General features: G+C 39.5%; 6 protein-coding genes across 24 annotated transcripts; 3 read left to right on the top strand and 3 right to left on the bottom strand.

The window, feature by feature from the left end:
• Nucleotides 1–55,864: 55,864 nt before the first annotated feature.
• Nucleotides 55,865–59,241, bottom strand: NANP (N-acetylneuraminic acid phosphatase). The gene is made up of 2 exons (XM_061991159.1): nucleotides 59,066–59,241; nucleotides 55,865–58,854 (listed from the first exon to the last, which is right to left on the bottom strand). The coding sequence occupies exons 1-2, from the start codon at nucleotides 59,153–59,155 to the stop codon at nucleotides 58,159–58,161; spliced, it is 786 nt and encodes a 261-aa protein (XP_061847143.1). The 5' UTR covers nucleotides 59,156–59,241; the 3' UTR covers nucleotides 55,865–58,158.
• A 3,473-nt stretch (nucleotides 59,242–62,714) lies between these two features.
• EIF2AK2 (eukaryotic translation initiation factor 2 alpha kinase 2) lies at nucleotides 62,715–86,280 on the top strand. Of its 3 annotated transcripts, none has more exons than XM_061991147.1 (16): nucleotides 62,715–62,797; nucleotides 64,746–64,871; nucleotides 67,599–67,713; nucleotides 68,863–69,032; nucleotides 70,282–70,432; nucleotides 72,023–72,105; nucleotides 72,759–72,849; nucleotides 74,577–74,611; nucleotides 74,774–74,905; nucleotides 75,341–75,460; nucleotides 77,491–77,598; nucleotides 79,102–79,294; nucleotides 81,266–81,391; nucleotides 81,848–81,943; nucleotides 83,810–83,872; nucleotides 83,959–86,280. In XM_061991147.1, exons 2-16 carry the CDS (start codon nucleotides 64,768–64,770, stop codon nucleotides 84,076–84,078), a joined length of 1,707 nt encoding a protein of 568 aa, XP_061847131.1. In that variant the 5' UTR covers nucleotides 62,715–62,797; nucleotides 64,746–64,767; the 3' UTR covers nucleotides 84,079–86,280. The 3 variants fall into 3 exon arrangements, with proteins under 3 accessions (XP_061847131.1, XP_010205989.1, XP_061847132.1); XM_010207687.2 differs by lacking the exon at nucleotides 62,715–62,797 and adding an exon at nucleotides 64,244–64,383; XM_061991148.1 differs by lacking the exons at nucleotides 62,715–62,797; nucleotides 64,746–64,871 and adding an exon at nucleotides 67,010–67,120.
• GPATCH11 (G-patch domain containing 11) lies at nucleotides 79,205–94,203 on the bottom strand. Of its 9 annotated transcripts, none has more exons than XM_061991151.1 (10): nucleotides 94,046–94,137; nucleotides 93,713–93,832; nucleotides 93,384–93,610; nucleotides 92,488–92,529; nucleotides 92,287–92,407; nucleotides 91,524–91,614; nucleotides 90,326–90,418; nucleotides 89,490–89,571; nucleotides 82,038–82,107; nucleotides 79,205–79,427 (listed from the first exon to the last, which is right to left on the bottom strand). In XM_061991151.1, the coding sequence occupies exons 1-10, from the start codon at nucleotides 94,105–94,107 to the stop codon at nucleotides 79,385–79,387; spliced, it is 951 nt and encodes a 316-aa protein (XP_061847135.1). In that variant the 5' UTR covers nucleotides 94,108–94,137; the 3' UTR covers nucleotides 79,205–79,384. The 9 variants fall into 9 exon arrangements, with proteins under 9 accessions (XP_061847135.1, XP_061847139.1, XP_061847137.1 ...); XM_061991155.1 differs by lacking the exon at nucleotides 82,038–82,107 and adding an exon at nucleotides 88,901–88,986 and having other exon boundaries at nucleotides 94,046–94,136; XM_061991153.1 differs by lacking the exon at nucleotides 82,038–82,107 and adding an exon at nucleotides 88,905–88,986 and having other exon boundaries at nucleotides 79,205–79,430; nucleotides 94,046–94,136.
• Nucleotides 94,204–94,220: 17 nt separating this feature from the next.
• On the top strand, nucleotides 94,221–152,366 carry HEATR5B (HEAT repeat containing 5B). Of its 5 annotated transcripts, XM_061991142.1 has the most exons (37): nucleotides 94,243–94,307; nucleotides 94,527–94,692; nucleotides 97,030–97,198; nucleotides 97,764–97,975; nucleotides 99,728–99,836; nucleotides 100,799–100,948; nucleotides 101,392–101,563; nucleotides 101,929–102,086; nucleotides 103,111–103,360; nucleotides 104,810–104,965; nucleotides 106,356–106,606; nucleotides 107,007–107,118; nucleotides 108,305–108,457; nucleotides 108,743–108,842; nucleotides 109,498–109,607; nucleotides 110,743–110,906; nucleotides 112,920–113,095; nucleotides 114,332–114,437; nucleotides 116,203–116,393; nucleotides 117,806–117,965; nucleotides 120,497–120,686; nucleotides 122,017–122,186; nucleotides 124,539–124,683; nucleotides 125,523–125,762; nucleotides 127,527–127,778; nucleotides 129,744–129,925; nucleotides 130,685–130,753; nucleotides 132,902–133,081; nucleotides 134,311–134,548; nucleotides 136,258–136,518; nucleotides 137,433–137,560; nucleotides 137,747–137,891; nucleotides 142,145–142,414; nucleotides 144,132–144,356; nucleotides 146,788–146,939; nucleotides 149,788–150,001; nucleotides 151,414–152,366. In XM_061991142.1, exons 3-37 carry the CDS (start codon nucleotides 97,073–97,075, stop codon nucleotides 151,716–151,718), a joined length of 6,222 nt encoding a protein of 2,073 aa, XP_061847126.1. In that variant the 5' UTR covers nucleotides 94,243–94,307; nucleotides 94,527–94,692; nucleotides 97,030–97,072; the 3' UTR covers nucleotides 151,719–152,366. The 5 variants fall into 5 exon arrangements, with proteins under 5 accessions (XP_061847127.1, XP_061847129.1, XP_061847130.1 ...); XM_061991143.1 differs by lacking the exon at nucleotides 94,527–94,692 and having other exon boundaries at nucleotides 94,221–94,307; XM_061991144.1 differs by lacking the exons at nucleotides 146,788–146,939; nucleotides 149,788–150,001; nucleotides 151,414–152,366 and adding an exon at nucleotides 146,075–146,596 and having other exon boundaries at nucleotides 94,240–94,307.
• Nucleotides 152,367–155,175: 2,809 nt separating this feature from the next.
• On the top strand, nucleotides 155,176–228,980 carry STRN (striatin). Of its 4 annotated transcripts, none has more exons than XM_061991138.1 (19): nucleotides 155,176–155,588; nucleotides 169,289–169,392; nucleotides 177,780–177,853; nucleotides 180,945–181,023; nucleotides 182,967–183,131; nucleotides 193,784–193,919; nucleotides 195,661–195,796; nucleotides 199,468–199,578; nucleotides 201,860–201,946; nucleotides 202,498–202,641; nucleotides 206,621–206,757; nucleotides 210,533–210,708; nucleotides 211,655–211,702; nucleotides 212,343–212,464; nucleotides 213,257–213,424; nucleotides 215,197–215,337; nucleotides 217,604–217,708; nucleotides 218,986–219,072; nucleotides 219,159–228,980. In XM_061991138.1, the coding sequence occupies exons 1-19, from the start codon at nucleotides 155,280–155,282 to the stop codon at nucleotides 219,326–219,328; spliced, it is 2,499 nt and encodes an 832-aa protein (XP_061847122.1). In that variant the 5' UTR covers nucleotides 155,176–155,279; the 3' UTR covers nucleotides 219,329–228,980. The 4 variants fall into 4 exon arrangements, with proteins under 4 accessions (XP_061847122.1, XP_061847121.1, XP_061847123.1 ...); XM_061991137.1 differs by having other exon boundaries at nucleotides 155,178–155,588; nucleotides 217,601–217,708; XM_061991141.1 differs by lacking the exon at nucleotides 155,176–155,588 and adding an exon at nucleotides 163,614–163,682 and having other exon boundaries at nucleotides 217,601–217,708.
• A 5,782-nt stretch (nucleotides 228,981–234,762) lies between these two features.
• On the bottom strand, nucleotides 234,763–269,427 carry VIT (vitrin). Of its 2 annotated transcripts, XM_010203035.2 has the most exons (18): nucleotides 269,382–269,427; nucleotides 267,367–267,432; nucleotides 266,219–266,375; nucleotides 265,015–265,148; nucleotides 260,026–260,103; nucleotides 257,075–257,155; nucleotides 255,079–255,285; nucleotides 254,398–254,448; nucleotides 249,916–249,954; nucleotides 249,758–249,814; nucleotides 249,087–249,149; nucleotides 245,109–245,156; nucleotides 241,845–241,907; nucleotides 239,009–239,156; nucleotides 238,719–238,822; nucleotides 237,996–238,222; nucleotides 235,572–236,085; nucleotides 234,763–234,941 (listed from the first exon to the last, which is right to left on the bottom strand). In XM_010203035.2, the coding sequence occupies exons 1-18, from the start codon at nucleotides 269,410–269,412 to the stop codon at nucleotides 234,763–234,765; spliced, it is 2,247 nt and encodes a 748-aa protein (XP_010201337.2). In that variant the 5' UTR covers nucleotides 269,413–269,427. The 2 variants fall into 2 exon arrangements, with proteins under 2 accessions (XP_010201337.2, XP_061846086.1); XM_061990102.1 differs by lacking the exon at nucleotides 249,758–249,814 and having other exon boundaries at nucleotides 269,382–269,412.
• Nucleotides 269,428–288,358: the final 18,931 nt, after the last annotated feature.

Genomic DNA, 288,358 nt, shown 5'->3' with positions numbered 1-288,358 from the left:
TTAAGCACTGTATTCAAGAAATGCACATACAGACTGGAGGAAGATAAGAGTAGAGCAGCTAGAACTGTAGCAGGGTTCAAGGGATAGAAACTCTTTGGCTTGTTTAGGCTGGTAAGGGCTTCAGTATTTAGGGGGATGTCTTAATGAGGATTGAGGCTTTTTTTTCTATCTGGTTTTACCATGTTTTGATGGGAGTGAATGAGTTTGACTGGGGCCCATTTCAGGATTGTTGTGACACAAGACAGCTGTGTGGAGCAGGGATGGTGGTGGCCCTGGTGCATTTTACTGCACTTTTACCAAGCCCTGCAGGTGGAAGGCAGCCAGGGAGCTGCCTGCTCTCTGCTGGTATGGGTCTTCTCTTGCATGGGTCCAAAGCTGGTTCTTCTTAGTCCTGGTAATATCATTCATACCTGAGTGCTTTTTCAATTCTGTTAGCTGAGAGTCTTGTTAGATGATTTTACTGTGATTTTTAATCTTCACATTGAAGAGTATTCCTCCTTTCTAGTAAAAATGCCAACTACAACACCTTCATTTAACCCTCCTTTAAGCTCTTATTTCCTGGAAGCCAAAGGAGTAGGGCAGCATACAGCCACCGCTCTGTACAGTTGTCTCCCAGCACACTGAGCTGTAGAATCTGTGGGTACATGCTATTGTTACCTCAGTGTTCTACCAGTTCATCTGGCAGGACAAATTTGTTCTGACAATTTTTACAGTTAATGTCAGATGTGTTTGGAGATATGATACCAGTAAGACCAGTATAAAAAATATCCTATCTAGCCTGGCATAAACTCTGAATAGGTGACTGTATCTCTTTAGGGTATTCTGGCCTCGTCTGAACTGACAGAGTGAGCCTGTAACAGTTTTACATAGCATGTATAATTTAGATCTATAATCCAGATATATTTACCTTGTGGAGCTGTATTAATCAATTTGTAGCCTGACTTGTTCTGTATGGTGTGTAATTCTCACTCTTCTGTCAAGGTGTCAGTTGAAATTATTATTTCAGCAGGCAAAAACGTGGATTTTTTTTTACTAAAGCTGCATCAGGCATTTTAAAACGAGTTGTTTACTGTGATTTTAATTTACCCCTCCTTGACATGTTTTGCTCTACAGCATCCTTGTTACATATTACAGGATTAATTTTCTATGGGCTCTTCATTGTTTGCTCTTGATTTAAGATGGAGGCAACTGTCCAGATTATGCAGCAAAACAGTTTGTAATCTAGAATAAGTATCCCTGTCAATCAATTGTACTAAGCTATGGATGAATAATCTTAAGTATAAGTAGTTACTTACCTCAAAACTCCAGCCAGCATCTGAAATAGATCACCTGGGGACACAGATGTATTTGCATAAATATACACAGATCATAGTGATAATATTGTGAGTAACATTTTTTGGTGAAGTAATTGCAGACCCTTTTGCAATCATTCCTAAGCATAGCAGTACAGCACACTTGTGAGGTGGGTAATTATTAAAATTCCATTTTAGAGAGAAAAAAACTGAAATAACATGATTAGGGACTTTCCAAAGACCATACTCGACATTTTTTACTTGCTTGGCAGTAAAATAAAATTTAATTACTTCTGTTCTTGTACTTTATCTACAGACTAATTTTCCTTTTTCTCATTTTTGCCTGGCATTATCTGTTATACCTAATACATTTTTACATTTTTACATTCAAGCAGACACTTGCTAAGTGTTCTCACTGACAGATAACTTTTGACAGAAGTTTTCTATCTTACTAAAATGTGAAAAAAACCCAAGCATCTCCTATACCAGGATAAATCAATATATGTGCCTACTTCTGCTGTTTCCCCAAATTTGTTTTGACAAGCCAGACCTGTATTAAAGTCAGCTGGGCAGCATGCTCACGTCCGTCTTAATGTCAAGTAATAAAGCTGACTGATGGCACTGGCTCACCCTACTTGAAACATTTTCCTGGCACCTCATATACTCTTTTGGGAAATCCATCAAGGTTTAAAACACCAAACATCATAGGAAAACACTTGTAGCAAAAAAAAAAAAAAACCAATCAACTCCACATGTGATCAGGGAGTAAATATTTTATTACATCTGTTATGGATCACCTGAGACAAACAACTTCAACTCCACTGTGGATGTGGTCATGCCCTTACTCATGAAAGAACAAATACACACAGAGCTCACATGCAGACACCTGGAGCCACAGCCTTGTCTGTAGATGCAGCTACTCACAGTAAGAGAAACCCATGTCTGAGCACCCAGAAGATCCAGAGCCTGCCACTGCGACCCCTTGTTCCTTGCCTCTATGTACCCATGTGTCATGGTTTGACATGACAGCCTTTTCTGTTAAGGGGGAAGGGGTTGTAAAGATGGCTCCTGTAAGAAGCAGCCCAAAACTCTCCCCAGCTCTGAGCCAGACCCACTTCTGGGGCTGAGCCACTGACCACATCCCCCATTCCCTGCCCTCTAGAGCCATTTAGGGGGAAGTAGGTGGAGATATCAGGAGCAGTGAGATAGGCCCTGGAAGAAAGGAGGGATGGGGGAGGGAGATCTTAAAGTGCTGGTTGTAATTTTCTCATCACTGTACTCTCTTTTTGCTTTTATTCCGTTCTGTTTCTTGTAGGTAATAGAATAAACTTTCCTACTTTCCTCTCTAAGTCGAGTACTGGAGTCTGTTTTGCCCAGAACCATAGTTGGCAGTGAGCACTCTCTGCCCTTATCTTAATCCACAATGGCCTTACAGGATTTTATTCCCATTTCAGTGGGGCCTCTGCCATCCTAACGAGGGTGAGGGTGAATGGGGGCACCGAGTGAGAGACTGTCGTGGTGCTTTGTGCTAGCTGGGCCAAACAACACCACCATGGGCAAGGTGGAGCAGCCTAGGAGGTCAAGTGACTGCAAACTACAGCTGGAAATTGCAGAGGAAGTGTACAGAGTTGAAGTCATGAAGGACTGAAGAGGATCTCCAGGGATAACACAGCCTATGCTGCTGCTGCCAAGCCTGAAACAAATATGCCTGTAACACTTCCAACAGATGTAAGTCTGAGGTCTCCTGAAAACCCTTCCTAATGAAGATCCCACTTTGTACTTTGACAGTATGTCTCAGGCTTTGTTATCCTTTCCCAGATGTCACACTTCAGGTTTGCTTCTTGAAGTTCAGACACATTACTTTATATCCGTCAGGGATCTGGAGAATAGGTTCTTCTGTCTGCAGCCTTTTATATATTTGAAGTCTGATGTGATGTCTCCTCTCAGTCTTCTCTAGATGGAGCCCCCCAGTCTCCTTGGAGATTATAGCTCCTAGATGTATTGTAATTCTTAATAACATTTTTTTCCAGATACCTTGCTATTGCTCAGTATTTTTCTCAAAGTTGGAGCCTGAAAGTGAACAGAGTATCCAAAAGAGCACAAATGAGTAGAATAAGAAGACTTTTTTTTTTTAAAACAATAAATCTTGTGGGATACAACGTCAGGATTGCTGCTTGTATTATTTTGTGGCTCTCTTTTCAGAGCATGAAACAATTTCTTTTCAATATTATATATCCTGCAGCAAGAGCTTATGAGATAATGAAAAAGGTTGAACGAATGCAGTATGAAGAAGTTATAATAGTTAAATATGTGGATGTGTGGTAACCTTTGAATTTCATTCCTTTTATTAGTTTATTATCGTAACAGTGTTGTGATAATTAAGAGCATTTCGTGTTCCCATGGGAATGACATGGGGTTTTATATGTCCCCAGGAGCAGATATTTTTACTTTAGTGGAAGCTAATTTTATGATCTGCTTGGAAAACACTTACTTTATTATTTACTTTTTCTCCTCATCTCCCAGCTAGTCTGTATTGATGCTCAAAAAAATACAGCAGTCTGTGAATATTTGGGTAAAGCCCACAGGTATGATCATCTTCTTTCTTCTTTTATTTCTTTCCTTCAGTGACTGTCCATGTCATCTCTTCAGAAACTGTATCTAGTGACTGTGGAGCTAAGTAATTTCAGTGACATCCCTTTTGTCATTTACAATATCTGTTTTGTTTTGTACAGAAAATATAAGGAGGGCAATTATGAAAACTGGGCAGATATGCAAACGCTAATGCACAGATCATTTCCTACTAGGATAAATTTCCTTTCTGCAGTTGCCAGAATTGCAGTTGCTCTGTGACCGTGGTACATTTCTCTGCTCCTAGCTGAGGTAGAAGACTCATTTAATTATTGTACCCAATTATCAGTCAGTTTCCCTATTAGGCAAGTGAAATGTGGGATTGATTTGGGATTTGGTAGAAGTTACAAGGCCTTTCTGTATCTCAGTAAGGTCCTTCCTGTGTGTCTCCACAAGTTTTCTCTGGCTTATCAAATGCAGTGTCATTTATTTTTATTTGGACCGCCTTCAGGGAAGATGGAAGGATTCAAGCTAAACCAATGCATTGACAGTAGACCAGTTTTTCCATGGTATATATGGTCAATTCCTTTATTTTCACAAAAATTTTCTTACATGACAAAGCCGATGTCTTCTAGCATGAGGGGCATATACTATGATGACAGCACAAGCTTGAAAAGATCACTAGTGATAATGAAGACAAGAATCATTGGTAAAGAGATCATTACACTAAAAAAAACCCACACAAAAAAGAAAGTTGGCTACACCATGGAAAATTGAAATGATTAAAAAGTGAGATGTGTCATTTTTTATTTCCATCTACATGGAGCATGTGTTTTCCATGTCTCGTATTACAAGCAAACGTGAACTGAGGGTTTATGGCAATACCACCAAGGAAGTATGATATCATCTCTCCCACAGGTGGTAAGTCAGTTTTCCAAGGGGTGTTTACACGGAGCGTTTCAGAACACTAACATACACGCGAGATACTTAAGCAATATCTGTAATTACGGAAGAGTTTGAGGAATAAGCGCTGTCTAGCCAGGTATGAGTTGTGGAACAGCTCATGGCAAAATGCGTAATGTCATTCATATTATCTTGAAAAATACTTGTTAGGGCATGAATGTGATTGAAGTTAAATGAAGCTGATAATGTGGTTTATAAGTGCATGGCACGTAGATCTTATGTAATAAGACTAGTTCTTAATAAGATAAATAGTCTGATAGTGCATAAGCAAATTTGCTTATATTTTGACATTTGTAAGCCCGTGTTTTAGGATGCTGATCTGCTTTTATCTAAGTTGTAAACAACAAACATAATAAATTGTACAAGATTACTAGACGAAAAGTCGCAAAAATGAACGTCAGTCACACACTCAGCTTAATATATTTACTTGCCTTTTGGATCATCAGAGGACTGAATAGCCAAAGATTTTTAATATTATTGAAATATTAGCTTCTGATTCTTTTCATGTTTATCAAAGCAATTTATGTAGTTAAACAGGCTGGAAATGGCTCTTGCTGGCTAAATCCATTTGCTATTTGTTATCTTTTACATTGGAAGCACAAATATAAAATGTGTGCTTTAGAAGGGCTGAAATGGAGTAAAACTGGGTCTCTGTATATCACTTCAGTTACAGTATCTGGCTTCAGGACAGATTCACAACTATTTCTGGGATCTGAGATATTTTGGTCAGATAATGGTACAGATAGGAAAGGCTCTGTCCTATTGCCATTGAGGGTCTGGTCTCTCATTTTGATTTTCCTTGTTGTTTTTTCACAGTCTGATCCTGTTCAAGTGTCTTAGCAGATGTGCTTGACAACCTATAGCCTTTTTGGACTGTTTTCCTCCCTGGCTTTTCAAGCTCAGCTATTCATGAAATCTCAACTATGTGTTGATCTCTGAGGCTATTCCAACTTCCTTTAATGCAGTAATTATTTAAAAGAAGTAGGCAGCAGTTCTGCAAAATATTTGCCCACATTTCTCTTGGATGCTTTCCTGTAATAAGCAGATGAGGCGAGCGTCTAGTTTTAGCTAGTTTCCGAGGGAGGCAAGTACAGTATTTGCTGACTGCACATATATGTGTGTCTCAATGCCCCTAAGATATTTTTTTAACCCACTAGCCACCCTGAACTAGAGGGTCAGAGACCCCTGGGGTCCTGGACATTCCTGTAAACTTCAGCAAACTGGACAGAAGAGAGATATATCACCAGGGGTTTGCAGAATCATAGAATGGTAGGGTTGGAAGGGACCTTTAGGGTCATTTAGTACAACCCCCCTGCAAATGCAGGTCAACCTAGGTAAGATCACATAGGAACATGTCCAGGCAGGTCTTGAAGACCTCCAGGGAAGGAGAATCTACAACCCCTGTGGGCAGCCTGTTCCACTGCTCCATCACCCTCACAGTAAAATAGTTTTTTCTTATACTTAAGTGGAACTTTTTGTGTTCCAGCTTCACCCCATTACCCCTTGTCCTCTTGCTAGATACCATAGAAAAAAGAGATGCCCCAATCTCCTGACACCCACCATTTATGTATTTGTAAATATTAATAAGATCCCCCCTCAGTCTTCTCTTTTCTAGACTAAACAGCCCCAGTTCCCACAACCTTCCTGGTATGAAAGATGTTCCAGTCCCCTGATCATCTTGGTGGCCCTGCACTGGACTCTCTCCAGAAGTTTCCTGTCCCTCTTGAGCTGAGGAGCCCAGAACTGGACACAGGACTCCAGATGAGACCTCAGCAGGGCAGAGTAGAGGGGGAGAAGAACCTCCCTTGACCTTCTGGCCACACTCTTCTTGATGCATCCCAGGATGCCATTGGCCTTCTTGGCCACGAGGGCACATTGCTGGCTCATGTTCAGCTTATTATCAATCAGGACTCCCAGGTCTCTCTCTGCAGAGCTGCTCTTCAGCAGTTCGACCCCCAGCCTGTACTGGTGCATGGAGTTGTTCCTTCCCAGATGCAGGACTCTGCACTTGTCCTTGTTGAACCTCATGAAGTTCCTCTCTGCACAACTCTCAAGCCAGTCAAGATCCCGCTGAATGGTAGCACAGCCTTCTGGTGAAAAAGAAAGGCAAGCTTTGTCACAAGCTCATCCTTTAATAGACGACTCAACCAGAGAACATAAATCCACAGGGACAGGCAGGTTCATTAGTGTCATTCCTCACACTACTCCTTGTAGGGCTAATTAAAGTGTGCTTAGTGAGTAGCTTGTGTCTCTTGACCAGGAGTAAGGCATTGTGTCTTTGGATGCTGAAGTCTTGAAAGACCTTATCAGAGCGTATTTCTCCTGTCTTCCATCCCAATCACTTGATAAATTTGTTTTCGGTTTAGTTTATGCATTAAGGAGCACCACAGGGCTTAATACTGCACCTACTTTATATATATGTATGATTCCAGCTTTCCACTGAAGACCTATGAGGCATTGCTTCAGCAGTCCTTCTTTCCTGATATGTCATGTTTTTCTCTTTCATGATGTGCTGGAGAGAGACCATTAATAGCATACAAGTTTTTGATCAAAAAACAGCACTGAGCAAAACGGAAGTTATATTTTTGCTAATTCTATTGCTCACATAACAACATTTTAATCTTCTATTTATAATCCCTTTTTAATTTATAGAACTGTAACATTACTGGTATTTCTTTTCCTTCTTCTAACCTCTAAGGAGAAACCTCTGACTTGTTCAGTCAGCCTTTAGGCATGGAGTTGACCAGTGGCAGCATCAGGCCCAATTGGATCACCACAGGGCTGAGGATAGCAGGTTTCCTGGTGTAGCATGAGACCTTGGGCAGTGAGTGCTCTCAGAGCAGTGCAGGTGTAGTCTGCTTTCTAGGATCATATGAGCCTTTTATAAGCTGTTCAGACTACATATTTTGTATACTGTGAAAATGCACACTCAGGACTTGGACTATTGTCTTGGATTTCCAAAGCAGGTGGTTTATCCAAAGCCTATTGCAGTCAGCTCTGTCTCTTTTTCTTCATAGCCTCAGACTAGTCAATCCCAACTCATATTTTTTACAGTTGATACAACTTACTTCCTGGAGCAGCAACAAACTCGTCTACAGCTACTAGCGAGAGATTTGCTGCTAGAACTCCTCCTCCCTGTCTTTTTGACCACTAACTGTGGTAAAGTCAGTAGGGATCCAGATTTAGAGGCATGCAACTCTTCTGCACTTCTTTATGAGAAAACTATTTCTGCCCACATTCCCTTATTTCAACTACAGAAGTAGCTGAATAGTTTCTAGTTTCAGAGGAAGCTTTTGCGTTTGAGTTATAAAACAATATGTGAGACCTCCCCAAGTTACTGATGTTGCTCAAAGAGTTGAAGTTAAAAAAGCCTGAGTTGTGGAGAATCCAAAGATTTAAGTTTTGGTAATTTGTGTGCCTAAAAAATTTAGGTCCTCTCTTCTGATAAGATTTTTAAGATGAGGACTCTCACTTGCACACAGTAAGTTTCATGCCATGTAGCACAACCCATTTGTGTTAGTTTTTGGCTCTGCAATAGTTTTATGTCTGCAATATGGAAGATTAAATTTTCCTGTGAAAAGTATTAAGCAAACTATGACCTTTGAAATCTGAGTCTCTGCTTTCACTAGAACAAAGCTTGTATTCTCCTTAGCCCAGCATCATAGAGTAATCACTATTCCTTTTAGGATACACGTTTCTTAGATGGATTTGGAATGGTAATGTTGAAACTTAACAATAACTAAATAACTAAAGAAATGTGTTTGAAAGATAATGGTTTGCACAAATCTGTAATGATTGTCATCAGCAATGCTTTAGAAGAGGAGTGAAGTTTCTAACTCGAAAGGAAAGAAGGCAGTGTTGGATTTAGAAGCATCTTAAGGTTACTAAATGAGTTACTCATGTTTCATCCACTGACTTCTGAGGTAGGAGCTGCCTTTATTAGTGACTGACAGTACAGAGCTAGAGTCACCCAGGAAAGCACCTGATAGTCCGACTTACTCATTGCCTTCACTTCTGTAGGGAATGAAAAGACTGGAACTTTTTGGTTTGGGAGAGCATAAGTAAAAGGGAATATGTAAAATAAGACAATATAGTAAAGCATTTAAAGCAAATAGGTTTGTTGCTTTGATTACTTTTCTCATAACACAAGAGCAATGGGATAGTGAGAAATTAAATATGAGCAAATTCTAAATAGATTGAATGAAATAGATCTGATGTAATTTACCGTGGGAGCTTGAAATTCATTACCAAAAAATACAACTAGGCTCGGGAATCGGGAAGACTGGGAAAAGGATTGGATATTTCTGTATCAGGAACATTTAGAGGTACTTTGAAAAGGCTCAAAAACATGTTTAGAAGGGATGCAAAACCTGAGATAGTTGTGAAATTTGCACAAATCAACCCTCACAGCATTAAACTTACAACTTTAATCCTCGTCATTGTTTGATCTTTTGAGCCTGTAGGTAAACATACCTGTCAAACCTCATTGGTGTTAAGCAACATATTAATTTGCCCATGTATCAGGAGTGTGCCTAGCTGCTGTGAGGTGCTGCAGTTTCATAGACAACACTGCCAGTGTCTAGTTTGGGGTTTTTCTAGTGCTTGGGAGAAGAATTCTGCCTCTCATTTTTCTCCAAGATTTTAGACAGCTGGAAGAGCCGCCTTCTCTCTTGGAAATGTTTTTTAAAGTATTTATTTGAACAAGACCTGAATACTTGTAACATCAAATAAGTTTTTAAATGAGTGGGATTTTTGCGAGTGGTCATTACTGGTATGTATGCTAGTTAGCAGTCTCCAAATCTAAGTGCTCCTACTCTGAAAAGGAGGATTTTGGTACTCGCTAGATCACTGCAGAAGATGAGATTTATTGATATGTTATTTCGTTCCTGTAAAGATGTCAGCCTGTGAGATTCTCCTTCCCTAATTTTCTCCCTCTGGGTAATTGCTGGTCACTGCTTGCTCCTTTCCTCCAATTTTTATCTGCTCAAGGCATGCCTCTTTTGAACACAGGGATTGTATCAAGAGCTTAAGAAGGAATCTACAGGTAAGAAAAAGTGAAGTTCTGTTTGTAGGAGAGGAATGACCTGACTGTTGTCCCCATGCACCTCTGGTGAGACCAGAGAGAAGAGGGAAGAGGCAAAAGATGTAGATTCACAGTTGTGTCATCTGTGTCACCTACATTGTAAAATCTAGACACACAAGCCAGAAAATAAGATGAGAGCTTGCTTTGTTGTGTGGGAAAAAATACTTAGCAAACTACAGTGAGGCATTTCAGACTATCTTCGTATTCATTCTCAAAACCATTTTACTTCCTTCTGACATTAGCCATAAAACAAAATATTTGAAGTTTTTAAGCAGCACAGTTACTTTTTGCTTTGTAAATAAGAGGCTAACTTACTTAACTGTAGCTGTCTTTGAGATCTGTTTTTTGATTCAATGGAAAAGTGATGACAGGTGTTGTCATGCAGAAATTAATTCTTTCAACATAACTGTCCAGGCTCTTGAATGATTTATTCCATGTAAAGTATTTGGAAAAAATGAAATCTACTTAACCTGTTTAAACAACAAGAGAAAATTATTAAACTAAACTTTGCATGCCGCCTGCCTGGGTGAGTGGTGCAGAGGCTATTAAACTGATGCTGGACAAGATCTCATGATGGGGTGGTTTCTCAGTGAGGAAAATGCCAGTGCTTGTTTTAGGCCAGCACCAAAATCATAGAATCATAGACTTGTTTAGGTTGCAAAAGACCTTTAAAAACATTGACTCCAACCATTAACCCAGCACTGCCAACCCCACCACTAAACCCTGTCCCAAAGTGACACATTTACATGTCTTTTAAACACCTCCAGGGATGGTGACCGACCCATTTCCCTGCGCAATGCTTGGCAAAGTTTTTGATGAAGGAATATTTCCTAGTACCCAATCTCAACTTCCCCTTGCACAACTTGAGGCCATTTCCTCTTGACCTATCACTCATTACTTGGGAGAAGTGACTGACCACCACCTCACTACAACCTCCTTTCAGATAGTTGTAGAGAATGATCATGTCTCCTCTCAGCCTCCTTTTCTCCAGGCTAAACATCCCCAGTTCCCTCAGCTGCTCCTCATCAGACTTGTGCTCCAGACCCTTCACCAGCTTTGTTGCCCATATCTGGACAAGCTCCAGCACCTCAATGTCCTTCTTTTCATGAGGGGCCCAGAACTGAACACAGCACTTGAGGCGTGGCCTCACCAGTGCTGAGTACAAGGGGACAATCACTTCCTTGGCCCTGCTGGTCACACTATTTCTGATACAGGTCAGGTTCCATTGGCCTTCTTGGCCACCTGGGCACACTGCTGGCTCATGTTCAGCCAGATGCCAATTAATATCCCTAGGTCCTTTCTTTCAGGGTAGCTTTCCAGCCACTCCTCCCCAAGCCTGTAGTGCTGCTGGGGGTCGTTGTGGCCCAAGTACAGGACCTGGCACTTGACCTTGTTGAACCTCATACATTGATCCAGCCTGTCCAGATCCCTCTGAAGAGCCTTCCTGTCCTCAACACTCCCCCAGCTTGTGTTGTCTGCAAACTTAATGAGGGTACACTCAATCCCCTCGTGCAGATCATAAATAAAGAGGTTAAATTCTTTGATCTCAGCCATCTAGCAAGTTCTTTACCACGTAAAGAATACACTTGACTAAGCCATGAGCAGCCAGTTTCTCCATCAGAATGCCACGAGGAATGGTGTCAAAGGCTTTACTAAAGTCTGGATAGGCAACATGCACCGCATTTGTGAATCCATCATGGTTTGTATTCTTGTTGTCATATTTTGCTACCCTAGAACAGATTATAAAGATCTTAATTTCCCCTATCCATTGCTTTGGTCTCATGAGAAGAAGCCAATATCTGTGTGTTATAATAAACTGATGTACCAGGTTACTGTTAAGTTAATCTGAACTGACAGTATAATAGGAGCGATTGCAGCTTAAATTGCAATAAATTTGCTTGTAGATGGAATTTTGCAATAAAGAAAGTATTTTATAGATTAAAGAGATGTCTCATTAAACTTTTACCTTACTGAGGAGTAAACCAACATCTAATAACTAGAAAATAGAACTATCCTAAGAAACCCATTTGTTTTAATCTCTTTTGAAGCTGTTGGCATGTGAGCATTTTGTTTATTTCAGCCAGTATAGCATTGCCATTGTTTAATTAAGTCTCACAGTCCTGTAATATTTATCCTACATCCTGATGACATGTGAATGCCAGTTTCTTCTCTTCTCTTCTCTTCTCTTCTCTTCTCTTCTCTTCTCTTCTCTTCTCTTCTCTTCTCTTCTCTTCTCTTCTCTTCTCTTTTGTTTTAGAAAGTTTCTTTTTTCCTGGTTTCAGGAGAAATTTGAGCTGTCAAAGTTGCATTTTCTAAGTTTTATTATATATATAAAAATATCATAAAACTCAAATAATTGTTGATACTCTGGTCCAACTCACGTTTTTTTCACTCTTGCATTAGCATTTTTTTATTATTTCATAGAATCATGGAATGGTAGGGGTTGGAAGGGACCTTTAGAGATCATCTAGTCCAAACCCCCTGCAGAAGCAGGTTCATCTAGATCAGGTCACATAGGAACATGTCCAGGCGGGTCTCGAAGACCTCCAAGGAAGGAGACTCCACAACTCCTCTGGGCAGCCTGTGCCACTGCTCCGTCACCCTCACAGTGACCTCACAGACCTACTCTTCAGCAGTTCGACCCCCAGTCTTGCCAAGGTAGCTGTCCTCTCTCCATATGTCCCAGTTTTCATCTCTAATTTGCAACTTGATCATAGGAATGACACAGTAGTTATCAGCTCTTGGTCATCCTTACTGTGCTGACCACCTTTGCACTCTTCCCAGACAGACATTCGGGACATGAGCAGATTTGGAGATTTATTTAGAAAGCACTATCAAGAATTTTCACATCTGTTTATTTGCTTCTTCCAGGAAATTAATATTTTGCTTTTTGATGGATGAACTGTGACAATGGTCTTCCCACATAATTGCATTTTGCCCTTCTCTAAATCTACTGATATTGAGTGATGAATTTTTAAAGTTATTTTAATGACTAAAAATCTTGCAATGTGTGCAGCAGAAAGCAGTGCTTTGCTCTCTGATAGACTGAGAAATAGGGAGCTGTATTAATACAACATACTACAGCATTCTTCCAGTGTAATAGATTATAGGTCAGTAATTTAATACTTGACTACAGGAAAGTTATCACCTCTCAGCTGCTGATACTGCCTCAATCACCTTGGCTAACTGCATAACAAGAAGTCAGAGTTTTTGCCTCGTGATATTTTGCAATACACAGAAGGCAGCGTGGCAGAGCTGAGAAACACTGCTGACGTAGTGCCACAGTGCAGCAGTTTGTAAAATGTGAGTGCTGAGAAAGGGAAGGACCTTTTTGATCTTTGTACACCAAAACCCCCCAAAACATTCCATTAAAGGCTTTTTAGGTTGTTTGCCTTCACTGCTCCTATGGACAGGCTGGAGTGCTTTCCTTCTGATAGTCAGCTTGGCTGGATATTCTCCTACCACAGTGCTTATCCCCAGGAAGCAATATCATATTTCAGATTTTCTTTTGTCAGGATAAAATCTTTCAGTTTTTTCTTGCACCCATTCTCTTATTGTCTTGGTGGCCCTGCATGTCTCTGGTGGTATTCATCTTTCATGAACACACAGATAGCAATGACTTTATATACCATTGAAAGTTAGATTTTTACTCATCTGTGACATTAACGTTAATATTGTTGTTGCTGAAAACACCCTTATTTTTTCTCAGCAGGTAATAATGAGAAATACCTCATCACATTCACTGTAACCTAGTGTAGTTGGCACTACCCAGTGCAATGTGTGCCTATTTCACAGGGTACACTGTCATCACCTCTAACAATCACTAGTGATAACTCACCTACCCTTTTTTAATGAATTTTAATTTGATGGTTAAGATTTGTAGTTCAGGACTGTATAAGCCCTGTGCCAACAAGCTTAGTAGCTGCCAGGCCAGATAGATCAGGATAAACTGTAGGCTATGCCTCTCAGAAAATCAACAGCCAGGTTTCCTCTGGAAGCTTATTCTTAAGCTTACCCCAGGTTAGCACATTACAGTTTTATTGCTGTGATGTTTTGTGATTATTAAAAATCTCCGTTGGAGGGAGCCTGTTAAAACCTGCCAGCAGCTCCTTCCCTTTGGCAGCTTCTGAGCCTGGGGTGCTCTCGGCGTGCTGCTCTGTGACTTTGTAGTGTATGCAAGTCCTGGCTTTGATGTAACTCTGACAGAAAAGTGACACTTCCAAAAATACTTTAATTTTTAAAATTCTAAATACTTGCATGAAAAGCAAAGTTTTTGATAAAGAGCCTGCCAGCAGCAAGGTTTCAATGGTCTTCAGGAGCAAAGCTCTGTGTCATGGATTGTCCTCAGACACGTCTTGTGGGCTAGCTGCACGGTGATGGGCTGGCTGCAGCCCCCCACTTCTGGCAAAATATCCTCCCCTCCGACTCCCAGGACTCATTCAGTTGAAATTACTTGATTTTGCTGGAGGAGGACTCTCACAAGCCAGGAGGTGGCAGCTCAGACAAGGGAGGGCAGGGATGTCTTGTCCCCACACCACTGCTGCATCAGTCAGGGGTGTTTGTCTGCAGCCAAATGTTATTTCTGCATGCCAACACTGTTGGGAGTCTCCCATCCATATTCATTCAGGGCCTGCCCTCTCTTCCTGGAAACTGTGAAGTTTGAAATTAAACATCATGTTCTCTATAAATAATCCTAATTGGCACAAGCTCACTGAATGTGGTCTTTTGCATGCCAATTAAAACCTACTGTAGCAAACTTGAGATGGTCCTGAAACAGTTTCACTGTTGCAAAGGAACTTCATTTTTGTGCTACTTCACATTAACTAATTTAAAACTGCTTTAGTAGAGTGCTGCCTTTCTTCAGGGCAGACCTTTCTTGGCCTCTTTATAAGGGTAGCTGTTCCACAGCCAGCACTGAATCCATGCCCTCCATCCTAGGGGGTGTTTAGCCATAGTGTTAATAAGAATCAATTAACTGTGCTTCCAGCAAGAAACTCTGAAGAGCATGTCCTATCATTAGCTGCCTCCAGGGTCTGTCCATGTTCTTACCTCCCCAGTTATATCAAACTTATCTGTTGGCTGTGGAACATTAATTACATATCTTATCACAGGCACTTTACCTAAATCCTTTGTGTTGGTGTTTCATCCTGTTGACTTTGGTAACATTACTTTGGCACGTGCATCCATCTGTATACAGATATTTGTAGTAGAGTCTAATTCACACTTGGCCTCCTTTTTTTTTCCACCTTCCTAAAGCCAGTGTGGTCAATGCTGGAATAAAGTGGAATATACCCTGCATGGGATTGGAGAGGACTGGGGAATTGGAACCTTTGAAAAAGATAATGAGAGTGCTAGAGTTCAATTTATTTTACAAATGTTTTACTTGTTTGAACAAAACTTTAATTTTATTTAATGTAACAGAAAGATGTCAATTTATCACTTGAATCTATAGAAATGTGGGGTAGTGCTAGGAGCTGTTGGCAACCCTTGAAGTTTCTCGAAATAGGACTTTAAGTTAATGTAGAAAGAGACAATATTTATACAATAAAGTCTGTGGGTACTTTTTACGTTAGAAACTTGCACTGCTCGTCTTGGTCCAACACAAAGGCAACCTGTCTGTCGGCACTCTGTGACCATGAGTTGCACTGCATTGCCAGAGGTGTTTCATTATACCTAATTCAAAGTGCACCAAACCCAGCAGAAGTATCTCTGGCAATTTCAGTCTGATTTAAACTGCACTCTTAGAATATGGCTGCTTTCCCATGCCAGTATCTCAGCTAAAATAATCTAGATTCAAGATATATTAGCAAATCCTGTAGAGACAGATTTACAAATAGGCCTTTGGACATGGAATACTAGTGAGGTGGGCTGAGGGAAAAGCCATGGCTCACATTGGTTTTGACGACAAGCTTTCCTGACCCAGCTCTTTGAAAGTGAGCTGCAAGTGAGCCCATCCTTTGTGCAGAGTGCTGCCTGCTCCCTGCCCCACCAGTGAGCCTGCTCTCGGGCACTTACACATAGCTGCACAGGCAAATGGTTTGGCACTTTGTCTCTGGGAACTGCAGGCAGTATTTTGCTCTCAGTACCCTACATTTAGAGGAGGTTCAAGTTCCTTGTGTCCTCATCCCTCTTCTCACCTGGGTGCCAAAGTCTGTCTGCATGCAGTGGAGACTGCTTTAGCCCAGGCAGCAGAAGTGCCCTTTTGCACTTCTTGAGTCCCTTATTTTAGTTTAAGTATCTGTTCTCAGTCTACTACAGGTAAGTGGAGGATACAGTCTGAAAAAGTGAAGATTATGTGAGTACTTTTCTGCAGCCTACCTCTTTGTGGGTTTTTTCCTGCTTTATGAAGAATTTCTTCATAAATAGAGAGCAGAAAAAAAGCCATCAGCACCTACTGATTAAGCATGAAGAATCTTTCCAACTTAGAAAACATGGAGTTATTACAGTCCAAGCTTAGTGAGATATGGAGAGAAAAGTAAATATTTGGAAAAAGAGTGGATCTAATTTTTAAAACCTATCTCAGTTGATTTCCTAAACAAAACCTTCAAAAGATCCAACCAATAACAATGTGAAAGAAAGTGCAAGAAATATTATTAGTCAGATTGTATCTACTGAAATTGGCAAAATACTTACACAGGTCGCTGAAAGAAATTTGATGCTTAATTCTTTCAGACAATTTGGATGTTGCCAGAGGTGGTGTTCCACCTGCCTACAGGAAACTATCTGCAACATTACATCTTGAAAAAAGAGATTTAAAATTTATATTAATCATCTCATTTACAAGCTACTGGTACTATACATGTTGCTGCAGATTAAATGACTCATTGGCTGGGTTTCAAATAGTAGAAAACAAGGCTGTGCTCCCACATCTTCCCTTTCTGTCACACTGATTAGACTGCTATTTGCATTCTTTTCATCCCATCTGGAACCCTCGGCAGAAAAGATTGTTTAGCCCTGAAAGATTAAGACTCAAATTGGTCTGATGACAATCTGATGGAAATTGATCTTGTTTTCATGCTGGCATTTTAGCATGCACTATGTTTTCATTAGGTCTATACAGGCAAACAAGTTACTGTGGCAGTAGGTCAGCTGGCCAGAAGCGATAGGTCATGATTGCACTCTTAGCCTGTGCTGTATCACATAGGCTTCCTGGGAGGAATAAGTCCCTTGAATTTCCTAGGGGTGCCATAGGGTAAGACCATATAACTGTGGGCAGTTACTGAGGAGTAGCTGATATGCCACCGAGATGGGCCTGGCTCCAGCTCTGGTATCTCCTTCATTTGGTGATCTCCTAAGGGAGAAAAGGTGCTTCTGGAGTGAAGACACTGAAGAAATGTGTCCAGGTGTGAGTCCTGTTCTCCATCACTTTGTGCATATGTTGCAGTTCCCTGTTTGCAACAGGGATGTTCCCAGGGCAGGAGGCAGGGGATGGTGGTGCTTGGGCAGTCTCTTCTCACCCTTGTGGCAGGACTCATAGTGACCAAAATTTCTGAGCATTCTCTCTACTTTCTTTTTGCTTGTTGACAAACCTAGGCTACTGCCTACTGAAGGAGATGTTTCTTCGTGCTATGGTGACTTTCACTGTCTGGTTATGAGCCAGTGGGCTAGTGGGATATTGCTTTGCAGTCTCCTTGGCTGCTCTGGGAATTTGCTAGTCCATTCTTGAACCACTAATTTCTCAGACATATGGATATGAGACATCTGTGAAGGATTAAAAAACATGACACAGGATCCACAGGAGACAAAATGTTCTGGGTGGCATCTGAGGTCAAACAGATCCGGACATGTCAAATGCCTCCAAACATCCTTGTTTAGGCTATTGCATTTGAGATCTAGGCTATGTCTGCCCTCAAAAAAAACTACAATAGGGTAATTAATCTATGAGGGGCACAGGAGGGCTAATAATTACCCATAAATACTCCTTTTGTTTATCTTACAGAGCATAAAGTCAGGTTTCTGACAGCAATTGTTGTTCTTCCTGATAATCTTACATGCTTTACTTTTTTGTTGTTGTTTTTGCAGTTGTATCAGTCTTTATATCACTAAGCACGTATCTGCATCTTGAGGTCAATGCTCCATGGAGTTAAAACCACGCATAATTTGTGTGCCCTCACAGATGGAGATGGCTGGCAGCGTGCAAGGCTATGCCAGGCTCCTGTGAGCAAAGCTGCCTTTATTGTATCTCTGGGAGCTTCCAGGAAACAGAGATAAAGGACGTCTTACAGATTAGTTTCTTCCCAAATAATTGGGGTAGGTGGACTGATTATTGACAATCTGCCTTGAAATTGTTGATGAAAACACTAAATTGTATTGTTTAACCTGATTCTGCAGAACAGTTACAATAATGTTGTGAGTTGTCAGTCTGAGATGCATCAGATGAGTTCAAAGAAACAAATGAGATATTGCTATCATAGCTGCCTAAAACATTACCCCCTGCTTTTACTGTAAGTCCTATGAAGCCTTTTGAAAAGAGGAGACCAAGACCTGATTTATTTGCTGGTTTTCTGTACTTCTGTCAGTTCTGTCAGTTAATATTCCAAATTATTAAGTATAGGAAATATGACACCTTTGGAGGACATCCACAGCAAAAGCTTTGTATTTCACGAGCAGTTTGTGTGCAGCACTTCAGGATCATAAAACATACATAAATCTTGAGTCTCATCTGTCTTTTTTTTGGATGCAAATACTGTTTTGATATATCTTCGCGGAAATCCTTCGGAAAGCACTGGCTACTATTTGCATTTAGTTCTCATTGCCCAGGACTGGCTATTTAACCTCTCTTCCTTATCTAACTTTTTTTTTTTTTTTTTACTCCAACAGTACATTTTGTTTGTCTGTTCTGAATTGCATCAAGTTTGCATCAGGAAAACAGTGTTTAACCCACCAAAACATTTGACTCTGAGACAAGAGAGGGATTTTATTGTTGTTAAAATTCCCTTTTCAAATATATAGAACCTACTCCTAATTTATGGAATAGTGAAATGAAAACCATGCTGACTCCATCCAAGAGCACAAATAGTAAACAACAGGAAAATACTGACAAATATGAAGCATGTAATGATTGTTTTGTTTAAAGATTGTGTTTTGCAAGATTTGTAAAGAAGTACAAAAAGAGTAAAGGGAGAGACTTAGAAACCATGCTGCCTGGGCGAATGGATTATTTATGCAGTTCTAAAGAAAACTCTATGAGAAAGGGTAGTTATGGAAAGTACCAACAGAAAAGCCATTGCTACTATCTACTGTAAACCATAAATAAGCAACACAGAATAGAATTAGTATGTTAGGCAGACATCAAGAAGGTAATCAGGTAAATGGTTATCAAACCCACAGAACTAGTTACATCCAAGCTCTAGTCTCTTCCTGGTCATGTAAATACAATCTGATTGGTGCTTCCTAACAGTCTTTTTTCAGGTTTTAGTAATTCTGGTATGAATCTATTGGAAGGCAGAGAAGCCCATGCAAGCAGTGGGTAGCTGAAAGTCTGGACTGGAGAGCTTTCCTCTCCTTTCTCAGGTCATCTAAGGCCTCACAAACATTTTCTCTTTGCTTTGAAAAGACTGTTGTAGGCATCGGGTCAGCACACAGTGCTGGAACAGGAAGGTTAATAATGGAGGGAATGAAGACTATGGTTGATTTATAGAATACCAAAATGAATACAGTGAAATATAAAAAGGTAATCAGAATATAACTTTGAACCTCAAAGTGTGAAATCTATCTCTCTCATCCTACTCTGTCTTTCCTAACCTTCACCATTTCCATGCCCAGCCTTGGGCTTTTCAGGATGTGGTAGTCTTTGATGATTTACTCCCCATTTGCACTGCTCCCATCCAGGCCTTTATTTGTAATCTCTTCTCTATTTTACTGATACTTCAGTCTTGTCACTAAAGCTTTAGTCCTACTGTTGACTATTCCACTCCTGAAATACCGCAATGTCTTCTACTTAGCCTCCACTTTTCACTTTCTTCCCCAAATCATATTTGTCCTTCTGTCTTGATTCAGGCAGATACTCCTCCAACCATGTACATGCACATGCACACACAGTTTTGGTTCACTCGTGAGGCTATCTTTGTCTTTTACATCCTATTTAAAAGTTTTGAGTTTATCTTTTGAGACTCTGAAGATAAATTTTCCTTGGCATCCCTTCTTACTTCTTCACACTGCATTCACACTGCTACCAGTGTTTCATCAGTTCTTTTCCACCCATGTCCTTCATTCAAAACAGAAGACAGCAGCAGCCAAAGATCTGAATAAGGACTGTGTCTATTACCCTTTTGCATGTCAAGAAGCAGCATATTTTAAACTAACAAATTTTGAATACAGACATGGGAGTTCTTAGAAAATAAAATAGCATTACAACATCCTCTGTAAAGGGGCACTCATTAGCATCATAAAGACCTAGGATATGGGCAAGTGCTGATAAACCTTTCAAGTGCATAAAACTGCAAGAAAATGTAATAAATACCCATTTACTCATTTAGGCCTAGCAGTCTTGAAAAACAGTAGATCTCATTTCTGTACAATGTTGTGGAGAGCTTGTTTTATGTGAAACAATAGACTATGCTGTACCTTCTGTCTTAACTCAGGGTAGAAAACCAATGAGTTTATAAGGATTCCTGTGAGCCTATGGCTCCATTATCTACTATTATTTTTCAGGCATAGTGTCTGTTATGTATTCCATCATTAATATAGGAGAAAAAGCACTTATTCTTAGAAAATGCCCTTCACTGTTCCAAGTGGCTGTGATCAACAGCTTGGAGATCCTAATTGCAGCCTATTAGGAATAATGAGATTTGCATGGTAGAAGCCAGAGAACTACAGATAAAGAAGATAATTCACAACGTGAAAGGTTAATATAAACATATACTGCCCAAGAGTGCAAAGGACACATAAATTGGTGGCTCATTACTGCAGACTGACCCATGGGTAAGAATGTCACCCAGCTCAGAGGCTTTCCCAGGAAGTTTGGCTGCAAAAGTTACAAAAGATAAGGACATGCTTGTGGAAATGGCTAAACTAATGAGAGCTGAAAGTTGTTTGAAATATCCCGACGACCTCACAGATGGGATGCTTATTAAGGTATCTGCATCAGTCTCTTTTTTGTTTAACAGACTGTTGTAAAGCTTCGCCGAGGCTTAGCCAACAGTCCGTGAAGGTGTCTCCATGCTTTCTGACATACCAAGGGCATTTAATTTTTTTTTTAATGACCTCAAAATGAAAACCAACATGCATATCCAATTTTTGTTTGCGGGCATATTTGTGGAATAGCACAGGCGAGGCAGTCAACTATGATTACTTCATCAGCGCGGGGTCTGCCTGCTACCTACGTGCCTATCTGCTCGAGTGCGCTGGTCACGAGCCAACTGCAAATTTAGGTCTTGAAAGTCTGAAGAAAAGCGCTTTATGTGCAAGGGTCCCATGAAGGCTCCGTAATGCAATTAAGCCCCATTTTAACAAAAGGCTGGCCATTTTGCTGAGACATGACATGAGTAATTAAAATATAATTTTAAAAAAAGACAAATGAGTGTCCTTTACTCTCAGATATCGTTTCAGAAAGATGGAGGGACAGGATTATGATTTTTGTTTGTTCCAGGGTCCTATGAGTGGAAATCATGAGAATGCAATAAGCCCACAGCAAAACATTTCTTTCCATGCTCCTATGGGGACCTCATCACTGTAGCAGCCAATATAACTGAAAGAGTAGCAAAAGCTATTTCCCTTCCTACTGGAAAGAAACAGGTCTTCCAAGTGCTTCTCTTAGCTTGTGGTGGATAACTGTGTAAGTACAGCAATGTTTAAGGCAAAGAGGAGAAAGGAATACACAGAACTAGTGCATGTATTTTTGTTTGCAGTGAAACGATGATGGAATGACATGGGATCATGGCGGTTCAACTGAAAGACTGAGAAATAGCCGTAGGTTAAAAGAAGGCAACTGTAGTTCTAGTGATTCCTAAAGATGAGAAAATAAAGGCAAAACTGGGAAGAAAAGGATTTTGTGTGTTGAAGGAAGCAGATTTCAGTTACTTTATTTCAGGAACTCTTCTGTTGGATTACTTTTGCTAAATCACAAAGAGATTTATCTGTTGCAGTTTTTTTGGCCAGACTGTGACAAATATATCCTGTGAGACAGAGGTCTGGTAGGTACTGCATTTGGGTCATTCTCCTAGGTTGTGATGGAGTTCATGGTTGCTATGAAATCCATTGTGCTAAAAATACATGGTGATATTGCAAAGAGACGTTACCTGCAGTGGGGAATACAGTACTAGTCCAGATGCTGTCAAATCCCACTAAAATGTCTGTCAACCTTTATTTAAGGGCTTATATTCAGATTTAAGAGCCTAATTTTAGGTTCTCAGCTGCCAAAAGGGTACCCTCTTTAGTAAAATGTCTAATGGAAACAGAGTACTTCTGCATGCAGCACCAACTAGGTCTTTCCAGGGCCACAGAAGCCAATTAAACTCTCAGTACATGTCCTCTGATCATCTTGCAGTTTGCTGGAACCACCATCAGAAAGGAGTCCAGCAGCAAGCAACATTACAATTTAGCTGAATTCATTCACTGGCTGCCTTGGCCTTTTCCTTTGGGTCTGTTCCTTTGCTCAAGTCCCACAAAAATCTCAGTGTTTTCAGCTGTGGCAGGCAGGACCCCTCCCAGGAGACGTGTAGGGCACCCCTGTCCTCTCCTCACACCTTCTTCCTGCTATGGGCTCTGTTCTGAATTATAACAGCAAAGAAACCCAGGAATGGTGGTTAAAACAAAATTCAGGCAAGTTTCCATTGTGGTTCTGCTTGTTCTGAACTGTTGAGTGTGGGTGAAGGAGAGGGTGGGCATGAGATCTCCCCAGGGAGCTCCATTTCCTATAAATACACTTAGCGGTGTGAAAATCCTTACAAAGCCTTACCCTGGCTGAGGAAGTGGTTTTGAGATGGTTAGTTTGCTGGCCAGCAAAGGTGCAGAAGTTTGCAGGAGGTGCTTGACCCCACAGGTCCCCTGCAGCTCTTCCCTCCTCCCCACTCTCTCAACCAGCCTGGCAGCCATTTTGGATTCGGAGTGGTGCTTCCATCCAAATGTGATGAGCACCTTGGTTTAAACATTGATTTGCACATTCCAAGGCATTAAAATCTTTTTTTTTTTTTTTTACCTTATGTACACTGAGAAGTTATATTCATTTTGTCAATTTGTTTTATTCCTCCAAGCAAAGCTATTATTATGTGTGAAATATGGGTGTCATTGATTATTGCCTTAGGTTTGTCCTCCCACCTGTATGCCCAAGTGCAGCTGTGATACCATTACATTTCCCTTTTCCCCAATGTACTGTCATGCAATAGTGTATTGAAATGACATGAAAAATGATTTATTGCTTGGGATTGGGGTGTTTTTCTATTTTTTTTCCTTTGCAGTCCATGGATGTAAATCTAGGGCAATTTCCCATGCTCCTGGAACTAAGTTTTCCTTGAAAAAAAATCTAGAATCAACAACTGAGAAAAGCACTCCAGAGCATTAAAAAAATAAGATCATTTCTTTCTGCCTTCCTGTGTTGGTCCAACAGGGCTTTTCTGTGGTTGCTAATGACTGTGAAATATCTTAAGCATAAATTCTCTAAGCCCCTTCTCATAATTACATTTCATAATTCTGTGCAACTGAATACACAAATGATGTTAAAATAACAGTCATGTGATACCTCTGAATTCTCAATGAGAAGAGGTTGTAAGTTCAAGATAACTGGCACAAAGAGCTGTTTCACCGAATGAAAGTGGTCAAGAAGCAGGAATTCAGAAGGAATTGGTGATAAAACTCATTGTGAACATTACCCTACCAGCAGTACAACAGAAATCTGGCCGGTACAGAAGATACCCGATCACTGAAATAGACGGGCTATTCTGACATGAAATAAGGCACAGATGAAGCATGTGTTACTTAAATTATTAAATATATGGTAATTGATATTGTTCTAAGCTCATATTTTATACTAATGTTCTTGAGGGATTTGTTTCTGCCAATGTTATCCACAGACCCAAGCAAATCTTTTCCCTGCTGGGACTGTTTAATTTCATGATATGTGAGTTTCTTCGTCTCAAATAACTTTGAGTTGTTTGTCTTCTTATTTCCTCATCCCAGGACCTATGTCTCCACTGTGGCTTTCAGGAGCTTTTGCAGCACAAAACATAGTAAATAAATACTACTTGGAAGAAAAGAGGCATCAACAGCTGGATTTTCACTTTGCCTCACTCATCTAATGAGAACATAGTCCATTCTTGACAGAAAAGTTACCAAGAGGTAAATAATGAAGAGAAATTCTCCTCAGTGGAGGATCAGGAAGATGTGATCTGGGACAGATTTCATTCATGATGTTGGCAGACGCAGGGCTCCTAAAGTCAGAAAGATATCCAAAGGCTCATGTCAGTGGGAATGGTGAAAAAAATAGGTCAACTATATGGCATTTCTGGAGGGTTTTAAAGGCTTGGGAAGTCTCTTGCATCAATTCCTACCAATCCTGACCACTGACTTTTGCTTCAATATTTTTTATTTCCAGTAAAAGCAGGAAAGATGAGAAAAGCTTTCTAAAATGTTAAACCTTTTTTAGTATTGGCCAAATAAACAAATTGGAACAAATAAAGGAAAATAATTTATTCGTGACTTTTTCCAGCTAGTGTTATTTCAAGTGTCCATCTGCACCAGTCCTTGTATTCCTCCAGGGGCTGATTAGGGAGGCTGGGAAGGGGACAAAGGTGGTCTTTGCTGAAACAATTTGCTTTTTCCCACTTGTATCAAAAATGTAATTTGATAGGCGAGGAGGGATCCTGTGAGAAGGATGAGATGGCAGCAGTGGCAGTAATCAGTCTCCAGTCTGGCGGGCAGCAATGAGTTTTACATCTCAGCTTGGCATTGCACGCCTGTTTGCTGTAGCTCTGAATGATTAATTTTGAGGATAAAAACCTCCTTCATAGTGCTGCGACCTGTAGCAGCAAGGGTGATGGGCTCCCCTTCAGATTGAATCACAGCACGATGGCTGAGTTGTTTTCTTAACCCTAACGAGAGCTGTCATTGAAAGTTACTGAAGCCTGACTTTTCCTCACTCTTTGTCAGACCCCCTCGGCCCGGGCCATGGGTCCCACGTCCTTTGAAGCCAACTGAGCTCCCTTTGTTGCTTTTTGGTGCATAATGACACCAGGCAGCTCTGCATCCAAGGGTACCCAGTAAGATCAACGAACCATGGCTGATGGAAAGGCCAATACCTAAGTAAGCTAAGAAGCAATCCTCTGCACTATTTTCTGAGCTCTGCCTGTTGGGATTAAAAGCAGCTGTGAAAAAAGTGGTATTTTAGTCAGTCCTCTGCCAAGGGGAAATGACCCCCATTCTATGTTTTGTGTGAGGTGGGGTATTGGATGAAGGAAGGGTTTTAGTTCTTCATGTTTAATGTTATTCATATTATGTAACTCCATTAGTAACACAATGCTTTTGGGCTGATGAAGACAGTCTCTCCAGCTAGGACCCTCACTTCAAAATTTTGCTTCAAAATCATTAAATTATTGAAGAAATATTGCTTCAAAATCATAAAAATGATTGTAGAAAAGGCTGTCTACTGTCAGGAGCACTGCTTTCTTTGGTATTTACTTTTTCATTTTGCTACACCACAATTATAAATAATTATTTCTGTCACATGTATGAGCAAGAAGCTGACAATGGGATGAGAATACAGAGAATAACCAAAGTGCAATAAAGACAATGGAAAGACTTCCTGTAGACATTCAAATGGGCCTGTAATTGGTATTATACTTTAAATACAGCACAAATAGAATAATTTACTGGGAGCATGTAAAAAACAATAATTTAAATATTTAAATATTGGTCTGTGGGGTCATTTGGCACAGACCCTTTCCATGTGACATCCACACCCCCACTTTCTCCCTTTGCCACCCCCACGAAGAAGGCTTTGCAGCTCCACAGTTGTTTTTACCCTGGGATTGCCACTCATGGCAGTGTATTGTTACTGCTCTGTTCTCTTCTTACACAAGCAGAACTGTTGTTTGTTGAAAGGCAGAAGACAAATTAACTCTGCTAATGACTAATTCAAAGTTCATTCCTCAGAAAAGTCTTTCTACTTTGTAAAAACTGGGTACAGCAAAAAGATGGCTGCGTTGAGCATCCTCTTCCCAAAACTGGGAGCTGGGCAGCAGTTGCCTGTATCTCTAGAGCCTTTGGCAGTTTTGGCTGCTATTTGTTTCTGATGGGGAATCTTTATTTTCTGTGCTTTTAATATGCTTCCCACACTGTCCACCAGCTGCAAGAAAACAAGAATCAATGTCCTTTTTTATCCAATACACTTAGTTCCCTATGTCTTTTAATTATTTGCAGTGTGCTTTGTCATGCACATCTGCTTTTTCCTCTTCTGGACATCCCTCAAGTAAATCAAACTTTGGAAGAATGTTGACTCCAAGGTGCTCCTGCTGACATGAGTTAAATTTGTTAACACCAATAATTTACAAACAGTAAACAAACACATCTGTTTCTTAATGGATGAAACCATTAGCTGTAAGTTCCTGAGACCTTATGGTCTGTGCCCAATTAAAAGTGGTAAGTAAGATCTCACTCTTTTCACAAATTTACTGCTGTGTATGCCCATCTACAGAGTACATCTGTCTACAGTTTTATGATTCAGTAAATTTCATCTGTATGGTTCATTGGTAAGTAAAGTAATAAACACAATGGTGTTACCAGTTCACTCAATTTCAGAGACATGAGACAATCAGTCCAAAGAAGAATCCAAGGAAAACAAATACATCCACTGAGGTGCCTTCTTCTTTTCCTTTTACTCATTGCCATTTATTTGCTTATGTATTCCTACATCCATCCAAGGCCCAGATTTCATACTAACTGTATCTCTGGCATCATTCCTTGTAAAGAGTTTTTTCAGCACTGCAAAGAACAAATGCAGACACAGTGGGAGGTTGAGGGGAGTGATACTCTTGCTCCCCACATCTGATTTGCACTGTCAATAGTTAGTCCCCATGGTGATCCTCTCCTTAGTCATACAGCCCCAGCCAACAGCTTAAAGACTTGTCCCTGGAAATCAAGTTTAGAGGACAAAAATATCCATCATTAGAAGTATTTGAATACATTTGTACTCATACGACAAACTACCAGGATAAGTCCATAGTTGCAGCATCAGTCATTTTTTCTAGCTAAAAGAGAGAAGCTGAGGCTGTACATCTTGTGTACCTTACATCTTACATCTTGTGTAAGGTATTTCCAGGTTAAGAAAAGTTCCCATCATAGGATCAGAGTTGATAATCACCTGGCTGAGACATAATAAAGTAATATAATCAGGAGCCTACCACAATTAAACAAAGTAGGACTACAAACTTGCAATCACTGCAGAAATGAAATGTTTCTGCCTTTCTGCCCAGGCTACAGCCTCCTCTGTGAGTTCAGCAAAACACATCATCTACTCTGCTACAACATCCCCCTACTGTGGCAGCTTGACTGCAGTTTTGTATCCAGCTTGCACCTCTACACCAGTCCTCATTTTTCACATCTCTTCCAGTATCACATATTCCCAGATTTCTTCATTTCATGAACCACATATATGAATGGTACTGCCCCAAAAGAAAACTGACATTTTTCCCAGTCATGTCAATTAGGCCTTAATCCCACAGTGTAAATATTTCAATTTGAGTAAGAGAATAAGTCTAATGATTTACTTTTATCTCTGCTCCCATTGTACTGTTTCTCAGTTCTCAGAGATTATTAGTACAGATGTTAAATAATTTTCTAGCATCTTTCATGAAGAATATGTTTAAATAGAAGTAAGCGCATCATTGAACATTGTCCACTATGAGAAACATGATCAGATTATCCTGTGGATACATTTCTGCCATTGTTGTCTATCCAGAAAGACAAGACGCATTTCACTCCAATCATCTGATAAGATGCAAGCATCACTTTGCAATACGATTATGTGTAGAGGAGCAGAATACTCACCTTCACAGTGGTATTACCCAGAAACTGAAGAACGGACAGGTTTGTGCTTTGATTGAGGGGGACAGATATTTATAAAAAGGATTGAACAGTTTTGAGAATGAAGAGGAACAACACTGTAGATGAAGAATTAAGATGGCAAGGAAAGGTCATCTAATGATCTCTCCCAAACCTGACCATGGGAAGCGTGCCAGAAGCAGGGTTGGCTTTAGAAGGCAGTAAAAACATGTGATGACATTCATGTCCAGAAATGCTGCTCTTTGCAAGATAGGTGATTTAGGGCACCTCACAGTGCCTGTGAGGATTTACTTGGACTGCTGGAGCAGCACTGCATCCAGAGGGTGTAAGGACAGATCAAAGTGATCTCCGTTCATCTTCTCTCCTTTTTGAGTGCTTTCTCTGTGTCTGCAGGACACATTCCCACTCTCTATATTCCTTAAAATATGTTCTGTTCAGAGGCAGAATGTCCTAAAACATTACAATTATTTTAGACATTTTCAAGTGGAAAAAAATGGCACAAAACAAATCCATAAAGACACTCACCATTTTATCATAGAGTTAATTCAGGACTTGGCATGTGAAGCACATCTCTTTAGACTTTCAATGGGCAGGAGACTGTACAACTGCTGAAATGGCTAAGTAGTCTGTGTGTTCGGTGCACAATGAAACTGGAATTCAAACCTAAGTCCTCTCCTCTGGAGAGTGGCTGCACACAAGGGGGCACGAGACCATGAGGTTTTTATGAGACCACCTACCTAATCTCTTAAGCCAAAAATTGTTGAAATGCAGCAGAGCTGCTCAAAAAGTGATGGTTCATCTTTTCATGAAAACCATTTTCTGCTTGGATGGTTCCTCTAGGTTCACACCCACTAATGTTGCTTTGGTTTACATCCTGGGATTAATACAAAATCTCAAAAAGGCAAGTCTAGCCAAAATGAGACAGGAGGCTTTATGCTGAGAAAACATTGAGTTTCAGATGTGTTATGTGTTCCACAGAAACTCATAAATGTCACATCTGAACACATCTGGATGAAAACCAGCTAGATTTTCTTAGCAGTCAGATGAAAATTGCAGGGGATTCCAGCTGTCACTGTTTCCTAAAGCACATTAAATCAGACAAAGAGGTATTGGACTGTGCCTGACTGACATCATTAATACTACTCTCTGGTGACAGATTCCTGTCCTAGGACAGTCAGGCAAGAAATGAACTTACCACATATTGCTGGTATATTTATCATCATCATCATCATCATCATTGTTTCATGCCCTCCTTTTGTTTCAATATCCTCTTATTCTAGCACTCGTGTCAATTTGCGCCTGATAGATACTTTAAGCTGTTTTTGTTTAATCTTCTGAGGTTTTTCTTCTTTCCATTTCTGTATGATCCACATAAGGGCAGCACTGTATTCTCTGGATGCACCTTCTAATGTTTAGGTGCCCTGTCTGTGAATGAGCTGATGTTGCACTTGCAAGACCTAACACTGGACAAGCAGAGTCACTACAGATACTTCTTCCGTGTCTGTTCTCCAAAGCCTAGCCTGTGAAGAAAAGTATAAAGTCTGTGTTAGGTGAATAATCAATGGAAATAGCTGACAGAGAGTCTGTGCAGTAATGGTCATTAGGGTAGGTAAATATGTCATCTTAAGAATGTGGAGGTTTTTATACAGTAAGGTTATGTTTTCACTAAACAAGCATTTCACATTTATTTTGGGGAAAAAATGCTGATTTTCACAAAATATTCTATATCAATCAGTAATAAGAATGATGAAGTTTTAAAAGGAGAATGAAAATGTAAAAAACAGGTTTCTGTGAGGAAAGGGAAGGCAATATATAATGAGTGGGATTAGAATTTATCCTTTCACTTAGAAGACATCTGTTTCCTATTTGTATGCAGCATATTCTGTTCTGTTCAGGAGCCACATAGTAAATCACGAGGTTTCTTATGAGTTGTCACAAAATATTGAGCAAAACTTCACACATATGAAATAATTTTTTGTCTCCAGTGGTTGAGAAAAAAAAAAAATCTTTAAAACTTAGAGACATTTTCTTGGCAACCAGGATGTGATTTCATAGGGGTGCATGGAGCTGTAAATGTACTGAACGCCTCATAACAATGATTCACACGGGCTGTACCCATTTGGTGGATTGTCAGTTATAGCCTGTAGGCAGTATCACAGCACAGACAACAGATACTGTGGAATCATCACCTTTCATATTCGCTTCCTCATTCACTGGTGGATGGTAGAAAAAATCTTGGTAAAGCATATAAGGTCTGTATGTTATTTGGCTAAGCTGACAACAGCAAATATCATAATAGTCATACACAAATCAGTGAAGCATGCAATGTATGGACCAGATATTATTGTGTATAGAGTTGACTCAATCTCAGTGTTAAGAGAAAGAGTGAAAAAAAAATATATAATAACTTAAGAAGTAGAGATCCCCTACTTAAAAATGAAATTGCAGACTTGGAAGATTTTTTTGGAAGAGCCCTTAGAGAAGATCTATGTCAAGTCCTTTCAGTAGGAGAGAATGAACTGCATTTAGGCATTCCCTAAAAGAGTTTGTCAATTGGGTTTCTGAAAACTTCCAACATCCCTAATAAGACTTCTGTTGGTTCAGGACTCCAATTAGAAGGCTGGATTTTCCTAACATCTAAATGAAATCTTCTTTACTGCAAATTAAGATAATTTCTCCTTATTTTCTCTGACTAGCTGTGGAGATAAGTTTATCACAGTCCTCTCTCCAATAACCTTTAGAGCAATCCAGTGGAAGATTACTATCTAATCACTCTCCTCAAACCTGTCTATGTCTCTCTCTGTGTTTTCTCTCATATTCAATATCAATGTCTTGTAATCCAGATGACCTTTGTCCATTTTCTCCATGTCTTTTATAATCAAACACAATGTGGTGTTTGAGGTCTTTTCTAGCAAAGATAAGAAAGCTGTCATTATCTTCTGTGAGATATGTATGATGCTGCCATTAGTATAGTTGAGATAACAGCATTAAATATTACTTTGTATTAGAATCAGCATCAATCCCAGTCTCCCTTTCTGATTTGTTGCTTGTGCATTTGAGTTTTCGTTCTCAAATACTGCACCATACACTGTCATTGCTGTCATCCTTGTTTGAGTCAGCCTCTTTCTGATTCCTCACATTCGGTTTGAGTGCTAGTCCCGTTCTCCAAAATGCTTAAAAAAAACTCTGGCATGGTGTGACATCTTGCCATCCACTTTCCTCTGTCCTTTGAGCACTCACTGGAATATTGATTGCAAATCTGCTCAGGAAAGGCCCTTGCAGTATCACACAAAAGGGTAGGCAGCAAACTCCTGAGAAGTGCTCCTTCAAAGCAATTTTTTCAGCCAGCTGGACACATTACATTTATAGTAATGTCCATTTGTTTGCATTTGTAAATATCATTTGCTGCTACTAAAAACCATACTGAAGTCAAGAAGTACCTGTATCTAACACTCCCAACTTATCCGCCAAGTCAGAGACTCCATTCTTCAGGTACTCATGCTGACCATTTTTAGTCTTGTTGATGTCTTCTGAGTGCTTTCAAACTGATTGTATAGTCATTTATTTGACAGCTTTTGCTGCTATTGAGAGTTTACTGTTTCTCAAATCCTTGACGAAGATAAGCACAACAATTTGAACCTTCTCAGTGTCACCTCTTTTCAGAGGTGCCACTGTTTCCCTCTGAAATGTTACCAAAAAGGGAAAATATCTACAGTACTACCTTCTCAAGTTATGAACAAAAAAACGATGTGGCTGATTAATCCCAATTTTCAAGTGAGGGGAGGAAGGTTTGGGTATATTTTGGGTATGGGAGAAGAAATTGTGAGAAGTATCTTTACAACTAGCACATTATTCCCACTGTTATTCCTTAACTTTTAACAGCCTTTATCCATCTGAGAAGTCTCTCTCTGCTGCTCTAGACCAGTTTAATTACTTTTTAAGAGCCTTCTATGAATGACCTGCTTCAAACGCTTTCTATTAACCCAGTGAGATCTGGCTTATTTCCATGTTTGTTGCCATCAGATAACCCTGGTAGATCTGTGGTATGTAGCTTCACAGAAACCCTACAGCTTTTCATCAATATATTGTATTTATCTGTGTACCTACTAGCTCCACCCTGCAGACCATTTCTGCTGTTTTGCGTGGGTTAGAGATGAGACTTGCTTTTCTGATAGTTCCTTGATCTGTCGTGATTTTTATTTTCTTTTAATTTCCAGTGAAACAATCTATTTTGTCATCCACCAGTATTAACCAGCACCATTTTTTTGGCACAATACACTGTTTATGCACTGGCTTTAGCCCAAAGAGGTGAGATTCATTGTGTTATAAGAGGTCTGCAGTAGATTCTTTATATTTCCTCAGGCCTTTAAAAGCTGATTTAATGTTTTCACAGATATCGTTCTGCAGAGTAAGGCCAGATCCTGAAGTGGCACAGATTAACATAGCTCTGGTGCTTTCAGTATTGTGTTAGAATTAATAAAGCTAACACCCAAGAGGTGATTAGTTTTCATTCTGTGCAATTAACACAATTGACTTTTTAATTTAGGTATCATAGTCCTTGCATAAGAAATAATATTTGGTGACTGCCTCCTGTTTGGAAATTGACCAAACTCCTTCTAAAACCCCAATGTTTTCTCCATTTTCTCTCTTTTGCTGTCCTCCAGGCTAGTATCCTACCAGAAACCTGCTAGCCCAGTGTCTTTTCACCAAGGGTGAAGACCTCCATTAATTTGTCTTCAGGAGCCTCAGCTGAATTTGGTATCTGATGTCTCAATTTGTTGGTTAATGTTTAAAATAAGACATACAAGTTTTACGCTCACTGTACAATTATTCAGGTCTTAGAAAATAAGAGAAATGGAGTTATGGTAAGTACCAAGTATTTTTCTCCATTTAACAGCTTTCGTTCACCAGGAGTGGATTATGGGAAGGAGTATGACTTCTTAGCTCAGGGAGTTACCTTGTTTCTGAAGTAGCTTCCAAAGGCCATCAGAGCTGATGTGTTGAAGACCAAAACTCCAGAATTTCCCATTGTGTTATTGCATTATGGCAAAACCAGAGCAGCATAGCGTGACTGACTTGCTAAGCCCAAGGTGTAGCGTGCCAGGAGAGTTGCCAAGTTTTTAGACTGTGTCTTTGTTGTCTTTCAGGGTATAGACTGCCAAGATATGTGGTTTTGGCTGAGTGGAAACACTTTTTGTTTCAGTGTGTCAACATAGCAGGCTGGTAGATCAAAACATATTATTACTAAGTCCCGACATGCATGGGATGCTGGCAAAGTAAGTGGGGGTTTTTATCTCCTCAACAACCAGGCATTACAGGATGTATTCCTGTCTGTGATGTTTGCTTTTGATTCATTATAGGTTTAGAAAGACTGAAATGGTTGCAACTTTATATCTCAATTTAAGGTCATGAGCAGAGGAGAATGTTGTTCTTGTCATTGATGACTGGACTTGTGAGGCAATGAGGATACTGACTACAAGTCTTAAAGTGTGAAACTTGCAGAAAGGTGAGGCTTACATAACCAAACAATTATTCATGGTCCACTTGCTCCTAGGACTGAGACATCTGTGTGCTGCAGAGAGCTTCTGGTTTGATTACGGATTCTTGTTGCCTGCCAGTTTTGGAACTGTCACCAAATACTCTTACGTTTGCTGTGCATTCATTCTTTGTACACGGAATTCTCCATGCCTATGCTATAGGATATTTGTGTGGTTAGCCAGTCTTTAGCAGAAGCAAAAGCAGCCTTGATCACTTGACAACTCTGAAATTGCAGGATGTGATTCATGACATTCAGCTCCATCTCTCAGGGAAGCTGTATTTCACTTTCTTCACTGAACCTCAAAAATGCTTTCAGGTAGAAGTGGCTATGTGGACTAGAAAGTCAGTGCTCACCTTGGTGCTGTGAGTGAGACTGGAAGCTAACCACTTCCTTGGCACAAATCAGAACTGCAATTCTTCAGTGTTCTCCACTGAATATACAGAATAAGAAGAAGATTTAGTGGTCTTGAGTTATTTCTAGTCTGTGCCAAAAGGCAGGGTCATCTATAAACTTTCTCATAGATTACTCTTTTTCATAGTTCCGATTGGTTTTGTTCAACCAGGAGTTCTTTCCAAATTTCACAGAATGTCTGTCTACTTTTCTATTAGACTTGAGACTAGTGCCTGATCAGGAAAAAAAAATAAATTCTGTGAACTTTACTAAAGATGCAAAAGACATGGGAGTGATCATTTGAAGACTCAAGACAATTTTATAGAAAACAGATAAAAAGACTGCATGCAAAGGCCAATGTGGTTTCCTTCTAAAGCACCTGCACCTGTCTGTCCTTCCCAGTGGGGGCTGACCACCTCCAGGCCACCACAGACTTCTTTGTAGGACACACAGCAAGGACATTCACAAGGCTGGTTGACCCAAGTAGAGTGGGAACCTGCCAACCCTATGGCACTCACGTGTACGCTGTCTCCTGGTGAAGACTTTTAATTAACAACTGGATTGCAAGTTTCAGTGTCCAATTACAAGGAAAAAAAATGTTTTGGGGCAAAGGAAGTCTACTTTTAAGAATTCAGAGGTGCACTTAGGCCCTGGGGGATTGACTCTGTTCCTGTTGCAGTCAGTGCCTAAAAGACCGTAATCATCTGCTGAATTAGAACTGGCCTGAAAGGATCACAAAGTGTTAGGAGAGAATTACCAGCCCACATGGGATTTTGGTAAAATGTGTTTCAGAGGGAACAAGTCACATGAGATGGCTCATGAGATTCACCACTAATAGGGAAGAAACATGCTGTTGGTTGACTGAAGACACAATTTCCAGTGGCACAAAGATCAGAAGAATAGGAATTAATGGCTATGGAAGGTCACTGGGAGAAAAGTACATTGTGGCACCTTCTGTGGGAAAAGAAGAACCAGGTAGTGGGAAAGCCTGGACCAGGGAGTCCATATCACCTCTGTGAGTGTTCGGGAAGTTTGTACCAAAGTGTGTCCATGTCAGAGGTGCCCATGCCCACTTGTGGGGGCTACAGGGTGCTGAACACACCAGTGCCAGGAGTACAGGATGGGACAATAGGACAGAGACATGGCAGCTCCCTTGCCGTAAATATCTGTTCCTAGGCTGGGGTTGGCTGCAAATTGCTGGGGAGAGAGTAGTGTTTTAGGGAATGAGAGGCTGATGGGCACAGTTCCTTTAACTACTTGCAGAGAAAGGGAAGAGGTAATTTAATGAGAGGCTGAGTGCATACACTAGGGAATGGAAGGAAACCTGAAACTGTGGGGCGCTCTAGTCTCACAGATAAAGGCAGAACAAGATATAGTTTCGCTAAGCTCAAGTCAGCCAAATTTAGCACTGGGTGCAATTAGCTGCTGAAATGGCAGGAGGTGAGAAAGTTTCCAGCACTGTAAGTCCCTATGTCAAAGCTGGATGTTTATGCCAGGGACAAACCATTGCTCAGACACGGATGGAAACTGAAGATCTCTGCCACTGACCAAGAGTCCACAGCTCATGTTGCATCAGGAAGCCTGCTCTGTGGGAAGACTCTCTGTGGGAGTTGTGTCTGGATTTATGATAAATATTTGAAACCGGGGCAGGTCTACTGGCCAGTACTGATTGGGACACTGTTTGCAGTCACATCTGGAATTCTTACTAGAATCATCATCATGATTGTCACTGTCATTGTTATCTGTACTACTGTAGATCAGGACCACTTTGTATTGAGGGTTGTGTGGACACTCTGTGGCAACTAGAGAAACATCATTCCCTGACAAAGCACACATTTCCTTGGCAGCAAATAATAAAATGCATTAAAAAAATGTCTAGCAGTCTTCCCTCCTCTGTTCTCTTTTTTCATTATGGATCACAATAATTCACTACAAAAAAAAAAAAAAAGCCCTATGTCAGAAAAGTAACTTAATCTTTATTTCCCTTTTTTTACTGAATAGTGGGAAACTTAATCTATACTGCCCAGCTGGGTGTGTTTGGCTGTTCCTCAAACTAGAACAAGAGTCGGAAGATTAAAGTGGAGCTTGGCTCAAGATCAGGTGAATCAGCACAGTTATAATGCCACAAAATGGCCTGCAGGGTGGCCTTCTCTTCTATAATTATAGAGGATTTGAATGCAGTACAGGCAAAGGAAGTAATTTAATTTATCTGTTCTAATTAAATATGTGATAGGAGAAAACAGTGATATGTATGCTTAAAACATACTTTAAGTTCTTTTGGTGAGAAAGTGCAGTGTACTGCAGCTGCTGTGCTCTAATGTGACTGTAACTTGCCTGTTACTGCTCACACTCTTAAAAGTCATTTATGTAATGAACTCTGATAGCAGATTTGTGGTGAAACTTCATGCAAAGAACTGGACTTAGAATGCAGATATTTTCCCTCACCTTTTTACACTACATGAGTTTACTTTGCAACCTCTTGCAAGTCACTTGGAGAAAATCCTCGTATCCACAAAAATGAAATGAAATTCTGTTATCACAGAGCCAGAAGCAATGAAGATATTTGGGAAAACTAATTCCCATAGACTGCAGTGGAAGCAAGGTCTGGCCCACATATGACTGTGGTCTTATTTAGCTGTGAAACAGTAATGTTTCCTTAGAAAAAGTATTTGAAGGCTGACATTCAATATCTCTTTTCTCATCTACTGGTAAATGCCTGATCACAAGGACTCTGCCTTTGGTTTCAAAAGCCAAGCTGTTACAAGAAGGTGTTAATGGGAAGAGGGGCAGGATTGTGGATTAATGGAGAGGGACAGGATTGTGATGAGTGAAGGAATAGAATTTAGGAAGTGAAATTGTCAAATACTGATCAAACGTGGAACAATAAAATGAATCAAGTTCTTTCATTGTGCCTGACTTACCTAGAGCCAACATAAGTAGAAGAATTGTTTAAAGGCATTCATTAAAAAAGTAACATTGGCATTTTAAGACCACTAAGAACATGTCAACTTCGCACTGTGTTTTCAAGGTGCTTTCCCATACTTTTATGTGTTATCTTTAAAAAAAGACTAGAATTCTTAAAACCTGCCCCATTGGAGAAGACAACAAATGCTCTTGAGGGAAAAAAAATGGTTTTATGCTTTCGGTACTTGTTTGCCATAAGCTGGCACTGTTATTTCGTTATCTATCATTAGTTTGTAATGGCATGAGTTTTGTAGAAGGACTTGATGTTCCAGGTGTTTAAAGATGAGAAAATGTGCTATAAATTGGACTACAGCTTTTTGTTGAGGATTAGAGCTAGGCTTTGGAGGAAGAAAGAGAGCCTGTGCAAGCGTTGGTCCTGCTAACAGTGGTATCACACTCAGGGAATCATCCCCAGCTCACAGCTTTGCCTGGGAACTTAAAATGAAGATAAAAGAGAAAGGGTGTTACCTGTATCATCCAGGAAGGCTTTGGCAACATTATCCTGGAAAACTACCAAGGGAAAATTTCTGGGAGAAACCAATGGCTTACTCAACTCCTAAAGCCAGTGGTGCTAATGACTTGGGGAGAAGGGCATCTTGTTTATGTAGCCAAATGCTTTTTGCTGACTGTGAGTGATGAGGGGTGAGGTGAGTACCTTCCTCTGACTTTCAGGAAAGGGGTACGTACACAAGCTGCCAAAGTGAAGCCCCTGAGTGCCTGCTGGCTGTAGGGCAACATTGTCAGCAGGCATGGGGCAAGTTTCTTCCCTAGTGCCACCTGAGAGAAGCCCTAATTCCTCTCAGTGCCTTCATGTCCCTGTCACCCTGCAATAAAAGGAAAGGTTTGGCTGCACCCAAGTAGCTGGCACGCAATTCACGTACCACTGCCAAAAGCTGTGTAGTGCTCAAGAACTCAGCAGTGCTTCCTCCAATTCCCTGGACCGTGGGTGATGGATCTTCGAATTCAGACAACCTTTTCTACTTATTTTGAGAGACAAATACACAGCCATGGGCTGATATCAAGAACAATGCATTTTCTGCAGTGCTTGGGCTTGGGAGAAGCATGGCTGGAGGCTATGTGGGATTTCAGTGCTGTCATTTCCCCAGTGTAGCAGTCAGTGCCACCATCAGTGGGACAGCAGCAGTCGTAGGATGGCAGCACATGGCCTTCACTCCCAATATGGGCTGAGACTGGCAGCAGTACTGGGGAAAGGGTGGGAGAGGAGACAATGAAGAGAACAGGCAGTGTGAGGAAAGGGAGAGGAAAGATTTGGCCAGGCAAGAAGGTAGGTTGGTTATAAGAAAGAAGAGCAGAGATGGGATAGAAAGACAAGAGGAAAGCAGAGAAGGAGGAGAAGCTTTGAAACTACAAAGATGCTTTAAAAAGCTACAGAAACATTTTCATTATCTTCTATTGCAGTAGCAGGTTAAGTTCTAGTTGGGCTTTGGACCTTCTAATTCCCCCCCTCCACAACGTCACAACATCCTTGTATTCATCTTGAGTACCTTGCCCCTTTTTCCAAAGCTCATAAACTCTCCTGTTTTCTCCTGAGTTACAGCAAAAGATGAAGCCCTACTCAAAGTGCTGATTTGTTTTTTGTCGCAGCATCTCACTTAATCCCTCTGTCCCTCAGCTCACCACCTGAAAAACTCACTCCTTTGTGCTTCAGGCTTTACAGGAGAGGCAGTTATCTGTTCCATGCTCTCCCACAAGGGTGAGCTGATGACAGGCATCAAAAGACACAGTGTAAGGTAGGCTATCAGGATGTAAAAAGAAAGACGCTAGTTTTACATCCACTGAGAGATAATCTGTGAGGTGCTGGGGTGTGCCATGTGCTGTGAAACCCTTGCCAAAGAGCAGTGCCAGGAATTATATCGCTCCTCTGTGCCTTGAGCAAAACCTGCTAGAGGCAGAGGTTGTTCTCACTTCTCCATGCTAGTGACACAGTGGCAGAGACTCTCTCTTGCAGACAGGTTGTGGTGGTTTAGCCCAGGCTGGGTGCCAGATGCCCACCAAGTCGTAATATCTCTCCCCATTCTAAACTGGACAGGGGAGAGGAAAATAAAACGAGAAGTCTGTGAGTCAGACTTCTGACTGTCTCCCTGTCAGATAAGGACAGGGAGATTACTCAGCAATTAGCATCATGGGCAAAACAGACTCAACTTGGAGAGAAGAAGGTTTGATTTATTAATGAACCATTGGAATAAGGAGATGAGAAATAAAACTGAAGCTTAAAATACCTCCCCCCACCCCTCCCTCTTCCCAGGACTCTCCTTCCTTCCCCCATAGCGGTGCAGGGGATGGGGGTTCTGGTCAGTTCATTACAGATTGACTTTGCCACTGCTTTTTCTCAGGGAGAGGCCTCCTCACACTTCCCACTGCTACAGTGTGGGGTCCCTCCTATGGGAGACAGTCCCTCATGAACTTTTCCAGCGTGGGTCCTTCCCAGGCGCTACAGCTCCGCACAAACTGCTCCAGTATGGGGCCTCCCATGGGGCAGCTCCTCACACCCTGCCCCAATGTGGGTCATCCACTGGCAGAACAGTCCTTCAGGTATTGACTGCTCCAGCCTGAGTCCCTCACAGGATCACAAGTCCTGACAGCAAACCTGCTCTGATGTGGGCTACTCTCTCCCCACGGGCAGTGCCTGCTCCTCCTGAACACTTGCGGCTTCCTCCTCTCTCCTCCAGCCTCACTGGTTCTGTCCTGCTAGGTCTGTAAAACATCCTGCCTAAATGCCTTCAGCTAGTTTTAACCTACCTTACCGTTAATATACACAAACCAGTTCACATGTCAGCTTTCAGTAAGATTCACATGACATATCAAATAGCCTTCTGAAACACTGAGTTGTTGTGTGAAACCTTTTCTCCTCTCCCCATTCAGCTTAACCCTATTCCCCAGATTGCTGCTCCTCTGCTCACCTCTTCTAACAGCATTAGAACATACAGGATACTTTGTTAGCTTCCTTAGCTGTGTCTGCAATTTGCTACGGAGACTCATAGCATTGCTGCTAGTGCAACAGTCTCCTGCTTATAATTAGATTTCAGTAAATCCAAAATACTCTTTCCAATATTTATTTTTCTCTCTGCATATTTTTCTCTCTGACATAAGACCTTCTCATATTACCTGCAGGATGCAAGTTAACCGTACCTGTGATTTTATTTTTTTACTGCCCTTTTTTTCCTCCATTGTGTTAAGCAGAAGAGGCAAGAAATCTGATATAAGGTGAACCAGGGTTCATCATCCTTAGGAGCTTTGGTCTGTTTGGCATTGCTATGATTGAGCACTGAGCACAAAGCACAATGTTTGAGTATGGCTGGGAACAGACTGACATTCACAAACGTGGGATTTTCTTTGCTCCACGAGGCTTGTAGGGATGGGTAAAGTGAGTTCAAAATTACAGGTAACATTTTACTCCAAAATGGTTTTGAACAATGACACTCAACTGCATAACCATACTTCAATGATCATAAACCAGTGTGCCAGTAAATGATACTTCATTACTGTTCCTTTTTGTGAACTATGCAATAAGAGGCATGACGGTGTGATCCTTAGAACAGAGTTCTAGTTCTACTCATTTTTATATGCTTTATCCAGTGGCGCAAGCCCTCTGTGAGAAGCACTTCACAAATAAAAAGATCACTATGAGCACCCAGTAGCTTCACAAAGCCAAAGTATTTTAACAAAATCCATCTTTGATGTAGCCAGTTGTAAAAATAGACTATGTTTAATTATTGAATCTGTCCATATATATCTGGGGGGATGGAGTGTGTATATACATGTATATGCACATATATATATATCTCACACACATTACTGTTTCCATTTTCCTACTTAGTTCATGTTGCAGCTAATGTGCTGTTTCAGAAATCTCCCACATCCTGCTTGGCCCTCCTTCATTACATGTAATAAGCATGTGTTGGTGTCTGGTGGTATCTAGTCCAAATATCTAGCGAGTTCAAACTCAGGAGAACGTAAATAGGAGCCATAAAGCATTCTATAAAGAAGCCTACACCTTTCATGAACTGGAATGGATGTTTGTCAGTAGTGAGGCACTGCAATTACACGAAACATGCCTTGGCAATAGCTCTGCCATATCTGCCAGTATGATGCTTTCCTGGAAAATTAAATATAAAGCCTGCCCATTAGCTTGTTGTATTGTCTGCATCTGTGCAGCTGAGAAACCGCCAGCCCTGCCTCTGAAACAAAGCCCTTGTGGAGGGATGGTTTTGGGTTTCTCTGAAATTTGGGTGCCAGCTAAGAAGCAGTCACTATCCAAGTCTCTGTGACATGCCTGCCCTGGGCTGGAGACAGCTATGAGGGGCAGGGAGATGGGAAAGGAGCCTTGGCTCTTCTGCTTCGCTCACTCCCTTCCTGTGGGTTCTTTCCCCTGCAGCAAACCTAACTGTGGGTATAAGGTAAATGAAACTAAAATAATCATCACCACAGTAGTACTGCTTTAGTAGAAAGAAAAGGTCCAAACAGAGGCTGTCTGTTTCTGAGGAGATCACTCAATATAACTCTTCAAGGGGCCATGGTGAATTTTCATTATGAGCTTCACTACTATTGGCAAATTCACATGAGCCTGAAGAGAACAAGGAGCACCCTGGTGATAACAGTGGACTACGGCAAAACAGGCATTTGCAGGGGGCTCAGTGTTTCTCAAGGATTTACTTTTTATTTTTTTAATTAAAGGCCACAGCTGTCCCACACAAATGTTGTTGTAGTAGTAGTATTTTGCCAGCACACTTCTATCTAAAAGCACAATGTAGGAACCACTTTCCGTGTCCTCTTGAATCATCTGCAGTCCATAGTCTAGGAACTATTCACTTTCTTTTTGTTGCCTTAACATAGTTTTTCTTATATTAAGTGTTTACTAGATGGGAGAAGAGACACTAGAAATATGTGAATGACCAGTTTCTAAATTCTTTGGCTGGGCAGGAAAAATGAAAGTGCAATTGCCTTCACAGTGAATGAGATAGTTAGTCCAACATCTCTTACTTTTTAAACATAATTTAGTCAAATTTAGCTTCAGAGTGTTCTCCAGTAAACAAATTTTCCAAAATGTTTCCCAGATGTAACCAGCATTCTCAAATCTTCACTGTTAACCTTGAGATTGCATTTTCTTACAAACAAGAAGTTTAAAAAGTTGTTCAGGTCTAAAAATGATGCAATGATTTCTAAGACAAAGCTATTAAACCATTTTGTGTTATTAAACAGGATGGTAAGGGTGGCAACATAGTATTGTACTTCAGAGTAATTAAGTTCTTTCAGTTTTCCCATGAAACTTAGCCTCTTCAAAGTGTATTCTCAGAATACGCTACCTTCTCCAACCTAGGTAAATCATGACAGAGTGTAATAGTCTCCGCATTATCCTTACTTTCATGTAATTACACATTTCAGAGGCGCTTTTTTTCAGGACCTTTCAAAACAGAACTAGGAAAAAGTCAAGAAAGAAGACTGGGAAGAGACTTCAGTAATGAAAATCTCAATTAGAACATAAGATGAAAAAAAAAATAGTAAGGGAAATTATGAGCCTTGCATCTGAATTAAAAGAAGAGATTACAATATTACTTAGAGTTTGAAGTAGAAGTGTATGCAAGGTGATATACTACAGATAGATAGAGCCAAGTATGGTTTAGAGACCAGTTCAGTCTCTTTTCCTAGAATAATTACATGAAAGTATTTAAAAATATTAATTTGATCATTATTTTCACCTTGCATATGTCCAAGAAATACTAAAATGTATATTAGTTTCTTAAAGAACTCTAAGAATAGAATTAACAGACAGAACTAATAAAATCCAAAATCAAATCAGGTACTTACATAATAAAAGTCAGTATTACAGAGAGCTGAAGTAATCTATCTGTGTGTAAGGGGTCTGTGTCCTCCCACTTCATTGCATTCACGACTGAGTGCTCTCCAGTATGGTGGGAACTGCTGAAAGCACCTCCTATACTGTCCTTGAAAGTACTTGGTAACAACAGCTGTTGGGAAACAGGGTGGGCTGAAACTGTTTCTCTGATTTTCAGTAGTAATTCCTCCAGTACCATTGCAGAAGTCAAAAAAGACCCAAATGATCCATTGGAGAGAGGGAGAAAAGGAAAAGGAGAGAGGAAAAAAAAGGACAAAATAAGATTTCTCTCACCAGCTGAGGATACTATGAAGCTGAAGAGACATCCCTACCATGGAAGCTTAGTCAGATGCTCAGCTGAAAGAAAGCAGTAGAGCTTCCCTGCCTTCAGTGAGGCCATTCCTGCTGACACCAGTTTGAATAGCATCGGTGATACTTCCCAATGAAGTCAAAGTTTGGTACTGCAAAGAAAAAGGTAAACGTGGCTTTTGGTTACTGGGAAGGTGTTAGGAGTTCTGTAAATCTTCACCCCATATTGAGACACAGAGCTTGGGCCACCCTCCTCTTTGCATGGAGTGAGGGACATGAGAAGTAGCATGCTCTTTTCAGCTTGGTGAGAGCCAAGTCTGAAGGACTGCTACTAATTAATATAGTTAGCTAGCTAATTAATTAGGTAGCCAACTAATATGCACCATTGCTGGTATCCAGAGAAAAAACATTTGGGCTTTGTCACCAATGAAACTAATGGTTTGTCCTAATCTGAAGCCCAGCAGCAAATGAAAACATATGCAATGTGGGTAATCAAGAGACCAAAGCCCTAAAACCTAACAGATGCTTCTTCAGCTGTGACCTGGGATATAGAGGAGCAGTACTGCTAGCTTTTCTGAGTGGTGATGCATTCTCTGGACACAGTGAATTTGCTAAATGAAACTTACCTGCTGTTTATTTCTGCAGCTTCCTTCATCACAGTTATCTGCTCTTTCAATATACTGCAGTAGGATTTTTGTGCTATCTGCTGGATCCTTAACAAACAGTGTCAATAATTACAATGGGTTATTTGGAACAGTGTTCAGAGTGGCTGATAAGGGGGGAATTCCAAATACAGGCAAAACCGTTTGAGATTGCTTTGTGGTTGAACAAGCAAGGGCAAAAGTCTTCTTAATAATATCAGGTTATAATTTTCTTTAAAAACAGGTTAGGTTTTCCTGACCCACAGCATTAAAGTTCTTTTTAAATAGACATGGTTATTAAAAAGGTTTCTCTTTGCTTGTAACTCCATCTGTTTAACTGAGTTGGCTGACACATAATCAACATATTGAGAGAAAACAAACCATTTAGTTTAAGATCTCAAAGTATGAAATTTGCTTTCATCTGGATTAAAGAAGTTATTTCACTACTTTAGCAGAAGAAGATGACCATCAGAGTAAGGTATCCTGTCACCAGTAGGGCCAGTTCATCACTTCAGAGCTATTCTTTTATAAATCATTTCATTTTGCCACACGTAATTTTTTTATTTAGCACTTCTGCTCCTTTGGGTAAGGACCACATCTCCTTAGGGACAGGTATAATTGAATGTGCACATATCTTGATTTTTTATTTCTGGTGTATAAAACAGAAATGCCTCTCAGTTTTTGAAAACAATTCTCTTTACAGCTGTGTTACCATGGCACATCAGTTTCATTTAATATTTTATCCAGTCCTTTTAACATGGAATGCAATTCATATATTTGTTACTCACTGAAACATTATCCTGATTACATTAACAGCACATTAAATTCCTGTCCAGGTTTCACAGTGCAAGGAGTAGCTCTTTGTGCAAACCTGCACCACAACGATTCCCAAGTTGGTGATGTGTGTAGTTCTTTTGCTCTTTCTATGGGGATTGTGGCTGCCTAAGCCCTCTCCCAAAACTGAGGTTCCCTAGCATAGTCAACATTTATCTTCAAAATTACGCTCTATAAGTTAGATTTCTCATATAATCTGAAAACAATCTTTATTCAGTTTTAAAATTTAGATACACAAAGGGAACGAGGTCCTAAACTCAATTAACTAGGCTAATATAAACCTTATTTAAAACAAATTAATGCATTTCTGCAGCAGTTAGCATCTATTTCATTAAATGTGAATAAAATCTGTTTGAAAGTTAAATTAGTATGACTTTGAATATAAAGGCAAGGGAAGACAGAACTGGCAGCTGAGTCTGAACCAGACTGGAAAGATTGGAGTCCTTCTTTGTGTTCAGAACACCAGAGCTTTCTTTATTTTAATTAGAACTGGGATCCTGCGGAATGTAATGGATGTTTAGAAAAGCTGCCTGCTTGTTTCTGATAATTGGATTTTTCTACCCCAGATTAATATCCTATTATGCTGTTTCACTGATTACTAGAGGATTCCTCCAAATAATTAAAAAATGAAGACTGAAAGCTGTAACCAGCTCCATAATATAAACTTGCAATGACATCTTGGATTCAAATAAGGATTTCCTTATTTGAGGTCACAGTTTGTTTAGCCTGGCAGTGGCAAGGAGCTGATTTTTGTGTGTGAAAAAAAGGGTTTTAAAGCCATTAGTTCTGAATCTTTTTACCTCAAGTAATGTGAAGTTGGAATAGAAAGTTTTGACAGGAGTCTGTGGAAACTAATTTTTGGTTACAGTTACCAAAAAACAGAATATATCTGGAAAGTGTAAATATTTCCTGAGGACTTCTGGCATGTAGTGTCTCAACAAACAGATCCTGATAGACACACCTGCTGATACTTGATGCTAGAAATAATAGCTATGCTGTTCATTCATCAAAATACTATCTATTTGCGGTTTATGCTTGATATATTACTTAACAATATATCTAGTGCTGTTCGTTAAGATGAGAGATTGCTTACTATATGGTCAGCTGGTATTACAAAGACAGATCTAATTCACTAGTTTTGCTGTTTTTCACTAGTTTCTGTGGGGTTTTTTTTCAAAAGAATTGATATAGAAATCTTCTGATACAATTTAGCCCTGAGAAAAATACAACCTGGGAAACCTGGACAGCCTACCTAGGAAGAAACTGCTGGAAAAGTTCAGTGGAAAAACATCTGTAGGCACTGGAGGAGAATGGGAGGGATAGAATGGTCCATATGAATATTAAAAAAATGTGAAGATGACTAGAGCTGTATCAATGAAAAGGGTCAGAGGGTCATCTGCAGTTGAATATGCTTGTGCTTGTCATGTAGCCAAGTCACCGAGGCTCTGCTTAAACAGGGTACAAAGGTAGTAACTTAACTTTAAACATGAGAGCAAACCAACAATGCATGAACATGTAGGAACCTTTGTAGGCTGGCAGTGACTCCCTTTGTTTTGTGTGAGCTGGTTTTAGACTGGAAGCCAAATGCAAAGTCCTGCACATGGGTTGGTGCAACCCCTGGTATCAACAGAGGCTTGAAGACAAAAGAGATTGAGAGCAGTGTTGTGGAGAAGGACTTGAAAGTGTTGGTGGATGAAAAAATGGACATGAGCCAGCAATGTGTGCTTGGAATCCAGAAAGCCAATCATATCCTGGGCTGCATCAAAAGCAACATGGCCAGCAGGTGATTCTTTCAGCATCCAGCTCTGGGGCCCTCAGCACAGGAAGGACATGGACCTGTGGGAGGAAGTGAAGAAGAGGTCAAGGGGAGGGCCACAAAAATCATCAAAGAGGTGGAACATCTCTCCTGTAAGGAATGCCTAAAAGAGGAGAAGAGAAGGCTGCAAGGAAACCTTGTTGTACCCTTTCAATACTTAAAGGTGGCTTATAAGAATCATAGAATCATAGAATCATAGAATGGTAGGGGTTGGAAGGGACCTTTAGAGATCATGTAGTCCAACCCACCTGCAGAAGAAGGTTCACCTAGATCAGGTCACATAGGAACATGTCCAGGCAGGTCTTGAAGACCTCCAAGGAAGGAGACTCCACAACCCCTCTGGGCAGCCTGTGCCAGGGCTCCATGGAAAGATGGGAACAAAAATCTTAGCAGGACCTGTTGCGATAGGACAAGGGGTAGTGGTTTTAAACTGAAAGAGGATAGATTCAGATTAGGTATGAGGAAGAAAGTTTTACAATGGAGGTGGTGAAACACTTGCCCAAAGAGGTGGTAGATGCCCCAACCCTGGAAACACACTAAACATAACAAATTCCACTCAAAAGAATATAAGGAGAGTAGGGGTGGTATTTGTAGCTCACTACGTACTGGCTAAAGGATATATTCTTGCACAAAGAAGTGGAGGGATATATTTTATTCTCAGAGATGTGCATTACAGTTTTGTAGTAAAGCAGGGATGAGATGTTTCCTTCTCTCATGACATCTCAGGTATTTCCTTTGGGACATATTGTTTTACAAAATACTTAAAATAACTAATATGGAGATTTCATGTTCTTGGTGAACTAGCCAAGTCTCAAAAGCATATTCGAAAGCACTTTCCTTCAGGTATCAGTTGGAAGCTGAGAGGTAATGAAGGTGGTAGATGCCAGTGGGCACAATGATTGTACCTGAAATACCTCTCTGGTTTTCTGAGGTATTTGTTTGCAAGGCATAGGAAGCTCATATCATGATCTTTTCCCAGTGAGATGCAAGCAAATTCTATAAATTTTATCTTAATTCTGGGGATATTTTCTTGAGATTTTTATTTTTAAAAATATTATCTGAGGACACCTCTTTGAGGCCAGCTCAATGAGTCAGTCTAGTGTGCTATCTGCAGGGCTGGCATGTGGTGGATGACTGAGGGGAAGGATAGAAAGTGACACATTTTCTAGGCTGCTCCTTTCCCTGGTGAGTAGTTTTAGCTGCTGGCCATCAGTGTGACTTTCAGAGGCATAAGCTGTATTCAGACCACTCTGTTCAGCACAGTCTTTTGGTTGCATCCTCCTCAAACTCATTTAATCTTTCTGAAGCTATTTATACTTTGGCAGTCACTACATGCTGTGGGAATTAATTCTGTATTTAACATGAAGGCTGTTTCTGTTTCCTGATAGTGATGTAATTCCCACTTGCTTTGTGCTCATCTGCATTGATTCTAGGATGCCGCTACCCAGAATTTCTCCACTTTCCTCCCAGCAGTGTTCAGATTAAAGCACTCACTAGTCCACATACTATGTTCATTTTCTGCACACCAGACTGCCACATGCTGACAAATACTTGCCAGCAGCTATGGGTTTTGTCTTGGGAAATTCCAGGTAAACATGATCCTTCAGCCTCTTGCAGGTAACAGCTGCTACTTTTGCTCAAAGGGAATTCCCACTGACTTTGATCTGTAAGAGAAGACATCATCCCTGTTTTTCTTTGCTAGTGAGGTAACAAATGTCAGCTAAAATGTTTCTCAGGGACATGTGATAGCACTTACTTCACAAGCAGACCAGAGTTTTCTACCATTTACCTTAGTCATACATGCTTTGCTCTTTACAGAGCTCTTCTGTACCCACCCCAGTGAAAGCACAACTGGAATCTGAGCCAAAAAGCAACAAGTAACAGCAGGACAAATACGAGTTATTTCTCTGGTATGACCTGTGGACATCTGCAGGCATGTTGGATTTTGGTCTTTTTACCTTCTAAATTTGGTGGGTTTGATGCAAGAAAAAGCACTGAAGCTTTCAGCAGGTCTGCTTTTCATTGCACATCGAAGAAATATTATTCATTAAACCAAAACAATTGTTAGCTGTGCTTACTTTGGGCATGATGCACTGACCAACCTCCTGAGGTTACTTTATGCTTGGCACTGCAGAAACTTGTACTAAGACTGCTCACCCATAAGAGCTTAAGGAATTCATCCTGAAAAGTGGACAGAACAAGAGAGAGAAGCTGAATGGTCAGGAAAATAAAATGGAGGGTATTGAACATAGCATAAGGCACATAATTCATAGTCAGTCTTATAACACAGCCTTTTACAGCCTTGATGGTCAAAGTCACATTGACCATTTACACTAACTCTTATAGACTTTTAGCATCAGTTTTGGTACTTTATGTGGCCTGAGTAAAGCACAAAGATCTTTTCAAACTTGCATTCCCCACTGTTGGGGTGGGGTGGGGGGGTCGTGAACTACTCAGTGACTTCGGCAATGAAACATTCTGCCTTCTAAGCATCAGGCAGAGGTCTTAGGGATTGTGTAAGGGCATTTGCTCTGTGCAAACATATGATAATATTACTTACCAGGGAGAAAGACTTCCTCACTAGGTCTACTGAAGAAGCTCAAAATGCTCCAGGCACTTTCAAGAAGGCAGGCAGCTAGTGCAGAAATAGAGGGGGTTTTGTGTACCCTAAATCACAACTACTTGTCAGAAGTAGCAATACTTATTCTGCATAGCCATGCTCTCAGGTGAGAAGAGTTGCTGAGTGCAAGCAAACATTCTAAACCACGCCAGTGCTGTGCTTTTAATCTGATTATATACGGACAGACTCTGCCACCATGTTGCTGTCCTTGGCCTGGGAGAGTTTCAGAGGACAGTTTGCCTTATGTTCAATGGCCAAGGCCACTATCTAGGGCCAGATGTATCTGGCTCTAAGCCCTGTCTGTACCCTAAGTTTGCAACTATCAGCCAGTTGCTCTGGTTTCCTGAGTCTCTTTCCCTCTCTGCTAAGGTGGACACAGTGGTATTTCTGTACCTCACAGTGAGAGTACCCTTTATCTCTCTAAGCACACTCTCTTTGTCATCATCTAAATTTTGTCAGGTCAAAACCTGGGGTTTTTAACACATTTTCCTACTCTGATTGACTGGAGCAAAAGCAGCAGATGGAGCCAAGCTGCTAGTGATCTGGCAGCCCTGGAACTCTGATGGCTCACATGCCATACTCCTGATGAGTGCCGAGTGTATATGATACAACGAGCACTGGGTGAGACCTGTGCATCACGGTGCAAGTTTCTAAAATGCAGAAGCCCACTTTAGGTGATGATCAGTTTTTCTGTGCTCTTAGTCAATATTATTGAGATGCAGATGACCTTTGATGGGCTGTTGTAACCTATCGGCTGTTTCTGCTTAAAACTGATCCTCAAGTGCCGCCTGCTGATCACAAAGAAAAAGTGCAGCAGAAATTCCTGCCCGTGTTCAAGGCTTCCTCATGCTGAGACCTAAAACAATAACTAGAGTGCCAAAATTTAAGTCACTAGCCAGGGGAAGATGCTAAATGCAATGTCACTGGGTTAGTGAATGAAGATCAGCATATATCTTCAGGTGCCCAAATAGGAACGGTGGTGCTAACTGCAGAACCACGGCCTGAATTTCTAGTCTACGGATGCATCCAGGAACTCCACAGTGCAAGGAAAATGTGATGCAATAAAACGTAATAGCTTATAGTAAACATGAGGTCACAGAAAAAAAGTGCTAGTGTGTTGTCTAATTAGAGAAAAATATGCTCATCAAGAGAATTTTGAAATCATAAAGATGCCACTGCAGCATGAGCTGCAGGAAAAAGTTCCTTTTTCTGAAAAAATAACCCAGTACCCACATGATAAAAATCAAATTCAGCTCAAGCACAGTGCACTCAGAAGGTTGGGTTTTGTTTGGCACCATGATGTTCTGACAAACTTGTTGCTGATACATTCAGTCATGCTCTTGTTCAACTGATTGTTGTTTTTGCAGTTTGCAAAATACACCACAGAATCTCATAAATAAAATAAAGAGAATACTTATCCCCTAGATCCAAAACTCTTTTAACCACAGGACTATTTTGCCATGTATATTTACACTGCCTAGTACAATAGGATCTTATTATAACTCATCATGTCTGGAGGATAGCGTGAAGTACAAAAAAGACTGCTCTGACCTCATTTATACGTATCAGGTATGTTTTATTTTTAAAACAGTGATGGAGAAAAAAAATCAGGAAAATATGGAGGAAAAAAAAGCAAGCCAATAACAAAAACTGTGCTTGTATCTTTGTTTAACAAACCTCTAATGCCACCTGTGGAGGAAACACTGAGAATGAAGTTGCATTATTCTGGTTACTGATTTATTTTAAAAATTACATTATATAAAAACATAAAAAATATTTTAAGGCACATAGATAAGCAACTGTATATATAATCAGTGTTACTTTTAAATACCCAAATGACAGGAGTTTCTTTTCAGCCTTACTCCACACAGTAACTCCTTGTAGTCAAGAAATAGTCCTATTATTCAACTTTAATTTTCTTTCTTTGCTCTCAATCAAAAAAATATCCTAAAATACATTTTCATCTTTTAATGTGGAAAGGATAGCTTATTAGTGGCACTGTAACTCTTTAAGGACACCACATTAGCACAAAGCACTACAGAAAAAAAACGCTGCTTTCTTAATCATACCCCAAATATAGCACAGATTCTTCACAACAGAAAACAGAAAAAAACCAGTGAGGTCTATTTTTTAATATCCTTAAATGTTTTATGACAGCACGAATCTGCTGATACATTGTACCGTGGCACTAAAGTGGATAACCCAGGCCAATTACAGTTCTTCCTGGCAGAGTATTATAAAATTGTTATTCAGTATCCAAAAGCATCTTCTTTGCTCATCATTCACTGGTGACAGAGCTGAAGAGAAGGCTATTAAGTAAATATGAAAGCTGCCAAGCCCTGTAAAATGTTGTGAATGTAAATCCTAACACAGAGGCTATTAGAAACCACAGGGCTGCTTTTCTTTCTTTTTTTTTTTCCCTGTATTTTGCATACATCTCTTACAAGCTGCTCACCCTGCACATATGCACAAACACCACTGCTCTACAGAAAAGAGAAAAAAAAAAAGGGGGGGGAAGTAGTTTGGGTGGAAAGAACCTTGTTAAAGAGGAGGCACAGAATTCAAAATAAAGCAAAAAAAGGAGAAAAGTCATTAACTAGGTAGATTTATCTCAAAGTAAAATATCTCTAAGTTAGAGGCTTGTTTGCACTTTTAGATACAGTATATAGTGTAATGCTCTAATAACACAATATTAAGATGAACCTCCGGCTGCAGCAGTAGCACTTTTTAAAACAAACATAACATTTCACAAAGTAACTGGATAAAGATAACAAATGTATCAAAGTAGTTTAGATATCAGGTTGTTAGGTACCTTTTAAAATACTTTCAGATGAGAGGAATGGAAGCAAAAAAGTATTTTTACCCAGTTACATTTACTGAAAGAAAAGTAAACAAGCTGTTTGTGTCGTTTATGCATTTTCTTCCTGAAAGGAAAAAAAAAAGGTCTTAGAACATTCAGGACCCATCTCATTTAAATGTCTGAAACAAAACACAATGGAAGGCATCAACAGTTTGGAAAACAAAGGCTATCAGTATATCCACTGCAGACTTCCTGATAAATCCTAACCGCAGTGAGATTTAACAGGCAATATCGTTAACAGCGAAGACCACCCAACCAGTAGCAGGACTGAAAACGGTTAAACCTGGCTTTATCAAACATACAGACCTACAACATGGCAACTTTGAGGATACTTGTAGGCCTAATTCATGAAAATAATAGAAAAAAACAGATACTTAATAGTCGAGAGAACTAATAAAATATATGTGTGAATAGTTAATGTATTTTGACATATAATGATTTCATTTCCAGGTGGACCTTCCTCTTACACTGGTCATAGCCTCAGGAAAATTGTTTTCCCCCATACTGCCTGAATGCAGTACCATTGAGCAGACTCAGCAACAACAGAAGTAAATAAAAAAGTGTTCATCTGATGATACTCACCAGGCTGGATAAGTTGAAATGCTTTTCATTTCTGGGGAAAACGAGCTATAACTATTCTAAGTGACTTCCTGAGATGTATAAAAACATTTCCTAAATCCTTGTCTAAAGCATAGATATTAGGTGACCACAGTCATACGTACTCATTTTTATCTCTATACCTTATCGGCCCTGTATTTTTGCAATATCAGTGGTGTAGCAATTTTCTGGGGAACAATACAAAAAAGAACTTAACAAAAAATGTGCATTAATACATGAAATACTCTAAATTAAATGTATATTAAAATGTAGTTGAAACTACATATATAATTTCTTCCATGTTGCCTAGTAACGTTATTTCCAAAATATAAAGAAGTTGGATTTTCTCAATGTGCTAAAGTTGTCCTTGAACATATTTGACAGAAAAAATGTCAGCCAGTGCTAAATGGACTAAATAAACACTGGGAAACTGATGTAATAATGACTATCATTTTTGTTTTCCTCACAAGATTCACTTTTTAAGTTTACCGATCTGTTTTGAAATGTGGAGAAAAGTATCTCAAATTTGATATTTTAAACTTGCTTTATGAACTTTGGTATCTATAGGTGACTAACAGAGGATTTTGTTGGGAGGTGCTTTTCTTCCCCACACATTTGTTTGGGGGGGAGGGGTTGTTACATAAATTGACATATTTGCCTAGTCTGTGGGAATGGAAGTTTCTTTGGAGGAAAGGCCATTTAAAACAAACACAGGGCAAACACATGCTTGCAACATGCTGCTGCTGCAAGGAGCTGGTACTGAATGTATGTACTTAGCATCATCTTCCTCCAAAAGCTGGCTCTCTTCCATTACTTGTTATTGTGGTCCTCTGCAGATTTCACTCCATATGCCAGATACTACTGAGATTCAGAAAGATATGGCAGCCTCAACCAAGGAAACAGATGATGGAGATCAATTAGCTGAGGGAGGAGAGGTGGAAGGCACAAGTCATTTGCAGGTGATCTTACAGAAATGAATATACAAATCCAACTTAACCTTGTGAAGTTCCACTGATGTAAATGGTAACATTTTCTTGCATTAAATGAGACCCTATGCGAAGTTGTCATCTGGTCTTCAGTTAGGTGTTGACCTGAGAAACGCAGCTTACATTTACAAAGGACTGACATTTAATATACTCACATTATAATTTAATTTTGTATGTTTTTAAATGCGTCATTTCTTCTGATATTTGAGGACTGTTCTGATGAATATGCTCTCATGCAAGCATGTTTTTAGTAGGTGGAATAAAAGGTCAAAATACTCTATATGGAGCAGGCAACGTGATTCTCTGTGTCTAGGTCCCTTCCAGCATAGGCAAAAAGTTGCAGTTTTCGCTTTAGACACAGCTGACATAATCTCTACATTGTTATGTCTCTTGTATGTGCACAGTGTGATCTAGAAAGTGAGTTATAATGGAGACAATCCCACTGCAAGGCTAGTAGTAAAAGCTATGCACAAAAGAACAGTATACCACTACATACAACAGAGATACATTGTGTTTCTATTTGTTGCGCTTCTCAACATGTTCAAACGATTTTCAAATTATTAGTTTTGTTAGTATAGAATTATAGTAGGACTTAAATTTCATTTAAAGGCCTTGGGGTAACTTTGGGGTAAAAATCCCCACATTGTAGAGTTGAAGTTGAAAAAAGAACCACTGCATATGTGAACAGGAGAAATAGCTGTGATGGATCAGCCTGCTTCAATTTAGTAAAAACCTTTTTACTGGTGTGTTGTCAAGTAACAGAAGCTTCAGATAAAAATATAAACAGGACTAGTTCGGGTTAGCTAGGGCTCAGGAAGTGTCCATTGTGTAAATTTCAGGAAATATGAAACCTTTAGCTGTTAGCCATCCAAACATCTCTTTGCATTAACTTAGTATTTTAATGAAAGGTGCTGATCTCCTGCATAAAACACTCAGTTCATCATCTAAGAACTCACACTTTGTACTTAAGTTTTTCAAGCATGTAAGAAAATGTCATTTCTGAGGCTGTCACTATCCAGCTTAATGCCTAACCCATACAAAGCTTCCTCAGCAAGAGCAGAGATGCTGTGTGGGTCTGTGATCCCTCAGCTAGCTGTCACAGCCAGCTAGCTGTAAAGTGCCTGTGAGAGTGGCTAAGTCCCTCTTCACTCATTTTAATACCCTAGTCTTATCTAGAATACTTTGGAGTACCTTTCCACCTGTCTCCACCTGTCCAGAAAACAGACAATTTGTTCCATTACCCAAAGGAAAACTATCAGGGGACTGCTTGCTTTTCTGGAGCTGAGAGAGCCAAGGAGTGTGGCAATAGCTCATACATGGTTTTGTGCACTCATACCCTGCTGAAATGAGTCCCCAGGACTTGAGATTACTGTAATTATTTATCTTCTCTGCTTTGCAGTCTGTTCTTATGCTGGTGCAGTAGCCAGTGCCGTGACATCAGAACACATAGGCGTATCTAAGCTGGCACTCAGCTTGGCAAGTCAAGTTCAATTAGCAAAGAACTCCAGTTGAGAATTCAATATACAGAGTCTGACCAAGCAACTTCATAGATACATAATTATGTTCCAGCCTCTGTTTGAAACGATGGAAGCTATACCCAGTCATTACATCTGAATGTAAGGTGGCAGATTTTTATCCCTAATTCTGTGCTTCTTTAAAAACCAAACAGAACTCTTGCCCTTTGTTGTAAACATGGCTAGAAAGAGTTATCCACACTAACAGAGTGCTAACAGAAATGTTTTGTAAACAAAATACTTTTATTAGACTAGTACATGGGTTATTTTAATTTAAATATAAAATTAAAATACAGTTGCTATTAAACTACTGTTTCAGTTCATTCCACTAAAGTCAAAGCTACCGTAGATTAACCTCAGGAGGCAGTATCTTTTTATCTAAAAAAAAAGTTTTTTAAAAATAGTTTAAACTAGACAGCTTAGCTAATGGAGCATAACACTAAGCAAACCCAGAACTTAAGTGGAACTAAATATAGACTGGTTTATTATTGATCTATTCCTCCTTCTGATGTGAACATTATCCCATCACTACATTTATGTTTCCATTTTATCAATTATCTCGTTAGGTTTTCTGCAAGAGCTCCATCCGAGAAACCTCGGGTATTTAGAGATACTCCAGATATCAAATGCAGCTTATTGAGTAACTACTTCTAAGAAAAACTCTTGATAGAGAAATCCCTTTGATTGTTTCTTGTTTTACAGAAGCATCGTAACACTATTGCCCTGTCTGGACGCCAGTAGTCACACCCAGCTTGGTACAGTACTCGGCAATGATAAAAATATACTTGATGTGGCCTCTACATACCAGACAATCACCTGAGTGTTCAGTTACAGTGGTTTTTCATAGATTCATAGATTTAGGAAAATGGCTGACCATGTGCAAAACAAAAAGCAGTCTCTTCTAAAACAAGAGACCCTTTACACAGTAAACAGGCTCCACATCCCACTTTAGAATGATGCAGTAGTAAGAGAATGAGCCTCTATTTTTATTAAAAAATGGTAACCTGGTGCATATAAATCTTTCAAGCTCACATGCAGAATTATGAATCAGTAGTATTTATTTTAAATCTCAACTGAATCAAAAACCTCACTCTGACCTAACTTCTATTACTTTGTGCTGTGCAAACAATGCAGCTCCTTTGGGATACTGTTGTAAGCAAAACTCTTGCTTTTGTATTAGACAGTATGGTTAAAACTGATTATTTCAAATACCTTTTCAGGGATCCGTCTACTCTCCTGAATATACTTCTTATTTTTACACAGTATACCTCATAGGATATAGGAAACCTTCACTGTTTTTTCTCTCAGCCCTTGGTTATAGGATTGTTACTAGCAACCCTTTGCCCACCACCTAAACCAGTAACTGGTTTTATGCTTTTGCAAAATACAAACTTAACTTAGGCCTCTGAATTCAATAACAAAGGTGTGTCAGTCAACTGGCTGGTGTTATATGTGGCAACTTACTACCCCACTGTAACTGGATCATTTCTAACGTGCCCATTTCCTCTAAGGTATGGGTGGGGCCTGCCTCTGTTCTCTTCATTGATCTTAATGTCTCAAAGGTCTAGTCTAGAGAATATGAAGAACCTGGGCTCCTTTACCTTTTTTTAAGGACCAATTGAATGAAAGGAGTTCAGACATTAAGGATTTTTTTTCTTCCCTCAATGTCAGTGCAACGCATTTTGATGCAACCTAAACTCTTTGCGAAATAATTTAACACAGATCAGTAACGGTCTCCTCTAAACTAAACTGGCCATTGTATGTAAAACTTAACTACATTAACTCAAATTCATGTCCAGTTGAACAAAGAAACCTATCTTGTGTACAGAATTCCTACTGCACACCCATTTCCTGGTAAGTTTCTGTACTTTTTTCTAATCTTTTATTGCTGCCCACATGCCAGATACTCTGTGCCAGCACCTCCATATTCCTGTTCTCAAAAGATTTTTCACGGATTCAGTCTAAAACATAAAACATGACTGCTCATATAGGGTCAGATATCCAGCCCAATGAATATACAGCAAATAGGTTTTGAAAAACACAGGTTTTCCAACAAGTGTTTACATTTCCATTTAATATGTGAATACTTTCCCAGTAAGAATATTAAGTACAGAAAAGAATAAATTATTAAGATAATGATTGGTTAACAGAAATCTTAATGTTTTAGGGAGTCATCTCCTGCTGCTAGTGGAAATACAACATACATATTATAAAGTTGTACACAGTACCATAACACATAATGACACAATTTTCAAGTTTCCTGGAAGAGTCATGAAAGCCATTTATGAACAACCATCTCATATTTTTTTCCAGAATAAATCACATGAAATACATGTAGAAACTGGAGTAAGGTGGGATTGTACACCAGTGCCATTAAAAGTCAAAAAAACCCACTGATCCTGCAGTTGAATCTGAGTAGTCATGTACCTGAGCAAGTCCAAGAATGGTTTCTCCAAAAAGACTGGTGAAAATCCACTAATAAAATCAGACAGAACAATAATATTACCTTTTAAAGAGTATGACAGTACAGTAAGACCATTGACAATATCCATTTTATCACTTACATTCCAACAAAAACCATAACCTGAATTGCAATATACTCCAGATCTGCTTAAGCACCATGATAATATAAAGTAAAAACTTATCCATCAAGTCCATCTGATAAACGGTCCCCTATACAAATGCAAATTTTTAATGTACATTTAAGTACTTTTGGTAAGAGGTACAGATTCCATAAAAGAAAAGTCACTGCAAAGTCTGAAAAAAAAATCTAACACTTGAAAAAATATCAAAGATAGAGCATTTTCTAATGGTTTGATACATAATACACTCTGTCAATATAGTCTGGTTTTAGAAACAGCAAAATTCACTCCAGTTCCTGAGATAAACTGCAGAGCAATTGCAAAGATTTACCAGACTTGTGCCACACTCTCTCTCTCTCTCTTTTACACACTGCAAACAAGGTTGGAACTGAAGCTTCTGCTAAACTTACAAGTCAGCAAAGCATGTGAAATATCAAAACATTCACATTTTCTTTTCCACTATAAAACAAAGAGACTGGCAACTTAGGTCAGAGACAGGCAGAATTTAGGCATGGTCTGTCAAAATAATTTCCAGATAGAGCCAGTTGTTTTAAATTAACTGCACTTGCATATTTTATATTAATCAAATTAATTGTTTCTATCCTGTTTTCACTGACAACTGTGCTCCTACTTGCCTGTCTGCTATGTAAGAAAGCACACCATACACAAGTTCAAAATCCTAGGGTCAACCTTTTTAAAAGAGCATGCGTCACCCAACAGCTCAGCATGTCCCCGATTGTAAACCCGAACCATCATTGTGCCTCGTTACTACCAGTCATACGGTCATTTCCTAACTTAGCATTAATTTTGTGCTCCATCTTCTGTAAAACTGCTGGAAGATCCAGAACAGAAGAAATAATATAATGAGGTACAGGGGAGGTATCTACTGGGGTGGTCATTGCTTTGTTTAACCAGACAGTTGCTTTCAAGCCAGCATTCAGGCCTCCTTGAATATCTGTATCTAGAGAGTCACCAACCATAACACACTCTGCGGGCTGCACCCCTAGGAGATCGCAACAGTAATGGAAGATGGACGGCGCCGGCTTCTCTTCCTTCTGCTCTCCCCCCACAACGATGGCATCGAAGTAGGGCTGACAGGCGCACGCTTCGATCTTCTCCCTCTGCGTCTGCTTGTCGCCATTGGTGAGGAGCAGCAGGCGGACACATTTCCGCAGCTCGGTAAGCATGCCCCGCGTGTCCTCAGCCAGGGTGAGGTGCTGGAGGCGGGTCGTTTTCCACAGGAAATAGCACTCGGCGGCCAGGTTTCGGTTCGCCTCCCCCCCGATGGTCTCTTGGATCGCCTCCTCCCAGTGCGAAATCCGCAGGTCAGTGATGCACATCTTGGCGGGATCGTGGCACTCCTTCAGCAGCTTAGCCTGCACCTTATCGCAGATGACGCGGGCTTCCCCCTCGCCGTAGTGGTGCTTGGACTGCAAGGCGCTTATCACCTGGGACACACAACGGGTCCGCATCAGCGCGCCCCGCGCAGGGACCCTGCCGCCGCCCGCCGCCCCCGCCTCCCGTCCGGGAACGGGCCCCGGGGAGGGGACTCCGGCTGCGGAGAAGGGAGCGGGAGATGCGCCGCGGCCGCCGAGCCGGGAGGGCCAGTGGCCGCCGGCGCCGCGTCGGTGGGCCGCGAGGGGGCCGTGAGGGCAGTACCTCCTCGATGGCCCGCCGCCCGGCCGCCGCCGTGTCGACCAGTGTGTTGTCCAAGTCGAAGAACACCGCTTTGACGCCGTGTACCCCCATGGCGCCGCCTCTCGCCACAGCCGCCGCGCTCTGACGGCCGAGCCGCGCGGGCGGACCGCAGCGCCCCGACCGCCGCCAGAGCCGCCCGTGCCGGCGCACAGCGGGGCGGGGGAGACGGGCCCAGCTCCGCCCCTCGCCGCCGCGAGGCCGGGCCTCGCCGAGCCTCGGGGCGCTGCGTCAGGGCCGTGAGGAGGCCAGGGGGCGGGGAGGGAGAAAGTGGGGTTAGGCGCCACTGCAAGTGGCGCTCCCTAGTGCCTGCTACGGGGGTGAAATTATGCAGAGCCGTGGTGCAGACCTGTAAGGAGACCCCGCCACTCGTGCAAGGCTGAGGGGAAGGGCCCTGCGCGCCTCTTCATGGCGGAGGGGGCAAAGGAGTCAGGGGAACACCTGCCTAAGGAGGCAGCGGCATACGCGTGCCCGGGCGCGGCGGTGGGTGGGGACACTCCCTCGGTTTCTGGATTGTTTGAGGAGGTTTCTTTTTCCCTTTAATCCTTTAAGAAATGCTTTCTGGGCGAGGCATCCGAGAGCTGGCATCTGATTTGAAAATACCTGTTCAAGTGTTGCTCAGGGGACAAACTCTACCATGACATAATTTCCTCCCGCAGCGTTTCCACCCGTGAACGGTTGCGTGGCGGCCCCCACAGCTTTCCTGGCCACCCACCCCTCGGGCCCACTGCATGGCCGTGGCTGCTGTCATCGGGCAAAACCCGTTATCATCCTTATAAAACCGTACCAATAAGTTCTCTTCACACTGCGGTTGCCTGAAGCCCAAGGACGTAGCGCATCACTTGGGAGCATTGCTCAAACAGGTGTTGGTGAAAAGGGGTCTGCCCGGCAGAGAGCGAGGGAAGACACACATGCAAGGGATTTGACTCCATTTCTACTGTGGTCTTTTGGAGCTCATCCTATGGCAGAGTTACCTGCAGGGCAAGTGAGCCACAGGCTGTTCCACAGCACCAGGATGGGTTGTGATAAAGCCAAAGCTGATGACTCTGTTATAAATGCTGTCATATTTGGGGAACTGGTATGATGATAGAATATTTCAAGTTCCAAAGATTAATATCTGCTAGAGCAAATGAATCCAAATGGTGTTAGAACTAGGTTTTATGGGTGTATGTACTAACTGCTGTTTCAGAATAGGTCATTTTCCCTATGGTGAAGTTTAACAGCAGGCTTGATTGCTCAAGTAATATTCCTGTTGCTCTGATAAACACAGTATTTTTTTTAATCGTCCAGCAAGCAAATTTTTATTTGATTCCTGTAAATACCGCTGATGTTGATGATAGATTAATAATTAAATGCAACTCACAAAGCTAGACAAAACTTTATATCTTACCAGAGAAACTGGAAGTTCACTCCAGGCCACCTGCCATTCTGAAAACTGCACCTCTCCTCATGTGCTAAAAGTTGTTGGATCACACATAAGGCAAAAACATGCCAAAAAGCTTGCCATATGATAAGTAAAACTGCAGAAGGAGAGAGAGGGATTCTGAACAGAAACAGACATAAGAATCCTGTGGTTAAGGAAACAGGAGGAGTTTTAATAACATTGCTCTGGTTGACTTGTAATAAAATGTGCTGCTTTCACTTGACAAAACAGAAAAGGTGCTAGGCGTGTGGACTTCATATGCCTCTACTGAATAACTTTTTCAGAAATTACACAGAAGAGTGATTAAAAATAGCTGACTGTAGGATTCTCTAAGCTGAAGAAGACAGCATCTGTTTCAGACAGCTCTGCATTCCAGTTGGTGAGCACTGGATCCTATCACAGAATCACAGAATAGAAGGGCTTGGAAGGGACCTTTAGAGATCATCTAGTCAATACCCCCCTGCAGAAGCAGGGCCACGTATATCAGGTTGGACAGGAATGTGTCCAGGTGGGTTTAACCTCCAAGGAAGGAGACTCCACAGCCTCCCTGGGCAGCCTGTGCAAGGGCTCCATCACCCTCACAGTAAAATAGTTTTTTCTTATGTTTAAATTAAACTTTTTGTGTTCCAGCTTCTTTCCCATTACCCCTTGTCCTGTCACTGGATACAATAGAAAAAAGAGATGCCCCAACCTCCTGACATCCACCATTTAGATATTTGTAAATATTAATGTGATCCCCCTCAGTCTCCTCCAGACTAAACAGCCCCAGTTCCTGCAGCCTTTCCTCACAAGGAAGATGCCCCAGTCCCCTGATCATCTTGGTGGCCCTGTGCTGGACTCTCTCCAGAAGTTCCTTGTCCCTCTTGAGCTGTGGAGCCCAGAACTGGACAGAGAACTCCAGTCCTCAAAAATCTTTGCTAGAAGCTTTCAAATACAGAATTGAAACAGTTAATTTGTTTTGTTTTGTTTTTCTCATCAACTGTGAGCGGAAAGCTTAGGTTCACTTGGGACTAGGACTGTGTATGTGTTGTGTACTTATAAAAAACACTGCAAGGTTGTTTAACTTCTGTCAGCCCTTCACCATGCTGTGTATGAGACCCATGGTTAGCAAATAAGGCCACTCATAGCAGCTTTTTCTATAAGCATTTCAGCACTTATGATCTGTGTGCATGTCATGGTTCAGGCCCAGCTGGCAACAAAGCACCACACAGCCTCTTGCTCACTGCTGCTCCCTATTCCTCCAACTTCTGTAGGATGGCAGAGGCCCCAGGGAGATAGGAGGAGAGAAGGTAATCAAGGGCCTTGAGGATTAAGACAAGGGAAAGACTTGCTGCTAGTTACAGTTCCAGGCAAAACAGCTACTCAACCTAGTGAAGACAGGAAGGTCAGTTCAGTCCATGACCAACTGGAAACAAAAAGAAAGCAAAACCAGAGCAGAATGATGAGAAAAATACAACTAACATTTTAAGATCCCCTTCCCCCACCCTGATTGTGGTCAGTCCCTCAGATAGTCTCTGCTGTTCCTTCCTCCTCAGAGGAGGAGGACTCCTTGCATTCTTCCCCTGCTCCAAGGTGGGGTTTCTGTCATGGGATACAATCCCTAATGAACCTCTTTGAGGTGAGTCCTTCCTAAGGGCTGCAGCTCCTCACAAACTCCTCCAGTGTGGGACTTCACAGCAGCATGACTCTAGGCACCTTCTGCTGCAATGCAGAAATTCCACAAAGTTACGGCCTCCTCCAGGCACAGTCACCCCCTCTTCTGTGGGGTTCTTCATGAGCTGCCAGCAGACCTCAGCTCCACCATTACTCTCCATAGGTTGCAAGGGGACAGTTGCTATCTCACCACAGGATGTAGGGGGGGGTCTCTGCTCCAGAACACTTGCACTTCCTTCACTGACCTTGGGGTCCTCATGGTTGCTCCTCTCTCATCCAACTCCTTCTACCATTTCCCAGAAAGAGCAACAAGCCCCTTCTTCTAGCTTCTTAAAAAGTAATTGCAGAGGTACCCAAATGGGTCAGCTCCAGAGGTGGGTCCGACTTAGAGCTGGGGAATGTTTTGAGCAACTTCCTACAGGAGCCACCATTACAGCCCCTTCCCTGCTACCAGAAACAGCTCCACACAAGACAGTGCACTCATGCTTTCAGATATGTGCATTACTTTCTTATTGTTCTTTCTACAGGCTCGCTGGCAGCTAGAGAAACCTCACAGAAGCTCCGGGCCAGGAAAAGTATAGTGGTTAGAAACCTAAGAAGGAGCCAATTTGAAACATGAGGTATACTGCACATTTCAGAAGTGACCTTCTTACGGCATTTTACTACCTTTAAATGAGGTTCTTGTATAGAATTATGGACTTGCTGTAGATGGGTCTTAACAAGTAAGAATGTCATTAACATGTTCAAAGGAAACCTCTTTTGTCCATACATGAGGAAATAATTTGTGAATTATTTGACAAGATGTTTGTACTGAGAAGCTTAGCATTTTGAACTCTGATATTTTTCTCTGCATCTCCATTTATGTCTGAATGGGTTCCTTGTTGGTTGTGTCAGTGTTACAGGAGAGCAGGTTTATTTCCTGGATGCCAGCAGGTGCACAAGTCATTTCCTTATACTACGGACAAGACCTAAAGCTTCCTGCTGCTTTTCTTCTCTGCTCTACAGCTTCCTGCTTTCTACTCAGGAGAGATCTTGCAAGGAATGCCAGTGGGAATTGAAGCACAATCCAATAGGTTATGTATCTGGGATATCAAGAGTTTTTACACAGTGAAACACATCTGCTCCATATTTTAGATTTAGTCTCTAGAAACTAATCTTGGAGATTTGTTTTCTTTCCTTCTTCTCAAGAATATATTATTTATTGGGTATCTGTTTGGGGTTATTTTTATTTATCCCAGAAAGAGAATTGGTATCAAGTGCCTTAATGTTCAGTGATACCTGTTAACATTTTTAGTTTAAAGAAGGGTTAAAAAAATGAGAGACTGTTCTTGTGCTGGAGAAAGTTGTCTCAGACCCAAACAGAATTGTGAGATGTTTAAGGAGATCTGAGCAGACTGAGTGATTTGACAAACAACATTCTGTTTTGATAAATGCAGGTAATCCAGGCAGGAAGAAAAAAAGAAAATCACAATAATCCAACAACATCCAACCAGAAGGATAGCACCTGAACTGAAAATCTGAAATGGATAAAAGGAAATACCTTCTGTTAGGTGCCTAAACTATGGTTTGGAATTCATTTCTTTGGGAAGATGAGGAGGTTGAGAGCATTGCAAGTATTGCAGAGTAGTGGGATAGTGATATGAACACTGGGAGCTGTAGTGAACTCTGTCATGCTTTGTAAGGGTTATGAGCATTGACTTGCTAGTCAGAGTGGGAAAAGGGCCACTAAAAATATGTTTAGGTAAAGCTGGGTGCATCACCGCTCTCTGCTCTCCACATAGATGAGCTGTTGTATGCGGTTACTGTAGCCGCCTTCCATCATTTATAACAGAAAAGCTAAGGCTGGTCGGGGGAAAACGGGAGGGCTGAATCTGCGTGTGAAACATTATGAGGCAGCGGCGCTTTTCCCTCGCGGGCCCGCTTCCAGGCGGCGCCGAACACAGCTGGGGCGACGGACAGAACCCAGACACCCACGGCGCTCCAGGCCGCAGAGCCGGGGCTCGGCTGTGCCCGCCTCCCCGCATCCGGGCTCTGGGGCGTTGTCTCCGCTTTCGGTTTCCCTCACGGCAGGGGCGGGTGCTGCTGCTGAAACGAAACTGAGATAACTGGGATAGCTGTAGGTGCTGTCAGTGCCGCTCATCCCAGCCGCTGCTTGCCGCTGCCTGCCTCTGTCTGCACCGCGTCCGGGAGCCTTCATTCGTCTTCGGTACGTGTCACTGTGGAGAAATGTGGATTTATTTTCCTTTTTTCCCCTTTTTTTTTTTTTGTGTCTTCCCTCCTCTCAGAATTCAGTGAATGTTTCATCCTTTTCCCACCAAGAAATCTGCTAAGATATCTTCTTTTCTCTGATGCCTAAATTCTCTGCTCTGCTTTCTAAATCTGTTATTCCAAGCAATGAGCCTTCAAAAACAATTGCAGATCGTCCACTTGAATTAGAAATTAGGATTCTTTCTGTGTGGACTTTACATTGGTGCCAATTTTATATCACAGTAGTGGCCTGCCAGGATGGGGGGATGTTTCTATACTAAGCCTGGCGGCACTGACATATCTTTGAATGTTGCTTTGCAGACCTTTTTGAGACTGTGCTAAAATGGAACGTGAGTGCATGCAGAGGATCAACAGTTACTGTCAAAAGCGAAAACTTAGTCTAAATTATGTTGACGTTGGAATGACTGGCTCCTCTCATGATCCTCAGTAAGTTCACCATGCTGTCTATAAGCACCAGGACTCTTTCTGCAATGAACTAACTGAGCAAAGTCTGCAGTCATAAAGGTTAATTTGATGAAAGTGTAGATGTATCAGGAGACATGACTGAAACCATAAATTTAATGGTAGGTGAGTGGGAGGAATGTCATGTGATAGAGGTAAAAAGAAAACTTATTTTGAAGTTGATGGACATTCTTGGAAAGCAACAGCAACCTGTTGCTGGTAGCTGTATTGTAAGTATGTTATGCATCAGCTGTGAAAGATGGGGTGGGTTGCAGCAAGTATTTCAGTTTATAATCTATGCTAACAAGTACTTTGATTTTTATTTAGTTTTGCAAAGCCTGGAAATTGTGATTTATGTTATTAATTTCTAACTGTAAAGGTGACATGTATGTTAATTGATTTGGTACTACATGTTTTATGTGTAGTTCATTTTTTAACATCTGTTAGGAAAGAAGAGTCTTTTACTTAAGCTGGTTTGCTTTTAGTTTTAGAGACAGTTATAGGTGATGGAATTTTTTTGTAACACAATATGGTGGTTTGTTGTTTATTTTTCTTGCTAGATATCACAGATACTCAAGATCTATGACATTTCCTTGTGTTATTTGTTGTTTATTTTTGCTGATCTTCATGAAGACAAGCTCTATGCTAATAATTGCTCTATTTCTTTTAATGTGTTTCATGTTACCAGCCAGCAGTGTCTGTATTGACTTATTCTTAGACTTTACTCATAATAAATTTCTAAGTATTATCTGGGTCTCAAACATTAATCAATTATCTTGTATTTTTTTCCTTGCTGCTCATGTAATTTGAAAAAGTAACCACATCTGTCACCACAGAGCTACATAATCAAAGGTGGTGGCTAGGGACTAACAGAATTTAAAGACATTTCAGATTTATTTAACCCATTTGTTGCACTTTTTCATTTTTTCCTGTGAGCTCTTCTACATTTGCAAATACAATTCAACTCATTCTCTTGTGTCTGTAAGTGATGTGAGGTGTAACAGTGGTACCTAGGAAAATGCAGGATAATAAGGAGTACAATGTACAGTGTGTGGCTACAGTGGTGCGTGCTGTAACCTCCTTTGGTGCCCTTGTGGTGCTCTTTCCCAGTGCTCAACCTGCTTAACGGGATGCAATGGCCACTACTGGTCCTGAGCTGGCTTCCTAACTCTTTTGTGCTGTGCCCCATTTCCTAAGTCTGCTTGCAGTTGTTGTCTCAGGCATGATGCTGAGACTTAATGCCTCATGGTTGAGAGCGGCCAGGCAGTCTCAGTCCTGAGAAACTCTGAGCTTTCTTGATCTGGAAATACCATGTGTGGACAACCAGGACAGTCCTGCCTGAATCTGTCAAGTCTAAGCAGTGCTTGTTAACTTGAGGTCCGTTGTAGATGACTCCATTTGGGACCAACTTGTTTAACATTCATTTAGACAATCTTCAGCTCAGATAACTAACTCATGGGTTAGTCATTGAGACTTGGACTAGAGATTTCCTCAGGATGCTTAAATTGTTGAATTTTGGATGCAGGTCTTAGCTGATTGCATGTGTTATTAGGCACTTAGATGTGGGCTAGCTAACAAACCCCTTCCTAAAGAACAGTCTTTGTTTAATGATTTTGTTGTATGCTGTTTTCTACATGTAGACTATGTGACACACTGTGGTCTGCCTTATACTACTGTTTACATCCTTCAGATGTCTCATTAAGGCTTGCTTTTGCAGCCTATTTTTCAGGTACTATTCTGCATTGTTTTCCACCCAAACATTTCATGCAAGGCAAGTGGAGAATGAAGTTGGACTAATGGAGAAGTTAATTCCTCAAGTAATTCCATTATTTGAGACAAATTATCCTGCAGAGAAACTCATGCTGATATACCTAGACTATTTATTAACACTACTAACTATGAGCTTATGTATCTATATGCTGTGCTGCAATGTGAAGAACAGAAGTACCCTGAGGTTGTAATAATGGTCGCTTTAACTTGATGCAAGTTTTCTATTGCTGAGTGTGATGACAAATATCATGGAATATCTCCCTGGCTAGCTGTTATAGTTGTATCCCTTCTCAACTTCTCACACATCCCTAGCCTGCTTCTTGGGAGGCTATAGTGGGGAAAATGAAAAGGCTTTGATGCTCCAGAGACTAGTACTCATCCCAGCTAGACCCAGGACAGTCAGTCCTGAGCTGCATCAGTTCCCTGTTCTGACTCCTGGCGTTGCTCTATGGAAAACACTGCAGGTATAGTTGTGCAGTGAAGGGGGAAGAGATCAGTGATTGAGTGTCAAAGGGCAGGGCTGGGTTGGTGGTGGTTTTTTGGTTTTTTTTTTTTTTTGCAACTTCCTTAAAATTCATGTCTCGTCATATTGCAGTCAATGATTAGCTGATCTTTCCTCTCCATATAGTTTTGAAGTGCTGAGATGTGTCCTGGTGTTAAGGCTTCACAACCTTACCTGTAACAGTGCTGACCATAGGCATTCTTTTGCTTTTTAAAATTAAATAATTTTGCTTTTAAAAAGCAGTTAAACATTTAATAAACACTGTTAGAACTAAAGGACATGCATTTGTGACTGGGGAGGAAATAGAAGTATTTCTACTAAAGAATTATGATAATCAGAAGTTGACTTACGGTGCTTTTTAGATAATAGAAAGTTGAATCTGAGATTATTATATGTGACAAAACTGGAGCAATGATTTAGAAAAGTTTCCTGCCTTGCAGGTTCACAATTGTGGTTAAAATAGATGATGTAGAATATGGCAGAGGCATTGGTAAAAATAAGAAGGAAGCAAAAGCAGTAGCTGCCGAAAAAACCTGGGAAATGATTAAGGACCAGGTGAGTAAACTAGTTTATATTTTTTTTTCTAGTAAAAGTTGAAGCTGAATCTCTAAAAGTAGCCAATAAAATATTGTTTTCTTTAATTTGGTAAAGCTGCTGGCTATTTAAGTTGCCTTCATTTTGTCTTAGTTTTGTCTTAGTATCTTATTTTTTTACTTTTTACCACTAAACTCTTTTCTGTATTGTTCTACTACAGGGTGGGTATGTAATATTGAGAGTGTTTCCTCCTCTACTGTTATAGGAGGATGAGGAAACTTTTGTTAAGCTGCCTTGGTATATCCAGAGTGCACGATGTTGCATTTTCATCTTGAAAACTGTTCAGTAATTTTATGTCTTCAAAACATTTGCAGGGCCCGGTGCTCAGGTGTCTGTTGCCACTCTGCTCATAAAATTGCCTCCTTTCACTAGATCTGATTCATCTGTCTTTCCTTGACATGGTATAGCTGTTTCTACGCTCTTTATCCATCCTTGTTTTAATTTAGGTTTGAATATTGCTCTGTTTTCCGTCATGTGTTTTATGATAGCCATTCTTTATTTTTCCCTTTGACCATGAATATTTCTTCGCACCTTTTCAGTGAACTTTTTACTTGCTTTTCCATATGTTTTTATTGTGTCACCATTGTTACTTTAGCACAGTTGCTGCCTGTTTGCTAATATATTATTAATGCTGCCTAATCACGAGATGGCTGAAAATTCCTGCTTTCCTCTCTTATACATACACAGGAGCATTTTCATCCCTTGCTAATGGCAGCATCAGCACCATCCTGCTTTTTTTTTTGGCACTGGTCAGGGTGTGAGAAAACTCAGAAGGCAGCATTCTCTTCATTTTTTATGAGACATTTCACAGCTTGTTCCAATCTTTTCTTACGAGAGTTGGGAGGAGACCTGGTGTTAGTTGTTTAAGGCATTGGTGCAATACTTGGAAAACTTGATTTACATTTCTATGGAAATTCAAAGTGTAATAATTCTTCGTTGGGGTGGCTGTCCTTTTCCATCAGGGGACTCTCTTAATGCAAACTTGGGATTTCTTATAAATATTTTGATGTGCTGAGAAATCATGCAGCTATGTTAGATCTTGTGTGCTGTTTATCTAAATCTATTTGTTAAGCTTCATTTTTTAAGTTACCTATTTTGTTTATTTTATAGCCAGAGAGTCCTTCAAATATGAGAGCTGCCGAGTTAATGCCAGCTCAAGTGAACTCCTTACCTGTGCGAAATGGTGACTATGTCAGCCGACTAAATATATATTCACAAAAGACGTCGAAAATAGTTGCTTATCCTAACAAAAAACAAAGTGGAGATCCCCATGCTCCTGTGTAAGATGTACTTTGTCTTCATACTTGCTTTTAATGTTTACTATTAGTGTTTACTATTAGTGTTTACTAATACTAACATTAGTTAGTAGGGGACAGAGGGTACCCTCAGCAAGTTGGCTGATGACACCAAACTGGCAGGACTGGCTGATTCCCCAGAAGGCTGTGCTGCCATTCAGTGGGATCTTGACCGGCTTGAGAGTTAGGCAGAGAGGAACCTCATGAGGTTCAACAAGGACAGGTGCAGAGTCCTGCATCTGGGGAGGAACAACCCCATGCACCAGTACAGGCTGGGGATTGACCTGCTGGAGAGCAGCTCTGCAGAGAGAGACCTGGGAGTCCTGATTGATAATAAACTCAACATGAGCCAGTAATGTGCCCTCGTGGCCAAGAAGGCCAATGGCATTCTGGGGTGTATCAAGAAGAGTGTGGCCAGCAGGTCGAGGGAGGTTCTTCTCCCCCTCTACTCTGCCCTGGTGAGGCGTCATCTGGAGTCCTGTGTCCAGTTCTGGGCTCCCCATCTCAAGAGGGATGGAGAACTTTAGAAATACAATAAAATTTGGAGTTAGTCTGGAGAGAGTCCAGTGGAGGACCATTAAGGTGGTTAAGACGTTGGAGGATAGGGTGTAGAAGGAGAGACTAAGATGACTGAGTTTGTTTAGCTGGGAGAAGAGATGGTACGATGATAAATTGTTAGTTGGTGTTGACAAATTGTCAGTTAGCTTGGTCATAGCTCTGTCACCTTCATGGACCTCTCAGCATGTATGTTCTCCTAAGAACCAAGTGCTAAGGAGAGCCTTCTCGCGTCTCCTTCTATATGTACTACAGTCACTGAGTTGTAGAAGCACTCCAGTTATTGACAGCTGAGGAATGATAAAGAATATTTTCTTACTTTAACTCACTTGACAATATCTGCTGGAAAACACTTCCTCTCTTCCTCTGCAAAATGAGACATTTTAAAACCTAAACTGCAGATATTTTGTGATTGTGGGTGCGTATGATATGATGTTCTGAGAAGTTAAACCTTAAAGAGTGCTGAATATTGACTCTCTGAAAATTTATTATCTTGAAGGCATATCAAATTAAGTATTCACCATCATTGATTAGAGTAAATGTGTATTATAAATAGTGTCCTGAAGATGTATATTTCAGATCTCCATTCTGTTATGTCAGTTGTTTGTAGTGTTTAAAATCGTTCGATTAAGACTTGTCATATTGCATGTAAGACTTTGTTCTCTGCTGTATTTTACAGATTTTCTTGTAGCTGTACAGTTAATGGGGAACTGTATGGAACTGGCACTGGACTTAATCTAGCTGCTGCAAAACATGCTGCTGCAAAAGAAGCACTTGAAAGGCTAAATAGAGAAGCACATGAGAAGCTAAATAACAAACCCACTACAACAGTATGTGCTATATTTAGCTTTAAGATAGAGGTTAATCCTTGTATCTTTACTCTTTTGACATATTTCCTCATTGTATTTAGAAGCATATTCTGTGGATTCAACTTAAGAAGGAAACAATCCATATTTTGGTGGGTTGGTTGGGCTGCAGGATTCTGTTGGTAAAATATATGTCATGTTCCTATATTCATTTGCAAAAAAATCTCACAGCTGATAGACCTGTGTATTTCAGAATATGGGCAGATCTTTTTGTCATTCAAGGATGCACAGATATTAAAAATTCTGAATCCTGACCACATGAATATACTAGTTGTCTCTTATATGAAGTGCTGTTGAGCTGATTGGCAATAAACATTAAACCCTTACTGCCTTCTGCCTTCTTTTGATCCAAGATCAAAAATCTATTATGAAACGTGTGAAAGGCAAAAGTAGGAATGAGCATCAGCAGGACTTGCCTTCTGTAGGATTCCAAGGCAGAGTCTAGTGAAGCAATTGCTGCTCTGGATGGAAGAGCTGTTGTCTTCATGTTGGCTATTGTATCCATAAGTGCAAAAAAATTATCAGAATTTTAGTAGTCATCCAAACCCGCTTCTGAAATGCATGGAACAGTACATATGAACTAACTTAAATGCAGTGTAGTTTAAAGGGAGAGAAGGCAATATGGGGGAGGAAAGAAATATTTTTTAACTTTAAGTACTTTTTCATTATTTGCCTGTTTACTGTGAATTTTAGATTATTCTTTTATTGTTGTCCTTAAGTTAACCATGTAATTAGTGACCTATTCTAGCTGTAGGATCTTTCCTTAATATTTTCCTGTGCTGCGAGTTCATGGGTCTTTTTGTCAAAATCTGAAATTTGCTACTTCAAGCAAAAGCTCTGTAATTTGGGGTGGGTTGTTTTGGTTTGGTGCTAATAGTTATTCATTCCAAGTGATGTCTCAGTAACAAACAAAATGTTAACTAGCAAAAAGTAGTAAAGGCCTAATACTCCTGAATTTTAAAAAATAGGGTTTGTTTGTAGCCTATAATTGAAACACAAACCCTTAAGTGGTATGGTTTTGTTTTTGGTTTTTTTTTTGTCAGATTATGGTCTGAAACAACTGCAAGTGTTGCTTTTAATGTCACATTTATGCTCTTATGATATGGAGGGAAAAAAAGGAAGAACCACCACTATTTATGATTTTTTTTTTTTTTTGGTAATCCACAATTTTGTGGTTTTGCAAAGTGGTTTTACAATGAAGACATTGAATGTCTTCTTGTACAGACTCAGACTTTTACTTCTGCCGATAGCACGTGCCAAAGCCTATATATATATCTTGTTTTCCATCACAGTACAATTGTATATGCAGTAAACAAAACATTTGCTTTTAATAACTGATACCCTAATTGTGATTTGATTTTTTTTTTTTTTTTTTTAATAGATCCCAGACTCTGTTTCTTCAGAAAAAAACTGTGTCAGGGCTTTGGATGTTCAGTGCAGTTAACAGCTTCCACTGAGGGCCTTGTCTTCCCTCCCTGCTCTTTGGCATCTATTGCACTGGAGGTTTTTTAATGTGATTTTATTAATCATTCTTGGTTTTTTGGTTTTTTTCAGATGGTAAATGAAGAATCTAGTGGCAGTTCTACATTTAGCAAATACAGTAATTCCTCTCAAGTGCTAACTGAGTCTGACTCAGAGTAAGTTGGGTTCACTGTGATAATGTGATAAAAAAATGTGTTTACTAATCTTAACACTAATTTGGCTATTGTAACATTTGTGTCAACTCAGTATAATTCAATTTTGGTACTTTCCTGTGCTCTAAATTCTGCTTTCTTCTTTCTTTTTTTTTTTTTTAATTCCCTTTTTCATTCTCTGTAAATCTTCATCTTTACCAAAGGGAAAAAATCTGTTCTGTGAAAGAAAAAGAACAGGCATAAAGTTTAATTTGTGATTTGGAAACCCTAGGTCAAACCTTTTGTGCCCAGCAGTTAATTTGACTGTAGTGTCACTACCATTAATGTTCTTTGTGCCAAGCTGATACGTACAATGCTAGAGGTGGCTACACTGCCCTGAAATAAATATCTGTTTTTAAGCTTTTTAATTAAAGGTTATGATAGAATACAGATCATACAGGTAGCTAGATATCATGATATCACAGAATAGAAATAAAGGAGTATATTACAAAATAGAATGGTTTTATTAGCTCTCCAGCTAATGAAGTTTTGTAATGTAAATCTGTCATGATTCCTAATGCTTTTTCAGGTTTTGATTTTAAAGATTTTTTTTTTATGCTTCTTTTTTTCTTTATGATTGTGTTACTTTCACCTAAAACTGCTCTACTGTTTTTCAGTAACAGCAGTACTGGCTTTGAAGACTCATGTTCAGAGTTGGCAGATAAAATGAAAAACATGGCAATACGGAAAGAGCCTTCAACTTCTGAGGTATAGTATAATTGCATCTTAGACCCTGAATGGAGTGGGCTTCTTGTCTGAGTATGGCATCAGTTTCTTCCTTTATCCACGAATCACTAAAAACCACACGTGCATTATTCCTAAGAATATTCAGTACTTTTTACTGTTAGTTGTTAGTCATTTACTTCTGCACTGTGGACCAAGTTTCTGTACTGTTGCCAAATGGGCAACACTCCGAAGACATGGGACCAAATTAAGCTCATTCCTATGGGAGGAATGATGATACATGGCATATGTGAATTTTAGTATAGTTTCATCTATATTACAGTGTTTTTAAGGTATGAACACATTTCTAGACAATTCCAAGACTATCAGGCATATTTTAAAATAATTCAAGTGAAAATTAAGGATGACCTGGGAAACTACAGGCTGGTCAGCCTCACCTCCATCCCTGGAAAGGTGATAGAACCACTCATCCTGAATGTTGTCACTAAACATATGAAGATGGTTGTCAGGGGGAGTCAACATGGATTCACCAAAGGGAAATCCTGTTTGACCAACCTGATAGCCTTCTATGAGACAGTAACTGGCTGCCTAGATGAGGGGATAGCAGTGGATGTCATCTACCTGTCTCCCGTAACATCCTCATCAGAAAGCTCAGACAGTTTGGCTTGGATGAGTGGACAGTGAGGTGGATTGAGAGCTGGCTGAATGACAGAACTGAGGGAGTGGTGATCAATGACACAGAATTGAGTTGGAGGCCTGTGGCCAGTGAAGTTCCACAGGGATCAGTTCTGGGGCCAGTCTTGTTCAACGTCTTCATCAACAACGTGGATGAGGAGACAAGAGTGTACCCTCAGCAAGTTGGCTGATGACACCAAACTAGGAGGACTGGCTGATTCCCCAGAAGGCTGTGCTGCCATTCAGCGGGATCTCGACCGGCTTGAGAGTTGGGCAGAGAGGAACCTCATGAGGTTCAACAAGGACAGGTGCAGAGTCCTGCATCTGGGAAGGAACAACCCCATGCACCAGTACAGGCTGGGGATTGACCTGCTGGAGAGCAGCTCTGTAGAGAGAGACCTGGGAGTCCTGATTGATAATAAACTAAACATGAACCAGCAATGTGCCCTCATGGCCAAGAAGGCCAATGGCATCCTGGGATGCATCAAGAAGAGTGTGGCCAGAAGGTCAAGGGAGGTTTTTCTCCCTTTCTACTCTGCCCTGGTGAGACCTCATCTGGAGTCTTGTGTCCGGTTCTGGGCTCCTCAGCTCAAGAGGGACAGAGAACTTCTGGAGAGGGTCCAGCACAGGGCCACCAAGATGATCAAGGGACCAGAGCATCTTCCTTATGAGGAAAGGCTGCAGGAACTGGGGCTGTTTAGTCTGAGGAGACTGGGGGTGGATCTTATTAATATTTACAAATATCTAAATGGTGAGTGTCAGGAGATTTTTCTGTTGTATCCAGTGACAGGACAAGGGGTAATGGCATCCACCTGGAACACAAGAAGCTCCATTTAAACATAAGAAAAAACTATTTTACTGTGAGGGTGATGGAGCCCTGGCACAGGCTGCCCAGGGAGGGTGTGGAGTCTCCTTCCTTGGAGAAGATGCATTCCTGTGCGACCTGACCTAGATGGACCTGCTTTAGCAGGGGGGTTGGAGTAGATGATCTGTAAAGGTCCCTTCCAATCCCTACCATTCTATGATTCTATGAAAATATTTGGAATATCTCGTTTTTTTTTCTCTCTTTCATGTAGAGACACGCACAAAGTCCTGCCCAGAAATCCAAAAGGTATGTGTTTGTTTCTAGGTTGCTCTCTCCCATAAGCTATATTGCAAACCATTTTAGCATTTGTATATCTAGCAAAGAAATGTCACTATTGGGAAGTACATTTCTCTTGTCACATATTACAAAAATGACTGATTATAGGTTTTGCTTTTTTACTTGTTCAAGGATATTGGCACCTAATTTTTATAATGCAATTAAAAAAGAAAAGAATACCATGTCAGATTCAGATGAAAGTTTGCCAGATGTGGACAGAAACACCAGTGAGGAGAATCGAAGTCCATGCACCGTGAATCGAAGGTAAGGATGGGTTTTTAGTAAAATTTGTATGGCAACTACTGTATGTAGTGGTCTAGGTTTTTTTGTTTTGTTTTTTTTAATAATAAAATGTGGGAAAATACTGCTGTAAAAAACTTTGAAAGAAAAATGGTATTTGAGAAGTTTTTTTTCCTGGAAATTGCAAATATAGTATAGCAACTGACATGCAATGTTATTTAATACTTACAATGAAAAGTCATTTGTGTGAAGATGTGAATGTAATTACTCTACATGCTTTCCAGGGTAAGTTTCCCTTGTTTTTTTTAATCTTTTAAGACTATGATTTAGACCTGTGTAAGTGTTGACTCATCCCTGAAAAACAATATTTCAGCAGATAGATCTGTCAGGATAATTTTTATGTCTTGTAAATTTAATGTTAAGTATCTTTAAGTTACATATCTAATTTTTTTTTCTAAGATTTCTTGAGGGTTTTAAAAATATCGAGCTGATTGGTGAAGGTGGTTTTGGAAATGTTTTCAAAGCAACAGGAAGGCTTGATGAGAGAACCTATGCAATCAAACGAGTTTGTGACAAAAAGTACGTACAGTATATTTACTTCTTTCTTTTCTATTATTTTAGGACAACCTTTATCAAGATATTAGTTGTTTTGTCTCTTTAATAATCCTAGGAGCCATTTTCATGATTAAATGTCAGTTCTTTCTGGTAAACTGTGTTTAAGTGAAGCAGAAAATGGCATCGAACTTTGTTAATTTTTGCATGTACTGGAATAATTTCAGATGTAGCTGTAAAAAATAGATTAGTTAAGTTCTGCATTCCCTGAACATGCTAGTGCTCTGGATATTAGTATTGCAGAATGTGTTTGAAGAAAACTTGCTGATTAATAAAACATTGAAGCAACGTTACTTTTTGTTGCTGCTACCGGCAACATCACCAGGCTGCCCGCACAGATCACTCAGCCCACCAACCGCTGAGGGGAAAAGATCACTGCATACTCAGTATGGATGATGCTTTATTCAATCTTTATTGTCTGCACCATGCACTTTTATCTGCTAACACAAGCACCTCCTTTTACTCTGCCCCGTGCCTGCCTCTTCTGTACTCTCTGCCTCTTGCGTCACAGCCCGAGATCTTCCGGGCACCTACAACACTTTTGACAGGTTACTTGGAAAATTTTCACATCTGCATAATGACTCTAATCAGGCAAAACACAGAAAAATGGACCACATTTTGTGATGTGTAATTGAAAAATGCTTTATATGTGATCCATTGTCCTGGCTTCAGCTAGGATAATTTTCTTCCTAGTAGCTGGTTCAGGGCCGTGTTTTGGGTTTACGCTGAAAAGGATGTTGCTAACACCAGAATGTCACCGTGTCAAGGCCTTTTCTGCTCCTCACCCTGCTCTGACAGTGAGTGGGCTGAGGGGGCCACAATCTGGAAGGGAGTGTGGCCAGGGCGGCTGACCTGAACTAGCCAAAGGGCTATCCCATACCATAGGACATCATGCCTAGGATAGAAACTAGGGGAAACTGGCAGAGAGGAGCGGATTATTCTTGGGCATTGATCAGTGAATAGTGAGCAGTTGCATTCTGCATCCCTTGAGTTCGTTTTTTTTTCCCTTGGGTTTCATTTTTCTCTCATTTTTTTCTCTCGCTGTTATATTTATTTTCATTACTATTATATTCTTTTTCTTGTTATTATTTTTAGTTAGTAAACTGTTCTTATCTCAATCAATGTTACACTTGTTTTTTTTCCCAGTTCTCTTTCCCATCCCACTGGGGAGTTGGGATAGGGTGAGTGAGTGGCTGCAGAGTGCTCAGTTGATGTCTGTAGTTGAACCACAACACTCATGTAGTCATTATACACACACTGTGTTACTTGTCTTTTATAAATCTCAACAGGGAATGATGATCTTGTTTTTAAAATAATTTTCCATAACCAGTACTTAGTGGAGTATTTCATCAGCATCTCAAAAACCTCAAGTTATTTTAGGTAATCTATTGAAGAAGTTTCAAGTTGTTGGAGATACTTGTCCCTTATGTTGTGTAATTGCCCTTCAAATTCTTGTGTTCTTCACAAACATATGTTGTTTTAATTTGTATTGCAATCCTGAGGACAGTACAAAAACATTCTACCGATTCTTCAAATAAAGGCTGCTGGTCTGTGAATGGGTTTGAACATACTTCACTAGGCAGTGTTACAACAAGAAGTGCAGGCCAAATGTAGAAATAGTTCTTTGTGAGCATTTACACTGACTTCTGTAAACAAATTTCATCAAGGAGAAAAAAATCCCTTGGTGTTTGCTACATTGTGCTTGCCTATCTAGTGTAATTCCATGTTGCAACTGCTTTTCTCAGCTTTTTTGAAATGGAGCTTTCCTTTCTAATATGGTTAAAACATCTTTGCCCTTTGAATGACTGAATAGATGAAAGAAAACCCTCAGAATTTGTAACTACAATTTTAAGCTTCTATGAAGAAGGATATTATGTTCTTTTTCTAAATGAATGTTAAACTATTTATTGATATTTGATATCACGTCTTTTATTTAACTTGGCATTTCCCTATAAAAAATAAAACTTATTTGGGTTTTTTCTTTTCCTTTCAAATAGGAATGTAAAGCGTGAAGTAAAAGAACTTGCAAAACTTAATCATGAAAACATAGTGCGGTATTATGGTAGCTGGAAAGGGTATGACCATGTAACTACTCCATACTCAAGGTAATTACAAAATAGTGCTTTGCACTCACAAACTTGGTTGCCATAGTCAATGTTGTGTTATAAATCATTATACTAATATAAATGCACATACATAGTTGCAGACTGTTAGGAAAAAAGGCACAGTACTTTTCAGCTGCAGGTTGTATATAAGTAAGTATATTTGGATCTTCCTTGATGAATAAGATACATTGCATAATTTTATCTTTCTCCTCTCTTTTGGTATAAAGAACTTGCTGAATCTATTGAGGAGTGTAAGAATGCAGAACTCAAAATTTGGGGCTAGAATTAACAACAGAAACTAAACAATTGCATGTCAGGTGTTTGCGAAATTCCTGATCTGAAGTTTCCTTTTTCTAATAAGTACTTGTCAGTCAATAGTCCTGACAGATTTATTTTAACCATGATGCCTGAAACAGTTGTAGTTGTTGAGAGCAGAAATACAGAATGAAATGCTCTTTCATTTAGAGGTAACCTTTCAACACTAGGACTTCTGGGAAGACGGTGGTGAAAGTTTTACTTGTAAGTTATTAATTTTTCAAAGCTTCTTTGAGAAGCGTTTTTCACTACCTATAAAGTCATACTCTTCAGATAGGTTGCAACCAGAGTCATAAAGTAGGAGTGAGTTCAAAGTGATGGTTGACATATCTGTCCAGTTGCTCAGTAAATGAAGAATAAAATGTGGGGGAAAAAAGTCTCATGTTAAAAGATGTTGGAGTGTCAATATCACTTGTGCGTTTTATATTGAATGGTTATTGGGTAAAAGACAGAAAAAACCCCATCAAATCTGAGGTCACAGCCTGGAATTCCACTTAGTGCCCTGCCTTCAAGGCTACAGAGTCCCAAGCAACTTAATGCTAGTTCTTTCAGTATCACAAGCAGGTTTATTTCAGAGCATTCAGATGACAGTGCAAGTAGGAAAAAGTGGTGCCACCTCCTCTTCATATTGTCTTCTCACCATCTCCTTCCTCAGCCTATCCAATGGGCTGATGGGGAGGGAACTGTTCTGGAAAGTGTGAGGCAAAAGGTGTCTCTAACTTGCAGACTGATGTGAGAGATGGTCACTGCACTACTTTCTTGAAGGGGCAGTTTGAAAGGATGTGATTGTTCTGGGTAGGAGAGGAAGGCTTGGTGGACAAGATGGGAGCCAAGGACAGTGATGTTTTTCTACCAGTGTAGGACATGCCTCTGGATATGAGTGGTGCAGAATTTGGGCACTTGGAAAACTTCCAGTGTGAACAAGGAAGCAACCAAAATGCTAGGAATATTCCAGGGCTATGTAGCAACTTGGCAGGAATTCTTTGGTTTGCAGTCCTATTTATATGTAGTACAAATTGGGCTAGGATCCTTTTCAAATCAAGGGAATTGCACACTTCGTTTTGGGGAAGTCCAAAAATAATAATGAACAAAAAAGTTTTATAAAGAAGAGAAACCTGAGAATCATCGATGTCTTGGGAGGAATTGTATCTTGCCAATTTCAATATGGTATATCATTTTCTTTTGTAGAAAGAATTCAGCCGAAGAAGTTGTGTGCATTTTCATCCAAATGGAATTCTGTGAACAAGGGACGCTAGATAACTGGGTTGAAAAGAATAGACGAGACCGAAAGTATCATGAGATGGCCCAAGCCAAATTTTTACAAATACTAGAAGGAGTGAAATATATTCATTCTGAAGGGTTAATTCATCGAGACCTCAAGGTAAGCAGGGTAGTAGGATCAGAAGGTAAACTGGAGGATCTCAGAGTGCAGCAGTTCATAAAATCAGTAGTCATCCATTAATGGGCATTTTCAGATTTTCAGGATATTCTGTGTTACTGGGTCACAAGACTGCCTATTGCAAAAAGAAATACTGAATTTACTCAATAATATAATTCAAAGACAGAAAGTAAAAGGTTGAGTTGAGGAAGTTTGCTCTTGCCATACTGCAAAGGGATAGTTTGTGTCCTAATACATACTGTGTTTGATAACATACTCTACTTGCTTTTGTATCACATATTCATACAAATATTTGAATGCTACATTTTTTAACAGAATTTCAGTCTCTACAAGAGCATAAAAAAGATTTTATTTCAAAATAAAGATTATAAAAGACAAAGTTGCAAACCTTCAGAGTTTCATGTCCCAACTATAACGGTGCTTTACAGAGCTTTAAATAACTTGCTTTGAAAAGTCAGTAGTGTGGTGATGTTCCTGAATGCAGCTGTAATGGCTCACCTTAAATGTTGATCTAGGATACTGTTCTCCTCACATAGTGGCTAACTCCAAACACCTAGAGAGTATTAGAGCTGAGAAATGATATGGCAGTGATGTCCTTGATGCATATTTCCTTCCTCCCAAGACTTCCAATAATCTGAAGTTTATGGACTTCTTGAGCCAGATTGAAATCTTTTGCATATTGCACTCACAGTGTAAAATTCCAGGTGGGGTTCACTGCCCACTTGTAGGGTTTTAATTTCACTTAGAGCTTTTCTCTCAGGCTTATTGCCACAATACTGGAACAAACCACAAGTAAACATTGTATACACATTACTTTCCCTAGATGCCTGGGAAAAAGAGACCTAAAGTGCCTCACCTGTTAATTCTTAGCTCTTCATACTCTATGTGCTTTGTATTTTCTTGCTCCTTCAGTCCCAATTTAATCTCAGCTCAATCTCCTACTTTTCCCTATTACTATGAACGTGCTGCCGTAGTCCCTTATCCACAGCACCTGGCTGTAAACTGCTTCCAAATCCTATTGTTAACTTGTCTGTCTGCATTTAAATTTAGGAACTTTCTCCCCACTTTGACGTCCTGTCAACTTAGATGCTTGGCTATCTGAGACCTCCATATGCCAGAATCAAAGCTGCAGGATAGGTTCAAGCTGAGATGAATCCCATTTGTGGCTGGTACGAACAGAGTCTTGAAATAGTGTAGTCAGGTATAGGTTCTGTACTCTATGTGTGTGGACATTGTCAAACTTAAACAGAAAACCTACACTGCACAATCTTGAGACAAAGATCTCATCCTGTTAGTAAGTCTCTCTTGGCCTAACAGTCCACTGGACCTTCTTTGATTAAGACAGCATGAAGCTATTTGGTTTTATTTTAATAAGATTTAGAAATGTGGTTTATTTTCTTTGGAATTCTTCATCTAAGCACGTCCAATTCTATTTTTAGTTGCTCATGACTTTTTAAAGTTTAAAAATGATGACTTCAGTGGAAATGTAAAAGTGATACTATGAGATGCCTGTCATTAAGCCCTAACTCTGCAGTTGACTGCAATAATCCTGCTGTGCTTAAAAAGAAACTATGATTTCAGCAGAATTCTACTTGAGCTTAAATGCTTTGCCCAAGTGTAGCAAATCCCAGGGCAAGGACTGAAGACTAAAACTCACTTCTTGATATAAAATGCTATATGCACAATGTATTTGAAGGGTATTAAAGCATGACAGGGTTATGACTGAGCTAGTAGGAAAAAAAGTTGCAATCACTGTGACATGTACTATAAATTTAGCTTGTGTTGTTAAAAATTAATTGAACTCTTTTTCTCTTTCCCACCTCATCAGTTTCTTAATGCAAATTTGTGAACAATTATAAAATTTTACAGGGACCACATCTGTGGCTGATTATGCTTGATAAACCTTGGTCATATAGTGATTATTACTTTCATTTTTTTAAAATATATTTGTAGCCTCAGAATATATTCATATCACATGAAGATAAAATAAAAATAGGTGACTTCGGTCTCGTGGCTTCTGTGGAGTATGAGACACGGACTGAGGACAAAGGAACAAAATCGTATATGGCACCAGAACAGGTAATTATCCTGCTGTATTAGTGTTGCTGTAACTGGATTTGCATTATAAACTCAGCACTGAATGTTCCCAATCCTATTCTCAGTACTAAACCAAGTTGCCAAAGTTCCCTGGTGACTGTATGTGAGGATAACTGAATTCTGGAGAAAGCCATCTGCAAGTGTTGTGATTTTGTTTCACTGGGGTCCGACAGTCCATGCTGTAAGGAATGCTCTTGCAAAACCAGGCTGCCAGCCACATATTTAAATTTGAATTTAGGATCTATGCTAACTGTGGCACTTGAATCTTGTTGCATTATTTCTGAGAGATATACTGGCATGCCTTATCTGTATAGGTCTGTATCAGGGTTAATGACTAAGAAGATCAAGTGGACATTTCTACTGACTTTAAATTTGGCTTTAAGAAATGCTGTTCAGTTGGACTTGACACCTGTATTGTTCCTGTTTTAATCTTTGTAGTTCGGAGACAGATATGGAAAGGAGGTAGATATTTATGCACTGGGATTAATTTGGTTTGAAATTCTTTCAGCAGTCAGTCGTCATGAGAAGAGCAAGGTATGTAATCTTTGTATTTTAAAAGTCTCCCCGTCATCATTTTGCCTTGCTGGTGGTATTGCATGCTGATTGCAGGCCAGAGGAATCTGTATACCTAGAGTGCTGTCCCTGTTTGCTTTTTCCTCTTGGTTTATTTCTGTAAGGCCTGAGTCCACACACCTCAGCTGAAATGTAAAAACGGAAGTAAAAAAATATTACTGGCTTTAATTCACTTATGTCTTACTGATATAAACATTAAAACTTGACCATCTAGACAAAATCTAGGAAAAAAAGATTTTAAGTTTCTCATAAATCATTTTATTTGAGCGAAGGACTTGGAAGGAATACTTTTCCAATTTTAGGAAATAAAAATTCTGAATGGGAGAGTTTTGTCTCTGCCACACTTTTGTCTTCACTGCACAGTGAAGCAAGAATAAAGTTCCTATCAAGCCAAAACACTTTCTGTTTTTGAAATTGAAAACAAAAGTGATTTGGAATGTGTAGCTTTAATTGAAAAAGATGTTACTTCAAAAAGTGATACTTTTTTAAAGGTATCTTTTATGTGTCCTTTGCTTTTTCTCAACACTTTGCACATTGTTAATGTGCAAATTATTTGTAGGACAGAGATGTGGTTGTTGAGTATCTCATCTAAAGTAAGTGTAATATCTATGTACATATTTGGGCCAAGAAGCTCTTGAACACTGTTAGCCTGGTCCTTTTGCCAATACGAGAATGTCCCCTCGATTCACGTGTTCAACTTTGCTGTTTAGCTACCTAGTAGTAAAGCCAGCTTGTTCCTGTGCACAGCTGACTCCGAAAATGTGTCCAGAGTCCCATGGGGTTTAAAGTCAAAAGGGCAAGACTAATTATTTATTCTTCTTTCCTCAAAGCACAAAAATATTGTGTCTGAAAGCGGGTGGGGAAGTCATGGGGATAGGAAGTCCTAGGACAGTCTTCAACTGCTCCACCAACTTAGAAAATCACTTAATGGAGCATGGTAAGCTCTGCTGCGTGGTGCTGGCATGCCCTGCTGAAAGAGCATCATGCAAAAGTGAAGTTGATAATTAGGAACTGAGTAATGAGGTTCAGTCTAAAGCTAGTGCTGTAGTAAGGAAAAAGCCTGAAGTTCTGGGAGCTGCTATTTTGCTGGATCCTGGCTGCAAGGGCTTACTAAGCCAGGCTATAGCATCTGTAAGACTGACTAATTATTCAGTATGTATAGCTAAGAGTGTGAGAACAACAGTTACCTTCTACAGGCACTCATCCTACAGTTAATAGCAAAGTGAATGATGTGAACTTGCTCTATTTACCTAGGCAGCTATATCAAGTTGAGAAAAATAGGCATTACCCAGAAGCAGTTTCTGAAAGCATGTAATTCAAAATCCTCCACTATGTTAGTTGCTTTGAACTCCATGAAGCATTATCTGCAGTGACACAGAAGTATGTGGTACTGAATGAACACACCTGCTTGGTTTGCAAACAGCAACAGCCGAAGTAGGAAATCTAGTTGTCTTGGCTTTGTTTTTAATTTATATTTTTTTTAAATGTGGTAAGAGGACATAGAATCATATAAACACACACTTAAAATTAAGCAAGGGAGGATAATGGTTCTGAAATACGGGATTGTTGAAAAAAACACATCATTGTAGAGTGTGAAGTTCTAAAGCTTGAAAGAGGACAACAGTTGATGAAAAGACTATAAAACCCAAAACAAATACAACTCAATGGAAAACCTTCCAACTGTTTCCACTTACTTTCTTTTTGAAGCCCTATCTTTTTTGTGTTTTCCTAGTTACTACAGTATATTATATGGGTCATAATGTGAGATGTAAAATATAGTAAATATACTGAAAACATACTGAAAGTGTTGTCTTTTATGAATCTCAGGTATGGCATCATATTAGAGAAGGTCAACTTTCAGAGAGCTTCACCAATCAATTTCCAACAAAGGTATGTATGGGATTTTAAGACACTATTTCAGTTAGTTTATTTACTCATAAAAAAATAATTTATTGACATATAATTTCTTTTTGCAGGCATCCATGATCAAAAGGATGCTTTCAAAAGACCCTTCGGGAAGATACTCTGCATCTGAAATACTTGCTTTTTCAAAGTCTGATCCTAAAAACAACTCACTTAGAGCTCATACTCAGTAAATGCCCTTTTAAAAGGCTTTCAAACTGCGTTTAAATCCAGAGCTTGATGTATGTTGTAATTGATGAACTATCCATGAGTGTCAGAGCACCGGCAAGACTTGAGATATATTGTCATCTTGGTGTTTTGCCTTCCTGGCAGTGAGGAGCTCATCTGCCAAAAGCGCTACATCCCCATTCCTGCCCTTCAGCTACAAACCAGGAGAGTGTACTTCTGACAGCAGTTGCCGTTTTTACCTGGAAACACAGGTTCTGAATGAGCTTGAACTGTATTATACGATAACTACAAGGAACCTAGTCCTTGGCCTGACACCAGCTTGGTCTATGAGACAACTGTACAAATCCCTGTATACACATTCTTTACATGTGCTGCATCCATTATCAGTTGACATTAGCTACTGCTTTCTGTGGAAGAAGTGCTGTCTTGTGGTGTGTGATCTAAACCTTCCTGATTAATAGAATCACAGGCTGGTAGGGGTTTGGACCTTTAGAGATCATCTGGTCCAGCCCCCCTGCAGAAGCAGGTCAACCTAGATCAGGTCATATAGGAGAATGCTCCCATTAATACCAAGACTAATTTTCATAGAAAAGATACTAGGATTTGGTGTGGGTTACTTTTCACTGAATTCCAATTCTTTAAGGTGAACTATCTTATCTTTACATACCTGTTGAATACCTAGCACCTTCAGTACTTCGAAAGTAAAATTACATATTTTTAAAACAAGCATTCCTTGAGAATGTAAATGTTAAGCATTCAGCTTATAGGAACTCTAGTTTATATTTTTTCTAAACTTGCAGAAGCCTCCCTCAGGTTTTTAGTGTTTTTCTTGAAGGAACACTGTTCTGGTTTAGCAAGGAGCAGCTTTTGGCTTAGTAACAGGGGGAGCGGGTTGCAGTGAAGACCCGGTAAAGAGTTTGCGGACTCTCCCCCGGCTCCTGGGTTCACACCCACCTCCGGCCCGGCTGGGCCAATCTGGCGCCTCTGCCATCACTAGGGGACGGGAATTCGGAATGCGAGGCGGGAGGTGTATGAGTGATACAAGATGGAGGTGACCACGCAGACCCTTCAGCCAGAGGAGGAAGGAAGGAGAAGCAATAGACCAGAGACCCCTCTGCAAGCCGTGGCGAGAATGCAAGCTGTGCCCCTGCAACCTATGGAGGTCCATGGCAGGACCGACAGTTACCAGCAGCTCCGTATGAGTGAGCCCGGACGGGCGAGGGACTGTGTGGGGAGACGGCCATGGCCCAGGCCGTGCTGGAGAGCCTGCACGCCGCAGAGCAGCCCCACACGAGAGGCAAAGAGGAGCTGCAGCCTTTGGAATAAGTGCGCGTCGGAGCAGCCCGTGCACGGCTGCCATGCGTGTGAGTTACCCCACGGACTTGCAGGGAGGAGTGGTGTGGGGTTCACCCGTCCTGAAGAGGGACAAACGGCAGAAGCTATCAGGAGCAGACTAACTGAAACCCCCACTGCCTGCCCCCCCAAACCGTTCAGGGGGGGACAGGGTAAAAACCCCAGGATCAGGGCTCTGAGCCCGGGAAGAGGGGAGGTGTGGCAAGAAGGTGTTCTTAAAAAGGCTGGTTGGACTCTTCATTGATGTATTACTCTGTGTTGTTTCATTTTGATTATGTTTTGGTTTTTGGGGGTATGTTTTAGTTGATGTTACATTAAATTGGTTTTTTTTCTGTTTTCTTCCCCAAACCGAGTAGCCTGCTCTGTTTTGTCCTGAACCTGAAGCAATTAAGCTCTCCCTGCCCTTCAGCAATTCTCAGCCACTTCGGTACTCGAGGCTAATCTTGGTCTTTGTTCCCTGATGGGCCTAAACCACGACAAACACTTAAGGTGTTCTTAATACAGCAAAATTCTCCAGAGTTTTCTCAGTCATAACTGTTTGGAATCCTGTGCTGAGAGCATGCCTTAAAGATTCTCTCCCATACTGCTAGCTTTCCATGCCTTACTGTAATACTGAGGCATGCCTGACCCTTAACAAGTGTACTGAGGGCCAATAATGCCCTTCTTGTCAGCTCCACAAAAGGGAACAGCAGTTTCTGTTGCTCAGTTATACACCCCACAGAGTTCAGACTCACCTGGACTGGGAAAAAACCTGAATAATATAAATGAAAGCATAGTAGTTTTTATATTCTTATTGAAATGATTGTAATCTGCAGCATGTATTTGTTGTTAAATAAGAATCTTATTATACATCCCTTTGCATGGCCTGAAGTGTTTTTTTTTTTAACCTCATTTTCCTGAGTCACAATTATAGAATCACAGAATAGTTGGGGTTGGAAGGGACCTTAAGGATCATCTAGTTCCAACACCCCTGCCATGGTCAGGGACAATTTGCGTTAGACCAGGTTGCTTAAAGTCCCATCCAGTCTGGCCTGAACACTGCCAGAGAAGGGGCATCCACAGTCTCTCTGGGCAACCTGTGCCAGTGCCTCACCCCCCTCCCAGCAAAGAACGTCTTCCTAATCTTATATCTATCTTATTTCAGTTTGAAGCCATTACTTCTTGTCCTATCACTACTTGCTCTTATAAAATGTCCCTCCCCAGCTTTCTTGTAGGCCCCCTTTAGGTACTGGAAGGCTGTTTCCCTGAAACAACCCCAACTTCCTCAGCCTGTCTTCAAAGTAGAGGCGTTCCATCATTTTTGTAGCCCTCTTCTCGACCTGCTTCAGCAGGTCCATGTCCTTCCTGTACTAAGGACGCCAGAGCTGCATGCAGCACTGCAGGTGGGGGTCTCATGAGGGTGGAGTAGAGGGGCAGAATCACCTCCCTTGACCTGCTGGCCACACTGCTTTTGATGCAGCCCCAGGACAGAGTCGACTTTGAGCTGAAAGTACACATTGCTGGCTCATACTTAAGTTTTTCATTCACCAACATCCTCCTCTGTGGGGCTGCTCTCAGTCCACTCTCCACTGAGGCTGTATTTGTACTTGGTTTGTACTGTCCTGACCCATGTGCAGGACCTTGCACTTGACCTTGCTAAACCTCATGAGGTTCACATGGGCCCACCTCTTAAGCCTGTCCAGGTCCCTCCCTTCTCTCCTGCATGTCAGCTGCACCACAGAGCTCAGTATCATTGCCAGACTTGCTGAGGGAACGCTCATTCCCACTGTCCATGTTGCTGACAAAGAAGCTGGTCCCAATACTGACCTCTGAGACCACCACTCGGGGCTGGTCTCTGCTTGGACATTGAACTGTTAAACACAATCATCTGAGTGTGACAATCCAGTCAATTCCTTATCCACGTGGTCCATCCATCAAATCCATGTCTCCCCAACTTACAGACCAGGATGTTGTGCAGGACAGCATCAAAAGCTTTGCAGAAGTCCAGGTGGATGACATCAGGTTCTATTCCCTTATCCCCCAATACCAAAAACTCAGTAGTAGCAAGCCACCAAACTTGTCAGATGTGATTTGCTCTTAGTGAAGCCATTTTGGCTGCCACCAATCACTTCCTCATTTTCCATGTGTCTTAGGGCTAGCTTCCAGAACGGTGTGCTCTGTGATGTTGCTTGGCCCAGAGGTGAGACTGACTGGCCTGTAGTTCCCCTGTCTTTGTTTTTTGCTTTGTAAAACAGGGCCCGTGTTTCCTCTTTTACAGTCACTGGGACCTTCACCAGACTGCCACAACTTGTGGACCATCAGGTTCCTTAAATGGTCTGAAACACTTCTATAGTGGCAGTTCTTCGTTCTTCCAGAACCTGCCTTTTCTTTCTGCAACTTCAGCAGTGTGGCCAGAGCACTTGCCAGTGAAGACTGGAGCAAGAAAGTCACCATGTACCTCAGCCTTTTCCATATCCCAGGGTAAGCAGGTCTCTCATTTCCTTCTAGCAGGGGCCGATGCTTTCCTAGTCTTCCTTTTATCACTGGTGTAGATATGGAAGCCTCTGATGTCCCTGGACAGATTTAATTCTATCAGGGCTTTCCTTGCCTGCTCCCTGGCTGGAATACATATTATTCTGGACTAATTAGTATTTCTTTGCAGTGGTCAGGACCTCAGAGGAATGATATCCAGAACACAGATGAAATACCACCAGTTCCACTTCCCTTTCACCTATAAAACTACTCATAATAAGAAAATTTGTATGTGACCATCTTTGGCTGAATATCCTTTACAGTCCAAGAAAGATCACCCATAATACCATTACCTTCTCACTGTTAAGTAAATACTGAGCTTGTCCCTGTAGACTCTTTTGCATAGTATTTGTATACTTCAGCAGTACCTTTTTATTAGTGACTGTTTACAGTAGCAATTGCTGTTCCCTAAAAGGTCTACTAAAATGTATTTTTATATTAAAAAAAGCAACTCAACAACATGATCTGGTACTGTTTAGTTATGCAAAATACACCCCTTCACATACAACAGAACACTGGTTCAAATAATGTCACTGTAATGTTTCAGGCTTTTTTTTCCTCATCAGGTCTAAGACACTAGAGAAAAAAAAGTGAGTCTGGTATTTAGTCATCTCTAAAGATGAAAAAAAACCAACCCCATATAACACATTATACAACACAGTAACTAGCCAATATTTATTCCCTTACTAAAATCTGAATTTTATTATCAGCTGATCTTGTTCCACTGGGGCAAGGCATAACCAAAGTCCATGGAGGGTTTAACCTGCCTCGATTACGGTAGTTCAATTGTGAATGCAGAGTTTTCATTCCTATTGAATTGTACATCAAGTAGAAAGTCTGTAAGATGCTTCAGAAATGTGAGATTAACCAATCAATATAACTGTTACTCTGCATTCTTTGGTGTGAATTCTTCAGTATGGCTCAACTCTGACCTTTGTAAAAGATATTCTGAGCTATATATACTTATCTAAGATTCCTTCCTTTAGAAAGGCTTCAGTCATGATCTGCAGCACTGTCTCCAGGGCAGTTTGAAGATAAATCTTCAGAGTCTACAGGATTAGCAAAGAAAAAGTGAGCAATTCCAGCTCAGAGGAGGAGAAAAAGCAGCATTGCTAGAATTATTTGAAAACATTAGGTAAAGCAGATTAAATAGAATTGGAGTTTTGCACGTTATGAATTCCAAGCTTTGTTTGAAAATAGCATATGCCAGTTCTACCTTCATTTGATGCAGCAGTGTTCTCTTTCAGAAACCCCTGCAAGCTTTCACAGCTTTTTTTAGGTACTAATTTTAATCTCTCCATTTTGTTTCTCAAAATAAAGTTAATATGAAAACCAATTCAAATAAAATACCAGCATGGTTGGTTGGAGGTTAGTTTTCTGTGAATTGGCTTATAGTAAAAATGTACAAAACTTTGTGCCACAACCAGTAACATAAAAGGAAAATTTACTGCATAGATTTAAGGACTGCAGTAAGAGAAACGTAAAGGATATATTGTACTTTTTAAGTTTAGCTGCATAAGGTAAGTAAAACACAAGACACGTTTACTCTCACCTTCGTAGGTTGTTCCACACCAAATGCAATAGAAGTGTTGTTGTCTCAAATAGGCAGTCAGGATGTGTAGCTTCTCTGGTACCTAGAGAGATGCACAGGTATGCAATCATCTGGGGTTCGTGTGATATAAAAGGCACTAGCTTTGCTGAAATAGATTGTTTAACCTTTTGCAATGGAAAAGCTACCCAATACTATAGCTCAGTAAGGTATGAAGTTTCCCAAATTTGTAGCACTGGAATTCACGGTCTCTGGAAAAATTAATGGCTACTGTTTGCTTATCCTCCTTTCCAACTACGAAATCTGCAATGAAGAGAGAGGTAAAGCTATAACCTAGCTACCTTATTTCAAGTATGTATTTTTTGTGGAATTTTTCACACTGAATCTCTGCAAATGAAACACAGGGCTAACAGCTGTGTAACCTAGTTACCAAAAAAACCGGGAATTCCCACTGTGTCCTTCTTGAGATAACTTGTGAAGCATTTTCACAAATCACTTAGTGATTCCAATATTCAGCCCAAGACATGAGACAAGACAGCTAAAATTAAAGCTCCAAAGTGAGTAACTTTGAACAAGTCCACGATCTTGCATATCTTGGCTAAGACTGAAAACTGTTCAGAATTTAACTCTTTTTCCAAAGATCAATGTCAAAACAATGAGCAATAGAAGAGTAGTTTAATGTTTTATATTTTATCATGTGACTGCTATAAAGATCTCTGCTCTAGGTTGGACAGAGGCCACTCGCTAAACTTTGGAAAACTATGTACACATACATATATTTTTAAAGGAATATTATATTTAATTCTGAGTCAAGCCATAACTTTAGTTGCAGAGCTTACACTTAACTCTGAGCTTGTGCAATCATCTTCCTTGTCTTCCTCATCCTCTTGAGGTTCCAGCCAATACCAAGTCTCCTTGGGAACGTCAATATCCTTAAATAACAAGGGATTTCAATGAAGATTATCTGCTTTTGTAGGTTTGCTTGTAAGGTGCTGGCTAAAGCAAATTTCCTGTAGGTGAGGTGTTAGGTTTTAAAACTTTCCTATATAGTATAACTGAGAACTACTGAAGCTGTAGTGAGAAACTAACACCTTTTTACAAACAAGTACACGCTATCATTAAGTTCTACTCCATCAATATGTTCATCATGTGTAACAATCTCCCACTGAGGCTGTGAACAGATACTCTTTTTTTTATCAGTTGAAGGCATGCTGCTTCAAGTTATTTTATCAAGAGATCACCACCGCTTTCCTAATTCATCTCAGGTAAAGTTAAAGGAGGAAGAGTCCACCAAGATATCTAAGCTAATTAAGTCAACTTTGAAGCAGACTAAGGAGTATCAAACAATCTCTGCAGAACCCTTGGATTGATCTTAACCTCTAACAGGTTAACAGAGAAAAGAAAAACACTTTGAAGTCTTCAAATTGCAAAATCTTATAGTAGTTATTTGCTACCACCCATGTTACAGCCTGCAGGTGAAAGGTACTTTGTTTTGGGTTTGTTTTTTGTTTAAACACTTCTTTGGTGAATATGCTGAAGCCCTCGATGATGATCCCAATCTTTGGAGATACTCAAGTGCTGCCTGGACATGGTCCTGGACCAGCTGCTTTAGGTGACCCTGCTTCAGAAGGAGGGTTGAACAAGACCTCTAGAGTCTCTTCCAGTGTCAACCATTCTGTGATGATGTTACTCCTCTCCTGAAGCAAACAGCACCATCATTTAGGACAGCCTGACACTGGCTACTGAAAGATATGCAAACAGCTCCTAAGTAACCACAAAGATGAAGAGGCAAAAGCAGGTAAGCTCTGATGATGCAAAGTAACACAAGTCCTCACATAAGGTACCAAGAGCTTGACAGCCACCTTGAAATATCTTAATGGTGCAAACATAAAATTGAAGTGTTGCCAAACATCAAGACTTCAGGCTAGTTATGCCACAATCTTAGTGGTTCAATTCTTGGAAGTTCTCTATTTTGTTTGTAGCCTATATCTCTACCCTAGAAGCCTTCCTTCTAACACTCAAAAATATAGGTCTCACTTTTTCCATATCTAATTGCTGGCAGGCTCTCTGGCTTTTCCGGAGGTCCCCTTCCACCTTACGTTCTTCTTGTTTGTTTTTGAATCTCACCCTGTTAAGAAAAAGTAGATAGGTAAAATAAGCAGGCAGATACACAACGAGATGCATTGCAGGCAACAGTTTCTCTACAGTAGAAAAGCTAAGATTAACCCTGTTCATTCTCCTAGACCAGGACAACAAGGAACATGTCCTTCTGACGTTTCTGTGAGAGCATATGTGTATTTTTTGGGAATAATACCTTTAAGACAGTGTTTTTTTGATTACATTATACTGAACACTATTTCTTCAGCAGGTTTTCATAAGACATCTGCAACAGATACAGCTTTCCCTAGGCTTTCCTTCTTCATCTATAACAAGCAAATCAGGAGAAGAAAAAACCAGTAAAACCTAAATAAACTTACCCTGAATTTTATAATCATTTAAACAATGTTACTGAGGATTTATCTTACTGAGAGAGATTACTTTTTTATGCTTTAAAAAGCTGCAGATTACTTGAGAAAACTTAAGACTATTGTTTGCATTATTAACATGTTCAAAAATAAATGCTACAGCAACATTCTCTTACAGTGACAATGTTCATCTGCTTTTGCTTTAGAACTAAGAAGCAATTACTCTATTTCAACTCTTGTCTTTCATTCAAAACTAGTAGCACATTAACCAAACTTAAAGCGTAAAAAGAAGCGTTGTTTAGACATTGCTTGGAATATCAGCTACATCATTTTACCTGAACTGATCTGCAGCTTGTTCATTTGCTTGTTTTTTCATATGGAGTTTTTGTCTGTAGTTTTCCAGTTTTTCCTCAGCCTTTCGCTTTTTCAGCTCCTCATGACCAAGCCCACTTCTACCTATGTAAAGTTCAAAAGATTAATTTTAGCAGCTGAGAAGTTCCGACACCCAACTAAGTATGTTAGAAAGTACCACAAACCTGTTTTTATGTTCAGAGGAATAGGTTCAACAATGCCTCCTCCTGTGAGGGGGGGAAAAAAATAGGTCAATTTAAGAAACCCAGTCTCTCAAAGTGTGATTTGTGCAGGATATTCAAATAGATAAGCTGCTTCTGCCATATGATTCTATGATTAAATAGATACATTTTCTTGTGATTTTATTGCAAGTTGAAAAACACCAAGTCAATGTACATTTAGTGTGTTACCCAGCTAAACTGGAACGCTCTTTTTTGGCTTGTCTCCTAGATTCTGATATACTTTTTTTTCAGGAGAGTACTCAACTGCAATAAAATGGTGTTTACCTAACAGGTGTAACACTCCCGCGATGAAGACTGCTTTGTTATAGTCTTCTGTAGCTTTTTTCATTCTAGAATCTCACAACTTGACAAAGATGTAGAAGAAAAAGAATCTGTTTGGGCCAGTTCATTTCCCAACTGTCTGCTACAAACAAGCCAAACTGGCATGGCAATCATTTATGCTTTGGTTGTAGTGAATTTACTACATCTCCTAAGGCTTCATAAGGGTAAGATACTGCATACCATTTCTTCTTCAGAAACTATAAGTCCCAAAAGGGAATGATTTTTTTTGAGCACTACTTAGCTTTGCAAGACCATGAAAACATCCTTAATGCAATTCCTGTAGGCATGCACAAATGGAAGTGCATTTACTGAGCAGCAAGTAATGCTGCTTCCCTCGCATCTCTTGATAATCCAGACCATTTCTGCTTCAGTTTTTAGCTCTTAGCTTTTATTCTGCCACTTCACAGTTCAATAACGCTAGGACTCACAAGAGGCATTTATTGACTTTGTCTGCAAAGCTACAGTCTGTAAAATATAAAGGTACACCCGCATACAGGTATAGGCTGTGACAAGCTTACCACTTTTGCCGAGGGCCTGGCCACTCTTGTAGCCCATTTTCTGGAGTAGAGCAAAGCCTTTGTTTTCATTGCCCAATGCACTTTTCAATACCAAGTCACGTCTCTCTTTTTCTTCTTCTTTTATGCTTTTCTGTCTGTTCTTCTCATTGGCTTCTTTTTGCTTTTCCTCTTTCTGAATAGCTTCCTTCAGCCGTCTCACCATGGGCAGGCCTGGCCTTACATCTTGCCTGAGAGTTAACAATTCCACCAAATATTAGCACTTTTTATTTTTTCCGTGTTTACAACCACTGAAGGGGGAAATAAAAAAAAAAAAAAAGACATCTACTTACTTAAGAAACAAGTCAGACATGTAGTCTTCCTCTTCATCTTCCTCCATCTTCAGTACGCGTGCCCTGTCCCGGCCTTTTCCTATAACCACCAGCAACACGTTATATTTCTCTGCGAATGACCTGAAACGCAGGATCCGCTTTTAACTAGAGACATTTGCCGCTCGGTACGCGGCCGGAGCCTGAGGGGGCTGACGGACGAAAACACCGGGAAACCCGGGCCGAGCCGCCCTCTTCCCTCCCACGAGCCACCCGCGCCAGGCTTCACACCCACAGCGCGTTACCCCCGACCACCGACGGCCACGACCCCTCGCAACCCCCGAAGCCTTCACCCACCGCTGCGACGCAGCCGTTGAAGTGACTCGCGTACTGCCTCCGCCGAGCCCGGCCCGGCTCATTTACAGCGCTTGCGCACGGCCACCCCCGCCCGGCGGCGCCTGCGCGCCTCCCTCTTCCTGCTGCGCGGCCGCAGGTACCTCTGTGCTGCCGAGGTGCTTCGGGGTCAGCGGCGGGCCGGAGGTGTTCCTGGCTCCTCTGCCTTTCTCCCTTCCCGCCCCGCCAGTTTCCGCCCCGCCCTCGAGGCCAGAGCACGGTGCAGGTTGGAGCAGTCGGGGGGAGGTGATGGGCTCGCGGCGGGGGTGGCGGAGGGCGTGGGAGCTGCGCGGGAGGTGGCGCGTTTGGCGGAGCGTGCCCACACGTCTCCGTGACCGCATCCCGCCCCCGGGGGCCGCGGTGTCGCACCTCGCACAGCCCGGAGCCGGCGAGACGCGGCTGCCGCACGGTGGGAGCGTAACGCGTGTGTCATGACCCTTAACAGCAGCGGGCGGCTGTCGCCTTGGTGCGCGCCATCCACCTGCGTGTGGGGGCTGGTGTGCGTAGGGAAGGCAGCGGGCTGCTGGAGTGTTCTTCACTGTGGAAGTGGTGCGTAGCTAGCGTGGTGCGGCGGCCCCGAGGCACGGCTTCTGGAGGGAGCTTCGAACCAGGTGGGTTGCACGGGTAGAGGGGCTGCACCTTAGCAAAGTCCCCGGTACAGGTAAAAGAACCCGGTGCAAAAAGCCTTTTCACCTGATGCAATTCTTCAGGAGGGTTTCACTTCTCCTAAACTCGCCCGTTTTTCATCTCTGTCCATGCAAGCGCATGCATGATGGAGATCTAACTAGCCGGTTTAGCTACAGAAAAATAGCTGGAGCAGAAATGAGCTCTAGTACAAATGAACGTTTTATAATCTATGTATTACTTCTTCAATGTAACTTTCTGATTGCTAGTTGACTTTGCCAGGCTTTTTCTCTGCATCGTGTGGGAGAGAACGGTGTATTTAGTACTTGTAACATGCACTGTAAGACCCAGCCCTTGCCACAGTCAGCAGAACTTGGTTGGCATGTTTTACTGAATTTTGAGGCCGACACAGGTGAGCTTTGGGTTGCTTACCTGCATAGCAGTGTGCTAGACTCAAGGCTGGTTGAATATTTGTGTAACTATTCTTGTATATGATCGGCTGTGCTTCAGCAACACAGATGAATTTATGTGCAGATTTAGTTGCTTAGAGCTTGTGTTTCCTAGATTTAGATGAAGAGATAAAGGAGTGTGTGGGAAGCATGTAAGGGATTCATGGCTGTATAGACCAGGGGAAAATGAGAACTTGTATATGGGGAGGAAAAGGTGTGATGATCTGTCAGGTGCTACTCCTGTGCTGTGTGGGTGTGATGAGCACTGTAGGTCTCTGAGATTGTACCCAGAGCTGTCATTCCCTGCCTTTCACTCTGTTCTCACGTAAAGGTGTTTTTAGGCAGTGTGTCTGACCGTTATTGACAGGAAATACCTACTCAATTATTTATAATTTTAAAAAAAACAGATATCTTTGGAGACTTTGGGGCAGTACTGTATGTGCTTCCATTAGAGGCTTTTCCAGCTTTGCTGATTTGTTGCTGTAGATCTAGGTTGTGAAAACAATCGTAACACTAGGTACCGAAGAGTGGGGAACAAGCTTAGTGTTGCAGACATTGTGATGCTTTAGTTTGTCAGTGTCAAATCATCAAAGTGAATTTAGACCATAACACAGTTGTAGTATTAATGTCACACTTTACTACTGTCTATTGTGATTACTGTTTTGAAAAGATAAATTATTTGATTTAAATAACTTCATCTGACTTTATTTAGTTTATTTTTATTACTTATTTATCCATATATATATGAATAGAATTTATTATTTGTATTATTTATTTATAGTTTATTTAGTTGGGTTTGACCATGAATGAGGAAACAGCTGTGAACACTTGAGAGCACAAGTGGAATGGTGCAGCTGTTGAAAGATGATGTCTTACATAATACTATTTAGAAGTTTTGCTTTTTCTGTCTGTCCTGAGATCCTAGTTTCAGCATTGCTGCAGTCAGGTTCTGGATTTGGTTTGTTGGGTTGGTTTCATTTTTTTTCTTTTTGTATTTTGTTTTGCTGAAGGTGATTGCCTTACCTTTGTGGGGTTTACATGAGTTTTGCTTTTTTGGTGTCAGTTCTGCACTAAACAGCTACACTTTCTCTAAATGTGATTTGCTAAGGTTGTCTGCAGAGGATTTGCTTACACTGACTGATAGCATGCTTTTGGTAGGGCATTGTTGCTACCCTCCATCCACTGTTTGGATCTCCAGTGTTTCATCTGTAGTGCTTTGTCTGTTGGGGAGCCTTACAGTCATTTAGCTGCTAATGTCTAGTTGAGGCTGTGGCACTTAAAACTCTGGATCTTAGAGGTGCTTAAAGCAAGGCCAGTGGGATCTGGGAAACCTTAGGTCAGTGATGCCAAAATGCTGTCACTGTTCCTGCCTCTCTCAAATTTGTTATTGGGTGGAAATTCCTACTTGTGATAGGCTCATCTCCTTCTCACTTTATCTGTTCAAAGTGTTAAGAAGGTGGCCAGGTTCATGCCCGCACTTCAGGGCTGTTTTAAAGGGTCTTGATTAGGGACAGTTCTTATGCTGTTTTATGTAAGAGGAGACAGTGAGGCTTTTACCCCTTTTGTGTTTGGGCTGTTGTGGGGTTTTTTTTGTTTTTAAACAGGGACTTCAGTATATTTTTCTTGACTAAGAGTTAGCACCCTGGAGTTGCTTGTAGATGTTCTTTTTACAACTAAAAACTCGGTTCCCTAAAGTACTAGTGCATGTACTCAGTTGTGAATATCTGAGTAGCTTTATGTGGAACTGTTTAGCTAAGGGAAGTTTGAGTAGGCTGGAACCATGATACTGGAAACAAGACTTCATCATATTTTAATTTAATTTTTAAAGCTTTTTACTGTTATATTTTATACTAATATTTACATTTTTTATTTTAGGATTGCTACATAAGCTTAAAATAAAACCAGAATCTAACCCGTTATGGAGCTGGCTCATAGTTTGTTACTGAATGAGGAAGCATTAGCTCAAATCACAGAAGCAAAGAGACCAGTCTTTATCTTTGAGTGGTTAAGGTTTTTGGATAAAGTGCTGGTAGCTGCTAACAAGGTAATTTAATGGGGTTTTTTTTTTTGCCTCTTCTTTCTAAAACATTTGTGTTAATTTCATGCTAGAGAAAGTTGAAAGGTAATGTGCAAGAGATAATTGTATTATTTCAAATTGAGCCTGAAGAGTCCTTGTGTTAGTTTGTAGCTTTTAGGTATTTAATTGTAGGCAGTCAGTATGGCTCTCTGTGTTACATAACACATAGCTTGGTTTGTGTTCTTTGTTGTTGTAAACATTTGGAAGGCAAAAACTTCCCTCCCAGAGTAGGGATTCTTGATGGTACAGAGGATTAAAAGATATGCTAAGCAGGTATTATTGTATTTCTAATAAATACTTTTTAAAAAGAAAAAATAGAGTAACAACTAATTCAGAGCATTTAGCATCTGTCTCTGCTGTCACTGAATGTATCTCAAATCTCTATAAGACAAGCAATTTGCTTAATTATGTAGAAGTGGGAGTCGTGTAAGATTTACTTTAATCTCTTGTAAGTTTTTCTGGGTATTGGAGTCAAGACACAGGATCAAGTCATGTTGCTTTTTTTTTTTTTTAATTTTTTGTTCATTAACAGACAGATGTCAAGGAGAAACAGAAGAAACTTGTAGAACAACTAACAGGACTCATCAGCAGTTCCCCTGGGCCACCTACAAGGAAACTACTAGCAAAAAATCTTGCTGCTCTCTACAGCATTGGAGACACATTTACTGTTTTTCAGACGCTTGACAAGTGTAATGACATCATCAAGAGCAAAGATGATACTGCAGCCTACCTGCCCACAAAACTGTATGTTTAATATTATTAGGGAAATGGACATGATTTTTAAGTAAAGCAGTCCTGGAGATTAGGAAGAACATTTTACTGAGAGAGTTGTTAAACATTGGCACATGTGCATTGTGATATTTAAAAATATACCTGAAGGTATTTAAAAGATGTGTAGCTGAGGTGCTGGGGGACATGGTCTAGTGATGGGCTTGACAGTATTAGGTTAGTGGTTGGACTTTATGATCTTAAAGGTCTTTTCTAACCAAAATGTTTCTATGATTACAGATGAATCTGCATGTACACGTGCACATAATATTTGCTTATGTTTTTCATACTTATTTGGGGTTCATATACACTTGATAGAGCAGAGAAAAGAGGGGGATTGAGATCTGGAAGTGTGATGCTTTCCTCTAGGCAAGGGACTTTTTAACATTTCCTCACATACCTGTGTCATGGAGAGGGTAACAGCTGATGAAATAATGCAATGAATAAATGTCACCAGTGGGATTATTACTAATTGTGCTCAGGTAACCCATTTAAGATGGAACCTGTGGATTGTCAAAGAGCATGATCTGTGCCCAATGTTCCAAATTTCTTTTTAACCCATCAGACATTGCCTGTTTATCTTCCCCTCCTGTGACAGCACGAGTCTCTCAAACACAGTCTGTTTGCTTGGATATGTATGTATGACTCAATTCATCTTTACTTATAGGAACAGTCTTATTGGTAGGAATTTGGTTAATGCCACAAACAGCTTCCCCTGAAAGTGTGTTTAGTACTTTTCCACACGTACTACTTCAGGTGTTCACAGTGTCTCCTGACCACCAATTTGGGTTTTTGTTCAGACGTTACCATAACAATGGGTTTTAACAATAAAATCTGAAATAGTTACTTTTTGGACAGATACTGTCCTTTTGTTTTAAGCTGTTGCAGCTCTGTGAGGAACTGGTATGAGTGGAAAGGGTTTTGAGGAACATGCTCTGACACTTATGCTGCCCATTCAAGTGGTAATCCAGAGGATTTTTCACTGTATGATCTCAGAGTTCAGGTTTTGATGTTTGTGTAGAAGAGTCGCATAGGAGATGTGCCTATTAAGGGATAGACTGTAGTGAGTTTATAGCAAATAGCTTTGCTAAGAAGTCATTTATCCAAGAATTTTAGGTTTTAAAAAAGACCTTGTTCCTTTGTGATGAAAAAGTGTATGTTTTCAAGAGCTGCTCCTGTGACTGTCCTGGAGCAATTTGTGTATATAACTACAGTACTGTGTTACATAAAATATTCCTAATCTCAAATGGCAGGGCAAGGAAGACATTAATTTAACTGTTTATGTATCCAGTGATTTTTAGTGTGCCTATACATTTTCTTGTGTTATGCAATAATTAAATTTTTAGGCTTGAAAAAAACCCACTGTTCAGTGTCTACAAAAATGAGTCAGAATACATTAAAGGGTAGGGGCTATCTTGCAGGTGCTTGGAAAAGAAAAAACCCTAATAGGAGATTTTAGCATATACTTGTCTGCTCCAGAGTTTTCCACTTTCTGTGTGGATCCTGTAAGAGTTCAAGTACCTGTTCAAGTACATTTATGGTCTTAGAAACTAATAACTTTTTTTGGTAAAGCAAAAATACAGAGTGTTGGACAGTATAATTAGTGGATAATAAGTAGTTTATTTACCAGTGATGATCAAAACATACATTTCTGTTCAAGTATTTGTCTTCATTTAGATGGTATGGAAAAAGAGTACACCTATTAATTTTTTTTTTTTTTTTTCATAGGGCTGCTGTGGCATGTGTTGGAGCATTTTATGAAAAAATGGGCAGGATGCTGGGTAGTTCTTTTCCAGAAACAGTGAATAATCTTTTAAAGTCTCTGAAAAGTGCAGAGGTAAGTTTCACATTATTTTGTATACGTGGTGTGGATTTCATTTACTCTAAAATCTGCTTCCTCCAGACATGTTTGACAAAATGCCTTCTACCTAGAAAAATGCAAATCACTTGTATAGTTAGTATCATTTTAAACATGTGCGTGTATTTTTACTGCAGAGTTTAGAGTTTAGTCATGTGAATTTTAAGGTAGTTGCTTTGTAGGGGCACCTGGAATTAAAATTGCAGAATGGTTGAATGTACTATTTTTAACTACTGCTTCAGGATTTCTGCTTATGTACCCTGACTAAACATTCAGTTATTTAAAAATCAGTAATAAACACTTAAGTTCTGCAACAAAAATGTAACTCTGCATGTGAGCAGGATACATTGTGCTCTGAAGAGAGATGTGTCCTGTTATTGAGAGAATGTGTCCTGGGCTGTTAGTGACTCCGATTTGGTTTGACACAAATAGCTGTGGATCTTGTTCTGACAGTTGTTTTCTTCAGCTGTGTTGTCATACCTGTGTTTTATCATTTGATTTTTTTGTTTGTTTGGGTGTTTTTTTGTGCCCTGCAACTGTAAGTTCCTACCTGTGTACAGTTATAGTAGGAAGCTGTTGACCACTTGGGCTTCCTCTTCTGTCGTATCAACTGCTTTTTCTTTTTCCCTGAGGCTGTAGCAGGTAAACAGTGGGGCAGGACAGAAACGTCTTGTCTGTGGGCCAGTTTGTTGGATTGCCTGTGCACATCTTGATTTATGTGACAACTGAGGCAGTTTTAGTCAAGCTATGTATAGTGTTTAGTGCTACCTAAAACCAACCAGGTATCAGTTGTGTATGACTTCAGTGAGCTATGTTATCAATGTTTCAAAAAATATTCCCATACAGAAGTAGGAACATGCAGAATTATGCACCTGGTTCTTGATATAAGCACTGTGTCGTTATTTTTGCATAAATGTTATTTTGTGTGTGTGTTTGTGCAGTCACAGGGCCGCAGTGAGATTCTGATGAGTTTACAGAAAATTCTAAATGGACTTGGAGGAGCTGCAGCTTCTTGTCATCGAGATATTTATAAGAATGCCCGATCTCTATTGACAGACAGATCTATGGCTGTACGATGTGCAGTGGCAAAGGTGGGTGTATTTCTCACCAGCCTTTGAAATTCTTGGGCTGTGATTGTGAAATATCGGCAGCTAAAGTGTGACTTGTAGCTTATCATAGGAAATTTGTTAATTACTTAAGCAAAGTAAGTCTTTGTTATTTTACACTATAATACCGTCTGACTTTGTCAACAAATTAGCCGTGAGCATCAATGGGAGAAGTTTTTGGTAGCATGGTTCTTTTGTTGTGCTTTCTTCTTTCAGTTTTTATTTATATATTAACCTATTCCATGGCTCTTCTGATGGTTTACTCAGTTAAGTTACTGGGTAAATGGGAGAATGTGTGTGTATGGCAATTGACTTTTTAAATATTTGTATTAAAATATTTACTGAATAAACTGGACAATTACACTGATACATAGATAAAAGGTAAGAATGGTCTCCACTGGTGCTCAGCAAGGTTTTTTTTCCTACAGTGTCTACTGGAATTACAGAATGAAGCAGTGTTTATGTGGACAGCTGAGCTAGAGAATGTTGCAACGCTGTGCTTTAAAGCTCTGGAAAGCTCAAACTATGGTGTGCGAGTTGCAGTGTCAAAGCTTTTGGGAACGGTCATGGCTACAGCACTGATACCAAAACAAGCAACAGGTATGAGTCCTTCTAGATTCTGTTTCCAAGTGGATAAACTGCACCTTCAAAACCACGTTACATGACAGTGTTGCACAATACATTGTTGTTCTGGTAGAGGAAGCTTGTAGGTGGATTGTTTGGTTTTATATTCTGTCAGGTAAAAAGAATAAAGAATGCAGAATCCCTGTTGTAGTCATACAGAGAGAAAACTATTATCTGGGAAAGGTAGATTATTTTTTAAGTGTGAAATCAAGCTGTTACCTGAAATGTTGGATAGTTTTATGTTTGCAAGGCAGTTTAGAACTGGTAGGTCTGATTTCAAGATCATTGCATGTATTGGTTTGAACTCTGGGATTAAATGAGCACTTTTCTTTTTGCAAAAGTAATGCGACAGAATGTGAAGAGAGCCACACTTGAGGAGGTCTTGGAGCTCATGGCCACAGGATTTCTACGAGGAGGATCTGGTTTCCTAAAGAGTGGTGGAGAGATGTTAAAAGTAGGAGGGTCTGTCAACAGAGAAGTGCGAGTTGGTGTTACCCAGGTTTGTCATAAGCTACTGTACACTTTATTCGTTTTTAAATAAAGTAACATGTATACATCACTGTAACCCTTTAATAGGAAAAAAGACACACTTCTGTTCTTCATCTGTTTATAAGTTAACTTACAAGTTAGTTTGACTCACCTGCTTTGTGAGAGGTACATGCAGTGTCATTCTCCTAGGCTACTTTCTTTTATTACTGGTGTGCAGTAACAATAGATTAAAATACGTGCTTAGAAATACTTACTTGATCGGTGTTATTAAGGTGGAATTAGCTTGTGCAAATATTTGATAACTTAGTATGCTGCAGACTTCGGCTGCATGTTTAAATTTTACTTGTTTTTAGAGAGGACACATTGTTTTCCGTTTGTGTGTGCTCTCTCTCCTTTCAGCTGATAGGTGAAATTTGCAGCCTTGATTTGTTAAATTATGTTTTTCCTCGTCATAAATCTGCCCTGAGTATGTGGAATCTGCTGAATGCGGAAGCTCCGCTTGTCTGATAAAGGCGGCAGCAGCATCTCTTCAAATTCAGGCATTCTCACTCTGACATGTATTTCAATATGCTCCAGTAGCTTACCTGAATCCAGGTTTTTTTGATTGTAGGATGTTTTGTGACACCATTTTATTTTTCTTAGCCTTTTTCAGGTGAGCTTGGCAAAAATGCCTGTTATTCATTGTGAATTAGAACACATTTGTGTGGCTGTTCTTAACATTTTTAAAGAGACACACATTTAGAGCAACGGACTGGGCTTTGTTGCTGTCATCCAAGGTGTATTTTGCGCTTCACAGTATATGTAGCAGTCTAGCAGCTACTCTTGTCACTGGAAACAGTGTAGCTTCAGTGACAAAGACCTGGCTAATGGATTGGTTCACCCTGCTTAGCCTCATTAGGCTTGCATATTACTAACTGGTATTGCTACTGTACTGCATTATGCATGAGTATAACTGAAGTCATTAGTCTTTGGTGACTGACTATAGTCTTTTGACTCTGTTTTAATTGGACCTGTATGTAACTTCTGAATTACAGGCCTACGTTGTCTTCGTTACAACATTAGGAGGTCAATGGTTGGAGCGCAACTTTGCCACGTTTTTGTCGCATGTGCTTGACCTGGTTTCCCATCCTCGTGCAACTCAGACCCACGTGGAGGCAGTTTACTCTCGAAGATGCGTGTCCTTTATCCTGAGAGCAACTGTGGGCAGCTTGCTCGGGGAGAAAGCACAGATTGCAGCTGCCAAAGATATATGTCAAGCCATCAGTAAACAAATGAAGGCAGTGGGTGAGAACTGTTTTTTCTTTATTTGACACCAGTTGAAAGTTATTGTCATTATTCCGAGTCAGCAATTTTTCAGCTTTCTTCTACTGTGAGGAGTAATTTTGTTGTTACGGTAAAGGATTATTCAGTTGCTTTCTGTTTTGAAATATGATGTCACAAGTGTAAGGTCAACTTCAAAAGTGATTGTTTAAAACTGGCTTGTTATCCTGTAATGATTTTTGATGTTGCGTTAGCTTAGAATGAAAGTGGGGAAAACAGTGTGCATTTGCAATCTGTCTTAGGATAGGTTGCATTGAAAGTCACACAAAGTTTTTACTATCAGTGTTGAACATCCTGTAGATCAGGATCTTGTAGGTCCTTCTATGTGCCCCACTAATTTTCAAACTGATATGCAATCGGAGTTTACAAAGGGATATTTTACAATTACTTCTAAAATATTTGTATGAAAATATTTGCTGAATAAACGTGACAATTACACTGAAGACTGAATTAAAAGACTGGAATTAGACATAGCCCCTTTACAGGATATTGCAGAATATGTAATTGTTAAGGACTGGCAAAATTGTGTTGGTGTTTGTTTCTTATGAAAGGAGTTTAATTCAAAATGGAGATTGTGCAATCCCAGTTTACTTTCTCAACAATGCATTTACCAAACATCTGTTTCAGGTTCTTTTCTGCTGCTATCTAATTTGAGTTTAAAGTAATGTTTAACATAAAGAAGTGGGATTAGTTTTGAAACTTTTGCAGGTTCTTTTCATAACTGTTTTTTGGTAGGGTAGATATGGAACCTTAAAAGAGTTCCAATAAATATGGCTTCCAGGAAAATATTTCTATTGGAAATGCTACTTTGACATGAAACAATTGCAAAAATTCTTCCTCCCACCACCTTGTCAAAGTTGCCCTGAAGTCTCTTTTCTTTGAAGTGACAGTTGCTGCTTCTGGGATATTGTGTAGGAGAAAGAACCTACAGTGAGATGTGGGAACTTAATTGCATAACTTTAAGATGACTAGAGGTTGTGATTAATTGTTGACTAAAGGTCTAGTGTTTTAGTTTTATTTTGCATTGTATGCATGCAAATTTGTATGCAGAACGCAGATATGTCAAAGTTGTATTTTCACTTACAGTATGTAGATACAATACACACTTTACATGTATACTTGTTTTGCTGTGTTACACTGTTAATCCTACCTCTTAGTGCACTACCATCCATAGTAGCTGCTGGACATCTGCTTTTCATAGTCTTTGTGTGATTCTGTTTGGCTGATAGCTGTAAAACTATTTCTCATTGGAATGTGTTTGCTTTGTGAGTTTACACTATGACCAAAATTGTGGGTTTTTTTTTTTTAATACAGGCTTGATGTCAAAACTGGACTGTCCCTTTCTATCCTGTGTATGTGCAGATGTGATTCAAATGGTAGCTAAGCAAACTACCTTGGTTTTTTTTTCTGCAGAAGCAGTAGTGAATGATACAAACAGTGAAAATAAATCAGGAGCTGCTGATGTAGCTGCAAGCCAACATGTAATGGTGTGTGCCCTACAGGAACTGGGTAGTCTGGTTCAAAGTCTGAATGCCACTGCATCTCCTCTTATTCAGGAACCCTCTATTGGTATGTAAATAAGTATAATTACATTAACTTGAACAATTTAATATGTTTAAATGAACAATTAATATGAAATATCATTAAATCTAGTGAAATAATAAATTAATTTGTAGGATATAAGTGGATGAAACTGGCACTCCCTATAGTACTCCAGGTAGCTCTGTATGTCAAGGTCTTTGTGTTTAGTACCCCAACTTCTGACAAAGTATTAAACAACTTTTTTGATAGAAGTCCTCCTGAAGCCCTTTTTTTTAGTAAAGTTGTGGTTTTTATCACTGATTGATTTCTGATAATGGTTTTCTAGGAAATTCATTGTTTTTCTGTATAAGATCTGACATATTTGCTCCAGGAAAGCTGTATTACCTTCAGATGCCAGATTTCTGTGAGGTGGTTAAGAGTGTTTTGCCAGGATGAAGCCGTGAATAGCCCCATTTTTAAAAACTAGTTATTTGACTTAAGTTGACTAGGTCTACTGTGGCATTTCTTGTTCGCCTTAACATCTGAATCCACATTTACCCTGTAAGCTTTTCAGTTTGTGGATGGCTATGTGTTTTCCAATGGAAATACAACCTCTTTTAGACATTTCATTATCTAAATTGTTGTCTTGATGCATATGACATTCTTCTGAAGCTGATTTTGCTCCAACTGTGGGATGGGGAAGACTGTGCTCGTATTTATTCCTTCTGGGTGCAGTGCCCCATAAGAAGAAAGGGGACTGTGTCTCGTTATTTCTGCAAGCTGCTATGGAGTAAACAGGTTAAAAATTGTTCACTAGCTCCAGAGAAAGCAAGAAATAAGGCAGCATTGGGGTCTTTGAAGTAGGAGTTTGCAAAGTTAGAGATCTGGACTAAAGGTTTGGATACAGATTGGACTAGAGAGCTCACAGAAAGCAGGATTAGCCAGGTGTTGTGGAGATTTGAAAAGTGCAAAAGGCTGGTAATATGGTGCAGGGGCAACAGCACTGTGTCAGAAGCAGAGTACAGCAGTCAGTGACATCTATAACATGTACTTGTCTACAATGTGAGACAAACCCAAAGACTAGTTTTACTGTTGCTCTATTATTGGTAATCTTTATAAAAAATAGGCAGACTGTAGGAATCATCTCACCCAGTGCATGCTCCCTGTTACAGCCTCTTTTCAGTTGTTCAAGTAATAGGAATCAGTGCTATGACTTTGGCAGCTCAAATTTTGCTGCTGAAACCTGATGTGGAGCAGCATAATGCTCACAACACCTCTGTCTTTCCTGAAAGAAAAAGGCAAAGTGATAAAACTCAAATATTTTAATTCGGGATTTCTTAGCTTTCATGTTGCCTGACTAGTATTGATTCAATTTACTTGTCTACATATGTTAAAAAGCACCTCATAACTCTAAGACTGTAAACTCTCTTTTCTGTAGGTCTGTTGGAGACAGTAACGTCGGTTCTTCTTCATCCCACCATGGCTGCTCGACTTGCTGCTGCATGGTGCTTGCGGTGTGTAGCTGTGGCGTTGCCCTTTCAGTTGACTCCATTTTTAGATAGATGTGCAGAAAGACTCAACAATCTGAAGACCTCCCCTGAAGCTGTTAGTGGCTACAGTTTTGCCATGGCTGCTTTGTTAGGTGGTGTGCATCAGTGTCCGTTAGGTATTCCTCACGCCAAAGGAAAGGTGAGAGAATCAGCATTTAATCTGTGACAATGAAGTAATAGCTTTGCAAAACGTGTGGCATGGTAATGAGTTAAAGCGTTATTCAAATTGAACTTGTACCTAACAAGAGAGCAATGGCCAGAGAATGTATTTGTATTTAATTTGCAATGTTTACCAGCTTTTTTCTCTCCTCTTTATAAAATTTGCATTCTTGTTTGGCATATGGATGAATACTCGCTGAAGAGAATATTACTGTCTGTGTTGTCATATGCAAAACACTGCTCATCTGCATGAAATTAATTTCCATTCATTCTTTAGAGGAGACAGTTTTAAAATGATATGAGAGCATATCCAGTTACAGTCTGTAAGGGTAGAAGCGTAGCAGTGGCTTAATTTGTGTTTTTCAAATCCATTGGTGCAGATGGTGGTCAGTATCGCTGAGGATCTGTTACGAACTGCTGCACAAAACAGCAGACTCTCCTTGCAGCGTACTCAAGCTGGATGGCTTTTACTTGGAGCACTTATGACTCTAGGTTTGTAAAAACAGTTGGATGTGTTTTATTTTAATGATTGTCCAGTATTTCTGATTATCCACTATGGCAAATGGTCTCTATGTATCTAGCACAAGAGTATTTATACCAAGGGTAACAGAGTATTGATGTCTTTATTTCAGCAATGTTTACGTTGGGGAGAAGTGGAATATTAGGTTTTGTGTAAGCTGAAGGGTAGCAAAAGGTGTTGTACCTAAAAAAATTCTGCTCTGTTTCTAGAAACTCAGGCTTTAGTCATTTTGTGAAAAGGATAAAATTGCCTGTAGTCTTCATTCCTTAATACTATCATGCTGAAGAATTGGACTGTAAATAAAATGTAATGAGCATACCAACAAATTGCATGTGTGCCTCTGGATAGGCAACAGTACTGTTACCAGTTTAAAGCCATTCAGTTGTCTTTTAGAAAAGCCAGCCTCACATTCTTATCTGCCATCACAGAAACAGCAGAACTTGTATTGTGAGAAGTTGTAAGTGTACTCTTGAATTTTGCAGCAATAGTAGTTGTGTTGGGGATTTTTTTGGGGGGATTGGTTTTGGTTTTGTTTTGTTCAGTTTTGTTTTTTTTTTACTGGAAAATATGATGCATTCTTCAATATTTTGATTTCTCCGTAAACACCATTTTGTGTTTCATCTTGCTTCTCTTAAATTGTCTCTTTTCCACCTTGTCATGTTTTGATTGTCCTCCAAGATGTTTTTAATGCAGTTGCACCAGATTTTCTGGAGCTTTTTCATAAGATTTCATTAATCTTGACCATTAAACTAGTTACATAATCAGGAAATGACAATTATTTTTCTATTCATTTTATGAACAAGTTGGGATAGGCTAAAGAACTTGCCTTCAAAATAGTAATATAAACAGTTAGAAGTCAGAATTAAATGTTAGTAAAAAGACCGTTAGCAGTGGTTACATATTACATAGTGATGTATAGAATTGCCTATTTCCTATTTTTAGTACTGATATCAACAGTTGCCTATACTATTTATTTGCTATGCTTTCAACATAGAAACAAGAAAACATTTTCTTTTTTTTTTTTGTTGTTCAATTAGAGAGTAAAGGGAGAGAGGTGAAATAAGAGAAAAATCTGCCATGACAGATTTTTTTCACACTTAGTTAAAAACACATTTTTGTTACACTGCCACTTTCTTTTTTTTTTTTTTTTTTACATAGGCCCTTCTGTTGTTCGCTATCATCTGCCTAAGATGTTGCTGCTGTGGCGAAACGTGTTTCCTCGCTCTCTGAAGGAGCTGGAAGCAGAGAAAGCAAGAGGAGATTCTTTTACCTGGCAAGTGACGCTGGAAGGCCGTGCTGGAGCTCTGTGTGGTAAGAGTTTTGAACTTAAAGATTTCAAGTGTGGAGTGAACCAAAACATGATCTAAAGCATTGCAGAGATAACTCTCATAACTTCCCTGCTTTCTCTGAAAATGAGTAAGATGTGTCAGATTTTCCTCGATGTGACCTGGTTTTGGCATAGAGTTTCACAAACATATATCATGGTCTTTGAGTAAGCACTTTTTAATTGCTACTTTTTTGGTATTCTGTCGGGACCTGTATCTTGTTCATAATTTATTTTGAGTAAAATTCCAATTTGAACTATTTTGTTATTAGCTATGAGAAGTTTTGTCGCTCACTGTCCTGAGCTCCTTACTGAGGATGTGATCAGGAAACTGATGACACCCATAGAATGTGCCATGACAATGATGTCACAGTAAGTACACAGTTTGTGCTCTTTTCCCAGACCTCAAATGCTAGAACTAAATTGCTTTGATTACTATTCTGACCCAGTACTGCACTGTTGTTCCATGTCTGTGTTGAAAAAACTTTTATGAGCAGTGGATTTAATGTTTGTTCTCTTTGTAAGAGTATATTAGAATCATAGAATCTAATATATGTTACATATATAATTGCATAGCCCACACTGAAGGGAACACCTTGTTAACTGTTTCGGATTCCTAGTTCAGTGTGCCTTTTGAATTCATGATTTTCTTAGCCTGGAGATGTTAGTCAATAAAATTTCCTCTCACGATATGTACAAATGAAAGAACTTTAAACATTCTACAAAATAGAAGAACAAAACATTGCTTTGGGTTGGGTGTTGTGGTTTGATATTGTGTTTCCCCTCGTCCCTTTTCTTTTCAGGACTTTTGTGTCTCTGATTTACAACAGTGTGTACTTTAAAAAAACAGAAGTCTGCTCTGTACAATTACCTCTGAAAATGCAGTGATAATAATGTTGCTCAGACTAGTTCTCTGAACACTGTTTTCTTGTCTTGGCTAGAGACATATCTTGCAAAAAGAAATCTGAAAATACTATTTTCAGTAGCAGCAATACTTCTGGTTGTCTCTTCTCTTTTGATTCTACAGCATTCCATCAGTAATTAAAGCCCATGGAGCTCATCTGAAAGCTAGTGCAGCCATGGTCCGTTTAAGACTTTATGATATATTGGCTTTATTACCTCCAAAGACATACGAAGGTACATACATTTTTAACAATTTCTATTAAAGTAAAAATGCCGCTAACCTCTTTTGATGTATTTTTGGTGCTTGCTTTTGAAGCAGATATGAAAGTCAAAATAGGGTAGGAGTCTAAGAATCTTGTACTAGATTCCTTTTTTGTACGTCATCTTGACAGTATGAATACAGAGTGTAAATATTGCAAAATATGAAAGTAACACTTAAACAGGACTGTAACTCATACAATTTTATGCTCATAGAATCATAGAATGGTAGGGGTTGGAAGGGACCTTTAGAGATCATCTAGTCCAACCCCCCTGCAGAAGCAGGTTCACCTAGATCAAGTTGCATAGGAACATGTCCAGGTGGGTCTTGAAGACCTTCCAGAGAAGGAGACTCCTCACCCTCCCTGGGCAGCCTGTGCCAGGGCTTCGTCACCTAAACAATGAAATAGTTTTCCTTATGTTTAAATGGAACTTTTTATGTTCTAGCTTCTTTCCGATACCCATTGTCCTGTCCCTAGATACAACACAAAAGGGATGTCCCAAATCTCCTGACATCCACCATTTAGATATTTGTAAATATTAATGAGACCCCCACCTCTGCAGTCTCCTCTTATCCAGACTAAACAGCCCCAGGATTGGGTTTGAAAGTTATGGAGATGGTGTTCTGAAATCCAATTTTGATGTTTTATGTCATTGTTACTTAAGAGACAGAGAACATTAGCGTGCTCAAAGGGCATGAAAGAAATGAAGATTTAGTTTTGATTTCTGCTATTTTATGTTCTGTTTTGCTTCAAAAAAAAACTCTATTAGATTTATGCTAGATTGCTAGGCATTGCCACATGATTTAGGTTTTAGATTTTATTTTTGTTAATTTATTAAATTTACATGATCACATGACTAAGCAGAGTTTTGCGAAATCTGAGTTGTCATCCTCATGTGTTGTTTAGAACATTGATTTGGAAATTGGGAGGCCAGGGTTCTGTTTGAAGCCCTGCTTTCAACTCTAGTTTTGTCAAGTTGACTTCTCTGTCTAATTGCTACCTGTAAAACTGAGGTAATGGTCCATGCTTTGATTCGTAACTTGCAATCACTACCTGAAATGTTTTGGATAAGAAGCAGGAATGATTCTTTTTAATGTTTATCCTTTTAGGATCATTTAATGCACTTCTTCGAGAGTTGGTAGCAGAATTTACTTTGACAGATAATTCTGCTAATACAACCACATCGCTCCTAAGGTCTCTTTGTCATTATGATGATAGTGTTCTTCTTGGCTCTTGGCTGCAGGAAACGGATCATAAGTCAATTGAGGACCAGGTAATAAAAAACTGGAAGAAGTGCAGATTATGAATTATATCTGTCTGTGTGATGTGTGTACGTGGGAAGCCTTCTAAAAATGAAGCTTCATGCCTTGTTTTTAGTCTTATTTCAGAGGTTTGTTAGGTGTAAGTCATTTGATCTGCTGTGTACTATTTTGATAAAAAAATACCAACAGCTGAGATATAAATTGCATAATACTGCTTATCCAGCTGTCGTTACTGAACTAACCTAATTACTTTAAAACAAAACAGTGCTTCTTCCCCCACCCCCCTCCCTGATCTAGTCAAGTAGTTGTTCTCTTAGGTAATTTTTTTGAACCGGGAGAAATGTAAGTTCTACTTGATATGTTTTATAATGAAAGTGCTGTCAAAATATCAGTATGGCAAATGGTGTTATAACAAAGCAAGATTTAACTGGTTTTATAGGTGTAGTATGAAACCCTGCATTTAATTTGGAAGTGTTGACACAGTTTTGTTGTCAATACAAGGAATTTGCTGCACGTTTAAAAAAGTGAGTCTTTGAAGCAAAGGAATGAATGATGTAAAAAAAGGAAGCAAGTGTTACTCTAGGGGTCTCTCTTAATAAAATTTTTCAGATCAGTGGTCACATGGCCCTTGGAGAAGGAATGTAGCATACGGAATGATTTGTTAATGTTTAGGAAGTTTAGTTTAGGAAGCTCTCTGTTCATGACCTCTCTGCTTTTCTAATTTGTGATGACTAGAAAGGGTCCGGCTACCCCCTTTTAAGCCTTTTACTGTCATGTATTTGAGGATTTAATATCATGGAGAAAAAATTTCTGTCCATCTGGGTATACATGCCAAGCTATCTCTGTCTTCGTAATTCTGTACTGATTTTTGATTTCTCAGTGGATGGTATTCCCTAGACAACTAACTCTCCTGAGTATTTGCTGAGCTGTGCCATCACAAACTTTGCAACTCAGCTTCTCAGAATTTCTTTTGTTTAAGAATGGTGGAGCTGAAGACACCTCTTCTGCCACTGCCTATCTAATAATGACAACGATTCTTAGAAGGCACGTTTTGATTGAGCAGATCCAAAAGCCAAGACTGATACCAGATTAAAGACACTGAAACGAAACTGCTTCTGAGAAAAGATCAACATGTCAAAGAGAAAAAAAGAGTTTGTAAACTTCCTTTTTTTGTTGTGGTAGTTCTTGTAGTACACCTCCACTGCAGTCTTCAATCAATAGAGTTTTCTGTGACATTCCTGTCTGCCCCCTGCATTATGGGATTTTTTTCCTGTTTTGTGGGTTTGGTTTACTTTTGTTATGAGGGTTTTGGTTTTTACCTCTAACCTGTAAACCAGTGTCACTGTTGATAACTGAAGCCCAGTAGGGCATCACAGGATTCTCCTGTGCTTGGTCACATTTTAATTTTTTTAGTTATATGGAGGTCTTAACAAATGTTTGCTCTGTTTTCTGACCTTTTAAGAAGAATACATTATTAAATGATTAACAAGTTATAAAAAGTATTTTTCCTCCAGAGAAAATAGAAGATTATGTTTCCTGAAATAAAAATGGTTAGGAAGTATTTTCATTATGATAGCAATGTTAATAATTTTGGTATTGTTTCTAAATCTTTCTGTATAGAGAGTCAGGGAATCATTACAGCCAAAACTAATAATTTAATATACTGTGTTTGAACTCAATACTCAGAGAGTGAATTAAACCCTTTTTTCTGAAATGTCTCTTTGTAGTCATTGATTCAGGAGCTACTGTTAGTACCAGAGTTAATTAGCTTTTCTCTAATTTCCATCTCTTACTACCAGGAGTGATAGTTTGTGCATTTGTCTGACTGTTAAGTGCCTTGACCCCTGGGATTTACATGTCCCTATAAATGCTAGTGTGCACGTGCATGGGGATAGTGCAGTTGCTTGTGGGTGCTCATAGTCTATTTTGTTGTTGGAAGCTACTGTATATGTGTTATCTTTAGTTCCAGATTTCCTTTGTGAAGGTGTGTTCAGAGGTATTCATGTTAATGTTGTGTTTTGCAGCTTCAGCCAAACAGCGCATCTGGAAGTGGTGCTTTGGAACATGATCCATCTTCAATTTATTTGCGTATCCCTGCTGGTGAAGCTGTACCTGGCCCCCTTCCTTTAGGAGTATCTGTCATTGATGCATCTGTGGCTCTCTTTGGTGTGGTTTTTCCTCATGTCTCTTACAAACATAGGTCAGTTTACATCAGTGTTCAATTTCAGAACCTAATGCCTTGTTTTCTGGATAATATTATCTTTTGAAGTTTGTGGGGATTTTGTGTTTTTTTTTTTTTTTTGTTAAAATCTACTTTTGATATCAACTGTCTTTAAATTGAGAGTTCAGTATTTGGTATTCATTGTGTCTGAGGATTCCAGAACATGTCAAATCAGTTTAGAAATAAGGTTTAATCAGTTTTGAAGATGAGAGTTCAGAGGTGGTAGTAGATTCTTCTCTCTTCTTACTACATTTAAAAGTAGTAATATCTCTAAAACTGTAATTTCCTGCAAAAGTAGCTGTTGCAACTTACTTCAGGTCAGCCTTGAAAACATTTCAGTAGTACCCACTGAATTTCATTTGGCCTCCATGAGTAAGACTGTTTAACTTAGCGGATGATTTTATGAGTCGTGAAAAAGAGGGAATGGAATTCATCTTATTTTCCTTTCTGTTCCACATTGCCTTTGCAGAGTTATGAGTTGTCAGGACAACTTTCATAATTCAGTTTAGCTAATTCATCAGTGCATACAGAGTGAAAGCAGCTTAAAGATACAGTTCAAAGTAAAATTATCTTCCAGTGCCATCCTGATGGGACTATTTTTTCCCTAGCAGTCAGCTGCATTTTGCAATAAGTGCAGGACAGACTTGAGGCCAGCTTGCAGTAATTCAGTGTAGTCTATATATTTTGTTAGCCATGGAAAGATTTAGCTGGGGACTTGCCAAGTAGTTAAGAATGTAGATTATTCATTATACTCCTGTTCTGCCTGTCTTCTAGGGAGTACTCCTCCTCCCAGTAACACTTTCTGGCATGGTTAAATGGGGGTAACAATAGGAATAATAACAGGAATATGCAGGATAACACTGTTTTGAACAGTATTGGAGAGGTGGTATTTTTTCACTTTTGTACGCATAGATTTGCAGTTACACAGACAAATATATCTGAAGACTCACTTCCTCTTGGTGTTTTCTTCAAAAGGAGTGGTAAACATTTCTGGATGAGCCAAAATAATCAGCAAAGGGACATGGAGAATAACTCTACTATTTCTGCCTAAAGTGAATACCTTCTGCAGCCCCTGAAGCAGAACTTAAAGAAGTTCTTTGAAGACTGAACTTAAAAGGCCCTTTTTGTTGTGTGCATTTGGTTTTCTTACCATCTTTGTTTTAGTTTGTATTTTTAAAAGATATAACATAAATTATGCTTTTTCCTTTGTTTTAGATTACAGATGTTGGATCACTTTGCTGAATGTGTCAAGCAGGCTAAAGGTGTTCGCCAGCAAGCTGTGCAGCTTAATATCTTTACTGCTGTTCTTAGTGCCTTGAAGGTAAAACTTGTAAACTTTTAATGGATGACAAAGATCAGTGGATTGATTCATCAATTTGTATTTAGTACAAAAGGCTGTTTGAAGAATGCTACTGAAGTTACCACTTAAACATTCAAAAATGTCAAAATACCAAAACTGACTGTTTTTCAGGTATTAGTGTGAGCACTTGCCTGCATATATCAGTACAGAGAACAGATGAGGCTCACATGCAGACTGTCATTTTTTCGCTTTCTCAATCCTATAGTTTTATTTGGATGATAAACTTGGATTTAAGTACTTTGTCATATATACTCAAAACTCGCCTCATGTTACAGAGTATTGTACAGATGAGGCTCATGGGAATAAAACCAAAAATAGATTTGACATTTCATTTTGGATGTCTTAATTTTTTTCCTCTTAAGACCCGCTAATATTGCATAGAATTCTAGATGATTATGTCCAGTCCCACTGACTTCAATTACATCTCTGTGTTCTCTGTCTACACTTGCCAATCAAACTACCAAGTCAGGAAGCTAGACAGGAAGTCACAAATAATAGTCTTGAGAAATATTTGATTTCAATGACTTACATTGAGTCAAGGCTTTGTGGAACAATGTCCAGAGTGCAGGATTTTCTTTCTGCTAGTCAAATTTCATAAGACGTTTCTGGTCTGTTTGTTTTGTTTTGTTTTTTTCTCCTGATGCTCTTTTATATAGTTTCCAATTCATAAATCTATCTAACAATGTCTATTATTATCATCCATGCTCATCTTCAGAAAAGCTAGATGTGGTGCACTGGGGAAGCTGCCCTCATAGAAGTGCTGGTCTGTAATTAAAGATTGGATGAGTTTCTTCCTGTCTGACCTCTGCCATACAAAAAATTACTCTAATTTACAGCAGTTCTTATCAGGGCTCCATGCCATTGGTTCATGGGCAAAAGACACTGGCAAAACAACATCTCTCTTTCTTGCTTGCTTCTTACAAATGTGAACTATGTTGCTACAAGTTGAAAAGTAATTGAGACAAATGCCTGGGGGATTTTCTGTGCCATGCAAAATGGCCAAAGAATTGTCAAAACAGAGCTGAAAAAGGATTTTTGAACAGCAGAGCCATCAACTTCTGCTTTTATAATACATGCAGTATTCTTATTCACATGTATTTTATTGTTTTTCTCAAAGTAAAAGACTTCTTGAAAGTCATAATACAAGGTGATGTACTGTTAAGGAATTATGGGAACCAAAGAAGCTGCAGAAGCAATATTTAGTGTTATGATTCTATAGAATGTTCATATAACAGGCTGTATACATGTTTGCAAAGATGATCATCAAGATGATTGAGAAAAAAACATTTTCATGTGACTAAAAGATCTTCAATTTGGCTGGTTCTTGCAGAAACATAGCTACTCTGTGGTTTTCCTGTCAGTCAGATGTTGCAGTTAGATTTTAAAGCCTCTCTTTTTTTCTGGAGTGTCCTGACTTAGTGGCACTAGGGTACATGTGGCACTAATGCATTTTATACAAAAGACTCATGCAACAGGTCTTCCTCTGTGTGAAACAGTTAAGTGTTGGCAAATATATGAGTATGTCCTTGATATTGAATTTGAAATATTTTCAGTCAGTATATTTTATGATAAATGACCATGAATTCAAACAAAAGGGAAAGTGCACATTTTTTTAATAGCTCAAAAATAGTAAAATTGCTCTTATGTTTTCCTTTTCTGCCCTGCTTTAGACTGGGGTTTTTTCCCTCTTTTTTTTTTTTTTTTTTTTTTTCTTTCTTTCATGTAGGGTTTAGCTGAGAATAAAAGCACGTTAGGACCAGAAGAAGTCCGCAAGTCTGCTCTGACACTGGTAATGGGTGCCCTTGATAATCCTAACCCTATTTTGAGATGTGCAGCAGGTGAAGCTCTTGGTAGAATGGCTCAAGTGGTTGGAGAAGCCTCTTTCATTGCTAGAATGGCTCAATACAGTTTTGATAAGTAAGTTGGTTTTGATTCAGGAATGCAAATAAAAGTATAGTTTAATGTAGTTTGGAAGATTCCTCTATTAAATACCATATTGATTCTCCTCTTCATGCTTGATTGCTATGATGATGTAGATCTAACAAACCTTCAAACATTCTTCTTCTTGTATTTCATGTGATGCTTCCATGAATAAGACCTGACTTGTTAAACTATTTGGGATGTGTAATGAAACCAATGAATGGTTTTTGATGAGTTATTTGAAGATGACTAAACTGCTTCAGATAGTGCAGCTTATGCTATGTCTGTAGTATGAATTGTGTGATAGTGGTTCTGTTTACTCAAAACATCCTCTTTACATGTTACTTTAACATACCTTGTGGTACATGTTTTTTTTTTCCATATTCTGTTGTTAGTCTCATATCTTTAGAAGTATGTCTGGTAGATGTAACAAGACAACTTTTTTACAAAATTTTGGCTTAAATTTAAGACACCAGGCTAAATCAGAATCAGAATGCACTTGCCTCAAGGTTGCAGCTGATGTTTTTGGCTGGTCAGGCTGCATCCACATCAACATGCTGGACTTGGTCCAGCTATCCTGCCTCTAGGTAGTTCAGTTTTTCCCATCATTTCATCTTGTAGTAAAATACATAATTGTATTGTCTTTCCTTGAATTTCTATTACCAAAACTGTTTCCTTGGTTTCTTATTTAGATTTCAAGTTGTTAATGGTTGCCAGTCCATTGACACTGTCAAGTAATTATTTTGTATTTCAGATTTCTATTTACTTGTTATTCACTCATGGATAAGAACATGCTTACCTCTCATGTACAGGCAACCATGAAAAAAAAGAGAATCTTCTGATTAAGATACTTAACTTTAAAACCTTATTGAGGGATAGGGAAGGGACAGAAAAGTAAGGTAAATGATGTGCATTCAGAAGCAGAACTGTTGTGGAGAGTACTGAACAAGTCACTTGCTTCATACAACTAGGTCATTCAGAAAGCTATTAGTTTTGGTTTAGTTTCTAAAACACTAATTAAAAAAAAGTTGGAAAAGTCATACAGTGCAGTTGTAGAAGAAGACAACTGTATTAAAAAGTTGTTCAATTGGCTGCAGTAGAAGATGTAGCTGTATATTTGTCGTTTCTCAGTATATTGTACCCTTCATCATCTAAAATGTCAAGTTCTGACCAGGAAGAAAGAAAATAACTGTTAAACCATTGTCTTTTTTTTTAAATTTACTTCATATATGTAGTCTGGTTTACTAGCAATATAGATTAAGTACCTTGTTTTTGCTTCTGTTGTTAAGGCTTCTCAAGGTCTTGTAAGGTGGTGGGCAAAATTCCTTTAGCCATTTGCACTGTTGTGATACTTGACGGTTTCTTCGTAGGAAACAGTGAATTACGTGGTTTCTTTTTATTTAAAATAGGTTAAAATCTGCTCGAGATGTTGTATCACGAACAGGCCATTCTTTGGCTCTGGGCTGTCTCCATCGGTATGTTGGTGGAATAGGTTCTGGACAGCATCTGAAAACTAGTGTCAGTATTCTCTTGGCTTTGGCACAAGATGGAACCTCTCCTGAAGTCCAGGTAAAAAAAACCAGTCACTGTAAAACTATTTTTAAATGTTCAAGATTAATAATTAAGTTGTCTGGTCAGACGTTTTTCAATGGACGTTGTCATATATAAGGCAACTTATGTGAATGTATCATGTGCCAGGGAGCATGAAGAAAGTAGGAAGTTCCTTATGAACTCTTACAGCACAGCATCCCAAATATGTACTGCAATGAAAATGTAGCCTGTCTGTTTGTTAGGGAGGTAGTTGCAAGTGTTCACATTAATTCAGACTGACAAGGGTTTGCTTGTCAGCTGAGCCAGAGTAATTCACTGTGGGTGTATTCCTGACTGTACTTCTAAAGCAAAGTGTTCCTTAGCTGCTTAAACTAAAGTTTTTAATAACTGGCTAAAGGTTAACATGTGATCAGTTACTGGAGTCTCAGATGATGAGCAGCAATATTCTTTGCCAAGTAATTTCACTGCATGTGATACTGAGAACACAGTTTGGTAGTAGGTCATCTTTGGAGAGTTATATTGTGACAGTGAAAAATCTGTTGCAAGCTAAACTCTGCTTAAGGGACAGAAGGGGAACTAGTAAGATCCAAGTCCAAGACAAGGTAAAGGCAGGGTGGGGTTTCTGTCCAATATGGACTGTAGACATCTGAAATCTCACAAGAAGACAACTTGACTGCGAAAAGTTACTGGCAGAGTAAAAAGGGGGCTAAATATGCCGTCGAAAGAGCAATGCCTTTATAGTTGCAGAACATGTATAAAAACTGTAGTTATGAAAGTTTTCTAAGTTGAAAATACTTGAAAACTGGAGAATATGCCGTCCCAGGAGAAATTTGAGGGATCAGTGACTTTGTCTATCTTTATTCTCCGTTAAGCCTCTGTCTGTGGCTGCTGGTGTAAAAAGAAGAGAGTGCTAGATGGACCAATACATTTGTCTTTACAGTAAGAAATTGAATATTAGAGGGAAAAGTGCTGACTTTTTTGTCTACAGCAGTCAAATCTATCAAAGCACTAGAATAAAATAAATAATTTAGAAGGATTTTAAAAAAAGAGAAAAAGAGTAAAAGCAACTATCTTGTCTGTAATTATTGTTGTTCTAAGATTATAGTCAAATTACTTGATAAAACAGGGGTTTTTTTTGGTTTTTTTTTCACAAGTTATAGTAACTGATAAGAAAAAACTATTTTCCTGTGAATATGAGGGAGCCCTGGCACAGGCTGCCCAGGGAGGGTGTGGAGTCTCCTTCTCTGGAGGTCTTCAAAACCCACCTGGGCGTGTTCCTGTGCGACCTGATCTGGGTGGATCTGCTTTAGCAGGAGGGTTGGTCTCTTCCAACCCCTACCATACTATAATTCTATGACTATAATGCTTTAGCAGCAGCACTTTTTGTGCAGCCCCTTAATAGGGGCACATTATACTAACAGATAGAAAAACTGAAGCCCTCAGTAACTATACAGAATTGTACTTCCATCTTGGTTTAAATTGTTAACTTGATAGAACTTGTGCTAGAGAACCTTCTTATTTCTTTTCTTCATGGCAATAAAAAAGATAACAAAAATAGTTAAGGTTATCACTTGGGAAAACAAACCTAGTATTGTTTGGAGATCATGTTTAAAAAATAATAATCTATAAATACAATTAAAAATGTCTTTTAAAAATCTCTTTTATTTAAGGTAAAACAAAGTTCAGTTTGCATATGTTACTTCACGTATGAATAAGTAATTTTGAGGCATATAATTGTGTACCATTCATTTAAAGAACAAAATGGAAAGGATTACTGCTTTATGAAAAAAAAGTGAAGTATAAAGGGCAAGCCCAGGGGGAACTCGCATACCTGCCTTATTTTCTGTTGAGTGTGACACCAGTCCACTGTGAAAAGATTTTTAAACCTTGCCCCTCTCTTGCCACCATTTTGCTTTGACAATTAGAATTTGCTTTTTCAATATTTATGTATTTTGCAACTGAAATAGGTTCATCTTTCACCATTTTTTTTTCCTCATCCTGTAGTACACTGACTATGAACAGTGCTGCCTTCTTCTCTTTCACTCTGTAATAAAATTAGTTAGAAAATGCATGTGAACCTTTCACTTTTTCATGAAAATGAGTTTTTAGTCGAATGTTGAATGCACTCCCCACTAAGGACTTTGTCAACTGCCCATTTCTGACTCTTCATTTGGTTTTAAAGTGGAATGATTCTTTCATTCTCCCATTTTAAGTATCGCTCTTCTTTTTTCCTTGATATTTTTAAAGTGGATTTATGATTTGTATTTTTCCCTCTCAGAGTGATTAACCATTATTTGACATTCTTTGTCATCTTTATCATGCCCAAAGCTGCTGATGGCCAAAATGTATGCTAGAAATATGTAAACTGCTTTGTGATTGATTGAGATTTTGAGAACTTTGAAACACTTCTGGAGTCAGTAGCTTAACTGGACATGTTTAAACAAGGACGTACAGAGCTAGACTTGCTCTGCAAACAAAGTTGTTTAGATTTCCTGAATATGTCACTGAAAAATATTATTTTGGATTTGGGTTTTGTTTTTCTTTTATAGACCTGGTCTCTTCATTCACTTGCCTTGATAGTAGATTCTAGTGGACCAATGTACCGTGGATACGTTGAGCCAACACTTTCTCTAGTTCTTACTCTGCTCTTAACTGTTCCACCGTCACATACAGAAGTACATCAATGCTTGGGCCGTTGTCTTGGAGCTATAATAACTACTGTTGGGCCTGAGCTGCAAGGTTAGTGGGAATTTGAAGTGAAAACAAAAATTCTAACTTGTATTAAGAGAACATATTACAATCTTAAATGGAAGAAAATAATATTTTGTGTCATTTGCTGGGGAAAGAGACATTGACAAATTCATTTACAGTCCTGAAAACAGCCTCACTTCTGATCCTACTTACGACTGCTTGGGGCTTTTTTGACTGAAATTTGGGGTTTGTATGACGAAGGTGCAGTGATGTGTGGTGTTCTGCATTTTCTTGCATGGTGGGTAAAAGATGAAAAATATCCTTGCTGCGTATTTTGCTGCACATATTTTTGTGTATATGTGGGACGAGAAGCAAGATTTTTCCTCCCCATTTTTGTCACTTTTTTTAAACTGATGGCAAGAACTTAGATTTGACTTAAATGGTAGTATTGTAAACTATAACTCAATTATATTAATTCTTGTTACTCTTAGATCACTGTACTTGACTGTAGAAAAGAAAAAAATATTGTAATTCCAAACACTGTATCTGAAATTCTGTGTCTTAAACTGTGACTTGTAACTTCGTCTAACTGGATTTTTTAGGAATATTTATAGGATAATCTCTAATGCAGTGCCAGAGAGTCAGCCACTAGTGAATTTTAAATAACTGAACTGAAATATCAAGTTCCAAAAAAACTTCTGGAAGGTTTAAATGAAGTTGAGTCTGTGTACTGTGTGTTAACCTTTTGATCTGGAATGTCATTACTTTTAAAATAAGATAAACAACTTATGTAGAATGTCTTCTGCAAGTTACATTTGTCTATAATTCAAGATTTTTTAAATAAACCTGAGAGAGGTTGATTCTTAAAATACAGAATGTGATTTTTTTTCCAAATTCACAGTGATTCTCTTGAATGCTTATACTATTAGAGCAGTGCAGCTCATCTAATAGAGCTAACTAAAACCACTTGCATATGTGTATGCTACCTTAATTTGTATATTTTAGGAAATGGTTTATTGAATGAAATGTTGGCCATATGTATAGAGTGAAAGACTTTCAAAATTTAAGATCAAATAACTTGCTGATTTCATGTCCTGGGAAGATATTCTCAAAATCTTTCTGACTGAAGAGCATTAACCCAAAATTTCACTTGCATGGAACATTATTTGACTGAGCTAAAAAAAGAGGTATTGGTCTGTAGTGTTTTGGGGTTTTTTTTTATAAGTTGTGTAGATAGTAATTTGTGTTTGGCCTTCAGAAAAGTTCCATGTTATCTGTGAACTTTGAAGTTTTCAAAATTCTTACTTCTCAAAGGTTTTTAGCCTACAGTTCTATAGTAAAATGTTGCTATGTTACGGATATCCCATTGCATCATTAGGTAACGGAGCTACGATTTCAACAATCCGTTCTTCCTGTTTGGTGGGATGTGCAATCACACAAGACCATTCAGACTCACTTGTTCAGGCAGCTGCCATATCCTGCCTTCAGCAACTTCATATGTTTGCACCAAGGCATGTCAACCTATCCAGCCTGGTTCCCAGTCTTTGTGTGAGTAAAAAATGCATCCGTTTTCTTCTTTAAAGTTTTGTGTATGTGCTTGGCAGAGGATAGGAGATGTACTTAACAAGATGTCAAGGATACCTTTATCTAATAAGCAAGTCACATTTGCAAAAACATTGGAATGCAATAAAACAATGTCTACCGTTTTAGATCTTTTCAGAATGCTGCCCAAATTGAAGCTATAGGGTCTGATTGTCTTTCACCCTAGATATCAGAAGATAGAAAGCTTTTGTATGTAGTAAGACTGAGTAAAAAGATGCTGGAATGCTCTATTTCCTCCTACTGATTGCATCCACAGAGGGGAATGATTGAGAGAGGGAAAAGTGGGAGATGTTGGATTTATTTTACCACTGTCAGCATAGTCAATGCTGACATTCAAATTCTTGCGCTGCTGTTGTTAGCACTGCTTTTTCCCCTTGTTGATGTTCTGTCAGCAAGTCCTGGCTTAAGCTTGGAAGTGAGGCAAGAGTCTGGAACTCAAAACATATCATATATAACTGTTCAAGGAAAGTGATCAAGTGTGAGTGTGCATTTTGGTGCAGGCTTTTAAAATTATGATTACTACTATTTTTAATATTAGTTTTTAGAAGGTTCAGCAGTCCAATACTGAGAAGTTTTAAAAGCTTCTCCTCAATGTTAGATGGATATTTTGCAAAGTTCTCTGTGTCATTCTTTGTGGAACCTGTGATTCTGTGGTATCTGAAGGAGTACAGTCTTACTTGTCTCAACATTGGATCTTTTCCTAGTCTAACATCCAGACTTTCCCCAGGGCATTCCCGCAGTTTTAGATGCATCCCCTCTAAGACACTGTCGTTTGCTTCTGCCCCGCTCCCAGGCAGAGCACTCCTAGGAGTGCAGTGTCTTCCCAGAATTGTCACTTTCACAAAATTTTACATTAAAGGGGTGCAGCATACCCAAAAGTAGGTAGGCCATTCTGTATGAATGCTATTTACAAAATGGCAAACAATCCCTGTAGCCATTTACATGGCAGGGATTGATATTACAGACAATGAAGTTCATACAGGAATGGCTAGTGCTGTTCTGAAAACTTTTCCTGGGGTTTTCTACTGTTTCTTTAAATTTCTTTTATGGTCCTCTGCTAAACAAGAGCCATTTTCCTTCTCTTTTCTCATATACCTTACTTCCAAGTCATACTTGGTTTGGTAAGTTTTCATATCAATTGTCTTGTGCATTTCTTTATACTGCAAATACATAGATGTGTATGCAAGGCCTGCCTTACCTGACCTATTAGCAAACTTGTCATTGCTTTCTAACTCACTTTTGAATGGAATTAATGCCAGGTATCAAAATGAAACCACGCATTTCTACAGTCTAGCTTACTTTCTTCATCCAGTGTTGGCTTCATAACCACTAGTTGCTGTTTTGTAACTTAAATTGGAGAATACTCTTCCCATTAATTAAATCCCCCCCAATGTTCTAGGGTTTAGTTCCATTAAAATAACCTCAGTGTGATATTTAGATGTTCTTTAAAGTCTACTACTTTTTTTTTGCAGGACTAAAATCTTGATATTCATAAGTGGAATAAAGATGTGCTGTTAAAATGCTTTGTAAACTATACGGCCCTTTCATTTAGGAAAGCAACTTCCATCCACATAGTAACTTAATATTGAGAAAGCAAATATTTGGTTTATTAAAAACAAGTTCCGCTGAGTAAGTAAAGAATCAAACTTTCTTGAAGAGCACTGTTTTTCCATTCTGGAAAAACCCATGGATTTCCATTTTCCATTCTGGAAAAACAGACAATTCTCTGTGCAGTTACTTCCTCTCAGGAAAATAGGGACCATGAACAATTCTTCTGTAAGACGAATATTTGCTGCTTCTCAAGATGATTCAAAAGGAATTAGAATCTGATGTTGATCAGCAAAGAAATCTGAAGCTGTCTTATTTAGAGACACTTATAAAAACTTATACTATGAATTCTATTACAAGTTTGACATAAAAGTTTTCATGATAGCTGTCATGTGGTGCACCTGATGATGGCTTTTTGTTTAAAAGAATGTGATTTACAGCTACAGGTTGAGTAGGACTGAAGAGTGTAACAGATTGGAAAGTATAATTAGTCTAAATCACACTGGAGCTCTTATCTCTTTAAACAGATAACAGCTGACAGCTCTGTATATGTCAGTTTTATTTTTCATATTTGTACATACTAAAAAGTGCTTATTTCTGAGCTGTCAAGATCTTGGAAAGAACTTGGTACCCAGCAGCTCACACATGGGCATGTAATTGAAAAGTAGAATGCTACTAGTCCTTAGCAGCACAGATTTATTGGTACAGGGGTTTGTCAGTTCACTTATCTCTAATGGTTCTGATTTTTAGGTTCATTTGTGCAGCTCCCATTTGCTGCTTCGCCGGGCTGCAGTTGCATGTTTACGACAGCTAGCTCAGAGGGAAGCAGCAGAAGTATGTGAATATGCCATGAGCTTAGCCAAAAATGCTGGAGACAAAGAAAATAGTGTCATCAGTAAGTATTTCTTTGATATGGCCTTTTTGTAATGGTTGAGTGCATATATGTGTGGTTTGCCTTCAGAGAGGGGAAAAAGGCCCCAGCAATCTCCCACAACAGAAAAAAACCTCTTAAACTATCCCTTTCGGCTCCAGTAACTTCTGTCAACACCCCTGCTTACCTCTTGAATTTCACTTGTAATTTAACGTTTTGTAAAGTTCAGTCTTAATTTTCCCTGCACTGTTAAGACTGGCAATCAAATAGGCACACAGTGTATATACAGTAAAAACGTTTTCCTTTTTTCTGGTATTTAGGTCTTGCTCTTTTGAAAAGTGACCTAATTGTACCCTGTTTGATTTAGGTCTCCAGTTGTTTTGCATTCTGTTAGCACTTCTGCAAAGCCTGTGGACTTTGTTGATTGGTTCAGTTCTTACATATATCATTTTATTCTGAAAACTGGAGGCACAACAGTGTTGATCAGCACAGTCTTCATGCTGACATAGAACCATGAGCATACTTGTATTAAATCACATCAGTTAAGTCTGTCTCTGGGAAGATTCTTTAGCATCTTTTTTACAAATCCATGGGGTATATCCCTTGGAGAAAGTGGTTTGTTTGTTTCCCCCCCCCCCCCCCTTTCCAGGAAATACTGGGAGATGTTATTTGCCTTGCAAAAAAAGAATTAAATGAATTGCTGTATTAAAATATTTCTAGTGTTAATTCCCAAGAAATTCATTAACATCTTGGTGCATCATTGGTGGAACTATACAAACACAGTGATCAATTCTAGTCTGTTATTCCAAATTTTAAAACTGATTTACTGATTTCAGGAAAGGTTTCTTACTATCATTTTGCAGATATTAATCCTTTTGCACCAGGAGTTGGTTCTCGGCGAGATGCTCATTCCCGGCATCAGGGGGTTAATATAACAGAGACGGGCCTCGAAGGTGTCCTTTTTGGGATGTTGGATCGGGAGACTGATCGGAAGTTGTGCTCAGATATCCATGATACTCTGGGACATATGCTTTCATCACTGGCAGTAGAAAACCTTTCTCACTGGCTCGTACTTTGTAAAGATGTCCTTGCAGCTTCCAGCGGTAAGTGTTCTGTAGCATTTATGTCAATAACAGGATGTTTTTAGTGTTGATGTCTTCTGGCAGAGCTTGTTTGGAGCTTGTCTTTTATCCTTGTTAAAACATAGTATATATCCTATGTAGAACTTAAATTATAGTGCATCAAAACTTCCTTGTAAAGAAGATATCATCTATGCTATGTTAAGTTTTAGAATATTACTTTTAAGGTTAAAAAGTTAGCTGCCTTAAAGTAGGTTTTGCAGTGGAGAAGCAGTGTGATTGTTATTCTGAAGTTTCAGTATCTTAATGAAAGTAGACATGCTGTTTTTAGCCTTTATACATGAGGATGATACAGAGAGTACTGTACACAGTCTGAGCTTTCTTTTATGAGGTTTTGTGATTTAGTGAGGTGATGATGGGTTACCATGGTGATGAGACTTCTGCTTTTTGTTCAGCATTTCAGTCTTATTTGCACTGATCTTGTCCTCTGAGACCTTATTCCTGTTTTTCAGCTTGTAGGATGATTGTGACGCAGGTTCTGCTCATTTGCCTTGCATTTATACTTTATGGGCATACTGTGACTTCATGCTGAAGTTCTTTCTAAATGTTGCCAGCTTTATGTTTACTGATGAGTAATGCTACCAATGATTTCTTTAGGCAATGTAGTTAGCCCAGTGAGAATGACCTCATTTCCCAAGTTGGAAGTTGGCATATCCTTTTCTTATTTCAGTGTGGGATGGGCTTTAAAGTTTTTATCGTGGTTGCCCAATCTCTTATTTATTTATTAGTAGGTGGAATAATCTCTGAGAGAGCCATGTTTAAATGTATTTCTCTTGACTGTCCTTTAAGCCGACAACTTCATTTTGAACTTCTTTGATTCACCTAACGGTTATACAAACAAAATCTCGTTTGCTTTTTAAGCAGAGATTTACAAATCATCCATGTTAAGGTCCTGGATGCCTTCTCAAAATCCTCTTTTTGTGAATTGTTGCCATCCATGTGTGATTTCACATAGCCACTTTTTATTGAAGTCTTGGCTCTTCATCTGCATAAATTTAGACTTTCTATGAAGCATGCATTAGTTGGGGTAGGTTACCCATACAATAATTTCTTCTCGAATTATTGCTAGAGTAATTTTTGTCAGTATCTTGGCATTTTGCTAATTTAGACCTTGTCATTGAGATTCTATGTTCTCGTTTGTGAATAGTAGAAGTGTATATGCGTGTTTGAGTTGTTTTTTTGGTCCCTGTTCTAGTTTGGGGTTTTTTAATGTCATCCCTGAAGTAATTGTATTTTTTCAAATGAACTCTTGCAGCCACACTTAAGAGAAAATACTTTTTTGAATGTGTGCGTGCCATAAACTGCCTACTTGTCTATATATCTGTCCCGTGGCATGGAACTTTGTAGTTTTGATGCGCTGTAGCTTTTGCTTGAAACAGGAGCTGAACAGTTCAAACTCTGAGCCTGGTAACCTCCTTCCCTTGTTTATTGATAATTGAATAGATTAATTTTCCAAACTGAGAAGTTCAGATATGGGATTCAGCTATAGTTGGCACCTGTGGAGAACTAAGGTTACAGGAATTTATCTTGTAACATTTAAGGCATATAAAGAGTAATAGAGCCCATGTTAGAGGTGAATAACATTTCTTTTACTGTTATTTCTGTGCCTTTTGACATATTTCAAATGATGTTGTTTCAACAGAAGTCCCTTTTGAATCTAAGGAAAGCTTGTATATGTTATTAGCTGTCTTCCTGCAGATTGTAACAGTGTTTTGTTCTCTGTGGTAGACATGAGCACCACTGCTCCCTTGGGAGGAGGGAAAGATGAGGAATCTGAGAAGAAGGATGAGATGGATGATGATACAATGTTTACCACTTTGGGTGAAGAGGATAAATCCAAGCCTTCTGTAGCTCCTCGTTGGGCCACACGTGTGTTTGCAGCAGACTGTCTGTGCCGAGTTATTATGCTGTGTGAGAATGCGAACAAGGCGCACTTCGATCTGGCACTGGCTCGATCAGCCAGGCTTAAAAACTCAAAAAGTAATTACGGAATGTGCATGTTTGGGTTTTGGTTTATTTTCATTTTTTTTGACACCTCTTAATAGCTTAATATTGGACAACCAAGAAAAAAATGTAAGCAGTGATCCTTTCATTCAAATGGTTAAGACCAAAGGAAATGGCAAAAAAAGTCAATAAAACTGTAGTTGTATAATTTGTGGAGCTACTGTACCATGAGCACAAAGAATGAGATTTGCTGGAGAATATAAATTCTGACAGACAGACCTGCCTGGAAGAAAAGCCATAGATTTGCAAAGCCGTAGATTTTCTCAGTCTGAAATAGAAGCAGCAAACTTCTATCTGAGGGTGAGCTGAGTTTAATGTAAGGACAACAATGAATTAGGTTTTGGAGAAGATTTTAGTATCTCCAGACTGAAGGGATCCTAGAAAATAAAAAAAGAGATAAGGCCAAGTAATTATTGCTATAACATCACTTGTGGAGAGAGGGATGTGAGGGAGTTACAAGACATGGATCCAGCTGATTTATATAAGTTCCTTCTTTTGGTATCCATGAGAATGATCGATATTAGTTTTAAAGCTCATGTTATGAAGATACTTTTATGAATTAGAGAATCAAAATGGGGAGGTCAGAGATGATATAGTTGTTTTGGGAAGAAACATTTTTCTAACAGAAAATAGGGGGTTTCTGTCCTTGAGTTCTCTATATGTATTGGTTCTGATACATAGTGATTGTTTGCTTTCATCCATATATCACTCATGAGGACTTTGTTTATGTAGGATGAATATATTGAGCATCCTACAATGCATGGATAGGATTTTAGTTCCATGTTGTTTAAGGGTATCTGTTATGATATGGAGATTTATCGACTCTTTGCTTGTGTTGCTCTGATGCACTCTGGTTCCAGCATTGTGCATTGGTTTAGTGAGAATCTTGTTTCTGACGTGGTTTGAGGCTGAGATAATAAGAGGGAAGAGATTTGGGAGAGTTTTTTTTGCGATGCTGTTGCAGTGTAGAGAAAATCAGAAAGTAACTTCTGCTTATAGGATCCTGCAGAGGATAGCATATAATAATCCTGTGAATGTATGCAACTGAATTTATTTAAACTGAAGTTTTTGTATTTGGCATCATTGTACAAAGGAAAACTTAGCAAACCTCTACCTCTCATCTTCAACTCCAAAATATTTAAATTCTGCTAACATCTGATAGTCTGAAATAGTAAGTACAGACTTTACCACTTTGTAGTTTTTAAGTGAGTTCCAGTCTGTCTTTACTGACGTACTTCTGGAAAATTTCAGCTATAAAATTAACTTTTTTTACCTGAGACATGAAAATATATTAGTCACATCTGGGAATTTAAAATTGACAGTAAGGAAAGAAAGAAGATTAATAAACAGCAAAGAAAAATCCTTTCAGAAATGTTACTGAGTTACATATTGTTATTTTCTACATGTTGCCTGTTGCTCACTTGTGGCCTTGTGGTTGGATTTTGTGAGCGGAGCTAGAGGTTTACTCAGATACTAGGTGTTCAAACTTGACGAGATTTTCCTTTATCAGCAGGGGTCACTATAAGCATAGGACTCGAACAGGAATTGCGTTGATTTTTGTTTAGGATTGAGGAGGATCACTAACATTAGCTTTACTAAATTTTCTAGTATCTTTGAAGCTACTCAGCAAGATTCACATGTTTTATTCAATGCAATTTCTGTATGTGTCAATGCAATTTCTGTATATTTAATTTTGTTTCTAGTTTGTGCTTAGTTTTTAAGGTTGTCTTAGAAATCAAAGCTTTTGTGTCACTTTAAGGGGCAAAGAGGGGGGAAAGAAACATCATTTATGTCCTTTCCTGCGTTCTACCATACCCTAAATGTGGACCTTTGAAAAAGAGTAGGTAAAATCTATACATATCAGTGAAGAAAATATTAGAGATATCTGTCATGTTAGTGATGTTTTGTGTTACTAAATAGTTCTTTCTGGTTTGTTCTAAGATGACTTCTTAGTACTCCATCTCTCCGATCTTATTCGAATGGCATTCATGGCTGCGACTGATCACAGCAACCAGTTACGAATGGCGGGTCTTCAAGCTCTTGAAGACATTATCAAGAAATTTGCATCGGTTCCTGAGCCAGAGTTTCCAGGCCATGTGATACTGGAGCAGTATCAGGCTAATGTGAGAACTCCTTTATAAGTTCAGGAAATTGTGTATTTATGCCAAGATGCCAGCATTAGATTTGAGAACATTTTGTAACTTCAAAAGACTTGTGAAGAGATTTTTTAGTGTGTGAAAATGTACTGAAGAAGTGCTTTCATTTACTTCAATATTGATCTCTTCCTGTTGATTGTAATTAAGAGTTCGGTAGCAATTGATTCCTGAAATTATTAATAATTGAAATTACATTTAATTTTTTAGCAAAAGTGACATTTTGTTAGTAAAATTAGGAATTTGAAAGTAATGCTGATTCAATTCCAAGTTGAATCTAATAAATCTGGTTACTTGGGAATTAATGAATATACTTCCATTTGAATGAAAAATATAAAAGTATAGGAAGGGAGGGTGAGCATTTAAAGATTTACTTTGTGGTATTGCTGTTTTATTTTGTTGTGTAATTTAACTTTTTCACCTCTTTTGTTTTCACCTTGTCTTTAAGATCTCTGCAAATACTTAAAGGCAGCCTTTCAGCCTTTTCACTTCCTGAAGTGAAACGCAGGAAAAAGTGGGTTTAGGCATTTTTTATTGTTGTTGAAAGTGAATACTATTGTAAATGTCTGCTAGACAGCAAGAATAAGTTGGGGTTGTAACTATAATGTGAAAATTGGTATTCTTGTCTGATTTGTTTTGTGTATATGCTTGAGCCTTAAATAAGTGAGATGAAGAATGTTGTATCACTGTTATTTTAGTTGGATTTTTAATTTTTCTTCCTGTGAACAGGTTGGAGCTGCTCTGAGGCCAGCTTTTTCCCAAGACACACCGTCTGATATAACTGCAAAGGCCTGCCAGGTACAGAGGAAAATGTGCAGATGTCAAACTGATCTTCCTTCTCTTTGAAGGAGCATGCAGAGGAGTAGCAGCAAATGGCTGGAATATTTTGTAAACCTAAGCCATGACGTTTTTGTAACATCTTTTGCATCTCCTAGTAATATGTTCTGCTCCTCAGAAGTGCAGAAGCCCTTTTAGGGAGCTACATCAGAAAATATTTAGTCTTTGTGAAACTAATTGTATCTCATGTCAACTCTGCCGTTTGTTGCTGAAAGGAAAAAAGAAGAAGAAATGGCCTTAAAGATTTTGTTTAATTCTACCAAAAGTAATCTGTTTATTGAGATGCCTATCAGTCTGATCAAATATATTTCGATTAATAATAATTTACCTTTAAACACTAAACTTCTATTCAGATTAATACTGCATTTTAGATTTTGGAGGATCTAAGTGTTCTCATTATAATCATGGCAAAAACTTCTCAGTGAATGTTCAGTGCAAGATTCTCTGTGTGTTTGTTGTGTATGAGCAACATACCTGATAGTTGTATCTGGTACATGGTTTACACAGCTAAATGACTACTGTAGGTTAAAGCAGCAGTTTAATTAGCTATGCAGATATCAGTTTTAACTTTGTGTATGTGAGTTTTATTTAGTAAATCTTGGTCCAGCAGGAACTGTGATTTTTGTGATGGTATTGTACTCTTAATTTCCAGTAGAATTTGTAAGACTAGATCAAATATGACATAGTCTGATAGCTATACATAGGAAAGAATATGCTAATCTTACCTTACAGAGCATTTCTGTGCATTTAAAGATAGATTAAGAGGCAGCTTATGTGAAAACATTCAACATTCTTTATAAAAATCTTCCTTATTTCAATCCATTTCAAAAGTGGATGTGGACACTTAGAGGATCAAATGGTTGGAAATTAGATTTTAGAATTTAACTCATCCTGGAAGTTACATGGGCAGAGATGAGCTGCACTGAATTAGTTTCTTGTTACAGTTTTGTGACATTGCTGAGACAGATGTTAAATTGTCCAGCAGCAGGAGTGAAGCTTATTTTAGCCTTACTTTGAATATACTATGGATTTGTGACAGATATTTGTCAGTCTTGTCTCATGCACCTGCAGAACACTTTTTGGTTTTGCGTTTACTTTAAATATGTCCCTTGTTCCAGATCATGAGAGGCGCTTCCCCAGAGGCCTTCGTGGAACTAATTCTCTAAAAGCAAAATAAATAAATGGAAGATAGGACAAAAATGCCATGAAACAGAGAGTTTTTAAAACCCAAATCACTTTTATATGGCTTTTATTTTGTTGTTCTTCAGTTCCTCATCCTTGTAAAATCACCACCAGAAGTTCTTCTGAAAGAATAAGTCCTCTTTTCTTTTTGTAGGAAAGAAGATGCACTAGAATTATTCTATTGACTGTGTTATATTTGAACATGAATGTGTTTTAGAGGATGAATGTCAATGAATAGCACTAGACAGAAGGAGCTGATCTGTATGATGTTTGTATTTTAAGTAACTGCCTGAGTCCATTTAATTCAAATGACAAGTGGGGAGACACCCAACTGTATGTCCACCATGTCCCATATTGATTGTTCTAGATTTAGAACTGTTGGTTCGAGTCTAGAGCCCCGTTGTTTAAAGATTTTTATTTCACTCATTTGTAGGTATTTTCTTGACATTAATGATCTCAAAAACTTCTCATTAGTGTGGAGCTTTAATATATAATTTGAAAAGTGTGGATTTTTAAAGATTAATTTCTACTGATTGCTGTCCAATGTATTCTTGACAGTGAATGTAATGACATGTTAACTGAATGATCTGACCAAAGACTTGGGAACAGAATTAGAAAAATGTTATTACCTATTTATGGAGAATTAAAAATCTATTTTAAATATTTTCCATGTCGCTACTAAGTTCTACTGTAATATGCTTTGCAAATACAGCCTTTGTAACCACTCATCTGAGTAATTCTTTTATCACAGGTGAGGAGAAGAAAAAGGAAAACCTCAGGGTTTTTTTTATATTATATTAAGCAGGAAAAGAGCTGCTCATTTTTTTTTGTGGTGATTATTTTGGTTTTTGTTTTCTTTTTAAAAAAATGTTTTATACAGTTAATTTTTTTTTGCTATTTAACATGATTCTAAATTTTGTGGTCTAGGTATGTAGCACTTGGATAGGAAGTGGGGTTGTAAGTGACCTGAATGATCTCCGCCGTGTTCACAACCTTCTTGTCTCTTCCCTGGATAAAGTGCAAGCAGGAAAGGGATCTTCTAGCCAACTTTACCGAGAGAGTGCAAGTACTATGGAAAAACTTGCAGTTCTGAAAGCATGGGCTGAGGTAAACATTGACCATTAAATCTCTTGACAGGTTTTGCAATGTAATAGCAGCCTCACACCTCACTGGCTGTTAAGTACTGTTACTCCTGAGATGTTTTTATCTCCATATATTTCTCTGTTCTTTTTTTTATCTACTGTTGTGTTGGTTCATATTCACAGGTTATTCTCTTTTTTATTGTACTCTTCCCTATTCAGTTATCACTCCTACTCTATCAGATTTTGATTTTCCTCCCATCTTATTCCTCTTAAATTTGAAAACAACAAAAAAATGAATAACCTTAAAATACATTCTGGGAAAATATTGCAGTTAATTAACTCAGAGTTTGACAAAGCGTTCATAGTAAATTACAGACTTAACTAGATATTGTTGAGTAGTTGCTGGAATACCAGAAATCTTCAGCTATTTACAAAAGACAGAACTACTTACATTGCCTTTCTTCCTGAAATGTTACTTGCATGCTATAGAGCTCTAAGTGTAATTACACAAATGGTAATTTGATTTCTCTTATTATAGTACTTCAGGGTCTGTTTGTTTTTCTTGGAGGTTACTTTTGAAATTACAAATGAAAGTATTATCATTTCAACTGTGTAATATTAAACACCCCATACTGTAATTTTCAGCTTTGGTATGGAACATCTGTTCTATGAAGACTCTTATTTCTATTCTATTTCTTTTCTAAAAATGACAATTTTTACTGTATTTTTCTGTTATTTCTGCTTATTCCCACATTTATCTAAGTTTTTGAAAATCCTTTTATCCTCTCATAGCATCTATCAGAGACAACATGTAAGTGTTCTTGTATTAATGTAACCCATTTAAAGCCCTTTTCATGTGTTTATGATATAAATCTGCTCCAAGAAAGTGACGATTAATTTATCTAGTAGCTCTTAATGTAGGTCAAAGAAATCTTTGCAGTAAGGATGCACTGATTTAATAAAGTTATTTAAATCAGTATGTAGAGCAGCAGTAATTGACAATATTCTACGAAAAAAGTGTGGCCAGATTGTTTTATGAGAGTGCCAGTTTTGACCGTTGTTACATACTGGTAGAACTAGAAGAAAAAAAAATTAAAGAAAATGTAATTGTATTACAATGCTCTTTTCCCAGTCATTATCCAGTGAATCAATCATCTGCGTACAGAGTCTGTTACTTTTGCATGGGAAAGGCTAGCTACTTTTTCTGGCTTTAGGATCTCACAGCCTATACTGTTTTATCTGTTGTTTTTCTAGGTGTATGTTGTTGCCATGAAAATTAAGAAGGAAGCAGAGACCAAACCAAAGCACATTTTAAAGAGCACAGAGGAGGATGAGGATGATTTTGGTACTGTAGATGAGTTGCCACCAGATAGTTTGATAACACTTGTACAACCTGAGCTGCCTGCACTCAGCCGTCTCTGGTTAGCTGCACTGAAGGATTATGCTCTCCTAACTTTACCAGCTGAATTTGCTACCCAACTTCCGCCAGATGGTAAGCACTGGAATTGCTTTCTGTATTGTTAGGAGAACCGGAAAGAAACACTAAAATGAGACTTCAAAATGATTCTATAAATTATTTGATGCTATGTTTCTCATGCAAGTGGTAAATTTCTGCCTATGTGTAATAGGAATGTGCTTTTTGCTTCAGTCTGCAATGAAGATCACAGAGATCACTAAAACCATGTATTTGTAGAATTAAGAATACTTCTGCACCTCTAATACTTTGATATCAAATCCCCTGAGATTGGAATGGATATTGTCTTACAATATTTTACTGATTTGAGAATGAGCATTCTATATGAAAAATGCTGCAAGACCTGATGACTTTGTCTGCCTTTATTGCTCTCTGCTTACTGTTCCGTTATGGCTGATGAGCTTTCTTATGAGAGGTACTAATGTTACTTCTTCATGTGGTGGTTTAGCCCTGGCTGGGTGCCAAGTGCTTGTTAAGTAGTTCTATCGTTCCCTCTCCTCAACTGGACAGGGGAGAAAGAAATATAACAAAGGGCTTATGAGTCGACATAAGGACAGGGAGATAACTCAGCAATTACCATCACAGGCAAAACAGACTCAACTTGGGGAGAATCTGTTTGATTTTATTAACAAACAATCAAAACAGAGTAGGGAAATAAGAAATAAAGCCTGAATCTGTATATCTGTATATATACAGCCTCCCCCCACCCCTCCCTTCTTCCCAAGTTTCTACATCTTCCCTCTGAGCAGTGCAGGGGGATGGGGGATGGAGGTTACGGTCAGTTCATCACAGATGGTCTTTACCGCTGCTTCCTGTCAAGGGGCGGCCTCCTCACACTTTCCCTGGTACAGTGTGGGGTCCCTCCTAAGGGATACAGTTCTCCACAAACTTCTTCAATGTCAGTCCTTCCCATGGGGTACAGTTCCTCATGAACTGCTCCACTGGGTCCTTCCCACAGGGAAACAGTCCTTCAGGAACAGAGTGCTCCAGTATGGGTCCTCCACAAGGTCACAGGTCCTGCCAGCAAACCTCATCCATCATGGGCTCCTCTCTCCACAGATTTCCAGGCCCTGCCAGGGACTTGCTCCATGGTGAGCTTCTCACAGAATCACAGCCTCCTTCAGTCATCCACCTACTCTGGCGTGGGGTTCTCCACAGGCTGTGAGTGGATCTCTGCTCCCCCATGGTCCTCCATGGACTGCAGGAGCACAGCTGCCTCACCATGGTCTTCATCACAGTTCACAGGAGAATCTCTTTTTCAGTGCCTGGGCACCTTCTTCCCCTCCTCCTCCACTGACCTTGGTGTCTCTGGAGATGTTCTCACATTCTCACTCCCCTCTGCTGCAGTTTAGCACCTGCACAGCAACTTCTTTCCCAATGTGTTAATCCCAGAAGTGTTATCTCGATCAGGTATTGGCCAGGCCTTGGTCAATGGTTGGTCCATTTTAGAGCTGACTGACACTGGCCCTGTCAGATACAGGGGAAGCGTCCAGCAGCTCTTTAAACAAAGAAGCCATCTGTAGCCCCCTGCCACCAAATCCTGGCCACACAAACTGACTATACTTACAAGGAGAATCAAACTGCACTGTTACTAACAAGGATTAGATGTGAATATGTCTGCGATCAAAACAGCCAGAGTAAATAAGTGAATAAATTTAGAGGATGTGCTTTTTGTCTGTTATTTGTAGAGAATTTCGGAATTTATCTTTGCTTTGCTAATTTGACAGGGGGAGCGTTTTACACTCCAGAAACAATTGATACAGCTAGACTGCATTACCGGAACTCCTGGGCTCCTATACTACATGCAGTGGCACTTTGGCTAAACAGTACAGGATTTAGTGCTTCAGAGTCAACAGAAGAGACTGCTGCAGCAATGCCCAATTCACAAAAACGTGCTACATCCATTATGTTAAACCCAACACCTGGAACTCCACCTACCACTAAATCTTTGGCAGAGATAAACAAAGATCGAATGCACTTAATTTTGGGTAAGAGTTATAAGTTTTAGAGTTCAGTAACAGCACATTATGGTATGAAATGATACAGAAATAAGAAAAGATTCTTTGCTTGAAATCTGGGCAATTTAAAATGCATTACATGTCTGGACAGCAATGTTTCAATGTTTCTGTGTTTCATCTCCATATATGGAGCCGCCTCCTATGTTCTTTATAGCTTTGACAAACTATTTGTTGTGATTATTGTGGTTTGTATAGACAAGTTGTAGATCAAGTTTATTTATATAATGGAATAAAATTAGTAGAAACTGGTTTACAAAGTAACATAATTCAGATGACTTAAAATTTTATGCTTCAAAGACACAAAAGCTGTAAGGTTAAACAAAATACACACCCTCATAAACCCACAGTTCAGTAGACTGACCTGGGACAAGTAACATGAAGTAGCTTTTGCTTCAGTTTTTAATCTGTGAGTAGTGCTCACAGTTACCCTTTGTTGTTACCTAGTAGCTTTAAGAGGTGGATGTTATCACTTATTCTGAGGAATGTCAACAGTTTGCTGAGATATACAGATATTTAAAAGTAGAATTAGGTGCTATAATATGAATATGGAGTATTTTTTTGACACTTAATCTCAGTTATCTTTACATTGAAAAGAGTTCAATAAAATAAAACTCACCTTGCATTTGAAGGATTCCAAAGTGTGACTTTACTGATCTTTAGAACAGTAATCTAAATTGCCTGCTGGGACATGAAGCAGAAGAGAAAGCAACTATAATTTTGCTGTTTCTAGTACATAAACTCTCTTTTCTTTTAAAGGAAGAATTGAGAAAAACATGTATCTTTCTAAAGTTGTGAAGAACCTGCCATACTTATAAAGACATTTTAAACAGAAGACTTGATTTTCCGATGATGTGAATGTTCTTTTTAATTATTGCTCTTTTCAGGTGTTAGTATACAGTTTCTGTGTTCCCCACGACCTGAAGAGCCTGTTGAGCATGTTACATCTTGTTTACAAGCACTTCATACTTTGTTGGATTCCCCTTGTGCCAGGATCCATATTGCAGAGGATCAGGTACTGTATGAGCATGTTGTAACAATCAGCTTTTTCTAGGTCTTGGTCTTTCATCTGTGATGATTACAAAATCTGTAATTATTTTTGTGTGAGACATGTATTTGTTCATCATAAGCAAGTGACAGAACAATTAGGAATTATTAAGCCCTAATTTAATTGTTTTATGTGTATTTTGTTTTACTGTAGCTCCTTGGTGTTGAACTCTTGAGTGTGCTTCACCGACTCCTCCTCACCTGGGATCCTCCTTCAGTTCAGCTACTGGTTACAGGAGTTGTCCAGCAGATAGTAAGAGCAGCTCAAGATTATTTGCAGGAAAAAAGGAACAGCCTAAGTAAGATTTTGAAAACATGACTTGCTTTGCAGAGTAAAAAAGCAACAGGTTCTCGTAGTGGGAAAGGAGCTCAGATACACTGGAGTATGATTATACTGAGGAGGAAAATGCTGTGTATTCCACAGATAGGTTTTTTTTCCTTAGTGGTTTTATCATTCTAATGATTATTCTTTTCATTTAGTGGTTTTAATTTGTTTTTTTTGAGTATGAGTGATGAATATTATACCCAGCAGACTTCTTAAGGTCTTACTAATACCTTGCACAGTTTCATTAATGCTTCTCTATTGACTGCCTCCTTAGCACTTTAATTACCTTTTTTTCCCTGAAGTTTAATGGTTCAGTCTCCAGCGTAAGGTCTTACAGTATTTCTGTGGCACAACTGGCACCATGAGGTGAGTGAACTGCTCCTGAAACCAACGCAAAAACTTGCCTGTCCAGGAGATTTTGCCAGGAAATGTAGCAAACTTGCATCTTGGTTCTTACTTCACTGACATTCAGGGTGTGTCAGCATCCAGGAGCTCTGGGAACAGGGTGTGCAAACAAGAGCAAGACAGCTGCCATGGAAAAGCATGCTCACACAGCCCAGAAGAGCTACTCAAAACTGTACAAGACTGCTAGAGTCAGCATAATGATGGCAGTGACATACAACAAGATGCAGTCTGCTGACTGAGGAACAATCACCTCTGGCACGTCAGACGTCCAGTGACCTGCTTTGAAATTCAAATGAAGGTCCTGATGTGATTTTTCTCCAGGTCCTTGACTGTGCAGCCAGGACTGGAGGTGACATTGTGAGATGTGAAGGAAATGCATGTGGAGGTGAGCAGATTGTGTAGTGTCTAGAAAGGAAGAGTGACATATTCTTCACAGAAATCCTGCAGGTGCAGGAGCTGAAGCCCCTTGTGTCATGGAAGGAGGAACAGCCATAGCCTTTGCTGGAATATGACCCTGGTGAGATTGTGGCTTCCAGACATCTAATTGAAAACTATAGAGAATCTGGCAAGAGGAACATGCTATCACGGTAGACATCTGGGCCAGCTGTCCCTCTTTGACAGGTCAGAATTGATAGCAGTAACAGGAAGTGAAGGGTGAATACCACTCAGGAACTCTCTTCTTGTTTGCCACAGACTGCCTAATAAAGAAGAGGAGGTGGATGAAGCCATATAAAACAGACCAGAAGAAGCCTTTCAGTCACAAGCTATGGGAGTTTCATGAGAGACTTTTAACATCCAGATGTGTGTTGGAAGGACAATACTGCAGGACGCTAACAAACTGAAGCTTTTAGAAGCTTATGAGGCACAGTTTTTTTCAGTCCAAATAAGGGAGGTGCTCAGTGGATCTGCACCTCACTAGTACAGAAAAAATGGTTAGGAAGGTTAATGGCAACAGCCATGAGATAGCGGAGTTCATGGTCCTGAGGGAAATGAAGAAAGCAAGTAGGAGAGCAAAAGCTTTGGTCTGATGTAGCAGTCTTGGGCTTGTGCAGGTAACTTGCAGATAAGATCTTGTGATAAGCTTCCCAGAAGGGCAAAGGAAAGAGAGATGGTTCCTCTTTGGTGACAAAAAACTCATCCAGAAGTGCAGAATGCCAAACAGCAATGGCAGGGCTGACTTGGCTGAACCAGGAACTTCTCACCAAGCTCAAATTTGACATCTCTGTGTCTCTGTGTTTAGGGGAGAGAATGTCTACCTTCAGTAGATCGGCATCAGGTTAGGGACAACTTAGGTAAAAGCTGCACATATTCTGCGACCAGATTGAGTGCATCTGTGGGAGCTGGATGCTAAGACTGCTGCAAGTCATCTTAGAAAAGCTGCTGGCGCTCAAGGAAGCTTTCCAGTGAATGGCAAAAAGTACATGCAATGTCTAACTTTGAATAAGTAAAGATGGGAGGAGGGTTTTGGGATATTATGTACCAGTAAGTCCTGTGTGTTTTGAACATTTTTAGAGTAAATTTCCTTGGAAGCCATTTCAGAGTACATGATGCAGAAGTACATGATGTGAACACAGACTTATTATCAAAGACAAATAATGCCTAATCACCCTCTGTGATGAAGTAACTGGCTCTGGATCAAGGCAGAAGTGGTGGATATTGTTTACCTTGACTTTTACAAGGCTTTTGAACAAGTACCCCATAGTATCAATGTCAAGTTGGAGAGATGTGGACTAGAAAGTAGGAGAATAACTGTCTGGATTGCTCTGATTGAATGGAGTTTGGTGATTCAGGTCTAACTGGCAGTTGGTTTCAACTAGTATTCCTTAAGAGTTCAGTATTGGGTGTGCTACTGTTTAATGTCATCATTAACAGTCTAGATGATAGGTCAAAATGCATGCTCAGCAAATTTGTGGATGATACAAAATTGTGCAAGTGGTAAATACACTGGAGGGCAGTTCTCCCTTTCCGGGGAATCTTGAGCTGTGGGACTGAGAACCTGCTACAGTTCAGCAAAGACAAATGCAAAATCCTGCATTTGGGATGGATCTGGAGAATTGTCTAGTTTTCTTCACCTTCTCCCACATTCTGAAGAGAGAAGTTGATAGACTGAAGGAAGGTCCAGCAGAGGTCCACTAAGCTGCTTAGAGAAGTATGTGACATCTGAGGAGAGGCTAAGAGAACTGAATTTTAGTCTGCAGAAGAGGGGGTTAACATGGGATAGAATAGCAATTCCCCTTTATAAAGGGGATTTAAAGAGAAGATCAGTCCAGATTCATCTGAAGGGCATATGGTGGAAGGATAAGAACAATGGACACAGGTTGCAGCAACAGAAATCGAGGTAGGACATAAGGGAAAAACTTGTCACCGTGGGAGTGGTGAAGCAGTAAAACAGGTACCCAGGCATGTTGTGGCATCTCCATGCTTGGAGATATTCAGAACTGGATCAGGCCTGAGAAATATGCTCTAGCTTCAAGTTGTCCCTGTTTTGAACAAGAGATTGGACTTGGATGACTTATGGAGGTCTCTTTCAACTTACTTTTTTCTGAGATTCTGTGATGAGTTGATATACCCAAATCCTGTTCCACTACTTGGCCTTTATTGAGCTTCAGTAAAATTCTTTCTTCTTTTATGCCTGCTACTTCTGGTATGATATTTCAGCTTCTGATGTTTTCCTTAGGCTTTTCATCTGCATGTTCTGTTAGTTTATTTCTACTTTATGTCAGAATATCCTTGATAAAGGTATTAGCATCAGGCTGAAAGCTACTTCCTGAGGTACTTTTAGTAACTTCTTCCTTTTAACAGAGCATCCGCTGATCAATCATCCCGTTAGTATTTCTTTAAAAATCATGCATTGGATGTTCTGTTTGCATCTTTGCCAAGTAAATAATTTTCCTAGTGGCAACCTGGCAAATAGTTCATGGATATCTGGTCTGCCATGTTTTCTTTTACCTGAAAGAAGTATACCCCAAAGAATATTCCCTTACTATGGAAAACTACCATCTTAGTGTGGCACAACATACTGTTGAGAAAAACCCCAGCTGTTGGCTTTTGCCTGTTTCCCTCATAAGAACAGAGAGGAGATTTTCCTGGAATTTGAGGAGCTGGCTGAGCTGAGAATGCAAGCTCTGTTCTTTCATATGAATTAATGGAATTGTTTGCTGTAGGCCTTGTAAGTTGCATTTTTCAAATCAGTGAATGTGATAACACTAGCAATCATTTAAATTCATAGGAGCTCCATAGGGGTAGTTCAGCCAGCTTTGACTTACTGAATCTCTGTTGCTGTTTAATGGGAGAAGGAAAAACTGCAGCTGGCCAAGCTGCCATTCAAGAGAGACTTTTTGAACTGAATGCACTGAAATCATGAACTCAGACATAGAATCCTACAATGCTTTTCTGTTCTCTTGTTTAGTAATCAATTTAGGCTGAAATAAGATATTGTCGGGGGGAACATCTAAGTAACAGCAATTAAATAATAAAAATATTGTCATGCCTATTTATTTGGCAGTCATTGCTGTTAATTTTACAACCAATTTTAAAAGAATTCCTACAGGTTTTTTGGGGTAAGTATTACTACTTTGTTCCTAGTGTTGTATGGATTTTTAATACGTATTGTTTGAATCACAATACTTATAAATCATTTTAAACCCCTTTAAGTCATTCTAACTGAAACATTTAGTTTGACATAAGCCATGGTTGTCATATGTTACTGTAAAGCACCTTTTTCTTCTTGATTTCAAACTGCTTTTTAAAGAGTGTTTCATGTAATCTTTGATATGGGATCTTTCTTAACTATCTCCTCAAACATATATTTCCTTTTTACAGATGAAGATGATATTGAGGAAAAAGAAAATCCTCTTGCTTTAGGAGAGGGAGGTGAGAGTGGTGGTCTTGTGCCTGGAAAATCTCTAGTCTTTGCAGCCATGGAACTGCTCATGTTTATCCTAGTACGGCACATGCCTCATCTGAGTTCAAAAGTGTCAGATTCTCCAAGTCACGTTGCTACCAAATCCCACCTCTCGGAGGAAAGTTCTCGTCTTGTGGCTGCCACTGTTACTATACTGTCTGATCTGCCTTCTCTGTGTTCTCCAGCAGGTAAGGTGTTGTAACAAAATATGTATGAGTGATTACTGTGTGGGAAAAGTAATGAGCATATGGTGCTAAAAGCAAACTATAAATATATTTTTATGGAATACCTTAAGAGTCTCTTCTAAATTCTAAATTAAGAATTCAGGCTTTCCAGAGAGCAACATAAAGGAAATTACTTGATTTTAAATGTGCATGTGTCTGCAAGTTTGCTGAGGAAAGGAGCTCTATACCATTATGATTTTATTAGTAGTGTTTTCCCTTGCTTTTTTCTGATTTTGAAACCTTTTGTCCAATTTTAATCGTATTGTAGAAGAGCATAGACATCTTGGAGATAATTAAATTCCTGACAAGTTCATAAAAAGCAGCAACTGGATGAAAAGAGAATCATACTGAGGAGAAACCAGCACAATTCATCAGTGCTACTCTTGGTTTTGCAGCCGTTGGCTGTCAATCATCTCAAATGTGACTCTAAACTAAATGGAGCTTTCTTCTGCCCAGAGAGACTGTCACAAAGGATACGTGTAAACTAGGGTAATTGCACTGAGTGGAGTTGAGGGGTAAAGGACACAATTGCATGGGAAGCTGTGCTCTGAGTCTTGCTTTTTCAGAGAAGAAATTGCTTAAGAGTTGCCTCCTGGATCTTTGGGAGGTTTCACACTCTGATGCTTCAACCTCATTTTAGAGGTTGGTCCTTTAATGAGATTGGTCTCTTCAACCTCTTTAGAGGTTGGTCTCTTCACGTGAAGCATGCTAAATAACATATTTGGACTAAGTTATGCTCAGAATACAGCATGGACTGTCTTCAAACAGACCATTTGTCTTACAATTATTTAAAAAATAAATTTTGAGCTGATTTGGAGCCACACACTATTTTTATTTGATTCCTGGTTCTTTTTCCTTTCTCCTTTTTTTTGGGCAAAATGAGTGACAGGACTACTTCTGTGTTGACTAGAGTGAAGGTATGACTCCCAACATTTGGCAAGTGGACAGTGAAAGTAGCTTGGAAACTATTGTTAGTCTACAGAGACTACTAAAGTTGGGATTTTTCTCATCCAGAAGACACAGCCAGCTGATAGCTGTAAGGAGGAGGGAATGGTGCATAAACATTTCTGTTAATTGAGCCTTTGAATTGTAAGAGAAACTGTGAGCAAATAGAAATCACTTTCTGTGATTTTGTAGAGCAGCCAGATGGCTAAAGCTTTTGCCCAGGACATGAGACACCTAGATAACTTCCCTACTTTCTTTGTGAGTCTTGTACCACACACCAGCTTCCTTGAAAAGTGCTATAACTTGGTTTGGATACCTGTTTCTAGATCTCTTCTAGTTGTTTTTTTGCTTTATAGGACCGCAGCAATATGCAGATCCTGTTTTAAGTTATTTTAAACTCTGTGTTCAATATGATACGTACCATGTATCACATGTCATGTAGGGCAAAACTTTAACAGCTGAATCATCATTCCTGAGTTGAAAGCAACATTTTAAGTGTTGACTTGTATGACTTGTTGCTGAAGTTTCTCATAACACACCGATGAATCGATTTGGTGATAAAATATTAAATGGCACAGATAACTTGTTGCCTGAGATGCAGCTCATTTAGTGTCTCCTTTGTCTCCTAGACAGATAGATCCATAATGGGAAAGCTAAAGAGACTACCACACTTGTTGGAATTAACTTCAGAAATTCTGCTTTGTGTTTATTTATTTGTTTGTTTGGGTTTTTTTAGGTTGTATGACAATCTTACCTACTATCCTATTTCTGATTACAAGAGTATTGAAAGAAACAGCGGTAAAATCAGCGGATAATCAGGTCCCCCCTCCAGTCAGTGCAGCTCTTCAAGGTATAAAAACTATTGTTACTCTTCCAACAGTGAAGACTGATGAAACTCAGAAACAATGGACAGGTCTTATCCGCAGCACTCTGGCATCTATCTTGGAATACTCTCAACCTGGTAAGTGGTTTCACAGTGTACGAGAGTTAAAGATAACTGGGTTTTGTTGTAATGAAAAGGCAAATATTGTGTCTGCCTATAATTTAATAGACTTCTTGTCTGAGGGTCAGGGATTAAAAATGATGATGAATTACTGTTAAAATCAAAATGGGAGGAAAACCTGAGTGCACAAGAGTGTAACTAAGTGGAGATACTTAACAGATTGTGTTGAAGGCAAGCATAGAATTGGCTTTAAGAAAGTACAGTTACATCTCAGGAATTCCCATCCTGGATTTGTCCTTAGTCTGTTTTTGTTGACAATATTGATCATAATCTCCTGTTAGAAATTTTGCCTTTTGAAACTCCTCTTAAAGCCCCCCTCACCAATCTTTTCCGTAGGGTATTTCTACTTCAGACTTTCCTTTTCCTTTTTGATTATTTCATGCTTTAAATTTTCCTCAGTCTGACCCTAACAGTCTTCATAGTTTCAGCTAATGGAAGCTATGCTTCTGGAACATGGACATCTGTGCTCTGATATCAGTTGGTCTTTCTGACAGCTGCTGAATGTCTTACAAGTAAAATCAATAGGAGTTCCACTTCTTGGACTATGCCTCAATTTCTAGGACTACTGACAACTCTATAGACATGTTGGCAACACCTAAGCAAACTTATCAGTTCCAGTCCTCCCTCTTTCCTCAGAATACCTGCTAGCTTAAAGGAAAGGAGTTTTAGTTGCCAAAACAGTGTTTGTAGAGGAACTGATCTCCTTACTGAAACTGTAATTGTTCAGTACTGTACATGGACTCGACACCTTGAATTACATTGATTGCCATTTTTCTTGACTTTTATGTTAAGTATGTGCTGACACAATTCATATAGTCTTAATGATGGTGAATGTTAAAGTAGATGAGTGTGAATACAGCAAGGGATAATTGTGACAAGGTTCATACTGGAACAGCGTATTCACAATACTGTTAAAAGCTTTCAGTGATGAAGAAAAAATACTATCTGCTAAAAAAATCTGTTACCCACCAGCAGGATCTCTACTGTGTCTCTTGAGAGAACTGCAGACTGCTTCTCTTGGTTCACATTTGTACTTTGCCTTGCCCTTTGAAAAGCAAAGAAAATGTACAGTCTCAACTATGTAGTTAGTAACAGAGAGACACAAAGATTTTTCATTTGCATAATGGTAATTCAGCCAAAAAAACATCCCATTACATCCCCAAGGAACCATTTCTAGGGACTGAAGAGGGCTTGAATAGAGTTACTCATGTGAGAGATTGGGAGCAAGTAGGTAATTGCAAGTGATCCTGAAAATGTCTGAAGGGAAAGGATCCGTAGATTTGTGTTAACCATGTCAAACTTCGGATTTAATTTGTCACATCAGCTCTTGTCTTCAACCCTTTTGTTACTGTAAAAACTTTCCCGTCCCTCTTTCCAGAACTATTAGTGGCTTTAGGGTTTTTACTTCAGACTTCAGAGTTCTTTGTAGGTTCCTTAGAAGAGTGTATTTTCCTTTTCCTTTCCATTCTTTTGTGGAGTTCGACACACAATCTAAGCAAGGTCTACTGCATATGATTTCAGGTTTCATAATTCAATAAAATTTAACAATTTAATTTTTTTTTAAATGTCAAAATGCTTGGAATAATTTTTTGAAGGGAAGTTTCACCTCACAACTAAGCCAGTCTGGTGACTAGTGTTTTTCTTTTTGCTGACTCTGTTTCTTTGTGCTTTTCAAGGGAGAGGAGGACCAATCTGGCCAACGAAACCAGCAGAACAGTACTTACATATGAATTGTAATAATTATATATGAATACAGTGTTTTTTTCCCATTGATGTAAGTTAATGAATGAGATCCATGAACACAGAGTTTGTGCAAGGAAAAAAAATGTATGACTGGCAAATACAGACATTTGAAAAGCAGGAAAGATAAAGTAAGGTGGTTCTTATTAGTGACAGGTCGCTGTCAAATCTGTTAGCCTGCTATGTGAAACCTCATGTTAAGTAAAAGTTGTTGTCATGCTGCATATCAGTTTCTTAACTGATGTATCAGGTGAAGAGAATAAAGAATAGGCAAAGCATATTTTTCATTGGGAAAGGATCTAAGAAATACAATTATCCTCTCTTGTTTCCACATTGAAAATGAAACATATTACTTGCTCAGAGAAAGACAGGATGATGTTTTTTCCGTGATATTTAAGTTTCAGAAAGTTTGACTTTATTTAAAACAACTATTAGAGTAGAGCTGCTCAGCTTTTTGTCGGTCACGGTCAATAATGATAAAGTGATTCTGTAATAAGTTGATGCATTTTTCCATGCAATTGCATATACAAATAATTTCAAGTACATTTATTTCTTCTTCGTGAGTTTATCACTGTTCACTGGCTTTTCCTAAATAAATTCTAACCCATTTTTGGTGTAACATAACAGCATGTTTGTTTTTGTTTTTCAGAAGCCTCTAATCCTATTCTTGATGAAGTAAGCATACTTACAGCTATTGCTCTCTTCCTTTGGTCAGCAAGTGCTGAAATAATTGGAGTGCAGTCTTTACAAAATGGATGTATGAACAGATTTAAAAGTGCATTAAATTCCTGTGATCCTTGGGTAAGATTATAAGAATGTGAATGATACATAGCTTCAACAGTGCATTATAAAAATTCTTTAGTGAGTGCAACAACCCAATCCTAGTGCTTCTACATAACATGTGTTCATGGCCTTGTCCCAGGTTCTTGACTTGAAGCTTTTTAAAAGGAGAAAAAAAATCTTTGAAATATGTGAAATTTTAGCAAATTAAAAGATTGGTTACCCGAGAGTGGTGATACTTCTACATTAATGCTGATCTTTTGTAATACAAATTAAACCTGTTTCTCTGTAGATAAAATTACAGACCATATTTCTGCTGAATTTTCTATTTGCTTGTTCCAAACCTGTGCTTATATACATCTTCATACAGAACTCAAGTTTGAGTGCAAACAGGTAATTTTGTGGTCACTATCAGAACCTTTACAGAGTGTGAATCATCTCTCTCCTGATTTCACTTCTGCCCCTTGATTTATCTTTATGAATTATCTTCTAAATTATTTTCCCTCTAAAGATGGAAACTAAAAAATTGTAGCAGGTTAATGCACTGCATTGTTAAGCTTAACTGTTCCAGCTGTGTATACATCAGTTTGCAGGTGGGAGCTAAACTGAAAAAGCTGCAGTTTTTCCACAACTGAGCACTAGCTGAGGTTACTGACAAGTAAAACACACAGAAAATGCTCATGTGTCTAGGGCCACGGTGAGGCACTTAAAATCCTGTTCAGGCTGCTGCACAGAACAATTATCAGAGCTGGTGTTCTCTAGCATGGACATGTAATTCAGTTGGTTCAGGAGCCTGATTTCAAGTAGAAAGCTATTTAAAATTGTAGTATGTGAATGGAAATGTCAGTTGTATGAAGAAGAAAGTTTTATGTCGTACTGTCTCAACTCTGTGTAACACATGAACAGTGAGAGATGTACCACTCTGCCAGAAAGGTGTCAGTGAGCTGGGACTTACCACTATTTTTATAATTCTTGGAGAATGCTTTGACAGCAGCCAGACTGTGTCCAGGCTCCTCACTGATACACAGAGCTCACTGATATACTCTGGAATACTTGTGTGTTTGTTCTAGTGGTTTGTTTTGTTTTTTTTTTTATTTTAAATATAAACCACTCATTGGGGTCAATAACTAGACACCTGTTTGTAATAAAATATTATACTGATTGTGAACCCATTATGGAAAATACTCTTCTCAAGAAATACTACTGCCTCATAAGGAATATGGGAGTATTTTTAAAACTATTGCCATCTGCAAAAGACTGAAAGATTAGATGTTACGTATAGTAAAAACCATAAGGCTAGTGAGCTCAGTTTCATTTTGCCCCAACAAGGGAACTTAATTGAGAACTCCTTGTCTATCAATGCTAATGGGTAAGTTTTACATGAGAGTGACCCTTACATGCGTTGAAGAAGCCTTGATTTTACCTCACAGAAGTTTTTTTTAGACTTATGTGAATGGAGAATAGTAAAAACTTTTACATTATATAGATGGAATAAAAGAAGCTTGGATGAAATTCTGCTGCCAGATGCAGTTGTAAAACTTGTGAATTATGCACGTGTAAGAAAAATGACTTTCACTCTGTCTTTGAAAGGCTAATAGTCTTAACAGTTAATAAGGAGCAAAGTCACAAAATAGGAGTAGACAGAAAAAGGAGAGTTCTTCAGAGTGGTATGGAGGGACAGAGAAATAATTCATTGAAACAGGTCAAAGGTAATGCTGAGTAAGGCATTAGAAGAAAATGTTCTTCCATGGAGCTCTGTTAGAAAGCATACAAATGGTATTAGAAGAAATTTTATTACTTCATGCCTTAAAAATGGATTTGTATAGAAAACTTGCAGCCATGTGCTAGTGAATTAACTGTGATCTGAGTGGCAAACTTGTATTTTCTTACTGATAGTTTTCACTACTTGTCATTCAATATTTTTATTTATACATCTGTTTTTCTAGTCATCGCTGGATCTCCTCACAGATTATTGTGTTCAGTAGTACTTACTTCAGGATGCTTCTCTTCAGTATGTGCTTAAGAACTCATCCTGTTTGGACTTGAGTGCAATTTGAAAACATGCAATGTTTTATCCTCATATTTATTGTGGACCTTTACTTTTTCAAAAGTTATGGATTATGTGGGATTTTAGAAGATATTTGTACACCCACATAAAACCCACTCATAAGTTCATCTAAACAAGTTCATCAGTGAGTCAGTTTCCCAAACAGAGATTTTAACAATCTCTGCTTTCCAAAGAAAAGAGGGAGAATTGAAAAAGAAAACAGAGTGAAACAAGGAGAGGGTTCTGTGATTGTGCTTACAGTATAGCCACATGTATACTTCTATGCTACTACCAGCACAAGATGGAGAGTGAGAAGGAAGGATGGGCCGGCCTACTGCTTTTGGCTATAGCCATGGCTCATCTTAGAGCAACACGATCACTTTGATCTGAGTCACTTTTAAGGGCTGTTTTACCTTTCTGAGATTGGAATAGCATTTCATAATTTTGCAGATACATCCGCTGTTAGTGCTGGTAGTTCTAAGACTTGAAGTTCTCTTGTGGACTTGTGGGAACCGACTTGTATAATATCAGATATTCCTTTATTTTCCCTGAGTTCATATTGTTAACTGCTCTTTAGTACCTGCATATTTTTTCTATTTGGCCTTCCTTTTCTATCTGGGCTTCCTTATTGAACACTGGATTAATATTATTTTAGCAGATGGGCTGCATTGGTGCTTTCCTCTTATTCAGTATGTTTTCTTCCCCTTTAGTCATCTTTTTTTTGGTATTGTGTGTATCTCACATACATAGATAATAGTTTATTAGAATTTCCCAAACTAACAAATAACTTTCAGGACAATGTATTTATCTTGATTTGATTAGGTTCAAGCCAAGTGTTACCAGCTACTCCTTTCTGTGTTCCAACACACCAATCGTGCCCTGTCAACCCCATATATTCATTCGTTGGCCCCTATCATGGTTGAGAAGTTGAAAGCTGTGGAAAGGAGCCGCCCAAACAACAATCTGGAGCTGTTAGCAGTCCAGGAAGGAATTAAAGTCCTTGAAACATTGGTTGCCCTTGGTGAAGAGCAGAATAGTAAGTATTTAGTTTTTCTGGAGAAATGTGTAATGCTAAAATAGGATATTGAACGTGAGAAAACTTGCTGTCAGGAACTTGATGGCATAGTCACAAGTAGGCCCTGTCTGTGTAAAATACTCCTGTAATTCCAGTACTAGAACTTTTGTATACATGGACTTGTATTACATACACAGTATGATATGCTGTAGCCTTTGCATTTCTGGTGATTGCAGGAAAAAATCTAAATATTAATTACAGTGGTGAGACAATGTTTAACTAAAAAGCCCGAGAAATGAATTTTACTGGTCAGAACATGTTGGTTGTATATGGAGCCTCTTGTTTCATTTAGTAGATAGAATACAGTATTTAGAGTTTTATCTTTAAGTTATTAAGTTATTCCCCAACCGAAACAATGTGTTTTTTAAAGACTTAATTTACAGACATTTGCTTTTAAATGCTGATAAAGTTCCTTGTTAAAATACTACTGTTGTTTTTTCATGGGTTTGTTCGCCCCTTCAACAGGAAGTATGTTGGTATTTCTCTTCATCGATGATAAAACACTAAGCCTCATTCTGATTCTGGCACAGTTGTTTGAAACATGTAAAATGAGAGAGTAACTGCAGTGAATGGGGAAACAACTGATTTTTTCTAATGCTGGCTGGAAAAAAATCATCCCATGAGCATGAATTTAGTCAAAATCTTTAGGGGAAGATCATTAATACACTGATAACTTAAAAAAAAATAGATAAGTGAGTTACCACTAATATTTAAGTTCTTTGAGCATAAAATTTACAATTAACACGTTGCGCATTTCAAAGGCATACTTAACATCCTTGCTAGATACAAAAGTTAATAATTTTTTCTTAAGTTCAGCTGGTTTTTTGTTCTAAAGATAAAGCTTTTGATCTCTGTGTTTTGGGCTGTGGCCTCATTGGGTCATGCTAGCCCAAGTATAGCTACGGTGCTAATTTTTGGATTCCAGAACGGAGTAATAAACAGTTCACAAACCAATCAGGGACAGTTAACACTTGTATTCAAGAGCTGTTCTGTTATGATCACCGGGGAGGCTGATACTCAGAGTCATGTTTCTGTCTGTCTGAAATGTGACTTGAAATCCTTTAATATGATAGGCAGTCCACGTCTTACAATTCCTTATCAGTGATCTGCAATTAGACGGTACAAAGGCATCTTTAAGGAGTGTGGGTAATAAAAGAACAGTGATGATCAATAACAGAAGTCTGAAACACAGTCCTGATAAGAAATAACTGAGTGACCAAATGATACCACGTACATTTTAGTTGGGTTTTATTTGATCATTTTTAAATCAGTATGTTGTCACTTCTGCAAACAAAATTGCCCTTATCCGTCTAGTAACTTATAAAATTAATGTTGTGATATTTTTTTCTCTGATTTCTTTATTTCACTTTTAGGAGTCCAGTTGCTTGCCCTCCTTGTTCCTACTCTGATCTCCTACTTACTGAGTGAAAATGCCTTTGCTTCTGCATCGACAGCATCTAAGGATCTCCATGAATTTGCACTTCAGAATCTCATGCACATTGGTCCACTTTACCCACATGCTTTCAAGACAGTAATGGGAGCTGCTCCTGAATTAAAAACACGTCTAGAAACTGCAGTCCGAGCAAGTCAGGCCAGCAAAGCAAAAGCAGCTGCTAGGCAACCACCACCCACAGTACATTCCACTCCAACAATTAAACTGAAAACTAGCTTTTTTTGAATTACTTTTATTATTTTTGGATGTTAAGTAGTCAGAAGCATTACATTATCCCTGATGTGTTACTGCATATATGTCTGTAATTTCGTGTAATTTGTATGTGAAAAGCTGTCTAATAGAGCCTTGCGTAATTACCTGAAATCTGTGCGTTACAAGGGAAGTGGTGTCACTTGTATAGATTTTTAGGAAATTGAATGTGATCATATTTATGAATTTGTGTTATAAAGTATCCACAAAAAACCCCCACAACCCTGTTCTCTGTTCGACTTAGTTTTATTTATTTTTAAAAGCTATCCCAAACCTTTCAGTAGTTTTTGAAATCTGGTGATTGTTATCTTACCATTGTGCCAACACACCAACACAGTGGGGATGGAGATGAAGAGGGGAAACTGTTATGCAATATTTGCAATGTATTTGCAGTGTAGAAGAATGCAGTTCTCCTTTTAAAAGGAAAGTAGGGAAGGGAATTGTCAGACCTTGTGGATCATTTCAGCTAGCATGAAAAAAACAAATAATTGAAAATGTTCAGCCTTTCTCAAGGTGAATGACCAAGCATGCTGTCTTTAATGAGCTGTTCATATTTATGTAGTGTATATTTCTTTCAAATCCATTTCCATGCTTTAAAATTAATAAAGGATGCAAAGAATCTAATCCCCCATCTCTTCTAAGATGATAAATTTTAAAGAATGCATTGGAAATTGTGTTTATTATAGAGCTGCCTGTTACCTGCATTTTTGTAGGTATAGATTTTGGCCTTTGTTAAGGTGCTATGTGTTAGCAGTCTTCCTGTTCTGCAAGACACTGACCGAATATGATGATTCAGAGCTCTGCTATTTGTCGAGGCTCCTAGGTATTTAACTTTCTTGCAAGGTTTTACTCTTCATGGGTATGTCTTATCTGTACTCCTTGACAAAGTTGACAATGCCAAGCCACCTGAGGAGTCTGCACCTGTACTGACTGAGCACATGGCTCCCCGCACATCTGAGTGAGCCTGATGTGCAGATCTTGGAGCTTAGAGCTCATGCGCTGTGCTAACCTTACAGTGCAGAGCCAGTGCCTCCCATTGTCTGCTTGCCAGACCTTACCCTTCCTATTGGCAAAACTGCAGAACCATGTATTTTCTTGTGTATACAAGACTGACTGACATGAATTTTTTTGATACTGCTGTTGAACTTACAGGCTTCTATGGGAGTCTTTCTATATCTTTTGCTTTATAGAGAGAAGCCATGTAACTGGAAGCCTCAGCTAGGCCCGTTGAATTTAATTTCTGATGTTTTTCTGGATACTCTGTAAATCCCAGAAGCTTCTACTTCAACTGAAATATAAGAAAGGGGTAGTAAATATAATTGAATATGATTACTATTTGGTCGAAATACTTGTAGATTGTTATGTTTGCATAGTCACTTCCCTCTAAGTTGCTTTTCCTCTAAGACCTTGTATAACTCTGACTACCTATGCAAAATGGAAGACAATTCTCTTTTCTCCTCTTGTATTTGGTGTATGCAAAATGTTTATCATAAAAGCAGAAAACCTTTTATTTCACAGTGAATATTTTTTTTACTAAAATGAAGACATAGCAAGTGGTGCATACTCTCAAATTTTTAACTTCCAAGCTTCATTGCATTTTCCTACAAGCGTAAAGATATATGCAGAAGTAAAAACAATATGCCATACATGAAGAGGAAAGTAATTTCACTACTTTTTTCCATGCTTGCATGTGTAGCAGGAATTAAATTAGTTCAAATATATAACTTTCTAACAAGTTTTTCCAGCACTAGAAAGCTATATTGCTTAGAAATTCTGAACCTGTCTGAAATTTGAGAGGAGGTATTAAGTAAACTTGTGTTCTATTTTGTCCGTAGAAATATAGATAAAAGTCAGTGAAAGAGAAAACTACACTAGATAGATGTAGATGGACAGAGAAGGGATACGTTTTTCTTTGAATACTTTGTGACTGTATACAACATGTGTAATTTTCATTTGTATACATCCTTCACCAGTTCAGTCCTTGTTTGCTTCTTCGTTTGCTCCTGATACTATAGGTTTGTGATTTTACATAATATTTTGTCATCAAATTTCATTTGTTTAAAAAAAAAAAAAACAAAATAACTTGAAAGGCTGTAGTGCTTATTGTTCTTTGTCACCCTCCTTTTTATCTTTTTCTCTGTCAGTGGCCTTTTTAATGTGCTTTTTCATGAAGCTCATTTGCTGTGTTTCCCCTTCACGTCTTTCTTCTCTCTCAGCCATTTCCTTCCTTTCTGGGGTGAGCCTTGTTGTTCTACCTCGGTTCCCTGATGAAGTCCCCCCTCTGTTCCCTGCTGAGGTCCCCCAGACTGTGCTCTCTCTTCTCTGCTTTCACTCCTGTTCCCATCTGCTCTCTGACAGTCTGTGTAAGCTTCCTTCATTATCTTTCCCTCTTCAGAAGCTCAAAGACATTGTCCACCAGCCACAGCTCTCACCTCTGAGGGCAGGGTTACAAAGCAGGCAAGCAGTGTTTTGGAACAGGCAGAAGCAAACAGGAAGTGCTGCTTGAGTAAGCAGCGGGGTGCTCCTGGGGTGCCCAGGGCAGGGCGAGTGTGCCTGGTGTGGGGGGCCTTGCTGGCCATGTGCTACATTTCACCTACTGGCAGCACTCAGGCCTGCTGCAAAGCCTGTTGGTAGTGCTGTGTTTGTCTCTCTTCAGCAAGCCTGTGGCATGTGTATGTAGCATGGAAAGCAAACTCAACTTGTCTTTTTGTGTCTTTGGGGGAGGTAGGGGAGAGCTGTGCAGCTGACAGCTTGTGCCTTCAGCCCAGGGCTTTGCTGTGAGACTTATTTTCCCTTTCCTCGCTGAAGAGGCAGCATGCCAATTCGTGACAAATGTTGTTTTGCTCTCCTCTTCAGCATTGCTAAAAATTTTTCAGGAAAACCCTTGTAGCCCTGGGCTGGATTTATGTTTTTTGGTGCTCTGCCCCTAAGCACTGCTCAGAACAGGGCTGAAACCAAAAGCCAGGGGTGAAAGGGCAAGGCATGACCGAAGTTTGTCGAACCCACCCTTCTTCTGTCCCCAGGTTGATCTCCCAGTGTGCTAAGGCCTTTTAACGCCTGCTCCGAGGTGGTAATCGCAATGAATCTGTGCTCTCGCAGCTGCTCGCAGCTGGCCTCCGTGACTCTGCGGTGCTGGAGCAGCAGGCCGTGCCGCGGGGGCTTGCTGCCAGGTGCCTGCTGTCATGGCTTGCCTCTGCTGGCACGTCCTCTCGCTGGAACGAATATCCTCGAATTAAGGCCAGGGCGGAGGAGAGAAGGGCGATGGCAGGAACCCTCCCTCTTTTTCTGCGTTAGGGTATCTCTGCACGCCGCAGAACTACATTTCCCAGGATGCCGCGAGAGAGCTCGGGGCGAATCGCGCTCTGGAATGGTCCGCGCCCGGCCGCCGTTAGCAGCCGGCGGGGGTGGCTGTCAGGCGGTGAGGGCGGGCGGGACGCGCCCAGGTTGTTGCTGCTGCTGCCGGGACGCGGCTGGGTGCGGGCGGCGGCTGGCGGAGGAGGGGGCGGCGGCGGCGAGCGCGGAAGACCCGGCCCGGCCATGGACGAACAAGCGGGGCCCGGCGTTTTCTTCAGCAACAACAACAATAATAACGCCCTGCTTCTGCCGCCACCAGCGGGCGGCCCGGGTCTGGAGCCGGGCGAGGCGGCGGCGGCAGCGGCGGCCGCCGCGGCGGCAGCAGGAGGAGGAGGCGGTGGCGGGGGAGTCGCAGCCTCCGGAGCTGCCGCGCCGGTGTCGGCGTCTCGGGCTCAGTACAGCGTGCCGGGCATCCTGCATTTCCTGCAGCACGAGTGGGGCCGCTTCGAGGCGGAGCGCGCCGAGTGGGAGGCGGAGCGGGCGGAGCTGCAGGTAACACCCGCGACCTCCTTCACCCCACTCCCCGCTCTGGTGGCTCCTCCGCTTCAGCTGCGTAGGGCCGGGGTTACCGGGCCCTGCGCAGCCGAAGAGGAGCGGCTACTCTAGCCGCTGCCCTGGCTTCCCCCTTGTCCCTAGGGAGCGTCCGCTCGTCTTTGCCGCGGGCCATTTCCCTCCCTCTCTCCCTCCCTCTCTCTCAGAGGGCGGCCGCCCCCCGCCGCCGCCGGGCGGAGGGGCGTGACATGGCGGCCAGCGCTGAGGGGAGCGGCCACTGTCCGTCGCGCCGTTCTCGCTGCCTTTCCCGAGTGTTCCGGGTGCCGCTCGAGGGCCGGCCGCTTCAACTTGTCACCAGTTTCATAACACAGTGTTCAGAATTGCCCCCGGCGAGCTGCGCGCCCCGTACGGGCCGCTGTCCTTCCCCCTGGGCCCTCGGCCAGGCCCACGGGACCGGCTGCGGCTCCTTCGGTATTATAGGACACGTTATGTAGTTTTTTCAGTTGAAAAGCGGTGGGATTGATAGGCTCATTAATTCATTAAAGGACTGATAGGGATCTTGTGGTTCAAGAACTTATGAACTGCCTAGAGTCATTACTGTCAGATACTTCAGTGATGGGCATGTTACATTAATAACAGTCAATAAGGTAACCTTGGTCGTTGTTCCTCTTTGGCCTTGTTTACAATAAAACCTCTTTTGTAAAGTTTAACACTGTCCACATTACCAGCAGCCTACTGTTTGGTTCTCAGTTGGCCATGTTTGAGACTGGAAAGTGTATGCTCAGCTTCCTTTTTACATCTCCGTTCTTTGTCTCTTCCTGTCCATCTCTGCTTTCGACGTCTTTCCTTGAAAGCACTGTCTTTGTCAAGAGACTCTTGAGGCTGTTTAACAATGCAAACCACTTCTCTGGTTTTTGCTTGGTGGTTTGTTTTTTGGTTTTTTTTGTTTTTTTTTTTTTGTTTATGTTTCTTTTTCAATTAGTAGAGAAGCAATCTTTTAAATTGTAATTTGTAAGGTAACATCAACCAACTGCTCTGAGAAGAGTCACGGATGTGACATGTGACATTCTTTGCTGAGGATTCCCTTGTAGGAGTTTAAAGGATATGGACAAGAGAGTAATTTTTATGTGAACTTAAATGATTAAATGAAGAATTGAATCATGTTTCTGTTCTCTACATTCAGTATATGCTATGAAGAAAGTAATGAACTCAGCTATATACAAGAACGTTGCATGTGCTATATCCAGTGGAGTTTTGTAAATACCTTGACTTTTTTTCATAGCCGATAGAGATCTCAAAAATGGCTTTGGAGAAAAAAAATGTTTTAAAGAACATAGGAAATTTTGTTAGTGCATTAACAGTAATAACATTTGCACATATATATAGTGCCCTTCAACAGAGGCCAGCATGCCATTCTTCCTCCCCTTTTCTCTCCCAAGTATCCCCAGAAGTTTGGTAGATGCTTGGAGACAGGAGGAAGGAAGTAGAGCATTTAAACTATTTGCCAAAGACATGTATTGTAAGTGGCAGAACTGGGAATATAACCTGATTACAGGTTGTTTGCTTGAATGTCTTTGGCTCATGCCAGAACATCTCAATAAAGTTATAATTAGCTGTAGCCGGCATTGCCACAAGCTGTAGCAGCATTTATCTGCTATGGAGTCATGTTCAGAAAGGTGCAAAATTCTTGGCTGTCTCTATACACATCAGGCGGTATGTCTGCTCTGACCCTTTGCAGTTGAATGTTCTTTGATCTGAGAGGTTTGTGTTGGGGGTTCAGCAACTACAGGATGACTTTTAGAAGCTGGACATATACAGCTGAAGGATGAGAAGCATTAATTAAAAACTAGTTCCATGCTCCTTGTGAAGTCTTTTGTTAGCCATTTGGAAATGTTTATCAGAATAATGGAAATTTGAGGTTGGGAAGCTTCTCTCTGTTGAGATAGAGATGCAGGGCCTTGATTGTACTGTACTGGTCTAATATCAAATGTAAATTTCAGTGTTAGATAATCTGCTCTCTTGGGAGGCTATGTAGCAGAGGATCTGTTTTGTATACTCTTCTTAGTATCCCATACATTTTTTTTCTGCACTTCATAGCGGTAGATGTTTTTTCTCTCCAGTTGCTTATCAACTATGATATTTAAATGCTTCAGATACTTCATGTTGTGGTATTATCGTACTTGAGTTCTGCTCTGTAGTTGCTCATTAGTTAAGCTATACAATCTCTCCAAAAAACAACTTGTAAGTCAGTCCCACTGTGACTTCCTGTCTTCCTTTTCCTACCCTCTCAGCTTCTTTTTATTTTCTCATTTTCTTTTCCTTGTAATTGAGTGGAACTAAATTTGATATTCAGGCAGAGTATCTTTCCATTGCATTGTGTGTTCAGGTGACACACCCCCAAGTTTATAATCACAGAATGGTAGGGGACCTTTATAAATCATCTAGTCCAACCCCCCTGCAGAAGCAGGTTCACCTAGATCAGCTTGCATAGAAGATGGCTAAGGAAGGAGACTCTATAACCCCTCTGGGCAGCCTGTTCCACTGCTCCATCACTCTCACAGTGAAATAGTTTTTCCTTATATTTAAGTGGAACTTTTTGTGTTCCAGCTTCATACCATTACCCCTTGTCCTGTTGCTAGCTACAATAGAAAAAAGGGATATCCCAACCTCCTGACACCTACCATTTGGATATTTGTAAATGTTAATGAGATCTCCTCTCAGTCTCCTCTTTTCTAGACTAAACAGCCCCAGTTCCCGCAGCCTTTCCTCATATGAAAGATGTTTCAGTCCCCTGATCATCTTGGTGGCCCTGTGCTGGACTCTCTCCAGCAGTTCCCTGTCCCTCTTGAGCTGAGGAGCCCAGAACTGGACACAGGACTCCAGATGAGGCCTCACCAGGGCAGAGTAGAAAGGGAGAAGAACCTCCTTTGACCTGCTGGCCACACTCTTCTTGATGCATCCCAGGATGCCATTGGCCGCCTTGGCCACGAGGGCATATTTCTTGTTCATGTTTAGCTTATTATCAATAAGGATTCCCAGGTCTCTCTCTACAGAGCTGCTCTTCAGCAGTTCGACCCCCAGCCTTTACTTGCATGAGGTTGTTCCTTCCCAGATGCAGGACTGTGCACTTGTCCTTGTTGAACCTCATGAGGTTCCTCTCTGCCCAACTCTCAAGCTGGTCAAGATGGTGCTGAATGGCAGCACAGCCTTCTGGGGAATCAGCCAGTCCTCCCAGTGTGGTGTCATCAGCCAACTTGCTGAGGGTACACTCTGTCCTCTCTTCTGAACAGCTTACCGTTCTTAGGTCTAGTACTGCCTTTCCAAGATTTTTCTTCCTATCAAGTGCCTATATTTTGCTTTGCCTGGAAAATATTCATGGCTACTTTGATTTTCTAATTATTTGTCTTGAACTTTTTGAAATTATTGTTGCCTCTTTTGTGCAGTCTTCCTCGTTAAGGGTGAAAGAGGACTTCAGTATTTATGTCTTGCAAGTTTCATTAATAAGCTATATGTTTCAAATAAGAATAAAAATAGATTCATGCAGAGTTCCCATAGATAGTTATCTGCTAATTATATGTTTCACTTTTTATGCTAACTTTCTGTTTACAGTACTTGGACATCTGCAGATTGAAAAATTATCTTAAGAATAAACTTTCATGATGCCTTGTGAAGTAATTCACTAGAATAAATACTAACACTGTTAATCCTCATTTTAATTTCCACAAACTATGTTTTATATAATTTTATCTTATTTATTTTCATATCTTTTCAGAAATGAGTAATTTTTCTTTTGTTAGGTTCTAGCAGCTGCTTGGGATAGTTGACAAGAAAGGGTTCCCTGTTCTGCAGAAGTTCTAAACTTGAGATTTTTTTTCCGTTCTGCATTTGTCTGGACTGTGTTTCTGAAGCATTTCAGAGTTGTCATTATGTGTTGGACAATCCCATCCCAAAATAGCCAAGAGTTTGATCAAATGTATATGAAGGGCACCAAAATTTGTATCTTGGTTTGAGGCAAACAGGGTTAGAACTGCCTCCCATCCTGGTGTCTTGTCTTAGCCATAGATCTTCTTACTGGCTGGGAGTGATTTTCTGTTGTGGATGTTGTTTCCCTTCTAATCAGCCATCTGCTGCGCCTGGGAGAAAGTGGTGGGGACTATCCCCGCAGCTGGTACCCCTGCAGAGCCGAGCCCTGCCTATGTATGTCCTTGGCCCAACAAGCTGCAAACCTATTGAGCTCTGCTGCTTTGAGGCTAGACGAGCTTGGAAGACGTTTCTCTCTCTGTGTGTGTATGGCTTTTGTTTTGATTAGAAATTTTGTCTTTGCAAGCAATGCGTGTGTTGCTGTGGAACGTTTTGCTTCTGACAAACATTTTTCTGGAAAAAATGCTGATTTGCAGACTTTGGCATTTCACAAATGTTCTAAATTGCAACAAGCTGCCATGCTGTATGTAGCTGCCTGTATAGGTACCCTGTATCCTGCTAAGGAACTTTGGAGCTCTTGTCCTCTTTACTTCAGTGAAGTTTTAATTTCTTGTAAGCATATCCTTTTCTTTAGGATAATAGGCTGCTTTGAAGTAGTGGGACCTAATAGAGTTACATTACAGTTGTTTTTTCTTTGAAAAGGTTTTCAGAGAAGTTACAGAGAATAGGTGTATATGATACACTTTTTTTCCATAACTTTTGTAAAAACATTCTTTGTAAGAAAGTATAAAGAGAAAAAAACCCAAAACCAAAAAACCACAAACCACCCAAATGGCAGGGAAAGAGTTAATGAAATGAGGATAAAAAAAAAGTGGTTAAATGATAGCAAACAACTGTAATAGAAGGAATGTGATAGAAATAATAGATAAGCACTTGAGGTCGGTTATGGAAGTCAGATTTAGTAATGTTGGCTCCCTAGGGAGGGTCAGGGATGGTGATCTTCCCCCTTGCTGCTGCTTTTCTGAGGCAAGATGCAGGCGCTGAAACCAGGCATGCTATGTGCTAAGATTGTGTCCTTGGAGATAGACAAGTTAAAGTAATAAGGAGAAGGGGCAAATCAGACAGATGGCTGTGGCTATTTATAGTGTGGTTTAGGGCATTCGTTACTTGATTCAGAAATAGTTGATATTTACAGTTTGTTGGCTTTTAGATAACAGTCCCCTTGCTGCATTAAGTTTTTAGTTAAAAATCATCCTGATAGCTGCATAATCTGAAAATACTGTTCAGAGAAAGAGTAATGAGCAGTGAGTTGATGAAATCAGTTGTTTAGTTAATGGAAAACTCCTAAAGATTTGATTTGGCCAATAAAATAGAAGGTAAAACGTAATTTGAAGATGTTTTCTCTACATATTCTTTGTATGTCAAATGTGATGCTGTGGGTCAGGTCTCTGAGATTCTCTGTGAAAGATTAATTGGCAGAAGCACTGTAGAAGTCTTTGACGAAATATTTTTTTCTCATAAGGCAGATATAACGTTGAATTCTTCTCTGCTCCAAAAGGACAGTGTTTTCAACTTTATTGTTTTAAACATGTCAGATAAATCATAAGAACGGTAGAAGAAAATAAGCCATGGTCACAATACGGAGGTGTGTTTGGTTGGGGGATGTTATGTGAATGGATCTTGGTGACTAGTACATATTCTTGGTTGTGTAAAGTTTTTTTAGCAAACTTCCTAGCTGCCAAATTCATGTGAAGCAAAGAAGAGAAGCTTCTGTACTCTCCTGTTTGCTTATAGGCATGTTTATCAGCTAATCCAAATACACTCATTGATAAGCTGTCATGTTTTGTTTTCTTTAACCCAAGAAGATGAGTAGATGATCAGTGATGAAACAGCTGCATTGTGGAAGTCTGTAGCTTTTGTAGAGAAGTAGAATGTAAATACAAATTGATGAGACTGGTTCTTCAAAAGTCTGTAGCCGGTTTTTATAGTAGTGTGATTTTTAATTTTTTTTCTTAATTGCATAAGTATTGTAGGCATTTCCCAGCATCAGATTTCCCCATTCCCATTCAAATCTGTTAAACCTGTAATTTAGTTTAAATATAATGAAAATGTGTTTCTTAACAGGGCCTAACTCTTCTAGGAAAGTGCTGCTGTAAATGATGATGTGGCATGAAGAGAGAGTTTTGCAGTGTTACGTTGTCTCCAAGTGGTCTTTAAAGCTTACATCACTACTCAGTGACAGTGACACTGTAAAAAATGGAGAGTGTTTTCATAATTTCCTACAGAATTGTTGAATTAGGCAAAAACAGAATAACTTGTTACATTCTAGGTAGAAAACTTCATTTTTTGATGTCAGATATACATATGGTGAGACATCCTCTGTGTCTTTTAGTGTGCATTTATAATTTAAATTTATATCTTTGTCCTACCCAGGACAAAGCTCTCCTTTTTCTGTTGTGGGTCTTGACTCATGTTAGTTTTATTGCATCACTCATGTTAACTTTGCACTGTTTGAACAAGAAGTTGCAAATATAACTCAGCCTTTATTGGCATTTCAGTAGACACTCAAACTTTATTTACTAATAATAGAATGGTCTGTGTAAAATTCCCCAAGGAAGATCATGTGCGTCTCCAGAGACCTTTGGTTCATCTTAATTTAATGCTAAAAAAAGTAAGGCTGTATGAATGCCAGGGCTCAAATAAAATTGATATCTGTACATGGTTTTCTGAGAACTTACTCTCATATCTATCTTCACAAGGCTGCCAGGCCTCATCATGTCATCCTTTTTCAATTCCTTAGCTAAAAAGTGGAAAGAAATAGACAAAGGGTTGTTATATTTTGATTTTAACTACTGAGAAAAGCTCAAGTACTTGAAACAGCACTTAAGAGTACTGAGGATCCAAGTTTTGCAGACAGTACACTAAAAATAAAAATACTCTGACATGTGAAAACAGCATTTCACTTTATCATAGTGACCTGTTCTGTATGGGCCTGTAGATGGATTCATAGAGAAGATGTTCTTCTCCTCTTCAAAAAGAGTTTTCTGTATTCCAAGTAATCTGGAATACTTTGAGAATAACCCAGTGGCAAAGAAGTTACGTTAAAGATCACAGTGTGGAGAGACTGCATTTTTTTCTGCTCTAAACCAGGAATATGTCCGGTTCATATGTTTAGGGCAGTCACGTAGGGCAGGACTGCAAAAAGATTGGAACAAAAAAGGCATGCACCATATTCATGTCCAAGGTTGTAAACAGGACGTGAGAACAAAATTGGTTATTTTTGTATCTGTTTCACTTGATGCTTAATCAGTTCAGGGTAGTGGTGCATGCTTGAATACAAGGAGTAGCTACTCCTGGCTGTAGGAATGAGAAACGGGAGTGTGCTGATTACTTTTACAAATGCTCATGTGGTGAAGTCTGTTTCACTCCTCTTTTTGTTACCAAAGCCAAATCTAAAAAAAATTTCCTCCAGATTTGTCCTTCTTTGCCTTGCTATACCCAAAGTGATTCATTCAGCCTGTGAACTTCCATTGTCTCAGATTAAATGTGGGCCGAAGTCTATTTTTCTGTTCTGGTGCTGACTGCTGTTGCTTTACAACAAAGGCAGAAATGCAGTAAGTGGAAAGGAATGATATTTTAGCATTTGTAATTTTGACTCCTTGTACTATGAGATATTTTTGTGTGTTGCCTGTGGAATTACATCACAATTAAAACTTGATTTTTGTCCTTACATCACTCGACATGGAACATGCTCTTGGGACTCAAAAAAAAAAAAAAATAAAAAGGTAACACTCACCACTTAAGTGTATTATAATGATTGGAGGATGACAGAAAATTTGTGCTTGTGAAGAATGATTAAGTATGATTTAGTAAGCTGAATATCCATTTCTTGGCAAACTTTGCAAGTATTTTGATGTTTTCAGTTGTTAGAACAGTAAAAGGCAGCACTGAAGAGTGGATAAAAGAAAGATTGACTATCTGACCAGCGATCAGTCTAGTAAAACACTTCAAACTGCAGAAAGAAATGTCTTCATGTTGGTTGAGATGCCTAAATTACTTATCAGGATATTGCCAGGAATTAATTAGTACATAATTTTTGATTCTGGATATTAGGAGTTTTGAACTGAATGACAAGAAATTATTTCAAAGAATCATTTCAAAGAGATGAAGAATGTAAGTAAATTTTTTTTTTCAACCTTTTGATTTTACTGTAAGCTAAATCTTTTATCTCTTTTGGATGGTTTAATTTTTTCAGGGCTTAGCTCTGATGCCAGTTTCAGGATATGTCTTGAGATGTCCAGCAGAAATAATTTACCAGTAGCAGATTGTGCTGTGTGTTAGTCCCACAAAGCACTATCATCCAGTGTGAGCGTACAAATGATAAAGGCATGAAGCGCTTCTGCATGGGGTGAAGCAGGATGTTTCTCAGTGCCTGCCACTCTCTTTAGCCTGTGGCCCCACTTCAGTGTTTTAACTTAAATGGCTACAGGCTTCCTTGCCTTTCGTGGTGCAGAGTGCTAGTAGGTGTGTGTATGGTGCCTGAAAAATTGCTTGCCAGCTGTAGTGACCACTAATATTTCTCTTCCTCCCTGCCCTGTACCTATTTTTTATCTCTTCTCACCTCCCAGACATACCTACTCTTATTTACAAAAGCACTTAAATATGTAGTGCTTCAGTAAGCCAACTATAATCTGAAATACCAAGCACCTTGGCAGCCTGCAGAATCTTTCCGGCAGATCTTGGTAGACCAGTTAGCGTGACTGTTCCAGGGTGATTCATCTGTATATATAATTAGTTATTTTAGCTGTCTACATATTTTTGGGGATAGTTTTCTTGCATTTTTTCCCCTCACTGTTGTCTTTCTCTCAACCCGTGAGGACCTTGTTGTTGAACTACAGAAGCAATATATACAGAATTGCATGTCTTAATAGCTCTTACATCATGAAATGATGCCTGTTGACCTTCAAGTGCCTATAAATTTGAAGTGAGGTTTACTTGAAAATATTGAGATAAATATTTTAAAGAAAAGAATGGGCAGGCATCTTAGGTCTTAAAAAAGACAAGCCTGTTTAAGTAGCTGTAAAATGCAAGAACTGATAGAAATTGATGCTAAACAAGCATTATTCCTTTTGCAGCCAGGGTATTGTTATTTGAAAACATTTTCTGTTAAAGGTAACATTTTTTTTAGTCCCTTGCTGTTTTGTAATGTCAAGATCTTGACCTAAAAAGGCATGCAGATATCCTATACTTTTAAACATCCTTATGGTTACTGATTCCAAGAAGTTTAAATTTCAGTTTGCTTTTTAAACATTGGTAAAATCCAGTCTTATTAAGATGCAATTTCATTATTTGATTATATTGTTATGGCTGCTAAACTTGTTTTAGGAGATCGAGGACATTTTCTAGCCCAGTGCTACCTAGAACATTGCCACACCCTTTTGTCCACTTCACAGCCATGTCACCTTAAGAGTCTTTTGAGGAATTTCTTAAAACAACATTTTTGTCCATGAGAATTTTTCATTTTTAACATAAGAATGAATGTTATTTTAAAAATCCCTTGGTAAAGTGGTAGTGGAATAATTAAGATATCTACAATGCAGTTAATTTAAGCTGGATATGTATGGAACTTGTAAGCTTTGTTGCAGTTGGTAATACTGAAAACTGTAATGAGATAAAGTGGAAGAAAAAAATATTGTAGTGTGCAGTTGTAGCTGAAATAGACCATTCCAGACCTCTCTCTTCTGAATATTCTCTAGTGGGTGTTTTGGTTTTAGTCTTGTTTTTTGTTTTGTTTGTTTTGTTTTTTCCTGTCTCTCTTGATTGTAATTCCCCAGTTGAGCTGTAGCACTGTACCTTGTGGCATGTAGCCTCGAATAAACTCAAGGCAGAGGGGCAGGTGCCGAGACACTGTGCCCCACCCATAGGGCCAGGAGCAGTGCGAGTTTGTGCCTGATCCCCATGGGCGGTGTACAGCTTTGCAATGACTGGCTTACAACTTGATGCATTTTAACCTTATGAGCTAGAAGGTCAATTGTAGCAGAACCTGTTTGTTGGGCACATTTGTGAATTCTTGACATTTTTGGCAAACCTTCCCAGGAGTGGCCAAAGCAAGACCATAGAACAGTTTTGCAGATCATACTTCAAAGAACAGAACAGAACCATTATGGCTGGAAAAGACCTTTAAGATCATCAAGTCCAACCAGTCACCTCACACTACCAAGCCCACCACTAAACTATATCTCTCAGTATTTCATCTGTGTGTCTTTTGAATGTCTGTAGGGATGGTGACTCCACCTGTAGGTAGCCTGTAGGTAGCCTGTTCTAATGCTTAATAACCCTCTCTGAAAAAATTCTTCCTAATATCCAATCTAAACCTCCCTTGGCACAACTTGAGACCATTTTGTCTTGCCCTATCACTTTTATCACTGACCCCCCACCTTGCTACAACCTCCTTTCAGGTGTTTGTAGAGAGTGATTATGTCTCAGCCTTCTCCAAACTACACATCCCCAGTTCCTTCAGCTGCTCCTCATATGACTTGTTCTCCACATGCTTCACCAGCTTCCTTGCCAGTCTCTGGACACACACCTCCATGTCCTTGTGGTGAGGGACCCAGAACTGGCCGCAGTGTTCGAGGTTGAGCCTCACCAGCGCCGAGTACAAGAGGACATGCAAAGCAGAGGTGATGAGTGAAAGCCTCCTTGGCTCTTCTGCTCCCTCAGCTAGCACAGTCTTCAGATTTGACTTATACTAAAGCTGTAGAAATCACCTGTGAAGTCTCAACCTATTGATAACATTCCATCATTTATGTCTGAATTGTAAGAAAGCTATAGTTGTACAGTTCAGTTATACTCTGCAGAATGTTTAAACACAGACCTCTTATACATTAAGTGTTTGCACAGATGTTTAGATAGGTGTTGTCTTAATATTTTTATTGGAAATTATGATCCTAAAGTTATCACTGGTTTGTTTGAGAGACTGAGAAAATACTGCTAGATTTCATCGTTTGTCATTTTAGGTATGCTCTCACACAGTTTTCATTTATACTACAAATTGTTTCATATATGGTATGAAGATTTAGATTCCTCTGCATATTTTCATTTAATTGCCAAACATTGTAAAGAATGAAATCTGTGTGTGATATGGACTGTTACAGTATTACTGTTAGCATACTGTTAGTATGTATTTTCACTTATTTCATTATTTCATTTACTTCCTTATTTTCATTTATTATTTTAATACTGTTCTTCTGTGCATCAGAAATAAACCTGAATATTATAATTAAGAACTTCTTATATGTCAGCTCAAATTTTATTTATAACTGATAACAGCCTCCAAAGAGAGAACAAAGTTATTCCCAAGCTCTCTGGTGCGATTTTTTTGTTTCTTGATTTGCCAGTAAAACTACCAATCTTTAAAGTATATAGTAACCTGGAAAGAACCTGGCAATAACTTTGTGTATGGCTGGAGAGATGGCTCTTGGGCCGTGAATTCCACTCTGTTCTTGCTGCATGATTTTTCAGTAAGAAACAGGGATTTCTTGGAAGTCCAGGATAAAGAAAAGCTGTGAGAACATTGGTATGCCACTAACAATAAAAGATATCCAAAGAATCGATATTTCTTCCTGTACTCTTTCTTCCTGTGCAGTATGTGTATAATATGTACAGCCTGCCAGTACACAATCCCTTTCCTTGACACTGAATAATAAAATGCAGATGCTTCAGCTGTAGAGGTAGAGTTAGGAACATTATTTACATTATTTTATGTGATTTTATAAATCACTTAAGCTTGTGTTCTGATGACATGGGATAATCTTTTTAATTCCAGCCAAATTTATATTTACATCATATTCTACTGCTTGTAATAGTGTGATTTGATGTTCTCTCACTTTTTGGCTAGAAGGATGCTTACTTATTTCTGCTGGGCCTATTTGGAGGCAGGGAGAGCGAAATCACTGTCAGTGCACTAGTATATGCATTATAATCCATGTGTCTGTACAGTTACTGCAAACTAAATTTTATGTGCCTGAGGTGTTCCTCTTGTTACTGAGAGAGTTGGTGACCTTGATGCACTTCTTGCAGAGTTAAATTCTTCAGAGTGGGAAATGCTGATTTCAGTGCCAACATTTCTTTCTTCTATGTCTTTTCCTAAACCTGAGCATAAAACAAATGTTTTAGTTCTTTTTTGTTCATCTCAGTTCGAGTGTTAAGTGAGGAGAAGCTTGAAGTGAGAGTGACAGAGGCCGCCTTTTGATTCACCCAAGGGTTTTTGGCATTCAAATACATTTCCCCCATTGAAGCTGAAGAGTGACTTCACTGGAGAGCAGCCAGTGTTTTTCACTCATCATAAACTAGCTGCTCTAGTTGGTGACTAGCAGTTAAGGATTCTTCAGGTGTCTGTCAAGCTGTTTACTGGCTGTACTTAAGCAATGAAATTATGTCAGCTGATTTCATGTTTTCGAGTGGCTACTATAGCTGGCCACCAGAAAATGGCCTTTTAGAGTAAGATTCATCTTACCTAATCTCCAACATTCAGCTGAGTTAGTTGTGTGCACTCCCTTTATAGTCAGTGGAGAGAAAATGACATTTACAGACAGTATTTTTCTCGCCTTGAGGTAAAAACCTGAAGTTGCTTAAGTTACTCTATAGAAGTGTCTGTTAACTAAACATATCCGAGGACTGCTTGCAAGGTTGTGGTGGAAATGAACAGGATACTCCTGCTCCTGCTCATTTCTCCCTGGCTTTCCCTAGAGTTTGGTGCAGGCTCCAGGAATACAGAGAACACTGCTTGTTAGACGCGTAATGGACATTTATATAAATGAAAGTCTTACTGGTCTTCATGTTTAGCAGTTGATAGTCTAGACCAGTTGCCTTTTATCCTGTTTGTGCTTCTCAAGAGATAGATGAGGTACTTGGAGACTTATCTGCAAAAGGGGCAGAAAGCTTCCAGCCCTGAAAATGGCAGTCATCTTGAGAGAGCACAAAAACCTGCCTCTTAAAATAGACTTGACTTGATCATGAGGTACAAAAGCAGGTAGTTCTGCCTTTATGATTAGAAATGAGTATCTTGTATGTATAATTTTGTATTTAATGGGATTTTTCACAGACAACTAAATACTCTCTACTCAAAGATGATAAAGGTTAGATGTCTGGTTTCCACTTGACTTCTGTTTCTGTCCCTGCCTTCCTCACCAAAATACCTTTCCTTGTTTTTCATTTTTTTCTCTCTCAATTACAGTATTTCTGGAGAGCTTTCTTTAATCTGTTTTAGTAAGTATTATAATTAACACTTGGCACTCTATTACAAATGAGGTTTTATTTTTCTTTTAAATGAACATACTGTACTTGAGTTTTTTGACTAGTATCATGTATCTGTAGATCAGTATGTTAATTATATGCTACTTCGGTTAGTAAGAAGAAATACTTTATCATCTTCTCCTGCTTATTGTTGGTAAATGCTTTTATCTGCTGAAGGCTTTTTGTATGCTTGTTTTATCTATTCCTTATCCTATATTGAATGTTTAGCAAAGAGAGGAAATAAACCCTGTCAAACAAACAAAAATTGTTTTATTTCTTATCCTTTTTTTAATCTGTAATGAACATGCAGTTTAGAAGCCTTATCTATGCAGTGTTTTGTCTAATGTTTGTGAAACACAGTAAGCCAATGTCTTTTGAACTGTACAAATCAATTTTAAAATAACTTGAGGGAGTCACACACAGTTATGAGGTATGCTGAATTGTTTTGGGGAAGCAGATTCTCAGTTGAACACTTCCTTTTGCAGGCGCAGATCGCCTTTCTTCAAGGGGAGAGGAAAGGACAAGAAAATCTGAAGAAGGATCTAGTGCGAAGAATCAAAATGCTGGAATATGCGCTTAAGCAGGAAAGGTACGCTGCTTTAGTAATGAGTATGTGAGGAAGGAGTTTGTAAGTCAGATACTTTATTTTGCTTTTGTATTTGACAAAACAAATAAATATTTCTCCTGTATGTATTCAATTCTTAATTGTCAAATATTACTGTACTAAGTGAACCTGGTAGTCTAAATGTATGCATTATAGCAAAACCAATAGCTAGCATAGTTTGGCTCCAAAACCTTCCAAGTAAAATCCAGAGTTCACCAATGTTGAAAATTTTTTCCTTGGTAAAATTCCACCTGAGTAGATTATACCCCAGGATTACAGTGTATTCTCTTTTTGTTCAAAGTACTAGCTTTGTTTAATAATGTCTGACAACCAAAATCTTGAATAAGTGTCTTCAGTCTTCTAGTAATTACTAGTTTTTAGTCTTTTTGATGTGATAGACTTTACAGGAATATCTTCTGAAGACTAATTGTGTGAGGGGTGAAAAAAATATTCCTGTTTACCAGATAATCAAATGTCTCTTTCTTTGTTCACAGGGATTTCAGTAGAAGTCCTCAGTCTACTTTACCATTTTGTTCTTACATACTCTTTCCTTTCATTCTAATCTTTGAGGCATACAGATAGAGTTTTTACCATGTTTCCTGAGGTCTTTCTGTTTAAGTAATTTCTTTTAAGCCAAGTGCTTTATTTGGTTTTTTTAACTAGTAAAATGCCTTTTAAAATTCTTGATCAAAGAGTATATTTATGGTAGTACTGCAAAGCAGTCATTGCTTACATACCATTTTCCTATCAGGTAACTCCTACATCTCTTTAATAGAATATTAATAAAATAACCATACTTTAAATACTTTTCATTAGGAGAAACAAGATTATAAATATATACATATGCAAATGAGGAACAGGATATTGCTGTTATAGAATTTTAAAAGGACAAATAGTTGCACATTACTGTACTGCATTTAGATTCACCCATCTTATATGGGCTGCTTTAGCACATGAGAAATGTCTTGCACCTTCCAGTTTGACTCTTTCTGATAGCAACTACTTAATCTGCCAGCCTGGAGCTGTGACCAATTTGCGGGCCTATCGCCAGCAGTAACCTCAGGGCTCCAGAGTGCTTGCTTCCCTTGTGAGGAAGTGCTTGAAGTAGATACCTTTTTTGCAGAGACCTTGTCTTGGTACTGATCTTAGATGAAACAGTACAGGAAAATACGCATAATTGAGATTGGGGTTTGTAGACATGGAAAGGCTTACATTTGAGACATGATTATTAAGGTTAGAGTCACTTTAAAAGAAGGCAAAGGCAATGTATATTAAAGATATCCTTTAAAGTATATAATTTCAGTGAGATTTTTTGTGTTTCAACACTGAAGGAGCTATTCCTGATTACTTAGAATTATCTCTCCTTCTTCATGTTCATAAACAAGATAAATTACCACTCTAGCTAAAATTAGCAGACTATACATTTCCACGTGCTATCAGAGAAGCTTTCTAAGATTAAAGAAAAAAACTAACTTCCACATGGATAGTGAAAATGTCCCCCAGTTGCATTCAGTAAAATCTACCTAAGGTAAGACATTTAAATCTTAATACAGTAGTCACTGTCAGGATTAGGAAAAAAGAGTTGGTGGGGGTTTTTTATTAGCAGTTTTTATGTAGGTATCTTTTCTCTTTTTTGTATTTTTTTCTGCTGTATATGGGGTTAGCCTTGACTGCAGTCATCTCATCTGATCCAGTTTGACAGTGTTAGCATGGGTGTGCAATAATTTTTAATATAAATGTGGTGCTTGTGAATGATGTGCTCTGGAGACAGCTATTTATAAGAGTTTGTGGTTTTAAACAGCAGTGTTACTTGCTTGTTTCTGAAGAAACAGTCTTGTATTTCTGCTGGAAATGTGTCTCAGCAAGTGTTGTTTCTTGATGCTTAAAAGAATGGCAACATACTGAGTTTGGAAGCACTGCTCTCTTTCCTAGCATTTTCTTAAATCAGCTGTTGGTCAGGTCATGCTGTAGTCAGCTGGGATGCTGCCTGTTTCCACTGGGATCTCCGAGCTGGAAAATGAGATCCTATGAGGCAGGAGGAAAACATTTCTGGTCAAGTTAGGGGAAGGGTGGCATGGCTGAGAAGGGGGCAAGGAGCATTCCTGTATTTCTTTGTTTCTGCCCTGGCCTTGCTGCATCTCAAGTCTTTCTTATCTAGGTGAATAGGCTATGAGTAATGGGACATAATATGAAATTGTGGTCCAGAGTAGCCCAAGTTCACAGTGCCCTCAGGAAACTATGAACAATAAATGAGTGGCATTTGTTTTCTCAGGTACATGCTTTTGTGAACTACTGTTCTCTATAGTGAGTGTTCCAGCACTTCTTTTAACAACCAAATGTTTTCAAAGTTTACTATAAATAAGCAACTTTGGAAACATTGTCATTGTTCTGTATTTTATAGCACTTATGTATTTTTGTAGTGAGTAAGGTAGAAAATGAGTTCCATTTATGGATTGTCATGTTCTACTGACATTTACTTTAATAATTGGTCTACGTTATTAAGAATACCTTTTTGTGCCTGTATAGGAAGTCCAGGTATTTCTGCTAAAGAGTTTTAATACACCAAATAGCAAGGAGCTTAGGAGGAAGTAGTTAATAGTTAAGCACTGTCATTTGTTCAATAGTGGTTTTCATAGAATCATAGAATGGTAGTGTTGGAAGGGACCTTTAGAGATCATCTAGTCCAGCTCCTCTGCAGAGGCAGGTTCACCTAGATCAGGTCACATAAGAACATGTCCTGGTGGATCTTGAAGACCTCCAAGGAAGGAGACTCCACAACCCCTCTGGGCAGCCTGTTCCACTGCTCTGTCACCCTCACAGTGAAATAGTTTTTCCTTATGTTTAAGTGGAATTTTTTGTGTTCCATCTTCATCCCATTACTCCTTGTCCTGTTGCTAGCTACTATAGAAAAAAGGGATGTCCTGTTGCTAGCTACTATAGAAAAAAGGGATGTCCCAACCTCCTAACACCCACCCCTTAGATATTTGTAAGTGTTAATGAGATGTCCCCTCAGTCTCTTCTTCTCTAGACTAAACAGCCCCAGTTCCCACAGCCTTTCCTCATGGGAAAGATGTTTCAGTCCCCTGATCATCTTGGTGGCCCTGTGCTGGACTCTCTCCAGCATCTCCCTGTCCCTCTTGAGCTGGGGAGTCCAGAACTGGACACAGGACTCCAGATGAGGCCTCACCAGGGCAGAGTAGAAAGGGAGAAGAACCTCCCTTGACCTTCTGGCCACACTCTTCTTGATGCATCCCAGGATGCCATTGGCCTTCTTGGCCACAAGGGCACATTGCTGGCTCATGATTAGTTTATTATCAATCAGGACTCCCAGGTCTCTCTCTGCAGAGCTGCTCTTCATGTAGTTTATGTTTTAATGTAGTTTTGCCAGCATCCAGTAGATTGCAGTGTGAGGCCGTTCACAGATAAGGGTTACTTTTTATTAATTTATCAATACTTGCTCCACCACCAGTATGTAGCATTGTTCCCTCTGGATTTTGAGGAGCTAACTGAAATGTAGTACTGTTTCTCTCAAGTACATATCCTATTTCATCTTGTCTAGCTCATTTCCTGTCTTAAAATATTTTGACTAAAGAACTGGACTTTTGAGCCATGTCTCTAGAAACACTTGATTTAATTTTATGTTGTTTTCTGTGCTGGTGTGTCTGATCAGTGTAAGGCTGGCGCCTTCTCCCCTGGGTAGAATATCTCGCCGTGCTGTTCCTGGCAGTCATTCTTGTTTATGTCTCTTGCTTTGGCGGCAGCTCCCAGATCTACGGATGTTTTGGCAGGCTCCGTCAGCACAACTGGATCTGATGCTTCAGGTCTGGTGACAGATATTTGCAAGAAACAGTGGCCTTTTTTGTTTGGGATCAAACCTGATTCTGTATGAAATATTCACAAAAGTTTCACTGCTCAGTTTTAAGAAATTTAGAAGGATGAAAGCTTTTAGCATTTTCCAAAGCAACGCTTGAAGTGTTGTGGCAGCCTTGTTTAGTATCTCCAAGCCCTGTTTGCATGGAAGATACATAGTTTAAAGAAAATACTGTTAATTGAAAAAGGACAATTGTGTAATGAAGTGCAAAAGCCAGATCAGTGGTAGTCTTAATGCTTATCTGAGTACGGGCATGAACCTGCTAACATAACAGTATTCTTCCCAACAACTTTATAGAAGGCTAGCTTTCAGGTGGAATATGCCTTCTATAAAGTTGTATCATTCAGCTAGTTACTTTCAAGTCAATTTTTAGTCTCTACATACTGTTAATAAATCAGATGTAATTGTTAGAAATTGAAGGTAAATCATCCAAGCTGATGAATTTTCAGATAATAAAGGCTCATCTTTGTGATTTGTTCCCCTCCTTCTTCACCTACCTCAAAACCATTCTTCTTGATTTTAACCAGATGATGCAAAGGTTGGAGAAACTGATTTTTCTTTATACTTACAGGAAAAATACAGATTTTCTTTTTTGTGATGATAGTATTTCACTGCTGTGATGTGTGAGCTAGAGATCAATATGAGTAACCTGATGTGGGTGAACCTGATTTGGTGTGGCACTGGACTAGATGATCCCTAGAGGTCGCTTCCAATGTCTTCTGTTCTGTGAATCTATGAACTGCAGAGGGCCGACGTAAAGGTGTGAACTGTTGATTTCTGGAAAAGTGGAGAAATTAAGTATGACAAGTGGGCAGAATATGTTTTAGTATTGTAGAAACAGATTAAATATAAACACGTTAATGGAATAAACTATATTCAGAATTTGTATAGAAAATAATGAAAGTTTCTTTTGTGAGAAGTTTCATAGCCTTTGATTACGGTATGTGTCACTGAATAGTCAAGAGTATCCTTTTTACTCTTGCAGTCTGAATGATTGTGTTCAGCCCTTTCCTTAGTATGTTTTAAAAAGAAGATCATAGCTTGTCTTTCGTACCTGTGATATTTTGAGCTGTACCATAAGAAGGTTTCTTATAATAAATCTGGTACTTGCTGCGTGAAGAATCACAGAATCATAGAATGGTAGGGTTGGAAGGGACCTTGAGAGATCATCTAGTCCAACCCCCCTGCAGAAGCAGTTTCGTTGATGAACTGTTAGCTATCTGTATTGATTTTTTATTTTTTTAATATTCCTCTGAACTTTAGAAGTTGACCATAGCTGATGGTGTTTCTGTTTCCTATCTAACTGGTGTATTGCTCAAATACCTGAATTTATACTATTTGATTTTAATTAAATCAGATTTTTTCTTTGGCATTGATTTTATTATATTTTTTTATTATTTTGTGCAGGCCTTTTGTTTTTAACTTTACCAGCAATTTTAAAATTAAAGGTTGCTTTTTGGGATTGTCAGCTCTTCAATTGTCTGTTCTAGTTTAGGACACTTGCTGTATTTCGGCTGGTCTCTGCCTGTGATAGACAAAGTTAAGTCTTCTGAAAAATGAAATCTTAGTCCAGCTTGGCCTTAAAATAAATTTAAGGAGCAGTGATGTACAAAGCCATGTAATATAGGTTATCCACTTGAAATAAAGAAGAATAACAAAGGCTTTAAAAACTGTTGCATTACAAGAATGACCTAGTTAAAGAAATTTGCTACTAATAGTTTACAATATGCATAGAATGAATAATCCCACTTTGCTGAACTGATTTAGTAATGCTTTTAAAGAGGAGGGAAAACTTCAATAAGAGGAAAGATTTAAGAGGAAAAGAAATTAAAAAAATTAACATATACAAATTTAACAGATTGGAATAAATATAATGAGAGATTAAAGAAATGTAGTCTGAACTTTTGAAAAATGGATCTTGAGAACAGATGAGAGATCAGAGGAACAGAAAATATACACGGAATGATCTTTTGAGTTAACCTCGCAAACATTTTGCTTTGGTTCTTAGGGTGAAAATTATTAACAAAACTTTTGATAAGAAAATTAGTGAATGCATAGGGGTAATGGGACTTTGTAGAAGTGCTAAGAGAAAACGCCTCGTGATAATACTAACAGCCCTCTGAAATTATTTGCAGGAATTGAGTAGAGCACAGTATAGATCACTAATCCGTATTACAGTATTAATATTTGCTCACTTTTGGTAAGTCAAATCAAAATGGATAAAGTGTTAGGATCATTTGAATTGCTAACCACATCAAAACTTCAAGAATATGACAAAATGTGGTGTTTAAAGTTGGTGAGGTAAGTTACAGACAGAGTAGAAAATTTCTTATTTCTTGATTAGTTGTTAATTTTAGTTATTGGTTGTGTGGAAAAAGAGTATACACAGCATCAGTATTTAACAATAATGAACTGCCCTTGTTTTACCAGTGTGTCATCTCTTTGCCAGTGAGATGTTTGAAACAGTTGGAAAAGGAAAAATAAGTATTTGATGGAGCATTCAGCTTTAGTTTGTTCTGTTCTTGATTATTCTTTTCTGTACCAATCAAAATGTTAATCCTTTGCTTCTTGCTATTAATATGTTTCAGGTGCACCCTTTTTCCTTTGCTTGTTGGTTGCTGCTCAATCTAAGTTATAACTTAATGCTGTAGCTCTTGAGGAGGAAGTCACTTCATTTGTCTTTGTTGCTATACCTAAGGCATTTCTTCACTCTACACTTACCCTTCTCATGGAGAATTAAATGTTTATTATAAATGCAGCTGGATTAGCAGGAAACTAGCCCTGTCGGTTTTGAAGCTTAAGAACTACCAAGCATTGCTTCCTTCAGCAACATTTTCTTAGAAGTAGTAAGGTTTTTTTGATGAAATAGGAAAAGGCAAAAAAACCCCAGTAATGTAATGAAGATGCCTGAGAAGCAATCAGGAGGTGCAGGTAACTTGAAAATGTTATGTACAGTAGTTCTTGATAGAGTGATTCAAGCTTAGTGAAACTTGTGTCACACAGTTATGAAGTATCACACCCATATTTTTTTTTTTTAAATGTATTTTAACGGGAAGAATTCCCTTGTGAGTATTGGAGCTATAGAAGTCCACTTTCATGTTAGTGGATGTGGAGGTTTAGGTTTGGGTATTTTTTTTGTCGTTGGTAGCCTGTGTCTTCCCACCTTACACCTAGCTCTATACATTCCCATTGGAGCTGCACATGGGTGTGTGCTAATTGGTTGTCCCATTACTGCCAGACTACATACCCAGCATTGCCTGTATTTTTCCCTGCCTTTTTTTCAGGGTAGGAGTATGAGTTCTACTTTTCTACCCAGTTATGAATGCCTACAAAACAAAAATTGTATAAATTTTTATGTTTGGCAGAAAACCATCACAGAGACAAAAGTTGGGAGTTGAGTGGGAGACAGGGGGAAACATTGTGAAACTGGCTGAGGCTCTTTGCCTAGGTTTCTTAGTTACTGTGTGATTAAAGACTCACTAGAGTAGTCCTATAACTTATATGTGCATTTGTAATGCTATACTACTGTGACATTATTTATGGGCTTTAAATTCTATAGACACTGGCTCCATAGGATGAAACTTCAAATTATAAAGCATTTCCCTTTTTCTTCTAGCAACCTTTATTGTCATTGTATAGCATGCTTTGTTTAGCATGTTTATTACAATAGGCCTTTTGTAAGCTAAATATTTTTGGAAGAGAAGTTCTTATTTTCAGAGTTGGTCAAGTGGAGGTCTAGCAGCTTTAAATGTAAACTGGTTTTTATAGGCTGTTGTCAGTGCTAAATCTCATTTAGAACAGTTCTAACCAAAGTCTTTCTGCTATTAGAAAGCACAGCATTTTGAATACATAGAATCATTTCAATTGGAGAAGACCTTTAAGATCACCAAGTCCAACCACTCACCCTGCCAAGCCCATCACTAAACTGTATCCCCCAGCACCTCATCTACATGACTTTCAAGTATCTCCAGGGCTGGTGACTCCACCACCTCCTTGGACAGCCTGCACTGGTCAGATTCCTCCAGAATAAATGCTGGAGAATGATCTAGTATTATTCTGTCCAACACTTACAGCTAAAGTTTTCTTGATTTAGGTGACAATATTAAATATGAAGTAGATGGCACAGAACTGATGTGGATAGTTAAAACGTTTCAGTTTTTCGGTTAAAACATTTTTTTAGCCAGTGATGGCTAAAAAAATCCAAGAGAGTGACTGAGGAGGGAAGCAAAGAGTAGTCCCTGTCCACATGAAAGGAACCTTTTGTGTTGCAAGAATTTTTTGTAAAATCATCAGTCTACCAATTTCTGTGTTTCGTTAGTAATCACTTTGCAAATACGTGTCAACCTTAGAAAAAATAATTAAGCAAAATCCTGCTGAAATGATTTGGTTTTTGTTCCTAGTCTAGAAGAAAGGAATGGCTTTTCAGGTAGGAGAGATGACATGTATGTGTTTAGAGATACCCTTTAAATGTGCTAATACTTGTGGCTTTTTTCCCTTTCAGGGCTAAATATCACAAATTAAAATACGGCACAGAATTGAATCAGGGAGATATGAAGCCACCAAACTACGATTCTGGTAAGAGTTTATTAGGAATGATTTCATTACTGGCATAAAAACTTAAATGTGGTTTGTGCAAATGCTGAAATAATGGTGTTGATAAAATATGACACTTAATGGAAACAGTGGGAACAGAGATAACTAATAAAGACTGTATTTTACTCTTGTAAAATTAAAAATATATGCTAATGCTCTGAAAGAGGCTATTAATAAATCAAATTAATTTTTAAAAAACCCCAAACCAGTAAACTGCTGTAGAAGCAAATAATGTTTCTCTTTCTTAGTAATGTGTATGGATTTTTCGGAATAAGGAGATAATAGACGTATAGCTTTAATCCATTTAGCTTTGAATAGTTCTTCTGAATAAAAAGTTAATGGCAAAAGACATGAAATGTACAGTACATTATTTTTTGTTCAATTATATCAGTGACATTCCAGGAGAAAAATAATGAAAACTCATATTAGACATAAGTGAGAGTTTGAGAGTGGGGTATTTATTTACAAAATTCCCATGATCATTGGAAATGCATACAACTAACTTACTTAAGTGCTGTACTATGAGAGGGCAGTTTTTCACCTAGGTCTCTGGAAAGCTGATTTGGATTTTTTTTAGAGCTTACATCTCCTAGTTTAAACAAATAATTTTAAGCACTGGACTTGAGGAATTGAGAATTTTAAATTCGTTCTTTCATCACCATCTACCTATCCTTTTCTCAGGGGGAAAAAAAAGGATACAGAAATCTGGTTATAGATCAAACCTTCGAAAGGTGAATAGGTGGCCATTTTTCTCTCACAGTTCCCTGATACTCCTGCTACAGCAATGGAACTAGAACGCACTTGTATGTACATAAAAGAAGAATACAGAAAGTCTGCAAACATAAGCTCTGTCGTGTGGTTTGTAGAAGTTGATGGTCTGGTTTACTCTTGTGGTTAATTCTTATTTTACTGTGTTCAGGAGGTCGTTAAAAGAACCCAGGCAAACAAAAAAATCCAACCCCGCATCAACTGATGAGCCTTTACACCAGACTTTTCTTGTCCAACATATAATGATTTTTTTACGAATCTGATTTCACATTATTATCAAGATTATTTCCTTAACTCAAGAAATAGTTGAATTTGATGTTACTAAGTCAAAGCCCCCAGTCTGTATCCAGACCACTAGAAAACTTTGTCGTGATCTCTCAAATATCTTAGACATCCTTTTTTTTTTGTAATTTCTTGGGATGCAGCTGTAGCATATTCCAGTTTCCAGCTGAGGAAAATAGTGCAAGACCTGACTGTCCAGCAGAGTCGTAGCCAGTGCATTACTTCCTCAAAGTGAACATTATTGGAATTACCTTTGTTGAAATTCTGTTACCCTGATTCATCCCATTGCATTCTATGTAGGTACCTGTCAGAAATGTACACTTACTCTGTATCAAATCTGGACTGATCAAAGATACACACTTAAAACAGAAACTTTGTTATTGTGCTCATTTGGAATTGTCTTCCATAGCTGCTTACTTTTACATCAGTGTCTTCTCCCTTCCCAAGCCTGTTTTTCCAGTCCAGTAAGGAAAAAATGTGGAAATGTTTCCGTAGGTCTTCCAAATTAATCCTTGTTGGTTTTTTTTTTTCTTTATGATCTCTTGGGGAGTCAGTAATACAGTTCAGAAGAGAGTACAAGCTCCTGATAAATAAATGCATTTGTGGGTTTGTTGATTGGTTGTTTTTTTCCAACTGCTTGCAATATCTTCTTCTATTATTTGCTTATAATGGAAGTCCCTTCATTGTCATTTGTAAACCACTGTTACCACTAGCAGTCATCAGTTTTGAGGACATTAAGCAAAAAAGAATTTTTATAGATACATCTGTAGATATGCCTATATAGTACCTCTGGAAGAAGGGTTTTTGCTTTCAAAAGGAACCTTCAGGCAGATTTATCTCAGTTTTAGTTCTTATACACTGAGCTTTAGTAGCTTTACATTAGAGTCCATCTATGTTCAGTTGTCATTAGAAAGTCATTGAGCAATTGTTCATTTTGTATGGTTGCTGTTAAATGGATTTGTGAATTGGAATGAATTGGCTCTCCTTGCATGTGAATACTGATTAGTCTTTGATACCTTCTTTGGATAGGTGGCCTGGTTTTTGTATGTGTGGTATTGATTCAGTTGTTTGAAGGTAAATGACTTCCCTGTAAGAATAATACCTTTCACACATCACACATTGAGTTATTCATAGGATTATACCACAGGTTTTACTCCATCTTAATTTTTGTTTACATAAGAAGATTGTTCAGCCTTCAGTGTTTGGACCACAAGAGTTTCTAGTCTTGAAGAGGCTTTGATAGCTTATAAAACAAGGTCTTTAACTTTGGTTAGCAGTGTGAAGCTATATAAGGAATAAATGTGTAGCTGTTGGTTGCCAGAATTCAGATAGGTTTCACACCAGAACATATGCATAATTCTTTTTAATGGATTTTCCTGGACTAATACTGTTTGGGTGCAGATTTGTGGTTGTGGAAAATGCAGTGCACATTTTTCAACAGGTTTTCAGGTTAAAAAAATCCCCCCAAACAGCCCCTGTTTTATTCTTTTTTCCTTCCATGGAATGAATACAAATATGGATGGATTTAGAGTTGATGTGAGTAGATCTGTTGGTTTTATGTAGAATGGTCAAACATTAGGAGATTAATTGGACAGTAAGTTGTAAATAGATATCGTGATGCGGTTGTGTTTGATACTGTTAGGAATTGAAGATGTTGGTGTTGAAGGTTAAATTATGAGCAGCAATTATGTTGAAAGGTTAACAGAAAAATGGAACTACAGATTGTCTATTAGATTATGTGCCCTTAAAGAAAATGGAATAAAATGAGACTTTTGGATGTGAGACAGAAGAGAAGGCACTGATGGGTAGTGTAACTTGGTCTCATTCAGTAGCAAGTACCTGACAATTTTTATGTGTGCATAGTACTACAATTACAGTTTCTCTCTTCATAGATTATTGAGACTTTGAGTCTTCTATTAAACCATTCATAATCATTTTAAGACAAATGACACCAAGTGTATGGGCATCTTTTTAAAAAGCAGGGCAAGGAAAAAAATGTTTGTAACAAAATAATCTTTTCCAGATGAAGGGAATGAGACAGAGATTCAGCCACAACAGAACAGTCAACTAATATGGAAACAAGGACGACAGCTGCTAAGACAGTAAGTGTTGAAAAAAAGCCCTTGAATAACAGATGCGAGAGAGAGAATCTGGTAATGAAATGTGATGATGATGGTATTTAGACTTTTTCTGTTGGATTTTATTTCAAGAAAAGTTAGTATGTATGATGAAGTTCATACAGCTTCTGCCTTGCTTCTCTTGGGTTTTTGAAAAAGTTTAATATTTCTGAACTTCAGATGAGAAGCTGTATCAAATCACAGGCACCTAATATCCTCTGCTTATCTTTTACTGGGTAAAAACAGTCTTCTTGGGAGAACAGTGAATCACAAGATTTTGCAATTCTTTTTGCAAGTAAAAAGCAGCACATACACATAATTCTGTTAAGAACTATGTAAACAAACAAAAAAAAGGTGTTGTAGAGGGATAGCTTTTGTTTTGACCTGCTCAAAGTGCAGGAAAGACTAATATTAAGAAGTTTAAACCAGAAGTTTTCTACTTCTCAGATCATTGCAATGAAGCAAAGATCTGTTAATCTAAATTAGTTTCTGAATTGTAGTTGTAATGAGTTAATTAATTTCCAAGATATTTGGCCATATTTTTTTTGCCTTAGTGTTGCAGGCCTTGGTTTTCATTGAAGAGGTCTCTTAAAAACTTCTCATCAGGATGTGTTTATCTGTCGTCATGCATTTGGTTCATCCCCTATGCTGATAGTTAGATTCTAAGGTTTTCTAATTAGTTAAAAAAACTTTTACTTTCTGATTATTTTTTTTTATGTGTGTTGCGGAGGATTAAATAATAGAGGAGAGAAACAGTAAGGAGCCTATATTAAAGGACCTTTTTCCAAGGAATTATACAAAAGTTAAATTTCTTCTTTGGATGACTCGTACATGCTTTTCTGATGCAAGAGCTCCAATCTTTGCATATATGTCGAATAATTGTAAATAAAGTGGTCTTGACTCGGATCAGTAATTCAAGTAATTCCTCAGCGCAGTGCAGAAATAAGTGACGCAGTGCTGAAGTTACTGACGACCTCTGTGTTCCATAGGTGGCTTGTATGGTTTTTGTATAGCCAACAGCTAGTATTTATCTCCTAAGGTAGTTGTGTGGAGGATAGTTGGAGGAGAATGCTCTTGCAGGAGAAATGCATGTCCTTGATTTCTAACAACTGTTACTGTAAAATAGCATTTCCACTCTTTAGAGTCCTCTAGACCATTAACCATTTAAGCAGTCCAGTGCTCCTGAGAATATGATTCTGTTAACTCCATATTCTAGAGGGAAGGACAGAGACCAACTTTTATTCCTTTACTTTTTAAAGAAACTTTTGGTTTTGAATCCTTTTTTCCCCAGAGGTGATAATGGCATACTGATGAAAGAGCCAACTTTGCATCTTGAGGTTTTCATACAAGCTAGTCCAGATTCCTGTTGCCCAGCCCTTATATGCATGACAAATTAATATTTTGCAGATTTGTTGCAGAATAAGGAAAAGGGGGAAAGAAATTATCAAACCTAGAGTGTTATTTATAACAACTCATTAGTAACTGCAGCTACTGTATTTGGTTTTATTTCTTCGATTTTTCTAGACTTCTGTTAATGGTTACATAAGGAATGTGTCTGATACTTGTTGTAAGACTTCGTGTGCAGTTTCCATGTGTTGAAGAGTAAAATGGCCATGATTTTTTTTTAATAAGGCAGTTGTAAATATTTTAATTGAAAATGCTTTTCCATCCATTTTAGTAAATGAATGAATAACGTATTGTATAACCTCTGACTGCTCTTTGATTTTTTTTCTCTGTGACTCTAGAGGCTGGTACTGCAAGAGGCGATCCCTCTGCAGCTGGTACAGGATGATTTATAAGCATGTTTCATTAACACAGCACCATAGTTTGCTGAGCTAGATGAAGATGAGTTTAGGGAGAAGTTGTCATTTACTATTTTGAATTAGTGAGGTGTGCATGGAAGATTAGCATGAATTCTGTTTCGACAGGTATCTACAAGAAGTGGGCTACACCGACACAATATTGGATGTGAAGTCAAAACGAGTGCGAGCTTTACTAGGCCTCTCAAGTGATGCTTCAGAGAAGGAAAACAGAAATCAAGAGCCAATGGTAAATGGCACAGAGGGCCAGGTTAAAGAAAATACAATGATTGGGTAAGCATCAAGATGAAGTGTTATCTTTCTTCATAAATGCACTTTATGGTGTAAAACAAATTTTTGTATATTGAGGGGCTTTCAGGATTTTTTCCTTAGTTGGAGATTAGAGCAATTCTAATGAATTTCATTTCATTAAGCAATAAGTATGGAAGTAACTTTTAAGAATCATAGCTTAAATGTATTATAAGTTTTGTTTTTTTTTCAATTGGATGGCAGCTCAAAGTCAAACCAAAACTTTGAGATACGAGTGCTAAGTGGTTAGAGGTCAGCATTGTTTCAAGTTAATAGTTTGTTCATATTGCTGGAAACTTTGCTGTATAGATTACAGGCTTTGCTCTTCTGGTCTGTGCTGACTATGATGTGGAAATCTATATGAGATACAGGATTTTTTTTACTGGATCTGAAAATCAAATTCTGCTAAGTTTTTGATTTTCCACTAATGGATATATATATGTAAATACAACTGAAACATAAGGTATTAATTTCTGTCTTTCAATACTGTGAAAAATTCCTAATGCTATGAAGTCAGTCAAGGAGAGTAAAAGCTTGTGGTGCTTAGTTTTGCCGTTAAGTAATGTTGAAAACAGAAGAGGCTTTTTAAAATTTTCTTCTCTTTTCTATGCAGAGGTTTTTTTTTTTTTGTTTTGCTTGTGTTTTTAAAAAGTAAGTTAAATATGAAACTTAACTGTAGAGGCTTCAGGACAAGGATCAATTTATTCTTGTTTAAGGTACTGTAGTTGTAAAACTTGAAAAATAAAGAAAATGATGCAGAATTGTTTGTGTGAGCAATACATGAGGTAGCTTTTCCCAGTAGTTCATGCTGCATTGGTAAGCAAATTTCCCTAAAAAATTCTCCCTCTCTTTGCCTTTTCTATAGTGATTTCAGAAAAATTGAGACTTTTATTTTTCTAAGCTCTAATACTGTTATGTGACACATTCTGTCTTTTAAAAGGCATTTGTAAAATTGCATTATGCCCAGGAGATAGATGGAGCAACTTAAGGCCAACAAGTTATGTAAGGGCAGAAGTTCATTGTTATGTAATTAAATTAAATGCTGTGAGGTGGAAAATTTAAATGTGTTAAAGAACCCGCAAGCTACTAAAATACATCGTACATCCATATAGTTGACAAGCCTTGTGGTTTATGTGCAGCAGCTTTGTTTCTGAAGAACAAGGAATGCTTGATAGATTACAGTGACAATTTTAGTTCGATTTCTGGTGAAGGAGTCACTTCTCAGGCAAAGTGGATAAATAAAGCACCTTTTCTTGTACTTTAAAATTTTTTAAAATGTGTTTACTTCAATTGTGAAATGGACATATTTATAAGACAGTTACACAGTGGATGAAATGGTTGGACAGTGATTTTGATATAGCAGTTTGGGATAAATTTGTGTTTATTTTCTATCTACTTGCTTTCTGCATAATCTGATAGTAGATGAAACACTTTATAATCTACCCTATGACAGTATATTCACTGATAAGGAAAAATGAGTTCCCTTCTGTTGTGGCTCTGCAAACTTGTCAACTGCAAGGCTGGTCAGGCAGCATGCTTTGAGAAAATGGTTTTGTTTCATTTGTGCTGCATAATCTGACAGGCTGTGTTAGAAAGCTTAGGGGAGCACTTTGATACATGATGTGCAGGAAGTGACTCCATGGTTTTACAGTGGAAGAATATTCCATGGATCTCATTTAACATAATCACATCCGTGTTCGTGAGTGATTTTGAGATTGTGACTGTCCAGGGAGATCTCCCTCACTGAGATGAAAAAATTGGGATTATATTAAAATTCCTTAGTCAATCTGAGTACACGACTAGCTTTCAATGCTATGATTCTTCTGAGTGTTTCCAGTATGGTTTCAGAACATCTCTTTCAATTTTCTGTGCAGGAAGCATTGTGTGGCTTTCCTCCTGGCAGAGGCTGCCTTGTTGTTTAGCAGTTATTTAATATTGTGCTACTAGATACTGTAAAATGTTACACTTCACTGTTTCTGTTGCATGGGACATCACTCACCCTTTCCCAACTGCATTGCTTCTGAGATTTCCAACTGCAGCTTGGTGGCAGATGGGAAATGAGAAATTAGATGAGATGTTGCTCTTAATTAGCTCATACTTTCCTGTTATTTGCCTCACCTATTGTCAGCATTATTTCAGCATGTATGGAACAGCTTCTTTTTTAAGAGTCTTAGCAGTGGGTAGGCAACTTCAGATTTTAGGCACGTGCATCTTACTCCTGATCCCAGTCAGAATTGTTATTCAGTGTTTCAACATTTGATTCAACACTCTTCTACCCAGTTTGCAGAACGGGGAAAAATTTAGGTGGCTCAGCTAAATTGTTTCTCACGGTTGAGGTAGGGGCACTCTTTGAAGGACCCTCACTAGTGCTAGGCTGCTTACTGGGAGACCATGAAGATTGGTAGCATCTTTTAGCAGCTTCATGTTATGGATATTATACATGTAAGGTGAGAAGAAGACTGGAGCTGCAGCAAGCTTATGTGGTTGGAAGGAGTGCAATGAGCAAGTGCTCACAGTTTGATAGTGGTAGAGGAAGGGAGTTACAGTGAGAGACTGGAAGAACAAGCAACCTTAGTGCAAGTGTGTGTTTGCTAGGACTACTAGATATTATGACAATTGCAAACTACAATGCAGAGGAAAGACGCTCAGCAAGTGTACAGATGCAGTGAAAGTCTTGGCAGGAGAAAGCTTTACTGTCACCACATAAGCCTGTGAACTGCTCAGGGTAATGCAGTTTGACAAGTTTTGTAGTTCAAAATATTTAACAAACATTTATGTCAAATATTTGCTAGCAAATGTGAAGGCTTGTGGTCAACCTGGAGATCTTTAGTTACATTTGAAGAGCGGAGTACTGGACAAAATGTAACTTAGGGAAATGAATCAGTCTTAACAATGAATACCTCTGTTAAAATGTGAAAACACAGCTCATAGAGCACATGATATGTTTGATCTTGAAAGAACTCCATAATATCATGGACCCAGGTGAGACTGCAGATTTTAAGTTTCATTTTTAGAAAAATATTTACATGGAAGAATGCAAGAGGTTGAGTATGGGAATTGAATAAAGAGAAAGCTTGTGGGTGAGAAACAATGAGTACAAATCAATAGAAGTTTGGAAAGAGTGTAGGGGAATGTCATGAAGATAATCTTGGATACAGGGAGAAACAGCACAGTGAAAAACAGAAGGAAAATTGATACAGTGATGCATTTAAGGAACAGGAAAATGGAAGGCACATTAGCTTTACGTTTCCTAGAATTTTCCCTGTACAGCAATATAAATTGCAGGAAGAACAGATTAGCTAAACTGCTGTCTGTATAACTGGACATTCATGTAATAAATCCCCTAAAAAGTAGGAAAACCCCCCAACAACGGTATTTGACACTTTTACACTGCAATAGGATTCCCTCCTTGGGAGAAGAGAAAATGTAAGGGAAACTGGAAACAAAACTTCCTTTCTGTTTTAACTATAGTATTGATCAGCCGATACTTTCTTAGCAAAATGGAAGTGGTAGAGAAAAAAACAAATTGGTACTGAGAGAAATTCCAGTAAAAGAATGGAGAAGCATATGTACTTCTCAATGGTTTGATTTTAGCACAGTTTTTGGGTAAGCCCATTAGTCTACATATAATACTTGTGACTGCTAGTCAGCCTGCTTCAGCAGTGCCTCTGATCTGCATCTGACAACAGCAGACACCCACACTGGCATTTTTCCCCTAAGCCCAGGATATGTGAAGTATATACTTTGTGGTGGGTAGGGAGGATACTACTCCTCAGCTCACTACATCTTTTACAAATGTTTATGGGTTGTCTGTTATACCAAATCTTGTGTGTTATAGCAGTTACATCTTGTTTGTTGTAGCCATTCAACAGCCAGATCCTGGACACTCACTACTGTGATATGGACAGGAAGTAGAGCCTTTACATGGGAAAGGCTGATGAGAATGTTTGTGGTGAATATTGTGAAGCTGATGCTGTTTTGGTATGTAGAATCACACAGTATTTTGCAATGCAGTGCAAATACTTAAGGCAGTAATATTTATTTGCAGCAGACAATATGTAACATGAATTTTGCTAGCCTCCAGGTATTTTAGAAAATTGCCATCTGGTCCCTCATACCTCTCAGCTTACTTTTATGTGTCTTAGGGAGTTGCAGGTACCTCAGTGAACTCTCCTCAGCTGTTCATTTTTTTCTTATTTTGGTACAATGATGAGCAAAACTCTGTTGTCTAAAAGTCTTTTAAAGGAAAATCAGTTTCCTATTATTAGATGAAGCAGTCTCAGCCTTTATGTGTTACTAGCTGCTATGTCTGTGGCCAAACTTGTATTCTTATGTTGACTATTTATTTGCTAATGTACAGATCCTCTTGAAAACCTTAGCACTCAAGACATCATGTGGATTTTGAATGCACCCTGCGAGATTTTGATTCCATAAATGAAATGTTAATATGAAAACCTGGGATAGATATAGTCGTGTTTCCACTTATTTCATGGAATTTAAAAGGGAATCTGTTTTCAGTTTCTTCAATCAGCTCACTTGCATTACAAAAGATAAGTACCACTTGGCATGATACTCAAAAATAGATACTAAAATAATAACTTTATAATAATGGTTGAAATTCTTAACACCTGCAGTGAGAGGATTCAGTGTTTTTCCCCAACAAACTGCAACAAGTGAGAGCTGCCTGCAAATGTCACTTGTAGCCTTGAAAACATGAGAGTATTTAAGTATCTTTGGTTCACTTATTACCTCAGTTTTTAATAGCTTCTTCTTACTGACTGAAAGCCAAACAGTCAAATTAGTTTACCTTCTTGAAGATGTGTATTTAACTACTATTTTATACAAGTGGAAGCTAATATAATAAAGGGATAGAACTGAAAAAGAATGAGGGTTTACCAAGCATGCATGTATATACCCATATATGTCAAAATATATGGATGTATGTATATATCAAACCAATACAGATTAATTGTCTGAGTTCTTGCGAAGGGTTTGATCATTAAAACTGTGTTCAAATAATCAATAGAAACTTTTTAAAGAAAAATGATCCTGAATGATGTATCAGTCTCTCTCTGAAACTGATCTCCAGCCCTTTTTTTCTGTTGAACCACATGTGGCTTCCACTGCGTACACTTTACTTGCGCAAAAAGGCATCCAACCTCAACATTTGAGAGCAAATCCAAAGACCTTTTCAAAAATTAAAATGACACATTTTGAAGACCGTATCTTTCTGATATACAACAGATCATTCCAACTGCCACTTCAGTGAATGAACATTTTTCTATACCAGAAGGCCTTGAATAACTTTTGCACCTCTAAAACCTATTAACATTGGCCCATGTAATGAAAATGATGCATACTGACTGTTGAGTGTTGTGTGTTGACTAGCTTATAAAATGGTTTATTTGGGAGAATATCTCTGAATTTTAACAACTTGAGATAACACCTGCCATGAAAAAGATTTCCAAAACTGCATACAAGACAAAAATACTGAATTAAAAAAAGGAAAAAAAAAATCCAAAATCTACTTGCCTTCTTCCCTTCACTGATGTTTTTTCCCACTGTTTTACTATTTGTCCCTGCCTTCATCTTGCAGTGACCTAACAGCCATTTCAAAGATACCTGACTTAGGCCAGACCTGGTCACTTTCAATGGATGCATTAAAGCAGGGAAAAAAAAAAAAAAACCAACAAAAAAACCAGTAAATAAATTGGGGGTTTTGTGAAGAAAGTACCAATGGAGAACTCTTTCATCTCATTGGCACAGATCTATGGCATATGGATTTGAGGACTGCTTCTTGGAAACACCATATAAGGCTCATAGTTTTGTACTATGGAATAGTGAGAAAGAGGCAGAGAAGTTGTGCAGTGAGAGAGAGAGATGTAAAGAGAGGGGAGGTGAATGAAGAAATAACTTACAAGAGTTACTTAATTCTTTAAACCTAGGATTTATTTTTAAGTTTTATTCTTTAAAAAGCTTTTTTATTTGACATATTAGAGTTTTCCGACTAGATTTGGCAAGAGATGTGGCCTTTCCTTTTTAAATGGCATTCCTTCTTGATTCCAATTTATGTCCAAACCATTTTGTAAGTGTTGCTTACCAGTTGTAGTATGTATTGCACTGGTTCTGGCATTGTGTGATGTGAATTCATTAAGAGATTTCAAAGGTTGTGACAGACTGTCTACCCTTCCCCATGTTCCTTGTGTAAATTTTGATGACTGTAATGGTTTCCAGTTTTGTTAAGTACTAGTTTGATATTTTCAGTGCTGCAGTATGAAGGGTTTTGCATAGCACTGAATATTTAAAAAATTATTCTTAAAGACAGTCCTTATAGAAAGGAGTACGTTTGAATTTACATGCATTTATTTACTGCATCCATTTTAAAAGAAATCAACTAGCCACATTGAAAAAACTATGTTAAAACATAAAATAACTAAATTCTATGGGGCATTAATAGAACTTAGGACCTCACAGTAACACATTTTGATAGCGGGAGGGACAAGGGGCAGTGAGTACAAGCTAGAACATAAGAAGTTCCAAAGAAACATAAGGGCCAGCTGGATTTTTATACCAAATACTTGTCTTGAGCCATGTCACTATAGAACAGAAAATTAAGAGTTGGCTGTATTACCTTCTGTGGTCCAATGAGATCCACATATGTTTTAAATACTACACAAGGAATATCTACAAATAATATTTCTTAGATTTCATGGGAAGATATTAATTTTAGTCTTAAAGGGGACAAGGGATTAAGACAAATTTGAGTACTTGAACAGCCTGTAAAATGCAAGTTAGGATGAGATTTTCAGGGCCATCACAGCTGCAGAAAATTCTGGCAACTTATCCTGAGGAGGAAAATACTCATGTGTTTTCAGATTTTTGTTTCTTTAAGGGAGGTAAGTACTTCAGTTACCAGCCCATTTGTAACACTAATTTTGTGTTTTAAACAGAAAAAAAATGTTTTATCATTGGGGATCACAGTTTCCTGTGTCAAGAGTAATATTCATAAAATCTGCACACTTCCCATCCATTAGTTGTAAGATGGAAAATGCAGCAGCATTAGTGTAGATGTACTTCACTTTCTGGCACTACTTACTGTACTTCTTATGCTTGTGACAAGCATTTAGTCCTATTGTACTTAATCACGTGCAGATGCAAGTAGCAGGTAGTCTCTCTGCCCTAAGACTTTCCTGTCTAATTGTAAAAGGGTACTGGAGAGGAGAATGTAATACCCAGAGTGAATGTCCGATAGACGGTTATATTGGTTAAATGATTAAATTTTTAGGGTTGTTTTAGGTTTGCTTAGGAAATGGTAAGTCAATTGGGATGACTCCCTCAAGGAAAGAAGGTAAGATTAGGTGCTGGGGAGAAAACTGTGCAAGGATAGTGTTGCAAAGTATAGTTAAGGAAGGAGCAATGGGAAGAAGGCTCAGAGAAGCAACTGAGTAGCACAGGGTTGAGGAAATCTTACCAAAATCAGGGTTGGTCTCTGCTTTGGCAGCTCCTGCCATCTGGAGTTTATGGCTTCTTGTTCCCTGTCAGTTTTTCTTCAGACAATATATCTGGGAAAGAAGGAAGAAGCAAAACCGAAGTTCTTGCAATTTGAAAATTATATTCTCCCTTCCATACGTTTTGATCAAGGACAGTACAGTGAAGAGGAATTTTTGAGACCTTTTTGTTTTTTTCGGTCTTCCTTTATTTGCAAGGATAACCTTGACCTAGTCCAGCCTCACTCGTGCCTGTAACACATGTTCATGTATCAGTCACTGCCTTTGGACCTCCCTTCTATTGTTTTCACTCATTAATTTTTTTAAAAAGTGTTCTAGGTTATGTGTGCCTTGGAAATGTTTGGTTGTGTTTCTTTTTCTAAAATGGAATTTCAAGTAATTTATTATACTACGCTATCTCTGAATATAGTTTTGCCTCTTAAATTGCTTTGAGAATGACCCCATAAGAGAAACAAACTAAACAGATGTAAAGTAATGAAACAAGCAATTTTCAAATTGCCATCAAAGTATGTAACATAAATTAGCTAAGGCTAGACACTTTTTAAAGTATATTTTACAGTGTTCCTAAGTGGTCATGCTGAGAGTAGTATTCAAAGTACGTTGTGTTTGTGCTGCTAAAGGATTAAAAAATACCTAAATGAAAACCAGCTAAATTATTGAGTTACTTTTGTTTTGATGCTAAAGTGTATTGGACTAAAGTATGGCCAATAAACATGTTGTCAGCTTTAAGCTTCTTTTCCCTGTAGAACCTTTCAATGGTTTAAATGTTCTGTCACTTCTTCATTCTATCACTTTTGTCATTCTTATGAATCCTTACTTGGAAGTTTGGCCTTAGCACAAATAATCTTCTGTGGTACTATGCTGACTTAGTACATTTTTGTACTGTGCAGGAGTTTTGAAATACATGATAAACTACCATGTTTTACAATGCATGAGATGCCTTTTACCCCACTGTGTAAATGGAGATACACAGTTATGTATGTATCCTACCCACTAAAGTGTGTAATACAGTGGTAGTTGAATTCAGACCAACTACTTAAAAAAGATAGAACCTTCTCTTTTGGTGGTCACTTTGCACTTCAATGTGAGAGATACTTATACCTGTAGAAGATACAAGTCTCTTAATAACAAGTTCTGTTGATTAAAATCTTATGTTTTATGTTTGGTATTAGTTCATATATTACTATTTACTGTAGCATGTCTTATGGCTGCTAATATCCGTTAGCAGCCATGATATTTTTACACTGCAAAATATGGAGGGAAAGGAGAAATATGATTGTGTTTGGATGATTTAGTCCACAAGAAGTTGACTAGGACACACAAAATTTGCTGAAAATTGAGAAATTAATGCAGTGAAGCATGCAACAAGTTTTGTCTTAACAAGATTTGTGAATTGAAAACAGCAATATAACAATACTATAGGATTTCTGTGAAAGTGTACATTATTACTACAAATTTGCGAAGTGTTGCACTCTGCCAAAGTAGTGATTACTTAAGGAAAAAGAAAAATTTACAGGGTGCTTTTAGGTTTATCATAGAAACAAGAGGGTCAAAATATTGCAGGAAGCAAAGCAAATTTGAAGCATGATTGAGATTGTTCCTTCCACTTTCTCATATCTTATCTTAGATAAGAACATTCTCAGTGACATCAGTGACCATGAAAACAAACTGTACATCGTGGTAGATTGTGGTGCTATATATGTGGAATTTCTAATCACAAGAGAAATCTTGATTGGTACTTTTGGGCCGTAAAGATGAATAAATGGAAAAAAAAAAAGAGTAAAATAAATTGTCTTAATGAGATGCAGACATACTAGGGCTATGAAGAAACCACTCCTGCTAATTGTTGTCATGTAAGCATATAACTATTTGAAGAGAAACTACATGAAGAAAGAAGAAATGTGCTGCTTATCACGCCTTATAACATATCAGATCTTTTGCCCTTGGATGTTTCCTGTAATAAACGTTTGAAAAGTGATGTGAAAAAACACTGGAATAGGTGGGTGGACAGATAATCAGGTGTTTACACTGCAGGGAGGAGGGCTTTACTATGTAGGTGTGTTAGTTGATTGAACCTTCTCAAACTGATCATATGAGAAGGTACTTGGAGATAGTAAGGGTGACTGTACAAGAGAATTCTGAAAAGAGAAAGAAACTTCTGTTGCTTCAGTGGTTGTGAAAACCAAGATGACGTGCATTTAGTGATGAACTATGCGAAACAGACGACTGATTAAAGGTAAGGAAACAATAAAGCTTGTATTTAGTGCTGTAAAGAATGTACAAGGTTTCACTGGAAGTGATCATTACAATTCGAAGAGAGTAGTTTTTTCCTCACCACTTCATCTTTGAGGGATTGATGGACGAGTGTCTTCTGCATTGAAAACATGGCATGGTACCTGTTGTTAATTTTAGGACTGCTTTAATTGTACTTTAATCAGAATTTTGTTAATGGTTACAGTTCTGCTTCTTGGATTCTTCCTCTTCAGTTGGAAACCAGACAACCCTTACGCTTCCTGTTCTGAGGCACTGTCTGTATTCATGCCAGTGCAGTCGTTATTTTACCCTATCTTCATCCATTTCCTTATTTGTTTAATGTTACTATCTACATAAACATTCATTCATTGATGCTATTCTCCTATTACATTGTTTTATAGTGTCAAATTTATAATGTCTGAGAAGTTAATGAATGATGAATCTAGAGTTTGGTGTTTCTCGGCAAGGTGAGGAACATCAGGTAGCAGCAGCAAAGTTTTCCTGTACCTTGATGTTCGTGGGAGAGGCCAACTTAGTAGCTGTAACTCCTGTCATTGCTGAGGCTTTTGGTGATGTCAGTAGTGATGTTGCTTTTGGGCACATTTCTCCAATATGCTTTTAAAATTAAAAATGGAGATGTTTGATCTGGTAATTGCAGATGGAAGAATAATTGTTGGTTTTAATAAGGCAGTTTATGGATAATGTTTAGGTTGTTTGATCCACAGATATTTTTACCTCTAATAGTCCATTTTTGCCTGTAGGCTCGTTTTAATGTCGTGTTGTTGGATATCATAATACAGAACAGACTGATACTTGCAAAGATGACTTTGCTCTGATTTCTTTTGACCCATGATGGTGGTTGTTGTTGTTGTTTAGGAAACCTGAATTGACTGACTCTGCCTCTCTGCTAGAGACCTTCAAGTTTCTTGAAAATGCAGCTGCAGACTTCAGTGACGAAGAAGATGAAGAAGATATTGAAGGAAGAGAGAAAACAATCATTGATAGCGCAACAGTGAGTGGAAAAAATAATTGAAAAAGTTACGAAGAACAGCAAAAGTGAGATTAATGAGATGCCTATATGCAAAGTATATGACTGTGTATGTACACGTGCAAATCATTAATGCATCTTTATGATGGTCTGTCCAAGCATGTGTGCACAAGAGGAATTATATATCCATTTCTGAGTTGGCACATACAAATTAAGCTTTGCTGTCTTTATTACTTTGTTTGCAGTGACAGAACAAAATCTATTAAATTGTTGTTCTACTATCCTGCATAGTATTTTTAATGTATATAGGATACCCTTTTTAAGGAAGCAGATATCCCATTTTCACAGTTTTCTGCTTAGCTTGAAGGTATTGTTTGCATGTAAAAAATACATTGTTTCTTTATAGAAATATATTTAAAATTACTTGTAGAAATTTATCCTTGTAGGGTACAGAACTGAAGTAGCACATTTCTCTAAGTAGCTTGTAAAAGGAAGGAAAAGTGTAACTGGAAAAACTCTATCATGTGGTTAATCATTTGTTTGTTTATTCAGTCAAATCCTGAAACTCCCTGATGATCTATACATTGCTATATGATTTGGTCCTATGATCACAAAAATTCTATACATGCAATCTGTACTCAGTTTTTTCAAAATTAGTATTTATTCAATGAGTTGTGTTTGCTAACAATTGAAGCAGGTAAGAATAATGATGGATGCAATTATTCCTTTGATCAATTTTGAAAATGAATACTTAAAACCCCATCATTTTTAAAGGAGTTTTTAAAACTTGTTCCTGTCATCCGTGGACTATAATGTCTGAGATGCTTCTCATCTGTAAGACAGTATGTTGAATAAATCTGCTGAAGACATGAACCTTGAAGTTCAGAATTGCTTCAGGTTTTTAAATCAGTTCATTGTATTTATCATTCATGTTCATGAACTGTGAAATGTTGACATATGTTTTGAAGTCCTCTCAGAGAGACCCTTACCTATGTTCCAAGTCCAGGTATTGTGATGAATGTAATTTTTATGTAGAATTAAAAATTATGCTATAGATTTCATGTATCATGGCATCTACTCACCTGTTAGTCTAATAACTATAAAGCATCTAGTCCATTTTGATTATTGAGGGAAAAGTACATATATTGCAGAAAGCCTACAAGTAGATTCTTTGTTAAAGCATATATTTTTTTCTTTTACCAAAATTTGATAAATTATTTTTTTACTAAATTTACTTGTGAAATTGAAGGGGAAATGCAGTTTAAACATTGAAGTACTGTGTTTAAATAACAGTAATATTTGAGGAAGTGTTCAGGATAGAATGATTTTCCCTGAACCTAAACGAATTGTTAGTTGTAGGTTTGGCAGTTTTATTCTTTTAGACTTCTCTAGTGGTCCATATGTAGAGTGATTTCAGAAGTGAGAGTTAAAAAGGTGCGTGTTTTTTAAAAACTGTATTAAGCAAAACATTCTACTTCTCTGGTATTTAAAAAAATAATAATGGTCTAAGCATAGATTCGTTATTAAGTGATTGATTATGGTAGTCACAGGAAGAAAGAATATACAGATAAATTTCATTTTGACTTAGAAATTTGAACAAAGTCTATATGCTTATTCTGGATTTGCTTGGTACTGTATTCTTTTCTACCTTTTCTTCAAATTCCTGTTAGCGTTTTGCATAGAAGACAAGACAATACTGCTCAGCTGGCATAAAGATGTGCATGTAACTTAAATCAGCTTTTTTCTCTCCTTCCTGACCTTTCAGATTGTGAGGAAAAGAGTACTATCTGACAGCAGTGAAGACAGAGATACAGAAGAAGCTTTGAAAGAATTTGACTTTTTGGTCACCTCAGATGAAGGTGATGGGGAGTCAAGAAGTTCAGGAGATGGAACAGACTGGGGTAAGGAAATTTAATGGATTGTACCAGGAGAAAAGAAATTGTTCTAGGAATACGTTGAGTGATTCATTCAGATCTCTGTCATAATCACAGCACTTTTTTGATTCTTTCACAGCACCTATTCATATTCCTTTTTGAATTTTCCTTTAATAATAAGGCAGATAGGATTTTATGAATGTAATTTCAATATATTTTTCCAGTGACCTGTACTAGTAAACGACTCTGGTAGAGCTGTATTTTACAATTGAGACATAAAAGTTACTTCATTGTCTTTGCTTTCTCCCACTTTGATACAGAGAGCAGTGTGAGTCATAAAGACTGAATTGGTTGTACTCTCATTGTGTGTTAGCAATTTGGGCAATATGAACTATTCAGTTGCTCAAATTTTCTTATATAACTTGTCAAAAAAAATTATCTTTAAGCCTCGTAGACATAGAGACAGTATGTTCTCTTGTCTTTTGAGGCTTACGTCCTGCAACCCAGAATGCCAGCATCTACGGGAGCTTGATGCAATTACTCTACATAAGCCAATTGCACAGGGAAGGGAAGAAGGAAGAGCACTGGTTGCATATCTTGAAGGGGAGTTGTTTCCTCCTTAAACTACTCTGGAAAGTCTTAAGCATAAGTGGACACAGAGTGAGCTATAGAAGATAGGTGGGCAATAATTGAGTTTTGTAGTGGAACTGAAACCTTGACAGACAGATAAGCCTTGGTTGCTGTGGCTCTTGTGAATTAACAGCTCTGAGATGCTTTATTTCACTGAAGCCATATCCAGCTCCTGATTGGACTCTGAATTATTGTTCTGTGTGATGTAGTCTCTGCTTAGGAGGATGTGTCTCAATATCATGTAATACAAAAGTCTGTTCTGCTCACCATCAAATTTAAGAGTGTTATTCTTTTTATTGCAAGTATTTTCATTAGATTGGTCTGATACTTCTCTTTAATATTAAATTTTATCCATTTATATTTGATAAGCATAGCCATTGCTTGTGTCACCAAAAAGTCAGTATGCCAACAGGAGATAACTTTGTTCTGAAATCTACACTTCTGGTTTATTTTTACTGTCATTGGTGACACCTTGAGTACAAATGAGCAAAAGTCTAACATTAAAAAGAAATAAATTGTCATGGAAAGTAGTCGTTTCATTTCTAAAAATGTTAAGAGGGGTTTTTTTGTGTTATAGATGTTTATGTTTTTCAGTTACTTGTTTCACCCATGTCTCTTATGGTTGCCATATATAAGAATAGACTTCTCCAAGAAACTGTCATTATGAATCACTTAATGTTAATTTGATTTAAGTAAAACTGTTAAATGTATCATAGAAGATTGAGGATAGAAGGAACAGGAAGTCCTTGCTTCATTTTTGATCCCAAGTATTACTGATCAGTTGCATTGATCATTTGAACCACTTTAGCTTGAGAGGTTCGTAAGTGTTCAGGTAATTTTCAAACTATAAAGCACTTGCACATTAGTAGTTCAGGATCCACTTGTGAAATTGAACAGAACTTCTGAGACATGCAGGAAAAATCCCGGGACAGTCTGTAGAAACTTAATGTATGAAGTATTTCACTGGCGACACAATGTAATATAAATTAATTTACACTTTTTATTGGAGGAGAGCAGAAAATGCTGTCTAGCCAGGGAGGAAAAGCATCATTAAAAGTTTTAACCTGGTCTCAGAAAGAGTGCTTACTCATTTTTCTCAAGCATTATTTTCTCAAAACATTTTTGAGTTCTTCATGCAGTTTTTTATCATTAGTGGTACTTAATTGGGCATAAATATTAAGAGGACATGACTTAGTGCACAGAGTTTCTTTCTTACATCTTTCTTCAGCTTACTAATACCTCTCTATTTTTATAGCTGGTCCTTAAAGACTTTGGGTCTTGAATTTGTCTCCAGTTCATTGAGTATAGGATCATGGCTGAAGGGTTCAAAGGAGTGAGAGATCATCTTAGTGCAATCTCCTGTTCACGTCCATTTGCAGCTGGTTACTCTGCACTTCTTCCAGTCAAACTTTGAGTATCTTCCAAGAAGGGAGTTGACATAAACTGTTAGGCATAGTGTTCTGATATTTGACTGTCCTCATGGTAAAAAGTATTTGCTCCTTCTGTGATGCAAGTCCAAGCAGAGTCTGTCTCTTGTCGTGTCTATGCCTGCCCATTAGGTTGTTGTAGGCAGCACTAAGATGCCTCTTTTGCCATTGCTGAACAAACACTCACAGCAGTCTCAGTCCCTTCTTGTAGCTCATCTGCTCCGATTGCTTTAACTGTATTAGTGACTCTGTCTTAGGAGCTGTTGTATTACGTCAATAATAGGTACCTAACTTTATATCTAAAAGGTTTCCCAGTATAAAAAAAAAAAATATACTGGATGCAGCCCACAAGATGTACTCTCACAAGTGCCAGAAGGGGGAATAATCACATTCCTCACCCTGTTGTCTAGGTTCTTGTTAGTACAGCTCAAGATACAGTTGAGTGTTTATGCTTGCAAGGTTATGCTGCTGACTCCTGTTGAATTTGATGTTGGTGGAGGGTCTTTTTCAGTTCTAACAAGTCAGTCCCCGTGATAACTCATGTCTAGTTTTGTATCTTCTGTCCAATCATAGTAACTCCTTCAGATTGTGGTTGGTAAATGTAGTTATTTCCTCTATAGATATTTAATACTCTTTCTGCATCTTAGTCTGAGGATAAGTTTATTATTGTTCGTATTTTCAAAGGTTTAGGATAGTTTATTGATGTACAAAGCAAACTTGGTCTGAAAAGAATTTTTAAATGATAAGATTGGGATTTTAATGAGGAAAACAAACAAAAAAATGTAGCTGTAATGGTCATGAACATAGATATATATGAGGAACAGCTGTATTACCTCCTCTCCCAAATTATTTTTCTAAGCTGGCTCAGTACAGTCTTTCCATATATGGAAAAAATTACTTGGGGATTTCAACTCGCATAACAAGTTTTGTTCAAAATCTCCAAATACCATACTATTGGAAGAATACTTCTCTGTATCATGTCACGGCGAAACAATTTGAGAGGGATGTTTTTTTTTCTAAAGAAAGTGGGGATTCTTTTTTTTCCTTTAGGCATGTTGAAATGTTTTATCTATTTTTTTTCAAAGACTAATAACTTAGACCTTCCCCTTTTTCTGAAATTTCATGGCCTTAGAGCTTTAGGATTTTATTCAAACCTCAGTGACGTATACAGTGTTATAAAGTGATTTAAATGTGCTGCTGCTTTATGTAAATGACAACATAGCACAAAGACAATGAAACAAGAATTTGAAATGCAGTGAGACAACATCTGAGTTCTAAAGTTATCTTGACCAAATACAGCAGGAACATAACTTCTGTTTCTGTCTGTAATAGTTCTTTCCCTAGAGGAATGAAAAAACTGAAATATATGTCCTAATTTATGATAAAGTAAATAAATGTTGCTATGTGCTTTGTTATAGAAATTAGGCATATGAAATTTCATCTCAGTTTTTTGTTAGGAAAATTCTGAGCAAACAGAAGTGGAATGTAGTAGCAGTGTTTCAGCTTTCACAAGCTTGGTGCTATTTCTGTCTGTTTAAAATAAAAGATGAATGCCATTGACAGCAGCTGTTACCTCCTTCAGTGGAGATCACTTGGTGACATTATTGAAAAAGGATATTTCATTTGTTTCACTTTGTTTAGAAAAGGAAGACCAGTGTCTCATGCCTGAAGCTTGGAATGTCGACCAGGGAGTAATAACCAAACTCAAGGAACAATACAAAAAGGAGCGCAAGGGAAAAAAGGGGGTGAAGAGTAAGTGGAAAACATTGCACCTTAAAATCATAAATCACATCTTTCCCACCTTTAATTCTATCTCTCTTTCAATGTTTTCCTAAAATTACTTACTCTTTTACTTTGCTGCTCCTGACTGCTTTCCTGTTCACCGGTTCTCAGGGGTTGAAATTAATGACAGTCAATCAAGTTACTTGATAAATAGTTGGATTAGATGTAACTTTTTCCAACCAGGTGTTGGGCTAATTAAAAATTGTTGCTTTGAGCACGAATTGTACTTTTGTTATTCAGAAACTTAAATTGTAAAAGGCATCGGTGTAATAGTTCACATTTTAATACAGAAGACTGCAGAACCGTTTCTTAGCTGGAAACATGTTAAAGTCTGGTATGTAAATAAAATTTAAAAAAACAAAACAAACCAGAAATGGTCTTGAGCATCCTATTAGATGACAGAGGGAGAAAACAGGTTAATTTCTACCCCTGTTTATACTTAACATTCACGACGTGAGTCATGCAGTCATGCTGTCATCATGATTTGTTATGCAGGGCTCGAAATAGGAAGCAACTCTGACCGTCATTTTATTTGTAAATTACAGGATTTATTTGTTGACTTCCATACCCGTGGGACTAGCCTTTAAAAATGTTGGGTATTTTTATCCAAACAAAAAACTGTGATCAGTATCTGAAATGCAGTTTCTAGCCCTGTGTTATATTTTTGTTATATTTCTTCAAATACAAATCTGTTTTATAAAATGTTTTTTTTTTTTTAGTAAGTAAGCCTTAAAACTTTTTGAACTCAGATGATGTATTTAAAATGAAACACCGTATTCACAATTATATTTCAAACATCTATCCATTTTGAGAATTCATACGTGAATGATGTAAAATACTATTGCATGTAGTCCAGTAAGAAATTTGAGGAATGTTTCTCCCTTTGTGGGAAGATGCTTATGAATACCAAGGAAATTCTCACTCCAAAGAGACATGCATAGTGATGCAAACGGTGTCAGATCCTCCTGTCATTGAGGCTGACGTGTTTTGTACTTTCTTACATTGATACTGTAATAAGCTGCTGCTCAGCGGTTGGTTCTATTGCTGAAATTGTGCTATCAAATATACAAACTAGACCTCCCTTTTGCTTTATTTTTTAATGAAAAAAGGTAAATCATTATAATTCTTTAAATTTCTCAAGTGATTTTTGTCATCTTTGGAATCATTAAAGCTTCTGGAAATTAATTGCAGGTTTGACAAGAAGCTGAGCTGGCCAACTGCAGTGTTCGTGTTTTACAAAATTGATTCTAAATTTCTTATAGATAAGGTAGAGAGGGCATACCAATATGACTTAAGTACAATTGATTTTTGTAACTTGTCTGTTATTTTTAAAATACACAGACATGCTGTGTAGTTCAGGATATAGATGTAGGATTAACTTAGCAGAAATTATTTAATCAAACTGTTGAAATTATGTTCTTGAGCAGCTGGTGAGTGCTTTTTACTTTTCATAATAAACCAGTATTTAATTATTAATATAGACATATATGATTGGAACATTTTTTATATACCTGTGAGAAAGAATCCTGATGTAAGGCAGCACTTGGACATCCAGTGCTCCTCCATGAAGATAACTACTGCTCAGTACTTTTACAATACTTATTGGCTTGATTTGATTGGTTTGGTTTGATCTTGGAAGTGATTTACTGCAGTAAATTAAGCATCTTTCCATGGACAAACCATCACTGGAAGGGCATCAATGCAGAAAAGTCAGGAAGAGTCACAGTCTGTTTTCAGCTATTCATGATATTGCACGTAGTGAAGAAGAATGTGGGAAAGGAAGTCTGGGGAATCTTGACATTAAATTTGTTTGTTTCTGTGACTTTAGTCTCATCATAAAGGGTGCTTAGACACTGAGGAGCTACTGAGAAAAATACTGTTTTTATAAATCAGATATTACTGTAAAACAATCTTGCAAAATCCTACTTACTGTTTTCCTCAATCAAGTACTATTTTTGTGACAGACAAGTTAAATACTATTTAGCTTATCATCAGTCATTATGGTTAGGAGGACAAAGTAGAGTTTGCAACTGCATTAGTAAACTTATGATTTTGCAAGGCTGTAGTAAACACTCCTGTGAAGTAATAAGAGAATAGAATCATAGAATGATTTTGTGAGAGAATAGATATATTAGAGTACACTTCTATGTTAAAGCTGCTTAAAAATAGCTGTATTATTTACTGGTCTAGGAAAAAACCATAATGGACTATGGGTAAGATATTTTCCCATTCTTAATTAAACTTACAACAGGAAAAACTACCGAAGATATGTTTCAGCCTCAATCCTATATAAAACAGTCAAAACAGGGATGTGGGAAAATGATGGAGCAAAGCACGGGTAAGTGTCAAGAAGGGCATGGGTCTTCACCATATGTAGCTTCAGGAAGTAGGCCAGTGAATCCAGTTGCATTAATATTTTAATATAAGTGTAATGTTTTGGTTTATGTAGTTCACACTACGACACTGCTGTACAAATAAATTTTAAATAATCATGTGGTCACAAGAATATTCTACAGAAAGTACCTAATGCACAACTTTTAAAATATTCACAAATGTCAGCTATTGTTTTGGAAAAGTAAATATTGTGATAATCAGTGTGATTCAGTTGGAGGCATTCTTCAGCATCCCATGCGAGTAGCAGTATGAGTTTGTAAATGTGGGGAAAACCGTGCACTCACAATTCTCAGTTGCTTCTATCACTTTCTTTTCAAGAAATTCATTTCATGCTGGATGATTAGTTACCGACAAAAATAGATGCTCATTAGTTTTTCTGTGGGAATGTTACAATGCAGGACAGGATCCATTGTTGCATGTGTTTCTGTAGCTTATCTGATACAAGTAGTGCTGTCATGAACTACACATAAACAATATTTTTTCTTTTCTGGTTAGGGCCCAACAGGTCAAAGCTGCAAGACATGCTTGCAAACTTGAGAGACGTTGATGATCTCCCTTCATTACAGCCATCTGTTGCACCTTCTTCTAGGCCCAGTAGCTCAAGGCTCATTGAACACGAGATAAACAGGACAGATGAAGGTAGGTATTAAAAATGTTCATATACCTTTGTAAAGTGTAGATATTAATAATTAACTCTGCATAAAGATTGTCCTCTAGAGACTTTCCGAGGACTTTGCAAATACTGATTCAACGTGAGTTTTGTCTGAGGTGATAAATGGTATTCCCATTCCTCCCCTCTGATCTCTGTTAGTGAGGTTAAGACACCTACTTAGGTAAAGTCTTGACTGAATATCTTTGAACATGATAGAAAAAATTCACTTGGCACTTGGTGGCATTGTGCTATTATGATCTCAGGTCTCTCGCTTTATTTGTGCACAGGCATGACAGTCAAGGTTTGAACAGAAAATCTCAGGCTATAAAAGTGTATGATTTTCTCCCCATGTACGTAATTTTAAATGTATGTCTATACACACATCTTTACACATGTATACACACACATGCATACATATATAGGTATTTTTTTAAGTGCAAAGTTAGAGGCAACACAGGTAAATGCAACTGACTAGGTACAACTTTCAAATGCGTGTGGTGATTTGTGTAGTGATCATAGAGAACAACTTAGAGCTTGCAAATGTATTTAATTTCCATAATGTCTTCCAAAAATTAAAATAATAATCTCATAGAGACTAGTCCAAGGCTGGAAAGCCACACAGCTTTGCAAGGAGGCATGTGCCTACCTTCATTACTGTAATATCTGAAAGTTGTGAAATTGTCCATTTGATTCTACGCTTGAATCGCTGTGACATGCGGCGTTATAAACATATAAGCTATATTAATTTGTAGAAGATCATGTCATGTACTCTTTCTTTAAATGGTAACTATGTCTTTTTCAAAATGAGAAAAACATGAGTTTTACTTATCAGTCTTTCAACAAGTCTGAAAAACTGAGTTGGCCAAGTTACAATGAAGATACATAAAAAGCCTCAGTGGGTGGCATAGTTACCAAAAGTCTCAGTAGTTCTATTTCCTACATGCTTAGTGATTTTCTTTATGAAAGAAGGGAGTGACTTAGCAACACTTAGAGGAGTGGAGAGATTTTGTGCTGTTTCCTTTCCAACTTTTCTCACATTTGCCGAGAGCCGTTTTAGCAGAGCTTTATTTTCATGTCCTATCAAGAATGTGTTTTGATTCAGAGACTCAGATGGACTCTTACTAAAAACAGGACAGCTGACCGTTATCAATCTGGGTTCAATATTACAAACTGTTAGCTGTGTATTCCTTTATAAATCTGCGACTTTGTGATATTTTTGGCATACATTTTTTTTTATTCTAGTAACACTTCAAATTTCATGTGCTTGTATGTATTGCATGTTAAGTGGATTATGACATCATTAAGTTCAAAGGCAAGAAAAAACGGTAGTTTAGACTTGACAGTGAAGAAGGTAAGAGATGTTTGGGATGAAAAGGTAATAACTAAGAGACCTAATCAAATTACAGAGCTTGAAGGACTTTTATTTGGTTGGAAAAAGTAACAGAAAGCAAACAGGACTCTCATAGACGTATGAGCGTGGAATGGAAAGACCACGTAAAGATTATCTTACTTTAGGCTGCATGTACTGGAGATGAATTGAATAGCATCTGAACCTTGTGCCTTCAGGACAAGAGAAGCAGTCTGAGTAGATCAGTCGGTTCCATCCCTGGAAAAGTGATGGAACAACTCATCCTGAATGTTATCACTGAACATACGAAGGATAAGATGGTTATCAAGGGGAGTCAACATGGCTTCACCACGGGGAAATCCTGTTTGACTAACCTGGTAGCCTTCTATGAGTGCATAACCAGCTGGCTAGATGAGGGGAGACAGCGGATGCCATCTACCTTGACAAGGCTTTTGACACCGTCTCCCATAACATCCTCATCAGAAAGCTCAGACAATGTGGTTTGGATGAGTGGACAGTGAGGTGGATCGAGAGGTGGCTGAATGACAGAGCCCAGAGGGTGGTGATCAATGGCACAGAGTGGAGTTGGTGGCCTGTGGCCAGTGGAGTTCCACAGGGATCGATTCTGGGGCCAGTCTTGTTCAACATCTTCATCAACGATCTGGATGAGGGGACAGAGTGTACCCTCAGCAAGTTGGCTGATGACACCAAACTGGCAGGACTGGCTGATTCCCCAGAAGGCTGTGCTGCCATTCAGTGGGATCTCGACCGGCTTGAAAGTTGGGCAGAGAGGAACCTCATGAGGTTCAACAAGGACAAGTGCAGAGTCCTGCATCTGGGAAGGAACAACCCCACGAACCAGTACAGGCTGGGGGTCGAACTGCTGAAGAGCAGCTCTGCAGAGAGAGACCTGGGAGTCCTGATTGATAAGCTAAATATGAGCCAGCAATATGCCCTCATGGCCAAGAAGGCCAATGGCATCCTGGAATGCATCAAGAAGAGTGTGGCCAGCAGGTTGAGGGAGGTTCTTCTCCCTTTCTACTTTGCCCTGGTGAGGCCTCATCTGGAGTCCTGTGTCCAGTTCTGGGCTCCTCAGCTCAAGAGGGACAGGGAACTGCTGGAGACAATTCAGCGCAGGGCCACCAAGATGATCAGGGGAATGGAACATCTCTCACATGAGGAAAGGTTGCAGGAACTGGGACTGTTTAGTCTGGAGAAGAGGAGATTGAGGGGAGATCTTATTAACATTTATAAATATCTAAAGGGTGGCTGTCAGGAGGTTGGGACATCCCTTATTTTCTATAGTAGCTAGTAACAGGACAAGGGCTAATGGGATGAAGCTGGAACACAAAAAGTTCCACTTAAGTATAAGAAAAACTTTTTCTCCGTGAGGGTGACGGAGCAGTGGAGCAGGCTGCCCAGAGGGGTTGTGGAGTCTCCTTCCTTGGAGGTCTTCAAGACCCGCCTGAACATGTTCCTATGCGACCTGATCTAGGTGAACCAACTTCTGCAGGGGGTTTGGACTAGATGATCTCTAAAGGTCCCTTCCAACCCCTACCATTCTAGGATTCATTGTAAACCATAGTTTGCTTGATTTTAACATAGCACAGGTACTGTTAGGCTAAGTAAGATGTTGAGAATGAGATGGTGTTTCCTTTCTCTTTCCTTACTAAACATATGCAATGGTATTTTCTCAAGGCTTGTACTTACAGTCGAGTTAAAAAGGGGAAAAAATCAATTTACTGAAAACCCTTGTTGTTTGAGATAAAAGGTAGTAGATAACTAAGTCACTTATGTTGAGAAAATAGCATATTTTCAACTGTTCGGTCTTCTGATGTATAGACTTGGAGAGGTGTACAGGGAAACTGGTGAAGGTTTAGCTTCTTTTGAGTCATACCACTTGATGCAGAGCCTTACAGGATGTAAGTGTGTGAACTGTACTTCTCTTAGCCTTTGTCTCTCCCATTTCTAGTGAATTGCTTTAGGATATGTTTATATTGCAGTAACTGAAGGTCCTATTGGCATGCTATAGCAGCTGTAAGCTAATAAGTTTGAGTACTGCTAGTAAAAAAAACAGAGTTCAGTGCTGACTAACCCATTTGGTAGTTAAACTGATTTTTCAAGTAGCAGTGTGCCAGTTTCCAGTTGTATTGCTAGATTGGAGTGCATGTAAACAGCTTCCTTGTAGACGTGCTTTTGGATGTGTGTGGATATGTTGTTAGGAAAGAAGAGTCCAGCTATTTTTGTCTACATTTTTGCTACTCCTCCAGAACCTGTTTGCATATTTTATAGTGGAGTAGGAAAAGGGCCTGAGTTTTTCTGTGTCGCTTTTGCATTATATATGAGTGAATGGTTGTGTACTGTTCCTCCTGTGGCTAATTACACTTATTGTCTTGAGTCATGCACATCTTAAGTGTAAGCATTAAGTTCAGAGGATACTGTTGGTAAGTACAGTGATTATCTTTGGAATAGCTCTTTTTTTTATACATCTCCTTATGTTGTTTTGTCCTCAGCTATTGGAGAGTTGTTCAGTATTTTGGAAGTGGAAAATAAGTGTTTATTGATCAACATTGTATAAACCAACATTTCAGGATTTTTTCTGTTTTGTTTTCTTGCAGTGGAAGCTTTAACATTCCCTCCTTCTTCAGGGAGATCTTTCATTATGGGAACAGATGAAGCCCTTGAAAATGAGCTAGGTCTTGGAGAACTGGCAGGCCTTACAGTGGCCAATGAGGCAGATTCACTGACTTATGATGTAAGTGGTTATTAATAATAACTCAAGGTCCTACTTTCCGCTTGAGGCAGATGTGTACACTCAGCAGAAAACATTTTCCTGTTGAAGTTATGCTGTCAGAGGATGTCACAAATTTTTACTTGACATATCTGTTCTTCCCAAGTGCAGCCACATTCAAGCTCTCAGCAAGCTTTTCTCCTTCTCATTTGCCTGACTTGTCATTCATATAGTTCAAAATGAAAAGCAAGTGTAATTAGTGAGAGTGATACATCTGGGTAGCTGTAACCACAGTGACACTGAGGAAAATCAACAGTAGCATGACCAGCAGACTGAGGGAAGATAACATCCCTTCCACATGCAACTGGTGTGACCATAACTGTATGTAGTTTTCAGTCCCTCCACTTCATCCTCCACTTCAAGAGGGTTATAGAGAAAGTGGAGAGTCCAGTAGAGTGTGACTGAGGAGGAAGTATTAAAGGAGTTAGTCTTGATCAGTTGATAGGAGGCTAAGGGAATGCTTCAATAGCAGCTTACGTGTATTGGAAGAGTGCTTGCAGGGATGATATAGCCAAGCTTTTCCATAGAGCCAGGTGTTAAAACGAGAGGAAACAGCACATGATGTTTTTGGAGATTCATGTTAGAGATTAGGGGAAAAAGTGTTAGGTGGGAAGTGGTACTGAAGCAAATTGCCCAGAGAAACTGTGAAATGCCTATCCTGGGAGATTTTCAGGACTTGGGTGGGTGAAAGCTGTGGCTTACATTTCCTGTTGTGGGATGTAGCCACATTTCAAGTGAAAAGCTGGACTAGCTTTTCTCCATTTTTTTAGGAGGCTTTTCTGACCTGCACTTCTGTAGCTACATGTGTAGCCTACAGCATCATTTTCTTTATTTTTTTTTTAACTTTCTTTAAAATTGCTTCTTTGCAGTCATATGCAATTTTTGTCTTGTATTTCTGATACTTCAGCCATTAGTTTAATTATCTGCTCCTTAATGATCTGTTAACTTCAGGTTAATCTTGCTTTTTGCATTGCCCAGCTCTGTTGAGGTTGAGAGATTTGAGAGATGACTTTTTAGTATTGCATGCTGGGGAAGAATCCAACCCTTCCCACTCTTAAATAATCAACACCTAGGATTTTACAATCAAAAATAAAATCTGAGATGTCAGAAATAACCTGAAGGTCCTTACTTGGAAATTCTGCTCGTGTATGTACTTGTAAAGCATAAATTACATAGTTAGTAAAAGTTTACACACATTTCGAGTGACACTGCAAGAGATGTGCTTTACTACTATAGCAAGTGTCAGAGCATGTGATGTGTTGCGAATCATCATGATTGCAATGATACAGAACATCTCTGCTAAAATACAGTATTTTAGCATTACCTCATAATTTGGGTTCAGCTTTTATTTTTTTTTCCTAGTCTTTTCTAACTTTGTCTCCAAAAAGGGGTAAGATAGTGTACAAATTTCATTTCTTTTACTGTCACACCTAAAACTTTTGATGCTGAACTTTTAAATTCAGAAGACTTAGCAAATCTAAACCATCTGTACAGGTTCTAAATGCTTTCAGTGATTTCATTGTTCAAGTGTACATATAAACTGTTGCATTTATCCGTGTCTCCGTATCCTGAATTAACAGCTTTCATTTATGGACTCCAGCATTTTTATCCACCCTATCTCTGCATGGTTGCGAGTATTAACTTTTGTTCACCCATTTGATGCCTTTATGAAGTCCTGTGATCAGGAATTCATAGTTTTGCTTACTTCAACCCTTACCTTTTTGTAGTGCAGACAATCAAAACTCAAAATTGTTTACAAAGCTCCTTGCCCTTTTCACTGTGCACTTTACTGAAGCAAAATGAAATGGTACTTTTTCCATTTCAGATTTTCTCTTTAGCTTACAAATAATAAAATCTGGTTAGTTTTGAATTATTTTGTGCCTTCTTCCAGCTGCCAAATGTGAATCAAGTAGGATTAGTGGAAATTTGTTCTATTTTTCTTAAGTGTCAATTTTGAATCGTACAGAAAATGAACTTAAGAGATTCATGTGAATCAGTCTTTAAATGTATCTGCACTCACGAATGATAAGATACTTTCCTATTTGCCTCTTGCAGCTTGTGAGAGAGTGGTGGGTGAAGAGGAGTGATGGTAGTGCAATTAGGCAGACGGTGTGTCAGGAGTAGGATCTGTTTCCACATCTGCTACTGGTCTTATGGCTGGGACTGTTCTCCAACTCTTTCTTAATTTATAGACTAATCATCTTAGAATCATTCGGAAGAAATCTCTGAATGAATGAGAAGCAAATGCAGAATATTGTCCTGGCATGCACTGTTGGGCTGTCTGAGGTGTCTTTGTGGCTTTCGCAGATGTATCTGAACCTGTGCTGCTGGTATGTCAGTGGGAAGGCAGGCAGGGTTCCCTCCATCACCTAGTTGGCATTAGATGTCTGTGATGAGGCAACCGAATTCCTCTCTAGATATCCGTGAACGCTCTCTACATCTTGTACTCTTTTTGCGGAGACTTTCTTGACCAATCTCTACAAAGTCTGCCAGAGCTGCTGACTTTGCAGTCCTGCCTCTCTTTGTACCAGCTCCATCATTTATCTGTTCCCTGGAGCCAACTCAAATCAGTAAACTGATGAAGAAACCAATTTGTCTCCCTGAGCTAGATAGTACGTAATGACCAAGAAATATGATGAGGTTAAACCGGCTGTTCGTTAAAATCTATAGAACCTCTTTATTTAAGTATCTTTTTATTATTAAATCCAGACATAATAAAACTTAAGAAAAAACACTTTTGTTCTTAATCCACCTCCCCAACCTCTTCTATTCCAGAATAAAATGTAAGTTCTTGTAGGGACTCAAAACAGTTGTCTCTTCTTTGCAGTTAATGATACTAGGTTATTTGTTATTATCTGTAGCTTTCAGCATATTTAAATCATCAATATTTGAATCACAATTGTTTGTTTTCCCAATTTTTTTTGTATAACCACCATCAGCAGTGGTTAAGGGATGGTAAATTTAACTATGGCAATAGATAGAGTCTTAAAAGTCTGTTCAGCATTTTATGACAACATTTGTTCAGAGGATCAACATTATTGTTTTAAGGGCTTTCTTTTTGGATCTACTAAAATGCATTTATTGCCAAACAATTATCTCTGTATATATGATAGCCTATTACTTAACAGTTTTATTCTTAGTGTGTAGCCAAGTGGTTTTTGTCCTTTTTGACAAACTTTACTTGTCTTGCATTATTACAGAGCTTTTGTTGCCTTAGGTGAGTAAATTATGTTGTGTTCCCTTTTGCCCTGCTAGGCACTTCGCGGTGTCTCTTAGATCTTTATTTTAGAGATGCCGTGTCCATGGTACTTCATGTATTCAGGGACCAGAACTTGGTTGAGTCAGGCTGAGTGTTAATGAATTTTCTGGTATGTTTACATGAAATTTCACATAACAAGCAGTTCACAGCAGGATCAGTCAGAAACGCACTTTTCAGTTTTTAAATTGGGTAATTAACGGACATGTGGGGTATTTCAGATTTGAACAAAATGTTGTACTGCGGGCACAACATTATTGTTGGCTTTGTGAAATACCTTTCCTCTTGTTTTGAATTGTCTGATCAGTGTTAAATTGACTGTGGCTCAAGAGCAGGCTGTTATGGAAAGTGTGTGAGGTAATTTGGCATCTGAAAATGCCAAATGAAATTTCTCTTTTCTTCCTTTCCTTGTGGCTTCCAGATTAATTACAATATTTTAGTTTTATTTTGGGTTTTGTGTTTTTTTTTTTTTATTATTATTAGATAGCAAACAATAAGGATGCATTAAGAAAGACTTGGAACCCCAAATTCACATTAAGAAGTCACTTTGATGGAATAAGAGGTCTTGCTTTTCATCCAGTTGAACCAGTCTTAATAACAGCTTCAGAGGACCATACATTAAAAATGTGGAATTTACAAAAAACAGCCCCAGCAAAAAAGTAAGAATTTTTTTTTTTTTTTTTTTGCTTTGCTTCAAACATTTTCATTTAGGAGGAGAACATAATTGTAGATACCACTTCACTGGATTGCCCTTGGAGTTGAGGGAAATTGTTCCTTGAATTTAATAGTAGGAAAACAAGCTTTTAGAGAAGGATGGATACTTTTAAGGAGTGCCAGAATAAATTTGTGCATGTTTGCGAATGTATTTTCTATATGAAAATGAAGACCATCCACTTTTTAAATCTTTTCCTTGTAGATAACATGGCAAATTAATTTACCAGTGAAAATATTGGGATATGACCTATTAGCATGCTTGCATGTGTTTATAAATGTATAAAAATGCATTTATATATATATGCATGTGTACATACACAAGTACGTGCATGTGTACAGCTTTAAACTTTGAGATGTTGCAAGGTTTCTTTGGACACTATCTCTTGTGTGTTGCAGAGATGAGAGTAAATCCATAGTAGGGCTAATACACTAAGGAAGTGCATCATACCTTTCAAGGAGGATGGGGCAAAGCATGTAATTTTACCACAATCTGTAACAAGCACCAGAGTGGTAAAGTCCAGTGCAGCCATTGTTTGTAACTGTGCTACAGTGTTAAGATTAAAAACAAGGTTGGCATAAGCTCCCTCACTCTACTAAGGATTTGGAACACTCCTTACCTACCATTGATATACCTACTTACTGGTTTCATTGGTGTGAGAGAGTTTGTGGACTCTCTGCTTTGAAGGTCTTTAAACAAAAAAACAAACAAAACAAATCCTGTCATATTTTGAAAGAATGTAAAGAACTCATGGATGTAAGAAAAATTACATTGAGAGCGGAATTTGTGGGAGAGCACTTCAAAAGATGTAGCAGTGATTTTAAGAATGACACATTTTTTGTAAAGCATTGTGTAAGATCGTACACGTTAACATTTTCTTGTACTTCATTTAGGAGTGCTTCTCTTGATGTAGAGCCAATATATACCTTCAGAGCACATAAGTGAGTATTTTCTGAGAAACATTGTCATATTTTGAGAAATACACGGTTTTCAAACAGACACTTTTTTTAAAAATAATTTCCACCTTGTCAACCAGTGATTTTATGCCATGGTTTTTGTTCCCATGCTATTTAAAATATCTGCATATGTTCATTTCCTTTCTGCATAAGTTTTAAAAGGAAAAGCCTATACCAATTACACAGTTGGAATTTGGTTAAATGTTCTGCTCATCATTGTAGCTCATAACCTTTTGTCAGATATATTCATATGTAGGATGAAACTGTTTTCAGTGAATTGATATGTACTTAATAGCTTTCATGAAACAGCCAAAGATCTTTAAAAAGGAAAATAAACTGATTATGAAAAAAAAGGACAAAGCCTGTAGCTTAAAAGTGTGACGCTTTTACTATTTCATATGCATAATGGTTAAATTGCCCTGATTGTAGTTATGTTGCCAAATATTGTGGAGGGTTTTTTCTGGGAAATGATTTGCCTGGGATTTGACTATGCAGAAATTTTGGTGCGGTCCGTGCAGCAAGTGAATTGTATCTTAAGGGGGAAATTTGAAGATTCTCTTCACGCTGGTTTTCACATGATGAAAATGTTAATAGCCAACTTTTCTTGGGGGTGGGGTTCTTCCAGTGGACCAGTGCTCTGTGTGGTGATGAGCAGTAATGGTGAACAGTGTTACAGTGGGGGAACGGATGGCCTCATCCATGGCTGGAATACAACCAACCCCAACATCGACCCCTATGACTCTTACGGTACGTTGCTGTCACACGCACCAGTGAAATGATGCATTTAGGGACATAGTAATGTGGCTAAAATAGTATAATTTGCAGGTAATGCGTTTTTTGAAATTTAAAAGGGAAAGTTGAACGTTGTTTTAATACTGATCCTAGTTGATGAGAAAATAAAATTTGTCAAAAAAGGTCTTCATCTCATCACAATTTTGAGAAACAAGTTTAAAAAGTACGGGATTAAACCCGATACTTGGTAAGTACAGCAAATTTGTATTTAAATGTTATTTTCTTCAACAAATGTCTGCAGTTGAGATAAAAGATGGTATAGTTTGAGACCGCAGCTGTTAATGTCATCTGCAAACAGCTAAAAGGCCCAGCTTGGTATGATTTACCAGAACTGAATGAATGTCAGCCTTGTGCCTGTGTTTTAAAACATTTTTGACTTCTTGTGGCTTCAGGTGTGAGTGGCTTCAAAGCTGGCTTTTGGAACAAAGGGATTAATGTGCCATTAATAGTTGTTTGAGCTTTAAAACCAAAGTGTGGTTTGCCAACTTTGATACTGCCCCTTTTGCTGAAACATTGTTTTGTTCCATTAGCTGTAAATTCAGTAACTGAGTGCTATGTATGCTGGTGAAATTCAAGCATCTTCATACAAGAATAACTGACACTTCTATATGGATATGGCTGGATTGGTCTTGGGGTTTTTTTATGGAGTAGCTTCTTAAGGTTGGTTCATAAACAGAGACCAAGGTACAACTATCGGCTTTATTCAAATTTTATTTTGAAATGTGCTTTGTTGTGTTTTGTTCACAGATCCTTCTGTTCTAAGAGGCGCTTTTGTAGGCCATACAGATGCAGTGTGGGGTCTGGTTTACAGTGGAGCACACCAACGTTTGCTGTCCTGTTCAGCAGACGGCACTATTCGTCTATGGAAAGCTACAGAAGTTGCTCCAGCTCTCAATATATTTAATGATAATCAAGGTACAGAAAATCACCCTACTTGAGACTGCCATAATTTTGACTACTGAACAGAAATCCTTCCTGTTTGTTTTACTATATTGGAAAGAGTAAATTTTATGTCCGTTCTTCTTTGACACCATACTCCTTTGTATTTAGTTACAGAAATGTCATTCACAAATCAAAATCTTACTGTTCACAGCTTAACTTTTTGAGGTTGCTGTCTGAGTCAGCATTCTAGAATAAGCCCATTGACATTACCAAACTCAGAGCTAATGGTGCTAAAGGCAACCCATGAACCAACACAGTTCCTTGGCTGTTCAGAAGAACTTTGAGGCAAAGTGAACTCTGGCATAAGTGTACAGACTTCCAAATGATAATGTGAAGCTGGACAGATCTACCATTACTTGTCAGTTAAATTTGACAAAGGAAAATAGAAATGTTTCATGTATTTTGATTCTTGAAGAACTTTATTTCCAAAGGCCCGCAGGGTTCTGTGGAAAACATAATTTGTTTCCTGACAGGTTGCCTACCTACCTACTTGGAAAACTTCCTGCTAGCATTTCCTTTTCTTTTTTTTTTTTTTTTGGTTAGGGTTTTTTTAATTTGGTTTTTATTTTAATTATTAATTAAAGTGGGAAGGAGGAATAGTTTCCTTCACAGAGATAATTTTTAGGGGTTTTTTATTCCAAGCTAAAATGAAACCCAGTTGTGAACTTCAAAGATCCTCCTTTGAATCTGAGTTTTCCTATGGTTTATTGAGAACCTTGAACAAACTCTTTTTAAATATCTAACAGTCATCATTTAATTCCTTTAGATTAACCATTTAGTCTTACCAGGAAGCTGCAGATTTGCAGGGATGGTAGTGGTAGAAAAGGTCACTTCAGAAACAATACATGTTTTCTTCTCAAACCAACCCTTTTTGGGTTATTTGGAATACCTGTAGATAGTAAGTTCCACCATTCCTGAGGTTATGTGTCCAAGGAAGATGTTCTTCCAGTGAATCTTAGTTGTAGAAGGAGGTGATGATATCACTGTGTTGTCTAGATCCACACTTAACATTCAGTGTCTCACTCTCTACCTACCTCTTCCTGGCGTCTGTTGCAACGAGTGTTCTTTCACATAGCAAATGATGAATGAGGAGAAAAATGCTAAGGGATATTTCCTATACCCAAACTCTGCTGGTTTGACCTTCTGTCCTGTAGTGTTCTGCTACCTACAGTGTAAGGAGATCACATGTATACCATAATAGACAGGATGGACAAGGCTTTGTAATGTAAGTTTGTAATGGATTTATGTAACTTTCCATGCTGATAGTGGCACCATATAACATTTGCATCTAGACAGCTTTGTTTTTTTGGTTGGGTATTTTTATTTTTTTAGAGCTCTGAATTTTCCCAGGTTAAAAATAACATTAATCATTTTATGGTCCTTTACTTGATGCAGTGAAGGTTTGTTTGAGAATTGTTGTTACGGTCAAAGGAAGGAAAAGGGGGCAGGAAGTTCTTACTTTCTTGATTTCAAAGTAGATGTCTGTCCAGCTGCAGTTCCAAATACAGCATATTGAAAAAGAATATTGTTGATACGCATATCAGAAAAATAGGATTAAAATAGTGATCATACAGGGCAATCTATTTAGATTGGCATAATGTAGATTTAAAAATGTAGCATTTCCTATCATAATTGTGGCCCTTCTGATACTAAAATGATTACGGATGGGGTGGGGTTTTTTTATTTGTTTTATTTTATTTACACCAACTAAATCTTACAAAAATATTCTCTGCATTGTTTCCTAGAGATGGGAATCCCTTCATCAGTAGATCTTGTGAGCAGTGACCCAAGCCTTATGGTAGCATCGTTTAACAGTGGACACACTAGCATTTTTAACATGGAGACACGGCAACGAATTCTTACCCTGGAGTCCAATGTGGATACTAGTATGTACCAAAAAAAGGACAAAACAAAACAAAATTGCTTAAAATTGGGACTGTTGATAGTCTTCTTGGTGTTTCCAGGCTATTAGACAGTGTCATGATAAATTATAACATGAATTATGTTGCAAACTGCATTTTGAGGTGTAATAGTCAGTTGCTACAACAGACCTAGTGAGTATTTCAGTAGCAGAGAAGTGAACATACTTTTGAAAGAAAGTGTGGACTTGTTTCTTCTACCATCTGAATTCTTCAGGGAACAGTAGCACAAGGAAAAGCCCAGGTTTCTTTAGTTCACATCAGTGATCTTAGCTTCAAGACTTCCATTCTCTCCTCAGGCCAAAATTGTAAGATAGAGATAATAATTAGGAAAATCTAATTTATTAAAATTTTGGGAGTGTGCATGTTTTCTTTTTTATTTTTCCCTCAGACGTATCCCTTTTCTAAGCTTTACTTACACTCTTGGATTGTTTTCAGTTGGACTTCAGTTGAAGCTTTCACTGTCAGCAAAAAGCAAAGTTTGAGTAAAAGAGTATTCACAGGGTCCCGTATAATGCCTTGGATGGTGACAGCGGCTAATATCAGAAGTTTTAGAGGAAACTACAATAAGCCTGCTATGAGTAAACTTTTTTACTGACAAATAATTATGATGATATGAGACCAGAATGAACTGAAGTAGGAGGTTTCATATTCAGGCCAAAATGGTAACCTAATAACAATATAAACATTCATTCTTTTTTAAATTTGGGGTTTTTTTTCCCTGCAAGTTTTATGTCACTGAATTCTATTTATTTTTGTTAAGGGAGTAAGCCCTTCTCATTGTGTTTGGTTTTCTATTTTAAAATAGTTAAATGACTCTGTCTTTTTGTAAGAGGGAATGGAAGGTGTCATCTCCCTTCTTTATATTGTTTCTTACTGTGCAGGATTTCTTTTTTTTTAACCCACATCTTTTTTTCCTGTCTGACAAAAAAGTCCTAAATTGTTTATGTCTTTTCAATGGAAGTTACCAGTTTTTTTTCTTCCATTTTTTTCAACACCTCCTCCTTACTGTAATTCAGTAATACTTTTAAGGAAATGAGATCATGATATGGAAGCCAGCAATCCCCAGTTAGTATGTTTAGTTATGTTACAAAGCTTACAATTTACAATTTAAAGAAAAAATTATTATTTCTACAAGAAGGCAGCAAGAGAGCACCTGAAATGCCCTACCACCACCATTTAGTGACTCCACTATTCAGTTTGAGCCTCACTCTGCTTGACATTTTAAAACTCTGAGGATAACTGGCTGTGATGCAGTCTCATGTGCTTTCAGTAATTCTAGAGGCATTCATTAATATGAAAATGTGTTTTCTTTCCATAATTTCCAAGTGTTCTCTGGATGCTGCCACTACGTTATGACTCAGATTTTTATAGAAGGATGCAAACTGAAGTCTTTAACACGTTAATAGCAAGTGATCCTATAGTGGTATTCTGTTTTGGTTTTTTAGCAAGAGTTTTGATTAGATGATGTGAGTGTTCTTTGGCAGCAGTTTATCGAAATGCATTCAGCTTCTACATGAAAGAAGATAATTGTATGTTGATGTTCTATGAGATGGCTACTGTGTTTTTTTGTAGGAGTCTGTGTTTAAGACCACTCTTGTACTAGTCTGTGCAACACAGCAAGGCCTAGATTTCTAATAAAAAAAACTCACATACTTTTGTGTCTACATGTGTTTAAGTATTTCAAGATTCCTGAAGGTTAGGAAAATGGCTCTCCCATGAATAATCTGGCATCCTTTTCTTCAAGAAGAATTTTAATCTTTGTATGTCAAACAGTAGTAGGTGGGTTTTGTTCTGTGAGGGTATGGGATCTTGTTTGCTTGGAAATGTACTACCTGCAGCATTAACTTTCCTACCCTGTCTGCATACTATCAAGAAAATTTGGCATGACAGGAGAAGGAATGTGGAGGTAGGGAAGTGCAAAAAAGGTACTTTCACTGTCTTTGGCTTCACATTCTTACCTGATAGCACCCATCTGAAACCACCTCTAGAAGTTGGACTGTATTTGTATTTACACTCATACATATGTTTTATGTTTGCTTCTGTGTGAGTGTAATTTTGAAAGTATTTTGGAGTAAGCCACCTTACATAAGGTGCTCACTGAGAGTTTCCATTATATAAAGGCAGGAATTATTGTGTAAATAACCTTGATTACATTTATTTTCTTAGTAGCCATCTTTCAAAGAATTTAAGATTTTACTTACATTGATATGTGTTGGTTTTTTCTTAGCAGTCAGTTCCTCCTGTCAGATAAACAGAGTCATCAGCCATCCAACTCTGCCAATTAGTATCACTGCTCATGAAGACAGACACATCAAATTCTATGACAATAATACAGGTATGCATCTTTTCAGCAAGGCCTAGTCATAGCAGTTGTGTAATATAAAACAGAATTTCATTATGTTTAATATTATTCACGTAAATGCTGAGATTTGTCAAGAATTGGATATCCTCTGAAGCAGAGATCTCTCATTAGCAGTAGAGCCCAAAGACTGCCAGCCCACTTAAAACTTTACTGTTCCAGTGATAAGGAGCCTGCATCATTCTCTGTCCGTTCTTCTAAAATGTATGGGGATTGTAAGTATTTAACATAAAAGGGAGCTTTTTAAGAATCTTTATGCTCTTATGTTCATGCTGCTTCTGTTGTCTGTGTTATTTTGATCTGAGGGCAGGAAACTGGCACTGCTTTAAGTGCTTTAAGAGGTAGTTCTCTTGTAGGCGTTGTTCTCAGTTTGGTTCTCTGTATTTCTCCACATCTCTCACTTTTGCAGAAACATCTGGGTAGCTTATACTACTTTTCCTGATTTGTAGTGAGAGTTACACTGAGATGATCTCTTAGGTTTAAAAGGAGTTTTAGGTAGGAATGGTAGAATTAATCTAGTATTTAGACTGCAAGTCCTGATGAACTTCAGTTTGCAACTTCTCTGCTTCGAAGTCTTAAAAGGTAAATTCAGATCTTTCAATATTCTTGTTGATTTAAAGTTTGCTACTTTCCAGATGTATGTTAAATAAGACAACGTGAAAGGACTCAGTGGAGACTGAGGAAAAAGCTGAAAATAGCTGATTTGTTTGATGATATGGTTCTATTATAAATAGTAGAGGAAATGGCTGCTCATTTTTTCCTGTTTTGTTATCTTCTGCAACAAAAAGTCTCACATATGACCCATTATTTCCTATTTTAACATGAAATCATTGCTGTAACTGTAATAAGCTGCAATAGAACCTTAATTTTGTCTGAGTTGACTAAAATTGTCACATATTCTTGTGAAGTTTATATTAATTGCTTGTTAGTATACTCGGCCCTGCCTTTCTTCCCAGTCAAGGTCTCACTCCTGAACTCACTTATTTCACTCAAGAGGCACTTGAAAATGCATGGTGATTGCAGCTTCTGAAGAGCTTTGCATAAAACAAAGATCTAACGAAGTTGGTGATATAGGTACTGTGGCTCTCCTGAGAGTATAAATGTTAAAAGAATAACTTCTTGCATAATTTTAATGGTTCAATTGTAGGAGAAGATCTTGTATTTGTAAAACGAGCTGTGGTGGGATTAAAGCAGTGATTACACAGCAAAGTGAACTGCAGAAAATAACCTTAATTTTTCTTTTTCTTTCAAAGGAAAACTGATCCACTCCATGGTAGCTCACTTAGATGCAGTCACAAGTTTAGCTGTTGATCCTAATGGCTTGTATTTGATGTCTGGCAGTAAGTACATTCAGATTTCCTTGACTTTTGGTCATAATGGTGGAATACATGAGAATTACAAAGAAAACTCTTTCCCCTTTCTTTAGGTCATGACTGTTCGATTCGCTTGTGGAATCTTGAAAGCAAGACCTGCATCCAAGAATTTACTGCTCATCGCAAAAAATTTGATGAGTCCATTCATGATGTGGCATTCCACCCCTCCAAATGTTATATTGCCAGTGCAGGAGCAGATGCCCTGGCTAAAGTGTTTGTATGACAGAGTGCTTCCCTTTCAACTCTAGCTTTGTATATATTTAACCAGCGGCACAAAAGTGAAGAGGAGGGCATGAGTCTTCTTATCCTGCCCTATAATTCAGAGAATGTTTGTAAGTGTTTAGTTTTGCAGGGTGCTGTTTTCTAAATTGACATTTGTTCTGGTTTCTGTGAGCTCAGCTGGTGCTGAGAGCTTGGAAACTCTCAGTTTCAAATAATTAAAAAACAAAGGAAATGCTTTTATTTCAGAGGGTGTGAATTTTCGTCCAGGCAGGCCTTGGGTGAAACTAGGTCTTTGTATTCTCTATTAATAAAATGGAGTACTGGAAAGAAGAGGTCTAATTGCATCAGGGCGTAGGAGAAGAGGGAAGCTTCCTAGGATTCTTCTCATGAGCAATCTTAATGTACTTAAATCACCTGTCAGTTTACATGGTCATCACTGTGTCATGTGAGAGGCATTTTGTCATCTCTTTGGTATTACTGAAGTAGATCTTGTTCAGAGAGCAGTAGTGGAGAATTAATCTCAGCCACCTGGCTGCCAGCATAAGATAAGTGCAACTAAAGGAAAGCAAATTAATAACATAAATTGAAATGCAGTAAAGTTTTTGTTACATCTCTGTGTTGTACAGTAAATATTTAGTTTAAAAAAAACCCTGTATACTTTTTTTTTAAAGACGGTGTTAGCATGTGGCTAGGAGCTGAACTTGTAGTCGTAGTCCCAATTAACCACAGACTGAAGCAATCTGTATATACTGTAGTAGCAGATTTAACTTATTCAGATTTAGAGTGCTGTTTATTCTTGGAGATCTGGCGCAAGAAATTATCACCAAGCTTTCCAAAGAAGCTGTCCTACAATTTAACTATCAAACATTCATCTCCTCTTTCCATTCCCGCTAAAAGGGATGAGTAACATTCTGGGCGTTAAGGATAGCAGTGAAATACTTCTTTTGAAGATTAAACCTAAACTTGATGCTTTATATCAGTCCTACTACCTCAGTAGGTGGGAACAATGCAAAATTCGGTTTAAGAGATTCTGCTACTTCTAGAGCTATTTCCCCGCTTCATCATTTGTGGCATTTTTTTAACTCATCGTCATCACTGAGTGCATCTGTGTTCCATTGATTAGGCTACCTGATAAGGCTTCTTTTCTTGTAAGTGCTCAACAGATGTGTTTCTTTTATGTATTCAGAGCTTCTGTGTTGATATGAATGACAAATAGCTTTTTACCTGATCTTTTAGGTTTTTTATCCCTTTTAAAGGAAGGTGAGTGGATCATTTTCTGTTATGTGTCATTGTCAGAGTTATTACTGCTTGTAAGCCTGAGGTTGATATTTTCCTCTAGTGGGAATGGAAGGCAGAATTTCTGCTGGAGATGATTTCTGGTGCTGATGTGAATAGGAAAGAACCTAGTGCAACTCCTCCGTACACCAGCCTGAGGTTGAGACTGGAAACTGATAAATTAATCTTTATCTTCAAACTGACACTTTAAAAAGGAATGTCGAAAGAAAATCAGTATAAGGTTTGACTGTGTTGTTTTTTAGAGTGGTATTTGGGGACGGGACCATATTTGAAGCTGATCTCAGAGTTTATATCAACTATATTGTTTAGGACGAAAGGTCAACCTGTGCTATTTGAGCCTGCAACACATTGTATGTACCACTAAAATATCCTGGAATACCTTTATTGCTCAGAATATTCAGATATGTCACTTCATGATATTGATACGTGATATATTTCCGTAGATAAGGTTAGAACTTTTACCGTGAAACAGATGACTACAGTAGTAATTGAGATATTTAGTTTTTATAAAGCGTTTGGGGTATGATGGAAAGGGGGAAACTTGGCTGAAAAACTGAGCATTCAACTTTGTGAGAGTTCTGTGTACTTGACTCATATTCTTTCAGTGTCATTATTTTATTTCTTTTTGAAGAGAAAATTACAAAGATTTATTTGAAAAAATCTAAAAGTTATGTATATTATATATGTGTATATATATTGTAAACATGTATTAAACGTGTCTAGTAAGGGAAGACTCTATGGGTGCATTTTAATGTTTTAGTATTAAGAGTTCTCTTGAGTTTGTGTATACAAAGGATAATGGTGTGAGTATGAAATGAATGTTGTGCTTTTGCTTACAAATACAATATGTAGTTATGATTGTTAAAATGACTGTACATAGAACTAATAGGCCAGCATGCTTTTTTGTAAAGACTATCATTCTGACTGCAAGTGGAATGTAAGAAGTGGCTGTTCAAATGTGAATTGAAAGATACTTCCTTCTCACTATTGAGCTCTTGCTCAAACTGAAAAGGGACTTTCTTCTTTTTTTAAACCTGGCAATAGCTAGAGGATGAGGTGCCTTTAAAAAACAAAACAAAACAAATGTAGCCTTACAAAGAGGTTATGGAGTATATATATTTTTGTGCTGGTCTTCATAATTGATGTCAATGTCTTTTTACTGCACTTGCTCACGTACTAGTAGGACTGCAGGGTATTGTGCATGAGCCTGTCAGATCTTCTGAGCATCATTACAGGAGTTAGGGATGAAAAAAATATTTATCTTATCTAATTCATCTGCTTGCTAAAGCAGGGTTGTAGGGTTGTGCATTTAATATTGTCTTGGCCAGTGAGGTTTTATATATGTTCTGAAGAATTAGGCATCCTTTCAAAGATTGTTTCATTGATTATGTCACACTGAGAGGAGGATTTACATGATATTTAGTAGTTCTTCTTTGTAACTTCATGCCAGTATTCCAAGACACATTTTGTGCCATTTTACAAATTCATCATCACTGTAGTTTGTAACTTGCCTGCACACACCGGTTCTAGCTGTGTATTTCCATTCCTTTTCACTTCCTTCAAGCTATTTTCCAGTTTGCTCTTTTTACACAACTTTTTTCTCATTTTCAGGTTTTTAACTCAGTTCTCTGTATATTGGTGTTCACAACACCATTCCACAGACATGATTTTTTTTACTTAGTCTGAAGGTTTTCTGTTAATCCTGGTTTTGTAAGCCTATGTTTTTCCTCTGTAACATGATGCTTTTATGTAGGAAGACCAAACTTTTGGTCTTCTGACCTAGTGTCTGACAAACCCAAATTGCAATTCTTTATTTCTGACAGCTATTTTAAATAACTTTGAGCATTGTTGCTTCTCTAGCTGCTTCTTCACTTTCAGTACGTTTTCAGAATTCTTTTGCAGCCAGATGCTTAATTCCTGTTTCATAATTATCCTGGGTTTTATAAGCGTAGAGCTTCTGATCTCTGAGTTATTTTTCTTTTCTCCCTTTTGTGTGCAGTTCTCCTCAGCTCAGCGTAGTTGGTAAGTTTCATGAATGTGATAACTTACATCAATTGAAGATGGAAATAAAACTGGACCTAAGACTTGTTCATGCAAAAAAAAGCATTTTTGTGCAACATCAGTATATGGCATTTTACCATTACTGTTTTTCCCCCATATCTAATTTATGTGGTACATTTTTTAGTGGTTCTCTCATGTAAGTTTTTGTGTATGTTAGCCTGTGCTACTGATTTAGATTCTACTAAATAATTTAATGGGTGAATATTCAGGCTTTCCGTGTGTTGAAAATTGGTCCAATAGGTTTAAATACTCTCATTTTTATTTCTAATTTACCTTCACTGTGCTGTTTGCTTTCACATATTTGATTCAATTGCCAAAGCACTTGCACAAAGTGATTTGGAGTATCCCGGAAAAAGCTCTAGATGTGATTACCTTGTGGAAAAAACTTTTTTCACTCTCACAAAGTCCTAGTGTCTGCATTTATTTTTGTACCTTAAAGAGAACAAATTTTGACACGCCATGTAAAAGATTTTATTACTTGTAAGAATCATAGAATCATAGAATGGTAGGGTTGGAAGGGACCTTTAGAGATCATCTAGTCCAAACCCCCTGCAGAAGCAGGGCCACCTAGATCAAGTCACATAGGAACATGTCCAGGCGCGTCTTGAAGACCTCCAAGGAAGGAGACTCCACAGCCCCTCTGGGCATCCTGTGCCACTGCTCTGTCACCCTCACAGTGAAATAGTTTTTTCTTATATTTAAGTGGAAGTTTTTGTGTTCCAGCTTCATCCCATTACCCCTTGTCCCGTTGCTAGCTACTATAGAAAAATGGGATGTCCCAACCTCCTGACAGCCACCCTTTAGATATTTATAAATGTTAATAAGATCTCCTCTCAATGTCATCTTCTCCAGACTAAACATCTACAGTTTCCACATATTTTGGGACCTCATTCATCTTTATTTTCATAAAATTTATTCTATAACAAGAAGCCTGTAGAACTATATACCATGTACTGTAGGCTATTTTTTAGGCCCTGTGTTATGTTAAAGCAATTCCATAGGTAATGGGTTGGAGTAAGCATCTGATGTTCACTGTACAGCTTTACACTTAGGTCATGCAAAACAAGTTTGCAGTTCTGAATTTAAAGTAACTAGAAACCTGTCCTTTTGAATAAATGTATGGCAGGTGACTGATTTAGTTACACCATCTTTTTCTGTACAGCTGTTTGATCACAGATACGTTCGCTTTCCCTGCTTCTTTCCTCATGTTTTAACAATGTAATTTTGGAAAGCAGCAATTTCCATAAACTGATTATAGAATCACAGAATGGTAGGGGTTGGAAGGGACCTTTAGAGATCATCTAGTCCAACTCCCCTGCAGAAGAAGCTCCACCTAGATCAGGTCACACAGGAACGCTTCCAGGTGGGTCTTAAAGACCTCCAAGGAAGGAGACTCCACACCCTCTCTGCCAGGGCTCCCTCACCATCACAGTAGAATAGTTTTTCCTTATGTTTAAATGGAACTTTTTGCGTTCCAGCTTCATCCCATTACCCGTTGTCCTGTTACTAATTCTCTATCCCTCTTGAGCTGGGGAGCCCAGAACTGGACACAGTACTCCAGATGAGGCCTCACCAGGGCAGAGTAGAAGGGGAGGAGAGCCTTCCTCAACCTGCTGGCCACACTCTTCCCAGAATTGAGCAGCGATTGGCAAAGTGTTAGTCCATCCCAAAGGAAACAAAAAGTTAAGGATGCGATGTGGGCATAACCGTCAGATATGGAAGTTGGGGGCGGTGGGAGTGGTAATGCCTTTAAAGGTGTATATTTGGAGGTGTTTACAGGCAGTAGTTTAACAGTGTCTTTGGAGACTGTCCTAGAGTACCTACTTGACATCTATGTGAAATATCTAGTAGACCTAATAAAACCAAGTAATGTGAGTACAGTTAAGGAAGAAAATGCAGCCATTGTGGTTGAGCCTGTGCCTGTGCAGGAGACTGCAGCAATGTCCTCCTTGGGCAGCTTTTTGCTGAGGCATCAGCTTTGCAGTCTAACATGAAGAATTTCTACAGCACGGGAGTATCCGCAAATGAGATTATCTGTGTTTAGTGTGAAGATCTGTAGGCAGCGGTCATTTGGATTGTTTGATGAACAGCAAGGGAAGCAAGGGGATCGTTTGCTGAATTCCACAGGGGATAGATGGCAGGTTAAATGGCCAGAACCGATATGTCCTCCTTGTAACCGGTGTCATCACAGGAGAATTCAGCTGAGGAGCAGTGCGGAGTTTGGCCTGAAGGTATCGCAAAGGAAAACATAAAATGTTAGAGAACAAGTTTAGCAGGGCTTTCCCATGGTGATTCTTCAGGATGATTCATTCATCCGTTGGTTGCTGGTTGTACAAAGGATAAAATGTATATATCCAGGTTCCAAATGATACTCTTCTGTGTCAAAGTAAAAGCTGCCGATTGATTGTTATTTTAAAACTCTGTCACTTTAGATGAGGAGATGACCAGAGATTTATAACGGCTTATCACTTCTAAAACCGTAACTTACTCTTCTGCTAAAACAGTCTTCATGTTGGGGCCCTGGTTCTGCAAAGCCAAGTTCCTCTGGTGCTGTAGAGGGACTGCTCTTTTGCTTCTGGGTGGGCATTGATTTAAAAATGAAGGACTAAGACTTTGCCTCATTGGTGTCTGATAGCATGGAACCAAAGCCACATAATCTGGGAAGATCAGTAGAATTTTAGATTTTGTTACTCATTCTTTTTTTTCCCCTTCAGTAATGGTCTCCATATTTAATAAATATTATATACAGTGTCATCTATATGACTCACTTTACATTAAATAGCCCATTCTGTGAAAAACAGTCCTTCAGTACTTTTTCATACAAATGAGATGTGAAAGGGGACCAGTGGCTCTGGGTAATTTGTGAGTTGCTTGATGTGTATGCCTTTCAGCTTTCTACTGGGTGAGCTGATAAAATTCATAGAAAAAACTGTGAAAACATAATATATATATACATATATATAGTATAGCATTTAAAAATCTGTGGAAGTTTAGTGGAAATTGATTTGGACCACGCTGTTAAGAGTGGAGAAATCAGAACATGATAGTAAACCACTTCCATACAGTAAATGGGTTTGTATAAGATGTTGCAATCTTTGACATGACAATTTGAGTTTTCTTGGGCATCTGCTGTTGGTGAGTATCATAGGGATGCTCAGTGTAGCTGTAGGTATGGAGTGGCAGAGGAAGCAAAGATTTCCCTGGAAAAATTACTCAGAAGTTTCAGGAAGCTTCCTTTTTCTATAAGGATGTGAAGGTGTTGAGAATATTTGAGCTAAATCCAGTAATGTATTAATCTGAAGAGGGTTACAGTGGTTGAACAGTTGTGACTTGTTCACCATCGGTGTGTTTTAAGTGTGGAGACAAGCACCATTATGGAAACAAATGGCTTGTAAACTGCTAGTCAAAACCTCCACAGTGTTTTTACTGAGCAGCAGAGAAACTGATGAAAACAACAGTGTTAATTCAGCCATTTTATAGGGGATGTTTTACAAGAAATAACCCATCCTGTGAACGATAGTATTGTGTATAACAGAGCAAATGAACAAAAAAATGGGTAGGAAGTCTCTTAAAGTGACCTTTGTGCAAATAGTCCTTGCTCAGGTAAGTGCTCATTTTCAGCTGGTGAGACTAATCCCAGGATGGTGGGAAATAAGACTTTTAAAACCATATCTCTGCCTGTGCTAATGAAGATACCTGTTACATAGGTTATCTACTTTTGATCTCTATTTGTTTAGCTTCCCACTTAAATCCTCCATCTGACTACATTTTCTGTGAATCTTAAAATCTTACCCTGCAATGAACCTGCACTGCAGATAAATTTTATAAAAGGCTATTGATTTTGAGTGAGTTTTTTTTAAGAGTTGTGGGGTTTCAGCTTCAGCCCTACACCTCTCATCACCAGAAGGCTGAGTTATACCTCCTTCATGCCAGATCATGTAGTTATACAGAGTTATCTCCTACCCTGCCTGCTGACTTCATTTTGCTGCTCTGTAGCCTGTTGTGAAAACTTACAAAGTGCTGTATCATTTAAAACGATGAGAATCTGAATTCCACTGCAGAAGGTGTAAATCCAGTTGAATAGTGCAGTTTCTGGGTCTTGGCTGGTTTCTGATTGGGAAAGATTTGTTGCCAGATGACAAAATCCAAGCTATGGCTAGCTAAAAAGGCATTAATACTAATGTATGCGTTATAGCCCAACTTTCTTCCTGATTAAGTCTGGCTTGTGGTATTGTATGTTTCACCCTGCTGGTGCTGCCAAGCCATGCTATGATCCTGGGAGGTTGCACCTCTGTTTAAACCATGCCTGCGTGTGTGTTTGTAAGCTGCTAAAAGCCTTATGTTGACATGGCCCACTCAACTTGCACTCCCTCAGTTTGAACTGCAGCCTCACAAAATTACTTCCTTGCTCTCTCAAGAAACAATTGGTCCTCACACCAGAGTAATAGGCTGAGACATTGAGAAAAGATTTATGCATCTGGATTTGTACTGTTCTGAAAAGAAAGCGACATCTTGTTGCCAAGCCAAATATTTTCATTATTTTTTGATTACCTACAGAAAGCAGCCAAAAACATTGTATAAGGGATAATTATAGACTTCAAGCTAATATTTTTCCATTAATAATTTATTTTTTTATTCTTCCTATCATCAAGATGTAGTGGGTTTTTTTTGATTGTAGCTTATTTTCAGATGTATGCCTCCTAGAAGTGTTTCCTTGCAGTCAGACATTTACAAACACACGTAGGGTTTGAAAACCATCTCATATCTGTTAGCACTTTTTCTGGAAATGCATACCGAGCATGTTAGCTAGTAATTTCTTGTACCTTTATAGCCCAAGCAGACTGAGAAGCGGTCTTATGCTATGTTTTCCTTGAATCATGCACCTGTAGACGAAAATCAGTGATGAGAAGATTATTGTTGCTCTTAAGATTTTTCCGCTGACATTTGTCAGCACATCAGCTACCTGCATGGGATTTTGGATTTTGTATAAAGATCTTCAACTGGTTACTTTTAAAGGAAAGTGTCTAGTTAAAAAAGACTTTTTTTTTTTTTCCCTGTATAGACTGTAGTTTGGATTTTTTACTTTTTCTTTCTAATTGCTTATATTTAATATACTTTTTTCCCCTCTCTCTACAACAATAACTATTGAACTTAAAATTACCTGACAGTTCTCTTCTGGAGAAGAAACCACAGGTGATAACCACTTAAATGTTAGTAATTACAGTTGCTTCTGTTTTGGGTCATTTCCATGACAATTGATAAGAAGAGGCTTCTGTGGCTGGTAGATAAACTAGTATGTAAAAAGGAAACTAAGACTGGCCTTCAGAATTCTGCTGAGCTTTTGAATTTGCAAGCCAGTTTTGAATGACTGCTTTGAAACAATGTTGGGCTTTAAGTGTCTTGCAAAGTGGTGGGTGCAAATGAGAGATCCCTACTCCTTGAGTGATGGTCTGCTTGTTGTTTTTTGTGTATGACTCAGTACAAGGCTGTGTCAGAATTTCAGTACCACCAAATTACCTTGTTTAAATGCTACCGTCATACAACAGTGAATGTTACTTTTGGTGAGAAATTCTGTTTTCTAAGTTGTTAAGGAAATGGTTTTCTTGGAAGTAAACATCCATAAATGTAATGTGTTTCCTGATTTAGAAAGGCTTCTTAATCATGACACATGAGAAGAATGAAGACGTGATTTGTTCCTGAAAGCTTTGATAAGCATTTATTATTGAAAGTGGGTTTGGTTGGGGTTTTTTTTTTGCTACAAATGAAAATGCTTCTTCAAACACTTAATGTTAAACTTGTTACTCAAATTCATTAGTATGAAATCCTGGATAAATATCTAAAATGGCAGAGACAGAAAATTCAGAGGGAGATTGTTTTGAAATACACCAGTAAGTTTTTGAGCTTCCCAAATTCAGCCCTGAATTTTCTCTTTTTTCACTGCAGTTGATAGTTTGTGGAACTTCTTGGGTAGTTTATATTTAAAGCTACATGCATTTGCCTGAATAAGTCAAGTAAATATTTTGTCATTAAATTATATAGATCTGCTTTTGTTAGTGTGCCATTTAAAATGATACAACATTGAGGTCACCATGCAGGTCTTTGTGTTGGTATGACAGTAGTGAAGTGAGGTAGTTATATACTTTACCTGCATCCTGTGCTGAGCAAAGTCACGTGGACTTCCAGAAATAAGCAATGTTTTTTAAGATTGGCTTTATGTAATGTTACAGCAGCAAGTAAGTGTCATTTGTACCATATAATTATGTAAATTGGGTGCTAATAAATACTATTTTTCAACATTTCTTATTGTGTTCATAAATGAGTGTGTATCAAGAGGGCAAAGCGCACTCGGATGAGTAGACGTGCATTTGTAGGGATAGGAGGTGACTTCATGTGACTTCATGCTTTTTGAACTGTGCAGCATGTTGCTGTTCACAGCAGTGACTCAGCTTTCTTGATGTCTGTATGTCTCAGGTTTGTGGCGCTCTGCTGTTGCAGCACTACTGACACTCCACATTGTTCCATGCCCTTAAGCACACGGTCCCTGGTGTCTTCGTGGAGCTAGCAGACATAGGGAGCTGGTACGGTGCCCTTGATGCCAGAGCCCATCTGTCAGCAAGGCACGGGGCACTGCCTGGGGAGAGCATTCCCTTTGCTTACAAGTGCATGCCTGATTCTGCCTTCAGGGAGAGGATGAGGGAGAGCAAACAGCACATCACAGATGGTTGTCGCGTTTCTTTGGGAAGATGCTCAGAATGGCACTGTTGAGGGGGTGGCATGGAAACCTACACAGTGTGGAGCAGAACAACATGTTAGCAAGTCCATCCTGGTTTTGCTAAGCTTGTAGGTGGGATAAGTGAAGTTCTCATCCCCTCTCCATAGTAGGTAAAATAACACTTGCGATGGAGTCCTACTCAGCAACCCTCCTCAATGGAAAGGAGAAATTGCTTTATGAAGTAACAATAGAATTGTATTCACCGAAGGGTTCTGCCTCCAGAGAGAGACAGCAGAAGATTCTTGAAGTAGGGAGAAAGATGTCATGACCAACGCAGGAATGACTTTCCCAGGAGGGAGGCCTTCCTGACACCATTATCAGTTTGCTTGTGAGCAAGGCATGTCCCCATAATGATTTAAGTGTGAGAGAAGTGATCGTATTTTCTTTGACCATATGGTGAAACTTTTTAACTCTTTGTGCTAAAAAAACATTTCTGCAAGAGAGTGTTGGAGTTCATGAATTGCATTGTCAGCTTTTTGTTAGAAATCAGAGAAGGCATTCAATTGGTGTTAAGAGAAAATAACCTTTGTATCTCTTGCCATTCAGTATGACTGACAGCCATGAGTGATGTAGCTGGTGCAGTGCCAAAATCTGTTAAACCTTCCCCTCCCCCTCCCCACTTTTAAATTGAGGCACTTGGCTATGTAGATGTATGCTTGCAGTGTTTTCAGTATGTAGGTGATTTAGTTAATGTGGATATCCCGATACTAAGACACCTCTAACTGAGATTGGAATGGAAAAGAAAAAGGCTCAAGTTATTTCCATAATGTTGCTCATGGGCAGAGAGAAGTAAATACAAGAATGGTTAAGAAATAGTATCTTTGTTCAACCATGAAGTAATTTAAGGCATGTATACCACAGAAGCCTGGCTTAGTATTTGGTGTCTAGATAACATTTCTGATATTTACTGCTTGCTTTGACTTGCCAAGTAGATAGTGTGGATAATTTTCTGTGGAGTTTACAGGTAGGGTGTTAAATCCACTAAGGATGTTTAGATTGGATTTGTCCTGTCTGGATGCTTAACCCCAGAGCTTTTCCTGGTTACTGAAGGGTTTTCCTTGTGTGCTGGAGAACCACAGCAGAGAGAGTGAAAGGAAGAAGGGAAAGCTCATCTGCCTGCTTGTCAGAAAAGCAAAACTCAGCCACTGCTGTGGGGAAACCCTCATCTTGCTGAGATAGCAAAGTGACATCAGCAGAGAAGCAGGAGGATGCACACAGCACACGATGCTTCTGATGCAGGATGGCACAGTGACAGCAGAGGTGCCAAGTGTCCTGCCTCTGAACCAGCAAGGTAAGATACTGCTGGGAAACGGGACTTTGAGCTACCTCTCTCTGAAGAAACGGTTGAACTTTGATTTGCTTGTTCATGCAAAATGTGAGTAGGTAATGCTGGAGTTAGAGGCAAGAGGTGCTATCATTCAGCTCCCGCAAGACTCCTAGAGCATGGACATCAGGATTTATTTCCACGTGGGTGTTGTGCACTGTGATTGCTGAGCAGTGATAAGCCTTCAGCCCAGCTCATGAGTGCAAAGATGCTCATTTCCTGGGGAGAGGGTGATCAGACAATCCCCTTTAGGCTGTGTATCCAGGGACTGGTTCGGGCACATCCCAGCCCTGGCTGCCTTTCTCCAAGTCTGACTCTCTGGTGCCCTTCTCTCTTCTGTGGCTCAGCCAGACGGCATGTTCCATCACACTGGTCAGGCATCTAAGGGACCAGCATCAAGCACCTGGGCAACTAGACCTTCAGCCCAGCATCTACAAAGTACATAGAGACTCATACTAATTTTTATCAGCTTCCAAAAGAAGTCTGGTTCCAAATAAGACATGATCTTGCAGACTTGGGAAAGTACATATGGTTTTAATGCCTTTGAGCAACTGGTTCTTCTGATAGGGTTGGTGGTCCTTCCCCAGCCAGCTCAGTCTTAGACTTTGTTTCAGCTGAGCATGTAAAAGGCTGGCATTGAAACACCTGGGGCTTTACCAGCCTTGCTAGGTCTACTGTAATACAGTAAGAACCTCAGCTACATTTCAGAACCTCAAATGGCATGGACCATATCTGGTGTTTATCTTTTTCACCCCGTACAAAAAGATATGTACTGCATATGCCTTTGGGACAATTTTATTGCAAAAGATATAGCAACTTGTATTGATAAGCTTAAAATAGCTTGTATGTGTTACAGAAGTTCTGCTTTCTTTAAACAAATGTACCCCCTCAGACATTTGAAGATGTATACATACGTTATCTTGTTCTTTAACAGAACAGTATTTAGAGACTTTAGTAGATGGCAAATATTTTGATTGCTATCGAAGGTAAAGGTTAAGAGGAGTGTGTTCTGTGCTAATCCACTTGCATATTTTCGTTAATGGAAGGATGCGTTCTTACAAGTTTTGAGGCTTACACTTAAGTTTACAGTGTTTATGAATAGGACACCTAAATTTAGATGAAAGTCAATTAAACCACTTTCATACTTAAGAGATCCATAAATTTCGAGGTCATCCTGATAAGTTAATAAAAATATATCTTGGCAACCAAGGACAATAGTTGTTCTGTAAACTCAAGATAAACCATTCAAACAACAGCAAACTCTGAAGTGCCCTTTATAAATGGTTGACCCAGGAGACAGCCATGCAACTTCCCTGGCAAAGGCAATATGAAAGTTCATTCTCACTGCTTGAAGTTGAAGCTTTCAGAAGAAATTAAAATGTCTATCCTAGGGAACACATTCTAGCGGTTCCTAATGTGTCAGCCATCTGTACTGTGTTTTCAGCAGAGCACAAGCAAAACACTGGAGAATCTCTGCAAAGTACCAGTCTTTCATGCTGCAAGAGTATGGCCAGTATGGCAAAAAATACACAGTGATGATACCTGGTAAAGCTGATGCATTAAAAGTTAAACCCCACTTTATTAAGAGTAACTGAAAGTTAAAACTTAGGCCTTTTTCTCAGCTAGCCCCAAATTCAACCCCAAGCAGACAGGTTTTCAGACAATAAATTTGATGTCTGAAATGAAGTCAATGGTAAAATCAGTTCATGCATTTGAGTTTTGTCTGACCCATGTAATATCCCTTGTTGACAGAGAAAGATGTGAGGGAGGTGGGTCAGAAGATGAGGAGTATCAGATGTTACTCCTGCTTCCATGTAGCTCTCTTTACTGTCTTTTTTTCGATCCAAGAGGATATTACTGTGGAAGTGTAGCAGCACAGATTAGTGTTAACATTGCTGCATACAAATATATTTTACATCTTTTTTTGGGGGAGGTGGGAGGAGAGGCTGGCAGTGGCCCTGTGTCTTCTATCTGGGTAGCATCATTGTATTGCTGATGTTCAGTTCAAACTGGAGGTGAATGTTTCTTCTGAGAGGAAGATTTGAACCTTCCCTCTGTAAAACCACTGTTTAACCCAGGATTGTTTTTTATGACCTCTTGAGATGATACCACTCCAGGGAGATTATGCAGAATCACAGAATCTTAAGGGTTGGAAGGTACCTCGAAAGATCATCTAGTCCAACCCCCCTGCTAGAGCAGGACCACCTAGAGTAGGTCATACAGGAACTCGTCCAGGTGGGTTTTGAAATGTCCACAGAGAGGGAGACTCCACAACCCACCTGGGCAGCCTGTTCCAGTGCTCTGTCTACTCTCACAGTGGAACAGGCTGCCCAGGCGGGTTGTGGAGTCTCCTTCACTGGGGACAGAATCTGTTTTTCTCATTAGTTTTCATGATGATTACTCAATTTTTGAGCCACTTCAGTCATATTTCCAACCATAACAACTTAAAAGATGGTGCTACTTTTGTTGACAGAAGAGAGGCTCCTTTACAACAATTTACTTAAATTAACATTTTAATGTGAATAATAAAGATCCTGGGTCATGATTATTAAAACTATAAGTGCTATTAGAAACCTAGTTTTCAAATAAGATGTGAAATTTGAGTTCTAATTTCTTCCCATTTGCTCTGAGTTCCACTAGCCTGACACGATATGTCTTTGCCATAAGGTGCATGAACACACACATTTTTATTGGCTCTGAAACTCCATTCCTTTCTTTGGATAACTTTGCTTAATGAACATATTAAGTTATACTGGATGGAAACATAACCAGCAACTGCCACCTCCTAACTGAAGTGCAATTCTTTTGGTCCTCTTAATGTGACACTCCACTTCTACTGACTAGTTTCTCACTTAAGAAACAGCCACCTATTCAGAGTAATTGAGGACTGTAGTTACGTTAATTTTGAAATCAATCCGTAAAACAGAAGTTGATGCCAAATTTGGGGGAAGGCTGTCTGTATATGCTCAAAATGCTGCGTTTTCTGGTATAGAACTTTAGATAATTTCCTCTTAAATCCTGTTAATGGTTCTTGAATAGCTCTCCTCACACTAGAGACTACTGTGAGCTGTTCTGAGCTGTGGTTTAATGGTAGAGCAGTAGGTCTCAAATGCTTTTCTGATTATAAAAAACTTCAAACCCACAATTTTTCTCTGAGAGTCTCCTCATCCTGGCAGCTCTCCTGTGGGCCTTGAGCTGCACAAGAGCAGAACGAGAGAGCTGAGAGGACAAGACGCAACTATTAACGCAGTACTGTAGGAGACCAGATTCCAGTTCCTGTGTGCTGGGTGCTTTGTGGATTTGGGGCTGTACTGGGGTTGACCAATGCTTGTAAGGTCTCACAGCTTGACTCTTTCACTTGCTTTCCAGTGTATGGGTTTGGATAAATATCAATGCTTGAGTTTAGCTGAAGCTTAATTTGTTGGCAAGACAGCGGTATGGAGAGAGTGCCTGCTTTTAAAAAAGTATTAAAATTTGAGTTGTGTCCTCCTGCAAAAAAAAAGATGTTTCTGATATTTCAGTCCTGACCTGAGTGTTGTCAGATGGGCACTGTCACACAGAGGTGCTTCTGCCACAGCAGCCGAGTGGCACGGCTGCTTCCTGAAGGGACCCGGCCGCTTCAGGAAGCAGGTGGTGCGTTTGAAGGGGCTTGTATGTGCCCAAAGGTGGGAACTGGACAAGCCAGGGCTCTATACTAGAAGCAGCTTTTCAGACAGCTCCGGTTATTTCCACCGTGTTCACTGCCTCTTTTGCTATCCATCCAAATGAGAGTTTCTGAAGCCTGCAAGAAAAAATTAATAGAAATCAACCATCTACACAGAGCATTATCATGCATAGGGACAGAGCTGCAGTCAGCCTTGCTGTTTGGAAGTGCCGGAGAAAAACACCTCCAGCATTTCTTGAACTGAGGGCTGGCATTACTCCTGTGGCGCTTGGTGTGCTGTCAGCGTGGCACCCAAGTGTTCTGCCATGCTTCAGTCCCTCAGTTCCGCGGCTGAGAATTAAATTCTGTGCAAATGTTTTGGATGAGCGGATTGACAAAACTGTAGAGCTTGTCAAAATCCTCCACAAAGAAGGAATGCTCCTTATCAGGGTCTGTTGCAATGTCTTCTAGTTCATCTTGGGCTGCCCAAGCAACTCCAACAGAGTAGGCTATAACTCCTGGAAAGAAACCCAAAGTTTAGAATGAAAGTTCTGAAGAGAACAACAGTTGTCATTGTATTAAATTTTATTTAGGACCAATAGTGCAAACGTAGTTGCCAGGCCAGAAAAATGTGGGCACTGAGTTACTGTGCTCTATCAGTATGAAAACGGTGTTTTCAAATGGACAGAGGGTCTGGTTTGTGCTTTGGAAGTACCTTTGCCAACAGTAAAAATGTTTAAACAATAATAAAGCCTTCTGTGGGTCTGAACAAGGGACTCCTGAACAATAGGTTCTGGTTAACAATGCAAACATCTAATAGTTGTGTTGGAAGACGTATGACTATCCTGACTGGAAAGAAAAAGGAGGCTTCGTGTGTTAGGAATGCAATAGAAATCCCCTGAGATCTCTGAGACACGGCTGCATTTTGCTGGGTTTATGTGATTTAAAAAAAAAAAACGCAACTTTTTTAAGTTTCTTCTTCAGGTACTGGTATTGTTAGAGCTCACTGTGACCTCAGGGTGTGACACTACTCTTCCCTCACAAAGTTTTATCCAGTGCCTTCAAATCGTGGCAAACTGCGTTTCTGTGACCTGCCTAAATGCTGAGGCAAGCAGGGAGAGGTGGTGGCAACAGAAGGAAGAGCTTACCATTCTGGTGAGCTGCCATGGCCGGCACTCTGACATCGTCGTAGGACCTGCCATCTGTAATAAGGATCATGATCTTTCTTTTATTGGGCTTGGATTTGCTGAACAGCTGTTCTGAGGCATAACTGATGGCTGCTCCCGTGCTGGTCCCACCGCTCCAGTAACTTATCCTTTTAATAGCACTCAGCACATCCTGCTTCGTGCTGTACTTGTCAAAGCTGAACTCGAGCCTTTGCTCGTAGGTGTACTGAACGGCCCCAATACGCGTGTCGGTGTCCGAGATCTCAAACTCTTTGCTGATGTTGGCAACGAACTGGAGGACAGTGCGGAAGTTGGAGGTGCCAACGCTGCTGGAGCCGTCGATCACGAAGCCAATGTCAGCAGAATTGAGGCACGTCTTGCTGCAGACCAGCCGCTCCGTGGCGCAGACCCGCTGCACCAAGGGCTGCGCCACCTTGCGTAGGCTGAACCAGCTGGGCACATTGATGGAGTAGAAGCCGTTGGTCCTGCACACGGCCTGCGAGGCAACACAAGGGCAAAGGCAATGGAAGTTCAGTCTGCCTGGTTCAGAGGGGCTGTGTAGCTAAACTGTAAGTGTAGGCTCCTGGAAGGAGTGATGCCTCTCCTCCAGTCACCATCTGCTTCCCTAGGAAATGATGTCAATGGAACATTATGGGTACTTGTGTAACCAGGCAGCTTTTTCTGCCTTTTTATAAAAAGCTGTGGGATGAAGCTGATATTGTAGTAGTGAAATAAATACAATAAGCAGGTTTGGCAGCTGTCTGGCTTTTTAAGATGGACTACATTGTTTGCAGAAAAAGTGTCCAGATCGCGGAGCTCCTGTTGCTGTGGTTCCAGTGGGCAGTATGGGAGCCTGTGTGTTTGTTGGGTAGCAACTTCAGCTCCTGTTGTTCAGAGCAACAAGGAAAACGTCTGCTGACAAACACTGCTACCTTGAACTGAAATCTGAGGCTGAATCTGGATTATCCTTGGCTCGTACTCCTTTAAGCAGAAAAACACCCAGGCAATTTTGGGGCAAAGGCTAAAAGCTTGTAAAAATTCACTATTGTATTGGCTGTGCCATAAAAAAAAATTGCTTTCTATAACTGAACGCTTGTAGGGAGCAGATCTGCTAGAGGCTTCTGCAGGGTTAGTGGGAGTCAGATGAGTGTGAGTAGGAGGTAGGGGTGTCACAGAAGGATTTGGGCAAGTCAAGCATGGAAGGTCAAGGAGTGATGGAGACAGCCTGGATCAACTTGTCCTTAGCTTTAGTGCCTTTTAAATGCTACCACCTCAGGTCTCAGGGTAAGAATATTTTGTTAGGTCAGGCTTTATCTCTCAACTCTGTGTGCATGAGTGTTTTGAAGGGCAAAGGTGCTGTTTTCTCAGGGCCTGGTATTGACTTGCATAAAACCTTGACAGTTCCAAGGGAGTTACAGTTCTCACCAGTCTGGGCAGCTCACTGTGTCCTACTCTTGTTTGCTTTTACAGTCTTGCTGCTATTTTGCTGTTAGGATTCAGCAGTATCAAGTCACCATTCCCTCTTTATTTGAGCCCATTCTGCTCCCACTTCTGCTGTGTCCCTGTCTCACTGTAGCTTTGGCCTTTTAAAAACGTTAAATGCAAATAAGACTGCAATCCAATTAAACGCTGACCGGAGATAGCACAGCTCTCTGGAACAGCCCTGAAACTCCTGGGAGATTATTTCATGGCAAAGTGGCATGGCTCAGCTGGGAATCTGTTTTCTGAAGGTATCAGATAACTCAGCCTTGCTTCCTGAGCCCAGACTGGTCTGGCACTTGGTAGATACCTCTTACAATAACTGAATGCCAGTTTGCCCTGAAGCACACTTGCACAGGCAGCTTCTGTTAGTGCCAAATACAAATGATTCAAGGCTTACTTTCTTTTAGCAGCAGAAACAAGTAACAGAAAAATAACCCACATCAGATCAACAGTGGAAACAAAGCATTTGAGATATGCAGTATAGCTGAACAACTGGGATGTGCCTGTGCTAGGAGTGTCCTAATGTCTGCATGTATGGGACCTGCTAGTTGAATGCAACACTAAGATTGAGTTGACAGGGCTCCTCAGACTTTGCTGGGTGGGAGAGGCACAGCAGGAGGCTCTCAGAAAGCTCAGGCTGCAGTGATGCTTTGTCATGCTCCTGTGTGTTTGGAAAACTTGTTGTCTCAGTATGGCTGAAGGTTTGTGCCAGTATTCACTCAGTAAAAAGCCATTTGCCCCATGATGCACCTCACTTTATGGACTTCCCTTTCTGACTTCAGCATTGCTGCCTGGCTCTTTGTGCAGGAGGCCTCAAGGCAGTATAAGCAGGACAAGAAATCACCAGAAGTGGTAGGAAGGAAAGGGAGATGCCCTGAATGAGACAGCTTGGAAAAAGTAGTCAGACCCCAGCCCAGTAAGTACCTTGTCCACAAAGTTTGGTTCGATAACATTCTGCTGCTCACTTTCAGCAGCTGCTTCAATAGTGACAAAGAAGATGTTGATCCCAGATTCTCTGGCCAGCCTGGAGGCCTCCTCCACTCTGTCAGTGGGCCACCCATCCACCATCACCACAGCCACATTGGGCGCTCCACCTCGGTTCCCATTAGCATCAGAAAAGAAGTGTTTGGTAACAAATGAAAGTGCCTTCCCTGGAACAAAAGAGGAGATGAGGATGAGTTTCAGACCTGGAAATGTTCTGCTGATAATCTCATGAAATGGAAGGCAGGGGTCAGATTCAAGTGTAGGGGCTGGCAAAGCAGTTTCGGTTGCTGTGTGAGCAAGAGGGTACGTTGCTGCTGTCAGTGCCAGTGCTTCCAGAGCCCTCCTGTGCTGAAGCCCTTCCACCCTCTCCCTATGCCCCAGAGGGGCTAGGGAATGATAAACTGGCTTGGGAAAGATCCCTGACGAATCAGTAGGACCTACCCATGAGTAGAAAGGTATATCCTGTCTGCTTGTGCTAAGCTCACCGTGCCCTGGACTGACATGGGCAAGTCATGGTGGGAGGGGAGTGAAAGCCCCTTGCCAACCCTACCCTGTGTGGTTCAGTTACAGCTTCCCTACCGAGTGAGGAGGTATAGGCTTACTTCAGCCCAGGTTCTGGAGCCCTCCCCAAGCTGGGGATGTGCAAGCAGACCCATCACCTACCAACATTGGAAAGTCCACCTTTCTGTGGGATGTTCTCAATGGCATTTCTCACGTCCTTGGAGTTGACATAAGTATTTAAGTTAAATTCTATGGAAGGGTCATTGCTAAAAGAAGAAATGAGAGCAATTGTCACTTTTTTCTTCACGTATAACACTACAACAGCTGTAGGACTCAGCTGTGCTACCTGGCTGGTAGGAGACCTTTAGTATATGTCAACTGCAGAGCTACAGCTGCCCAACTGTGTGTTCATGCCCTGTGGCAATGGGAGTAGCTACATGGAAAGCTCTTACCCGTACTGAACGATGCCCATCAGAGGACCAGCGCTGCCAATGCCAAGGGCTTGAGCCATGTTACCGAGGAATTGCTTCTGGAGCTGAAAGCGCCGTTTGCCGATGCTCCAGCTCCCATCCATCAAGAACGACAAATCAACCTTGCAATCTGAGGAGAGGTACAAAAACATGCAAAAGATTTTTAGTCCATTCTGATAGCTATGTGTAGCAAAAGTGTCTGCATCCAGTGATTTGTCCTGCTACAGAAGCTCTACCAAAATGCTTTTGACAAGGACAAGTCACAGCTGGGGGGCTCAAGGTTGTCCCCTTCATTGATAAACAAGGTCTGTGGCATGATTTTCTCACATACAACATCCAAGCCTGAGCAAGAAGCTGTTCCCAGAGGTCAGTCTGGGACCACTGTGTTTGGGAGCTCCAGAGGAGAGGTCAGCCACACAGGGGCAAGTTGGCTCATGTCCTGTGTCCTCAGAACCCTGGGTTGGGCTCAGACCACTTTGCTTACAGCCCAGAGGTGGTGCGAGTTTGTAAAGCCAGTCGTGACCCTTGGACTTTGCAGTTTGTCCATCCAAGGAGCACTGACTACAGAGATTTCCTTGATTATGTTTTCATGGGCTTAATTGGTATAATAGACTTAACAGAAGCAGTTCTTCATGTATAGTGTTAGTGCTCCTCAGAAAGGAGGGAAGACCTTCTCAGTTCCTTTAATCTGTGATGCCTGGGATGTGCCTTGGGGCAAAGAACATGATGGAGTGTCTTCAAGGAGCTACTGACAGCAATCCTGGCAACTCTGTGCCTCTGAATGAGAACTGTTCAGCTGCTTCATTCTGGACTGGAGCTACCATGGGGGTGATGGTTTCTCTTGGTGTGCTCATACTGAGCAAGGGCTCTTTTCACATGTAGCTGTAGGCTTGTACCTATGTGCAGCAGCCGCGGCATTGTGCTGTTGTGTGTTGCCTTTCTGGGCTGAAAGCAATATTCCAGAAAAGCTATGCCTGCACCCAAACAAAATCTTCCCTCTAGTTACAGAGATGAACTTCATCTTTGTTGATGATGCGAATGCTGTCTCTGCCACTGCCTGCTTGCTTTTACGTCTCTGCAAGCTGGTGGTAAAGCATTCATCAGTTGGACTGTGACCAGGAGCAGGATCAAAATTTGGCTCAACTAGAGCGCTAATTAACATTTTCCCCCTCTAGTGCCCGGGTCATCCCCATCTCTTGATTTCTCTCTGATGATGCCTCCTACAAATCAGGCTGTCCAAAATAGTGTGTTTTATCATTAAGTAGCCTGAAGGCTACAAAGCACCAATTGTTCTTCCTGGCTTATGCAACTGTCTCCCGTCTCATTACCTTCAGTTTTTTCTCTCCCGTGGCTGTCTGTTTTTTTTAACGTGAATAATGCTGGCTTACAGAAGCGTGACTGAGAACCGTGCTCATTCTCAGCAGATCATGAGGCAAGGCCGAGAACCCACAACAAATAACAACTCAATTAACAGCCAAGTTTTCCTGAGTTTCCTGTCTTTCAAAGGGAGCTACACCATGTGGTCTGTATGTGGGAAGTGGGGAGTTTGTTTGCCATTAGAGTCTGCACTTGCAAAGATTTCTGTACACTTATATACTGACTTAATTTCTGGGGAGGATTCAGACAGCAGGAGTATTTCAGTGCTGGGACATTCTGCAAGAGTGGAGGCTACAGGTGCTTTGTTGGGAGCTGAGTGCTTTCTGATTTGCAGGGAAGCAAGAACTGAATTTCAGCTTTTATGGTCCCAGAGGTACAGCGGGTCAGGAGTTTTGATTCCTATGCACCTTGTCTCAGTTCAACTGCTGGAAACACAGGTGTGGTTGCCTGTGTCTCTGCTACACTGAGCTCTGCTTTTCTGCAGTGTAGTTGGGTCTGTAGGGCAGATCCTTCCCCTTTTCTTCTTCTTTGCCTTATTTTGATGCATTTTTAGGCATATTTGATACCAAAAAACATTTTTGATAACTATTAAGAACAGCACATGAGAATATATACTGACATTAGATTCAGTAGCTAATGTACAGTCTTTGAGATGCTAGTTCTGTGAGAGAAGGCGTTTAGCTGCTGGAGGATGGGCAGAAGAGGACTCAGGCACTGGTGGGAGGGTGAAGCCCCCTCTTCAGGGCGGTTTCCCACGAGGAGGCAGCAGATAACCCCATCTGTCCACTCAGAGCTTGCTTTCTCTTTCTCCTACTCTGGGCCTCACCTAAAGATGAGTTAAAGGGCAAATCTTCCTTTATAAAGGGCTGTAGAAGGTTTCCTTTTTAGAGCAGGGGAACCTACATCTCTGTCCCTGAACTGAGGGATCTTTGATGCTGCCTCTGCATCACCTCTCTTCTTGTTGTGACAGGCAAGGGTCCATTTCTCAGGTGGTTTCCTTCCCTCTTACCCGCTGCTGTGGGAAGAGTGCCCATGCTCAACACAGCCATGGAATCCTGCTCTGATCAGCAGGGCCCACTTATCTAATCCTGGCCCTGCAACACATTGGTTTGCTATCCTCCACCATCAAGGTCTGCACCCCAGGAACATGGAGATGGTACTTCCCAGGAAGAGGCAGCGGTGAGCAGCCATCATCTCCCTGCCCAGGTAAGCTGGATCTTGGCTGTTATTTCCTCCCCCATAGAAGCAAAACCCAATTACGTGTATGAGAGGGGTCTGCAGAGAGTGCTTGCTGTTCCTCTGTAAGGGAGAAAAGCATTCCTCAAGTTTCTTAGGCTTTCTTGAACAGTTAGCTTTTGCTATTGAATTTGAAAGCCATCTAGCAGTGTGTAATTAATAAAATGATATAACTTAATTATTAAATTAATTCTGAAGTACGTACTTGGGTTCCCCTGGGAGATGGACTCCAGCGGCTTTGGATTCAGTTCTTCCTTCAAACTGAAGCCTAGAGAGAGGAAGGAGAGGTTCCATCAGTGTCTGCCCAGTGGCTGCTCTCGCTCTGGAAGGAAGCAGGCAAGGAGATGGCTGCAGAGTACCCCCTGCCCTGAGGAGTGATGCATGAGGGAAGAAAGGATGGGGAACATATCCTTGGAGCTTACCTTTTTCCACCTACACACTTCTAGGATAAAACAAGAGTGGAGGCATTTCTAGAATTGCCACCAAAGTCTCTCCAAGCACCAACTTTGACTCCACTTTGGAGTCGGTCCCCTCACTGCATGGACTTGGGAGCAGCACGCACAAGTAGAGGATTCCTCAGGTGCAGAGGCTAGTGGCCACGGTATGGGATGGTGTGATATCCCAGCATTTGTCCCTGAGCAAACCGGTGCTGCCACCTCTCTGGCTCACTGTGCCACACCTGTGCTTTACAACAAGCTGCACCATGTCCCAAGGAGACAAGCAGCAGATTTGGTGTGTTGGTTTTCTGTCTGTAGGGGAAGGCATGGGCAAGCGACTCACCCCACCGTGTTTCAGATGGAGAAGCAATGCAAGCCACAGCTACTCAGGTTCTCCTGGAGAACTGAGTTATTTTGTAAAGCACAAGAGAAACAGGGTAAATGGTGTCAGGGATCTGCAGTCAAGTTGTAGGAAACATGACTCCCTAGCAGATTTTAGCCGAGGCCCCAGCCGAGATATTTGGGAGATAGCAACCTTGGGGACATGAGTTTATGTCCTCCTTGTGAGACGCACTGACTCACAGGGGATCATCAGGCTGGTGTCAGAAGGTTTGAAAACACTGGCTTTCACTCATGACCTTAGTGTCCAGTGAAAGTTGCCAACGGTGCAGCATCTCCCTCAAGCAAGGGCAAGGAGCTATTTATTTTGACAACAGCATGACAAGATTAAGGGGATTTACTGTGATAATCCTCAGAAGAGACAGTAATGATCAGACAAGCCCCAAACTTGAACACTCACCAAGTAAGCATTTGGTCAAAAGAACAGTAGAATGTCTTACTATTTTTGTAAACCACATACTGATTTTTATTAAAAAAAAAAAAGATAAAAGCTTCTTTAAATCTTCATCACCAAATGCGTTGAGGAAAGACTACAGATTTCAGAGAGACGGTAAAAAGGTAACTTTAGCAAGTGTGATCTTGAGGTAGATCTGATGCAGAAGTTATGGGTGACATGAGAGAGAGACAAAGGAAGTAATGACCTGGACCTGTACATAGGCTCTCTTTGTCAACCACATGGATGAGTATGATCATGGGTTTTTTTTTTATAATCCTGAAACAATCATCATCTTGCCCTCCTGACTATGTATGTTCTAGTACAGGCTTTAATTACATGGGTATATAACAGTCCCTCAGCAATAGATTGAAGCCACACTTCATCCTGCACCCTGCATGCTTCACCTCCCATTTACCAGTTTGGCATCCCATATGTACAGTTCCCCTTGCTTGCCTTATTTGCAGAACTAAAAGTAGGTGGATTTAACACTGCAGTGAAATTAGATATTAACATATGTCATTCATTTTAGCAACTAAATTGTATAGAGAAGTTAATTAATAGTTATCTGCCTCAAGCATCCCATATGATCTATATTCTTTATCCAGCAATGCAGGTGATCTTATCTTTTTTGGTGTGGAAAACCCGAGCATAGGCAATGCAGCACTTTTCATTTTTATTTGCCAGCGAAATTCCCAGTTCTTGAAGGCTGTGGGTCAGCTGCCTGGTTTGTGCTTAGTCTAACAATAAGGTCACCTACCAAATAATTTTCCCTAACTAATTGGGGAGGTGGTCATTCTCTATGGGCTGCCCCATTCTGCCAGTCCAATTTAATGTTGCCACTGCCATGGGAATTCCAACTCACTGCATGGGCAGTCTACTTCATGCTAATTAAAGTTCCCTTCACTGATTGTTACAGCTGTCCATGGTGATTAAACCTCCCATTCATTTAAATAAGACAGCAGTGACTACATCCATGCCAGAAACCATTCCTTTGAAGTGACAATTTGAATTCATCAGAGTTGATTACACTAGTCTACCCAGACACTTCAGTTGCTGAGAAACTAGTAACGCAACATCCCTTCCTGTGTCCAGCCTCTCGTTGCATTTAATGCAATCTGCCATTTTCTGCCTCAAAATAACCCTTTGCATACCTGTCCCTACTGCTCTATTTTTTTCTAAGCAAGCATGTTGATGGCTTAAGATACAGAGGCATCCTTTCTCTGGCTTAGATTGCTGCTGCTGGAGGAGGGAGATCAGTGTGGTGTGGGATGGTGCAAATTTTATAAAACAGCCATTGCTGATGACCCTGGATTTACAAGCTAATGCATATGGGCTATGGTGCTCATCACAGCCAGTGCAAGGTTTAGTCAAACCTCAGCTTTGAAGAAAGCAGTGTTCAAGGGAATAGCCTGTACTAGGGCCACCAGCACAGCCTTTTCCACTCATACAACTGATGATGGAAAGGACATCTTGTATAGCCCAGCCCCTTGTAAGAGAGAGAGAATACCTTGTCATGAATTGGCCTGTAGTTTGTGTAGTCTGCCTTAGGTATTCCTGAGGAAAAGGATTCCTTAAAAATTGAATATGTAGAATCTGGAGGTGATAACTGCCCCTGATTAAGGGTTGCACAAGGCTTGCTCTTGTTGCTATCTGAGTCTGCTACAAATGCAGAGGGTTTTTTTTCCCTCACTCACCAGTAATTCTAAAAATGTTGTCATCTCCATATTATCAGTTTCAAAAGCTAAAATGTGAGAAAATTTCAATAATGCTTATTATTCTTTATGCTTGGATTAAACCCTTCTTTTCTTGTCTGAATTTAGTAAGTACATTGACGTTAGAATAATCTGTCATCTTCCTCACTGATTGCAACGCAATTTTGCCATTCCCAAAATACCTCCTTATTTACAAATGGGTTTCAGTAGCTAGAACCTGTTTCCTGCAGTGTAGCTGCCAACTTTTTCCAGAGCTCATCTGTTCTGCTCCTGCTTTAAGCCAGAACTCGAGACTGATGTAAGCACAGAATTATTTTAACTACTGAGATGTAAATGACATACCTCATTTATAAATACTGTGATTACTCCTTAAAATGAGATTGTTATCAACAATGTCACAGGCCTGCTGAATAGATTTAGCTTTTCATATGTGTGATGGGAACCAATTATTCTAAGTGTAGTTACTAAATGCTTTAAATATTTACCTGTGTCAAAAAGGCTCAATCCAGGTTTCCACAAGTCTGTTTCCATTGCTTTCACACATGAAAGAGAAAAAACACTATTGCTGACAATAATGGAGTCACTAGAGATTACAAAGTTCTGACTCAATTTAGAAAAGTCAGTTCATACATTGAATTAACAACTATACGAGCTAAGGAAATTAGTAAACCTAGAAATCTTTATGCCACGTTTCAAGCCAGATTCACATCACTGCCTTCACAGCACTAATGTTTTTTATGGCTTTAAATACGCCTCTGTTTTGGTCTTGTTCCTCTAAATCGCAATGATACTGAGGCATGTATACTGATTTCATTATACTTTTGCTTGGCTTAGATTGTTTTCCTGCTGAAAATCTGCAAGTACCTCTCATCTATAGATTTCTCTATGCCCTTATACTATCCAAACACAAAGGATTTATCTAAATTTTGCTTGCAGCCTATCAGGCGTGGAAAGCTTCATTAAAATTGCCGCTTTCATAAATAAACCCAAAAGTGTATTTGGTTTTGGAACCTGCTGAAGAGCTTTCCCAAAAAGTGATGTTTTGCTCTGGCGAAACAGAGCAAAGCCCTGTTTCAAAGGCAGGTGAAAGCCCTTTCAAGTGACTAGGACAAGAACACTACCAAAGAACACTGTTGAGATTGTTGGCGCTTCACTGTCCATCTCCAGGGTTGTAAATCACTCAGGTTAGTTTACAAATACATGTATCTCAGGCCCGTTGAATCCATACTGCCTCTCGTGCCTGAATTTCCTTACTCTGACTGGCAGATGGTGTGCTCTTGGCCAGAGCCAGTGGGTGAACCACAATGGAGGTATGGAACAAGTCATGGACTTGCCACTGTCCTAAGGCCTAGTGAGAGTGCTGACCATAGGTTGGCATCTCAGCAAAGACGTGTCAGCTTCTCTTTGGGAAGAAGACTTATTGCATGAGACAGATGGCTGAATAAGAGGTGTGATCTCCTTTAGAGTAGGAGGAAGGAGCCCTGTTGTATTTCATTGCTAAGGTGATTTTTCCAGACCCTTTTCCCTCCTTATGCTGAGCACTGCTTAGACACCCGGAGAAGAATCTGAAAACTGAGGAGGAAAGCTGAGAAGTCAGTCATGATACACACAGAAGATTTGTTGTGATTTTGCTTAGGAAGAGAAGCAGGGTGAAGGAAGAGCAAGCCTGGGTAGTGGAGAAGGAAACAGGAGGAATATTCCTAGTTTATGATCCACCTGAGCAGAGTCATTTGCCAGAATTTTGTATACCCCTCAGCAGAGTTGTGGAGAAACAGCAGGAACTGGAGCTAGCAGTGCTGATTTCAGAGCTAGAAGAGCCTATTCTTTGAGAAGGGCTGGTGCTCATTTGTTATCAGAGTGGCCAATGTGCCTCCTGAATGCTGCCACTGAGAAAGTTTCAGTGAAATTAGCTTGTGGTGAGGAATGCGAAGCCTTTTCTGTAGCTAGTTGTAAATATGCAGAATATACATATTTCTGAGTGGCCAGTAGATACAGGCAAAAGCTCGTTTCTTTCATGTAGTCCTAGACTCAGAAGGAAGAAATCTGTCAATTAAATGCCTATTTGAAAGGAAAATTATTATTTGTGTAAGTAGCTAGGGCTTTTTTTTCTTTCCCCCACTTGATGATGCTGCCCATAAAAATCAAGGGTCGATTTTACAAGTACTCTAAGACCAGTCTTTAAAAAACAGAAGATGCTACCATCACAAATTTCAAGTATAACTATCCTGGAAAAAATTCTGGGCTAAATGAGCATAGGATTTCACGAGAGTTTATGTGCACTGTCAAGAGCTTGGAAGAGTTGGGAACTCCTGAAGAACATGCAGAAAGAAGCTGCACAGGCAAGCAGTGTGTGAAGGAGGGTGTTTTCCCAGCACACCCTTTTGCTAACCTGAGGCGATGAGAGGAAGTTCGTTGACAGCCCAGCCAAACCCACACAACTGATCACTGTTGCTTTCAGAGCAGCATGCATGCGCTTGATAGGATCAAGAAAAACAACTCTCCTTTCCAAGAAAGCAAGGACTTGTTCAGGAATTTCCCTTTGATCATTAGAAAAATTGGCTGCCTGGAAGCAGACAAAACCTAGGCTGAAATAAAAATCAGGACTCACTGGGAATATGGCAAGTAGGTATTTGGTTTTTTTCCTTCTTGTTCTGTGATGAAGAAAACAGAATCATTCATGGTGGGAAATTTGGGCCTTGTAACCACCCTCAGGGGACCTGAAGGTGCCTTAGGTAGAGTCAAATTCTGACTTTAAACAAGGTTCAGTACTATTTTCCCTTGCTTCTCTGGCAAAGGTTTGGCTGGCCTGAGGATTAGCCAGCACATCCTTTGGTCCAGATGTTACGGCTCTTCCCATTTCAGCCCTGCCAGGAAGGCGAGTCTGCCACCCCAGGCTATCCCCACCCTATATGTGGTCTAACATAATTAGTGCACTGCCACGAACCGGTGTATTTACTGGCAGTGTATTTGCTCTGCTGTTCAGCCCAGGAAAATACTGCTCCCATGTGCCCCCTCTAAAAGTGGGCATGGGATTTTGACAAGGGCAAAGAGAATTGGGAAGGACAGAAAATGTGGGATTAGGAAAAAACAAATGGCTGTGACATTGGTATGGCCAAAAAATATGGGAAAGGCAAACACAGATGGAAACTGAAGAAAGGGGAGACTGAAACAAGGAAGGAAGGTAGGAAGATGAGAGAACAGAGTAAATCTTAAGACGAGGCAAAGTGTATGCATTTTACATATTCTGCAACTAGCTCAACTACAGATTGTCATTTTGATGGGGAAATTTCTGGGTAAACTTATTTGACTGGTGTTATCCATAAAGTCTGATTGCATAATAATGTTTCTTAAACTCGATGTCAACGACTGCTTTGCTGTCTCCTGTTGCAGTACTCCTCCTATCCTTCCCAGCTCTCACCAAAGCTCTTTTGGGGCTCCAGGGGAACCCTCATGTGCCTTGGCTTCTCTCTTCCTCCCCAGGGTGTTTGGTTGCCCATGCTAGAGCTCAGCTCCGACAGCACAGCTCTGTCACCTTGGCACAGGCTCAGGTGCAATGGTGGAGCTGTGAGCAAGGGTTTTCTGTGAGCAAGCGCTGTGGGAAGCATCTGTGGGGACTTCCACCTGTGCTGCTCAAGGACAGCATATAAACACATACCCTTGCCTTTGCCCCTTGTACAGTACCTGTCCATCCTGGTCGTGATCTTGCCTTGCTGGTTTGGTGTTCTGCCTCAGTTAGTCAGACCTGTCTCATCCCTGGGGATTTGCCTGTCAGCCTGGGCTGTCACCTGGACTTGAGTACCACCACCAGACCCACTCTGCTCTTATTGTTTAGGCTCTGTGGATCTGTGGCCCTTGTTGGTAAGAGGCAGCCCTGCCTGCCTTGCTGCCACTCTGGCTCCCAACCCTCACCCCGCTCTGACTGCTCTCAGACAAAATCTGTCTCTAAGAAACTTTGCTGTCCCATCAAGGGAGAGTTAATGTTTGTATGTGCACTGAACACTCTAGAGCCTTGGGGAAGTCCTCGGTGGCAGAGAGGAAGGAAAATACAGGTAATGTTTCTACCCTTACTATTAAAGGTAACCTCTATAGTCTCAATCAGGCCAGAGGCTCCTGGAAACAACAGGAACAGAAGATTTAGCTTGATCACAGACCTGATAGGCTGCACAGAGCTTGATTTGGTTTTGGGTTTTGTTTTGTTTTGGTTTGCATTTTGGCTAACAAATAAGGAAAATTGCAAATACTGTAGTAAATGCTGATTCCCACGGCCTGAAACAACAAGTTTTCCAGTGGCTGAACTGTCCTTTGCCTTTCTCATTCAAGAAGCTGCTAGTTGGCATTCAGTGAGGCTTGCCTTGGTCCTCCTCCAGGACACACTAAAACATTCTGCAGTACCGTTTGAGGGCTAATTTTGAGTTGATATGACAGAGAGAAGAAGAAAATCTGCTGCTAGCAGTCTTGCTCACCCAGGTGAGCTGGAGAGCTGGCAGCCCTCTGGAAGGCAGCAACAGGCTCTTGGCGCTGAATGCCTGTGTGATCCAACAGAGAGGTGAGGAGTTAGATGCCAGTGGGCAAGGAGGAGGAAGCACGATCGCAACAGAGGCAGTGGCCCCAAGCTGCCTCTGCACATGTTTTCAAACCAATTGGAAAAGGAAGATGGAGACTATGGCTTTAAAAACTTTTAAAGGCTGCAAAAGGCTGGCAAAAAGCAGAAGAGTTTAAGTGTTAGTACAGTGCAGCAATTCACTGATGCATTCAAACAGCTGGTAGTGGGTCCTGAGATGCCAGTCATGCTCAGGGACTGGAAACTGAAAACATTTCCCTTCTCGGGGTCAGGCCTTTGTCCCCAGACTTACAAACTTCCACTCTCATTTTGCACCTTTAGAAATGGTGACTTTTAGAAATGGTTTTAGAATGCTGTTTTCAGAACAATTCTATGTTTAACTGTTCCTGTTTAATTTTTTCCCTAAAAGTTTTACTGTTGTCACACATTAACCAGGGTGATATCCACTCTCACTGCATCCTGCTACAAATACAATTAGGAGTGAAAAACAGTGCATTACTGCATGATTCATTAGATATGAGTGGTAGAACTACCTACATGGAGGAATTAGAGAAGGAATTAGAATGCCTTTACCTGTGTTGGGTTGTACAATATTCCTGTTACTTGCAGAGGTGAAAGTGCCCCTGAATGCTTTGAAAGTATTATATTGGTTAGCGTGTGGAACTTAAACACAAGATTATTTAGTACTCTAGCAATACAAATCTACTCATTATTATTAATTGAAGACATACCTGTATTCTGTCCTCTTCCTTGTGCAGCCTGAACTTGTCCTAAGTAGACATCAAAATGGAAAAGTCTGATTTACAGTATGTTTGTTTTGCGACTACTGCTACCTGGCTTTTTCTCTGAGTCTCATTTTATAGCTGTCAGAGTTAATGGTTCATATAGAGAGAATTTTCATTAATATAATTTCTCAGATCTTAACTGTGTTTTGAGCCTGTTTTAAAAAGGATTGCTGGATTGCCTTGGTCTGTTAGATTAGCTAGTTAATATTCCCTTCAGATATGAATATTACTTGTACAGGTCAGTGGTCTGCATTTAAAAGGTTTGCAGTTACTACTGTGACTTGTTTTCCCTTCTAACTTTCCTTCTCTCACCCCCACTAGTTATTTATGTTTATTTCTGTTTCAGTACCATCCATTCACTAAAATTGTGCTGGTTGTGTGAGGAAGGTTAAAAAAAGCTCCACACCCAAAACAGCCCTCTCCCAGACCAGATACTACCCTTTCTGCAGAGAGTGAGTAGACACAAGCAAGCAGGCAGACTGTAAATAATGAGACAGACAATGACAAAAATAATGTGGGAGAATTCATGTGTCTGAAATGTCTTCATCACTGTCTACACAAAAGGCTTTTTTTTGAGGTGACTGGGTTATTAAATTCTCATTGTTCAAAAATACTAAAGGCTCCAAGCATTTTCAGATGAAAACCATGTCTTAAATCGTACCTTCCGTTTTTTAGTTATTCTTAAGAAGCTTGTTAACAAACTCATCCTTTAACAAGCCTTTATGCATTACTTTTCCCAGAAAAATTTATTCCAAATCCTGGTGAGATCAGTGGGAATGTTCTAACTGACTCCTGTGAACACTGGACAGGGGCCTGTGAGATATTTTTATCAATAAGATGTCATAAATGAGGCCATTTTGAATGGTTGTCTCAGAAAACAGGAACTGCTGCTCCTTGTGAACTTGTTATTGCAATATTACATTGACAGCAAATAGATTGTGTTTGACTCAAACTTGAACCTTCATAGGCCACTGGAAGCCCTTTGATGGGATTTCTAGGAGCTGTCCTGAGAGGCTTTGTAAACTTCAGACGCCAAAGAGATCCTGTTTAAGGAAATGACAGGCATATCTGCCAAAACAGGCAAGGCCTTTAAACTCTATAAGCTTGTCGCTCCGGCTCCACATGGCTAGCCCAGACTGGGTTTTCAGGCTGTGGAGGGACAAGTCTATCTGTGCAGCAGTGTTGTATGGGATTGTGCAGGGCATGCTTTCCACACAGGAGATTGGTAGGTGCCAAAGAGGTGGAAGAAAATTAACTCTGAGCCTGAGAGCTTGCCTTGTTTTGGATTTGTCACAGCTGAGCCTGAATGTGTGTATAACACTCTTTACAAGGCCAGTAGAAACAGAGTACAAGAGGGTACGAGAGAGATTAGCTCAGTCTCAGAAGTATTTTATGCCAATTTTTAAGTGAATTAACCGTACTCTCCACACTCGTCTTAGAGATGTGGATTTCTCTCTATGCTTCTTTTGAGTGTGCTGGGCCTTGGGGCTGTTCCCTCTTGCTGTACCTCCCAAAGGCATGTTACCACCGCTCCTGTGGTAAGCTGGTTTCTGTCATGCTTTTGCTGTCTGGGGCAAACACAGTGGTGGTTGAGGAGAAAAGGTTGGAATTGTACTTCCATGGTCTGCAAGCCTTGTTCTTCCTTTGAATCTGAGACACCAGTGAGCCTGTGGCATGTGAATAGTTCATTAAAGCAGAGGTCTGTGCCAGCTGGAGGCTGAGGCAGGACAAGGAGAAGTTTGTAACAAACTGGGGATGGACAGTCAGCACGTGAACTTCAAGAACTGGGTCAGCAAATGAAAGCAGTGGAGAATAGAAAGACCTGGTTGGGACCAAGCCCTGTAGTAAGTAAGGAGGTGTGGAGGCAGTAAAGGATGGGAACAGCAGAGAAGAAAGGCAATTTGGAATGGGCCTTGTAAAAAATGGGAACAGATTTGAGATGGCAAGCAGCTACTCCATGCACAAAACTTGCCTAGCCTTCTGCAACACGGTCAGCACCTTGGATGGGTTAAGTAGGCAGGCTTAACTTGGGGATAAAGGCAGGATCCAAAAAGAAGAGAGCCAGCTCTTCTCCCTGGTGCCGGGATGTAGCCCTTACCCAGTGCTTCCTAAAAGTATGAGCCCAGGTGGTCTGATGCTGCTGGAAAAGAGATTTCTCTAGCACTGTCTCCTCAGTTGGTTGGTTTTTACTAGTATAGTAAGCTGTGGCTGGGGATCTAAGCAGTATAGTTTACAGTGGCAGGCAGCACCCAGCTTAGAGTCTCTATCTGAAAGGAGATGAAATCACTAGGATGAGCTGGGCACAGAGTGCAGGGCAGCACCTTGCCTGAGGATGCCCAGGCCTGATTCTCTGCCTGAGTTGCCAGCTCAGTGCCACACTGAGGCACTGAGGATTGTGACATGGTTTATGAGAGGGCAAGTGAGTTCATGACCCTTGGGAGTGTGCTTGGTTAACTGGTGTTGGAAAGAGGCAGAAGCTCTCATTGTACCAGAATGTGGCTAAACCCAAAATTGTGCTCAATGCAGGAGAGAGTTTGCATCCACTGTCAAAGCCTGCTGCCATTGCTGCTTGCCCCTCAGGACTGAGCTTTACTGCATACTGCACTGGTGAAGTGCTGCACTTGCCAGCAGGGCAGGTAGGAATAAGCTGACAAATGTCATACTGGTCACATCAGCATTTTTTCATTTAGCAGCTTTGCTACATCGAGACTTTAAAGCGGGGGTCCTGTGATGAAGCAGTCTCAGATATTTTTCCTGTTTCCTGTGATGGACAGGGGTATATTTGATTCCATCCAGTTAAGCCTAAATCTGGTTAAGGCCAATAGCATCATTGGAAACTCTGGCCTGAATAACGGCACTGAGTCCCAAAGGCTTCTCAGACAGACAAAACTGATAAACTGCTTTGTGTATGGTCATTACTTCAAAACTGTTTTTTACTTCTGTATTCTTTTCAGACAGTTCTTCTCTTTTAGAATCAAGAAGAGATCAGGTGAACTGAGGATTTGATGGACATGGTCCTAGAATTGAAGTCTGTGAGATGAGAAGTAGGTCTCCGTTACTAAGCCTGATCACTTTAATCGTTTGGGAGTTAATTTATGCTTAGCGCTAAAGTACAAACAAATTGCAAAGAAAGATGGATCCAAACTGCAATGAAGTGACCACTGAAAAAGTTGAAAAAGTGCTTTTTAAAATTTTTGTTTCTTTCATTTGTTGACTAAAAGTTTGGTCTTATTAAAGACAAATACAACCTTTCCACTGATTTCAGTGTTGCCAGAACTTAAACCCTCAACACACATCTCTTACTGATTGGGGAAGCTCAAATGGGGTTTCCTAATTGCTAGTAAAGATAATAATGGCCTTTTCTGTGCTGAGCCTGTGGGAATAGGAAGTGGAAAAGAAAGCAACAAGCAGAACTAGGTTTACAGGCACGTTAGGTACCAAATGATGCAGATTCCCCACTGAATTTAAACTCTTTTGAATTGTGTCGGCACATCTGTAAATCCTGCCATTCATGTACTCGAACAACTCGGTAAGGTTAACCCCTCCAGCCCCTGCCCTTACTCTGGGCTAAATTTGAGTTTCCCTGAAGCCCTGAATTGCCCAAAAGATACCTGTCCTGAAATATCCTTGGCTGTGAAATACTGGACATGAGGCATGGCTGAAGTTATGTACATGAAAGCAAAGCCAAACTCAAGGAATTCAAAAACAGTGACTGAACATAACACCTAATGATTGCTTTTCACTCAAAAGCAATCATATCCCCATGCTTGGAAGCTTGCAAATAGTTGAAAAGGTTCTCCTTAACTTGGCCACAGCTGAGCAATTACACCTTGTATGGGAAAACACCTCTAAATACTTGCATTGCAGGTTGAGGGCTGAAATGAGAGCAGGTTCCTGAATTGAGATGCAGAGCTCTGAGCAGCTGCCTCCTTGCTGTCAATAACACGAGTGCCATGCCAGGAATAACATCACATTTATTTATGCTAGGCTCAGAATCACAGCCTGAAGTTTTTGAAAGAGCATTGCTTTAATGTCAGGTGGCTTTTCAGAGCTCTCAGCCCCAAGTTCAGATGGCTATGCAGTCTTCTGTATCATGCATCTTATGCTAAAACAAGTGTCCCTTTGAGAGAGTGAGACAGAAGGGAGCAATAGGAAAACACTATTCAAACAGTACAAGCTTAGTCTCAAGTGTTGCAAAACTCAGCATTTGTCAAGGCTGAGATGTGCCATTATTCACTACAAAGGATTTCTCAGAGCTGTTGGTGATCAGCATCTCTGACATTCAGGCCAAGCCTCTGTTTTTCAGTTTAAATCCAGACTTGGATTCAGCCATTGAGTTTGCTGAGCCTTGAAAGGTTATTGAATCATTGTTGCCTTAAAATACACTGTACTGCATGCCTTGTGGCATGCTTTCTTCCCCATACTTACTTGATGTTCCTGCAACCACAGATGAGTAAGCTGGGTGGACACTGCTAGAACCTAAAAATAAGAGATTTTCAGTTTCAACTGTTGAACAAAAAACCCAAAGGTTTAAGAATAAGAATAAATAGAGAAGGGAGGAATAAAGAAAATCAGATGTGCAAAATCACATGAAAATTCTTTTACAATGATTTAATCTTTAAAATTCAAAAGCTGTTGCAAAAACCATGCTACAACTTTCATTTATTGGAAGTCATCACAAAATTAATTCTAAAGTGAGTCTTGACCTGTTTATTGAACACTTAGTCCAGACATGTGAATCAAAGAACTACTTATTGACCCCTGTACCTGAAAATCGTGATAGCATTTGGGGATGGAGAGCTTACTCCCGCACGAATCAGTTTATATGCCAGGATATGTAAAAGTTAAGATTAGCCTTAATTTTACTGCAGATGAACCGTCATCTCAGAGAATCTGCACGTATTTGGGTTTGTGAGACACACTAATTTTGTAAGGCACAGCTCCAGCCCATCTGCTGGAATTATTGTATCCACTCCTAATATTTCTGCATTGAATTACTGAATTAATGATGCACTAAATCATGGTACATTCAGCCATATGCCTGGTTCCTTAAATTTTAGGAAAGCTGCAGGTCAGGAGGAAAGCAATGCAAACACAGGTGCTACTGACCTGTATCTCTGACCCTATACAGTCCAGGTCTAGTCTTGCCTGCAGCTACAACTGTTGCAGCTCTGGTTGCTGCAGGCTTTGTGGTTGGCTTCGGCATTGTGGTGGAATGATCCGTTGTTGTGGTTGTTGGCGTTGGGGTAGTCATGGCCATCTCCGCAGCTGGTGTTGGCACCAGAGAGGTCTGATGCTCTTTGCTGACCGTACCCCCTGGAGGAACATTGACAGGATCACTGCAGCTGGTTACCTGACAGCCATGGAAGCATCATGGATAGCTTAAGGTAACCCAGACACTGCTGTGCTCCTCAGGATATCTACAAGCACCTTCATCTCTGGGGCCATTTGTGCCTTTGTTGCTGTATGAGTGTGTAGCGCAGGTGCCTGTGTGACACAGTATTACGCTCCACTCTGGAGGGTGCTGACAACAGTCCGTTGCAGTCTTAGTGTTTCCCCCACACTTTTCTGCACTGGCTGGGAACACCTATCAACACAGATGTCTCAGACCTATGAAATGGTTCAACTGGCCAGCTGCATCTTCTGTTTTGCCAACAGCTTTTCTCAGTGTAATTAAGCAGTTAGAAAGTCCATATAAATGGAAATCAGCTGACATCTGGTAATAAAAGATGGCCATGTCGAATCATAGGCCGGCATAAAATATGCGTTGCCCACCACAGCGCTGAAATACTCTTGGCAGAAAGACAATTTCTAGGAAATGGTGATTCGGGGAGCAGGTCAGAGCCAGAGCAGGGAGCATCAGGGCTTTGGTTGTGGGGAGCGGGGGAGAGCAGCACCTGGAAGATGCTGATTTCATCTAACTTTGACTCATCTTACTGTTGCTACTACTTTTAAAATGTATCATCTGTTGTGAGAACAGAGACAATTCTGGTTGCAAAATTTGCATCCTGAATATCCTTATATGAAATTGTTAACACTCTTTCAGTTCTTTCAAGTCGCTGTCTCAAAAAAAAAGATCCTTCACTATCTTCTCCATCTATCTACAAAAAACTGCACTAAAATATATTCTGTGTTCGTCCCAGACTTGTTCCCCTCTTCCCCGCCTATAGCCCTGGGGATGGACTGATTCATTGTGTAAACTGAAAGGGAATGGTGTGCAGTCTATTCACTGCTGCACAGCAGAAGCTTGTATTTTATTGCTGGATGTTCTCCTTTCAGAATGTATCATCCTGAAACTGTCTGGTGCATTAATTACCACATTAATGCCAGCCAGTGAAATACTCAGATCTCAGACAGTTTTAATGGGATAATGCTGAAAGAAAGCTCCAAAGAAAAGCAAAACAACTGAGCTGAAAAATTCAGTATGAATGGCTTGCTTTGGTCTGAATGTTGCCCTGCTCCATGCGGCTGCGCTGAAAGAAAGGAGGGTATGAGGAGTCTCCCCTGCGATCTGGTGCTGCTAACATGGAGAACAGGCATATCCGCTGGCTTTATACCCCAGGCTGCAAGGAACAAGGAATCTGGGAGCTAACAGTATCAGCAGGAAACCCAAGAAATCAGCATAGTAAGAGCAGAGGAAAGATATTGCCTTGGTGCATGTTGGCTGGGGTTCTGGTGGAGCCTTTAACACAGGAGAACAGCTCTCGAGGGCTAGCTGTTCACAGTGCTCCTGCAGGCAGGGAGCCCATCTCCCTCATAGCATCTCCAAAGGGTTTGTAGGGCCTATGCCTTACACAGGAAATTGCCAAGAGCCACAGAGTAGGCTGTTGAGATTCATGACACCTGAATTTACCCAAAGCACATGCAGAAATGAATCTGTGAGGGTGCCTTCTCTTCTCTGAATGGGCACATACCTTTCAAGCACCATTGTGGGTGCTCATATAATGAGGTTGGTTTGGTGGGAAAGGGACTGTAGAGAGAGGAGTTTAGATGGGAGTGGTAAAGCTATATGTGCTACCAGTGTCAAACTGCTTCCTATAAGCATCTGCAGGCAGTTCAGACTGGGATAGATATTGTAAAAGAGCACTGAGATCCCTAACCTTACCTTGTTCTGATGCTTTTTCTGATGCATTAATGGTATCTGCACTCTTCGGAGCTTTTAGGTCTTGCTCTGGCTTTTTAGGCTCTGAAGCAAAATGAAGCACATTAGGAAAGGCATCTCTGGAATAAAATAATTTAATGTCCCCTGTTTAGAGATTATCAGTCACTGAAGGAAGGCATCTCATTACCAGGCAGGTAAGTCAGTCAGTTTAACCAGAACTTTCTCACCAAGAGAGAAAAAGTTATGTCTATCTGAGTGCCTCTAGTGAGTAGTCACTCCATATTTTTTGTGCGAAATTTAGGCATTTTTACTGACCAACAACTCCTGCCCATGGCAACAGAATTTCTGAAGTAAGCAGTAATTATAGGGTTTTACCACTAATAAACTAATACTTGTAGGATGAATGCATCATGTTGTTGATTTTTTCTCTTAGTAGCAGTGTGTCCTGAGAATCAGGGTTATGGTGTGTGTAGTGTGTTTGGAAAACGGCAGCTAACATGCAACATTTTGCATCACTAATTTAGATTCAGATGTACTTCCTTCTTGCCTGACATTGTCAGGACATGATGGGGCCAAATAACAAATGCCACAGACTGGCTGAGAAGGAAAAAGGAGATTTTTTTGGTCCTTTTTTACTTCTAAAGTCTAAAGTTATCAAGTACTTGGAACGTTTATTACAGTACATTTACCAGTACCCTGCTAAAAAATCTGCTTCTGCTTTTATGTCCAACTGGGGGAATTTGATCTTCCATTTTTCTCTCTTCTCTATTTTGTCAGCATTGACCTATTTGAGAAATTACTCCAGGGTTAATAGTTTCCTAAAAATTGGTATTATTTTTAAAAATAACATATTTTAATTATTTTTACCAGCTGTAAATATTTAGAATTTTAGGAAGGTTTTTCTTGCTATTCCCAGCATTTAGGAAGCACTGTCTCCACCAGCAGCATTTGAAGAAATGTCAGGCACTATGAATCTCTGACATTCCCAAAATTGCGTCTCTGACAGCTGATCAGGTGTGAAATAGGATTTTTCTCTAATCTGGAAGCAAGTGTAATCCTGAAATGACTGCCTTTACCGCCTATGGATAATGGGTTTAAGTATCCAAGTAAATTATGTAGTTTCTATAATTTAGATCAGAAAGAAAAGGTAGACTTTTATATGTATAAAAAAAGTAGTAAATTCTCTATCACACGATGGCCTCAGTGCCATATTAAAGAGATTTTTATGTTAAGAATGCTGTTTCTATCATGCTGGACCAAGTTGTCAGGGCTAAGGAGGGCTGATGGGGCCAAGTGGAGCTCAAGGAAGATGGATTGTGACCATGAGATCTCTCTGCTCTCTGTGGGACAGGGATGGGCAAAGCAATATAGTGACATCTTCAGTACTGCGTTTGATGTAAAAGTTACTATTTGTTTCTTTGATCATCCTGGGTTTTCTCTGCATGAGTGTACAGTTTCTGTTGCTAGGATGCTAACATTTTCATTCGCACAGTTTGATTCAAGAACAAAGGTGAAGGAAGACACTTCCATCTGGTTTGCTGCAGGAACAGGCTCTTAGTATTTTGTTTGCATGACTGAGATGTCCCTTGATGATGCTCTCCATTTCTACACTGATTCTCACATAATGTAGGCTTTAGCACTGGTGAAAGAAATTGTTGCTTGCAGCCTCCTGAGCCTTACCCTGGCTGCTATTGTCCCTGGTCTGATGTGAGACATTTGGTCTGATACATCAAGTGTGGCTATATTTGGGAATTGTGAGATGTGGCTTTAGTAACTGTTTCTTAGAGAAAGCTGAGATTTCTAAGGTATTGCCTCCCTTCTAGCAGTGAATAGTATTTGGATGAGTAATTTCCGGTACCCAGTCAAGATATATATGAATCTGTACCTATCTGATTGTAAATGCCAGGTATTGCAGACTAAAAGCATGGCTTTGAGTGCTGCACATTCAGTCTGAACAAATATACGTCTCAGATTTAAATTTGTCTGTGTGCCAGTAAAAGCCTAAAGTTGAGGAATGAACTCTGTACTTTGCTTCCAAGGACAAACCAGTAATATATAGGAGAAGAGCAAGTAACCTCTGTGTGGCCTTGGATGGGTCCACCCACAGATGGGTCCACCCACGGATGGGCATTTGAAATCATGGAAAAAATACAGCACACTTGTTATACCACAGCTCACAGTGTAGCCTCAGCAATCAGCAAAAGAGCTGTTTTAGAGAAATATATGGTAGCATGAGACATTCATATTATTTTTGTTCACACCCACAACATTGCACTGTTGTTACAGTGGGCACAAACAGGTGTCATTTCAGTGACAAAGGCACTTCACCTGTATTTGAATATTAATTACCACCTGGTATGAGACTTTATCAAAGACCTCTGAAAACAACTAAACTATTCAAATTGGGTTAAGTCCTACAGAGTAGGATGCCAACTAAAATGATTACATAGCTATTCCATATTGTACCATCCTTAGCTAAAGCTGCTGTGCATTGCCATCTGTGCTGTTGGTGGGACTTGAAGATCTTAATAGTCTTTTCCAACCAAAACGATTCTACAGTTCTATGATTCTAGGATTAGTGTTATATTCCTATTTATACTTTCAGCACTGAGTATCCCAAAGGATAACATGAATGATATTGGGAGAAAGTCAACATGTACAACTTCAAATGCCTCTGTATAGTCAGTACAACATGATACTCACTAACAGATTTAAAGCAAGGAGGAAATTACTTGAAAACGTGGCATGTGAAACATGTTATGACCAAAACCTAGAAATTGTCTGAGATAATTTCCATATGCTTAACATAAAAATATCCCTTGAGGGATTTGTATGAGATACTAAGGGATGCAGGAACTTTTGACTGAATAATTTTATCATTGTATTGCAAAACTGAGAAGCTGCAATGGGTAGTTTTGAATGGACGTAAGAGAAAGTCAGTCCCAATTACTTGCCTGATTTAACAGCTGTGCTTTTTGAAGAAGAATATTCAAGAGTTGATGGATACGTCACACCTTTTCTTGGTTTGCCTTCTACAAAAAAGAAATTAGAAAGCATCAGAAAATAAGTTTTCTTGCAGTAAAATTCTTGTCTAACATATACATTCAGAATCAGACTTTGCTTCTTTACTACCTAAATCATCTTGAGGATTTTTTCCATCAGATGGCAGTATCTCAAAACCATGCCACTAAAAATATCCATGTCTAAATACAACATCATTAAAAAAATTAGAAAGAGAGAAAACACTGTCCTGGGAAGGACTTGAAGGTGTCAGTTCATTCCTTTGCTCTCAAATGGTGTTAAGCATAAGGGGACTGTTCCTGAAGGGCATCTGTATAACCTGTACTTAAACCCACAGTTTCCCTAGGCAGCCTTTTCCAGCACGCTACTATGCAGTTGACTTACAAAACATGTTTGATGTGGAATTCATTTCGTCACATACAGCATTCTTCTCTGACCTCATTTTTTGCAAGACCCATTTCTAGCAACAGTTTTTTTGAATAATAACAGTGAGAGAGGGCTGTGCTTGTGTGTGGGAACATATGGTACCTATATTTAGAGCTAAAATGAGGGTCCTGTCTTATACAATGAGGTACATTTCCCAGTTAAGCTTATACCACAAATCTTTTTAGTGCTGCAGCAGATGCCATCTCTACTGGTACATGTGCCAATGCAATTCCATCTCTTGGGGCAATTTTTATATTCCCTTATATCATTGAATGAAAAGTGTTGCAAAGAAGTCCAGTGTAGGAAAGTCTGTTCTGGCCTCTAGGAGTTGTCGAATGTAGGACTTCTGGACCTTGTTAACTCTCTACAAGATACTGTGCTGTGTCATGGATCTGGACCACCTCAGGTGAGACCTACCTCCACCTCCTGCAAAATCTGAGTCATGAAGGTAACACTAGGTTTACTTTCCTTTATTTCCTCAGTGGATTCTTTAAGAAGGTGTATATGGCACTGTGAGCATGTCAGTTGTCATCCTGGGTAATTAATCCAGAGATCAACAGCACTGAACAGAAATGGCTGCTACACACTGAGCCACTTCTGGAACTGGCAGCTGTTTCCCCCATGATGGCACACAAATAGGAGTATATGCCAGAGGAACCAGTCCTCTGTGTGCAAGGATAGCCACAGAGATGTAGAAGCATCATCCCTGTCCCTTTTCATGTTTCGATCTCCTTTGCTTTACTCCTCTCTGAAATTTCAGTTCTCATTAAAAAACTCTAGATGAAGAAGTTAGTTTGAGTTACTAACAAGACAGTGATATAAGGAGTTATACCATTTCTCATTTACAGTGGTATAAACTAAGAGCATAAAATAAAGTATAAAGTTCAGTTCCACCAAAGTCAACATAGGTCTGCCAAAGACCAGAGCTGGCAAGTTAGCATACAAGAGCAAGCTGGAAAGAGCTTCCTTCTTGCCCTCAGGTCTCCACAGAAGCTGGCCTAAGTGAAGGGCAGCAGGTTTTAACATCCACTTCCCCCCAAGCTAAAACTGAGATCAGGAGCTAAACAGGACTAGGAGGTCTTCTGCCAATTTGGTAGAAAGATGGAAAGTTGTAGGATTGCAGATAATTTCTTTATTCCCAGCAGAGTTGTCAGCTATGAGCAGTTGGTACATGGATGCAGCAATAACGCAATCATCTCATCTTAATTTAGAATATTTCTGTGCTAACAGCCTGCTTCTGTTCAAATAAACTGGCTAGCATGGGGAGGCTGGCTGCTTCTGGACTCTGGGGTTTTTGATCAACAGCATATCTTATTGACCAAGAGGTAGGTCTGAGGCCTGACCTGAATGTGGCCCTGGTCTCTGGAGCAATGGTAATATGTCTTTTTCACTGTCTGAAAAAATTACATCTAGGTTGGGGTTTGTCTAATATACTTAGAAATGGGTTTATGGGTGAGCTGAAAACCTCAGCTTCTGGCCATTGATATATAAGCTATGGGGTTGTAGATGCTCACTCTCTCACACTCATTTGTGACTAGCAAATTCAGAGGTTTAGGACTCTATTTTCTTAACCCGCTAGCTGCAAAACTCTCACTAAACTAAATGGAGTCATTCAACTGAGTGCCAAGGCATTTCAGTGCTTTAAAGTGAATACCAGTGCATTTACATGCCTCCTGGTGTGCTGACTGTTTGAATCCCAGAGGAAAGACCTCCTTCCCTACTGCCCCTAAATCATGCCACTTCATCATCCAGGTCCCCCAGGGATTCCTCATCTATGGTCTTTTGTGTGGATGTTCATTCATAATTTAAACTCACAAACTCTCTCTGACAATATCCTAACTAGGAATAAACCTGTCACATCTCCAGGGTACGGTATCCAACAGGGGTCCAGTCTGCTGAAAGGGAATTCAGATGGAGAATAGGAGATTTGGTTCAAGCTCTAAAAGTGTCCTGAAATTAATGCCTTAGGTGACTTTGTATTTTTACTGAGGAATGCTTTATGCAACTCTGTCTTTTCATGACTCATAGTGGTAAAAAAACCCTACATTACAGCTCATCTCTTTTTGAGAATGAGATCTGTCTGCATTTAGCCTCAACCTGCTGAGATGAATAGCGTAGCCTTTCTGGGGTTTTAAGTCTTCTGTATTTCTCCCTAAAATTCTAAAATCTCCATATTTTCAATAGATGAGAGCTTTCTTCCAATAGACACGTGAGAGCTTTCTTCCCATTTATATATGAAGTATGATATATGTTATATATAATGTTAGATTTATACTTGAGCTATTTTATAAACTACATAGTCCTACTGGCATTGGTGAGAGCATCCAGCATGCATAGAATTAAGTGTATGAGGGACAAATTTCACCATGCCTACACAACCCCCAAATTATCATCATCTTCTCTCACATGTATAGTTTCTCATTAATTAAAAAGAAAGATTTGTTACTACAAATAAAAAAATTTCTACAGTTTTAAGGGATAACGACTGAGCAACTGTCGAGGTAAAAAAACCCTTATTTCCCGTTTATGTACCAGAATTACAGTGTGCTATTTGTTGGGGAAAAAACAACAACAAGTACAAGCAGCAATTCAGCTATTCCAGGAAATTCCTACTCATCCAAAATAAATCCTTTCCATATTGTGATGTACCCATGGCAGAATGCTGTAAAAAGTACATCCAAATATATTAACGCAAACATCAGATAACAGTTTGTTTAGGTCAGTTCCTGAGACCTCTTTTGTTGTCCACAATTTTTCACATGAAAGGAATACGTCTTTATTTTTAGTGGCTCTTCAGTTGGTTGAGCTGTTGGTTTTTCCAGGAACGATGTAGTTAATATCAACTGGTTGTACCCCTACTAATCCTCCAAAAGTGGGGACCAGCAAGAACTGTCCCACTGTATAGATGCAGAAAGAAGTTAGACTTAGGAATTGTATGTAAAGCATAGAATCATATAATTATTATGGTTGGAAGAGGCCTTCAAGTTCAAGTCCAACCACTCACCTCGCACTGCCAAGCCCATCACTAAACTAAACTATGTCCCTCAGCACCTCATCTATGCATCTTTTAAATATCTCCAGGTATGGTGGCCTTCTCCCTGGACAGCCCATTCCCATGTTTTGCAACCCCTTTGGTAAAAATGTTCTTCCTAATATCCAATCTAAACCCCACCTGGTGCAACTTGAGCCTATTTCCTCTAGTCCTATCAGTTGTTGGAAGAAGAGACTGACCTCTACCTCACTACAGCCTCCTTTCAGGTAGTTGTAGAGAGTGATCGTGTCTCCCCTCAGCCTCTTCTTCTCCAAGCTAAACATTCCCAGCTCCCTCAGCCACTCCTCATCAGACTTGTCCTCCAGACTTTTCACCAGCTTTGTTGCCCATCTCTGAAAATGCTTCAGCACCTCAGTGTCCTTCTTGTAGTGAGGAGCCCAGAACTGGACACAGTATTCAAGGTGCAGCCTCACCAGTGCCCAGTACAGGGGGACAATCACTTCCTCGGCCCTGCTGGCCACAATATTTCTGATACAAGCCAGGATGCCACTGGCCTTCGTGGCTACCTAGACAGCACTGCTGGCTCACTGTCAGACGGCTATCGATTAACACCCCAAGGTCCTTTTCCTCTTGACAGCTTTCCAGCCACTCTGCCCCAAGCCTGTAGCGTTACATGGAGTTGATGTGGCCCAAGTGCAGCACTCGGCAGTTGGCCTTGTTGAACCTCATACAATTGGCAGAGAGAGTGAAAATAGGTTTAAGATAATCTGAAGCTGGTGTAAGGGAGGTCTAATTTACAAAAAAAAAAAAAAAAAAAATCAAGGTGAATTTTGTCAATGAACTCAAATGAGCTGCTGTATACATTATGGGGAGAAAAAAGGAATGAGCGTGACATTAAGGTGGATTTCCCTGCGCTGAGTATGTATCAAAACTGTTTGGCTAACAGAGGTCGAGAGAATCTATAACACACTTGGGAATAGAATTTTTTAATGTTGAGTTTTCATAAGTACCATATGGCTATATGTGGCTTGAGGTAGTTGGCAGAAGTCAGAGGTCACTTGAGAAGACACAAACTCAGGTGCAGCCTGAGGATGCTTCACATGGCCAAAAGACCCTTTAGTTCTCTTAGTAACACTACTTACTGGAGTGGAGAGCAAGTGCAATAGGAAGACGTCCTTGTCAGTACCGAGGCTTGGATTTTACACATCACTAGCAGGAGTTAAGGTGCCCTCAGAGAGTTAGTCCAGACCTCCTGTCACTTCCTGCAGTGGGCTCAGGCCCACACTGGGCTGAACCAAGCACACCACTGGAAGAGTATGTGCCTCTTTGCAGGCTATTTAGGAAGTTCAGAATAAAAACTGCCTCAAGTGCTTCATTCATGCTAAAGCTGGATGGTCTATGCCTGTGGTGACCAAACAGCTGTGGTGACAGGCAGCTGCTTCCCTCTTTGCCTTGATGCTGCCCACATGGTCAGGCAGGTGTCTGCATCACTCCCCCATGGTACCTGAGACGAGGAAGGACTCCCTCCAGCGTGGCAGGGACAGGGACCGGACCCCGTTGGAGAAGCTCCCACGGTAACTGGAATGGCCAGCAATTTTCTGGACGAGGATCTTCCCACCTGTGTTGTCAATTATACCACTGCAAGGGGAAAACATCATGTCTGAGGGTGGAAATTCCCCCAAAAGACTTAGAAACTGTTCAAGAAGTATGAGACGTTCACTCTTACCTTTAAACCATAGGTTGTATTGGAGCTGTGATGCTACCACTAAGTTTGCTGCTAAGAAATATTTGTGCTTCTTCCATATAAAGAAGAGCAGTTTGTTACAAAGTGCTGTTGGGATCTGTTTGCTCTTCCCACTGTGTTTAAGCTTGACTTAGTTGCAGACAAGAATAAACTACCTCTATTAAAATTCCTGCAAGCTTGATTGAATGACTGAAGATACAGGGGGAGGTACTCAGAGGAGTTTTCAGGCCTGTAACAGGAGTTTTAAATCATGTAACAAAATCAAAAACTTGAGGCAAACCTACCACTTACTGACTTCTGTAAAACTCTAATGTTTTCTTTGAAATCCAGCAGATGTTATCTGAAAAAAAACAGCCTGGTCCTGACCTCAGCCTGGAGTAAACTGAGCATAATATTTCTGTAAGCTGTAGAAAACCTGCCAGGCTCCATTAAATTTATGCTATAAAATTTGTGTTATTCTTTTTCTTGTCCAGTGTCCTTTTCTGTGGCAGGAAAGCATATTGCTCAGCCTTTGATGTCAAGGATGTTTAAATTCCAGTCTGGTGGACCAAAACCCATCCCAGAAGTACAAGAGTTATATGTATTCATCACTGGTGATATGCCTATTTTTTTCCCTGAAGCTTAGTTAGTAGCAGCAGCTCCATCCCTATTTTCCACTTGAATGATAATGGTACAATTTGCTATGGATGAATGGGAGATCTGTAGATCTCAAGACACTTCTCCAAAGATTAAGAAATGTCTTCAAAGATGATGGTTTTCAATAGGAATACAGGTTTGACAACACTTTATAAGACTGGATCCATTGCACCACGCATGATCTTTGTCACAGGTTTTCTACTAGAACAAGCAGCCTGTGATCAAACCTGCAAAGTAGTGGGAACTTTAAAGAGTTTGAAAAGCCAAGAGCTCCCTTGACTGAAATGATGGTTTTGTCTGAGTGTCTTGCTCATTTAAACTCACTCACCTGTGAATTGCAGCATTACACACACTGGAAAAGGAAGCATAAATGTCTGTGCCATAAACACGGTGTTTCACATCTTGACATCCGGGAGGGCATTTTGCAATGAATTCTGGATTGATTATCTTCCCTGCCTTGACGTCACAATCAATCTGGGGTATATCTGTGAGTGCAAAATCTTGGTAAAGTCACATTGAATATTTTCATAGCTGAATGCTTTTATCATAAAACAATAACTGAGGGACAGGATTGCCCTCCTCTTATGCCTTAGTATCAATGGTTTTGAGATGCAAGGCATGTCTGTATGTTTTGCATCTACAGTATAACATATAATAATGTCTATGCCGAGGGATGTGGCAGTAACTAAGGATGGAATAAAGAAGCCTGAGGATATTTCTGACCTTCAGTGTTTGCTTCTCTAAAGGAAATATCCATTATTACACTTTGCTGGAGAGAGAATGAAATGTAGTCACGCAGGCTGTGGGTAACAGGTAGGAAGAAGGGGGTAGGGTGAGTCAGGAAGGACTGTGCACACATGAGACAGGATGCTTCCTGAGCCTCCTACCGTGCTTTTGGAGCTCTGTGCTATCTATAACAGCAGGCTGCAGCCACAGCCCATTATCTTGTCCTTAATTTTAAAAAAATTATTTGCAGAGTACAATTTACTGTGAACAAGGAGCTTAAGTGTGATTTCACAACCTCATAGTAGGCTGTTTTGACAGCCAAATGAGCAAAATAATCTGTAGACAGAAATGCTCTTACAGCAGTACAGCTGAAAGTTATTCATCCTGCTGCACAGGACATGCATCATTTGTCTCATGCTAATCAGTTGCATATGCTTTGTGTTACAGCAGGTCCATTTCATATATTTCTCTGTCTCTCTCTGAAAACTTTAGTGCTTCCTTAGATGCTTTTATGGTAACTAATGACTTAAGGAGACAACTTTTAGTAGTGAAGTACACGATTTCCCCTTTACACATGTTCAATAGGACACACTTAGTGATTTGCCTTCAACAAAAGATTGTTAGTTAACAAACCTTTCCATTAGCTCTGCAGACAATTGTGAAGAGTTACCAGAATGTAACCTCACTTCGCACCTTTTTTATGCACCAGACATGCCTGCTGTAAAGCAGCCAACAACTGGGACCACTTACATAGCTTAGTCTTTTTCGTCTTCTTTGTGGCTTCCTTAGCTGCATATGTACACACAAGAAACACATCTAAAACAATGAAAACATAGTATCAGGAAAAAAGATGAAATATCAAAGTCAGTCACCACAAGTTTCTGTGCATGATTTTTCCCCGATTGGAATCAACATGTTGAAAAGGTGTAAAGGGATTATTCTTAGCCACAGACAGGTTTCTACCTGTTGGTTTACTTTGCAGTCAAGAAGGAATCTACCGTGTGGCAGTTTTTTGAAAGAGATTAGAAATCAATTCAGTTCACACATTCATCTGTTGAATTCACTATCAAGAGATGCCATTGGGTCACAGAATCATAGAATCTCAAGAGCTGGGACCTTGAATGATCATCTAGTCCAGGCCCCGACCAGAGCAGGACCTCCTAGAGTAGGTCACACAGGAACTCATCCAAGTGGGTTCTGGATGAGTCTATGTGGTCCAGAAGACCGTGAAAGGCTCCAGTACTTCCAGAAGCAGTGAAAACACTTTGTAATTGGTGTGACAGAGGTGTCAGTGAAAAAACATGCTCTGTGCATAAAGCAACTGGGAAGTTAGGGAGAGAAAGATCATTTTTAGTAGCCTGGTGGGGAGGTTATTCTGTAATTGTGTGTTGTTCACTCAGTGGTGGTAGTGGGCTTGGGATACTGGGCAGCATTACGCACTGTATGAGGTTCTGGTGTGACATGTCCCAGTATCCTGCCCCAGCAAGGGCACTGATTTTCTTCAGTAAGCAGAATTATGATTTGAAAACTGTAAAAGAGACATATGCTGTTATGTTAAAACATACAGAACCTTATGTGCGCATAGCTTACCTTGTTAGGTTACTTGCTAAGTGCATGACAAACAGCAGCTCTTCATTCTCTGTGCTTATTTTATAAGCAATATATTATAGGTAATTAATAACTTCATTACAAATAACTTGACTTTCCTATTCACCTTTCACTTCTCTGAGCTTTCAGAGGTAATTGAAGCTCTTAATGATGTGTTGGCTGATCCACTGTTAGATTAATCTTACTAGAATATGCAACAGCAGTCTTACGTCTTTCTTTTATGTGCTTTTCCCCCTAGACTGGTTGCAGAGAGTTTGTGCACTTGAAACAAGCTCCTAGAACTTGCTTAAAAGAAAAATCAGTCTCACAGTGTCTGAAGTGACAATGTATAGATTCAGTATTGTTGTCTTTTGACACTGGACCAGTTGTGTAAGAAAGACAAAACTGTAGTTAAAAAAAACCACAAGTAAACTAGCAAAAAATAAAGTGCAAAGTCTCAACTACGTGTGATGTTAGGGCATAATTGTATGTGGAGAAAGTAATTTGATCTCTCAGTAAAGACAGAAGAACTACATAGCTACAAATTTGAACTAAGAATGGCTATCCTGTCAGACTTGAGGATCCCAGCTAGAGGAAACATTGTCTGAGAATATCATAATTAAACAACTCATACAGCTCTGTTAGCCTGTGTGGTGGCTGCATCTCCATCAAAGGGAGACATGTAAGTAAAGTGCAGTAAGAAATCATGCTTGATCAACCAGGGTGTTTATGTAAGATCTAAGTGTTCATGTAAGATAAATTGCAAATTCCAGAGACTCTACATACTCCCCCAAAACAAGTTCCTATCTATCTGCTAGGTGAAATAAAATAAGGCATATTTATAACCTTTTTCCTTTGGTACCTTCTTGTTCATGGAAAAAGCAAGAATATGAGGTAAAACCAAGAAGAGATAGTCCCACATAAAAAATAGATGATTTTTCTTTGGAGGAAGTCTTTACATTACAGGCTTATTCCAGGCCCAGTTATGCCATCTGATATGGACTGCTTGCAGCTGGTCATGTTTCTGTAAAGCTGTGCTGAGGCTTACTCCACATGCTGTTGAGAGCTTCATCAGCCATGGAGGCCAAAGGGGAGAAGACGCCAGCATCCACTGGTCAGCCAAGGCAGCAGAGTACAAACTCACAAACTGCTAATTGCAGCACATTAACCATACTTACCAAAGAAGGCCACAATGACTGTGGCTTTCATGGTGAGTAAAGCAAAATCTGGATTTATCACTAAGGAGCACTGAAAAGGGAAAGAAGAATACATCAGATGGCATTCAGAGGTATGGCAGATGACACCCAAACAGTGGACTAGGCACTTTTCTTCACCCTTTCACAGTCCTCACATGCTGCATCCTCTTCTCACGCTTTGTAGAGCAGCTGATGTCCCCAGAGGAGATGGTGTTTGAGTTGTGGCACTCTTATGGACTAATTTTTTTACTTCTGGTTTTTTACTTATTTTTTGCTCTTTTGCCTCAAGAAACTAAGATTTTATTCCACATACTTATTTCTGAAACCAGTGGCAGGAGAGGGCACCAGTGATAGGTATGGACACTCTGAGACCTATTCAAGTTCATTCACCACTCTTCTAAGACATAATCACAGAATCATATTGTGTGCACCATGTAATCTCAGAAACATAATGGGATCATAAGTGCATTAATTCCTGAAGGATGTTATCTAAAGTATCTTGCAATTATGCCATCATTTGTGAGCCAAATTACTGGTTTCTTTCCTTTTCTGAAGAGATGTGTGTGTGTGAGGACCTGAGATTAAGAGGACTCACCCAGAACATCCGGACAACATTTTTTTCTGGGTCTGCATATGTGGTTCCTGACCCCTGCCATCCCTGAAGCTCTTGGCTGGGCTACAAGAACACTAACTTATCAGAGATAACCCCTTTTGGCTTCTTCTGGGCAGCATGTCTCATTATGCTTCTGCAGTAATTTGGTAACTGTTGAGGAAAACCTGGGTTTGTCACTCATCAGTACTCTCAGCCACTAAAATATTATAAGATGTTTGACAAATATTAGAGTAAAAAGTCTGAGAAGGAGAAAATATTGGTGGTGTTAAACAGAAAAAAAACTTAAACAAACTCTGTCTTCAAAGAAACTGGTTACATGCTTACAAATGGAAAAACTTGTACCAGAATGAAAGTTAGTTTGCTGTCAAGGAAGAAAATACGTGGGATGTTAAAACTGCAAATTATCAGAAAAAGCAAGATACCTCCTGGAAAAATGGCACTGGTAGATTTCACATAGCAATTAATGCGCTCAGAAGCAGGGCTTCAGCTACCCCAGAAAGAAATTTAGACTGACACAGCAGGTACAAGAGATTAAAAAATCCGCAATATGTCTTGATACACAGGGTTTCCACACTTTTTATTTTAATGCACTTCTTTTTCAAGCAAGTCACAAGCTTCTTAAATGAGGATGACTGAAACTAAACTGAGTTCAGCCAGTTCTAGGCCTATGTAATTTATAACCCTTTTTACATAGAACAGCTGCATGTCTGATTTTTGCTTCTGTGCAACAGAGAATTTCAAGCATCAGAACATACTAACAGTATCACTTCCTAATAATATTCGGTCTTTCCTTAATAAGCTCCTTAAAACAGCCTTCCTGATGGCTGCAAAAGCTGAAGGCAACAGAAGGCACAGAACTGAATCCTAGGGGTCTGGAAAGTGGTTCAGCACACTGATTGTGCCTTTCTGCAAATCAATGGACAGCTGGGATGAGCCCAGATTGTACAAACCATAGCACCAAGAGCAGCTATATGATAATATTGTGCTGCCACTGTTAGTTTATGTGAAAAACCTTGCCCATCTCCTGGAAGAAAAATCCATGTTTACTGTGGTATATTTCCACTATGAAGCTACTAAAGGAATTAATAACAAGCTGTAGAAGAGTTCAGAGGCACTTTTCTTTCCACTTATATGTCTCAACCCATCACCATGTCTTAAGTATCAAAAAAGTTGCTCCCCCTGCAATAAATTCTCACTTCAGGTCAATTTCAGAAAAAGAAGAGGCAGAAAAAGAGCTGCAAGTCATTTGCAGAGCCACAATGTACCATTACAGACTGTGCTGGCACTGACTTAGACTTTGGAAAAGGCATCTTAATATGAGCATTCCCAAAACCTGCAGTGAATAAATTCAGAAGTGGCATCTTTAAATAAAGTGAAAGACAGCTATGAAAATTTGTCCTGACAGCATTTGCTCAGTGCTGAGGTATTCTCATCTCCTGGTTAATTACAGTAGAAAAGATCTGAGATGGTAAAGGATCCATGTAAAATCTTGCTTCATGGGTGGGTTGCTGTGTGCTTTGTGGAGAGAGTCCAACACTAAACTTTTCCTATCTCACAAGATGCATGACCTCCAGTGCCACCAGTGTTGCATAAGACTTCTCCTTGTTTTCTGAGGATCCTGCTGATCCCAAACTTTGCTGTCCTCAAGCCAAGGCCATACCAAGAGCCATCCCAGTCCTCTTGGGTGGCACTATCCCAGGCTTGGCTGCAATTGCAATCTATATCTAGTCTACTGGTTGCATTGCTTCTCAAAGCAATAGAAAGTAGATCTTTTCCCCAAACTATTATGTATTTCCTGCAGAAAGTGACCCAGAAATCTAAAAGGAGTTCATATGTAAAGCTCATCAGATGCAAATGAGTTCAGCAGACCCCCTAGCTTGTAATAACAGATATTTTATCAATAAGAGAGTTAACAGAAGCATTTAGACAAGGCTGTTAGGTTTCTTTAACAGATTTGTTGTCATAGCTACAGAGAAAAGCATCTTATTGTGGACTCTGTATTTTTGCTGATGCAGTTTATACTAGTATAATGACGGGAATAATAGTAAAGAAACTTTTTTTCCCATTATATTAATTTATACATTAAGCACTGGCACGTCAGGAAAAAATGCATAGACATCCTGTGACACATCTCTGGTGTCAATGCTCTCAAGGGGGAGGCCTGGCTTTCAGACTTTGGACTGTTACAAGGGGAGAAAGCACAGGAGGATTTACGCTGACAACAATTAAGTGGTCCAAGCTTTCCATTGTGGGACGTCTGTGTGCATTCATTGTATCTGTGGTCTAGGGAGTCACCTGATTTAAGCTGTGTGAGATCTCCTGTACTGTGCACTAGCGTGACATATGCTACTTCAAACTGGTAAAAGGAGCAACAGCCTGGAATAAAATAGTGGGGTTTTTTTCTTTCTCAGGGGAGGAAAGGAAAAGCAGGGCTCTAATCCATGCATGTGGCAGGCTTCTTAGTCCAAGTAGATCTACTGTGAGGTCTGGGGTATCTGTAGATCAAGAATGATACTTCGCCATTAAACACAGAGCTGTTGCTCCTTTGTTCCTTTAGCAAATGAATACATTCTGTTAAAACAAACCCAAAACTTTCTATTGTAGGTTGGCCTGGAGTATGAGATTTCTCATCAGATTTCCATTAATGCAGTGTTTGTAGTCCCAGTCAGCCCTGGTAACTAGGGACTGTTCAGTATGAAACCTCCTAAATTGTGTGCTGGATCTTTGTTAATCAAAGTACATTTTCTCATCTATATCCTTCAGCCTGCCATGACAGAAATTACCCGTATGCCAAGAAACCAGCTAAGTATATGTATTACATTAGTATGTGTTTAAATCCCAGCTAAGTCAAGTACAAATTACAGTAAGAAGCACCTCCTCCAGTGTTTTCCAGTGCAGATCCTATTTCACCTGTTGAAATCAAATTTCTATTTGAAAGAATGTTGATTACTTCTTGCTTATCAGAAATACTTGAAAAAGCTGGAACGTCAGGGAAGAGATAGAGTTAAGAAACTGTTATTTCTGCATCTAAAGTAAGATTTTTCATACTGGCGTTTTATTAGCAGTTTGACTTTTAGAAAGATCTGAGAGAGCTGCAACATGCTACAAACGAACAGATGCTTTAAATCCATATACATTGTCACTGTATGTCAAATGATAAGATTTTCTGATGGAAGTGTAGGTTTTAAGTTCCTGATTTTTGCATTAGGCACTGCTGTCTGTTCTGCATGCAGACTGAAATTCTTTGCTGCTGCCACGTGTTTTGTCTCTGCAGGAGTAAGCAGTTTATTTCCTGTAATCTCCTGCACTGCAGAAATTAATTTGTGGACTCTCTTTGTATCACAGTAGTGTGTGTTATTTTTCCACTTCTTCAAAGGACTGTAATATTGCAGCGGCACTGGCACCATAAGAAACAGAAGTGGATTTTGTTTGAAAGCTATCTGAGCAAGTAGCATGGAGCTAACAACATGATCTCTAAGCACTGTGGGTTGAATGAAGTATGTGCCCTTTAGGGGAAAATCAAGTGGGCTTGGTGTAGGTGTGAGTAAACTGATTTGGATAAACAAGAGCTGATCGCCATTTTCTATAATAAAATATTTTAGATTTCTTTTTTGTTTCCTTTTACCTCTTCTCAAAGAACTGTTTAACCCTTTCTTTGCTTCGTGCTCATATTCTGTCCCCATAGCAGTACAACTGTTTATTTTGGTACACATGTGATTTAGTTTCTCTCCCTCTCCTGTCAGATGGAAGGAATAATGTAACCTCAGTGTGCTGTGGCTGTTTATTTTAAAAAGGCAGGTAATGAGTTCTGCTGAGTAAGAAAAGCTGGACTGATAACTGTATTTCATTTTAGAGGCTTAGGTTGCCCTCTAGGTATCCCAGGCCAGGACAAAAAATGTAAGATCCAAGGTGCAGTTTTGCAAGAGTGAGCTTATTTGCATGCGATGCTGGACTTTATTCTTTGAGTAGTCTGAAAGAAAATATACCCATTCTGGAATTAAAAAATACAACAGATCTCCTCACTTTCTGCTACAAAAACTCCTTATTATTTCATATATGAAGGAAATTGCAAGTGGCTTATTTCAACTGAAGCAAGGGAAAGCTAATGTCTATATTATCACAATCTGAAAAGATTAAAGATTATATACTTTATCATATTGAAGAGAAGCAAAGAAATTAATTGCTCATAATGTTTGTAGGAAGTGTCAGTAAGAAACTTTTGGTTTCCAGTACTGTGTGTACTCTTCGATCTTCTTCAGCTTTTGCAGGAGCCTCTGCTGTGGTTGCAAACCCCACATCTTGGCCAGACAGCTAGAGACAGGTGGAACTAGGACTGAGAACCCAAAAATGTTTCCTGGAGGTGATGCTGAGCTTAACAGCACCGTGGTGAACTCTGATTAATGATTCAGCACCTCAAAGAGCTGACATGGAAAGCCAGGCTTTTATGGCTGCAGAACTTTCCCTTGTGGTAGAGGAGCTGTAATATATATCAGGCATTGCACATTAGGCAATTGTGTGTTTCACAAAATGTACAACGAAACCACTGCTAAACAAGTTGCTGAACCTGGGGACAGCTTGTGCTTTTGCCTTAAAGAGTCTTTGCATTAACATACACAGCTATCATTAGGATTACAGTCAGGACTATTAATTCTGCATAATTTCCTTTATCACTTAAGCAGTAGCTACAAACTGTTGACTCGCTGCTTTCTGTGTTCCCATGAATCTTACACCCATTCAGCAGTGGTACTCCACCCCCACAGTAGTGACCCCTTTGACTGCAGGGCGTTGGCTGCTGCAGTGTTTTAGACCTTTTAACTCCAAAGATGGGTGCTGAGGGCTTGGACACTGCTCTGTTTCTTGATCATGTGCTGGTTTATGCCATGCTGGTTTACAACATGATTTACACTAGGCTGCTTCACAGTCTTGGCCCTGTTTCTCTGGGTTGGCTTACAGCCTATCAGCATGTGGTAACTGGAGGTAGCTTGGTCTGTTTAGCTGGGTGTTCTGTGAGCTGCTGAAAAGGGGTGTCAGCCTATTGCCCCTAACAAAAAAAAAAATGAAACCCATGGAAAGTTTCCCTATGTGGCCTGGAAGACCCTGGCTACCCAGTGCTAGCTCAGAGGTGGTCAGAGCCTCTGCTTGGAGAAGCCCCAAGACTTCAGTATGACCCTGGAGAGTGCAGAGGCCTCACCTCTTGCAGGCTTCTACAAAGTGATTGAAGAGATTTTTTTGACAGCCAGGGTACCATCCCCAAGGGTACCAAAGACGCCTGGGCACATTCTTCCCTCTCTACTGAAATTTGACTACTGTGCATCTGGGATCCTAATAACTGCGAAGATGCTCAAGGAGACTTCTGCAGCCCTGTGGTTTGGACACAGGATTTTCCCTCACCCTGAACTCATGCTAGTTTTTATGCAGTAGTGAGCTATTGTGAAGTACATGCCTCTTCCAGGAGCAAAGACAGAGACTCAGTCTCTGCTCTGCTTCCAGGCAAGCAGGAAATCAGACCACTTCTCATTTACTTTCTGACCCCACACTTGGCATTCTTGGTTGCATAGGGTTCCTGCTTTATCACAGAGTATGGAAGGGGTGAGGTATCCCAGTCTCTTGTCTCTGGAGTCTGATGATGCAGGACCTATTTGGTGATGAAGTTGGGTTCACTCTGAGATCACAGACAGCCCTGATACAATTATCCCTGATCAAAAGTTCTCACCACTTGCTTATAATTACAAAAGCTTTTATTGTTGTGGCTGACACATCATGTTTTAAATGATGCCTGCTCATTTCTATGAGATCCCTGACTCAGAAGAGGACTAAGGGGAACTGTCAGTAACCAGCACCTCTTGTGGGGTACCTGTCAAGTCAGTCTCAAGTCATTGAAGTGAATTATGGGTGGATTCAGAGGTCCAAATTCCACCTAAGTTGCACTTTGGGCACCAGAGCTCTTTTTTTCCGAGCTACCTTAAGAAATGTTTATATGCAGATTTACAAGAAGAATTTATTCCAAAATAGCTTCAATCAGGCAGATAGAATGAAGAGATGCTATACCCAGCAATTTAGAGCCAAATAAAAACGCACAAACCGCTCTCAAACAAACTCATTTTGTGTTCATGTAATGCTCTGAAATTAAACTAACATTAGGTTGAAATAACACTGACAAATGATTTCTCTACTTTCCACAGAGTTCTTTCAGAAGGTAATTTATTTAAACTAGTGTGTCTTAACTTGCCAGAAGTTTCTCAGAGCCTAAACTAAACTCAGTGATTATACTTCTTCATCTGTCTCAGCAAGATAACCATCAATTATGTTGCTTTGACATGCCCTTTCCAGCAAAGGAAGAGATACATTTAGAATACATCACATACTCACAGAGAAAACACAATTTGGACCACCAAGATTATTTCTTTGAGAGTCATTACACTGTACTTTGCTGGTTTCTGTTAATGTATTATGCATTAATTTTTGTCATTGTGGTGTGCCGCTTTTATGTTTTGTTGGGAATCACTGTTAGCTCAAACCTGTGAATCCTTGTCCAGACAACTCCTTTGTTCCATCTTCCTTCCCACTATGGCTCTTATCTGCACATGTATCTGCCCCTCTTGCTCCCAGGCTCAAGCCCACGCTCCCTCTGCATGCCAGAGCTTGCTCACAGTTGCAGAGAACTTCTTTCCCTTTTCTAATTTAACTACTTCTGCCTTCAGTGACACCCCAGCCAGGTACCATTACTATCTGACATCGCTGTTTCCCTGAGAAACTCAGGGCAAAGGGAAGTATGGGCAATTTCACAGTGCCCAAGGGCTCTGCTAGCTTTGTGGCATGAGATTCATGGACACACTTATTTCACTTTTTAGAATGTGCACCATTTGTATTTCCCACAAATGGTTTTAACAGCTGAAAGTGACTTTCTAAGGCACGACACATAGTTTCTTAGGTTGGATGCACAATGAAAAGAGCACTGACTAACCATGCTATTGTGCTGCCTGCAACCTAAGAATGATTGTAGTGTGTCAGAATATGTACTCTGAAGGTACATATTTAGTCTAAAGAGAAGAATTTGTGTTAAAGGCACTGAAGAAATTGCACATTACCTTGGGGGTGGTTTTTGGAATTTCTGTAGCATGTTAAAACAAAACTTGCTGCCTTCTTTTAAGATTTTTTTGGTAGAAACTCAGAAGCAGACATTTAGAGAAACTTTAGGATGTTTACTCTCTGCTTGTTAAAACTATGTGTATCCCTTTACTGCAAGAGTGACCTGAATGCCTAGGTCAAAAGCAAAACTGATCCTTACAAATGCTAGTAAGTTTATACAGCATCTCACAGAAAACCTTTATCAATTCAGCACTGCCTGCAGTCAGTATGACTACTGAGGCTTCACACCAAAGCCATGGACTGCTTGGATAACAATTCAGAAAATATATGGAGTTTAAAAAATATAAATAAATCTAGATCTACCCTGGCACGTGGCAATGGTTTGAAATAAGGCAGTAAGTGGTAAAACTCATCGATGTCCAGTAATGCGTGCTTAATGAAGGAAGCATCTCACACAAAAGACATTCAGGAAATCAGAAGGCACCAGGGAAGCTGTAAAAAGCATTTTGAAAAGCTAAGCTGAAGTCATAGAATCATAGAATCATAGAATTATAGAATGGTAGAGGTTGGAAGGGACCTTTAGATATCATCTAGTCCACCCCCCCCTGCAGAAGCAGGTTCACCTAGATCAGGTTGCAAAGGAACATGTCCAGGTGGTACTTGGCACTGTGGACCTCAGACTACCAAGGCAACAATGATGATAGCAATACATCCCTGCTTCTTGCTGTGTTGATTTGTAAATGTTCAGCTATTTACCATCTTAAGGTAGAATCCAGCTAAGAAATCTGAAAGCAACTTCTAAAGGAAATAAAGTGTTGAACATACTGCCTTCCACTTTCTGTGCCCACTTCTCCAACAGTAGCCAGGATCATATAAAATAAAAGTATTTAAAATAAAAATGTATAAATAAATAAATAAAAGTATTTAAATTTGGACCAGGGCCTTGGAAAGAGTTCTTGCCCTCCAAATAAATGAAAAATAAGTGTACATGCATACACACACCTTAGAATGAAAGCCATAAAATACCTGTTTGAGAACTCTTATGTCTTTGACAGATGAAAAAATATCATTAGCACATCTCATCAGTGTAAGATTCAAGCCACGTACTATTTCAAGGTAACGCAGAATATTAAAATGAACTAGGGAAGTTAATAAAACTTGGACTTTGTGCTGGCTGAAAATCCCCTCCAAAGTCCAAGGTTTTTTTCCAGAGCAGGATGGATTTACTCATTCTGAAATGCTAGCCTTTTATCGTAGCCTTGTCCATAGCACAAGTTGCATCTCCTCCCCGGGGGTTCACAGTAAATAACACCCGATGTTATTATTTTGGCGAAAGCGTTTCTTCCTTCCCAACTCTCATGAAACTAGTTCTGTTCTCAAGGCAACAAAACTGCTATATAACTCTGGGAAAGTCTGCTTCTGTGGTGGAAACCAGTGGAACAAAGTTAAGAAAATAGCTTCAGTTTTGCATTATAGTTCTCTGTAAAAATGATAGTCTTTTGCTCCTTACATTACTTAACATTTTCCTCTTATGTATTTTGCACTTTTGAAACAATACTTCTTCCTGACTAACTGCATTATTTCCTGCTTGGTAACCTTTCCTTCCAGCTCTCTCAGATATCCTATACTTTTAGTTTAGAAAAGACCAATCAATACAAAGGAGGTTACTACAAAAGGCAAATCTGAAAACAACCCCAAAATTCCTTATGGCCCTCAGACATCTTCTAGTGCTGCTTTACTGGGACCTCTGAATTATTTGTCTCCTTGCAGGGTCAACTGCCAAGGGTCAGGATGCTGGACCTCACATTCCAGGAGATTCTGGATGGCCACCTTACCCTATGCCCTGCAGGTATAGCCCAGGCTCCCCCCTTCTTTATGCATGGCATATAGAAGTGCTACCTGGATGCCCAGAGGATAAACGTGAGCTGTTGTGGTAGCCAGGTGCAAAAGTCTGGATCTCCAACCGGCATTCATGTCCTGCTGGCCTATGAGGGGCTCCTGAATGCTTCTCTATTGTCATCTCCAAAGAGATCCTTAGATTTTGAAGTTTGTCCTGTCTCCTTCTTCTGGGTCAGAGGTGAGTCCTGCTCCTCAAGCTCTCACACTGAAAGACTGCAGTGAAGATGGAGCCTTAATGCCTTGTTACTGCGGCAGACTGACATCCCCAGGTAATGGCCATTGCTGCTTTGGCTTTGCTACAGGCTGTTTCACATGTCTCCCTTCAGCAGGGGGCTGCAGCCCAACTGTGACTCAACAAGCACATTCAGGCTGAGATTTCTCACCAGACAGATCTGTTGCTGGGAGCCATTTGAAAACCGTGGACCTGTGAATACTATTTCCATTCTTGAATTACTACAGAAGACAAACTTGTGACTCCATGCTGCTTTTGGGATGAAAGTAAGTTATGGGTTTGCATGAGTGCCAGCTTCATAAATGAGGCTAGTATGGGTAAAGCTGGGTTTCTGTAGACATGCTGTTGGTGGAGAGTCTGGTGAGAGACCTGACATAGTGTGGATCAAGCTGTGTAGCCTTATGGCATGTCTGTTGGCAGCCCATGGCAACTGGCAGGAGTGGGCTCTCTAACATACGGGTCATGCAGACAACATGAGGGATGGCTATGCTTCCAAAACACCATTCCACAGTATCTGAGTGTCCTGGAGGGGACCTAAAGAGCTAGAAAATATGGTGGCAGAGAAAGTGGCCTTTAGAGCCCGGCCCTGGATACTGTGGCAGTGTGTGTGCAGCCAGAAGTTGTTGAGAAATGTGTCTCAGGACCAGGCTGACACCGATTTACTAATTTTGCATATTAGAAGATTTGAAAACCTGTTGTTTTGGCATAGAGATGAATCACGGCATTCTGTTTTTGAGACTCCAAGATCAAAAAGGAAAATTGTGCTTATCACATGGACTGGGAGCAGGAACTTGTAATTGATGGTCTTTCACTTTTAAAACAAAACTAAGCCTGCAGACCTCACTATTGCATAATCCACTTCCATGCTCAGGAAGTTTATTCTGAACTTTGGCTTTAGGAGATTACATACGAGTGAATGGTAATTGGCTCAAATGGTAATTTGCTCAAATCTAATTGTTGCCCAATTTATGTATTTCTTTCTACATATAGATTTCATCATTAACAATAGAAGACATAGACCATGGAAACTTGAAACTTTATGTCCTCAATTAGGAAATACTTTGAGATGCAGTTTGGTAGGAACTCTGTCCCTAAAGCAGGGTGAAAGATGACTTGTCTGACTTGTGTGATGCCTGTATTTGTCCTTGCAAGCAATCCCATTTATACCAAGTTGTTCCACTGCAACCATTCTAAACTTTTCTAACCTTTCTCCTCCTTCATCTGGACACCCATTTCCTTCCTCATTGCCAAACAGCCTCCCTTTCTTCATACGCTTTTTGTCCAAAAACTTCTTCCATCAAGCCCAAGAGAACGAAATACTGGAGTGCTGCAGATGCCTAGCAAGAGAGGTGATAAAGATGGGCTCCCACCAAGGTGAGCAGGGTGGGCTCCCACCATCCTCATCTGGCTGGCAGCTGTGAAAATAGCTCCAGGAGTCTTGGAGCTGTTACCCTTTCTTAACTGACTCACTGCCAGGGCCAGGATACACAGCACTGCTGCCAGCTTTCCTCTATGTCTCAGCCTTGTTCTAGGGACTCAAGGGTAAACTACGTATTTGGAGAAAATAAAAAGAATGGAGCCTTCTGAGTCTCTAAAGGAGCCTGGCAGGGAGAATGGGAGGCACAGAGGTGTCTGCATCCAAACTTCCTTGTAAACAAGTGATTTTGGAGAGGTAAAAATATTTTATGTACAAGTCTGGAGGTGCTGGAAATTCCCAGCTCATCCTGATGGGGACATTAAAGGACTGCATGAAGCTACACAAAACCATTCAGAATTTTCCCAGAATTTTTGGTGCATGTAGACCTGTCACTTGGCAAATGTGTGCTTCTTTTTGCATGGCAACCAACTGCCAGCTGAGACACTGTTGGCTATTGTGTTACATGTGTTTGTATTTACAAAGCCACTTTATAAGGTGACAAGCTGAAAAGCAAATTGCAAATGCAAGTTCATCTTGAAAGTATTCTTTTATATCTGTGCCGATAGGATATCCTGTAGAAGGAGACACTTAAAGGGTAACTGACACAGATTGTGTTCTTAATGTGTCACTGACCTCTTAATGAACTCTGAACCTCTGGAGATAAAGCAAAAGTACTTAATGGGTGCTAGAAAGATGGTTTGGTCTTCACAGTAAGACTTGTGAAGTTAAGAATTGCTTAAACCTAGATGATTTGAATGAAGCAGAGGTGATAAGTACTCTTCTTAATGTAAACTAGCTTCTTGTTTCGGATCTGAGCTCTAGATTTGGGTGCTCTGCTTCAAGATAGAAAGCAAAAGCTTTTTTTGTTTGTTTGTTTGTTTTTTGTTAGTATGCATTTTTCACAAGAAATATTGCTGGTTCCAAGTTATTGAGAAATTGTATTTCTGATAACACTTTCTCTTTTTTTTTTTTCTTTTCCCCAGAGCTCATTTGCTGAAAAACGAGCTTGAATAGGAAGCACAGCCCAAGACAACCCAACCATGTCCTGCTGCAGAGGTGCCAGCTCAGAGAAGGTGGCAGGAGAGGTGAGGGCAAGCTGGCTGTATGATGAGGGAGCAGGCTCTGCTCCTCTGCCCACAGGGCACAGAGGATGTGGGAGCAGCCCTCAGACACCACTAAATGTACAGCTGTCGCAGCACAGAGTTTGGTGCAAAATGTTTGCAGAGCCCAGAGCAAATACTTGGGTAGCTAACCCGTAAGTGCTATGCTGTCAGGACCACCTACTTCTGATACCTCCCAGTGTTTGCAAGGGTCAGATAGTATCCACACAGACTGCAATCTCAGCTGGCTAGTATCGTTTCCCCATAGATGCCTTAGGAGCCTACATAATTGCAGTGGATCCCTGACTTGTCTGTGGGCCACAGAACTGGAAGAAAAGCTCCTCAGTTATACATGCTCCTGTTTTATCTGCACCAAGTCCCTTCACATCCCACTTTTTTCTGCAGCTTGTTTTCTTCAGGGCATTGTCAGGAGGAAGTAAAAGGCAGCCTTCCTGCTCCCATCAGTCCTGCTCACAGCATGCCTGCAGCCCCTTTGAGTCCGGGGGGGAGGGGGGGGGGGGGAGGGGGGGGGGCGGGGGGGGGGGGCCTGACAGAGTTCATAAGGGTGATGGAGGCTGTATGCACCAGACAGTCAGAGTTTAATTTACTAACAGAGATACAATCTAAGTGGCTACAGATTTTCTGGCCACTCCTGTGCCTCTCGGGGCTTCTTCTGTGTCAGGAGGAGGCTGCCTTATCTGCCCAGCATTCACCCAAGTTTTCCAAGTGTGAGATGTGCAGCAAATAAAGGAACTGGGATGCAAAAGAATGGCAGCTGCTCCAGGGCTGTTAGAGAGACTCTTTCACAGGCGAATGAACCGTCAATTTGTAGTAAGACATTATTTTCTAAACATAGCATAAAAACTGTTATCTTGCCTGGCTGGTCATTAGAAGAGAGATAATTATAGTCTCTGTGTGACAGCCTGGCCCAGAACAGGGGCTGCATTGTCCCAGGTCCCAGCTGAGCTCTAGCACAGGCACCCCAGGCCAGCGCTGGGACAAGGGAGCTCCTTGTGCCTCGGCAAGTTCAGAACAGGAATTGAAGTGCCTCTAAGTAGGTGTTAAGCACCTATTTCTCTCTAGTGTTCTGCCCTTAAAAGCTACTCCATGGGAGAAAGGTGAGGACAGTTCTGTGACTGCTGCACTGCATTCTCCATGGCTTTATGTACAGCAAAGATTATGGCTATTATTTTTCTCTGAAAAATCAAAAACTTCATTTTTGCATTTTTTTTTGGTTTGTGCTGTGTTTCTGTTTTCCAACACAGTCCAATGAGACTTGTATGATGGGGAGTCTTTCAGAAGCAAGGACCTATTACCTGTTCAATGTCCACTTCTGAGCTCTGAATGGGAGGTCTAAACATGATGTTCCAGCATGCTGGAGGAGTCCTGGTGGACTCAGAGATTTGGGGAGGCCAGAATATTCCCCAGGGCTGTCAGGATGTCATGGATGATTGCATTTTACCACTCATTCAGAAGAGAAGGTGTCTCCTGACCCCATCCAACACGCACCTGACTGCGCCAGAACCTGCCAGTCCTTCTCTACCAGGAGTTCCACATCTGTGAGTGCCACAGCTTTTTTTTTCAATGTGTTTCACTTCAACACATTGGAAGAGGCAGACAGTGGCAGCTGCAGATAATAAACTGAGCTATCACTTTCATTGCTCATTTCAGCCAGGTGTCTTAAGTGACTTACCTATCATCATTTTGGAGACTTTTGGTAAAACAGAGATTTGAACATGTATGTTACAAGCCTTGGGTTAGCATGTAAAGATACTGGGCAGTATTTTCTGTCTATAACTTTATTTGTGCCTCAGAGGTGAAAAGGAAAAAGTTAAAATTTCTCCAGGAAGACCAGGTACTGTCAGGTCTTTGGTGCTGCTGTTACGTAAACATCAGGCTTATTTTTAGCAATGTTTTCTAAGACAAAATGGCCAGAAATAATAAATAATTCTGTTGTTTCACACAAAGTAATTAGCCTGTTTTCCCAGCTCCCGTGTTCATACTGTGGCTGAGGCAGGTCCCTTTTAGAAATATTCCAATTAATTGAATTTGACAAAAGAGAGTGCAAAATTAATTTCCTGCTACTTCTGTGGGAGTAAGTAGGTAGCTGGGTGAAGAAACACCTTATTAATGTCTCTACTAAAGGAACAGCTTCAGAAAGGCTCATTAGACACAAGAGAATCCACATGGGGTATCTTTCTTGCATCCCTATGCATTCTATGATCCCAAGTGTGAGGAAACCTGGTTTAGTTAGTAAAACTACTTGTTTCAACCAGCCAGTGGTAAGTCAGGTGTAAGAACAGTACCAGAGAAAGAAGTGTCTTACATAAAATAGTTAAGAATGTAACAGTCCTACTACAGGCGGAAACACAAAGCAATATTCAGTTGTATTGCCAGGAAAGTCAAATTTTCTTTTTTTTAAAGAAATACTTCTTATGTCTTGAAAAACAGAGAGATAGGAAGTCTTTTCTGGCCATCCCAGTGTCTACAACCCCAGCAACTCAAAGGATTATACCAAATACGCACACAAAATAAGTCTGTCTAAAATAAGATACCAATTTAATGTTCTAAAAGTAACATCAACGTGTAACGCAGTTATATTTGCTTGAGCTCTGTCTGCTCTGAAAGAGATCAGTCTTACAGCCCTGACTTGCTGTTCTTAAAATCTATTTTTTAAAATCTATTTTAAAAGCCATCTAAATGACTTCTCTGTGTGCTTGGTTGTTTTGGAGAGGCTAGAGGCAAAGTGTGCTCCAAGGAGAACCTGCCTTTGTAACCTGTAGTTCTTTTTTTTACTCTGGATGTGGCGTAGTTCCCATAAACTCTAGGAACAAAATATTAACTAGGGTTGAAAGTTTGCTTGGGGCATTTGTTTCGTGTTCGTACTAGTCTGAGAGAAATGGCATTTTGAAGGGACTTATCAGGACTCTAATCTCTTCAGGGAGAGCTGAAAGGCTGTGGCAGGCTTGACAACGCTATTCATTTTTGGAGCCTCACCAGCAAAACAAGCACTCAGCACAAAAGGATATGTCGTGTCTAGGCTCATACATCTGTATCTATCCATCTAGCAAGGGACTCCACACCATATAAATACATATCACTGCATTAATACCAGTTTTCTTTCTGTATGATGGAGATTAGTGTTCCCGGGTGTCAGGTAGTGCTAATTAATGGTACAACATACGCCTTCTTATTGATCAAAGAGGCAAAGTCTTGGAAGAAAAACTGTTTTAAAACTAGGGAACAAGTTGCATTACCTGTTTAACACTATTTGAACTGCAAGCATGTGTATGTCTATTAGTGTGTGACTAATATACACCATTCTTTATCAAATAATTGAGCCCTTACTGTTCATGCACTGAGCATATATGTTCACTTTCACAGTAGGGATTTAATGCTTTTCTAAATACTTAATTAAGTATATAGAATTTAACATATAGGTTCATTCTACATCTATGTCTTCATCTTCTTAAGTCTTTGATCCTACACACACAGCTGGAATGCTAAATAAAAAAATTTTGTCCCTACAGTTTCTCAGCAGTGAAAATAATTAACTATTAACAATAGGAAAAAAAACAACTCCCCCCTCTCCCCCATAAATAAATGTAGCAGAGAAATGACATCAGAATTACCTTGCTTGAGGTGTGCAACTTTTTATTCCTTTTCTCCAGAGAGTTTGAAAGTGCTATTTTTTCCAAGCTTTTCTGTACCCCAAACTCCAGCCAACATTATTCTACAGAAGGAGAGGCAGGCAGTGGAGGGAGGCCTGGATACCTTTTCTCTTTCAGAGAGGAGCTAATCAAACATTCTCATCAAGCTCCCAGCTCTGTGACAGGCACATTACTCTCCCTCCCTCCCTCTTCTCCTCTCTCCCTCTGTCTCTCCCTCCCTCTCTCTCTCCCTCTCCCTCCCGCACACGGAGCCGTACAGAGCTCCTTACACTGATTTAGCAGCTGAATTAGGCGGTCCTATTTTAAATATATGTTCCCTCCCACATATTTTTGGTAGGGATTTCTATGCTCTTTTTACATTAGCCTGTCAGATATGTCAAGTTTTTCTCTCTTGGGAAGCAAAGCTTTAATCGACTGATGTTTTGGCTGATATTTTTTTCAATCTCTCTGTGCAGTTCAGCATTGTAGTGAAAGCACTACAACTAGTATCTGGGAGTAAACCACATAGCTCTAAAGATTAGAAATATCAGATTAGTTAGGTGCAAGTTAGGTTTAAAGAGGAAGAACAGCTCCTGAAGAGGCAGACTGTGATACTTTTACTCATATGAATAGCATCATATTCCCTCAACAGTTTCTCTGAAGTCAGGGGATTAGTGACAGACTAAGTCTGTGAATCTGGGCACAGAGAGGTAGGACAATGACAAGTGGGTTAGCATGGACTTCTTTCTAGTGAGGCTGGGAATTTTTAAAACAATGTTCTCAAAGTCATCTAAACTGGCATTCATTAAGTGTGACCTTGACAAATGTGATGATACACAAAAACCCCAATTTTTTGTGTCTGCACACAGGTCTCCTAAAATTCTTGGGTAACTTTAAGAGGAAAATTTTATTGAGACAATCAAGATGACAGCATTACCAAGATTATCACAGAAAGGGCTGCTATCATATTCCAGGATGCTAGAAAGTAAACTCTAATCTGCATTTTGATCTAGGTATTCAGAAGTGTATAGATAATAAATGAGAGTTTGTACACTGTTTTAACAAAGATCAATATTAGTGGGAGAAAAAAATCTCATATAAACATAGGAGATCAAATTCAAAAGACACATTGGAAAGACATGTAGTTCTTGGCTACTTCTGATCTAACAGTACCGTAAATGTATTTGATTTAAGGGAAAGTGATTACCTGGGTTTACATGAAAGTGATTATCTGTTATTTGTTAATCTCTACTCCAGTACTCAGGAAAGTATGTAACAGCTCTACATACCAATGAACAGAACAGTATCAAAAGTTTATCCAGAAGTCCAATTGTGTTACTAAGATATGATGATCCGATAATTCATCAGATTCTCTTAATCCAGAAGTTCATGTTTGCTACGGTATTCCCTCATGAGGCAGAATGCAATGGACTGGCAGAAAGCTTCTCCAGACAGCAAATCTGTTAGCAGGTCTGCCTATAAAATCTACTAAAAAAACCAAACTAAAAGTATTATTAACTCAAGTTAACATTTTCAGAATATCATCACCCTTTTCATAAGGTTTTGTGAGGTTTATTTATTCAAATAATTAAAGCAAAATGACCGATACTTTAGGACTGGAAATTTAGAGGTACGAAGGACTAAACACTTAAATATTGACATTTTGCAGCTAAGTGGCTATGAGTCATTTCCCAGTACTAGTGGAAAGCTGAAGGCCCCATGATAACTCCTTACCTGCTGATGCTGATAGAACTAATCTCAAAGTTTTGGGCATAGACCTTCACTGGTATTCAGCCACTTATTTCCCACTGTAGATTATTTTCAGAAATCCACAGGCATTTAGATGCCAGCATGATTTTGAAATCTCAGGTCAGTGGGATATCAAAGCAGCTCTACAGTCACACTCCACCACAGAAGAACACCTTTGTTTTCACTCTACTATGAAGCCTGAAAGCAAAGAAACACAGATCTCTCATCTGTCCTCTGAAAGTCTAAATGAAGCAACTAATGAACAAGACCAGAGAGTCAAAATACTTTGATTTCAAGGAGAGTTTGAGAAGCTTCTTCATTTCTGAGGAAAATTTAGTGACAGCATTGAATTGTTATGTACTCATATTTTACTTTCACTCTGGAAGATAAAACAGCAGAAAAAGAGAGATACAGTAAGATACATATAAGCAATGTGAGCACAGACAGAAAAGAAAATCTGGCCAAGACGCAGTTCTGGAAGACCAGACACTTGCTGATGGAACTTAGTCACTGACCCTTAAATAAATCTTAATTTTGACATCATCTGTCATGCAGAATTTTCAAGACACACAGGTTTTGCTTAAAAAAATTGCTTTTGGTAACAGCCAGGTAAAGGTCATGTTGGGTAACAGCTGAAAATCTAACTTCACTGAAGCTGATTACACTTAATTTAATCCCCAGTGGAAACTCGACTGCATTTTTAAACAAAGCTTTTGTTTATAATATAAATAGTGAGTTTACACGTTTCAGCCAATGCAAAAAGGCAAGATTCCTCCCATTTCTCTCCTTCTGTGTGCAGTGATGCATAGGTTAATAGGGAAACCCTCACTTATTTGGAAATTGCAAACAAATTTGTATGTTCTGGGTATGATGTTCATTGACTGGTATGGCCTCTGAACTGAGAGCAGACATCAATGTGACCATACAGCAGTGGTAGGGTGCCATCAGAGACAAGCGTAGCTTTGCACTCAGGAGTCCAAGTTCACTGTCGACTTGGCTCATAAGTTTCTTGTCATAGTTGGCCTTTCTTTAGGGATTTACATGAACAGGTCAAGCTTTTGGAGGAAGAGAAAGAAAGAATTTACCATGCAGTACGTTCACATATTAGACCAACATCTAAATAAGAGCAGAGGATGGTGGGTGCAAAGGCCACAAATTGCTTTCAAGAGATCTGTGCACGATGATGATGTGTATACACATCCTGTGAAGC

The sequence above is a fragment of the Colius striatus genome, chromosome 2 (assembly GCF_028858725.1).
Source record: "Colius striatus isolate bColStr4 chromosome 2, bColStr4.1.hap1, whole genome shotgun sequence".
NCBI classification, from domain to species: Eukaryota; Metazoa; Chordata; class Aves; order Coliiformes; family Coliidae; genus Colius; species Colius striatus.
The sequence above is the reverse complement of the archived record's forward strand: the minus strand, read 5'-3'. Positions and strand labels throughout refer to the sequence as shown.

Bases quoted from the DNA above. Each gene is read 5' to 3' on its own strand.
- NANP (XM_061991159.1), bottom strand. From the start codon at position 59,155: ATGGGGGTACACGGCGTCAAAGCGGTGTTCTTCGACTTGGACAACACA. The intron at 58,855-59,065 runs GTACTGCCCTCA...TGTGTGTCCCAG, and splicing joins GGCGGCGGGCCATCGAGGAG to GTGATAAGCGCCTTGCAGTC.
- EIF2AK2 (XM_061991147.1), top strand. From the start codon at position 64,768: ATGGAACGTGAGTGCATGCAGAGGATCAACAGTTACTGTCAAAAGCGA. The intron at 67,714-68,862 runs GTGAGTAAACTA...TTTATTTTATAG, and splicing joins GGGAAATGATTAAGGACCAG to CCAGAGAGTCCTTCAAATAT. The intron at 69,033-70,281 runs GTAAGATGTACT...TGTATTTTACAG, and splicing joins GGAGATCCCCATGCTCCTGT to ATTTTCTTGTAGCTGTACAG.
- GPATCH11 (XM_061991150.1), bottom strand. From the start codon at position 94,107: ATGAGCCGGGCCGGGCTCGGCGGAGGCAGTACGCGAGTCACTTCAACG. The intron at 93,833-94,045 runs GTGGGTGAAGGC...CCTGCGTTTCAG, and splicing joins TCAACGGCTGCGTCGCAGCG to GTCATTCGCAGAGAAATATA. The intron at 92,408-92,487 runs GTTTGTGGTACT...AACTTTACATAG, and splicing joins TCCTCTGAACATAAAAACAG to GTAGAAGTGGGCTTGGTCAT.
- HEATR5B (XM_061991143.1), top strand. From the start codon at position 97,073: ATGGAGCTGGCTCATAGTTTGTTACTGAATGAGGAAGCATTAGCTCAA. The intron at 113,096-114,331 runs GTCAGTTTACAT...CCTTTGTTTTAG, and splicing joins CATGTCTCTTACAAACATAG to ATTACAGATGTTGGATCACT. The intron at 146,940-149,787 runs GTAAGATTATAA...TGATTTGATTAG, and splicing joins TAAATTCCTGTGATCCTTGG to GTTCAAGCCAAGTGTTACCA.
- STRN (XM_061991137.1), top strand. From the start codon at position 155,280: ATGGACGAACAAGCGGGGCCCGGCGTTTTCTTCAGCAACAACAACAAT. The intron at 155,589-169,288 runs GTAACACCCGCG...TTCCTTTTGCAG, and splicing joins CGGAGCGGGCGGAGCTGCAG to GCGCAGATCGCCTTTCTTCA. The intron at 169,393-177,779 runs GTACGCTGCTTT...TTTCCCTTTCAG, and splicing joins TATGCGCTTAAGCAGGAAAG to GGCTAAATATCACAAATTAA.
- VIT (XM_010203035.2), bottom strand. From the start codon at position 269,412: ATGAAAGCCACAGTCATTGTGGCCTTCTTTG. The intron at 265,149-266,218 runs GTGAGTGAGTTT...TTCCCCTTGCAG, and splicing joins TGTAATGCTGCAATTCACAG to TGGTATAATTGACAACACAG. The intron at 257,156-260,025 runs GCAAGTAATTGG...ATTTTGCTTCAG, and splicing joins AAGCACAGCTGTTAAATCAG to AGCCTAAAAAGCCAGAGCAA.